At 39.5% G+C, this 288,358-nt stretch overlaps 3 protein-coding genes across 3 annotated transcripts; all 3 read left to right on the forward strand.

Moving 5' to 3' along the window:
- Positions 1-20,142: 20,142 nt before the first annotated feature.
- LOC310632777 (sulfotransferase 6B1-like) lies at positions 20,143-31,840 on the forward strand (the record flags this gene model as incomplete). The annotated part of the gene is made up of 7 exons (XM_083350196.1): positions 20,143-20,338; positions 21,340-21,485; positions 24,799-24,888; positions 25,631-25,757; positions 28,941-29,035; positions 29,414-29,567; positions 31,710-31,840. The coding sequence occupies 7 exons, from the start codon at positions 20,143-20,145 to the stop codon at positions 31,838-31,840; spliced, it is 939 nt and encodes a 312-aa protein (XP_083206322.1).
- Positions 31,841-36,952: 5,112 nt separating this feature from the next.
- Positions 36,953-48,837, forward strand: LOC310632936 (sulfotransferase 6B1-like; the record flags this gene model as incomplete). Its single annotated transcript, XM_083350390.1, has 7 exons — positions 36,953-37,148; positions 38,803-38,948; positions 41,508-41,597; positions 42,343-42,469; positions 45,582-45,676; positions 46,325-46,478; positions 48,078-48,837. The coding sequence occupies 7 exons, from the start codon at positions 36,953-36,955 to the stop codon at positions 48,206-48,208; spliced, it is 939 nt and encodes a 312-aa protein (XP_083206516.1). The 3' UTR covers positions 48,209-48,837.
- A 56,725-nt stretch (positions 48,838-105,562) lies between these two features.
- SMOC2 (SPARC related modular calcium binding 2) lies at positions 105,563-237,921 on the forward strand. Its single transcript, XM_083366394.1, has 13 exons — positions 105,563-105,796; positions 142,689-142,860; positions 161,908-162,014; positions 169,257-169,356; positions 175,038-175,085; positions 182,230-182,280; positions 183,208-183,282; positions 197,910-198,096; positions 203,136-203,218; positions 227,414-227,516; positions 231,910-232,184; positions 234,681-234,724; positions 237,697-237,921. Exons 1-13 carry the CDS (start codon positions 105,713-105,715, stop codon positions 237,718-237,720), a joined length of 1,353 nt encoding a protein of 450 aa, XP_083222520.1. The 5' UTR covers positions 105,563-105,712; the 3' UTR covers positions 237,721-237,921.
- The last annotated feature ends 50,437 nt before the right edge of the window (positions 237,922-288,358 follow it).

Consider the following 288,358-nt stretch of genomic DNA (forward strand, 5'->3'; position numbering starts at 1 on the left):
TACTCGATGGGTCTACAGAATTAAAAAGAAGCCAAATGGTGAGTCGTTGTACAAGGCCAGACGTGTAGCCCAGGGTTTCGCTCAACGTTATCCTGAGGACTATACAAATACCTATTCACCCACAATGCGGACTGAGAGTGTGAAAATTGCCTTAGCCACTGCAACTATCCTTGGTCTAGAAGTTTTCCAGTTTGATGTTGAAACAGCTTATCTACACGCTGATCTTGATGAAGAAATTTATGTCAAAGGTCCTCTAGGTTTCCGACAGCAAGAAGGGGATATTTGGTTTCTACACACAAGTCTTTATGGTCTGAAACAGTCTGGTTTAATGTGGTACTTATGTCTTTCTGACAAACTAAATTCAATGGGCTTTATTAAGTCCGAAACTGATGAATGCGTGTTTACAAAAAGATCTGATAATAGGTATGAGATAATTCTTGTTTATGTTGATGATATTGTTTATATTGGTCCAAATAAGCAGATGAGTGAATGTTTTGCTAAAGCTTTACAACAGTTTTTCACATTGAGGTCTTTAGGACATATTAACACTTATTTAGGTGTTCAAGTTACCAAAACTCAGAAGGGGTTCAGTCTTACACAGGAAGATAAGATTGAACAACTATTGCATCACTGCAACATGAAGGATGCTAAACCTGTGAGTATACCCATGCAAACTGACTTTCACAACTTAACACATGAACCGAGTCCTGAGTTCGAGGATCAAACACTTTATCGCTCAGTCATTGGGTTGCTGCTATATATTAGTAGTTGGACTAGACCTGACATTGCACTTAGTGTTAATCTCCTATCACGACACATAGGCAAGGCAAAACAGTTTCATTGGACATGTGTTAAGAAATTATTGCGATATCTAAAACACACCAAAGACATGAAGTTGTTGTTAGAACCCACACATACTGACTATGCAGAGTTATGTTGTTATGCAGATTCAGATTGGGCAAGTGATAAGAAATCACATAAAAGCACTTTAGTTTAGTTTAGTTTTATTAAATTTTTATACCGCCCTTCTCCCGAAGGACTCAGGGCGGTGAACTTTGTTATGTATTCACTAATAATTCACATTGTTATGTATTCATTATTACATTGTTAGGTATTATCATAATAGAGATTATCAGGGCTGAGGTAAAAGCCGCGGCAGCTTTTGACAGCTGTCAAAAGCTGCCGGACAGAAATACGCAGGCGCAACCGACTGACAGTTCTGCACGCGCCTCCACTGACAGCTCTGAGCTGTCAAAATCTGCCGGCTCCGATTGGCGGAAACAAACGGCGCGGAACCGGCTCACCCCTGATTGGTTAAACTGATGACAGCTGCCAGTATAAATAGATGTCATGTTCTTCTGTTGTTTGCCTGGTTCGGAATAAAGAGTTAACTGTTTAACTCGCTGTCTCGCCTGCTTATTAACCAAAGCACTGGCGACGAGGATGGGATGCCTGCTTGCCTAAGCTGAAGTCACTACCTAAGGGGAGAAGAGATTTTTTCCCTTAGCCGAGCTAGTCACTCGCTGAAGTCACTCGGAAGCCGAACTTCCATTCAACGCAAGCAGCGGCACCCACAGTTACAGACAGCATGATGAACCATGGCCATATTCGAGAATTCAATACCCGCCACCCAGAAGGCTGGGAATCTCATCTGGGCCAGGTAGAAGGATACCTGGTGGTTAAGAAGATTATGGACGACCGGGCCAAGGCAGCCGCCCTCCTCTGGCTCAGCGGGCCCGCTGTATATGATGCCGCTGTGGGAATCTTCACTCCTGAACCGATCGCCACTATCTCATACGCCGATCTTACCGAGGGGCTAAGCAAATACTTCATGCCCATCAAGTCAGAACTCTTCTGGAGAGTGAATTTCGCCCGAAAACTACAGCTTCCAGACGAGCCAGCAAATGACTTCATAACCCGGGTCAGACACGCCGCACGACGGTGTCGGTTCCCGGACTTAGAAGACCGAATCCGGGACCAGATCGTCATAGGGCTCAAAGACGAACGGCTGAGGAAGAAGCTGATCGCCAAGCCAGAAATGACAATGACCGATGTGGCGAGGGAAGTCATTGCATACGAGGACTGCCACGGTGACAACCGACGTTCACCTGACAGCGGGCCCAGTGGGTCCGTGCACCAGGGTTCAGCGGTCCCGAAGATGATGACGTCTCCATGGACATCGATGCGGTACAGCGGTGGTTCGAAAAGCTCAGGCTGCAACGCAACTACCGGGGGGGCCTGCCAACAATCAGAGGGGCGCTAACTCCCAGCCTAACAGGGCTAAGTGTGCCAGCTGCGGCGGAAGCCACCCGAGAGCAACGTGCCGGTTCCGCAGTGCCAAATGCCATGGGTGCGGGAAGACAGGTCACCTCAAAGCCGTGTGCCGCAGCCGGAGCCGAGAAAATCTGCATGAACTGGAAGTGACAACCGCAGGTATGAGCCATCACACACCCAGAGCCAGGCACAGTCCCAAAACCCTAGTACTTAATGTGAGGGGAAGGGCGGAGAAATACACAGTCCACAGCACTCTTAAGCCCAAAGTCAAGGTGGACGTTCTGATTCAGGGAATTCCCTGTGAGATGGAAGTGGACTCTGGGTCCTCCGTCTCACTCATTTCATGGCAAACCTACAGGGACATCTGTAACCAAAGTAGAAAACGGCCCGCCCTTCGACCCACCAAACTCCGCCTAGCTGACTTTCAGAAGACGCCCATTAAACTCTGGGGAAAGGCTTCCGTCCCCGTGGAGTTCAAACAATTTAAAGGATCCCTCCCTATATTAGTGACCCAGGAAAACAGGATCAGCCTGCTAGGACTAGACTGGTTCGAGGCACTAGGGATAGTGTTGACTGGCATCAACGCCATTCAGCTGTCAAACTTAGAATCCGTCTGCCTTCAATTCGTGGACGTCTTTGACAGCTCGCTAGGGAAGTACACTGGACCGCCCGTATCGCTTAAATTAAACCCTAATGTAATGCCTGTCAGAATCAAGGCAAGAAGAGTTCCCTTCGCCTTGAGGGAAAAAATAGAAGCTGAGCTAGACCGATTAACTAACTTAGAGTCCTAGAACCGGTAGAAGGGGCAGAGTGGGAGACACCCATAGTGACCCCAGTTAAGCCAAATGGCCAAATAAGATTATGTGCCGATTATAAAGCGACCCTCAACCTCGCATTAAATGCACATGCCTACCCGGTCCCGGCTGTCAAAGACATCCTCGCGGCCATTAAGTCAGGCGCCATATTTGCCAAGTTAGACTTGGCGCAGGTGTATTTACAGCTGCCTGTCACCCCTGACACTGCCTTAGCTCAGACAATCGTCACCCACAAGGGAGCATTTAAAATTAACCGCCTTCAATTCGGCATCTCTGCAGCCCCGGGGATCTTTCAAGAAATCATGGAAAAAACACTTAAAGGAATCCCCGGGGTCTGTCCATATTTTGACGACATCCTAATTGCAGGGGAATCAGAAGAAGACCTAGCTGACAAATTAACAAAGGTTCTCCTTAGATTCAGGGAGGCTAGTCTCAAATTAAAACGAGACAAATGCTCCATCGGGGTGCCCTCAACAGAGTTCTTAGGTTTTAAAATTGATGCTAAGGGAATTCACCCCACGGAAACAAAAATTAAAGCTATCAAAACAGCACCAACCCCTAAAAATAAACAAGAACTTCAAGCCTTCCTAGGGTTAGTTAACTTTTATCATACCTTCCTGCCTCATAAAGCCTCCATTGCTGAACCCTTACACAGGCTATTAGATAAAGGCAAACCCTGGAACTGGTCATCTGAGCATGATAAAAGTTTTAATCTATTAAAAAACTTACTCTCCAGCAATACAACAGTAGCCCTGTTTAACGAACAGCTGCCCTTATGTCTGGCTTGTGATGCCTCCCCCTACGGCATCGGAGCGGTCCTAAGCCACTTAACTAAAGAAGGAACGCAGACCCCTGTAGCGTTCTATTCCAGAACACTGTCAAAACCTGAGCGTAATTACGCTCAGATTGACAAAGAGGCTTTAGCTATAGTGGCTAGCGTAAAAAAATTTCATGACTACCTATACGGCCGACCCTTTACCATTTTTGCGGACCATAAGCCCCTGTTAGGACTTTTCACAGTAAACAAACTAACCCCACAAATATTATCTCCCCGCATCCTGAGATGGTCTACCTTTCTGTCAGCCTATTCATACAACTTAGAATACAAGCCAGGGAAATCCATGGGCCATGCTGATGGCCTTAGCAGACTGCCCCAACCGATAGTCGACCCAGACCCAGCACCAGCTGGAAGGATACTAGCTATCTCAGACCTGCCAGAATGCCCATTATCCGTTAAAGACATCTCTGCAGCTACTGCTGCAGACAAAATTTTATGCAGAGTCTTAGGCTATGTCACGTCTGGCTGGCAATACACACCCCCAGACCCAGAATTCCAACCTTATATTTTAAAGCAAAAGGAATTATCCACCCATCAGGGGTGTCTATTATGGGGCAGCAGGGTAATCATACCCGACAAACACAGACTCAAGGTGTTAGAGAGCCTCCACGAAGGTCACCCTGGGACCGTCAAAATGAAGGCTCTGGCCAGAAGCTATGTCTGGTGGCCAGGATTAGATAAGCAGATTGAAACACATGTAGCCGGCTGCTATTCCTGCCAACTTGTTAGAGCCGCCCAGCCACAGGCTCCCATACACAGATGGGAAACTACAAAGACACCCTGGTCTCGTATCCACATAGACTATGCAGGTCCATTCCAGGGACAATCATTCTTAATAGTTGTGGATAGCTATTCGAAATGGCTAGAGGTGGCACCAGTGACTAGCACAACTTCAACAGCCACAATACAAGTTTTAAGGGGGTTGTTCGCAACACACGGGCTTCCAGATGTTACAGTTTCCGATAACAGCCCCCAATTTACTTCCTACGAATTCCAGAGTTTCACAACGGCGAACTCTATTAGGCACACCACCACGGCTCCTTTTCACCCATCCACAAACGGCTTGGCAGAGGTGATGGTGAAATCAACCAAAGAGGCACTGCGGAAAATCATCTCCGGCAACTGGCACCGAAGATTGGCTCAATTCCTTTTATCACAACACACCACCCCATGCACAACTACTGGGAAGTCCCCAGCAGAGCTCCGCTGGGGCAGAAGATTAACTACCAGACTAGACCGTCTACATCCCGACAGATCCCCTCCAGACCCAGAACTACCCCTCCAACAGAGAACTCTTAACACAGGGCAAGCTGTCTGGGCAAGGAACTACGGGGGGGGCAACAAAGGGACACAGGGGGTGGTCATTGAACAAACGGGCCCCCTATCATACATCATAGACATTGGTCATAATACCCATATCCGCAGACACATCGACCAACTTCGGCATCGCAGTCCTCAAAACATAGGGGAGAGGGGGAACGACGAAATGCTGACAGAAGCACCGCCGCAAAGACTTGCACGCCAAAATCCCCCCGATCTCAATATATCACTTCAACACCCCGCTCCAAATGACGCGGAACCCTCGGAGCCATGCCCCCTGCCCCCTGAGCCAGACCTTGAATCGCCTGGGGAAAGGGAACAACCAACCGAGACAACCCCCCGGCGCTCCGAAAGAATAAAAAGACCTCCCGCCTACTTAAAAGACTTCGAATGGGGAAACCCGAAAAAGAAACAGTTGGGGAAACATCAACTCAATCAGAGGGAGGGGTAAGGGGTGTTATGTATTCACTAATAATTCACATTGTTATATATTCATTATTACATTGTTAGGTATTATCATAATAGAGATTAACAGGGTTGAGGTAAAAGCTGCGGCAGCTTTTGACAGCTGTCAAAAGCTGCCGGACAGAAATACGCAGGCGCAACCGACTGACAGTTCTGCACGCGCCTCCACTGACAGCTCCGAGCTGTCAAAATCTGCCGGCTCCGATTGGCGGAAACAAACGGCGCGGAACCGGCTCACCCCTGATTGGTTAAACTGATGACAGCTGCCAGTATAAATAGATGTCATGTTCTTCTGTTGTTTGCCTGGTTCGGAATAAAGAGTTAACTGTTTAACTCGCTGTCTCGCCTGCTTATTAACCAAAGCACACTTCAGGTTATATGATGATTTTGAATGGATGTCCTGTTTACTGGCATGTGCGTAAACAGAATTTTGTTTCTTGTTCTTCTACAGAAGCTGAGTATGCTTGTGTTTCAGATGCATGTAATTCTCTAACGTGGTTTGATGCCTTAGTCACAGATATCTGGACACCTCCGATTCGACCAATCACTGTGATGGAGGACAACGAATCTGTGGTTTATATATCTGAAAATCGTTTTACAGGTTCCAGGTCTAGACACATTGACATCCGTTACCAAAATATAAGACAAGCAGTTAAACAAGGTTTTGTCAAATTGCAGTATGTGCCTACACATGACCAAATTGCTGATATGCTGAACAAACCACTTCCTACAGCCCAACACGAGTACCTGCGCAAGAAGATGTGCCTTATCTGTTTTTCTGCTTCGCTGACAAAAGAAGGCGATGTCACTGCGTGTTTTTTTTAGTTTTGCCAGCTTCGCTCATTCCTAATTGTACATCTCTTTCTGCTCTGCACTGTGTATTATCTTATCTTGTAACCATAGTGACTCCAGCTATGTCCAGCCAATGTTTTGGTTTTAAACTGTTTTGTGTGCAGGCCTAAAAAAGTTCTCACAGTTTCTGTTTCACTTTCTCCTTCTGCCTGATGAGAGAATGTGGTCAGTCTAGGTCTTTTGTTTTCTCATTAAAAGTTTTACTATAGAATATGTCTTGGATTTCTTTTCTTTGATATTGACCATGCAAATGAACCATGGTCCATCCACCTCTGGTCGGACTGTTAATTGTTCCACGACAATGGACAAGGGGTTGTATATTTCAACTTTTGCAAGAAAGGGGCCTATGTTACTTTCCCAATCATTTGCTGTATTGGGAATCTCAGGGCATTTTAATATTTTAATAATATGAGTGTCAAGGAAGGAGGAGAGGGAAGGCAGACAGAAAGTTTTGTTAGCACGAACCTTCAGTCAGGGAGAGTTATGAGGGTGGTGGGTAGGCTTCACCCCCAGAGGAAGCTAATGGAAAGAGATTATCTAGATCCATTTCAGTGAGGTTTGAAGCCATGATTCTCTATGATGACAAAACTGATTGTCCTTAATGTGGGGAGCCAGGATGGGGTGTGGTCTCAGTCCGGGTGCTGTTTCATTTTAATACAATGATGTCATATCCCTTTGGAACAGCTTTGGAGGTTAATAGAGAGAAATTTGAAGATTTGCAGAGTTGTTAAAAATTACTCAGCCCGCATTTGCTGAACTTTATTAGGAAAGATAAACATGACAAATTTAGGACTAGATCTGTCCAGAATAGTTATTTTTTGTTTTTGTTTTTCTCCAATTGTGTCTGATTCTCAGAGACTGCTTGGACAAATCCCCACAGTTTTCTGGCAAGATTTTTCAGAAGTGGTTTGCCATTATCTCCTTCTTAAAGCTGAGAAAACATGATTAGCCCAAGGTTACCCATTAACCATTATATCAAATTTGCTCCCAAGTTGACCGCACCTATCTATAAAGAGTGTTTCACACTTGGAAGTGGGCCAGCCGCACCCAACACTATTGCCTTATGTCCCTAATAAACTTTTGAACTCTGAATTATAGCCTCTGTTTTTTGACCTGAACAAGAAATGAACCAAAGGGAAGAATTCCTGCAACAGAGGGGGAAAGGATTTTTTTTCCCTTCTAATTTTTTGCTCCCTGCAGCACCTTTGTAACTGGGTGAAGCTGCTCATGTCATGGACAAGGGGTTGTATATTTCAACTTTTGCAAGAAAGGGGCCTATGTTACTTTCCCAATCATTTGCTGTATTGGGAATCTCAGGGCACTTTAATATTTTAATAATATGAGTGTCAAGGAAGGAGGAGAGGGAAGGCAGACAGAAAGTTTTGTTAGCACAAATCTTCAGTCAGGGAGAGATGGATCAATCCTTTGTACTGATCAGACAAAGAAGAATATATAGACAATTTGAAATGGGGTGGAAAGGAGGGCACAATATCTGTTTAACTTACTCGATATCTGTGGGGGGGAAAAATAGAGCAAAAATATGTACTTGGGCCCATGTGTGTATGCAATAATCCAGTGGTGGGATTCAAATATGTGAACAACTGGTTCTCTGTATGGATGCCACTTCCGGAAGTCCATTCTAGGCCTGGGCAACAAAAAATTAGCTACTGATTCTGCTGAAGTGGTGCGAACTGGGTTTGTTGTCACTGTGAGTTGGGGGTGGGGGCACAAAGGGAGGATCAGCCAATCTCAATGTATACATGGTTGTACTTTGACAATAAAGGTTCATTTCATTTCATTTCAATCTCACCTCTGAAACAACCCGTTTGGTGTCATAAAGACTAGTTTTTCAATCGTATTTTCCCAATTTTTATTTTCAAAACCATATGCTAGTGATACTATGGAATTGATGACAAAGTGCTTTTCGTATATCACCATAGACATATTAGACAAGTCATGTGATCCACAGACAACACTGATCATATATTTGAAGGGGATAGATGGAAGCTGATTTCTGGAATCAGGAAATAAATAATGCAAATCCAAGGTGCTGAATCTTTTAATGGATGCAGGAAAGGAAGAAGCAGGCAACAAAATACAAATTTCAATGACCAATATTGTAAAAACAATCTCATTTTGTTTTTAAAAAAAATCCAAGACACTAAAAAAAACCCAGATGATATATTCCTCCTATCATTGAGTTAATGGAAGGGTACATGAGCATAAATTTGACACATTCAAAGTTTTTTTTATTATTTTTTTTAATATTTTTATTAAACAAATTTTAAATAAAAAAACAAGAACATTATTACAAAGTACTAAAAGGTGCATCAAATAGAAAAACACCAAGACATCCAAGACACCAAAAAAACAAGAACAACAACATTAGACAGGACCGGGGAGTGTAATACTACCCCTAATTTCTTTTTCTCGTACATCCCAGGCTAAGTAACCTTTAATTACCAAATATTAGAAATCTATAATTGTATATATCTCCAGATTCCATACCTCAAATAAAAAATACACAATCATCTAGTATTTCCCCCGTTGGGATTAAATCTTCTATTTTGTAACCATGAATACCAGGAGTCCCAACTTTTATTGAAAAGTGATTCACTTTTCCCTTTGAGAATATATGTCATACGATCTGACTCTGCGCATAGTAATACTTTCTCTATTACTTGATAGTCTGTTGGGATTTCCATCGTCTTCCAATATTGCGCATAAATCATACGCGCCGCTGTTGTAATATGTATTACTAAATACCAAACATTTTTTGGTACTTCTTGTGGCTTCATCCCCAAGAGGAAAATAGCTGGGTCCAATTGAAGATCATATCCTGTTATTTGAAATAACCAATTTTTTATATTGGTCCAGTAACGCCTAACCTTTGGACAAGTCCACCATTGATGGTAGAAAGTGCCCCTGGCAGAATCACATTTCCAACATTTGTCATTTGCATTGGGAAACATTTTTGAAATTCGTGCGGGAGCTAAGTACCATCTATACAACATTTTGTACATATTTTCTTTAAATGCTGTTGCTAACGTTAATTTTATATTTTTCTTCCAAATTTGTTCCCACTCTTCTAATTCTATAGTGCGACCAATATTTCTCCCCCAGGCATTCATTACGCCATTTATTGTTCCCCCTTCCATCCCATGGAACAAAAGTAGATTATAGGTCTTAGATAAAAATTTAGCATCACTTCCCCATAAAATCTTGTCTAATTCTTGTGGGATTATATTTATTCCAAATTCCTGCTTATCCCTATTAAACCTTGAGCTCATTTGAGAATACGACCACCAATCCAACTCTATACCCCCAGAATGTAACTCCTCCCTGGATTTAAGATTACCTCTCAGATCTATGAGATCTTTATACCTATAGTTTCTGTCTGGATTGTGTAACGTTGAATAAGTTAAAGCTTCCAAAGGAGTAAACCAGCCAGGTATCTTTGTATAGATCCACCCTCTTACCATATGCCAAGAGTTTATCAATACATCCCTAATATAATGATTAGAGAAAACTTTATATTGACTATTCTTCCTTGGCCAGAGATAGGCATGCCATCCCTGTGTTAAGTTATATCCTTCAATAGTTAACACCCTCCTTCTAGACAACACAACCCAGTCCCTAATCCAAGCCAAGGCAGAGGCATGGTAATACAGCTCCCAATGTGGGAGCCCCAGTCCTCCCCTTGTTTTGTGCTCCTGCAGTGTTCTTCTTTTAATACGCAGCTTTCGGTTATTCCATATGAATCTACCAACCATCTGTTCTAGTTTTTTAAAAAAATTCTTATCTAGTTTTGCAGGAGCAGTTTGGAATAGGTATAACCACTTTGGCAAAATATGAGTTTTAATCACTGCGATTCGTCCTAGGATTGAGAGTTGAATGTTTTTCCAGCTGTCTAATTTCTTCTCCATCTCAGTCATCAATTTTTGATAATTTAATTCCTTTATAGATGGACACCTTGAAGATAGCCAAATACCTAAATATTTAACTTTTTTAACTATTTGGATCCCCATCACCTCTTGTAATTGTACCTTGGATTCAGTTCCAATATTCTTTACCAAAAATTTAGTTTTATCTCGATTAATCTTTAAACCTGCTACTTCTCCAAAGGCACTAATTTCCTCCAATAATTTAGGGCCTGATTCCAACGGGTCTTCCAAAATAAAAACTAAGTCGTCAGCAAAAGCTTGAAGCTTATATTGCTGATCATTTATTTTTAATCCTTTAATATTATTATTTTGCCTAATTATAATCAATAGTGGTTCTAAAGTCAAAATGAACAGTAGAGGTGAAAGGGGGCATCCCTGTCTCGTACCTTTTTGTATATCAATTTTCCCAGTCATTTCACCATTGAATAATACTCGGGCAGATTGCGTAGTGTAAATTGTTTGTATAGCTCTTACAAAATTTGGTCCAAATCCCATTTTAATCATCTGACATATTAAAAATTCCCAACTAACCATGTCAAATGCTTTCTGAGCATCAAGAAACATCATTGCCAACTGTTTGCTAGGGTGCATCTCATAATATTCCAACGTATTCATTACTATGCTCAAATTATCTCTTATTTGCCGATTTGGAAGAAAACCATTCTGATCTGGATGTATAAATTCTCTTAAGAAAACTTTAAGCTTGCCCGCCAGAATTGAGGAAAAAAATTTATAATCTGCATTCAGTAACGAAATGGGTCTATAATTTTTAACCAAGGTATGATCTGAATCTTCCTTTGGGATCAAAGATATATAAGCCTCTGTCCATGACTGGGGTATTTTCCCTTCACTCAAAACCTCATTAAATAAATCTTTTAAATGGCCACTAAACATTTCCAACATCTCTTTATATAATTCCGCCGGGAGTCCATCCGTTCCCGGGGTTTTCCCATTCGATTGTTTCCTAATTGCCTCCTTTATTTCCCCGTCTGAGATCTCTGAATTCAAAATTTGTTTTACATTCTCAGGAACCTCCTGTAAATCCACCCTTTCTAAGTAACTTCCAATCCTTTCTTCTAAAATTGGGTCTTTCTTATACAATGCAGTAAAAAATTCCTGAATCACCTTTTTCTTTTGATCATTTGATCCCACCATATTTCCCATCCCATCCTGTAACCATTCTATTTTTCTTGCGATTGCTCGCTTCCTAAGCCTATAGGACAACCATTTTCCAGCCTTGTTGGCATGTTCAAAAAAAATTGTTTATTCCTTTGAATTTTCTCTGCTAATTCATGTTGATCCAGGAGGGAAATCTCGTGTCGTGTAATATCTTTCCTCTCCCTCGCTATTACTGAGGATGGGTCTTTCTGAAGAGCCTCCTCGGCCTCTGTCAACATTCCCATCAACTCCAATCTCTTAACCCTCTCTTTCTTCCACTTATATGCCGAATACTTAATTGCTATCCCTCGAATCACTGCTTTCGCAGTGTCCCATATAATTTGAATTGGTGTATCTTCCCTTCTGTTCTCCTCAAAAAAGTATCCCATTTCTTGGTTCAACAAGTTTTTGAATTGTTCTTCTTTTAAAAGAGCTGCTCTCATTGTCCATCTATACCTCTTCTTTTCTCCTTTCCAAACCAAAACTAACAGGCTGTGATCTGCCCAGTCATTAGTCGTAATCTCTATTTCCCTAACCATCTCTTTCAATTCATGGGATGCCCATATCATATCAATTCGGGTCCATGTATGATGCCTGGGAGAGAAATAAGTATATTGCCCCTCTTCCCTGTGAAAATCTCGCAATATATCACATATACCTAATTCCTCCCTCACTTGATCCCACACCTTAGGCAATGTTCTTTTTACCCCTTTAAGTAAACATTGCCCCGGGGTATAGTCTTTATCAACGTCTACTATTGTGTTGAAGTCTCCTACGATGCATATATGCTCGTATTCTAACCCTGCTATTACTTTATATAAACCTTGAAAAAAGGCACACTGATTGCAATTTGGTGCATACACGTTTACCAATAAGATCTTCTTCTGAGCCAATCGAAGTTCTACCATCACTATTCTACCTTCTGTATCTGAATACACCCAGTGGGCCTCAATATTTCGCTGGACGTAAATCACTACTCCCCTTTTCTTTTGTTCTGCCAGGGACACAAAAGCTTCCCCCAATTTTGGACATGCTAGTACATTCTGTTGACTTTTAGTAATATGGACTTCCTGGATACAAATTATATCATATTTTAATTTACAAAGTTTGGACCAAGTTTTTTTCCTCTTAGTAGGAGCATTAAGACCGTTAATATTAACAGAAAAAAAGGCGAACCTCTTCCTGAATGTCACTGCTTCGCTGTATTCTTTATTTTTTTTGCTAACCGTGTCTCCATTTGAGGGCCCGAGCCTCCCAATTCCCCAGCATCTTCCTTATCTATACTCTTCTTTTCTTTTAATCCTCCACTTCTCCCCTTGGAATCTAATTTAACTTCTTCCTGGCTTTTGCCTTCTAACTCCTCCTCACTCTCCTGATTGAACTGAGATTCAAAAAATACATGGGCATCCTGTAAGTTATCAATACGATATCTCTTGTCCTGCCACATAAAAGCCAATCCTTCTGGAATCAGCCATCGGTAGCGAATGTCAAATTTCCTAAACTGACTTGTTAGGAAATCATATTTTTTCCTCTGGTCTCTCACTCTTCTTGGTAGCTGCTTAAGAATAATTACTGATCTTCCTTTAAAGGATATAGTCTTCTCTCTTGCTTTCCTTAGGACCTGCTCCCGCACTGATGTTTTATTCAGTCGGACATGTATCTCTCTCGGAAGTTTGTTTCGACGTGCATAACTAGTGTAAACCCGAAATACGTCATCTATATCCCTCAACATCTCTTGTGGGTTCACCTCAAGCACTCCAGCCAAAATCTCTGTCACAATAGTTTCCAACTGCTCCTCTCGGTCCTCTTCAATGTTTTGTAAACGTAGGAAGAAGGCAGATTTATCTAATTCAAGGGCAATTATTTCATCCTCCAGGCGTTTATTAGCTATCACCAGCTGGTGTTCCATACTTTCCACTTTTACATCTGTCTTATCCATTCTCGTTTCTACCACCTGGATCCGTTCCTCTTGACTCACTACCATTGTCTGCATTTCCTGGAGCTTCGTATGTATACTCCTTATTTCTCCCTTTAAACCTTCCATCTGGTTACCCATCTCAGCCTTCATTTCCCTCTTTAACTCCTCAAATCCTATAGCTGTAGTCTCCTGATTTTTCAACATTAAGTCTTGAAGTGACTTAAACATATCCTGAACTCCCTGTATAGATAAAGCATCTTTATTCCCTGTCACTGTTTCATCCGGAAATTTGCGAGCTGTCAGGGGTGTAGTTGACGGAGATTGTGTGGGCACAGGCACTATGGTCTTCTTCTTGGCAAAAGTTGTTATGGTCGCCATTTCTATTATTCTTTGGTGCTCTTCCAAAATAGCCTACACTTACTCAATCTCCAAGACTCCTCCCCAAGCACCTCGTACTCTCAATATTATCCTAATCACCCAATTTCTTCTCTAAGTTTATTAAAGTAAGAGTTAAATATGTTATTATATAAGGCATAAAAAGAAAAATATAGAGAGAATATAGTAAATAGGCCCTATCAATGGCAAAAAAGAAGGGAAATAAGTAATAATATGAATAAGCCAACATTCAAAAAAAAGGGGAATATAACCCAGTTCAGTATATTTAAATTCCTTATTCTTCAAGGGAGCGTGGCAGTCCAATTCAGTTCAGTTCAGTTCCTCTTCTCTTCTCTGCTGACAAATGTTACGATGTTAAATCTCCAAGAAAGAAGCAGAAAGAAAAAAAAAACCCGATGCCAGATCAAATAGAAAAGGGGGTCTCCAGGCTGTTATGCATTAACGAATTAACAAGTCACCATCCAGATCCCAGATATTTCAAAAGGAGAAAAAAAACACATCAAAGTTTAAAGAAAGAGTCTGTCCATCGAAGAAGAACACCAAAGAAGTAACTGGAATCCTCAAATCAGCCTGTGAGTCTCTCTAAGGCGGCTATTGTTAAAAGCCTGTATTGTTGTCTGCCGCTTTAGTCAATTAAGGCTGGATAATACTTCACGCTGCTCACCTCTCAAACGATCAACAAACGAAGGGGGGGATTTCTCATTCTCTTTTGATATTCACTCTTAACTTTGCCTGGAACGTCAGTAGCTTCCTTCTAAATTGCTGAGTCACAGCCTGAGGGCAGCCATTCTTCAGGTGCCTTCTCTCAATACCGGCACCACGGGAGGATTTCTCACTGCTAAGCAGGGATTTTGCAAGTTCCCTGCAATTGCCGAGCGTCCTCTCTTCTTCGCCTGCTGATCCCCAGCTGGCGATGGCTATGTAAAGCTGCACAGTATCGGGAAAACAAGCTGCGATCCGAAGAGATATTCCAGGACCCGCTTGTCTGCTGTGACCTCAGCCCCGGAAGTCGACACATTCAAAGTTTGAGTGAGTGTCAAACATATCATGGTGGTGGTCATAATATGTGATGGAAGCCCTGCCCCTTTTTCACATGCTTGACTTAGTAGCTGCCATCTTGACATCCCTAATGTAAATTACATGCCTCAAATCCAGGGTTTCAAGACGTTATGAAAGATGCCACAGCAAATATGACTTCTCTCTTGAGGCCCTATCAACCAACTCTTTCTAGCCAGCACTACCTGACGCATACACATTCTTCCAGATCAGATAGGATATGTAATAACAATTATACTATTATTATATTATATATAAAATCATTATTCAGTTATATAATTTATATAGTTTTTGCAAGCCTTTCAATGTCATGTTACTCATCCCAGCTTCTGCCAACTTAGCAGTTTGAAAGCACGTAAAAAGGCAAGTAGAAAAATAGGGACCACTCCGGTGGGAAGGTAACAGCGTTCCGTGCGCCTCTGGCATCTAGTCATGCCGGCCACATGACCACGGAGACGACCTCGGACAAGCGCTGGCTCTTCGGCTTTGAAACGGAGATGAGCACCAGCCCCTAGAGTCAGAAACGACTAGCATGCACGTGCGGGGGAAACTTTACCTTTACCTTTTATTAACTTGCCAAATTTTGATTCAACTTGGTAGCAAGGTTTATGATGACAAAAAAAGGTAGGCTATGGCAGTTGCAACTGAACTGAGAGAAAAAGGTAGGAAAAATGAGGGTTAAAATTGCTAGCAGAATATCCTAGCTTTGTAATGGCTAATTACTGCCACACTTTTTGCTCTATGAAAGTGTGGCTCTAAGATTTCTAGCATGCTGTCCAGCAAATGCTTCATGAACTTAAGAACTCTAACCCCATTTCCAGAGAAGGTTGCCTCAGGTCAGTTATCCCCTTAAGAATATCTTTTTCTCTAACATGTTATCCATTGAATCCAATTTGGCCACAACTTCATTGGAATTTTTTTTTGGGGGGGGAGGAAGGGTTGAACAAACCTTGTTCATAGATTTACCGTATATACTTGAGTATAAGCCGAATTTTTCAGCCCACTTTTTGGGCTGAAAAACTCCACTTCGGCTTATACTCCAGTCAACAAAAAAAAGAACTGTCCCTTCGTTCGGAACAGGCTGCTGAGATAAGCTGCCTCGCCTGCTGCGCCCCCAACAACCGCCGCCGCCGCTTTCCCCGATTTCTCGCTCGCCCACTGCCTCGCCTGCTTCCCCCGAACACACCGCCGCCGCTGCTTTCCCCCCATCGCTCGCCCGCTGCCCCCAAAAATGCCGCTGCCGCTTTCCCCCCCATCGCTCACCTGCTGCCCCCGAAAATGCCGCTGCCGCTTTCCCCCCCATTGCTCACCCGCTGCCCCCGAAAATGCCGCTGCCGCTTTCCCCCCATCGCTCGCCTGCTGCCCCCGAAAATGCCGCTGCCGCTTTCCCCCCATCGCTCACCCGCTGCCCCCGAAAATGGCGCCGCTGCCGCTTTCCCCCCATCGCTCGCCCGCTGCCCCCGAAAATGCCGCCGCCGCTTTCCCCCCCATCGCTCACCCGCTGCCCCCGAAAATGCCACTGCCGCTTCCCCCCCATCGCTCGCCTGCTGCCCCTGAAAATGCCGCTGCCGCTTTCCCCCCCATCGCTCACCCGCTGCCCCCGAAAATGCCGCCGCTGCCGCTTTCCCCCCATCGCTCACCCGCTGCCCCCGAAAATACCGCTGCCGCTTTCCCCCCATCGCTCACCCGCTGTCCCCAAAAATGCCGCTGCCGCTTTCCCCCCATCGCTCACCTGCTGCCCCCGAAAATGCCGCTGCCGCTTTCCCCCCATCGCTCACCCGCTGCCCCCGAAAATGCCGCTGCCGCTTCCCCCCATTGCTCGCCTGCTGCCCCCAAAAATGCCGCTGCCGCTTCCCCCCATCGCTCACCCGCTGCCCCCGAAAATGCCGCTGCCGCTTCCCCCCCATCGCTCACCTGCTGCCCCCGAAAATGCCGCTGCCGCTTTTCCCCCCCATCGCTCACCTGCTGCCCCCGAAAATGCCGCTGCCGCTTTCCCCCCCATCGCTCACCCGTTGCCCCCGAAAATGCCGCCGCTGCCGCTTTCCCCCCCATCGCTCACCCGCTGCCCCCGAAAATGCTGCTGCCGCTTTCCCCCCCATCGCTCACCCGCTGCCCCCGAAAATGCCGCTGCCGCTTTCCCCCCCATCGCTCACCCGCTGCCCCCGAAAATGCCGCCGCCGCCGCTTCCCCCCATCGCTCACCTGCTGCCCCCGAAAATGCTGCTGCCGCTTTTCCCCCCCATCGCTCACCTGCTGCCCCCGAAAATGCCGCTGCCGCTTTCCCCCCCATCGCTCACCCGCTGCCCCCGAAAATGCCGCCGCTGCCGCTTTCCCCCCCCATCGCTCACCCGCTGCCCCCGAAAATGCCGCTGCCGCTTCCCCCCCATCGCTCACCCGCTGCCCCCGAAAATGCCGCTGCCGCTTCCCCATCGCTCACCTGCTGCCCCCGAAAATGCCGCTGCCGCTTTTCCCCCCCATCGCTCACCTGCTGCCCCCGAAAATGCCGCTGCCGCTTTCCCCCCCATCGCTCACCCGTTGCCCCCGAAAATGCCGCCGCTGCCGCTTTCCCCCCCATTGCTCACCCGCTGCCCCCGAAAATGCCGCTGCCGCTTTCCCCCCCATCGCTCACCCGCTGCCCCCGAAAATGCCGCTACCGCTTTCCCCCCCATCGCTCACCCGCTGCCCCCGAAAATGCCACCGCCACCGCTTTCCCCCCCATCGCTCACCCGCTGCCCCCGAAAATGCCGCCGCCACCGCTTTCCCCCCCATTGCTCACCCTCTGCCCCTGAAAATGCCGCTGCCGCTTTTCCCCCCCATCGCTCACCTGTGCCGCCCCAAACATACCGCCGCCGCTCTCCCGCTCGCTCGCTGCCTCGCCCGGGGACCAGCACCAGACAGCCAGCCCGCCGGCGAGAAGCCCGGCCCGGAGGTGAGGGGAGGGAGCGGAGTCGCCGGGGACGCAGCCCGGGGCCCACATGGAAACAACACAACGCTTGACACACACACACACACACACACACACGCACGAGGAGGGAAACAAGCTTGACTGAGGAGGGAAACAAGCCCCTCCCCCACACACACACGCACGCACGAGGAGGGAAACAAGCTTGACTGAGGAGGGAAACAACGCTTGACTGCCCCCTCCCCCCCCACACACCCACCCACGAGGAGGGAAAAAACGCTTGACTGCCGCCTCCCTAGCAGACCTCCCCATTCCTGTTAGAAATGGAGCCCAGTACTTCTAGTACTCCTGCACAAAAACAAAGACGCAGGTCATACGAAGCTGCTTTCAAACTAAAGGTTGTGTCAAGAGCAGAAAAAAGCAATAACAGTATTGCAAGTAGGGAATTTGGTGTTGATGAAAAACAAGTGAGGGAGTGGCGGAAAATGAAAGCTGAGTTGGAAAAGATTCCAAAGGCAAAAAAAGCTCGACGTGGTTTAACAACTCCATATGTGGCTCTAGAGACTGAATTGCATAAATGGGTTATGGAGTGTCGTCAAAATGGTTACTGCGTAACACGCATGGGAATTCGCTTATGTGCCCTTCAAATGGCTAAAGATGACAAATTAAAAGTACCAGGCATTGAAAATTTTGTTGCGTCAGCAGGATGGTGTACTGGCTTCATGAATAGGTATGGCCTATGTTTGCGGCAAAGAACAAAGATTTCACAGAAGTTGCCAAAAGACCTTGATGAAAAAGTGATGTCATTCCATTCATTCATCATAAAACAAAGAAAGATCCATAACTATGACCTGGGAGATATTGGGAATATGGATGAAACACCTATGACCTTTGATCTTCCAGGCAACAGAACCGTGGCAAGTTTGGGAGACAAAACTGTTTTACTCAGAACCACAGGTAATGAGAAAAACCATTTTACAGTTGTTCTGTCATGTTTGGCTAATGGAAGTAAGCTGCGGCCTGTCATTATTTTTAAAAGAAAGACCTTGCCTAAAAAGGTCAAATTCCCACCACGAATTACAGTGCGCCCACATGTTAAAGGCTGGATGGATGAAGATGGAACAAAAAAGTGGCTGGAAGAAGTTTGGAATGGACGACCAGGAGCAGCCTTAAAGAAAAAACCATCATTGCTAGTTTGGGATATGTTCAGAGCCCACACATCTGATGACATAAAAACATTGGCAAAGTCTTCTCAAGTTACTTTAGCCGTTATTCCAGGTGGGCTTACATCTGTATTACAGCCCTTAGATGTGTGTTTAAATAAACCTTTCAAAGACCGTGTGCGAAAGATGTGGTGCGAATGGATGTCATCTGGTCAAGCCCGACTAACAAAAGGTGGAAATATGATGAAGCCTGACATAGAACTGATAGCAAAGTGGGTTCGTGATGCATGGGAAGAGATTCCAGAGGACATGGTGAAGCACGCCTTCAGGAAATGTGGCATAAGTAATGCTATGGATGGCAGTGAAGACACTGCTTTGCATGAGGAGGACAACTGTGATAGTGATGACAGCGAACTCTGTGACAATGTATATGATGATAACCTCACACCAGCTACAGCTGAAGCTCTGTTTGCAGATACAGATGAGGAGGAGGAATCCAGTTTTGAAGGATTTTGATGCTTGTGTTTTAGCTTGGTTGCTTATTGAGTTAAGGTTTTTGTACATTTAAAGTTATTGTTAATACTTTAATATTATATATTGTTTTTGTTGAATATACTGATAATATATTGTTTTTGTTGAATATACTGATAATATATTGTTTTTGTTGAATATACTGATAATATATTGTTTTTGTTGACCCTCTTTTCCACATGCCTCAATTAAAGCAATTTTATTGTTATCTACCTGTATTTTTATTTTTGAAATTTACCGTGAGCTGCTGCATTTCCCAGTCTCGGCTTATACTCGAGTCACCAACTTTTTCCAGTTTTTTGGGGTAAAATTAGGGGTCTCGGCTTATAATCGAGTCGGCTTATACTCAAGTATATATGGTATTTCTTAACAGTTAATTAGTAACAAGATATGTACCTTCAGTGTGTTCTTTGTCATGTGACAGATGATTTCTCTATAAATGTATTCGCTTCACTTACAAAGCCAACTGAATCTCTAGGTAACCAATCTGTGGCCTTAGAACAACACAACCATGGATCCAAAACACTTCAGCAAATTTCTAGATGAGAAGCTGGAAAAAAATGAAAAGTTTGCTCCTTCAGAACGGCTGTTTATGTATGATGGGGTATTATACCCTGCTATGATCTCCTGCCCGGAAACTCTGAAAAGGGTTCATACTTTTAGAGCTTGGGAAGATGATGTCATATTAGTGTCATACCCCAAAACAGGTAAGCATTACAGTTTTGCAAGGAATACTATTGTCTCTGAACACATAGAATATAGAATTATACAGCTGGAAGGAACCTTGGAGGTCTTCTAGTCCAGCCTCTTTTCTAGGCAGGAGAACGTATACCATCCTTGTAAATGTATGTATGTTTGATAGTTTCTTTAGTGTTTCTAACAGAATTCCTGTTAAATAAAAATTAGCAGATTCCAGAGCACTAGACATATTATTATGATAGGTTAAATAATTTCTCTTTGTGAAATCCTTCAGTGATTACTATGTTTAAGCTGACATTCTTGACCTTCTCTGTGTTTCCAGAAATACAGAAGTCATACAATGAAATTGGCATTTTTGCTTAAAATAATCAACAATACGAAAACTTCAAAACTAACTCTGAAAATGTCAATTACATATTTTCCAAATCAATCTATGCAATGTATGAAAATACATAAACAAATGTTGTAAAATTCATTTCCTTATTGTTTGTGTAATATTGAAAAATGACTTTATTACGTTCTTGGCAGGCCAAAACACTGGTATATTGATAAATTCTGTATACTGGGGATATATTCAAAAAGAATTACATATAACACATATCTAATGAAACTGGATAGATTTATCTATTCAAGGTTGCAATGACTTTGATTCTGAGATTGTGAATATTTCATATAAAGTTGATTATAATATAGCTCTATCAGTTTTCTATGTTTATATACATATTCTTGTTTTAAGAAGACAGTTGATATTTGCCATTTTCAGTAACAATGTCTAATGTCTAGTTTGATATTAAATTCTTGCTCAACAACTTTACATGCTTAAAGTTACTGTGCATGCAACAGACATCAGAGCTGCACCCTCTTCTCATTCTTTTTGAAGTTTCATGCACAATATTTATTCTTTTCTTGTTTCTATGTTTATGTTTTCAACTCTGATATGGTTGAAATGGCCTTTGGTCAACATATGTACCCTTATATATTAAGTGACAACATTTCTGCATTTCTTCAGGTTCAAACTGGGTTGGGGAGATTTTAACACAGCTGGAAATTGCTTCTGGAAAATATGATGAAGATGAACAGAAGCGAAGGAAGCAAATATTGCAAGAATTATCACTATTTCCTTATCTTGAATTTGGAGATCCAGAAAAATTTGAGGTTAGAAATCAGAGAAATACTCCATAGCTTCTATCAAGTGGCAGGAAAGTCGTATAAAAGATTTACAAGTTGAGAAGGGTTTGTACACAGGAGTCCTATTTATATAAGGTAGAGCACCTTGAGACTTCGTCACAAGGTGAAATTCATTCATTAGAAAAGAAAAGAGCTGGATGGGTGCAAGAGAAAAATAGGGATGTTTGTGTGAGGTCTCTGTGTTCAGCTCATAGTAAAGATTTATTGTAGATCATTGGAGCTCTAGTTCAAACAAAGCCCTTAAATATCATAACATTAAACTATAAGAAGTAAACTAAAGTAGGGGCTGGCATCCTTGTAGCACTCATCTAAATGTGTATGTATTGATGGGAAATGGTGACAGAACACACAAGGAAGCCACCAGTGACATCAAGTCCCAAGTCAGCAGAGACAACATTTTTAGTTTTTCTGGTTTGGTTTTTAGGTGAATTATTTCTATTCCAAAGCTTAGCCAGCCTTATTTAGTGATATTTCCATTGGAATATAGAGTGAAATTGCACTTTGAGTTTTGATAATATGCTACCAAATATCAGTGGTTAACACCCACACACTGCCAATTCAGAAACCATATATAGGCTATATGAAGACAAACAAATAGGACTTGAAATGAAGATTGTCAGAAATTTTCAGCTTGTCCTTATTTTAAAATATTTCATGTTGCTCTGTATCTTGTCATGAATACTTAGTTCAACTCATGCCCTTTTTCATAGACTGTTATAGAAAAAATGCATTTTATCAATAACAGTCATATAATTTAAATTCAAGTGTCCATTCCACATCTGAAGAATTTCCTCAATCTATATCCTTATTATACTGATGGAGACCATATCCATTTCTCTGGAATCAATTAAGGGACCATTGTATCCAATCAAGATTTCCATGTCAACTGAAAAGTTCTGGAATGCTGTATTGAACACATTGGACACAATTTAGCCAGGGAAATTTGGCCTAGAACTGTCTTCAGTGATTTATTTCTATTACTTGAAATGAGATGCCAAAAGTCATTTTTAAGCACACTGTTTGCATGACAAGAAAAAGCATATTCAAAATGTTGGCTTCCATCTGTGTATATTTTCTTCCAAAGTGTCTCAATGATCTGATGTCTTTTAACCATCTCCAAACTCAAAGGCAGCATGTCTTAAACCATTTGTAATGATCTAGGAAGCAAAAACTAAAGAACACTATTGAATTTGCTTCCCTTCTAAGTCCACTCTTGCCTTCAGCCTCCTAGTGCAAGTGAGGGGAGCTTTCAGGACCCCAACCACATAAACTGGGTAGGTCTCATAAATCAGATTTATTAAAAGAGAAGAGTAGCATTGGTTTCTGTTTCAACAATGCAAAAATAATAATGTAAGCAGCATGCGGCAATGTATTTCCTTCTCCCTTCTTCCTCTGCCTACAAAGACTCCTGAAGAATAGAAATAGTAATAGCATTTATTTAGACTTATATACTGGCCCATAATGCTTTACAGCACTCTCTGGTGGTTTATGGTGTCAGTATATTGCTCCCAACCATTTGGCTCCTCATTTTACCAAGCTCAGAAGAATGGAAGGCTGAGTCAATCTTGAGGCCTGTCAGGATCAAACTCCAGGCTGTGGGCAGATTTTGCCTGCAATACTGCATTCTAAGCACTGCACCTCAGGGCTCTTCAGAAAAGGTTGGAATAGAACAAATTGATATATGGCTTTATTGCTTTATTCTGTACACACCTATCTCCCTGCCTGCAAGAATATTACTATTGTGCCATTTTCTATGTGTGCATGTCATTGTGTTTGTTCTAAAATGTAACTATGTAAGCCATATAATTTCCCAAATTATTAACCAACTGTCTTAACCAAATGTGTTAATTATACAGGAGATACAATGGCTCAGAGATTAAAAATGCTAAGCTTGTTAGTTGGAGAGCTGTCAGCCTGGATTTGAGACATGATCTCCATGCAATGGAGTGAGCTCCCATTACTTGCCCCAGCTCCTGCCCACCTAGCAGTTCTAAAGCATGCAAATGCAATTAGATTTTAATAGGTACCACTTCAGTGGGAAAGTAACAGCATTCTGCCTTTGGCATTTAGCCATGCTGGCCACATGACCATGGAAATTGTCTCTGGGTAACATTGGATCCCTTGGCCAAGAAATGGAGATGAGTCATACATGAGTGACAGGGAAACCTTTACATTTACCTTTTTTGTTAATTATGCTTAGATAGCAATATCTAGCCAAATAATTACCTTCTTGAGTCTTTTATAATCCTCAATTGGGTAGGACCAAATTTTCAAAGAACAATTCTCCTCTCTTTTCTGGCATCCTTCCATTACACCAGAAGTGGTGGTCTTTGGTCCACCATGAACTTGAAAACTTTTAGCATTCAAACTAAATCCAGTTAAATTTGCTAGCCACATTCCCCTCCCTCCCAGTTCCAAAACCTCAACTCTAATTCCCTTTCTGCTTCCCTCACCAGCTTGTTTTCAACATCCTTCAAACTCTTAGCGTCAGATCTCTGTATACGTCCAAAAAACAACAACCATGTCTGCTCTGCCCCAGTGCTTTTACAGAGGAATTTATCACTCTCCAAATACAGCACATATATTGGGGAGATCATGTCACAGAATGACAATCAGTGTGTAGCTGCTCAATTCTTTCACATTTACACTGCACTGTCAATTCCACAGTAACTTTCCTCACATCAGTCAGTATGATTTATATGAAACAATCTCGTAATTAAGTGGGGTCAGGCAAAAGCAACCAGAAGGACTCCTGGAGAGTCTCAACAGGAGTTTTATTGCTAGTTGCATGTGTTACACAAAACTCATTATACTGTATGCTTTCCCTTGGGTACAGCAAGATAAGGCTTCAAGGATTCTGGGGGACGTCAGACCTGTGCTGCTTCTGTAGAGCAATAACTACAAACTCAGTCCCCACTTAACATCTCCTTCAAGTCTAATTGGAGATTCCACCAAAGAGTTTATGATGACAAAGATCAGTCGGACTCAGATTTTTTTTTTAAGGATGAACTTTGATATCCCTAATTTATACTTCAACTGGATAAAAAGCATCCACGAAAGAGACTTAAAACAAGATGGATTGACGACATCAGCAAATATTGTGGACCCAATTACTGTAAAAGAAAACTCAGGACTGTATAGGTTGGAAACAAGAGAAAGAGGCCTTCATCTTGCAGAGGATGGACGATGACTAAAATTATGATGATGATGAATTTATACTTGTGTATAGTTTTCTTTGCATAAACGCTATTAACTTCCTTTTATTTTAATATGATTAAAGAGGATAGAAAAACTGCCTTCCAGAAGAGTTATAAAAACACACCTCAGCCCTCAAAAGTTGCCCAAGTCTATTTTTGAAAAAAAGGCAAAAGTAAGTACCTTAATTCTCAATTAAGACAATTTTATATATCATTGTTATATACTGTATATCATCTATCAATGAAGTGTTGTCAAATAAATTTACATAGTAAAATAGGACAGCAAGCCCAAGATCATACCAACTTTTCAGGTTCTGAACTGGCGTGGAGCACAGTTATAAAAAACTGTATTTTTTTCCAAAATAAAAATTGAATGATTTCTTTTTCTGGTTTTCAAGCAAGCAGGAAAGGTGCAACATTGCAGCTCGAAGTTTCAAATTGTTGCAGGTTGATTTTATTTTTTAGTATTGTATCAGGCAAGTTCATCAAATCAGTGGTATCTTCACTTAATTATTCAGACTGAACCATTGGTAAATATCTCATGTTAAATATTCTTAGCTTTGCTGGTTACAATACTTTACTTAGGATCTCGGGAAATGGTAATGGAAGAGATTGCACAACCATTTATTCAGAAGGGTACGTGGTCTCCTGTGTGAACAGGAGACTGGAATAGAAGACCTTTAAGTTCCCTTCCAACTGTTATTCTGCTATTTTGTCTTGGGAAGGAACTTTATTTTTTAAAAAAATACTTTTCTCTTAATTTGATAGTTTTATCTCTAATCCCCATTCAGTTCACTTCCAAATACGTTTGAATTATCATACTTAGATTTTTAGAAATGGGATGTTTTTACTTTTCTGGCTCTGCTCTTCTAGATTTTACATTTACATGCCAATATACTCTGTTTTGTTTTAAAGATGCTGGTTTTGTTTCGGAACCCAAAGGACACAGCTGTATCTTTCTTCCATTTTGCCAAAGGCATAAAAATAACTTCTGACCAGCAAACCTGGGATGAGTTCTTTGAAGATTTCATCACTGGAAAAGGTGTTCTTTTCTTCTTATTCATTGGACAAAATATACATGCTTGAAATAAGGCAGAAAACGGATTATTCTATTTATCTTTCGGTCTCCTGTACTCTCCGTCTGTCTGTGAAGAAGAAGCAAGATCTCTTTGAACAAAGGGTTCCATTCTCTGTTTGTCTTCAGGCACTAAAACCTATTTCCATTGCTTCAGTACAAAGCAACAATAGTTCCATGTTTAATTTCATTCTCTAAAGTACATCTCACAGACATAAACCTAGATTAACTGCACATTAGCCTAGTATTTGTATACCATTTGTATACCAACCCCATAAACTATTATGTTGTAATGTGATGACAAAGCTCACTCAACTTGCTGAGAAAATGGCAGCATTTCCTATAGTACTGAGCTACAAATTACCCAACTTCATTTTAGCCTAGTATAGCATGTTGTGCGAATTTGGCTAGTAAGTAACCTTTACTTGATTTGTGTTTTCTGTATACATGTCTAATGCAGGCTACAAAGAGAAATATTCTTGCATCCCTTTGTTGTTAGTTACAAAGTCGAGTCCGACCCATCGCGACCCTATGGACAACGTTCCTCCAGGCCTTCCTGTACCATCTTCTGGAGTCCATTTAAGCTCATGCGTACTGCTTCAGTGACTCCATCCAGCCACCTCATTCTCTGTCCTTCCCTTCTTCTCTTGCCCTCAATCTTTCCCAGCATTAGGCTCTTCTCCAGTGAGTCCTTCCTTCTCATTAGGTGGCCAAAGTATTTGAGTTTTAGCTTCAGGATCTGGCCTTCTAAAGAGCAGTCAGGGTTGATCTCCTCTAGGACTGACCGGTTTGATCGCCTTGCAGTCCAAGGGACTTGCAGGAGTCTTCTCCAGCACCAGAGTTCAAAGGCCTCAATTCTTTGGCGCTCAGCCTTTTTTATGGTCCAACTTTCACTGCCATACATTGCAACTGGGAAGACCATAGCCTTGACTATACACACTTTTGTTGACAGGGTGATGTCTCTGCTTTTTAGTGTGCTGTCTAGATTTGCCATGGCTTTCCTCCCAAGGAGCAAGCGTCTTTTAATTTCTTGGCTACAGTCCCCATCTGCAGTGATCTTGGAGCCCAGGAAAATAAAATCTGTCACTACCTCCATTTCTTCCCCATCTATTTGCCAGGAATTGAGAGGGCCAGATACCATGATCTTGGTTTTTTTAATGTTAAGTTTCAACCCAAGTTTTGCACTCTCCTTCTTCAACCGCAACAAGAGGCTCTTTAGTTCCTCTTCACTTTCTGCCATTAGAGTGGTATCATCTGCATATCTTAGGTTGTTGATATTTCTTCTGGCAATCTTAATTCCAACTTTTGATTCATCTAGCCCTGCTTTTCTCATGATGTGCTCTGCATATAAGTTAAATAGGCAGGGCGACAGTATACAGCCTTGCTGGACTTCTTTCCCAATTTTGAACCAATCAGTGGTTCCGTGTCCAGTTCTCACTGTTGCTTCTTGGCCCACATATAGGTTTCTCAACAAACAAATAAGATGGTCTGGCACGCCCATCTCTTTAAGAACTTGCCACAGTTTGTTATGATCCACACAATCAAAGGCTTTAGCATAGTCAATGAAGGAGAAGTAGATGTTTTTCTGGAACTCTCTAGCTTTCTCCAGGATCCAGCGTATGTTGGCCATTTGATCTCTAGTTCCTCTGTCTCTTCGAAATCCTGCCTGTACTTCTGGTAGTTCTTGATCCACATACTGCTGGAGTCTAGCTTGTAGGATTTTAAGCATAACTTTACTATCATGAGAAATGAGTGCAATGGTGTGATAGTTTGAACATTCTTTGGCACTGCCTTTCTTTGGAATTGGAATGTAAACTGATCTTTTCCAATCCTGTGGCCACTGTTGAGTTTTCCAAATTGGCTGGCAAATTGAGTGTAGCACTTTTACTGCATCATCTTTTAAGATTTTGAATAGCTCAGCTGGAATACTGTCACCTCCACTAGCTTTGTTGTTGCTCAGCTTTTCTAAGGCCCACTTCACTTCACATTCTAGGATGTCTGGCTCGAGGTCAGTGACCACCTCATTGTGATTATCAGGGACATTAAGCTCATTCTTGTATAGTATAGTCCCTTACCCTTTGCAAACACATTCATTTCCATTCAAGAATCATTTGTGAGCTCCTTTGAAAAATAATTCTCTGAAAAGTTAAAGTAATCCATCTACCATCCAGTCAGAGCTGAAGAAGCTTCTTGGCTGAGAAGCGAAATATCTTCCTCAAGAAAATAAATAAATAACATAGTCCAGTTGCCTTTTGAAAAAGCACCTTTGAGACAACCATAACCTGGATGACTGAGAATCTCCATAGATATTGATTCTCTCTCATACACATTTATGTGCTTAATTGCCATTTAATCTTATTGGCTGTTTAAATCAGGATGCATTTTTTCAGCATTCTCTCATTTGACTCCATCAGTTCTACTAGTATTGTTAATGACACAATGAAAACTATTACATCAGTTTTAAACTTAACTTTTCAGTTTAGTGTGAGGAAAGAGATCAAATATATTTACTTTAATGAGTAAGGACCATGATAATTCTGGGACAGGTATGAAGTATCTGCAGGTGGTATCAAAGGAGGGCATGGGGACAAATGACCAAAGTATTACAGTGGCGTGGTAGCACATGTTTTCCTCATGTTGATGAGAAGGTTGTATATTGCCAATGCCTTTATGTGGGGTTGACTATGCTTGAAATGACATATGTTTTGACTGGTACCCCATAAACAAAAATTGGAATTATACACTGTGAATGAATGACAAAGCAAATACCAGTTTTGGTGAATAATTAAGACAATTTAATAAGCACACACGATTAACAAGCCTAGGCTTCAGTGGAGAGGGAGCTGCCAAAAATGTCGGGATGATGGTCATGAGTATACAATCAAATCCTGCACCTTTTAAAAAATGTGTGGTATGTGTGAAAAAAAGCAACAGCGGGTTTTTTGCTGAGCGGCCATAAGTTTTGGATTCCCCCTAAAAATGCTCCTGTTAGCCGAGCAACTCAACAATTAAATAATAATAATAATGGTGATCAATGATTTAAATGGTAATCTGCATTTGTTAATAATCAGAGAAAAAGTGAAATAGAAAGGATACAATGAGAGTTCACACTGAAATCAATATCAAAATGTTCTGTTTAATTCCTATCAGTGGCCTATGGATCTTATTTTGATCATATTACTGAATGGAACAACTATCTGGATGACAGCAATGTATTTTTTATTACCTATGAGGAAATAAAAGAGGTACGTTTTTCAGAGTAAACATTTAGATTTAATTTAATAATAAAATTATGTCTGGCCAAGTACTATATAGTAATGAACAATAGATCAGGAAATAGAAATAGGAAATGCAACTCAGGATTTCCGCCTGGTTACTTTTCTCTAAATATCTCAGGAACATTTTCATTTTAAGGTCAACTTTTGGATCAGCCGATCTACTCTTGCTAATATTTCAAGTGAAACAATGAAAACTGTGTTTTGTTTTATTTCTTTATTTATTCTAATGTGCACAATCCCCGCCTATAAATTTATAAAAAAAATTGTATGGTACCCAGATCAAGACATGAATTGAAGCAATTGAAAGCATTACTTACTTATGTTATATATTGATGTATTATTCAGAATCCAGTTTCAGCGCTGAACAAAATAGCCAAATTCTTTAATTTTTCTGTAACTGAAGAAGAGATTGAGAGCATTGTAAAGAAAACAAGTTTTGAAAGCATGAAAGATAACGCAGGAAACTATGGAAAACTAGGGGAGACACTTTTCCGCAAAGGTAACATTGCAATATTTTTAATAATTTTGTCTACATCATTTAATAGTCTTCTCTAACCTAGTGGCTTTATGGTGTGTGGGATTTCAGCTCTTAATATTTAAAGGTGCTGGCTAGGAATGATAAGGGGTGAAGTCTAGCAATGCGTTGGGAAAGGCTCATGATGCTTTATATTATTCAAATATTAGGGAATATGATACAGACAATCCTTGACTTACAACAGTTTGTTTAGTGATGTTTGAAGTTACAACACCACTGGAAAAAAAATAACATGAGCATTTTTTGCACTTACAACCAGTATCTTCATGATCACATGATCAAAATTCATATGCTAGACAACTGGTTCATATCATGTGTTGCAAGACCCCAAGGTCATGTGATCTTCTTTTGTGAACTTCTGACCAGTAAATTAAATGGGGAAGCCAGATTCAATTAACAACAGTTGTTACTAATTTAATAACTGCAGAGATTCACTTAACTGTTGTGGAAGAAAGGTCATAAAATGGGCGAAAACTCACTTAACAACTGTCTCACTTAGCAACAGAAATTTTGGACTCATTGTGATTATAAGTAGATGACTACCTGACAAATATACGAAGTGAATATGTTAGAATGAATCTGCACCTAAAGCTTTGCGTGTAAGGTGGGACTAGAACTCAGTCTCCTGGTTTCTAGCCTTGTGCCTTAATCACTACATCAAACTATTATATTTCTATTAATGTTTTTGAAACTCCTATAACATAAGGGAGGAGTTTGACCAGTGTAACTGAAATCTGCAGGAGGGAACGACATCTGTACTGTGTCATGGAAAGAGTAGGAAACCTCCATATTACATATAGAAAGCCAGTCTTAATATTGATACTTGTTGTATTTACAGTAATAGTTATTTGCACCCTTATAAACGTGCATATTATTTATCTGTTTGCACAATTTATAGCCATATCTCCTCAAATACTCATGCCAGGCTATAACAAAATAAGACATCAATAAAACCAGTAACAATTTTAGAAGGAAAGAATCCAAATTAAATCAACTTAGAATTAACCTATCTACTTAGCAGCAATTTCCATTGAATTAAAGCAAATTTAAATAGGAGACAATACTAAAATGAAAGCACTAAAAGTCTGAAGAGTTAATAAGCATAACTAGCTACTTAGAATGGATAACTATAAGGTACGAGAATGGTAAGACTGCACCCAGTGATTCCCTGGCTAAAAAAATATATTATATAAATATATTTTACCTACTTCCCAAGAAAATCAAGAGACTATTTAATTGGAATGGTGGGAGGAAAAAAATCAGATTTAATTCTGGAACATAGATAAGATAAATGGATGGATGACAGATAGATAGATGACAGATAGCTAAAATATGACTTCTTTGCACTGCCATGCGGAATCAATTACTCCGTTTAAGGATTCATTCTTCTCTATAATAAACATTTAAATCTCACCTAGATCTATCTGAGAGTCTTCTTGCTGAGTAAAATAGAATGCTGAATAAGCAGACAAATCCCATCGTATGAAACCTGATAGTAATCTACAAAATGCTTATTGAAATGTATTAATCTATGTTTCTCATCCAAAAGCAAATAGCTAAGAGAACCTTTTTGAGGGATAACACAAAGGAGGGAGATCTTTGCCAAATCTGAGAATTGGGTATGGGACATTCTCTAAGTAGGCATAAAGTCTCCCTGTTAACATTAACATTAAGCAAACCATAGGAACTGGGCATCTAAGGATGTCCCTTGGAAGTGTCTTTATTGTGCTATAAAAATATTTATTGTTTTTAAGGAGTTTTGAAGAATGCCTCAAAGGTGCTTTTTCAAAAGGCAATTGGACTTTTTTTGCCTCTTGAGGAAGAAGGAGACTAATTCCTTCCATCACTCCTACCATCCTTCCAGAACCAATGAAACTTCTTGGATGAGAAGCAAAATGTCTTTTTCTTCCTCAATGGGGGAAAAAAAAGTCCAATTGCCTTTTGAAAAAGCACCATTGAGACAACTATGACTTGAATGACTGAGAATCTCCACAGAGGTTTGAAGAATAGCTATTCTTTGGGAGAAAGACTTTCTCTCCCCTTAGATTCCCACCCTCTACCTACTATTGTAATTCTTCTTCTCTTTCTTTCTTTTTCTTTTTCTAGGCATAGTCGGTGATTGGACATCTGTCTTCTCAGAAAGCCAGAGTGAAAAAATGGACAGAAAATTTGAGGAGAGTGTAGCGAAAACTAAGCTTGGAATGATGTTGAAATATGAACTGTACTGCAAAAACTAAAGAGGCCATCAGTTCTACAAATCTCTCAGGTTCTGATTCTCTGCATGTGGATAAACATACTTAAGTTGTTCAAGAAGCATTGGTAGTGCCTTCCTCAGTCTCCAGATGTGCCAGATGTCATTTCTCATAAACCCAACACAGCTATTGGTTGGGTTATGTGATGAATGAAAAATTATAGGAGCTGGAGTCCAACAAACTGAAAAAAATCTGCTTTCACCATTTGTTCCTTTCACCTCTTAGGGATATTTACATATTTGATATTACATACTTATTTTTAAGTGGAAGAACTCTTCCAGAATTAATAAAAAGTATACTTACCTGTAAGAATTTACTCTCTTATTCTATGCAAAATTTGTAGAGCAATTATGAAAGACAATGACTAAGAAGCTTCTATTGTTCCTGATAACAGAATTCCTTATAAATTTTATTTTGCTTTAATACAGAAATTCATCCCCACGTTCGAAAGAAATAAGCTCTTGGTTCTAATCCTTACCAAATGTTCTCTTCTGTATGACCACTAGCACAAAGAAACTTTATAGTGAAGGCTTTCCACAAAGAAGGCAAATGTGCAAACACTATTACACTGTTGTGTCAAAACTCATATTTGTATATGTGTGATATCATTAGCCACACATATGAAAGAGCTCCAACTTGTGATGCATATTGCAATGCCCTCATTTTGACAAAAATCTACAGATGCCCTGGCAAACTAGGAATGCCGTGTGTATAATGGCCCTGTATGTGTTTTTTAAAAGGAAATAACATTGAGATCAACAGGGCTAACATTCAGATAAAAGTGTGTAGGACTGCAGCCTTATAGTACAACCATATCTACAGATCAATAGACATGAAGTCTTTCTTCTCCTGTTATCTGCACTGATGGGACCACACCTGGACCGTTTTCTTTCAGAAGAATAATGGACAGAAAAGAAGGACTAGGGGTGACATGATAGCAGTATTCCAGTATTTGAGAGGTTGCCACAAAGAGGAGGGGGTCAATTTATTTAACAAAGCACCTGTAGGCAGGACAAAAAACAATGGATGGAAACTAATCAAGGAGAGAAGCAACCTGGAACTAAGGAGAAACTTTCTAACAGTGAGGACAGTTAACCTGAACAAGTAATTAACCAAAAGGAAGCCATTCCTCCAACAGAGGGGAAAAGGTTTTTTTTTCTTCTAAGCTTTTACTCCTTGTAACACCTCTGTAACTGTGAAGCTGGTAATTTCATGAACAAGGGGTTGTAGTTAAAGAAAAAACCTAAGTTTGAATCATCCCCCCCCAGGCTTGTACAATTGTTGTGTTATTTATTTATTCAATTTATATACCCACCCATCTCACTTTTATATGTTTCTAGGCAATTTATAATAAAACAAATAAAATTCACAACATATGCATTGTAAGAAACAAAAATAAAAACACATAGTTGCCAGACATAATAGAACAAAAAAATAATACAATTCTTTTTTATTAAAAAGTTTTACAATACATTTTATTTTAAACAGAACAAAACAAAACCCCTCCCAACCCCCTCCCCTCTTCCCAACCCTCCCCAACACCTCCCTCCCTCCCCCTCCCCCCCAGCCCTCTCCCACACCTCCCTCCCTTCCCCCTCCCCCCTCCCCGACTTCCCAGAGCTAAATACAGGGTATAAAAATACAAACAATCATAATCTACCTTATGCAAACAACCATAAACTATTAAATCTATCATGCTTTAACTCTTATAAAATAACTACAAGCAGTATAAATATCACATCAATAATTATTCATATCTCTGTTGCAAGTAGTCTTTCAAATACGCTGAGATCTTTGCCCTTTCCACCAGGGTGGAAACTTTTACAGTCCATTCTTCTATAGTCGGCAGTTCTTCCTTCTTCCCATATTGCCCTACTAAAAATCTTACTGCCATAATTAAATTCAACAACAGCTTAATATCCACAACAGTAATATTAATAATAATGCCCAATAAAAACAATTACAGACAAAAACCAATTTTCTGATCTTCTTACCACCTGGCCTGTAGTTTTCCATACTAGCACCAGGTTTATACAATCTTTCCTTCTCTGAAAATATTATACAACTTCAAATGCCATACATTCCTTTCCAAACTTAAAATTTCCTTATATGTAATCACATCATAATTATATTTTCTATTGCATGTTTCATTATTGCCCATATAAGTATCTTACAAATTAACTTATGTCTATACTATTTCCAAACTCGCAACAGAGCATGTCTTAAAATATATACCTTAAACACATTATCCACCTTCTTATCACACAATAAATATACATACCAACCAGATAACAAATCATGACCTTCAAAATTTCAACAAAACATTCATTTTCACTACTACAATTCTACCCAGTTAACTTTTCATAATTATTTTTAAATTAAAACAACATAAAGTATTACAAAACATAATTATTTTTATATAACTTTACATTTAAGGGTGACAAATATATCCCCCAATATTTAACCCTTTTAACAACTTCAAATCCCGTTAGCTCTTATAGAACAACCTTTTATGATACTATCATTCTTAAACAACATTTTAATTTTTTGTATGTTAACCTTAAATCCAGAAACTTTCCTTTATTGCATTATTATCTCCTTCAGTTAAATCATGACCTTCAAAATTTCAGCAAAACATTCATTTTCACTACTACAATTCTACCCAGTTAACTTTTCATAATTATTTTTAAATTAAAGCAACATAAAGTATTACATAACATAATTATTTTTATATAACTTTACATTTAAGGGTGACAAATATATTCCCAAATATTTAACCCTTTTAACAACTTCAAATCCCGTTAGCTCTTGTAGAACAACCTTTTATGATACTATCATATTCTTAAACAACATTTTAGTTTTTTATATATTAACCTTAAACCCAGAAACTTTCCCTTATTGCATTATTATCTCCTTCAGTTCTACAACTAAATCTTCAGGCTCATCTCATTCGTCTAAAAGCAGCACGCGTCATCCTCTGGTTTCTAACCTCCTCCGATGATACTGAAATTTGATCCACTCCTGTAACTTTCACATCTATCTGCATTGTTCCTGCAGCACCTTGTAAATTCTCTCTGCGTCGTTGAGACTCTCCCTCACCATTCTTCTTTGTAGATTCCAAAAGTGGTATGGGGGCTGCTTTTAAAACATTACTATAAAAGTCACGTGCCTGCAACACTGTAGTAAGACGATGTCTCATTCCTTTATACATCACCACCATACCCACTGGTATCTCCCATCTGAACTTAATATCATGTCGTCTTAATTCTTGCACCAAAAAAAGCAAATTCCTTCCTTCTCCTTAAGATTCTTGGAGGGATCTCTTTTAAAATCAAAACTTCTTGCTCAGCAATTACAAATTTAGTATTGTAAGAGGCTTGAATAACCTCATTTCTAATCGCTCTCTTTGTAAAGTAAGCCACCACATCTCTGGGTAATTTCCTTTGTCTTGCAATCCATGAATTAACACGAAACATTTTGTCTATATCTTCCATAATTTCATCTGCTGGTCGCCCCAGCACCCCTTCCAGAGCCTCAGAAACTATTTTCTTCAAATTTTCTTTAGGATCCTCTTTTAAGCCTCTAATTCTCACAGCAAACTCCATCTCATGATACTGTACCAAGGTCAAATCACTATCAATTTTCTCCACCACATTTTCAGTTTCTGTCATTTTTACATCTAATCTGATATTATTTTGGCTGAGATCTTCCACTCTTTCATCCAAACGTTCAATACATATAGCCATGCCTTGAAATGCAAATAAGATGTCTGCCCTTATTTCTGTTAGCTTCTCATCCAGCTTTTCATCCATAATCTCAGCTAGTTTTTCTGTTAACTTCTCATCCAGCTTTTCATCCATAATCTCAGCTAATTGTTGCGATTGCTTTTCCATAATATCTTGCATCACATTCTGCAAATCTTTAACTGTAAGATTTGATGCAGGTGCAGGTGGCAATAAAGCTTGTAACAAAAACTGCTGCACCGGAAAAAACCCCGTGCTTCTAAGAGCTTTAGAGGATTTGGTAGCCATTTTCACCCACTATTGCCTGCTACGCACTTTCACTTTCAAACTCCGCAAAGTCCATTGAGTTAAAGATCATAAATTCCCTTTCACCTAAATCTCCTGTGTCGCTCTGCCTGTATCCTGGTTCTCGAAAGTTCTCTCTTGCTGGCAGGGATGGTTGCAGACGCCCTGCTCTGCTCCAAAAAGCCCGGAGCAGAGGCGCCCCACAGTCCGGAGCATACCCAGGCTTCGGGGGGGGGGCTCAATCCCTCAGCCGCCAAAACTATTAGCTCTGGCGGCCCTGGAGAGCTCTACCCCTACCTGGGCGCTCACCCCCTCCTCTTCTCCCGAGGAGGGGGCTTCCGAGCCACCGAAACAGCTGATCGGCGCTGTTTTCGGCGGCTCTACAGAGCCGCAGGGCTGGCAGCCTAAGAATGGCTGCCTCCGGCGACGCCTTGCCACCCAGAAGTCAATACAGTTCTTATATACAAGTATATGTTATGGTCAATGTCTTAGGCATTCTATAGAATGCCCAAGAAATCTATAGAATGCCAAAATGAGACATTTCATATTTCACATATTTATTAATGATTATTATGATTAATGATATTATGTAATGATTATTAATGTTTAAAACTATGATTTATGACCTATTACTTGTGGTTTATATGTACACTGTGAGCTTGCACAGTTTACCTGTATCCTAGCTTTGCAATAGGTAATTACTGCCACCTTCTTTGCTCTGAGAAAGTGTTGCTCTAAGATTTCTAACTTGCTGTCCAGCAAGTATTTCATGAACTCAGGAACTCTAATCCCATTTACGGAGAAAATTGCCTCAGGTCAGTTATTCCCTTAAGAATAACTTTTTCTCTAACATGTTATCCATTCAATCCAAGTTGGCTACAACTTCATTGGAAAATTGAAAGGTTAAATGAACTTTGTTCAAACTTGCTTAGTCAGTTAATTAGTAACAGGTTCTGTTGTTTGAGTCATCTGTTTGAGTCATATTTTCTCTATAAGTGTATTAGCTTCACGTACAGTACATAGCCAACTAAATGTCCAGGCTACTCATCTGTGGTCTTAGAGCACAATGATGGCTGAACAACAAGTAGGCAAAGTTCTGGATGAAAAGTTGGAAGAAAATGAAAAGATGGCTCTGTTGGAACGGACATTTATGTATGATGGGGTGTTATATCCTATGATGATCTGTTGCCTAGAAACCCTGAAAAGGATTAATACTTTTAGAGCTCGGGAAGATGATATCATACTAGCGGCATACCCCAAATCAGGTAAACATTACAGTTTTGCAAGGAATGCTTTTGCACATATGTATGCATGTTTGATAGTTTCTGTAGAGTTTATAACAGAGTTCCTGTTAAATATACATTAACTTATACTTTAAGTACAAATTTGAGGACAAGAAAAAAGATTGGGCAAAATGGACTGCAGAGATGTCAGGAACACCATGAGAACTGGAGAGACAAGAAATGATAAGAGAAACATAGAGAAAAAGAAAGAAAAAGATTTTCAACAAACATGAAAGGGCAAACGTCTCTTACAAAGATATTGTACTTGACTTATCTTTTATATCTACAGTAACACCTACAAGAATATGGAAAGATTCTTTAATTCAGCAGAACATATTGATTAAAGTGAAAGGTTAAAGTGAAAATTAAGAAAATAAATGATGGGACCTATCAGAGAGAATATTTAAAAAAGAAATGCCTGTTTGAATATGGTTAAAGAAATAGATTTTGGATATGAATTTTATTTTAAGAGGGATGAGCCCTCACGTAACATAGTGCTCTCTTTTTCTTCTCTCTTCTTATTTTATTTCTTGGTATGAGTAATCTAAAAGAGTTGAAATGGCTTGTGTAAAGGACATGTTTTAGATATTTAAATATGATTAACTTTAAGAAAACTACAATGGATAAAAAAATGTCTCAAATAAGAGTTAAAAGACCAGATGACTAGATTTATTAAATGGAATATTTAAAGATTAAACATATTTTTAATTATGGTAAAAAAGAATGGAAAAGGTTTGGAAATCAATATGTATTAGCTTAGGAGGAATATGTATTTTAAGTAGTATACTATCTTTTTATTTTTCTTTACTCTTATTCTTTTTTCTTTTGTCTTAATTATCCTTAAGAAAGGTAAAAGTATTGGAATGGCTTACATGACAAAAATAGACTTAAATATTTAAAGGTAATTAACTTTGAGAAAATCTTAACCAGTAAGAATGTCTTGAACATTGTGAGAAAAACAAACGTAATCAAGAACTGTAAACAGGATTTATGATGAGGCAACCAGAATGACTAGATAGAAAAGAAATATTATATTGATATGATTATTATCTGTAGAAATATTAGAAAAAAATTATACCCAATTGTTATCTACCAAAACAACAAGAGTTGTATTAACTTAAGGTTGGCAAAAGAGAACATTTTAGGAAAAAGAGGAAATCAAGTAAAGCTATTAGGTGGATTATAGATCATAGAAACTGTTAGTGAACGTTTTTTTAAATGTAAACCCAGACAACACATTGTTTACCAAATATTAAAGTGACTGTGCTAAAAAATTAAACACACACACACACACACAAACTTCCAAAGCGCATTTTATTGTCATACATTTAATAATTTGTCTTAATGAAATTCCTCAGTGATTACTATGTCTAAGATAACATTCTTGACCTTCTGTATATTTCAAGAAATACAGAGGTCATAAAATGACATTGGCATCTCTGCTTAATATAATCAATTATATGAATACCTTCAATACTGTAATTCTGAAAACGTCAATTACATATTTTCCAAATCAATCCATGTAATGTATGAAAATACATTAAAAAGTTGGTAAAATTCTGATATGATTGAAATGATCTATGGTCATGATATGTCTTTTTATATATTAAATGATAACATTTCTGTGTTTCTTCAGGTACAAACTGGGTTCAGCAGATCTTAACACAGCTGGAAGTTGCCTCTAGAAAATATGATGAAGACAAACAGAAACAATGGCAACCAACAATGCAAGAATTATCACTAATTTCTTTTCTTGAATTTGGAGATCCAGGAAAATTTGAGGTTAGAAGTTGAGAAATACTCAGTAGCTTCTATCAAGAGGCAGGAAAGTCAAATGAAAGATTTGAAAGCTGATGTAGGACAGAGCAGCTCTGATTTAACAAAGTGAAATTCACTCATTAGGAAAAAAAAGCGAGACAGGTGCAGGAGAGGAACATGGATTTGTGTGTGAGGCTGTGTGATCAGTTTAATCAGCTCACTGCAGAAAAATGTAGATCATTGGAGCAGATTTTGCTAGTCTGAACTCTGCTCTTAAATATAATATTAATCTATGAGAAATAAGCTAAAGTAGGGACAGGCACTCTTTTTGGAAGTGGGACCTGCACTTATTGTGTATGTGTTGATGAAAAGTGATGATACTTTGCTGACAGAAGTCACGAAGGAGCCACTGTCTGAACAGCAAGATCCAAGTCAGCAGAGACAACATTTTTAGCTTAGCTGGTTTGTTTTTTAGATGAATTATTTCTATCCCAAAGCTTAATCAACCTTATTTAGCATAATTTCCATTGGAATAAGGAGTGAAATTTCATCTTTGATTTTTGATAACATGCTACCTCATATGAGTAATAAATACATACCACCGCTTCGGAGACCATATATAGGAGGTATGATGACAAACAAGTCAAAAATTAGGACTTGAAGATTCAGTCAGTTTTTAATTTGTCATCATTTTAAAATATTTTCTGTAGCTTTGTATTTTATCATGAATTCTTAGTTCAGCCCATGCCCTCTTTCACAGACTATTGTAGAAAAAAACAACAATAAAAGTTAGATAACTTAAAGAAAACTCACTAGACCAGTGATAGCAAACCTTTTAGAGACCGAGTGCCCAAACTGCAACCCAAAACCCACTTATGTATTGTCGGGTGCTGGGTGGCCATGGCCCATTGGGTGGGTGTAGCCCTTTGGGTGGCATTGGCCCATTGGGTGGGCGTGGCTGTGGTGGTCACGGCAGACTGGGTGGGCATGGCCGGGGTGGGTGTGGGCACCTCGATGTTGCTCGTGGTGAGGGATGCCTGTGGGGGTTGGGGGAGATCCAGAGGGACTTTCGTGGGTGGGACAGTGGGCAGGAGGCTCGTCTTGTGGGGTGAGGTGAGGCGAGGCATGGGGCAGGGCAGGGCAGGGGTGCCATTGCTGCAGGGCAAGGCAAGGTGAGGCAGGGGCTGGGGCGGCTGCTGCCTGACATCATTGGCTCTTGCACATGGGGGCCAATTGTGTCCATCAGCAGCCAAAGCCTGCCGGCCCCTCAGTTTTGAAGCGATGTGGCTGTTTGCCGCCTCATGCATCACACCTAACCCTGTTGCAAATCTTTCAAGAAACTCATCACAAAGGAGGCCTGGCACAAAGGACACAAGCACAACTCCCAGGAGCCAGAGGGGCGCTTCATGTCAGTGGCACTGGGCAGGAGGCAGCAAATGGCTGATTTCGGCATGACGTGACTGTTTGCCTCTGGCTGTGGCCATTTGCCACCTCATGTGTTGCACCCAATGCCGCTGCCATGAGGCCGCAGAACAAGCCAGGCAGAGGCTGCATTCCGTTTCTCCATTCACTTCTCAGCCTTCACCGTGTGTTTGTGGGACTATTGGTAAAAAAAAAAAAGTTCCATCAGACTTTCTAACTTCTCACGAGATCTCGCGAGAAGTTAGAAAGTCTGATGGAACTTTTTTTTTTTTACTGATAGTCCCACAAATATGCAGCGAAGGCTGAATGGAGAAACGGAATGAAGCTGAAAGGCAGGATAGTAAACAAATGCTTGGTAAGGCGGGGGCGGGGGCGGCAACCTAACCCTGCGTGGGTATTGATGCAGTTTGCTCGTGGATAGGACTGAAGGCCTAGGACTGGGGTAACGGTGTGCCCAGAGAGAAGGCTCTGCATGCCACCTGTGGCATGTGTGCCATAGTTCGGCATCACGGCACTAGACTGAACGCTTTCCCTTGGGAATAGCAAGATAAGGCTTCAAGGATTCTGGGGAAAGTTAGACCTGTGCTGCTTCCTGTAGCGCAAAAGCTCCAAAATCAGACCCCTCTTGATACCTCCTTCTAGCCTAATTGGAGATTCCACCACAGCAGTTTATGATGACAAAGATCAGTGGGACTCAGTTTTTTTAGGGATGAACTTTGATATCCCTAATTTACATTTGTGTAACATCAGGGACGCGGTGGCTCAGTGGGTTAGGATGCTGAGCTTGTCGATCGGAAGGTCAGCAGTTTGGTGGGTCAAATCCCAAGTGCCGCGTAACAGAGTGAGCGCCTGTTACTCGTCCCAGCTTCTGCCAACCTAGCAGTTCGAAAGCATGTAAAAATGCAAGCAGAAAAATAGGGACCACTACGGTGGGAAGGTAACAGCATTCCGTGCGCCTTTGGCGTCTAGTCATGCCGGCCACATGACCACGGAGACGTCCTCGGACAAGCGCTGGCTCTTCGGCTTTGAAACAGAGATGAGCACTGGCCCCTAGAGTCAGAAACGACTAGCACGCATGTGCGGGGGAACCTTTACCTTTACCTTTATCATTTCCTTTGCATGAATGATGTTAACTTCCCTATGATTTTAATATTGTTAAAGAGGATGGAAAAACTGCCTTCCAGAAGAATTTTAACAACACACCTCATTCCTCAGAAGTTGCCCAAGTCTATTTTTGAAAAAAAAGCAAAAGTAAGTACTTCAGTTCTCTCAGTTATGATTTTATATATAATTAGTGCATATATCATCTATCAATAAGGTATTGTCAAATACATTTACACAATAAAATAGGACAACAATCCCAGAATCACACCAACTTTTCATGACCCGAGCAGGCCTGGATCTTAGCTATGTGGAAACTGTTTTTTATTCAGAAAAAAAAATTGAAAGCTTTCTTTTTCTGGTTTTCAAGCAAGCAAGAAAGGTACAGCATTGAAGTCCAAGGTCTGAGTCTTGTAGGCACTTGATGTCATTATTTAGTGTTCTGTTAGTATCAGGCAACTTCATCACATCATATCAGTGTTATCACCACCCAGATTTGTTTCAACGTCAGATGAGTGGCAAATAATTTTAATAAATAAAAGAAATAAAAAAAATCTTCACTTATGTATTCAAACTGAGCCATAGTTTAAAATTTCAGGTCAAATATTGTTAGTTTTGCTGCTTATTTAGGATCTTGGGAAATGGTCTTGGAAAAACTCTTTTAAAAATTACTGTTCTCCTAATTTATTGATCTTACCTTTAATCCCTATTCAATTCATTTTTTATTTGTTTGTTTGCTTTCTATACCAAGTCATCTCTTCTACAAGGTGACTCTGGGGCAGCTACATTTGAACTTTTATACTGCATTTTTTTTAAAATGGGATTTTTTTTAGGTTCCTAGCTCTGCTCTCCAAGATTTTACATTTACATGTCAATATATCATTTTTGCCTTAAGGTACTGGTTTTGATTCGGAATCCAAAGGACATAGCTGTATCTTACTTCCATTTTTCCAAAGGAATCAAACTGATTTCTGACCATGAAACCTGGGATCAGTTCTTGGAAGCTTTTATCACTGGAAAAGGTATGCTTGGTTCTCTTTCTGCACTGGAAAAAAAATATGATTGAAGTAGGGGAGGGGAAAGGACCACAGAGAGCCCAGGCCTTATTCTCTTGGTCCCCTGTCTGTCTGTGGAAGAGAAGCAAGATCGCTGTGGATAAAGAGCTCTTTTTGTTCTGCTTGTTTTTCCAATACTGAAACTTATTTCCACTGCTTCAGTATAAAGCAACAGTAGTTCCATCTTTCTTTTCATACTCCAGAGTTCATATAACAGACTTAAACCTGGATTAACTGCACATTAGCCTAATATTTGTTATGCCATGCTATGACCTCCTCCATCTGAGTGTGGTTGACTCCATTTGAAATGACATATTGTCATACACCATAAACAGAAATTGGAATTACACAGTCTGAATGAATGGAAAACCATTCACTTTTGGTGAACATGTTACTTTCGGTAAACAGTTGAGGCAATCTAATGAACAGTCATTATTAATAAAACAGGGGCTTCAGAGACTGGGAAGCTGTCAAAAATGTCAAGAGAATGGATGCAACTATGTGGTGAAATCCTGTGTCTTTTAAAAATGTGCTGTACATGTAAAAAAGAAACATCAGGGTTTTGACTGAGTGGCCATAAGTTTTTGATTCCTCCTCTACATGCCTCTGTTAGCCAAGAAACCCAACAATATAACAACAACAACAACAACAGCCCCCAGTGAGACACTACCTTGATGTGATTGTGGAGCTTGTGCACTCTGAGGAAGATGAGAGCTATTCCATAGGTTCAACCATACTGGATATGTCTCATCGGAGGAGTCAAAGAGTGTCTCTCCCATAAAAAATATGGTGAGACATAAATTACAGAAAGCCATACCAGCTTCGATGTCGCCCGGGTTAAGAAGGTCCGTGCTAGATGTTGGAATTCCTGGATATCTGGTGAAAAATGGGCTACAGGACTCAGGACTGTTGGCTGGGCAACCAGGGCCAGCAGCTGCAGAACTAAAGGAAGAAAATGTGTTTACCTGTCGCAATTACACAGTGATTGAAAACAAAGAAATAATGATCTGTTATACAGATCAAGTCCAAGAAACAAACCAACTAATGTACAGCAAAGCTGCAATTATAACTGAGTATCTGGGATGCAAAATCAACAAAGAAGAAAAAAACAGAGCAGTACACCACAAAAATGGAAGATTGGACTGGACAATAAGATCAGCAAGTTAGAAGAGAGAACCAAAGAATAGGACTTGATTATGTATTAGCGTTTTATGAATCCAGATCGCACGCTGTTTGAAAAACTAACATACGTATGTAGAGGTTAAAAAATAATAACAAACTTTATAACTGAAAGATCAGCAAGTTGAGATCAGATGCAAGCAAGCTAGAACAGATGAACAAAAAGAAGCTGAAGAACAAGAAGACCAAAGAATACCTAATCAAGAAATGCTACTTAAAACAAGGAAGATCAATGAAGCACTGGAAATAATAAAGCAGCAAATAACAACTGTAGCCAAGAAGATCGGCAGATACGAAGCTTTAATTGCAAATTATAGGCAGCACCTCAAATTTCAGTCCAATCAGAAAGGTTTCTACTAATCCGTCAATGGAGAAACGGCAGTGAATCAGTCAGTGCCCGACAAGGAAGAAACAGTGCAGTTTTGGGCGCAGAACAGCTTGGTTAAAAGAGGTGGATAAGAATAAAAAAGAAGTTGAAATGAAAGAACTAGTAATAATAGCAGAAATGGTAGAGGAAAGAGCAAGGAAGATCAAGAATTGGTCAGTATCAGGTGAAGATGAACTGCATGTTTTTTGGTTGAAACATCTAAATTTGCCCTTTTATTACTTGTAGACTTCAACTCCCCAAACTCCCCAAAATTCTGGGAGTTGAAGTCCACAAGTCATAAAAGGGCCATGTTTGAAGACCCCTGATCTAACTGGTCTACCCACTATTATTATACCCACTTGTTGCCAAAGAGTTTAACCACCTACTACAAGGAGGTGAAATTGGAGAGTAGCTAACATCTGGGAAAACCTACCTGATAAAGAAAGATCCAGCAAAAGGGGCATCACCAGGCAACTACAGACCAATTACTTGCTTACCAACAAGTTTCAAATTGCTAATTGATGTGGTAGCTGATGCAGTCCAACGGCATCAAATTGAAAACAATCTCTTTCCACCTGAGTAGAAAGGAAACCACCCCAACAGCAGAAGAACAAAAGATCAACTGCTAATTGATAAAGTGAATTTGGAAAACTGCAAGAGAAGGAAGACCAATCTGAATGTAACATAGATTGACTATAAAAAAACATATGACTCTCTGCCACATGACTGGATAACCAAGTGCCTAGAAATAACAGGAGTCAGTCGAAAAATCAGAAATTTTGTGCAAAAACCGATGGCACAATGGAAGACACAGTTACAGGTCAATGGTGAGAGACTGGAAAAGGACAATGGAGAAGAAGACCAGAAAAATAATGACAATGAAGTGTGCCCTTCCTTCATCCTCACAGCGATATTGACAGACTCTATGTACTGAGCTTGTCGATCAGATGGTCGGCAGTTTGGTGGATCGAATCCCGAGTGCTGTGTAACAGAGTGAGCGCCTGTTACTTGTCCCAGCTTCTGCCAACCTAGCAGTTTGAAAGCACGTAAAAATGCAAGTAGAAAAATAGGGACCACTACGGTGGGAAGGTAACAGCATTCCGTGTGCCTTTGGCTTCTAGTCATGCCGGCCACATGACCACGGAGACGTCCTCGGAGAAGCGCTGGCTCTTCGGCTTTGAAACGGAGATGAGCACTGGCCCCTAGAGTTGGAAACGACTAGCACGCATGTGCAGGGGAAGCTTTACCTTTTTTTATCTACCAAGGCAAATAGGTAGACGTGGAATGTTGCAAGTACATCACATGGTTGAAGAAGAAAAAATGATGAAGATGCATTTAAGTTAGTACACCAGGAAGGCTTACTGACTACTAGAGAGATCAAAGTGGCCTACAAGAAAGACCAAATGAAAAACAGAATGGAGGCATTTGTTCATTTACTTTGTGGGTTTGTGGGGCTAAACAGCAAAATAAATATTCTCATTATCATTTGCTCTATGGAAAAGTAATCAATATGTTCTGCTTAATTCCTATCAGTGGCCTATGGATCTTATTTTGATCATATTATTGAATGGAGCAAGCACCTTGATGACAGCAATATATTTTTTATCACCTATGAGGAGATAAAAGAAGTAAGTGAGGGGTCCTTGGTGCTCTCTGAGCTTGCTTGTTTTTTTTGCAGATGTTTCATTAACCAAACTAGATAACATTATCAGTGCTAGTAATGAGTGCGGTTTGCTGTCAGTTTATATTCTAGTGACTTGCCTGTCAGTATTGATGGGGTGGTCTTAGAGATTCTTTGATTGGGCTGTTTGCTGTTGACCTCTTTGGAAGTTTCTTGATTGGAGTATTGTTCACTTGAATGTTGTTAAAAGAGGTAAGTTTTTAATAATAAAGATTTAGATTTAATTTAAGAATAAAAATTTTTTTGGCCAATTACTATACGATAATGAACAATTTATCAGGAAATAAAAATTAGGAAATATAACACAAGGTTTCTGCTTGGTTGCCTTTCTCTAAGCAACTAATAAATATATCAGAAACATTTTCTTTTTAAAGTCAACCTCTGGATCAGCTGATCTACTCCTGCTAATACTTCAGTGAAAGAATGAAGACTATGCTTTGTTTCACTTGTTTATTTTTTCTAATTCATATAAGTTGAAACTGCAAATATCAACATTTTTGTGTGGTAACCAGAACAAGACTTGGAGTTAAGAGATTTGAAATGTTTCCAGGGAAGCCTTAGTAACTTACGTTATATGTATTTTGGGGTTATTCAGAATCCAGCCTCAGCAATGAAAAAAATAGCCAAATTCTTTGATTTTTCTGTGACTGAAGAAAAGATTGAGACCATTGTAAAGGAAACAAGTTTTGAAAATATGAAAGATAATTCAGGAACCTATGGAAAATTGGGCCCGATACTTTTCCGCAAAGGTAATATTTAATATTTTTAATAATTTTGCCAATGAAGCCTCATTGGCTAGGTCTTCTCTAACCTAGTGGCTTTATAGTTGGTGGGATTTCAGCTCCCATTACTCCAAATATTCAAAGTGGTGAACAAGGGGCAGACAAGTACAAATGAGGAGATACAGGAAGCAAAACAAGTGTATTTTGAGTGGGTGAACCTCCAAAATAAGAGGCTACTTGATTTAGGTCGTGAATTAAGATTTGGATGGCACGGTTACCTATGGTATGACAAGGTTAAAAGTAAATGTTGATTTTAATAACCATTTTGTTAGGCATGCCATACTAAGAGTTTGGAATAAATGGTAAAACAAAGCTTTCTGTAAAGATGCCTCTCTGGGTATCACCCCAGGAAACTTTTTTAAGAAAAGAAATGGTGAAATAGTATCTTTTAATTTTAGTGATCCTATCCTTAACTCTAAGGAGGAGTTAGACTGAAAAGGATGTGTCTGCCATTGGTTTACATATTTACAATTGAAAGAAAGACTTAAATCAGACAAAAAGAGTTAGGGGTTTGATTTTTGTGAAAAAAATGCCACTGGAGAGAATGGAGAACAGGAAGCAGAGCGGCTCTGCGCATCGACGCAGAGTAGAGAAGAGCACTTGCTTGAAGTTCTGCATCGCCCCACATCTGTTAAGTATTGGGATTGGTGAGACATTGACAAGGCGGTGGTGAAAAGCAACAGCACATTTATTAGGTTAACACAGAAGCAGCACTAACTGCTGCTTAACTTCTATTTATACGGGCCACTGATAGGTGGTGGCCAATGGAATTAAAGCTGTATTTCCCGCTCAAAACAGAAGCTAACAATTCTGCAGACAAGCAGTCTGAAGTTTAAACAGACACAGCAGTTAACTATTAATAACGGTTCCCAAGTAATTTACATCAATATATAACATCTCCCTTCTCCGTTCACGAAATGGCATCCCCGTTTCCTGCCACTTCTCCTGAAAGCAAAAAATTTCAACTTGCTTTCCCATTCTGGTGCATTTCTCTCCTGCTGATACGATGTTCATGGAACTAAAAAAAGTTCAGTCAGACCTTCCAACTTCTCATGAAAAAAAAAAATCTCCTGAGAGGTTGGAAGGTCTGACTGAATTTTTTTCAGTCACTATAATAAATTTCACCAAGCCCTGTCTGAAAGTTTTCTTGCCGATTAGAACCAAATCTGAATAAAGGAACAATGCTGTCTTATGCAGCCTGATAGTCACCTACAAAAATGGAAAGGTATTAATCTTTGTTACTCACCCAAAAGCAAATAGCTAGGAGAACCTTTTTGAGGGATGAGGCAAGGGAGGGAGATTTTCCCCAAATCTGAGACCTGGAACATTTCCTAAGCATGCATAAAATCTCCCTGTTAAAATTAACATTTCACAAACCAGATGAAGTGGACTCCAAAGCCTAAAAATATGCCATGGAAGTGTCTTTCCTGTGCAATAAAACCCTTTGTTGCTTCTAGTGGAGTTTTGAAGAATAGCTATTATTTGGGTTACCTGAAGGACATTCTCTCCCTCTTCCTTCCTACCCTTCACCCATCATTGTAATTGTTTTTTTCTTTTGTTTTTTAGGCATGGTAGGTGATTGGACATCTGCCTTCTCAGAAAGCCAGAGGGAAAAAATGGACAGAAAATTTGAGGAGAGTGTAGCGAAAACTAAGCTTGGAACGATGTTGAATTATGAGCCGTACTGCAAAAACTGAAGAGATCGTCAGTGCTATGAATCTCTCATGTTCTGATTCTCTGCATGAAGATAAACATACTTAAGTTGTTCAAGAAGAATTGGTGGTGCCTTCCTCAGTCTCCAGATGTGCCAGATGTCATTTCCGATAATCCCAACACTGCTATTGATTGGGTTATATGATGAGTCAAAGATAATAGGAAAATAAAAAAAAATAAAATAAAATAAAGCTGCTTTCAGGACACTATTCACTCTTTTCTCCTCTTTTGGATATTGACATTAAGTGGAAGAACTCTTCCAGAATTAATAAAATCCTAGACTTACCTATAAGATGAAAGAATTTACTCTCTTATTCTGTACAAAATTTATTGAGCAATTGTTGAAAGACTAAAATGACTAAGAGGCTTTTATTATCCCCTTAATAAAATTCTTTATAAATTTTGGTTTGCTTTAATACATTAATTCACCCCAAAACTCGAAATCCAACAGAGATAGCTTCTTGGTTCGAAACTTATACCAAATGTCCTCTTCTCTATGACCACTAGCACTAGCCACACCTATGAAAGAGGTCCAACTTCTGACAGATATTACATTGCTGCTTCCCTCATTTTGACAAAACTCTACACATACCCTGGCAAACTACAGACATCTTGTGTATAATTCCCCTGTACATGTTTATTTAAAAGGAAATAACATTATGTCTTATTTGATTATTATTATGTAAAAGCCAGCTAAAGTACCAATGTCCACTAGCAAACTTTTCTCCACTTAACTAGTGATTTAACCAGCCAGTTCCTTTGAGATGACAAATCCCATACCTTTCAGATAAATGTGTGTAAGACTACAGGCTTATAGCATAATCATATCCACAGACCAGTACACATCAAGTCCTTATTCCCCTCTGCTCTGCATTGATGGGGCCACACCTGGAGCATTGGAGATGGTTCTGATGTCACAGTTCCAGAAGAATAATTGATAGGTTAGAAGAGTCTCAGAGGACGAGCAACAAAGATAATAGAGGGACTTGAGGACATGCCCTATGAAGGCAGGCTTCTCTCTATAAGAAATAACTACATCTCTACAGAAATAGAGCACAACAATGATGAAAACTGTAAACTTGAATGCATTTGGGTCAATATAAAAGGGGGGAAAATGACATTGCCATAGGTGTATACCAAGGGTAGGCAACCTCAGCTCTTTTATGACTCATGGACTTCTACTCCCAGAATTCCTGAGTCAGCTATGGAAGTCCATGAGTCATAAAAGAGCCGAGGTTGCCTACCCCTGGTGTATACTATAGGCCACCCAACCAAACAGAGGAAATAGATGAACATTTTGCTAGTCAGCTAACTAAGGTATGTAGGAAGCACATCACAATAGTAATGGGAGACTTTAACTATCCTGACATCAACTGGGAGACAAACTCTGCACCAAGTGGAAGATCAAACAGATTTCTGACAAACCTAGCAGACAACTTTGTCACCCAAAAGGTAGAGAAGGGAACTAGGGGATTAGCCATTTTGGATTTAATTCTCATTAACAGAGATGAAATGATAGAAGGTGTTGAAGCCACAGGAACCTTGGGAGGAAGTGATCATGCAATATTGGAATTCAACATTATGGAAACACAAGTAATAGAACACAGTCAAACTAGAGCCTTGGACTTTAAGAGTGCTAATTTCTATAAACTTAAGAGAGGGCTTGGGAAGGATTCCATGAATGAGAATCCTCAAGGGAAAACAACTCAAGAAGCTTGGGAAATTTTGAAAAGTGAGATAATAAAAGCTCAGTCTACCATAATACCAACGAAGAGGAAAAATAACAGCTCTCAAAAGAAACCAGCATGGCTGCATAAAGAACTCTCTGACAAATTGAAAGATAAAAAGGAGAAGTATAGAAAGTGGAAAGAGGGGCACATAACTAAGTCAGAATATCACAAATAGCCCGAGCCTGCAAAGATGGTGAGGAAAGCTAAGGCTCAAAATGAACTAAGGCTTGCGACCAAAGTCAACAATAACAAAAAAAAAAAAGCTTCTTTCAACATGTAAAAAACAAGAAAAAAGTGAAGGAAATGATTGGTCCATTAGTGGGAGAAAGTGGCAAGAAGGTGACAAGCAATAGGGAGAGAGCAGAACTATTTAACTTGTTTTTTGCATCTGTCTTTACACAAAGGGAAAAAACAGACCAACCTATCAAAAATAGTGCCATAAAAACAGAATAGAAACACAAGTTAAGATAGGCAAGTGAGTGTAAGTGAGCACCTGCCAGCCTACAGTAGATGAGTTCAAATCACCATGAACAGATGGATTACACCCCAAGGTTCTCAAGGAACTGGCAGATCTCAGAACCACTGAACTATATTTTTCAAAGATTCTGGAGCACCGGGGAACTACCAGAGGATTGGAAAAGAGCTGATGTAGTTTCCATCTTCAAAAAAGGAAAAAAAATGGATCCAGGAAATTACAGACCTATCAGCCTGACCTCAATATCTGGGAAGATTCTGGAAAAGATAATCAAACAACGAATCAGCGAGCACCTAGAGGCAAACAAAGTAATTACTAAAAGCCAACATGGGTTTGTCAAAAACAGATCATGCCAGACAAATCTTATTGCATTCTTTGACCAAGTGAGAAAATTAGTGGATCAGAGGAATGCTGTGGATATAATTTCCTTGGACTTCAGTAAGGCATTTGATCAAGTAGATCACAACCTACTACATGATAAGATTGAAAAATGTGGGTTAGACAGCATCACCACCAAATGGATTCGTAGCTCGCTGAGTGGCCGTACTCAGCGTGTGGTCCTCAATGGAACTGCATCTACTGTACATGGAGGGAAGTGTGTAGTGGGGTGCCCCAGGGCTCTGTTCTGGGCCCAGTGCTCTTCAACATCTTCATCAATGATTTGGATGAGGGAATAGATGGGGAACTCATCAAATTTGTAGATGACACCAAGCTGGCAGGAATAGCCAACACTCCAGAAGACAGGCTTAAAATACAGAAGGATCTGGACAGACTTGAACACTGGGTGCTATCTAACAAAATGAAATTCAATAGTGAAAAAAAATAAGTTTCTACATTTAGACAAGAAAAACCAAATGTACAGTTATAATATAGGGGGTACCTTGCTCAATAGTAGTAACTGTGAGAGGGATCTCGGAGTCCTAGTGGACAATCACTTAAATATGAGCCAGCAGTGTGCTGCAGCTGCCAAAAAAACCAACACAGTGCTAGGCTGCATTAACAGAGGGATAGAATCAAGATCATGTGGAGTATTAATACCACTTTACAATGCCTTGGTAAGGCCACAGTTGGAATACTGCATCCAGTTTTGGTCACCACGATGTAAAAAAGATGTTGAGACTCTGGAAAGACTACAGAGAAGAGCAACAAAGATAACTAGGGGACTGGAGGCTAAAACATATAAGGAACGGCTGCTGGAATTGGGTATGTCTAGTTTAATGAAGAGAAGGACGACGGGGGACTTGATAGCAGTGTTCCAATATCTCAGGAGCTGCCACAAAGAAGAGGGAGTCAAGTTATTCTCCAAAGCGCCCGAAGGCAGGACAAGAAGCAATGGATGGAAACTAATCAAGGAGAGAAGCAACCTAGAACTAAGGAGAAATTTCCTGACAGAACAATTAACCAGTGGAACAACCTACATCACTACATCACCACATGTGACTATAAGTTATTACTACATTATACCAAGTGCCAGAAATCCTGCATATAGCGAACCTTGTATTGACAGAAGATGAAAAACATGATTTTTTTAACATGGTATTTGCTCAGAATAAATGCAGGTGGCCTCAACTGGGGCAGGGGAAGGGGGATCACAATAACCTTAACAAAGTAATTTATATTTGGAAGATATGTGGATGAATACTGAATCTGGTGTATGAGGACGACCATAGGAAAAGTTAGAACAATTAACCAATGGAACAACCTGCCTCCAGAAGCTGTGAATGCTCCAACACTGGAAGTTTTTAAGAAGAGACTAGACAGCCATTTGTCTGAAATGGTTTGGGGTTTCTTGCCTGAGCAGGGGGTTGGACTAGATGACCTCCAAGGTCCCTTCCAACTTTACTACTACTACTATTACTATTTATTACTACTTCTTCTTCTTCTTCTTCTTCTTCTTCTTCTTCTTCTTCTTCTTCTTCTTCTTCTTATTATTATTATTATTATTATTATTATTATTATTATTATTATTATTATTATTATAAATTGGAATGTCTAGTTGGGGGAAGAAACAGAGAAAGAATATATGGCTTTCAGATTTCTCATTGTGGACTTAAGTACATTTTTACCTTTGAGTTGTATATTGCTTCTTTAACTCTCATTTTGCTCAGCACCACTCTGCATAGAATAATAAACAAAACAGCCAGCAGATGTCACCCTTTTATAGTGTATGTCTTTGTTTCTTTGTTTCTTCAAGAAGAATGGAAGATGAGTAAGGACATCATTTGAATTTCTGATATCAACAAACAGAAATTAGGAAGAAGAGACAATTGGGTGATTTCTTTAAGCTTGTATTAGTTGATTCATGTGAGGTAAAGAATGTCAAATTTAAGTAAATATATTCTTAATACCTGCCAACCTAGCAGTTCGAAAGCACGTAAAAATGCAAGTAGAAAAATAGGGACCACTCCGGTGGGAAGGTAACAGCGTTCCGTGCGCCTTTGGCGTCTAGTCGTGCCGGCCACATGACCACGGAGACGCTGGCTCTTCGGCTTTGAAACGGAGATGAGCACCGGCCCCTAGAGTCGGAAACGAATAGCATGCATGTGCGGGGGAACCTTTACCTTTACCTTTATTCTTAATACAGGTTAATTTGCTAATCATTACTAAGTAATCCTCATTGACAATGAAATTGTGTAATTAAAAATTTACTTCTACAATGATTAAAGGTAAAGGTAAAGGTTCCCCCGCACATGTGTGCTAGTCGTTTCTGACTCTAGGGGCCAGTGCTCATCTCCGTTTCAAAGCCGAAGAGCCAGCGCTTGTCCGAGGATGTCTCCGTGGTCATGTGGCCGGCATGACTAGATGCCAAAGGCGCACGGAACGCTGTTACCTTCCCACCAGAGTGGTCCCTATTTTTCTACTTGCATTTTTACATGCTTTCGAACTGCTAGGTTGGCAGAAGCTGGGACGAGTAACAGGCGCTCACTCTGTTACGCGGCACTCGGGATTTGACCCACCAAACTGCCGACCTTCCGATCGACAAGCTCAGCATCCTAACCCACTGAGCCACCGCGTCCCTGATGTTACACAAATGTAAATTAGGGATATCAAAGTTCATCCCTAAAAAAACTGAGTCCCACTGATCTTTGTCATCATAAACTGCTGTGGTGGAATCTCCAATTAGGCTAGAAGGAGGTATCAAGAGGAGCTTTTGCGCTACAGGAAGCAGCACAGGTCTAACTTTCCCCAGAATCCTTGAAGCCTTATCTTGCTATTCCCAAGGGAAAGCGTTCAGTCTAGTGCCGTGATGTCGAACTATGGCACACATGCCACAGGTGGCATGCAGAGCCTTCTCTCTGGGCACAACGTTACCCCAGTCCTAGGCCTTCAGTCCTATCCACGAGCAACCTGCATCAATACCCGCGCAGGGTTAGGTTGCCGCCCCCACCCCCGCCTTACCAAGCATTTGTTTACTATCCTGCCTTTCAGCTGCATTCCGTTTCTCCATTCAGCCTTCGCTGCATATTTGTGGGACTATCAGTAAAAAAAAAAAGTTCCATCAGACTTTCTAACTTCTCGCGAGATCTCGTGAGAAGTTAGAAAGTCTGATGGAACTTTTTTTTTTTACCAATAGTCCCACAAACACACGGTGAAGGCTGAGAAGCGAATGGAGAAACGGAATGCAGCCTCTGCCTGGCTTGTTCTGCGGCCTCATGGCAGCGGCATTGGGTGCAACACACGAGGTGGCAAATGGCCACAGCCAGAGGCAAACAGTCACGTCATGCCGAAATCAGCCATTTGCTGCCTCCTGCCCAGTGCCACTGACATGAAGCGCCCCTCTGGCTCCTGGGAGTTGTGCTTGTGTCCTTTGTGCCAGGCCTCCTTTGTGATGAGTTTCTTGAAAGATTTGCAACAGGGTTGGGTGTGATGCATGAGGCGGCAAACAGCCACATCGCTTCAAAACTGAGGGGCCGGCAGGCTTTGGCTGCTGATGGACACAATTGGCCCCCATGTGCGAGAGCCAATGATGTCAGGCAGCAGCCGCCCCAGCCCCTGCCTCACCTTGCCTTGCCCTGCAGCAATGGCACCCCTGCCCTGCCCTGCCCCATGCCTCGCCTCACCTCACCCCACAAGACGAGCCTCCTGCCCACTGTCCTACCCACGAAAGACATCTCCGTGGTCATGTGGCTGGCATGACTAGACGCCAAAGGCGCATGGAACGCTGTTACCTTCCCACCGGAGTGGTCCCTATTTTTCTACTTGCATTTTTACGTGCTTTCGAACTGCTAGGTTGGCAGAAGCTGGGATTAAGCTGACTTTGTAATAAGCTGCTTGGGGGGGGGGAAAGCCCTAATAAGCAGGCATATACATACAGTAGAATGAAGGCTACTGCTAAGCTTGTAAGCCGTCCTGAGTCTTCAGAGAAGGGCGGAATATAAATGGAATTAAAATAAAAAATAAATAAAATAAAATTATTATAGGATTATTACAGGATTGATAGAGATAAAAGAACTCATACATCTGAAAAACAGCTTTATTATTTCTACTTGTTATTTTCAATTTATGTTCAGGGGCCATCTGTCAAATTAAGTGATAGAAGAAACAAACAAGAACAAATTTGGTATTAAATACACACACACACACACACACACACACCATAATACTCCCATTTTACTCCTGGTGCTGGTGTTTCATTGCAAAACCAGTATCATCAGCAGAAATGCAAGGAAATGAGGTTGTGAATAAAAAGTGTCTCCCCTTCCATTGCTAACTCATTGCATCTGATTTTTGCTGAAGACCAACATTTTTAATATTATTCCAAATATGTCTTTGATTGGAAGACTCTTTATAATGGACACAGTTTCTCTCTGCAGTTCATCCAGTGTTATCTGAGGTCTAATTCCATCCACTGTGAAAACCTCTATGGGATTTGTCATCTCAAAGAAATTGGCTGGCTAAATCACTAATTTAGTGGAGATAGCTTGCTAGTGGACATCAGTACTTTGGCTGGGTTTCTCATAACAACTTTAGTAACTTAGAAAAGGTGTAGAAGAGATTTCCAGGCTTATAGGTACCCAGGCCACATGCAGTTTTTACATATGCAATGTACTGGTATAGACTCAGGATAGCCTTCAGTTGATAGGGCAGAAATAGATCGTGTAGTAGTGAAGGAACAGTTTCAGATGGTATGAAAATAGTCTATATCCATTGGCGGGTATAAGTGTGTTACAGTTATTTGCATTCTTTAAGGGAGCTGAAATAGAGAAAGAGAAAATCCCTGGCCATCACCACTTTTCTTCTAGTGGTGTTGTGTGTTTGTGCATTTTTGTGTGCTTTAATAGACCTCCCACAGAAAGATTCTTTGTTTCAAAGCATGCCACCCACATTAAGAATTTTTGGCAAATGCTATGAATATCTGAATACAATCAGGCAGCTGCTTTTAATTTTGGCATTCCCTACCACCAAAGTCTCCAACACCATCTTTAGTCCTAAAACAGATTTCACTCAAGCAGACCTAAGGAGGCCAGGAATTTGGATGTACCACCTAAGCGTGTACTTGCATAGATATGCATAGAAAGAGCCATATAGGTAGAATGAGTGTCACTGGGGATTCTTACAGATCATTCTGCTTCCTGTGCTCTGGCATGGAAGAGATAGGCCTACAGCAGCGGTAGGCAACCTTGGCTCTTTTATGACTCGTGGACTTCAACTCCCAGAATTCCTGAGCCAGCCATGCTGGCTGAGGAATTCTGGGAGTTGAAGTCCACGAGTCATAAAAGAGCCAAGGTTGCCTACCCCTGGCCTACAGTATTGTCTTTCTCTTTCTAAAGGACCAGACCAATTGGTATTAAAGAGGGTAAAGGTGAAATCATTGCTGTGGGTCTAACTGTTAGCACTGGGAGATGTTCGTGTGAATTTTTAATTTAGAAAAAGAATGACTCTCATTAGTTTTTTTTTTAAATTCTTGCATGTATGTTTTTAAAAGGATATCTTTTTTCCTTCAAAGAATAAAATTTCAGTGAAATAATCGTAATTTTTCACTATCTTAGATGCACAGACATCAGTAATTGTGTAAGTATAGTTACCATACAATCATCTCACGAACAGGGAATATAATCTTCCTGGTCTGTTATATCTCATTTCAGCCCAAACACAGAAGAGTTTGAGGCGTCTCTCCACATAAGCCTTTGGGAAATCAGAATAGATGAAGTCAGGGAAAATGAACCGTGAATGAGAAAAAATAAAGAGCAGCATGCTTTGTCATTTTACAATATGTCAAAAGCACCACCAAACAAATCCAAAAGAAATTCTAAACCACTCTGAGGATGAGATAGAAAACTATACCTTTTCTTCGCTGGAGAAGAAAAATGGGAAGACAGATTGTAATATGATTTTTGACTTTAGAAATAAAACACTGGGTGGAGACACTTTCTAAGCAAAGTCATATAATATGATGAATAGAGTCATATATTTGAGAAGGGCTACAGTTGTTGCTGCATTAAGAATCATTTGTGAACTCATTTCAGATTTTCTGCAACCTTGCTGTCATCTCTTTGAAGTAAAATGACCAGGGTTTTTTGGGGGGCAATGTCCTTGCTTTATTGCACAAAGTAGCAGTCTTTTGCTAAGATATTCACTTTCCCTCAAAAAGTGCTGTTCTCTGCAATTTTCCTCAAGGAGAAAAAAAACAACAACCAATAACAGGGGAAACACATTTGGACTTGAACAGATACCCAAAGCTGAGCAATGGCTACATTCCAAACTGAGGGGATAAATCACTTATTTCTAGATGTGTGGTATTCCCCCCCCCCCCTTTAACCATACACAGAGAAAAAATCTTTTTCCATATTTATACTAAAATACTCTGTCAAAGAAACAAATTGAATTGAATATAGAGAAATTCCACTGCTCATAACTCCGCTGATATATTGTATTTACCTGCTACAGATGATCTGAGCTCTGCCTGCTTTGCATCTTTTTTAGATTAAAAAAGCAACATTTAGTACTGAAAGAACCTTATTATACAGCAACTGAATTTTAGGGCTACAGTGCAAAACCAGTGCCACTGGGATGTTATTTCAGACAAAGTGTCCCTTTTGTTATATAGAGTATTGTTAAATTATTAAATAAGTAATTCGATAAATATTAAGGAGCAAAAGGCAGAGAAAGCCTTCAAATGCAGTTGGGAGGCAATTCCTGCTCTAGATTCTCTAGTCAGTGCACCTATTTTCCTTAAAATTTTTTTATAATTTTGTACACTGTTTGTTTGGAGTAGAGTATGAAGGTTCAGTTCCATTCCTATTCCACCCCTTTCCCCACAAAGAAATAAAGCAAAAGTTGTTTCCATGTTTGAGAGAATGTAAGAATAATTTTTCACATGGGCTGTAACAGCAGGTTGGAGTCACCCTGCCAATTTTAATGGTTTGAATGGAATTTAAATCAGGGCTTACCAATATAAGCTAAGCTTGGGTACGATAGTCTTGATCTAGTATGTATTTTCCACAAAGTGCTTACAAATTAGAAATACAATATGGGCCAATTCAGGTATAAATTTTGGTTTAATAATCCATGGCATATTAAGCATCTAAAATCTAGCTTTCTGCCTACTTGTCATTTCTGTTGTGTTTAATTCTTTTAAAGGGTTCCTTTTATATCCACATGGGATATAAAAGAGCCTTGGTGGAGCAGTGGGCTAATGCCTCCTTAAGTAACACCAGCTGCCTGCAATTAGTGCAGGTTCGAGTCCCACCAGGCTCAAGGTTGACTCAGCCTTCCATCCTTCCGAGGTAGGTAAAATGAGGACCCAGATTGTTGGGGGCAATTAAGCTGACTTTGTAATAATGCCGCTTGGGGGGTGTGTGAAAGCCCTAACAAGCAGGCATATACATAGAATGAAGGCTATTGCTAAACACATTGATTTGTGCTTCTTAGATTGTAAGCCACCCTGAGTATTCGGAGAAGGGCGGGATATAAATGGGATTAAAAAAATGTGGTTTAATTTCAATGTACATAAAAAGGTAACAAAATCAGAAAGTTCTTGACCTATGACCACAACTGAACCAAATTTTCCATTGCTAAGCACGACAGTTGTTAAGTGAGTTTTGCCCCATTTTACAACTTGCCACAGTTGTTAAGTGAATCATTGCAGTGGTCAAGTTAGTAACATAGTTGTTCAGTGAATGTGGCTTCCCCATTGACTTTGCTTGTCAGGTCACAAAAGGTGACCACATGACCCCGGGAAACTGCAACTGTAATAAATACATGCCAGTTGCCAAGTGCCTGAATTTTAATCACCTGACCACAGGGATGCTGCAACATTGTAAGTATGAAACACAGTCCTAAGTCACTTTTTTCAGTGCTGTTGTAACTACGAATGGTCACTGAACAAATGGTTGTAAGTCAAGGACTAACTGTATGTTGCTTCATCAAGTTAGCATTTGTTTAATCTTGGTTGATCCAGACAATCTAAACAGGATTCAACAGTTCCCAAAGATGTTTTTTTTTTCCAAAACGCAGTTGGACTTTCTTAAACTTCTCATCCAAGAAACCTTTTCAATAGGATTCAATAGGGTTCTGCCTGAATAGGAGACCACTAGGAAATCCCAAGACTGGGAAGAAAGCAGTGGAAAATAATGTCCATACCGTTGCCCAAAAAAATCTATCCATTTGTCCCTGAACTGACCTGGTGTTGAGTCAGTTTTCTTTTGACAGCATCATCCAGTATATATCACCGTAGAGCTAGCTGAAGCTGGTATGCCACTGTAAATCACTAGCGGGGAAATTTGAACTTGGCTTGGGCGGGCGCGCACTACACATAAGCACACCTGTTTAAAGCTGACGCTCCGACTAGCGCTTCCCTTCGCCTGTCGCTAGAGGGCGAGCGGCTCCGTCCCTCAAGCGGTCGGTCGGGGCAAAAGTTTTATGCCGGCCCAGGTGCGAGCCGCGCAGCAGGTGTTTTAGATTAAAGGTGAAATCAAACACGCGGGCTGGTTCACAGTTTCCTCCCCCCCCCCCGTTTCCCCTCCCGCGGGTGGATCGTTCTCTTTGTAGCGGCGGCTTGAAAGAGGTTCCCCCCTCTCTCCCAGCTCCACTGAAGCCAGATGGTACCTCCCAAGGTGAAGAAATGAGGCTTTCTTCAGGAACAGGATAAGAAGCCCTTGGGCTTTGCGGGGAGGGCGGGGGAGGGGGAAAGAAATAGAGCGACCACACCTGAGTGCAAAACTGCGGACGAGCGCCAGACGGGCGGCGAAGCAGCCTTAAAGCAGACTTGTAGCAGAGTTGCCCTATGGTGGTCGTTAGGAAGTTTACATCCCAGATACAGTGTCCGAAGGGGTAGGCGGGCAAGTGTGACAATTTGCGACCTGCGGACTTCAACTCCCAGAATTCCTGAGTCAGCCATGCTGGCTCAGGAATTCTGGGAGTTGAAGTCCACAGGTCGTAAACTTGTCACAGTTGGCTATCCCTGGTGTAGAAGCTTTAGTAGACCTCCTGAAAATAGCATTGAGAAGATAGAAAGCATATTTTCCTTGAGTCAATGTGTTCATAATAATTCTCAGGCCTTGTTCTGTGTACATGGCAAAGAAAAGAAATAGAGCAGAAAGAGAACGGGAGAGAAATAACTAGTTCAGATATAAATTCCACAGTTCTTTCAGAATTAACAGAGTTGGAAGGAATCCTGGGTGGGGGGTGTCTTCTAATCCAACACCTGTTCAAGCAGGAGACCCTATACCGGTTCAGACAAATGGCTGTCCCATCTGTGCTTAAAAACCTCCAGTGTTGGAGCATCCACAACTTCCGAAGGCAAGCCATTCCACTGCTTGTTCTAATAGGGAATTTTTTCCTTATTTTCTAGGTTGGTTCTGTCCTTGAATAGTTTTCATCCATTGCTTCTTGTTCTGCTTCAGGTGTATTGGAGAATAGGTTAACCTCCTCTTCTTTGTGGCAGCCCCTCAAATACTGGAATACTGTTATGTCACCCCTACTCCTTTTTTTCATTAAACTAGAGTAGACACACCCAATTCCTGCAATTGTTCTTCATTTTTAACCTCCAGTCCCCTAATTATCTTTGTTGCTCTTTTCTACACTTGATAGATTCTGTCATAACGGTTTCTTGATTTTGGAAACAATAATCAAAGTTTTGCTAAAGAGCAGTTTGATACAGAAGATAGATACAGTAAGTGATAATTTCTGAACATGGTATGCAGAAGTGAATATATTTTATCTGCTCTCATCTAGACATTTAAAAAAAACGTTTAGGAGTATCGTTGAATTGCACATGAGTTCTGTGTGTTAGCAATTGAGGCACAATATCAGGATCCCAAAATCCCAAGTTGTTCAAAATGGGTAATAAAAAGATGATGTATGATCCTTGCTCAGAAAAGGCTCATTCACACATGGAGGTTATAATATTATCACAGTAGTACTTGGACAGAGGTCCAGGGCTCCATATCCCCAAATTAGTAGAATGAATCCCCCAAAACACAAATTGGAAGCAATAAAGTAAGGCATTATATAAAGAATACCATTCCTCCAAAAACTATTTACACCAAATACAGATATTACGGGGATATTTACACCTTTACTGGAAACCGTCTTTGATCTATATACAAATAGGGCTCACATGGGCTATCTGAAGAATGGGAGGTATGTACACACTTCCTATATGCCCTCCCATTTACTGATTTCTTCTTCACACTGTTTTACCACTTAGGGAAAACAAAAAGAAATGGCCTCTACTGGCATTTGGAGGTCCAAAGGCAGAAATGTGTTGAAAACATGTCTCATTTATAGTTTAGTTGCAATATATAACATTTTTTCTGGTAACCATAACTTAGAGCAGGGGTCTTCAAATTTGGCCCTTTTATGACTTGACCTCTCAGAATTCCTCAGCCAGACACGCTGGCTGAGGATTTCTGGGAGTTGAAGTCCACAAATCATAAAAGGGCCAAGTTTGAATGCAGGGAAAAAAGCTTATGAATGGGAGATAGCTGATAGCTGAATAATTGCATTTTGATGAACCAATATAAAAGCAAAACTTACTGTAAATGGAAAGCTTTTATAGGATAGTTCTGCCCAGAAAGGAGATTCTGTTGATACTATTTTTTAATTAAACTCAAGGTTTTTTATCCTGATATATAAATTCATAAGTAACATGGGTCCTTCCTAACTGAAGGAACAACTTCCCACATAATTGTGATCAAAGACCTACAGTCACTATCAAAAGTTTGATAGTACACATGCAGACCTGGAGATCTGTCTAAAATTCACTGGGTCTCAGTGGTACTCTGTTTTCCTCAAAATTTATAATATTCCATCTTGGTTTGCTTTAGAAACAGGTCAAAAGCTTCTGGTTAAACTCTAACTTAAGTATTACAGTAAGTTTTCTTACAAATGTCATTTATATGTTTCTCATAATGGAAGTTATGTAGTGTTGTATTGTACGGGAATTGTTATATTGATTTTATATTATGTTTTGTTTGTAATCAGTTTTTATTCATATTATTATTAGCTTTCAATGACTTGTTTTATTAGGAATGTGCAGATTATAATTTAACAAAGAATGTATTTTAGACAGTCAATATTGCACAGTGCAGAAATAGGTCTGGGATTGCTAAATATAGCTAGTCTTATATTTAGTATTTTTGTTGATTGGTAGTATTATGTATAACTTTGTAATAATGTATGAATTTTGGAGAAGTAAATTGTACATTTATTGGAACAATCACTAGATGTCACTATTAGGCAACACAAATACATCTGTTCCCTGTGTCATGCATTATTTGGGATGATTTAATTTTGCTGTGATCAGGAAAATGAAATGTGTTCCTCTGGGTACATTTATGTAGCTCAGGAATCCTTGCATTCAGCCATGAAGAATGAATAGGTTCACTCTTGTCTACTTTCTCTTACTTAGCTGGAAAGCAGTTTTGCGTTAAACATAAACATATTTAGCATATTTAGACAAGCTAACAGAGAAGCAAAGTCACTCACCAAAATGGGTCTAATGTGCATTCATGTATTACTGTTATTCTAAAAAGCCACTCTGAGTCCCATCCATGGGTCAGCTTGTAACTCCAAATGTATAAATGATGCCTTTATAGAAAGAGGTTGCAGGCAAGATAGATTAAATCTACCAGTCCGGTGGATTCTGAGCCAATTATTGTAACTATTATTGGAACCATTTTTAATTCATGTTTTGGAGCAGTCCAGACTGACTATAGAAGTGACTGCTTTACCAAAGGCCTAGGTATTGATTTAATCCACTTTAAAAAGGCAGTTTGAGGGTGGGTTTCTAAACTGATATAAGAACTCAAGAGCTGCAAGGTTATTGGTAGGGCAATATTGGAAGAAGGATTGCTTGCCTACTATAGAAGAATGGATGCTTAAAGTGTCAAATTTAGCAGAAATGGCTAAGATTTCTGCTTATTTAAAGGATCATTCACAAGAAAGATACATTTCGGTTTGGAGAAGATGGATAGATTATATTCAGAATAAATATGGAACTAAAAAGTTCCATTTAGCCTATGAGTAAATTTTAGATTGTTATTATTATTAATAGTTTATTATAGTGGAATTTTTATTAGTTTTAAGTATATGGTACTATTACTATTTTTAGTATTAGTATTGTTTAATAACTTGGATATTGTATTGTTTAATAATTTGGATTTTAATTTGTTTATGTTTTTATTATTATTATGTATACTGTTATTTTGCTTGTATTTATGTTAAAAGGGAGTTAAAGCGCATTATGAACTTGGTTATTTATATAGTTGGTTAATGTTAGTTAGATTATGATTATTACATTTGTAACCCTGTACTTGAGCCTTGGTGGAGCAGTGGGCTAATGCCTCCTTAAGTAACACCAGCTGCCTGCAATTAGTGCAGGTTCGCATCCCACCAGGCTCAAGGTTGACTCAGCCTTCCATCCTTCCGAGGTAGGTAAAATGAGGACCCAGATTGTTGGGGGCAATTAAGCTGACTTTGTAATAATGCCGCTTGGGGGTGTGGGTAAAAGCCCTAATAAGCAGGCATATACATAGAATGAAGGCTACTGCTAAGCTTGTAAGCCACCCTGAGTCTGCGGAGAAGGGCGGGATATAAATGGAATTAAAAAAATAAAATAAAATTACTCAGCTCTGGGAAGTGGGGGAGGGAGAGGGGGGGTTTAGAGTGGGTTGGTTTTGGGGATTTTTTGTAACTTTTATAAAACTTTTCAATAAAAAAAGAACTCAAGAGCTAACCCTAACCCTTTCAATTTCTCTAAGGTTTATTTCTGCTAGGGGAAAAAAGATGTGCATTTTCTATGTCACTTTTGGAATGCTTGAGATTTCCTTTCAGATTTCTCTTGCTGATATATTTACTTTATTGCTGGATGTGTTGAAGGATGATTTTACTGTTGCTTGTTTTTGCATTATACATCCGTTCATTATTTTTAAGCCTTCTTATCTGCTTACACTTCCTAGTCTGAAGAAACTAATTGAAGAATAGGAAACCCAGTAGGCTAGAGTCCTCTGGGCAACTTACTTATTCAGTGACAAGACATCCACACCTATTCTCCAGCCTCCTCATCAATTAAAAGAAGCAGAAAGGCCAGATTCCACCTTTAAGAACTTTCCTATGAAAGAATTGTCCAAAGCTAAGCTTTTTTCATCATCAAATCGAATGAGAACTGTTGGAAAAAATACCAGACAGTTTTCCTGCATACTACTAGAAGCCTCTCTGCTTGAGATTTCTGTTCATACAGATACCTTTAAGAAGCTGACAAGCAAGATTATTGTGCTTATATTCTCCAGCAACTGGTATGTTCTTTGTAAGTAACTAGTGGCCATTGATATCTGTGTCAGGAAGGAGAAAGGGTGGCACTCCAGATATTGTTGAACTGTACAACTTCCAGCACTTTTCAGCATTGGTCATGCTGGCTGGGGTGGCTTGGAGTTGCAGTTCAGAATCTGGAGGATCATGCATTCCATTATGTAGCATAGAGTTGTGGTGGGAACATGATAATTTATTTGCGTTTTGTGCTGTCTATTTAAATATTTGTGTGCAACACTTCCTCAAGGAATTTGGCAATATATTTAATTGAAAAATATACAAAGCATATAATATCCAAGATTAATGAGGCTGATTCTTGAATTGCAGTGCATCTGCACTTAACTGTTTGCATAATTCTTGTCCAAGTTGAGAATTTTGGCAACAGCTTGCAAGGGATCCAAACTGGACAGCAGACCTCTCATTTGACTGTGTCTTTAGAACTGTGTCTTCCCATTGTTCTGTTCTAGGAAAGCGATTGATAATTGCTTTCTTTCCCATGAACAGATCTTCCTGGACTTATATACATTTATAAATTATGTATATCATCATCATCATCGCAATCATCATCATCATCATCACAACTCAATCCACTGGAAAATTAGTGCCTCTTCACTGAAATTTATGAACAGTAATATGTCACAGTGGTTAAAGCAGAAGAATTCTGGGAGTTGAAGTCCACAAGTCATAAAGTGGCCAAGGTTGGGGACCCCGGGGTTAAAGGACAAATGTTCTACTTCCCAGTCTCAAAGTCATCAAACCAGTTTCTGGGGCTAAGAATCCTGGCCCCAAGTCAAGCACTTTAACCACAACACCACACTGGCTCTCACAGCTGTACAATGTGTGTGTGTGTGTGTGTGTGTGTGTGTGTGTGCACATGTAATTTCTTTTTGGAAGTTGGTACGATACTCCTTTGCCTCTTATGATTGCAAAAACTATAAAAAGGTGTACTGCTCAACTTTTTTTAAAAAAAAAGCACGGGAAAAACTAGAAAAGCTCAGGAAAAGAAAAATAGTAATTAACAAAAGATATCTCTGGCAGATTTTGATCTTACAAACTTTTACTTACAAGGTGAGTAGTAAAATCATTGTACTATTATAGAATTCAGGATAAAAAGCAGCTCGCTCTCACTCTCCTGTTCCTGTGAAGTAGTAAATTTCAGGTTAGCTTGCAACTAGCAATAGCTTATTCTCCAAAGTGGACAGGAGCTCAAAACAATATGGAAATTGTGTGTATTTTAGAACTGGAAGCAATTTGCAGCTGGCAGAAAAATAGGCTGTCATGAAAGGATAACAATTGTTAACATTTAAATCTCATTTTTTAATCCCATTTATATCCCGCCCTTCTCCAAAGACTCAGGGCGGCTTACAATGTAAAGCACAAATCAATGTGCTTAGCAATTTAATTGGTTATGGCAGTGTTTATCAACCTTGGCAGCTTGAAGATGGGTGGACTTCAACTTCTGGAATTGCCCAGCCAGTACAGCTGGCTAGGGAATTCTGGGAGTTGAAGTCCACCCATCTTCAAGCTGCCAAAGTTGAGAAACACTGGGTTGTAGTGTGTGTTTATTGTCCAAAGTGGGAAGAGATGTTTGGAGTGTTTTCTTCTTAATGTGTCAAAATAAAAACTTGCCTTGGACTTGGAGTGAATGAGGATATCACCTATTATTCTCCGTATAAAGATACAGATGAATTAAAATAGCACAATACTTTAAAATACATGGCAATGAAACTTTCAGGATACAAATGGCTAACAACGCAGTGTTGACAGAAGGTGTCCTAGAAGCGAATATAATAAACAAAAAAATCCATTTTGCATTTGACATTGGGAAAACTGTTGATATGGATGGAAGGGAATGCAAAGTTATCATATTGCTTTTTCAAAAAGAAAAAAAATATCCAAAGCCCCTCATCGGGTACAGGTTTTTATCAGGAAATAATACTTAACATTTGTGTGCCAGGTTTCAACTTAAATCATTTGGCTTTCACTATACCTTACCCATCCTATAAAACCCTGATTATATTCAACTGTCTGCTTGTTAGTCTGATTGTTAAACCCTAAATGATATGATTTCTAAAACTGATCATTATTTATAATTAAATAGAGGAATGTGATTTAGAAGATGCTTCCAAACCTCTTTGCTGTTTCTTTTTCATGCTCTGTAGATTCCCAACTACTGAAATTAAACGTACCCTCCTACAAGGGAGATTTCCAAAATCCACTTGGACAGTAGTTGGGCCATCCTTAGGTCATCCTTAGGCCATCCTTAGGCCATCCTCGGAAACATTAAAAAGTCAAGCTTGGAGTTTTATAACATTCTCATCCTTCAAGATGGTGAGCAAAAGTTGAGACAGTAAGTAAACTTCATGCCATAAATCTGTATTGAATGTACAACTTGTGAACCTCTAGATGTTACAGCATTGAGTTTAAACTCTCTCAGCATTGCCCATCTAAAATGATATTTAGGTACAGTCTTGACTGCAACAAAATGAAATAAACACATTATTATTATTATTTTGTATGTATATAAGCCTTCCTTGCACAGGTTTACCATCTATCCATGAATAGAATTCTTGCTTCTCCTTCTTCCCCCCAATAGCACATTATGAATATGAAAAGCAGAGAAACCTATACTATATGAGATCCAGTTTGGTCTAGTGCAGGGCTTTTCAACCAGTGGTATGGGTACCACCTGTGGTACATTGGCACCTAGCAGGCAGTACGGGACCATCCTAGAAAAGAAGCAGGGGAGGGGAATGAGCTGAATCGGTGGTAGCACCGCACAAGCCTGAGCGAGAGACGGCTGGAGCTGCAGGGCTGTCAGGGCTCAGCGGAAGTACCAGGATCAGTGCCAGGCTCCAGCTGGAGCCCGGCACTGATCCTGGCACTTCTGCTGAGCCCAGAAGAAGCGCCGATCAGCTGGAATGTTGCAGGATCTCCAGGGTCTTGTGATTTACATTCAGATGCTTGGCAACTGATTCATATTTATGATGGTCACAGTGTCCCAGGGTCATGTGAAGAGACCAAAGCCTGCTGCAACCACCCAGCAGAGGGGGGAATAAAAACCAAACACTCCCCACCCCATCATTTTTGCCAATCCTCAACAGAAATGGTTACAATGAAAACCTGGGACAGGAGGAAGAGTGCCGCCAGGCGGGCAGGCAGGTGTCTTGCTCGGCTGTGGCTTGGAGGGCGCTTTTTTCAGTGCCATTGTAACTTCAAACAGTCACTAAGCAAACTGTTGTAAGTCGAGGAGTACCTGTACTTCATCACTTTTTTCCTTTTTTTGTCATCAAGTTTTTGACACTTTGCTAGGCGACTGGTGGTACTCAGATGTTGCCATATCCTAAAAGTGGTACAGTGGGTGAAAAAGTTGAAAAGCCCTGTTCTAGTGATTAAGACACCAGGCTAAAAAGTGGAAGATCTTGAGTTGGAATCCTACCTTAGCCATGATAGCCACTGTGTGACTTTGGGCCAGTCACCCTCCCTCAGTTCAACCCATCCCACAGATTTATTGTTGTGGCGAAAATAGGAGGGATGTGTGTTAATATGTCCACTGCCTTGAGTTATTTGTAAAAATAATAAAGGTGGGATTCAAACAAACAAGCAAACAAACAAACAAATAAATAAAGGTACCTTCCAGACATCATCATTCAACTGCCCAATATATTTGCAAGTCGCAGTTGCTTGGTCAACAGCATAAACCCTGGTAACTTGCTTTTCCTGGCCAAAGAGAGACTTGGTAGAATATCAAGGCTTCCCATTACCTAAAATTGTTCTTGCCTGAGTTTGCCTATACATATCCATATCCATACGTCACCATCACCATGTACACCATCGCCATCCATGTTCAGGTATATAGAAATGCGGCTCTGGAGATCCTACTATCTGCAGGTGCTGTGCTTGCCTGGGGAAAGATGATCTTTTCCCTGTGTTTCTCTTCATTTGCTCTTCAGAGAAATCTCTCCAGTATAAATGAGACTTATTCTCCCTATCAAACAAAAGCTTAAATAAACAAAGGAGCCACTGCCGTAGTGAAATGAGCAACAAAGGTGGATTTTGTGAGACCATCAGAGAAAACACATATCAGTCTTGCCAGCACTGACCATCAGGCTATGTGTGTCTGAGCCAAAATGCAGTGTGAAACTGAAAAAGGAATATTTTAAATACACACACACACACACACACACACACACACACACACACCATATTGAGCATGCCCAAACCAAACCAAAACAAACATTCTGTTGGCAGACCAGAACAACAAAAATGCAAATGTATTGTATGATATACACCAGAAAAAGGAAGAGAGGGAATAAGCATTTTCTTTCCTTTTTTTATTTAAAAAATGCCTCTACAGCAGCGGTCTTCAAACTTGGCCCTTTTATGACTTGTGGACTTCAACTCCCAGAATTCCTCAGCCAGGCACGCTGTCTGATGAATTCTGGGAGTTGAAGTCCACAAGTCATAAAAGGGCCAAGTTTGAAGACCCCTGCTCTACAGTTAACTTTGTAGATTTATCATCTGATTGTTAAACCTTAGGTAAAGGTAAAGGTTCCCCTGCACATGCGTGCTAGTCGCTTCCAACTCTAGGGGCCGGTGCTCATCTCCGTTTCAAAGCTGAAGAGCCAGTGCTTGTCCGAGGACGTCCCCGTGGTCATGTGGCCGGCATGACTAGACGCCAAAGGTGCACGGAGCACTATTACCTTCCCACCGTAGTGGTCCCTATTTTTCTACTTGCATTTTTACGTGCTTTCAAACTGCTAGGTTGGCAGAAGCTGGGACGAGTAACAGGCGCTCACTCTGTTACGCAGCACTCGGGATTCGACCCGCCAAACTGCCGACCTTCTGATCGACAAGCTCAGCGTCTTAACCCACTGAGCCACTGCGTCCCTTAAATCTTAGGGATATGTTTTTGTCAGATGATTGGCTTTGGTATGTACTGTACAGTGTCTGTATGTCTTTGAATCAGGTTTTGACTCTTAGCAAATGCCTGGACTAGTCTCTGCAGTTCTTTTGGCATTTTTTTTTTAAAGTGGCTTACTATTGCCTGCTTCCTAAGGCTGAGAGAGCGAGAGCGAGTGAGTGGCCCAAAGTCATCCAGCTGGACTAAGTCGGGACTAGAACTCACAATCTCCCAGTTTCTAACATGATGCCTTAACCACTACCACAAACTAGCTTTGGTATAAATGATTATAATGCATAAGAAATGAATCCAGAAGAAAGGGAACATGCTTTACAAACCCGCCCCCCCCCCCGAAAATTGTTTCTTTGCAAAGACATACCACACTTCAACCATTTTTGCTGAACTAGTATTGTTCCTAGTGTTTTTTCCCACTTGTGCATGGTCCATCTGCTTTGCGCTATGCTTGCTTGGGTTCGTCTATATAGTGAAACTATGAGTGCGCAGGGTAAGAAGAAATTTTTATTTTCAGATGCCTTGTCTATGGAGATTCTCAATCATCCAGGTCACATTTGTCCCAGTGGTGCTTTTTCCAAAAGGCAACTAGACTTTCTTGGTTTTTTCTTTGAAAAAAAAAAGTTTGAAAAGAAAAAAAGAAAAGAAAAAAAATCCAGGTGCCTTTTGGGAAAAAGCACCTTGGGACATTTCAGATGCCTTGTTGCAGAGTTTCACATTGATTAGGGTTGAGAGCGAGTGACTGACATGCGTTGCACCAGCTGGTTTCCAAGCCTAAAGAAGGGCTGCAACTTGGGTTTCCCTGTTCATCGGCAGCCCCTCAACTGGCACACCATGCTGTTTTTCATTTTTATAATGTGTGGTGCTAAAAAGAAAAAAAAAGGGATACTTATTGTTCAGATTTAACTAAGGTTTCTTTGGCTTTCTGATTCCATTCAGTTTACCCATTCATCCATATGATACAAGACATATCCATTTCCTGGCTTACATACAGACTGAACATCTGACTGGCTGCGGGTGCGAAAGTATGGAAAGGAAGCAACTGAGAAGTCTAATTAGAGAATACAAAATAAAGGAGTTGGAAGTGACCTTAGAGGTCTTCTAGTCTAACCCTTTACTCATGCAGGAAACTCTATGCCATCCTTGACAAATGGCTGTCCAAGCTCTCCTGAAAAACCTCCAATGTTAGTTAGAACACCCACAACTTCTGGAGGCAAGTTGTTCCACTGATTAATTGTCCTAACTGTCAGGAAATTTCTCCTTAGTTCTAGGTTGCTTCTCTCTCTGATCAGTTCCCATCCATTGCTTCTTGTCTTGCCTTCAGGTGCTTTGGAGAATTGGTTGACTCCTTCTCTATGAGAAGAGTGCAGCTTAGGCAAGAAAATGCAGTATAACCCAGATGTGAGCGTTGTAGGAAACAAGCATTTCAAAGAGACTCCACCCTTAATTAAGTTATTATAAGTCTGGGAATTCAGTCTCAGAGTTTTCATGATTATGTTTTTATCTGAGACTAGTATTTATAATTCTTTCTGGAACTTGTGCAATTGTTGCTCCTTGCTTGGCCAGTTACCTAGGACTTAAAACAATATGACATGATTTCTTGTCTCTGTGTCTGCTTTCTGACTACAAGAGGTCATGTACAATGTGAAGAAAAGCCTAAAAATGACATCAAAGATGAGAAAATAGAAGGAACTTCAGGAACTGTGAAACATCATTGTTAATAAAATGTAGGAAGCTGGTTCTCAGCTCTAGTTTTATAAATATGTCCATACATAAAAGTTCAGCAAGAGTTTGCATATAATGATGTACTATTATAGAAATCTGTTGTTAGATTGTATAAGCTGAAGCTCAGGTTTCCATATGGTTCAAGTTTCTTAGGGGAGGCAGGCCACAAAATTCCAGCAAGCTTTGCAATCAAATTATAATGTATCAAACAGAAAAATATTGAAAAGTGTGAAAAGTAATCATATGAGTATTTAATTAAGTTAAACATTTGCTTCACTTTTTATTTAAATTAAACCACTTTTATTTTGTATTCTGGCTCTCCTACGGATTGGTGTGTGCAGGTTTCCTCATTCCATTCAAAGTTCAGATACAGCCCTCAATCTTAAAAATAATAAATAAATGCCCATAAGTGATTATTACTGTGCTGCTCAACCTTTTACTCTTCTGAATCTGATTATGTGAAAAGGGTCACAGAAGTCATTGCAATTATGCTATCGGAGATGCTGAGTCCTGCCAAAACAGAAACAAAAAGACCACTTTTTATTATCATTAATATTTGCGGTAAGTTTTAAGTGTTTAAAAATGCTGTAATATTGTTTACCTTAGTGAATAGTTTTTTCTTAACTCTAAACATCCAAATGAGAAAGAACTATGTAAAATGCTATTTTGCTTTATTCTGATGCCTAGGTCCATATCCTTAAGAGGTTCCTCCGTTAAATCCTCTGCTAAGATGCTGTATTCTTTTCTGCTTTGCTTTCTCTTCTCTTCTCTTCTCTTCTCTTCTCTTCTCTTCTCTTCTCTTCTCTTCTCTTCTCTTCTCTTCTCTTCTCTTCTCTTCACTTCCCCTCCCCTCCCCTCCCCTCCTCTTCTGTTTCTCTTCTCTTCTCTCTGTATCTCTCTGTCTCTCTCCACTGATCTGGAGAAGGGAATTGGGTTCTTCCCAGATTGCGTGGACCTTTGGTTGATAAGGATTAATTTATTGAACAACTGTGTCTTTCAACATGCACCCAGGCATGCACCCAAACAATGTATTTAATGGAAATGCTTGACAATTCCTTTACTTTTGGATGTACTGACAAGGCCTGATGAGATTGTTCAAAACAGCTTGTGGACATAAGGTTGCCTACTCACATAGAAATATAAATAGTTTAACTATCCATATTCCTTTCTCTTGCTTTTAATGACCCCCTCGCCGCCTGCTTAAGGAAAAAAGATGGTAGGTCATCTGTTTTCCCTGCAGAGCTCGTTGTGGTACTGGTTAATGGGATCTACATACCAAGGAGTTCAGTACAGTTTGATGCTCTTTAATTAATGGCCTTTTTAATAGCTGGTGACAGTGGAAGAGTGAACTTCCACAGTTCACAGCCTTTTCCAAGACCTCTTCTGGAATATGTCTTTCTACTATCATCAACCAAACTCCCCCTTTGACCCCTTTATCACTCTCGGAGTGGTACCGGAATCTTAACTGTCTCATAACCACAACAATTCACTGCAACCCCTTCTAAGGGTTCACCATTATAAAGAGGAAAGAGATGAAATGCATTTTAGGAAACTTGTGAAAGATCAGTTTGACTTTCTCCAAAAGTTGTCTGAGCCTCTCTCATTCCATATTCTGTATGAATTTCATCAGCAGGTTGTAGAATGAAATTGAGAACATATTTAATCAAAAATAACTTTCCTGAGTTGAAAAATACTAATATTTCTACATCTCAATCTTGACATTTTAAAGATATTCCCTGAAACAACAGTGCAGATTTAAAGTTTCTGTGGCACCATCATTCTGTTCTCCAGTCCAAATTGGAGGTGGTTTGGGAGTGGCATTTCTTTAATTTATTGCTGCTGCATTGTTACTTCAGGGAGGTGGAATTTGTGGAATTTTTTGTTTTAGTCTTGACTAGTCTTGGGCATTAAGCACTTTGAATATGGGAAACATCCACATATTTCAGCCAAAGCTGGGAATGAGACAGATGGGATGGTATAGACTACATTAGAGTGGAAAAGATATATTTGCATAAACAGCCATTAATAGACATCCGAGTACAGGACTAGCTTCGTGAATGTTTTCTTTTCCAAACTTTAATTATTCATTAAATATTTCAAAGGAGATTTCAACAGCAGCTAGAATTATGTCTTCCTCTGAAGAATGCCAGCTTCCTTTACCACTAACATTATAATATTCAGTTTGGCATTTCTCGCATCATGGCTTCAGTTATATCTACATTGGATTTTTATAGTTTTCCAACTATTGAAATACATGTTTTTGGTCATGATGATTATACCCTATTGGCTTTTCAGGAATCTTAACTCACTCAACATTTTCTCAGAAACATACACCTCCAGCCCATTATGGATTTTAGCAGAATGCCTGTATTTTTATTGTGGATGATAGATGGTGAGCAAAAAATTTTTATCCGTTCATACAAATCCTGACTCCAGTAAAAATTAAATTTAAATTCCAACTAAAGATGGCATAAAACTATATTTTACATGGTTAAGGAAATATATCTATAGATTACTGTTTTGTTAGTCTTGTCTGATAAGTAACTACATTTTTCCTTGAACTAACCAGAAAATGAACGTGTGCCATCTAACCTAGGCTATTATTAATCATTTATGAGATATTAAAATTGATCATATTAATTACAATAGTACAAACATTAAAAATAAAAAAAACATCTATTCTGATGGCTTCCTTTGTAATTTTTCCATGTAGCATTGGAACTATAATTAAATATGGTAACATTGCTTATTAACACATCAGATAGTTTTGGAAGAAAAAGTGAATATAACCCTGATCCTTGAATTTGTGTTTTTCCCAATATTCTTGAATTGCATCTGTTTAAATGTAAAAAATGGACATTACATTAAAACAATATGGTAAAATAATCTCATATACTATTCACAGTATATATTTATGTGTTTGATTTATATACTTGCTTTATTTCACGTTTGTTCTCAAAAACCTGAGAAGATAATTTAAGAGATAGTAATTGGGACATGGTGGCTCAGTGGGTTAGGACGCTGAGCTTGTCGATCAGAAGGTCGATCAGTTTGGCAGGTCGAATCCCGAGTGCCGCGTAACAGAGTGAGCGCCTGTTACTCGTCCCAGCTTCTGCCAACCTAGCAGTTCGAAAGCACGTAAAAATGCAAGTAGAAAAATAGGGACCACTACGGTGGGAAGATAACAGCGTTCTGTGCACCTTTGGCGTCTACTCATGCCGGCCACATGACCACAAAGACGTCCTTGGACAAGCGCTGGCTCTTCGGCTTTGAAACGGCCCCTAGAGTCGGAAACGACTAGCACGCATATGAGGGAGAACCTTTACCTTTACTAATTGGCCCATGGTCACCCAGTGAATTACATGGGCAAGTTCAGATTGAAGCACTTTTCAGTGATGGTTCATACTTCTGTTTTTTAGGAAAATAATTTATAGGCAGCAATTGGTGGTTCCATTTTCCCTCTTCTCGGCAATCCCTCCCTTTTGTCAAATGGAAAAAAAATAATCACCAATCACTCTCCTTAACATTGCCATGGTGCAGGATGGGTGATGGAAGGTTGCAAATCAGAGATCTGCTACTTGTATTCCAGCAAGAGCTATCATAGCCATGCTGACATTTTAAAAATCACATTGAAAACTTAATGCTTTGTGGTAGTTTGCAACTCACCCTGCTGGGTGATCTCCACAGCAATTGACCTGTGTTGCTCCTGCTCTATTCTTGTTTTTTTTAAAGAAGTCTTTAAATAGATCTCTAGAATTTTTTTTTCTATCTAGTAATCTTGTTGCTATTGTGCCTTACCCACCTTTTTTATTTTATTTTTTTAAAGAGAGAAAGAGAGCTATAGTGCTCTTTGAGCAAGGGATTGTGCATTGTGGAAACCAGATGTCATATCCATCAGGTAGTGAAAAGCACAATGAATTTGGAGGGGAGGGTTATATGTATGTGTGCCCTGCAATCAAAAGTAGACAATGGAAATTGAACAGATCCCAGATCCTGACCATGACATCACTACATCACCACATGTGACTCTAAGTCATTACTACATTATACCAAGTGCCAGAAATCCTGCATATAGCAAACCTTGTATTGACAGAAGATGAAAAACATGATTTATATATATATTTAACATGGTATTTGCTCAGAATAAATGCAGGTGGCCTCAACTAGGGCAGGGGAAGGGGGATCACAATAAGCTTAACAAAGTATTTATATTTGGAGGATATGTGGATGAATACTGAATCTGGTGTATGAGGACGACCATAGGAAAAGTTAGAACAATTAACCAGTGGAACAACCTGCCTCCAGAAGCTGTGAATGCTCCAACACTGGAAGTTTTTAAGAAGAGACTGGACAGCCATTTGTCTGAAATGGTTTGGGGTTTCTTGCCTGAGCAGGGCGTTGGACTAGATGACCTCCAAGGTCCCTTCCAACTTTACTACTACTACTACTACTACTACTACTACTACTATTATTATTATTATTATTATTATTATTATTATTATTATTATTATTATTATTATATCTATCCCTCAATATTCATTATTCTGATATTTTTTTCTACTTTAGTAACATTTAATTTTGTATCGGTGATATTTATGCATTATGGTTTTAGACTGCAGTGGTAAATAATGTTGGCAAAGTTGCATTTATTTGCCTCAGTTGAAAACTTACCCCATAGATTAATGTCAGGGGTCCATTAAAAACTAAATCACCTTTTCCTGCAGCTCAGACTGTAACAGAGCTTTTGCCCTTCCTTTCTGACCTCTGCATTCTTCAGTGCCTGTGGTCCTACCACAAGTCTCTGAGAAATGTAATCTCCTTTTGACACACAGTTCCAGACGTTGGTGAAAAAAAGCTGGGACACAATTCAGCTTTCTTTCCCCCTGGGAAAGCCGCTGACTCTATGAGCTATGTGCACTGCTTCTAGATAGGATAATCATTCTGTCCATTCAATTCTAGAACTCCATTTCTTACATTCTTAAATTTTTAACTAATAATCAATCGATGTAGCGTGCATACATTATAATTTAGCCAAAATAATTCAGACAGAACTTTGTGGTATGTGTTTGCATTTGCCAATTTCAGTTCCCTGAAGTGTGTTTCTTTTGCCAAGACATCTCTTGAAGCATTAATTTATGTTCATTTGTGGTTGGAGTATTTATTTGAAAGCCTGAAAAACTGAATCAAATTTTGATGTTAGTTCTTGGTGAGTCCAACATGCCACTGTTACAACATCCCTTAACACATGTAACTCTTGCTTCTACTTCTGAGCACCCTAAGACTGGGAATGATTTCAGAAAAAGGTATTTTGAGGGACTTCTAGATGAGGCATTTGTGATGTTGTCACATCAGCTCTGCACCTTGTGATTTATTTCTGGTGCAGCTTTGATGAGAGAAGAGCTATTCTGAAGGCAGATTTCAGCTGAAAATGGTGGACTTCTACAGAACTTCTGGAAGGAACATTTTCTTGTTGAAGAGAAGTTTTCACTCCACCTTCCACCTGGTTCCTTAGCTTGGCAGGATCCTGTTCCAAACCTTTTCTCGTGTTGTCCAAGACTTACCATCTTTGGTTATGGGGGGAGAGGTGTTACCTCCCGTTGATAGGGCGTGCAACTTAGACGTCCTCCTGGATGCACGACTCAATTTAGAACATCAAATAGGAGTCGTGGCCAGGGGGGCATTTGTCCAGGTTCGCCTGGTGCGCCAGTTGCGCCCCTATCTGGACCGAGATGCCTTACGTACGGTCACTCATGCACTCGTCACCTCCCGTATAGATTACTGCAACGCTCTCTACATGGGGCTGCCCTTGAAGACCACCCGGAGGCTTCAGCTGGTGCAGAATGCGGCCGCGCAGGTTGTGATGGGAGCATCCCAATACTCCCATATTACACCCCTCCTGCGTGGGCTGCATTGGTTGCCGGTTGCCCTTTGGGTGAGGTTCAAGGTGCTGGTTCTTACCTATAAAGCCCTACATGGCTTAGGCCCGGGATATTTACAGGACCGTCTGCTGCCAGGAACAACTTCCCATCGCCCTGTGCGCTTACACAGAGAGGGTCTCCTCAGGGTGCCATCAGCCAGACAGTGTCGGCTGGTGACCCCCAGGGGGAGGGCCGCCTCTGTTGAGGTGCCTGCCCTTTGGAATCAGCTCCCCCGAGAACTTTGGATGGCCCCAGATCTCCGGTCCTTTTGTCGCGACCTAAAGACATACCTTTTCCAACTGGCCAACCTGGACTGAAGACGGGGGTTTTAATTTTATTTATTATTTATTTATTTTATTATTTATTAATTAAATTTATATACCGCCCTTCTCCCGGAGGACTCAGGGCGGTGAACAGGGCAATACATAAAAACTAAATACAAAAATTAAAAACTGTTAAAACGTGATTAAACAATGCCCATAATAAATTAATACAGATTAAAAATTGAAGTTCATTTATAAAAATCCCGCCCCGTCCCATCAGGCCAGGCCAGCTTGTTTAAAGAGATGGGTTTTAAGATCGCGCCGGAAGGAGCGGAGATCGGGCGCCATCCGGAGCTCGACCGGAAGATGGTTCCATAAATCCGGTGCACCCACAGAGAATGCCCTCCCCCTGGGGGCCACCAGTCGGCATTCTTTGACCGGTGGCACCCTGAGGAGGCCCTCTCTGTGGGAGCGTACTGGGCGGAGGGAAGCTGACACCGGCTGCAGGTGCTCCCCAAGGTATTCCGGACCCATGCCATGAAGGGCTTTGTAGGTCATTACTAACACCTTGAACCTCACCCGGAAGACAACTGGTAGCCAATGCAGCTCACGGAGCAAAGGTGTGACATGGGAGTGTCGGGAAACTCCCAATACAACTCTCGCGGCTGCATTCTGTACCAGTTGGAGCCTCCGAGTGGTCTTCAAGGGTAGCCCCATGTAGAGACCGTTGCAGTAATCAAGACGAGAGGTCACGAGCGCATGAGTGACCGTACGTAAGGCATCCCGGTCTAGATAGGGCCGCAACTGGCGCACCAGGCGAACCTGGGCGAAGGCCCCCCTAGTCACAGCTACTATATGGTCTTCTAGGGAGAGCTGTGAATCTAGGAGGACTCCCAACTTGCGAGCCCTATCTACAGGAGGTAATAACTCACCCCCCATAGTGAGGGGTGGAATATCCTGAATATCCCGAGATGCCGGTACGCACAGCCACTCAGTCTTGTCAGGGTTGAGTCGAAGCCTGTTCCTCCCCATCCAGACCCGGACCGCCTCCAGGCACCGGGACATCATGTCGAGGGCATCACTGGGGTGGTTTGGGGTCGAAATGAAAAGTTGGGTATCATCAGCATACTGATGATACCCAACTCCAAAACCACGAATGATCTCACCCAGCGGTTTCATGTAGATGTTGAACAGGAGAGGCGAGAGGACCGACCCCTGAGGGACTCCACAAATGAGAGGCCTCGCGGTCGACCTCTGCCCCCCTGCCAACACCGACTGCGAGCGACCCAGGAGATAGGAGGAGAACCACTGAAGAACCGTGCCTCCCACTCCCAATCCCCTGAGATGCCGCAGCAGGATACCATGGTCGATGGTATCGAAAGCCGCTGAGAGGTCTAATAGGACTAGGACAGAGGAATATCCCCTATCCCGAGCCCGCCAGAGATCATTCACCAGCGCGACCAATGCCGTCTCCATGCTGTACCCGGGCCTGAAGCCCGATTGGTACAGGTCTAGATAATCTGCTTCATCCAGGACCAGAGGGAGCTGATGCGCCACCACACTCTCAACAACCTTTGCAAGAAAGCGAAGGTTGGAGACCGGACGAAAATTATTCAACACAGCCGGGTCCAAGGCAGGCTTCTTGAGGAGAGGTCTTACCACCGCCTCTTTCAAGGCGGCGGGAAAACTACCCTCACTCAAAGAGGCAGATATAACCGCCTGGAACCAGCCTCGTGTCCCCTCCCAGGCTGCATAAACCAGCCAGGAAGGGCACGGGTCCAATAAACATGTGGTGGAGCTCAGCCTTCCCATAATCCTGTCCACTTCCTCCGGAGTTACAGGATCGAACTCCTCCCAGGTAACATTGACAAGACCGCTCGTGTCCTGATCGTCCGATACTGCCCAGTCGGAGTCCAGACCGGTCCGAATCCGAGCGATTTTGTCCGACAGATTTTGACTAAATTCCTCGGCACGCCCCTGCAAGGGTTCCTCACTCACCTCCTGATTAAGGAGGGAGTGGGTCACCCTAAACAGGGCGGCCGGGCGATTATCTGCGGACGCGATGAGCGCAGCGAAGTAGTTAGACCTCGCCACCCTCATCGCTGTGAGATAAGACCTAATATGGGTTCTTAGTCGCAATCGGTCGGATTCAGATCGGCTGGACCTCCAAACGCTCTCTAGGCCCCGTCTCCGACGCTTCATCTCCCGGAGCTCCGCGGAGAACCATGGAGCCCATTGGGATCTGCGCCGGGTCAGGGGCCGCAAGGGTACAACTCGGTCAAGTGCCTCCGTGGCCGTCCTTTCCCAGGCTTCCACTAAGGCATCTGCCGAGCTGTGAGCTGAGGAGGCAGGTGGGGACCCCAGTGCTGCCTGGAACCTCTCAGGGTCCATTAAGCGCCTGGGGCGGAACCATCTGGTTGGCTCAACAACCCCACGGTGGGGAGTGGCAAAACGGAAGACCAGCCGCAGGAGATGATGATCGGTCCATGACAGGGGCATAACAATTGGGGAGCCCCCACCAAGATCATCTAACCACCGACCAGATAAGAAAACCAAGTCAAGGGTGTGGCCTCCCTTATGAGTCGGTCCATGAATTACTTGTGTCAGGTCCATGGCCGTCATGGAAGCCATGAACTCCCGAGCTAACTCAGATGCTCCTCCCAGGGATGGTAGATTGAAGTCTCCCAAAACCATAAGTTTGGGAAACTCAATCACCAGCCCTGAGAGGATATCGAGAAGCTCAGGCAGGGCTGCTGCTGCGTGACTAGGCGAAAGGTACACCAGCAGCAAGCCCAACTGCGCCCTAGGACCAAACCTCAATAAGAGAGATTCACACCCGACTATCTGAGGAACGGTGGCCTCCTGAGGACATAAGGTCTCCCTCATAACCACAGCCACTCCCCCACCCCTACCCTGAGTCCGAGGCCGGTGTAGCACCCGGAAGCCTGGTGGGCAAAGATCAACCAGGGGGATACCGCCCTCTGGGCCCAACCAGGTTTCCGTGATGCAGGCCAGGTCTGCATGCTCACCCTCGACCAGATCCCAGATGAGAGGAGCCTTGTTAGCAACGGACCTGGCATTCTGGTACACCAGCCGGAGCTCAGGTGGCTGCACATCCCCGCTCCCAGAACCTTGGGTCGAAGACAGAGGGTCGGAGCGCCTCACCGCTTGTAAATAGCGGAGAAGCCCTCCCGGAGGTCGGTACGGCCCTCTGATCTTACACCTGCTGCCATTCCCTATCATCGTGGGAATTGGCAATCCCACGACCCGCTCCGGAGCTCCGGAGATGACCGACCCCGGCTCCCTCTCTACGCGATCTATCCTGGGCCTGGCCTGAACAACAGTTGGTGGATTACCCCCCATCTCCAACCAACCACAACCCTCCCCCTTCCCTAACCCTACAAAAAATTTGGCTAAAAAAGTAATCAGGGGCCTCTTATTAAATTTATATCTTAGGCCCCTGTTCCTGCCCGGCCATCTCTCAGGGTCCCAGCAATCGGGCCCGTCATCAAGAGGCAGAGTAGAAGGTAAGGCGGGTCGCACCCAGGATGGGGGGGCACCCCTGAGGGCGAACAAAACCGTGCTGGAGTACCTCAGGACCATGATAATAATTGGGTAATACAGCAAAAACAGACCCAGATCAAAATAAATAGGATGGGAGGATCTTAAAATGGAAGGAGAATATCCAGACTGCAGACCCAGCTCTGCTGCCACTAGAGCTGGGTAACCCCGGGACAATCCCCGTTCTCTCACAACGGTCAGGACCGGGGAGCAGCCTGAGATATACAGCCGGGGAGAGAGATACCGCCTAGAGCTCTCACCTCTAAGACGGTAACAGATGGAAACTCTTAACTCTTAACCACTCTCTCACAGTGGTTATACACCCAGCACCTTCCAAAACCCAAGGGGAAAGGAAAAAAAGGGAGGACAATAGGGCAAACCAGTCAGTGAGGTGGATTAGGGGTAAAAACCCATAAAGTCACAGAGTGGTAAGAGAAGCTCCGGTTTCAGGTTCCTTTTTGCGTCATGGAAGGGACCAGGTGACAATCGACCGTTAGGGAGGGAGCCAGCCAGGGCCCCATAGTACTTCAGTGGGGCCCAAAAGACATGGTCCAGTCAGCTATAATAGTCCATGCCTCCAAATGTCCAGGCATAGAAGTCCATACTCCACCACCCGGCCATGGTCACCATACCAAAGCGGTCGCGGCACTCCAACTCCCTCACTGCCAACCATCCCAGACGCCAACCAGGGCCATCTCCACCACTCCAACACTTAAAATGCTGATGCTGCTCCAAGCTGTAGTTCATAATAATAGTTGTAAATCAACCAGCATCCGGCTCCTCAAGCAACTGGAAAGTTCTCCCCAAAGTCGCCAAGCTCCGTCGAGTTATTCCGGGCTCCGCAAGACTCCACCAGGCTCCCGTAACAGCATAACAGCAGCCACAGTCAGCAGGGTGCGGGTCTCCCAAGATCTTCCAAGACCTCCACCAAACTTCTCTAGGCTTCACTGGGTTCCCACAGCTTTGACAACCAGCCGGTCGGTGCTGTACAAAACAGGGCTCTACCGAGTTCTTCCGAGTTCTTCCAGAGCCTCCGGAGGACTCCATTAGGCTTCGCTGAGCTCCGGCCGCCCGACAATCAGCTGAGCTCCCGCGGCCCGACAATCAGCTGGTCGGCGCCGCAGAGCACAGCATGGGGCTCAGCTAGTTCTTCCGGGCCTGCACGGCTCTCCCGAACTCCTCCGAAAACTCCAGACTTAGAGAGCCGACGACAAACAGCACAGCCGCTCCCTCTGGCTTCGTTGAGCTCCCGCGGCCCCGACAAACAGCTGGTCGGCGCCGCAGAGCACAGTCAGCTGGTCGGCGCTGCAGAGCACAGCACGGGCTCAGCCAGTTCTTCCGGGCCTGCACGGCTCTCCTGAACTCCTCCGAACAGCCGGGGCCCTCCGAAAATCCGGGCTTACAGAGCCAGACAAGCAGCACAGCAGCTCCAGGAGTGACTACCAGAAGCTTTCCTCGACCCTAATCCAGACCCCCGACACAGAGAGAATGACATTCCTGTGGGGCTCCCAGGGTCGCTAAAATTGCCAGAGCTCCTCGCGGAGCTCAGCCAAGCACGTCCGCCATCTTGGGCATGCGCAACTAAAATTTTGTTTTAATTATTGGTTTTTAGTGGGGCTTTGTAAATTTAATCTCTTTTAATATTTGTATTATTGTTGTTTTATTGTTGTTAGCCGCCCTGAGTCCTTCGGGAGATAGGGCGGCATATAAGTCCCATAATTAAATTAAATTAAATTAAATTTTCTATACCCCGCTTCTGATATATTCTCGTACCCCTTACAAAAGTAATACCTGGTTATGTGTATACACTGTAATTTTGAAACTTCTAAACCAAAGTTTTTGCACCCCCTGGAATATTGTCTCGCATCCTGAGGGAGTGCAAGCACCCCCGGTTGGGAACCCCTGCTGTAATGGAAAGGTTAGCTTGGCATTTACAAATCTTCTCAATAAAACCAGACCAAGTGACCAATTTGGAAAATGACAATATACTGTCAATTTCCCCCTTTTTCTTTCAACTCCCTTTGCTGGGAGCACCAGACTGCTTGGTTTTGTTGTTGATTATTATGGCACACCATTCTCCAGTGTGTTTTAAAGCTTAGGGTTTAGGGTGATGGTGACCATGTAGAAGTTCTCTTTGTGGCAAACCATGTTGATCTGGAATGAATCAGCCTGACAATGTTGAATAGGAATGCTAGGAGTTGTAGTCCCAATACCTCTGGAGCTATCGGTTTGGGAAAAGCCTATTTATGCATGAATGCTAATGCTTAGCATTATGGTATAATTACTATAATTACTATTATATTGCTATAATGCTTAGTAATTTTATTATTGTTCCGTAGTGGTCATTTCTATCTGCTCAACATCATGCACTTTTTGATTCTGTAGTAGTAGCTTCTCTGCTGCCATCATAATCTCACTAATTCACAAATCATGGAATTCACATAACATTATTTTTTCAAATCACTTTGTACAATCTCCATTGGTAAAGATTTGAGACAAGATGGAAACCAGAACATTGGGGAAAAAAAGAGAGAAGGTAGACACTTCATAATAGGAATCTGGAAGGAGATACTGAAAGATCCTCTGGACATGTGAAATGAGTAGATAATGTATTAAAGAAAAACAACAACAACTGTGCTTGACAAGGTTAAGAGAAAGAAGAAGGGGAAGACATTTGATAAAGTGGATGGACAAGTTCAAAAGGTTCATGGGAATATCCTTCAAATTCTCACCAGACACTGGTTGAGATGACAAACATGTATTCATGTCGTTATCAGGAATTGTGTCCAGTGCAAAGGAACCTGGCTGATTTGTATGGCACTGAGTTCTAGAAATCACTACCAATATGAAAACTTAACCAGCAGAAACCAGAATTGTTCTTTAAATTAGTACCATTCACCCAGCTAAACATATCTGCACGCTCATGTATATCATAGTGGCATCAAGGTGCTGGTGATGACCTATAAAGCCCTAAATGGTGAGGGTCCGGGATATCTGAGGGAACACCTGCTGCCAGCATCAAGCTCCCTTCGTCCAGTGCGCTCCCACAGGGAGGGTCTTCTCAGGGTGCCACCAGTTAAAGATTGCCAGCGGGTAACACCCAGGGGTAGGGCCTTCTTAGTGGGTTTGGAACCAGCTGCCCGCAGAGCTTAGGACTGCCCCTGACCTCCGTTCATTCCGCCGGGACCTGAAGACCTGGCTCTTCGAACTCTCTGGCCCAGGCTGAGTCCTTCGGGAAAGGGCGGTATATAAATCTAAATAAATAAATAAATAAATAAATAAATAAATAAATAAATAATAAATAATAAATAAATAAATAAATAAATAAATAAATAAATAAATAAATAAATAAATATGAGATAGGTTGTACCAAGAGCTTGAGACACGTGGCTCACCTGAGTGAAAAGAAGCAGCTACTGCAATAAATCTGTAGAAGGAATTTACTTAAATTCTGCATTCTAAAAACTTAATTAAAAGTGAATACCTGTTGATTAATTTGTTTAAATACAAATTTTGGGTTTTAAAAATTAGTCTGACAGATAGTAATTTTGATTACCTCCAACAGAAGTGTGGTATGAAATTGGTAGACATGGCCAGTCAGATGTCAGGGATAGGGCCTTCTCAGTGGGGGCGCCTGCCCTTTGGAGCCAGCTGCCAGTGGAGCTTAGGACTGCCCCCGACCTCCGTTCATTCTGCTGGGACCTGAAGACCTGGCTCTTCGAGCTCTCTGGCCCAGGCTGAGAATTTTTAATTTTTAATTTTAATTTTAACTGGGGTTTTATTTGTTCAGGGACGGATATAATTTTTAAAACTGTTTTTAACTTTTGTATTTTTTGTTTTAATCACCCTGTAAACCGCCCTGAGTCCTTTGGGAAAGGGCGGTATATAAATATAATAAAATAAATAAATAAATAAATATTTTAATTCAGTTTTCTTTTTCATGCAAAATTAATGCTCACTTCTATGAAATTTTAAAAAAGGTTTCATGGTTTATTGTAGTTACAGAGAACTGTACTGGGAATTTACTTTCTGAGCCTAGAAATTCAAAGGCTTTTCTCTCCTGAAATACTTGTTCTATGTGTGCAGGAAACTATTATATGATTCTCTGTATTTGCACAGAAAGCTAAGCTATTGTTCTTTTAATCCTGGCTTATTGAACAATCACAAAAACTGGGTTTATGCATGATACAAAGCTATAAAACCTATCAAGCATAGTGACAGGATTTAGAGAACAGCAAAATCAAATAAGCAATAGTATGGCTTATCATAACCACCTTTTACCACGCATGAACGGAAAAGGCTCATTTTATTCATGCTCTTCTGAATTGAACTGTTTTGGTATAGTGGTCAAAAGTAAGTTTATGAGTTGGGTCACTATTCTTGAAATGAGAATAGATCCCAACAAAGTAGTGTACAATATAGTAATATGGTCTACCCTCCCCCCTGGCTGTTAAGCAGAAGATTTTTGGCATTGTCTGTTTCCGTCTTTCTTATCTGAATTAGAAATGTTACTTCAATAAAACACATTTTGGCTCGCAGTTTCAGTTGCCTCAAAAAATATAGTCCAAGGGATGCCAAATGTTGTAATTTTTGGTGCAAAGAAAAAACACAGCCCTCTCTCCATTGTTTTTCGCTTCCATTTTTTTTATTACAGTGACAGTTTTATCTTTCTCCTCAAGCTCTTTCACCACAGATTTCAATCTAAGAATTAAGAAAAATCAAAGTAGATGCCTAAAGTAAATGCAGCATGAGTTAGGAAGTGCAGCTAACAATAAGAATGATCTGGAATAATAGACCTGTTTTATTTGTATGGATGCCATGATGTATGCATTTCTCAATCAGTAGCATATGGCCAGAATGATCACACAGAGATTTCAAGAGAGCTAAACATTGTAAGGGTTTTTTAAAAAAAAAAACACAATACCTCCAGCACTGCTGAGTCAATCCAGTTTGCCAAATATTTTATTACTACAGTGTGAATCTTACTGGCTTAACTATAAGGAAAACAATCAGAATAAAATAAGACTGTATGAATAATTGCCCAACTGGATCCAACCAAAATCCTGTCTAGTCATAGTGGATCTGCCATCTATCCTCTCACACAAAATAGAATTAAATAAACTGCCTTTTCCTTCAGCAAACTGGAGGGTGGGCTGATAAAAGAATGCAATAACAACTTAAGTGATGTTGCCAGAAAAATCTGGAATGTCTGTGGCTAAACTAGAACATAATTCACATTTTTCTATTTAAATACAATATTTGGTGGTTGTATTCAGCACCAGTATGTTTAACCTATCATGGCTTTCATTAGCAATTCCAACAGAGCAGGATTCTGATCAATCAATACTGATTACATATTTCTATTTTTGCATGACAGAAGAAATTTCAGGAGAGGGGGATTCTCTCATTCCATGATGCAATTTTAACTGGGAAATCTTTTCAACTTTGTCCAATTTGAGAAGCATGGATTATGTTCATCAGTTTAAAACTTACTTAAACTTACTAAAAGTGGAGCTTCTCAAGAGGAATTTTACTTTCATGGTAGAAGAGGCTGTATGAGTCTGTGATGTTAGAGAAGAAGTTGTTGTGCATCCATTGAGGTCCTTCCCAACCATGATGATGTTAAAATGATGGAATGGGTATTGTGACACCATGATGCAATGTCTGTTTTTGTATTTGCCCTGCGCTGTCACATGCAAGTATGTAATGGGAAGAATTTGCATCATAGCAACTCAATGGATTTTGTCACCTGCCTCCTTTGCTTCCATACCCTCTTCTCCAAGTGAGTGTTTCTGCCTAGTGCATTCATGATATTCATCCCTTGTTTGTTTTCAGGAAAAAATAAATCATTGAACAGTTTGCTTTATTTTTATTGCCAGTGGAAAATCTCTGGTAATATGAGAAAGGGTGATCTTTTTTTCCTTTTTTCTTTAATTACTGGAATACTCTGAAGGAATCACAGGAGGGCAGAGGGGGAAGAGAGAGGAATGATTGAGCAACAGTGGGCAAATTTCTACTTTCTCTGCAATGCAAGCCCAAATATCTCCGCCAAGAATTTCACAATTCCCAGACATATTTTCTTTCCATTGGCACAGCACCTGATGAAGCCATACTTGGTGTATGTCCAACTTATAAGTCTTTATCTTCTTGCTAATTTATTATCTTCATCCTGAACCCAGGATTTCTATGCTGTTATATAAGAAATCTCCTTTGGCCCCTCTCCATGAGATAATAACTGAAGCAAAAATTTAAATTCTAACAAATCTATTCTAAAGCCGTGGGTTGTCCTGCAATAGAAACCCATACGGTCTACTAGGTAGGTAGACCATGTGAGTTTTTGAAATATGCAATTTATTTGGCCTAAGGGTTAAAAAAAATACTTGGACATGCCAAGAAATTAACTCATTCCCTCTTAATATAAGCATTTCATCTTCCAATATCTTCCTACATTAGAGCCAACAATTCTTCTTAGATATTAATCTAAGAAGATTCCTGCACCCATTCCTAGGATCATGCCAGAAAGCTCTATGAAGAAGGCAAATGTATATTCCTTTATTAGCAAGGGTATTGTTTTTGCCAGATATTTATTTTTTTATTTATTTTATTTTATTTTAATTCCATTTATATCCCGCACTTCTCCGAAGACTCAGGGCGGCTTACAAGCTTAGCAGTAGCCTTCATTCTATGTATATGCCTGCTTATTAGGGCTTTCACCCCACCCCCAAGTGGCATTATTACAAAGTCAGCTTAATTGCCCCCAACAATCTGGGTCCTCATTTTACCTACCTCGGAAGGATGGAAGGCTGAGTCAACCTTGAGCCTGGTGGGACTCGAACCTGCACTAATTGCAGGCAGCTGGTGTTACTTAAGGAGGCATTAGCCCACTGCTCCACCAAGGCTCTCTTAGCAGCATCACCTACCTTTTATATTTGGCTTTGATACGTTCTACAAGATGTTGCGGTGTTCCTCACCACATTTAAGCTTTAGATTTTTGTTTTGTTTTGTTTTGAGCTACCTCACACTTAGCCAGAGGGTTTTAGGAGTCTTTGGCTGTTTAAGCAGATTCATGTTCTTTGCAAAGACTGGAAGTGGGGGGAAGAGGGGAAGGGAAAACACCTGCGTCACCCTAATTAAAGAGCTGCCTTTGTTGGATGAGAATGAGAGGTGAATGCAGATTCCTCCCAAGAAGATGTTGGCATTGCTTCTAGGCAAGCAGCCGGCCTCTAACTTCAGCTATAAGCAAGGATGGGAGACGAAGATGACATGAATCAGAATGGATTTTTATTTCCGTTTAAACTGACATGTTTTCTTTCTTTGTGTGGTACTTTTTAAGAATAAGGAGGGAAAGGAAAAGCTTATCCCTTTGGTTACTTAAGGTAATTCAAATCCTCTTGCCCATCTCAAATATTTGCTGATCCCAACAAAACGGGCAGATTTCTTCAGAGGATGGATAAGCACAAGGAGACATTTTAAGCCCACACCTGACTTTCTGAAATTTCTACATTGTGAGCAAGCAAGTAAATATGGAAGCAAACAGATATGGATGCTAACTAGTTTTTCTTGTTTTTTTCCTACTGTTCAGTCATGTCCTATTCTTGGAGGCTACCTGGATAAGTCCCTGCAGTTTTCATGGCAAGGTTTTTCAGAAGTGGTTTGCCATTGCTTTCTTCCTAGGGCTAAGAGAAAGTGGCTGGTCCAAGACCACCCAGATGGTTTTGTGCCTAAGGTGGGACTTGAATTCATAGCCTTCCAGTTTCCAGCATGATGCCTTAACCACTATACTAAACTGATACTTTGTTTTGATTTTAGTTTCAAAGAATCAATAAAGTCCAACTATAACCACTGAATCACAGGCATCTTCTGACTAGTTATAATAGGAGTTCTTGACTGCAAGATGAGAAAAAGCAAGGCAATCTGAAATGAGTGAGCATAAGATTTTAAGAAATCTGTGCTGATTATAAAAAAGAACCCAAAATGAAGACATGATTAGCCAGAAATATATAAAGGAATTAACTCGTGAGTTAAAATTACTTTTGGATATCCAGTGGTCTCTATATATCTGGACTGACTATGGTTTAATTACTGTAATATGGTTTGTGTGATGCTGCCCTTGAAAATTCTTTAAAAACTCCTACAAATGCTAAATGGTAGTTTTTTTGCAAATCAAAAGTGCAATGCTCTGATCCATCTCAACCCATCTCTGATCCAATACTTACATAGCCACTCTCTTGAACCAAACTGTGGGTGGTTCACAGCTCAATTCAGGGTGTACTGTTTGAGGGTATTTGCACTGAGATACGAATGCTGATGGATCTTTATACCTGGGTTTCTTGATCTTGAAAGTAATACCAGTGTAGAAACTTTACCTTTATCTTTGAATTTCCTTACCTGGATCAAAATGCTGTTAGCTATATTTCAGTGTATTTATCTTTCATCTTCATCTTCCCCAATCTGATGGCCCTTGTTATGCCCCTCAAAATCGCCCCACTGCTACTTTTTTTTTAGTTCATACATATAGAAACAAATGCTGTTTAACATTTACTACTCATTTTCTGAAACAAAGCTTCTAGTCGTTCATATATTCACTACAGGATGCATCCTTTCCCAACTCAAGTCTAGCTGGCCAGCTTGACCAATTTGGAGTGCCAGAAGAATTGGGAAATTACTTTGTGCAGACCTAACTATAATGCAAATATAATACAAATTTTCAAGGACCACAATCCCATGCATTTTTACACCTTCCAGCTTGGCAACTCCGATATTAACACTTTACTGCCTCAATGCCTTACTTCATCCAGTTCACAAGGGAACTATCTTTAGTGTGGAGAATAATCTGTTACATCTTCTTTGCCCACGCTGCCTAAGTTGAAAATTTTGTGGGTAAACCTTCCAGCATTTTTGGCTTGATCTGTATGAACTCCATGTGTTTCATCTTTCATACATTTCCATTCACAAAAATACATGGCTGGAAGTCCTGGGAATTGCAGTGGAACATTTCTGCAGCTCTCCAAAGCTGCAGTATTCAAGGCAACAGACAGACACAATTACAATTTATAACAAGTTTATAAAATTATACCAAAAGCAGTGATATAGTTTGCCCAGAAAGGAAAAGCAGAACCACATGTACCATGATAAAGCCTCAGAGACAGAATTCCGGAATAAACAAAGTATAATTTTATAAACCCTGAATATTTTTGATGAGAGAGCAAATTATTTATGAAGAACAAATGACTGACGTCAACTAAAAACCTAAGTGATTTATTAGCACTGTGGCCCATTGATATTGACAAATTTCATTAGGTGGTGTGAAGTAAGATGTGTATCTTTTTCCAATAACGTCTCACTGCTGTAGCAGCTTAATCACTTTCTCTACAAATGATTCTGTTAGAAGAAAGGCCAAATAAGGGACAATTCTCCCATCTGCAGGATGCAAAACTGCCTCACCGCTTCCCAATCCATCAGCCTGCCATGGCTGTCAAGGCTATTTCTGTTGGAATTTATCACTTGACACCATCTTGTGTCTCCAGATGTTTCTACAAAATTGCCTCCTAGCTGCAGGACATTCAAGCAGAGTCTAGCCAAGTAAGAGCCCATGTTTTCCCTTCAAACACAACAACTTTCTAGGTAGGGAGCCCAGGGAAGAATCTAAGGACTGTAGATCTGTCGGTCCACATACCAATAGATGAAGCTGAATCATGGAGATAAGAGAGCTAACTGAAGACAGAGAATTTACTCTGGTGGAAAAGAAATACAATAATAGGAATCCATTCTGTATTACCCCTGTATTGTGCAGATGTTTCTCACACCACTGAGAAATATCCCACCAAGACAATGTGCTGGGGCTACCTATATTCCCATGAGGGACCATTTGGGTGGCTGTGGGAAAAGGCAGTTTGTCCTTCTAACTCAAAATGGTGGTAGGGCAACTAGAGTTAAAGCAAGCAGGCACTGTGATTCATTGTCTTAATTGTTAATAATTTCTGTTCTTTTCCAGAGTGGTCACAGTGGGGACAAAAGAGACAGAAGAGACCTGAGGCTAGAAGTGAACGCAACAGAGGTTTGCCACGACACACATGTCCCTCCGTTCCCCCAGTGCACTTTGCTGCAAATGTCTGAGCTTCTTTTCCTCAATACTTATTCATTAAAAAAGGCATCATTTACTTTTTTCAGGATTATTTTTTTTTTGCCTTCCGTGCCTCCACTTACAGGCTTCCACTTGCGTTCCATTTTCTTTTCCATTCTTGCGTAGCTCCAGCCTCTTTCAAAAGTGAATATGGCCATTATTTTATTATATTTCATTACATACATAGACAGAAACATGAGTAATGATCTCTTATATTAAAGTTATACTTTATGGGGTGAGGTATCCTTGGTGCTCTCTGAGCTTGCTTGCTTTCTTGCAGACATTTCATTAGCCAAATTAGGTAGCATCATCAGGGCTAGTGTTTTACAGGGTAGTTTGAATTGTGATGGTTCATTGACACCGTCATAGATTCTGTATTCTTAATGTAATTGTAATTATAGTACAGGGAAAACCAGGGCTTTTTTTCTCATAGAACGCTCAGAATGGAGTTCCGGCACCTTTTTTGGATGGAACCTTGTAGGGTAGGCAAGGCAGGTTGTATGACATGTGTGAGTTCCGGCACCTTTTTCTTTTACAAAAAAAGCACTGGGGAAAACTAAGAAAGAAGCTATTACATGACAATTTCTCTCATTTCTTCCACTTATGTATCATTCTCCTATTTCTGTCATTTCTTCTATCTGGTGAGTCAGATTTGGTAAAAAGCTGAAATGGAAAAAAATGTGTATGTATGTATGCATATATATATATGTATATGTATATGTATATGTATATGTATATGTATATGTATATGTATATGTATATGTATATGTATATGTATATATATATATATATATATATATATATATGGATTTATATACCGCCCCTCTCCAAAGGGACTTGGGGCAGTGTACAGGGCAATTAAAATACTATAAACAACACATAATGTATAAAAATTAAAATGAAATTAAATCAAATAGCCCTAAACAATAAACACATTCTAAAATTTAAAATTTTTAAAATTTAAGATCTAAAATCCCAGTCCCCCAGTCCAGGCCGTGAAGTTCAAATAGCCAAGTCTTCAAGTCGCGGCGAAATGAGCGAAGGTCGGGAGCCATCCGGAGCTCAACCGGAAGCTGATTCCAGAGGGCAGGCGCGCCCACAGAGAATGCTCTCCCCCTGGGGGCCGCCGGTCGACATTCCCTGACCGACGGCACCCTGAGGAAGCCCTCTCTGTGGGATCGCACAGGGTGATGGGAAGTTAACGCCGGCAAAAGGTGCTCCCGTAAATAACCCGGACCCATGCCATTTAGGGCTTTATAGGTCATCACCAGCACCTTGAATCTCACCCGGAAGACAACTGGAAGCCAATGCAGCTCGCGGAGCAGAGGTGATTAATGGGAGTATCGGGAGACCCCCATCACAACTCGCGCAGCCGCATTCTGCACCAGCTGGAGCCTCCGAGTGGTATTCAAGGGCAGCCCCATGTAGAGAGTGTTGCAGTAGTCTACCCGAGAGGTCACGAGCACATGAGTGACTGTGCGCAGGGCATCCCGGTCCAAATAGGGCCGCAACTGGTGCACCAGGCGAACCTGGGCAAAAGCCCCCCTGGTCACAGCTCCTATATGATCTTCAAAATTGAGCTGTGAATCAAGGAGGACACCCATGTTGCGAGCCCTATCTATGGGGGGTAACACCTCACCCCCTATAGATAAAGATGGAATAGAATGGACAACCCGAGATGCCGGTATGCACAGCCACTCAGTCTTGTCGGGATTTAGACGAAGCCTGTTCCTCCCCATCCAGACCCTCACCGCCTCCAGGCAACGGGACATCACGGAGAGGGCATCACTGAGTTGATCTGGGGTGGAAATAAAAAGCTGGGTATCATCAGTGTACTGATGATACCCCACCCCAAAACCACGAATGATCTCACCCAGCGGCTTCATATAGATGTTGAACAGGAGGGGCGAGAGGACCGACCCCTGAGGGACTCCACAAATGAGAGGCCTCGAGGCCGACCTCTGCCCCCCTGCCAACACCGACTGCGAACGACCCAGAAGGTAGGAGGAGAACCACTGTAAGACAGTGCCACCCACTCCCAACCCCCTGAGGCGCCGCAGTAAGATACCATGGTCGATGGTATCAAAAGCCGCTGAGAGGTCTAATAGGACTAGGACAGAGGAGCAACCCCTGTCCCGAGCCCGCCAGAGATCATTCACTAGTGCGACCAATGCCGTCTCCGTGCTGTACCCGGGCCTAAAGCCCGATTGGTAGGGGTCCAGGTAATCCGCTTCCTCCAGGAACAGAGGAAGCTGATGAGCCACCACACTCTCAACAACCTTTGCTAAAAAGTGAAGGTTGGAGACTGGACGATAGTTATTCAAAATGGCCGGGTCCAGGGCAGGCTTCTTGAGGAGGGGCCTCACCACCACCTCCTTCAAGGCGGCAGGGAAGCTGCCCTCTCTCAAAGAAGCAGTTATTACTGCCTGGAGCCAGCCTTGTGTCCCCTCCCGAGCTGCATAAACCAGCCAGGAGGGGCACGGGTCCAGTAAACAAGTGGTGGAACTCAGCTTCCCCATGATCCTGTCCACTTCTTCCAGAGTCACAGGATTGAATTCTTCCCAAGTAATATTCCCAAGACCGCTCGATTCCCCATCGTCAGACTCTGCCCAGTCGGAGTCCAAGCCAGCCCGAATCTGAGCGATTTTATCCGCCAGATATTGACTAAATTCCTCGGCATGACCCTGCAGGGGCTCCTCCCTCACCTCCTGATTCAGGAGGGAGCGAGTCACCCCAAACAGGGTGGCCGGGCAATTATCTGCGGACGCGATGAGGGCAGCAAAGTAATTAGACTTCGCTGCCTCCATTGCTGTGAGATAAGACCTCATGAAGGTTTTTAGTCGCAATTGATCAGACTCAGACCGGCTGGACCTCCAACAGTTCTCTAGGCTCCGTCTCCAACACTTCATCTCCCGGAGCTCCACGGAGAACCATGGTGCCCGCTGGGATCTGCGCTGGGTCAGGGGCCGCATGGGAACAATGCGGTCGAGTGCCTCCGTGGCCGCCCTTTCCCAGGCTTCCACTAAGGCATTGACCGGGCTGTGAGCGAAGATGGCAGGCACAGATCCAAGTGCCTCCTGGAACCGTTCAGGGTCCATTAGGTGCCTGGGATGGAACCACCTGGTCGGTTCTGTAACCCTGCGACAGGGGGGGGGCGAAGCAGAAGGCCAGCCGCAGGAGGTGATGATTGGTCCATGACAGGGGAGTAATAGATGGAGATCCCCCTCCCAGATCATCAAACCACCGTCCAGATAGAAAAATAAGATCGAGTGTGTGACCCCCCTCATGAGTCGGGCCCTGAATTACCTGGGTCAGGTCCATGGCCATCATGGAGGTCATGAACTCCCAAGCCAACCCCAATGAATCTCCCAGGGATGGCAGGTTAAAGTCCCCCAGAACCATAAGTCTGGGGAACTCAACCGCCAACCCAGAGAGGGTGTCAAGGAGTTTGGGCAGGGCTGCTGCTACACAGGTAGGCGAAAAATAGGCCAGCAACAAGCCCAACTGAACCCCAGGGCCAAATCTCAGGAGGAGCGACTCACACCCAAATATCTGAATAACGGTAGCCTCCCGCGGACACAAGGTCTCCCTTACAACCACCGCAACACCCCCACCCCTTCTCTGAGCCCGAGGCTGGTGAAGCACACGGAAACCTGGTGGGCAAAGTTCAGTCAGAGGGACACCTCCCTCTGGGCCCAACCAGGTCTCAGTAATGCAAGCCAGATCGGCATGCTCCTCCTCAACCAATTCTCGGATAAGGGGAGCCTTATTAACTACCAATCTGGCATTAAGGTACACCAGCCTGAGCTCAGGGGCCTGCTGATCCCCACTCCCAGGAATACAGGGTAAATCCGGGGGGGTCGGATCATTTGAGATCAGATCTTGCAATAGCACTATCCTATCATCTTTCATCAAATGAAGGAAAAAGGTTCAGGAGACAATTCTTGTGCAGACATATATTTGACCACCTTGAATTGCCAAAACTCTGTCACTGCAATGCCTACCCTGGTACAAGATAGTGGAGATAATAGAATAGAATAGAATAGAATAGAATAGAATAGAATAGAATAGAATAGAATAGAATAGAATAGAATAGAATAGAATAGAATAGAATAGAATAGAATAGAATAGAATAGAATAGAATCAGAGCAGAACAGAATAGCAGAGAATAGAATAGAGCTGGAAGGGACACTGGAGGTCTTCTAGTCCAGCCCCCTGCTCAAGCAGGAGGACCTATACCATCCCAGACAAGTGACTGTCTAGCCTCTTTTTAAAAATCTCCAGTGATGGAGCACCCACGATTTCTGGAGGCAAGCTGTTCCACTAAGTTTCTCCTTAATTCCAGGTTGCTTCTCTCTTTGATCAGTTTCCAACCATTGTTTCTTGTCCTGCCCTCTGGTGCTTTGGTGAATAACGTGACCCCCTCTTCTTTGTGGCAGCCCCTCAAATACTAGAATACTGCTATCATGTCGCCCTTATTTCTTTTTTTCTTTAGACTAGCCAAACCCAAGTCCTGCAGCTGTTTTTCATATGTTTTAGTATCCAGGCCTTTAATCACCTTAGTTGCTCTTCTCTGATTTTTTTTTCCAAACTCTCAACATCTTTTTTGTGATATGGTGACCAAAACTGGCTGCAGTATTCCAGGTGTGGTCTTACTAGGGTTTTATAAAGCGGTACTAATACTTTGTGTGATCTTGATTCTATGCCTCTGTTTATACAACCCAGGATTGTATTAGCTTTTTTGCCTGCTGCTGCACACTGCTGGCTCATAATCAAGTGATCGTCCACTAGGACTCCAAGGTCCCTCTCACAGTCACTGTTTTTAAGCCAGGTTAGGTTTTCAGCCACATCTTTGATTTTTGCTCCAAGGAGACAACATACCTCCCTGGATTGTATGTCCGGTCTGCAGATAGATGATTCTATTTCTTTGAGCATAGAATCTCCTAGTACTAACACTCACCTTCCTTTTGGGGGGGGGGCTGCAGTCTGGGGTGCTTTTCTGTTTGTCTCAGTTGATATGACTTTTTTAGGGATATTTGAAGTGACTTTTTAAGGGATATTTGAAGTTGTTTCTTTGCTAGGCATCTGCATGTTTTCTTTGAGGGGGACATTGTGGGTCCCACATTCCATCTAAGGGGAGAAATCGATTACTCAGTTTTAATGGGGCTACTTCTGGTTGGGTTGGTTGGGTTGGACAGAAGGGGTTTGTTAGTTGTATGCTGTTTCTTTCTTTGAGTATTGTGTTTCCTTCTGTGTGTGACATACTTCCATTTGTCTTCCTCCAAAGGCTTATCAGTAGAGTCAAATCCTCTGGGGGTTATTTGTTCATCATTTGGTTCAGTTTGGGTATAGCTTTCTTTCATAGATTGGAGCTTGGATAGAGTCAGAGGTCCCCAACCTTTTGGGCCCCAGGGACTGGTTCCTTGGAGAGAGGTTTTTTCATGGACTGGAGGGGGTGTGGTTTCACATGCTGCCTGCATCCTCCAGATGGGGCTTCGCTTGTTTGCACGGACCGATTTCTGGCATGTCGCGGACCAGTGCCAGTCCACGGACTGGGGGTTGGAGACCTCTGCTTTAAGTGCCTTACTTTTGCCTCTAATAGTTCACATAGTTTACATCTAATGCATGTATAGTTTGGGTGCTCTTTCAGCATAAGCACATACAAGGAACATGTATTGCATACCATAATAGTATCAGTCGCCTGTTCCATGAGTTTGTTGTTTGAAAATCCCTCTTTTTGGTTGTTGGATGTACTTTGCTGTTAGCCTTGTTTCTTCCTTCTCTGTTCTAGGTAATTGTGCTGTTCAAGTGACAGATCATAAACTTTTATATCCTTTGATACATGTAGTCCTCAACCTACAACAATTGGGACCAGAATTTCTGTTACTAAGCAAGGCAGTTGATAAGTGAACCATGCCTGATTTTACAACACTTTTGCCATGGTTGTTAAGCAAATCATTGCAGTTACTAAGTGAATCACATGGTTGTTGAGAGAATCTGGCTTCCCCCATTGACTTTGCTTGTCAGATGCCAGCTGCAAAGGTCAAAAATGGTGATCACATGACTCTGGGATTCTGCAACCATCATAAATACTTGCCAGGTGCCATGCACCCACATTTTGAACTGGTGACTTTGGGGATGCCGTGACAGGCATAAGTGCAAGGACCAGTCCTAAGTCACTTTTCCAATGCCATTGTAACTTTGAACAGTTACTAAATGAATGGTTGTAAGTCAAGGACTATCTGTATCTGCCCTGAGTAGTTTTTAAAGAGCTGACAGCACCTATTCAATGAAAGACTAATGTTGCTTAAATTTTTGTTCCCTTAGCCAAGGTCTGATTTCTTCCAATATTAGTTTATAGTCTCCCAATTACAGTATTAGACTCCCAAGATACCAAACCTTGGCACAATGACCTAGGAAGCACCTCCTTTAAATTTTGTGGGATTTGCTTTCGAATAAAGCTGAATAGAATTGTATGATTCACGACTTGAGTCATTTACAAGGAACAGGATCTAGTAAATATTGAAGAATACGTACTTTATTAGGAAGCAGAGAGTCAGGAACAATCTATAAAAGCAGCATGACAACCAGTGTCTCAAAGACTTAAACGTGGACCCATGGCCTCTTCAGTGGATGCCACCAAATTACATTTTAACATGATAAACAAAGGAAATGATTAGATACATGGTAATAACTCCTATTACTCTATTTATTTATTTTTATTAAAATCCAAATATTTCTGTCCAGGCCATGTCCACTTTTTGAAAAGCAATCCCTGGCGGAGCCCTCAAAAGTCTAGGGTAGTCCTGATCTGAAGTAGTCCCTGTTATCATTTCTCCTCCATATCACTTACATTCTTAACGGCCAAATGACTAAAACATATGAAGGACAGTTGCAGGAATAGGTATGTCTAGTGCAGGGGTCTTCAAACTTGGCCCTTTTATGACTTGTGGACTTCAACTCCCAGAATTCCTCAGCCAGCCAAGTTGAAGTCCACAAGTCATAAAAGGGCCAAGTTTGAAGACCCCTGGTCTAGTGTAATGAAAAGAAGGATTAGGGGTCACATGATAGAAGTGTTCTAATATCTAAGGGGCAGCCACAAAGAAGATGGGGTCAGCCTGAAGGCAGTACAAAAGGCAATGGATGGAAACTAATCAAGGAGGAACGTAGATAGAAACTTCCTGGCAGTTAGAACAATTAATCAGTGGAAGGGCTTGCCTTCAGTAGTTGTGATTGTTCTATCACTGGTGATTTTCAGACAACCATTTGTCTGAAAGGATGTAGAGTTTCCTGCTTGAGCAGGGGTTTGGACTAGAACAGAGGTCCCCAACCTTTAGACCACCAGGGACCAGTTCCATGGAGAGAGGTTCTTCCACGGACTGGAGGGTACATGGTTTTGTGTGCTGCCTGTATCCTGCGGATAGGGCTTTGCTTGTTTGTGCGGCCCAGTTGCTGGCATGCCACAGCCCAGTACTGGTCCACGTCCCGGGGGTTGGGGACCCCTGGACTAGAAGACCTCCAAGGTCCCTTTCAACTCTGTTATTCTGCCTGAGATAGAAATACTCATGGATTACACATGCTTTGAAACACAAATTATGTTTAAACTATCATATGAGGAGATGCAGTTGGTTAGTAATGGCCCTTTAATGATGCCTTCGAAGGAGCCATCTGAGATCAGACTTCTTTTGATAAGACTGGCCCTATTTCTAATGCTGGGCTGGACAAGAAGTCATTTTCCAAATATTTCACAGAATCCAGATCTTGCTCTCTCACTGAACCTGGAGTTTACACTTTAACAACTCTTGCTCTTTTCCCACTACAGAAATACATAGAATCCACCAACTGACACAAATCTTTGCCATAGCAAGAATCTTTTTAAAAAAAAATGCCTACAGATTAGTTTTTATACAACCTGTCAGAGGCTGAAAGCCACAAAGATGATGGAACGTTTTCTCTAGCTGTGTGAAACCAACCTTTTGTCTAGCGTCAAAACCAGCTAGAGAGAAACTCTTGGCAGGTTGTTTATCTTAGCAGGCAATCCCCCATTCGAAGGCTCATCTCTATTCTTGCTTGTTAAGAAACATAAACTCTTCTCTGTGGTTCCTAATTCTGCTTCAGAAGAGCCTTTACAGTCATGCCCCCAACAGGAAGGGAAGCTGACTGAAACAAAAATAACTTTCTATCTTTGCCTGATCACAAAAATAAATCTAGAATGGGGAGAAACGTATATTTGTATGGCAAAATATTGGGACATTAAATGTTGTTTTGAGATTGCACTGTGGCTTAAAAAAACAATGAATAATATGTCAAATTGATAGCACTGGATAGTAAAATAACTAATTTACACAAAGAAGAGGTGTTTCCCCCCCCCCCCCCAGATATGGAACACATCCATTTATTCACCAAACCACATACATACCGGCCCTTTGTATGAGTAAGAAAATGGGTGCAAAATACCGTAGGTGCAATAAGAATTCTGTTTCTATTTAAGAGTAATTTCATTAAAGATCATAATGACACTAGTAAAAACTAATACAAACTTTAAAAAAGATAAAAGAATAGAAAGAATAGAAGGTGCAAAAAAGAAAAAGAAAAAAATAAGAAATGGAGAAGAGGAATAGAAAAGCAAGAATATAGTAAAGAAAACATGTATCTAAAGAAGTGACTTCCAAACTTCAAAGTAATTTATCACATCCTTGTAAAATGCACAAAATGATCTCTTCTTCCCATATATCACCTCTTATCTATAAAGAAATCCATAAAGCATAGACATTGAGGTCCTAGTGTCAGCAAAGGTCCATTAATTAAATTATTTAAATCCATGAGATTTAAGGTGCTGGTACTTACCTTTAAAGCCCTACATGGCTTAGGCCCAGGATACTTGCAGGACCATCTGCTGCCGGGAACGAATTCCCATCGCCCAGTACGCTCACACAGAGAAGGCCTCCTCAGGGTACCGTCGGCTAGACCACAGGTCTGCAACCCGCAGCTCCGGAGCCACATGCGGCTCTTTCAGCCATCTCCTGTGGCTCCCAGTCCTCTGCCATGTGCAGTCCCCCCCAAAAAAGTGGGACTAAAATATTTCAACCAATCAATTCAAATATGCAGGGTCAGTGCATATCTCACCTTGGCTCCACTCTTCAGTGAAACCCTGTTCTGCGCATAAGCGCATGTACGCGCATGCACACACATTTTTTGCAGCTCCCAGTTTTTCCTTTTGTGAGGGAACCGGTTCCGAGTGGCTCTTTCACTGTTTCAGGTTGCTGACCCCTGGGCTAGACAATGTCGGCTTGCGACCCCCAGGGGAAGAGCCTTCTCTGTGGGAGCGCCAGCCCTGTGGAACCAGCTCCCCCCTGAGCTTCGGATGGCCCCAGATCTCCGGTCCTTTCGCCGCGGCCTCAAAACACTCCTTTTCCACCTGGCTGACCTGGACTGACAGGGATTTTAATTATGTTTACAATTTTAACTCTAATCTTTAATTTATTTCAATTTTAAATTTTAATTTACTGTACAGAGACCTTTAATTTTTGTTGTTGTTAGCCGCCCTGAGTCCCTCGGGAGATAGGGCGGGATATAAGTCCCATTAATAAATAAATAAATAAATTATTAAGGTTTACTGAAACAACAGCGTATCTATTATCAGTCAACCTTGCTCAAATAAACCATCTTTATATTCCTTCTCCAAACTCTAATAAGCATTTCTATAAATTCAATATAGGTCACTTTCTTGGTTTATTGTTTCTATATCCCTTTTAATTATTAAAACATCAGCCAGTCTTTTTTTGTGTATCCAGTGTAACATTTTTTCCCATGTAATTATTGTAGCCTGTCATTTGTAAATCCACTTTCCACTGTGTCTTGGTTTCTTTCCTCTTCCATAAAATCTTTTAGACACAGTTTTTCCATAGAGACAAATGACTCTATTGACAATATGAATACCAATTTCAGAGACCTTTTTTTTCAGAAATACACTTTAAGATGTTCAATGTTAGAATAATTTGCTCCATTCTGTAATTGGAGGATTGAGCTAATGTGTTCTTTTCATTATAATCGTTAGTTCCCTCTAGTGCAGGGGTAGACAACCTCGGCTCTTTTATGACTCATGGACTTCAGCTCCCAGAATTCCTGAGTCAGCATAGCTGACTCAGGAATTCTGGGAGTTGAAGTCCATGAGTCATAAAAGAGCCGAGGTTGCCTACCCCTGCTCTAGTGTCTCATTTTTAAAATTTTATTTTTTAAACAAAATTCAAAACAAAAGCTTTTTCCCATGGGAAGGATTAAGGATTAATTCAAAAATCTTATTTAAAATTTATTTGGCCCCCTAGACCATTTGTAACCTTTCAACACCAAAGTTTTAATCAGTTTTTTGTTGTTTATTAGAAAAATGCAAGTACTTAAACCTGTGGTTAAAACTTCAGTTTGCTAAGGATTGAAGAGAAACTCACCTGGTGCTGTCAAACCTGTCCATACAAAAGCTCCCAATAGTTAAAAAGCAGTTAGCAAGCAATTTCCAAAAGTGTTTAAAAAAGGAAGTAGGGGTTCTTTCACAAGGAACAAGATAGCTATTCCCTTGTCTCCCAGAGCATTAAACCCTCTGGAGCAGACATGTCAAACACAAGGCCCGGGGGCCGGATCCGGCCCGCGAAGTGGTTTCATGTGGCCCACGAAGCCATCCTGGAAACAGTGAGGGAATGGCCCTCACTGCCTTGGCCCTGGCCCAGAGACCCTCCTTCTGCCAGAGACCCTCAGATCTGTCCCACTCCTGCCCAGGCCCCCATAGGCACCCTTGATGGATGTAGAGCTGGCCACGCCCACCCAGTAGGCCATATGCACTCTACCCACGCCCACCCAGTAGGCCATGCCCACCCAGGCCACACCCACCCGGCCCCCTGAGGGCAACCACAGTGCTGATGCGGCCCTCAATGAAATTGAGTTTGACACCCCTGCTCTGGAGACTTCCATCTTTTGGTCTCCTCACAAGGAGCAAAAGCACTTGTTTGGAGCACTTGTGGGCAATCTCAAGCCCTCTCCTTATCCAGACAAGTTTGAAGAGGTGGCCTATCCACCAGGTGTTTGTTCTTTGCCACAGTCATTAGTTCCACTTTTTATGGAGCCATCTTCAGTCTGCCATTTCTTCTCTGGCAGAAGGAAGGAGCAGGAGCAATAAAGAAATCCTACAAGCCATTGAGAAGCAAGAACTAATTAAAAATACAGATTTTCTTTCCCCCAACCCCCCCCCCCCCCAATATTCCTCCCACTCATTTATCTTTTGTTTGGAACTCAGGAGATAACTTTGAGCACAGAAGGAAAAAAGGAGAAAAAGGAAGAAAAAAAACAGCCTGAAGAGCCAGTGTGTGCTGGAGTCAGCTGAATTACGTCCTTACTCACTTAAATTGTTTAAGAGTGACAGCTGAGGACAATCATCTTCACTCAATTTACATAGGACTGCTGGGAAGATGAAATGGGACACCTCCCACATGTCTGAGCATCTTTGAGAAAAAGCAGGTTACTTCCTTGATGTATCTACTTAGCCAGGGACCAGAGGACTAATTTTTTTAAAACTCTCCGCTGATATGACACTTTGATCCCCATAATCCTTAAGTAACTGGAATATATAGAAATTACTCCAATCTACGTCCAATCTGGGGGTAGAGGAAAGATGAGGAAAGATAACTGACATAAATTTTACTGCCCGCAGACCTATCTTTGTCACATCTCAGCAACAAGGCCGGATAGCGGTGCTGTCTTAAACTTTGGGTTACAGGGCTGTTTCAGGACAGTGATTGGTAGATTCCTAATAACCACCCACCTAGTATTTAAGGAAAAAGTTACCCTCCACCACTCTCATGAGCATCTGATAAGGCAGGATTGAAGGGGCAAACTATAATTTTATTTTTGCTTAGACTTTTTACATTTATTGTATGCTTTGTGTGAGAAACTGACACGGAATAATCTCTAAGACGTTTTAGATAACAGCCACAGACATTTATTATTCCTATGTTGAACCACCTCAACCCCCAAACTTCTGCCTCAGTGATTGGAAGAATCCATTCAAAAGAGACAGCAGAAAGTCTGATCCAGAAACTTCTCAGTTCTGTTTGTGTTTCTGGGTCTTCCCCCCCCCCTTTCTCCTTCTACTCAATCCTAATCAACTTTGATCAAGCAAAGAGAGAGCTCTTGCTCAACACCACACCACACGCATGCATGTATTTGTGTGCCTGTTTGTCACACGTGCTTCCCTATTTTAGATTTTCTCAATACAAACACATACAATATACACATACCTCAAGTAGGATTCCAGATGGACAAGTCTACCAGTCTTCTGAGAGTCTAACATTTCCCTATGTTCATTCTACTGCAGCTAAAGCCAAAATAACACCATGGAGGCCCAGTGCTCAGTGACTGGACAGGGAAAGGGCATTTCTGCAGCAAATTTCCCCAGCCAATTAGAATTGAGTAGATCAGCATCCTTGAATGCATCATTAAAGTTTTGCTCTTAAGGATCCTTAGATTGTTGACACAGGAAGTTTTATCCTGGGGGGAAAAAAACACCACTTGCTAATCTAAAAAGCCCTAAAGCATTCCTACTGAATGTGTTCCAACTAGTCAAATCAGCCTTCCCCAAATGTGTTGGCAATATAAGTCCCACAGTTTCCTGTTTTAGGAGGAGGCATAGACTTCTGGTGAAAAGGATAGCTTGAATGTAAGCTAGTTTTCTGTATGCAACTATGCACAGAGTATATGCGTAAAAGGAGCATATAATCCCACTGTTAGTTTAACTGCATGAGATCACAGAAAATGAACATCAAGCTAAGGATGGGTATTAACTAAATGACAAGATCTACAACAGAATAATCTTCAGCTCTTATTTATAAGTACAGTTCCTCATTCTTTTCATTCTGCACTCCATATGTAACCAGGAGTAAAATTATTGTTTTTAAATCAACACATTTTTTCATTGCCCAGATGTTAGCGAAGGACAGGACCTGGCGCCTTCAGTGGCTGGGCCACCAGGCAACAATCAGTGGATAGAAGCATACTGTTTTCTCTTTCTAAAATTTTGTCCCTTCTTTAATATTTCTTTATCTCTTTCTCCCTCTTCATATTTTGCCAGCTGCTGCAGATAGACAGGTGATTTTGTTTAGTGTGTTTTAAATCAACACACACACACACAGAGGGATGCAAGTTACTAATGTCTCCTCTGAAAACCCATCTCTTTGACTTTTTTCATTCACCCATGACACCAGTTTTCTTTCCATGAATATATTATCCAAATGGCAGAAATCCAAATAAACCTGGTGTTGTTTACAGTTCTCTTCTAACTTTCACATTCAAATTAAATATGCCTAAGAAACATAAATAAACATGAACACAGAGATATCAGAATGCAGGGTGGTTATCTCTGTCTATCACCCGTTGGAAGTTAAGGAGCCGGCTTGACTTCCCCTCCCTTTCTCACACACACCCCTTTAGGAGAAAGGGATGCAGAGATGCCAAAGCGATCTGTTGAGCAATATCTTGGGAACATCGTGATTTCTTCCTTCCTTGAAGTTAGATTCAAGAAACAATCTCGAAGCAAGGCTGGAGTGAGGGCATCCGGTAGGCATTACACCTTCCCATCTCTTGTAAACTCTGCAGGACGGATCGTGGCAGCAGTTCATTCTTTTTTCCCCCCTTCTTAACACTATTAAAAGGCTTCAGTTTTGTGCCAGCGTAACGATGGCTGAAATATTCCAGCAATGCTGAGTATGAAGGGCGGGCGTTAACCTCCTGCGTCAGGCACACATGCTCTGAATCTCCTCGCCTCTCCTTAGAGACCAGAGTTAACGGCGCAACCTTCCCAAATGTCACCGGAGCTGGACAGCAAACAGCGCCCGTCAACGCTGCCCCGAGCGCCCCCTGCTCAACCTTTTTAAGCCCCGAGCAAGCTAACCTGCGGCGCAGCCACCAACCAGCCGAAGTTGTAGGGTACCTTGTCTGCGCAGGTTGCCTTCTTGCCAACAGTTTGTAAGAAGGCCAATCGCCAAGGAAGGGCGACCGCAATTCGTCCGTCTTTCTTTCTTTCCTCTTTCTTTCTTTCTTTCTTTCTTTCTTTCTTTCTTTCTTTCTTTCTTTCTTTCTTTCTTTCTTTCTTTCTTTCTTTCTTTCTTTCTTTCTTTCTTTCTTTCTTTCTTTCTCTTTCTCTCTTTCTCTTTCTCTCTCTCTTTCTCTCTCTCTCTCTCTCTCTCTCTCTCTCTCTCTCTCTCTCTCTCTTCCCCCCCCTCCCCGATAAAATACAAAGCGGTTTGGAACTTCAAGCAGGGTTGACGGAGGAGACGCGGTTGGGGTGAATTAATCAAGGCAGAGGCTGCAGGTCTGGGCGGAGAAAGTGGAGGCTTGGGTGGCGGGGGGGGGCTGGAGAGAGAGAGGGAAAGAGACAGACAGAGAGAGAGAGAGAGAGAGAGAGAGAGAGAGAGAGAGAGAGAGAGAGAGAGAGAAGGGGTGTGGTGCCTTTGGGGCTTCTGCACCTATCCATCTCTCCAACACCTCTTTCACATCAGTCCCAATTCCAACCGAGTGCAGAGCCGCGCGTTGCTGCCCGCAAGGCTGCCTAGGAGGAAAGCCGAAGGCAGAGAAGAGGCGGGAAGAGCTCTCTGATCCCGCTCTCCCGGGACGAACATCAGACGGCAGTTCTAGCAAGCCGAGGGGAGGGCAACCCCCGCTCGCCCGTCGCCGCTAGAGACAGCAGAGCTGAACCCAGCTGCAGCCTTCCCCGCAAGGTCAGGAGCCGCAACAGCAGCGGCCGGCAGGAGCGAGGGAGAGACTCCGGAGAGACCGAAGCTCACCACCCACCACCCACCCCCCCCCCATTTCTGCAAAGCAGCAGAGCCCGAGCGCGAACCGTCAGCGGGAAGGCGAAGAGCAGCTGGCGTGAGCTTGTCCCCCCCCCCCTTAAGCGAGGAAGGGCGAGCCTGGGCAGAGCCGGGCAAGGGAAGCCGGCGAGGGCCAGGCCAGTTGGAGGAGACCTCTGCCGCTTGTAGCTGAAGATGCTGCTGCTGCCGCTCCCGCTCTGGCTGTTGCTGCCGGAGCTGGCTCTCCTGGCGCCGGCTCAGAAATTTTCAGCGCTGACGGTAAGGCAGCCAGGCTGGGTTGGTTGGTGAATCTCCGGGCTGCTTCCTTCTCTTCCCTCTCGTGGCCGCGCCGGGGCAGCAAAACCCTCCCGCCGTCTTTCGCCCCGCGTTGGCCACCGGCTTCCCACCCGTTCGCTGGTCCCGTTTCTCCAAGCGGGAAACCTGCCCTGCAGTCGGGAAGCTGCGGCTTCGCTGGCCTCGGTGCCCTAAGTCTGCCCCGCTTCTTCCACGCGTCCCTCTCTCACCTATTGGCTGAAATCCTCACTTCAGGCGATCGGCTTGTTTTTAAAGCAAAAAAAATAAAAATAAAATAAAAATAAAAATAGGGCTCCGGTGCTTAATGCTAAACCTAACAACCCCTTCCCTTTAAAAATGTGAAAGCAGCAATCGCGGCTTGGAGATCTCTATTCTTCCGACGCCTCTTCTCCCCACTGCCCCTAGGATAGGTAACCTTGGTTTGATAATGTATATATGTATCTTATTAGCAGGAATCTTAAAATTGGCATCATCCTTAAGAAATCGTGTGCGCACAGACGTGCTTGTTTGAAGTTAGTTGGTAGTCCCCGCGAATTTCTCATTAATCATCTTCCCACAACCAAGGGGAAATTACTGGGCATCGATTTCCCTGTGCCTTAATGGGCACGGATATGTACATCAGTTCTGCTCGGAGTATCGGGAGAGATCGAAGGAGCGTTAATAAGATTAATTTAATGCCGAGTAAACATCTGTGCCTATGGGTATCCTCTGCCAGGTATTGTAAAGTAATTTAGAGAGATGCAGTTTATTGAGCTCGTGTTCAGGTTAAAGACACGTCCGTGCTGCGTTTAGGATTTATTTAATCCAGTTTGGTTCTACTGAAAGTGCTTGGACTAAGCACAAGTGCAAGGAAAGTGGTTAAGTGGTTTGGGTTTGGCAGCTTGCAGCTTGCTGGAAATCCTCGGGGAATTAGGCTCCCGGTTGCAAACTAATAGCCTTTTGAAAAGGGGACAGAGTGAACTACAGATTTAAGAGTCTGAAACACTGGTCCTAAAAAGGCAATGAGTTGGCATACAATTAAATGTTCAAGGATTTTAGGGCAATTTACTGCGAAGGAGTAACTTGAAATCCTGTTGCTTGGCGATGTGAGTCCACTCCAGTGAATGGGATTCACTTTCACTTTCTAGGCAGATGCTCTCTGCTTAATTTTTTTTTAAAAAAAGGAAAGTGAATAGGAAGCAAACCGGTGCTGAATAGGCTTGATAAAGATCCAGCTTCGTGCGTAACCACTGGGTACGGTGATGCAAAGGAACCTGGCTGTGCTTATCTATGCTCTTTCGAAACTCGTAGAACTTTAAAAAATTAAGTCTAAGGAATGAATGAATCTCATGTCTAATCCATGACTGACTTTCTTTGAGTCACTTCCAATAGGCTTCGCATAGCACCAAATGATGATTGTATTTCCTGAAATATCCATTCATCAGGTGTTTGGACTTGTTCTGGTGGGTGGAATGGATATTCATTATCCCACTGAGGCACGGAGGATTCACTGAAGCCGTGGACAGAAACCCCAGTTATTCTTACTCATTTCAGTTACTCTTTCCTCTTAGCAGGGATGCTTAGAAGCACCCTGATCATTCTGATTTGTGAACCATTTCTTTCAAAATACTTCCAGGCAGTTGCTGTGTTGCCAAGAAGTAGCAGTACGGTAGATGGGCAACAGCTTTGAGTAGGCTAGTTTTATAAAAAAAAAAAGACCAACCATCATTTCCCTGGGAAAACTTAAGAGTTATAGAAGTTATATTTCGTAAAGTGATGGTTTCCTTTAACTGCCTGGATAGCCTTTCAGATCCACAACATACTCTTGCTTTAAAGAATAGTGGATGTCCTATCTCCAGCTTGATGCCCAAGTTAATTGGACTGTTCAAAACCAAAGATTCCCTTGAGCATTTATTCATTCATTCATGATGCCTTTAACCACCCACTGACTAGTTATTCTACACAAACAGTATCCAATAGCATAAAGGTTCGGAAGGATATCCCCTCTTCCAGTACTGGCTGAGAAGACTTAGAAAAGTTTGTCAACTCTCTTTTCCTAAACCTGCCCACTGCCCTCTGCCATGAGACAGAAGACTTCCCTTCCACAAGCTTTACGCTGGGGGGAAAAAGTATAACTGTTTTTGTGTTTGTAAGTGTGCCCTTGATGCAATGGATCTCTTAGTTACATTTCTGGCCCATTATAATGGGTTATATGTGGCTTCTGGTATCCTTGAGTATCTTAATCACTACAGAGGTACAGCTACACAAACGTAAAAACAGGTGTATAGCAAGCCTGGGTTGTATGTTGCTTCTGATTTAGCTGCTTAAATCCAGTGGATTTCCAATGGGAATTAATTGAATACATCTGCCTACATGACTTGAAAGCCTCCCTGGAGGTATTGTCTGAATGTTACAATTGGCTTATAGCTTAGGTAGAGAAGATGACGATAATTGGTCCATAAGATGATAATCAGCCGTGCTGATTTCAAAAAGGCAGCCATGAAGTGACATTTACATACCCATCTATACTTTTGATTTTGTTTTGGTTCTTTCAACAGATCATGACTTGTGAGCCAGTAGCAAAATATAATCAGAATTGTGGTACAATATCATAAATTAAAATGGCTTTTTTGCATTGGCTCCCATTGTCTAATCAATTAAAGTTTTATGTCATTAATTTTCAAAGTAAGCCAATGCAATATGCTGATACAATGGGATGCTTTGTCCCTCTGGTAGATTACTGATTGATCGTTGCATTTTAATTGAGTAATCTTTTGTGAAGTTTCAGGTTCTTTTACTCGTTAGGACTTGGGCTAGATAATCCTTGTGCTTATTAAGTTTACAGGTCTACAATTTTTTGACCTTTTTCAGCACACCTTAATTGCACAAAATGAGCTGTGTTAGCAAAGAGCATTGTCTTTACTGATATAAAGGTAATAAATAATATAAATATTATAAACCTGATATAAACCCAAAGTTATGGACAGACTAGTTCTGGAGAGATCAGAGAGTTCACACTTTTTGATGAGGGCTGTTTGACAACAAAATATAGCCTGCTGGTAACAATACAGTGCATGATTGGTCTTTGTTTTATTTGGTGTGATTTTATAAGCTGCATCAAGATAATAGAACAACAGGACTTTGATCACGCAATCACATGAGTAAAAAAGGCTAAATTAAAGCCATAAGAATGGTCCTTCTTAGTTATAATCTATACAGTTGAGAGAGAAGATGCATTTAAAAGGCAGCTGAGCTATTGATTGTAAAGTAAATAATTTGCATAGTAAAATGACTCAGGTTGAACTTTATGTCCTTTTCAAATCAACTTTCACAACTAACCTGTTTACTACAGACTTTGTGCTGACCATAGATTAATTCCAGGGGCAAAATGTCTTCTTTCATGCTAGGTTTAAATAACTACTTTAAAACTCATAAAATGTCTTAAAATCTGGGGGTTATTTAAAGGGTTGGAGGCTTAAAGAGTTGGAACTCTGAGAAGGAACGGTATTGTAGACCTCTTGTTTATAAAATTCATAAAATGGACATATTTATCTTAGCCTTTCACTAAATGAGAGTTTCTGCTATACAATACCATAAATGTTATCTGGCAATCATTTTTTATGTAACTCAAAATGAGAATGGCTGGGTCATGATTATGGGGAAACGATTTCTGGGTTAAAAGCTAGCAATTGGCAACCTTAAAGAAGCTCCAAAAACTACGGTGTGTGATTTCTGCAAGAGCAGATCATAGTAAATTAGGTAGACATTGACAAGTTTTCATCCGTGGGGTACTACATTTGAATGTTTGGCTTAAAGTATTTTACATTAAGTCATATAGAGTATTTTTCCTCCAATTTAAATTTATATCTCTTTTGTGCCTTATCATGAAATTTCTTGATTTTAACAAAAATGTATGTGTCATACAAAAGGATCAGTGCTTTTCACTCTTAGTAATTTTATCTTACAGGTTAGCAGTCTTATTTCAGAGGGGTTGAGAGAGGTTTGCAGCTGCCTAAATGTGATTGGAAATCAGCTACTTCTAGAAGGGAGATCATAGCCAGGGGATGAGGAAACAGTAAAGAGGGAGAGAAATAAATTTTGACTATGGATGTAGGTCATATCATTGTTTGATAAATGATGTCAAAGTAGAAAAGTGACTTGCTATTGCACAAGAGATCCCATAGAAAAAATGAATGATTTCTAATAATTGAGAAATAATTGAAACATTTGCGTGTTCTGGTACTGTCAGTATACTAGTTATGAATTATATTCACTGGGGTACCTAAGATAAAGGGGTCCCTGCAGATTTGTTCCCCACTATAAGGGGTGGCGCTCATCTCCATTTCAAGGGCCATTGACCCAGCACTGTTTGAGGACGTTTCCGTGGTCATGTAGCTAGCATGATATCATGGAATACTGTTACCTTCCCATTGAAGTGGTACCTATTAATCTATTCACACTTGCATGTTTTCAGACTACTAGGTTGGTAGGAAGTGGAGCAGAAATGGGAGCTCAACCAATGGCATGATGCTCAGGTCTCAAACCTCAGCTGTCAGTTTTCCAGCCAACAAACCCAATGTCTTAACCACTGAGCCATCATGCTGCTCCGAGTTACCTAAGGGAACCCAACAATTGTCTACCATGTAAGGGGTATGACTTAAATTGCCCTAATGAATCTGTGACAGACAACTGGGATTGCTTCATGAAGCATATCCAATTGTAGTTCCAACTGTGGAGTATTCAGGTCACATTTCCTAAGCTAGGAATGCGACCATTTCAAGAAACATAGGATTTACCAGCCACTGGCTTGCCCTCCATTCAGATTCCCCCCCCCCCCCCCGATGTATGCTAGGTCCCTAACATTTACTGGAGTATTCAGAAAATATAGAACTTAAGGGAACTGTCATTCTTCTGATGATATCAGAAACCTGCATTCACATAGAACCAATTGCACCCATGAAGAGTGTTCTGGAGTGTTGGTTATTACTTCATGGAACCATTTCTGCTAGATCATTTGTCCCTGTGAACATGGCCTCATGAAAACATTTTTTTCACTTCAGTCTGTGGTGTCACAGCACATCAGCATATCTGTTATGCTTGACATTTGAGGGATTTGCCCTGTTTTACTATAGTCCTGGCTTCCACCTTCTGCAACAAAGTTAAGCATAAATACTTCCCCCCACGGGACTGACTTAGTTTAGTTCTGATTCAGCTTCAGTACGGAGAACAGAAGTACATTAGACTGTAGGTTAATGTTGAGTGCGCTTGATTTTCATTCTCTATGAATCGCATAAAGATAGCAAAGATGCACTTTTGAGCTTTTCCAGAAATAATGGGCAATCTTTGCTTCTGTATTGTCTGTAATTCTGATTTAAGTAACTAAGTATCTATTGGGTACACATGCCAGCCCTCCCCAATCTGGTGCCCTCCAGATATATTAGATATCTGTTCCCCAGAAATGAATGTTAACAAATATGGAAATTCCAGCAACTCTGATCTAGCAAAAAGTGAATCCAACTAATTGAAGAGCATCACCAGAAAAATGTTAAGATATGCATTTGAGATGAGTGCTGGTTTGTGGGTGCAGGATGCTAGACATTATCTATGGTCTTCCTTCTTGGTGTGCCCCCCCTTTCTCTCACTATCCATGTTACAGGTTTGCCTCACTCTCTTTCTATGACTGATCTGTACTCTACCTCCCAAAGGAGATGTGGAGGCAAGTAGTGACAATTGGTGCTCCTGATCATTGTTCCTATTAATACTTTTCTTCTTGAAAAAGGCAGGTAAACAGTCAGAAAGAGTAAGGAGCATAAGCAGGATCAAAGGTTTCTGTGGTCATCAGAAAGCCTATCAGGAAAAGGGGTTTGGCAAGGAGCAGACAGTAATTGAAAACCAATGATGGATCACACACTTTTAATGAATCAAATAGATTCATTAATGTAGACATATTTCATGTCAGATGCACAGAAAAAGTTGCAAGGTGTGTTACTCTAACAATACAAACACTGCAGGAACCAGCAATTTATACTCTGGGGAATCCAGATGTGAAGTATAGCTGCTTGATTGATAAGTCTGAAAAATAGAAGGGATCGAAAATCATTTAGAAATGTAAATTATGAATATGCACTTGCATATTTATTTGATTTTGATGCCACCTGACCAACCAATAAGTCATAGTTTTTGAATTTCATATTTTGATTTTATAATGCTGTGTATAAAAGGCATTTTTTCCTAGATATTGAGAGCTGAAACTGCAAATACTGAATGGCATGACATGTGATTTGAATTGTATAGATACCATCATACTTTTTCAGTATCCCAAAGCATAGTCAGAGACTCTGCAGGCTTTTGTGGAAGATTTGTCTGAACCCTATCTTGGTTTTTGTGCATGGTGGATGTGCTAATTGCAAAGATATTTTTGATGGATTGCCTAGCTCCTCACTGCTAACTAAAGCTAAAGCAACTATAAAGCAACCATGTCCATTGAGTTTAAGTTGATGACTTTTCAGTGCTTTTAAAATACCGTAAGTAGGATCAAGAATGGTTAAAGTGTCCAGTTCCAAAACTTTCTTTGTGCAACCATAAATTAACCAGAATCTTGACAAAGACTGGTTATAGGGGAGATGCAGTAAAGGTCAGAGCTACTACCTTTTTTAAAAAAAAGGTTCATCACAAAGTGACTAAAAGATTAAGAAAAGTCACATCCGGTCAGTACTTGGCCTGAACACTAGACTGGAAGTAAAAAAAAAAAATAGGAAGAAGGCAAGGACAAACCATTTTTCTATTGGGATCAAGAAAATGATGTAGATATGTCCATGTAAATCATTAGAATAGCACTTGATTTGAAGGTAACTTTGCCTTTATCAAAGAAACAATCTTTATATTGATAAATCTGAATTCTTTAGCTTCCCATTCATTTTTATGCCCTTTCTCTCACCCTACTCACCCTACAGTATTATTTGTGAGCATGTGTGCTTGATTGCATGTGTATGTATTTACGGATTCAGTAAGAAAGTCACAAAAGTCAGTTAAGAACCAGTTGAATGTTCTGGCATTGACTATGGCCTTAAACTGCTTCTTAACTGGTTTTTAACATTTGTTATATCTTTAATGCATGTTTTCTGTTATAGCATAGGGTAGTGTCTTGTCTACAATCCTGGGTATATATAGGGAGAAATTAGACTGACCTTACTCAGTTCAGATTCCAATATATTAATCACACAAACACACACACAGGGGGAGGGAGTGAAAGGGAAAAAGAGGGAGAGAGAGATGGGAGGGAGTAATAATCAGAAGTGTATTATTAACAGTACCAGCAAACATTAAGATCTCTTGAGAATAACAAATAGTCATATTTTATTTATTTGCTATCACTGTCATTCCAAAATTCTATGTCTGTGCGCATAATGAACACCAGATGGTGACTAGCTGGTGTTTTGCAGCTTGCCATGGCAACTCATCACCATTTTTCAAGTGGTATGATGATAAATTGATTGAGAGTTCAGGTAATTTGGAATGACCTTTGTGAAGTTGTCAGGCCTGTTAAGCTCTGATTACCAACTCAGTTCTCTAACTTGGCCAGGATAAACAGAGCATTGTATTTAATCCTGCTAATTTCCCAATCTTTAAATCATGCATTACTTTCTTAAATTTATGTCAGTAGATTAGAATAGTATATACAGGAAAATAATTGGAAATTTGGAATATTCTTCACTTTCTGAGCCACTGGACTGGTACTACCACAATGACACCAGTTTGACCATCTGTCTCCATATGTAGTTGCTTGGCCACAAGTTTATTACATCTTTTATTTTCAGTGATGTGGGAGTAAGCTTTGTTATAATTAGTAAACCTATTTTGGAGTAAACATATACCTTTGTGTAGAATGATAGAATCAGAATTTCAAGGGGCCATTTACACCATCAAGTCCAACATCCTTTCAGTGCAGAAATACAATCCAATCCTAGATAAACTACTCAACCTCCCCAAAGTCTCCATGTTTGACTATACTATAGTCAGCAAAGGGGAACTCGCTTTGTGGAACGTTTCTAGGTTCCACTATTAAGCTATTCTTACGTATGAACATTTTTCTAATATTCAGTCAGAATTTGTGGAACAGCCTTTCTAGTTTGATATCTTGCAGTTAGGTTAACTTCAGCTTCCACAGATTATCAGCCGCCACTGAACACATTGGCTGAAAAATATAAAAGGTGAAGGAAGTTCAAGATATTTTCAGCATGAAGTTAGGTTGGTGACTTTGGGCCTTTACTCTCTGTCAGCCCAACCCATTTGATAGGGTTGTGGTTGTGAGGAAAATTGAAGGAGGAAGGAGTATTAGGTGTGTTCACCACCTTGAGTTATTTATAAAAATAATTAAGGCAGGATATAAATAAATATATAAAGAAGACAGAGAAGGCTAGTAAGAATATAAAAGGCTGTTGTATAGCTTGAGTAAGAGGTTTGTTCCATCAAATGGGTCAGTTTGGTGTAGTGGTTAAGGCACCAGGCCAAAAACCAGGACTTACGTGACTGCAAGTTTTATTAGTTTATCAAACTATAAGATATAAATAAAAATGAAAATTATAAGAAAAAGAAAGAAGCCAGGACACTATGAATTCTAATTCTGCATTACACACCAAGCCATCAGGGTGACCTTGGGCCAGTCACACACACTCAACCCTGGGAAGGAGGCAATGGTAAACCACTTCTGAAAAACTTGCCAAGAAAATTGCAGGGACTAATCTAGGCAATTGCCAGGAATAAAGGCACAAAAAAGAACAAACTGCTCCACTTCGTTCAGTGCTATCTCTGGGATTTCCAACAAGTTTATTTTCTAACCGAACTTGGGCATGATATAACAGCACCAAAAGCCTTCTGCGTGCAGATAATTTAGGTTTTTTTTATGTGATGGTTCTTTGATGTATCATTAAAGAGAAATGGGGAGGTTTATAGTGGGGAAAAGCGATAACCAGAGGGAAGTAAAAAAGGGTGAAAAGTGAAAAGAAAGAGACTCAAAGTGTTTGAAAGTCTTTCCTATTATCTCACATATCAGTTAGGATCTTATGCATACAAACAGGTTGCATTCTCCCAAAGCTTTCTTCTGTTTAAATGGCTGTGTATTTGAGAAAAAGCTGCATATTATTTTATTTATTTTATTTTTTATTTTAATTCCATTTATATCCCGCCCTTCTCCGAAGACTCAGGGCGGCTTACAAGGTTAGCAGTAGCCTTCATTCTATGTATATGCCTGCTTATTAGGGCTTTCACACACACCCCAAGTTTTTACAAAGTCAGCTTAATTGCCCCCAACAATCTGGGTCCTCATTTTACCTACCTCGGAAGGATGGAAGGCTGAGTCAACCTTGAACCTGGTGGGACTCGAACCTGTACTAATTGCCGGCAGCTGGTGTTACTTAAGGAGGCATTAGCCCACTGCTCCACCAAGGCTCTATATTATGCTCTTCAAATCCCATATTAGACGTGTCCATGTTAGTTACAATCTGATTTTTATTTCACATGGCTCTGTCCCTCAAAGAAGAAGAAAAAAGGACCAAATCTATTTTTTTTGTGGTGAATAAATCTGATAAATCAGAAATGATATAACACTGATTGAGGTTTCTCATATGTAGCACTGCTGTATTCCTTTAGTAACAGGAGATGGCAAGTGTTTGATTTAGGGTCTTTTTGAAAGGGGCAAATATTATCATTTTAATGTGCGGTTGTTGATGTTTCTGCCCCGTGGGGCATAATTGCATTTTGTTGCCTAAAGTCTAAAGATTTCAGGCGGCTCTGCCAATATTTTTACGGTCTGGATAAGTGAACAGTCTGCATTTGGCAATGGATATTTTCAACAATAACTCTCCCCCACCCCAATGCAATTTGCAAGTTTTATTTTATTTTTTTTGTTTTTGTTTCCTGTAATATCAATTGGCAACTGCTGCTATTGTTTGGCAGCCAATAGAATGAAAGAATACCTCTTTTTTTTTTTTGAGACCAATTCTTCTGTCAAATGTTGAATATTTAGGGTAACATTTTATTTTTGGTTCATTTCTTTTTGCCCAGCACTTACCTTATGTGCTTTTAATACCCTGGATGGTTTCCACATCGGTTTAGATGGGCCACTGTAGTTGAACAGAGAAAGCCAAAACACAATCAAGACCTTCCAATCTTAGGGACACACTTGGATGGCGCCTGGAAACCCAAACATTTGGAGAAGTTACTTTAATTTAATTTAAACCAAGACCATAAATAAAGCTCTGTGTGGCTTAGATCTTAGCAGCAGCCTTGTTAGAAAAAATGGGCACTGGTGCAACCAAGAGCATTAACCTTGAAAATAAAATATCCCTGGCTTTACTAAAACGAATTTCCAAGATACGTTGCTTATTTTGAAAAGAATATAAAGCAGACGTGTCAAACACAAGGCCCGGGGGCCGGATCTGGCCCACGAAGTGGTTTCATGTGGCCCCCGAAGCCATCCTGGAAACAGTGAGGGAACGGCCCCCGCTGCCTTGGCCCTGGCCCAGAGACCCTCCTTCTGCCAGAGACACCCAGATCTGTCCCACTCCTGCCCAGGCCCCCATAGGCACCCTTGATGCCAATGATGTAGAGCTGGCCATGTCCACCCAGTAGGCCATACACACTCCAGCCATGCCCACCCAGTAGGCCACGCCCACCCTGGCCATACCCACCCGGCCCCCCGAGGGCAACCACAATGCTGATGTGGCCCTCAATGAAATTGAGTTTGACACCCCTGATATAAAGGAATACAACAAACCCTTCCATGATAACTAATGGAAGATAAATTGTACTGGGCGTTCTGTGTACTCTTATTATACGGAGGGGGAATGATAATTAAGATCTGAGCCTTGGTGGAGCAGTGGGCTAATGCCTCCTTAAGTAACACCAGCTGCCTGCAATTAGTGCAGGTTCGCATCCCACCAGGCTCAAGGTTGACTCAGCCTTCCATCCTTCCGAGGTAGGTAAAATGAGGACCCAGATTGTTGGGGGCAATAAGCTGACTTTGTAATAATGCCACTTGGGGTGTGTGTGAAAGCCCTAACAAGCAGGCATATACATAGAATGAAGGCTACTGCTAAGCTTGTAAGCCGCCCTGAGTCTTTGGAGAAGGGCGGGATATAAATGGAATTAAAATAAAAAAAATAAATAATTGACTTTGTACCTCATCTTTTCATTAAAAATCTTCAGTTACGTTAGTAGTCAGTAAAATGCAAATTAAATAAAATTTCATGCCTAAAACATGAAAATTGATTAATTTAAAAACATAAGTACCCATCAGATTAAAATATAACATCACCAGCAAGAAATTGTAGAAATAAGTTTGAATAAGTTAATAGAATTGTAGAAATGGTATTGAATCTCTTCCTCTGACGTGAAGTTCTGGACCTTAGGAGCAGTCATGAGGAAGGCTCTACTACACGGTCCTCTGCATTGTGCAGAAGAATAAAGGGCCTCTCTTATAAGAGGACACATTATTTCAAATATCTTGGTGTCACAAATCTCATACTGTATAAAGGGCACTGCCCTGAACTTTGCAGAGTCAGATTTACTATAAAGTTAACTGTATCAAGCTACAAACATTGGGAGGGAAGGAATGGAAGACGCCATGTATGCCCTGTGAAGTTTTCCCCTCAAACTAGTCTGTTGCCCTCAAGACAACACCATGCCCAGTAACAGAATATTAAAGAGTGGCTGTGTATTATCAAAGTAAGTATGATTTAGAGTGGATTTAAAACTTCATAGTCAGTGATAAAAAATCACATGGTTTCATGAACTATTAGTTTGGTTTATCTGATACATCTGCTTTTGGCCACTTTAGAAGTCAAGGCATACAAGAACCAATTTTTGTACATTTCCCCTCTCCTTAGTTGTCATAATTGTGCCAATTCATGGAGGCAAGTATATTTTAAAATAGCTGGGTAATATCTTTATGGTAATGGACGTGGAAAACTCCCCTATTTTGCAACATCTGAAGCAATTCTGAAGAACGAACAAGTTTGCATTAACTTGTCTGTCATTTTTCTTGGTCTCAGAGTGGTGATAGACATGAATACACACAAACACATGCTTAGATACACATAGAAAGCGAAGATAAAAGAAATCCTTTTTGTGTACTACAGGTAGTCCTCGATGTGGAATTATGGTTGTAAATTGTTCCAATTTTTAAGTGAGCCATCATGTGACTGACCCAATTTTACATTTTTTTTATTTTTTTGGCTGCAGTTCTAAAGCAAATGCTGTAGCTGTTAAGCTTGTAATCGTTAGGTTTGTGTGAAAATCGGGAAATAGTTGCCGTGAAATACAGTACTTCTCACCATGATGAAGAAACCAAGAGTGGGGGGTCTGTGGTTTGCCAGTTATTCTGCTGACCAGGTGGGTGAACAATTTGAGGTCAATTAGCTCAGTGCCTCTATAGCCCAATGCCCATTTCACAGAATAAATGTTAAATGCTGGGCACCGATATCCTATGGGACTCAGCATGCACAATCTTAAATTCAAAGCGTATTTTGAAGCCATTTCAGGAAGTTGCATCTCCTTATGACATTGATTTAAGCCATTTGGTCAATATTTAGGACTCCTATCATTTAGAATAGGAGTGCTCTGTTCCACAATTTTTAGTATTATCAGGGCTACCCATCATTTTGATATTATTAAATGATCAAAAAGTAAAGAAGCTTTAATATTCCACAGCATTGGCTAGGGGATGCTATAGATAAAAAAGGAAATGTTGCTTGATGTAATACAAGCAAAGCTGAGATTAATTTATGAAAACATCACTGAACCTCCTGTACTGTTTTTGTGTGTGAGAATATATGTGGAGTTTAGAGTTAGGAAGAATAGTATTGCATTAGATTCCTCGGATGCTGGAATTTCTTTGTACATTGCCACAATTATAATAAGGGAATCTTTTGAGCAGCTGCCTGTATTGAAAGCATGCTGATTAGAGATCAGAGCAAATGCTCTTGTATTTGCTACAGAGAGTCATACCATTGTCTTTTCAATATTCCTCAGTTTAAATAAGAAAGAAGAACCTGACGTGAATCAATAATACAGTAAAAATGGCAGATTTGAGACAGAGCAATGTATCTTAAGCTTAAAGAAACTTAGAAAAACCCTTTGCAAGAAAAAAGGTATCACATTCTTAATGCTGAAATTAGAAACAGATCGGTGCATTACACCCAGCCTCCTAACCTTGAACACAGAATCCCAGAATTCTCCACCAGAATTGGCCATGCTGACTAGTTATCCTAGAAGTTATAATTGTAGCCCATCTGGAGGCCACCAAAGTGAAGAATTATGCTTTATAATTCTGCCACATAAGGATGAAGCATATTTATTTTTGGGAAGTGGTGAGAGTATAACAAAAATTTTGTTAAAAAGTGGAGTACAGTTTTTTGGGAAGAGAGACTGAAAAGATTTTCAGAATCTAGCTTTAACTGATAAATTTGCTTCATTTGAACTTGCACTATGTTCTAAACATATCTTGATGATATAGTGTTCCACAAAAGGCAATCCTGTGTAATTAAGCTACAATCTTCTGATTTTTGTTTTTAAAAATCTGTAGCAATTGTAGATGAAGGTGGCAATGTTTCAAAGACATTAATATAGGTTTATGCCAAAATGCTAGAAATATTTTTGAATATAAGGAAAATAGCAATGCCATGATCCACTTGTACAGATTATCTTCCCCAAAGTCAGTTGTCTTTAAAGAGGACAATATTAGAAACTAGTTTAAACTTAACATGAAAAGCTAGATTAATGTAGGATTTGACACTGAGAACCATAAATTGCATATTTTTTGAGGGTTTTGATAATCATAGGTTTCAGAAATATGTGCCCTTTCATAATTGTAATTTTGGGCATTTTTCATACAGACACGTTTTCCCCATTATTGTACATGCAAATCTGCCACTGTAAGTCATCAAGCATGTCTGCAATCAGGATCTCACTTTCCCCCCCCCAAAAAAAAAGTAAAATTGCCAGGTAGCACCTCTTACTTAATTGAAATCCCTGTGTCCTTTTGCTCAGCAACTGTGATTGTATTCCCTTTTACCACTTGGAATCTTGCCTGCAATATCAAGCATACAGTATGATTGTGGAATACTAGATAAAGACACCCACCCATGCATACTATTCACATGGGTAAGTTGTGTTCTTTGGCCTGACTTTTGAGGCTGATGAGAACATAACTCTGTATTATTATATTAAGCATTGTTAGGACTGCACAGTGCATATTGGTTGACTTCTGGATTAAAGCCTGAATGTATCATCAGTCCCACATAACTGCTTTATTTGACTGTAACTTATCAATCATCTTCCCTTCGTCCTGTGCGCTCCCACAGAGAGGGCCTCCTCAGGGTGCCGTCGGACAGAGAGTGTCGGCTTGCGGCCCCCAGGGGGAGAGCTTTCTCTGTGGGCACGCCAGCCCTTTGGAATCAATCACCGGTTGAGCTCCGGATGGCTCCCGACCGTCACTCTTTCCGCCGTGATCTGAAAACCTATTTATTTGAACAGGCCGGCCTGGTTTAAGGTGTTGGGGTATTTTTAATTATTTATTGTTAGGGCTTAATTAATTTTATTTTATTTTAACTTTTGTATGTAATGCTTTTATTGCCCTGTACACCGCCCTGAGTCCTTCGGGAGAAGGGCAGTATAGAAATTCAATTAATACAATACAATACAATAAATTTCTCTCTCTCTTCTCGCCCTCTCCCCTCTCTCGCTCCCTCTCTTTCCCTGTGGATGTATGTATGACTCAAAAATGTTGTAACATTAATGATGGTCTCAGTACATTTCTTCTCTCATGATATTCTGCATTGTTTGTATTCCTTGTGATTGAACTCGAGGTTAAATATCAGCGATACCTCTCAAGATAGTGTTGGTAAGTCCTGTGGGGCAGGGCCATAGGGTGAAAAAAAGCCAACCTTTGGAAAGACTTCCAGGACTTGTCCCAAAGATGGTTTTTCATGAGGCAACTGGACTTTCTTGTTTTCCTTTGAAGATGTTTCGCTTCTCATCCAAGAAGCTTCTTCAGCTCTCTTGGACGAGAAGCAAAATATCTTCAAAGCAAAACAAGAAAGTCCAGTTGCTTTGTGAAAAAGCATCTTTGGGACAACTATGACCTGGATGACTGAAAATCTCCATAGTCTTTTAGCGATGCACTTCCAGAACCTTTATTATGTTGCTTGAATGAGCCACTGGAGGGAGCCCAAGAACAGTGTGATTTTGTTTTTATTAGTAGGGGCTGAAAACACTTGCATCCCGTCCTTAGTTACCCACCACTAAACTTGGTGAAGAGAAAAGTTTGAACTGAAGTGCAATGACCTAAGAATATGAAATACAGAATGGAAAAGTTAAGGTGAAACACATGTATAGCATGTTTCTTTTTCAGCTGTTCAGTGTCACAGAAGAAATAAAGAGAAGGTCCAGGAGAGACATGATAGCATTTTTCCCATACTTGAAGGGCTGTCATTCTCCATAGCATCTCAGGGCAGGAGAAGAAGCAGTGGGTGGAAGCTCATTACAGGGGAAATCAACCTGGTCACAAGGAGGAATTTCCTGACAGTGAGAACGTTTAATCAATGGAACAGCCCCTCTCTCAGAATTGTGGGTGCTCCATTGCTGGAGGTTTTCAAGAAAGATTGGACAGCCATTTGTCTAGGACGGTATAAGGGGTTGGAATAGAAGACCTCCAAGAGCCATTCCAGCCCTATGATTGTATGGAAGTCCACTATGTAAAGATTGATGGAAGATTCTCAGAAATATCTGGATAGGTATAATAAGATTGAGGGCAATAGAAAGATTGAGGGCAACAGAAGAAGGGGACAACAGAGAATGAGGTGGCTGGATGGAGTCACTGAAGCAGTAGGCGTGAGCTTGAACAGACTCCAGAAGATAATAGAGGACAGGAAGGCCTGGAGGAACATTGTCCATGGGGTCGCCATGGGTCGGACATGACTTCGCAACTAACAACAACAATAACTTTATAGATTTTCAGAAAACCATAGAGGAGTCTGAGATATAGGAATGCAGTGGGCAAGAGTGATTCAGGTTTTGGGTTCAGATTAGGATCATTTAGTTAGGATCCTGGAGGGGATGACCAGGCTAAGCCTGATGGTGGAGTCAAACACATCATTAGTTTGTATGTGTAGCAAGAAATAAACTTGTAGTACTTTTGAACTTTATCCTGATTCCTGATTTCTTGCACCTGACAGGTCTGTTAAGAGACATCTTTCTTCAGCTATTAAGTTTTATTTTAATTAAGCTATTAGATGATTTGGGGCAGGTAAGATCAATCCAACCTTACTTCACATAGCTTGGTGGTATGGCTTCAGTTGGGAAACGGAGACAACATATGTTGCAATATATGGCACTCCCTGAAAGATATCCATGCAGTGTAGCGCAAAGGTGAAGATAAGAGATACAGCAGTCAGGTGGTGCAAAAGCAACTGAAACTTGCTTTTCTTGAAGATTACTAGACAAATAATAAATGAAATACAGAAGTCAAGAAAGACACAAAACAGCTAAAACCTGGAAAAGAGAGGACTGTTGGGCAAAAGTCTAAATAGACTCTAATTCAGCCTATCCAACTTGTGTTGCAATTATATATGCCCTCTTTTCATATCTGCCTGGTACTTAAAACTTTCTTATAAATGTTTTAAAATTGCAAAATAATCCAAAACCACTGTCATTACAGTTGGAATCCTAAACCCACCTACCCAGCTATAGACCCCGTTTAATTGAATTCAATTTACTTTTGAATAGATATTATTGGAAAGTAGTTATTAGAAAATTGACCTAATGCCATTTAGTAAGGAAAGGTCAATTAGGATAGATAAGGAAAGAAAGTGAAGAAACAGGTATACTTGTAGCAACAGATATAAGATGTGCCAATTTAGAAAGTGACAAATCAAGCTATTCCTTATTAGTAAAGTTAAACTTGAAAATTCTAGAATTAGGCAGGCACCTACTGGCTCTTTATTTATGACTATATAAAAAAAGAGAATTGATACTTTTTGCCTTGTGTGCTAATAAAGTTTTGAACTCTGATTTACAGCAGCTGGCATTTGACCTGAGCAGAGTGTGAAGCACAGGGAATAAATTTCTTCTTCCAACTTGTATAAATGAGAGCAATATAATAATCATAATCATAATCATAGTTATTGTTGTTATTGTTATTGTTATTGTTGTTATTTACACAAAAATGTGAATCACAGCTGCCAGCTCTTCAGTTGGTGTTACCCTTCATACACATTAAGCTCTTCCCAATAACCTCAGATGTCGTAATGTATCAGCATAGTTATCACTGTGCATTCAACCAATGTGGCCTTTTGCAATCAATGGATGGAAATTTTCTCAATGTGCAGATTTTTTAAGTGTCACGCAAAATTTGGGGGTACGACATCCAGTGCACCAATAACCACTGAGACCACTGCAGCCAGTTTATGCCATAATCTTTCAACTTCAAATTTCAAATCTTGATATTTATTGCCACATCAACTATCCATACTTCTTTTTCAACCAAAGTTATTAAAATGTGTTGTGGCTGTTCACACCAGTAGATTTTAAGAAAACAACAACACCTGAAACCTGTTCAATCCCCAAATCTCAGTAAATCCTGCAATCAAAATTTGGTTAATAAACTGACAAATCACAAGGCATTAACTTTTCCATCTTTCTCAAATAAAAAAAATAATAACCAGAAAAGACAGTCTTTTAAAGTGTGCCCCCACCATCTAAACTCCAGAAAAGTGCAGGATATCCAAGACCATTAAATATTTTTAAATGGGAGGGGTTGAATAAGGAAGTTTTTGTCTTTAACGAAGAAGAAGAAGAAGAAGAAGAAGAAGAAGAAGAAGAAGAAGAAGAAGAAGAAGAAGAAGAAGAAGAAGAAGAAGAAGAAGAAGAAGAGGAGGAGGAGGAGGAGGAGGAGGAGGAGGAGGAGGAGGAGGAGGAGGAATCTTACTAAAAAGAGAACTCATTTTTTGACATTAACCTCAGTTTTGATCTAGCACTACCATTTTCAGAACAATGTATGCATAATTCACTTTAGGAACCTAGGTGTGATTACTTTTTCAGGGGAAAATACTGAGCTGGATCATGTAAACATATATGTGATACATAGCATAATATCAATCAATAACTTCTGACTCACATGTGTTTTTCCTCATGATATCTTTATCTTTTCATATGTTAATATTTTTTAAACTAAACAAAATTTGGGTAATTGAGTATATTTACTGATGTACCCCAGGAACAAATATCAGTTTAATATTTTCATTTTTTTCAATTAAAAAAAGGTTAAGAGAATCATCTCTCTCTCTCTCTCTCTCTCTCTCTCTCTCTCTCTCTCTCTCTCTCTCTCTCTCTCTCTCTGTGTGTGTGTGTCTTTCTACACATACACATAGGAAAGTTTTCTGGAGAAGCTTTGTGGAATATGAATATGAATGTTAAAATATTGGTGTTTATAAAACATAATTTTATTTTAAAATGTTGAATTTTTAAGAAACAGAATCTAATAAAAGAGAATTTCATTGGGGTATCTAACCAGAATTTTCTTGATCTCACCCTTAATAGTACTCTCTGTCCTGTAGGTGATCAGGGTATAACAATCTGAGATTTCTGTACAGTATTAGTCCCTGTATCTAACCTTGTTAATAAATAATGTGACATTAATACAACCATTAATGATTCCTGGTTGCTTAGAGTTGCAGGACAGAAAGTTAATAAAAGGGAAAAACATGGTGCCAAGTAAGATATGATAGTAAGAAAACAATAGAAATGATAGGATTTTTTTTTAAAAAAATGCTTCTGCCAAAAAAAGAAAGCCAGTTTGGTGTAGTAGTTAAGTTAGAATCCAAGAGACTGTGAGTTCTAGTCCTGCCTTAGCCATGAAAGTCAACTGGGTGATTCTCTCAGCCCATCTGACCTTGTTATGGGGAAAGTAGAAGGAGGAAGAAGTATTAGGTATGGTTGCTGCCTTGAGTTGTAGATGAAAAAAGAGGAGGGATAAAAATCTTTTTTAAAACATTTAAAAAGTGCAGAATCTCTTTCAGTACAAAGCAAGCAAATCTTCCTAGATTTGAACAGGTAGATAGGATCAAAATACGGCTAGGATAGCTAAATACAAAGGAAAACCTGGCTTTCAATGGTTGCAGGGTTGAGGAAAGTTTTGCTTAGAAATCTTCCTTCCACATTTTTATTAAAAGTACAGGATCGCTGCCCCTTTTACCAATTTATGTTGAATATTTATGATACACAAGGGCTTGCTATGTGCATTTAATAGCAGCCTATCATATAAAACAGTGGTGGAGAATCTATGGCACGCGTGCCAGAGGCGGCACTCAGAGCCCTCTCTGTTGGCACGTGTGCCACCGCCACCAGCGGCAGGTCCATCAGGCCACTGACGCCTGGAGCAGAAGCCCCACCCAGCACAAAGAAGGCGAAGTGGCCAATTAGCAAGCTCAAGTAGAGGTGGTAGAGCAGAGGTCACCAACCATTGTCGATTAGTGGACTGGAACAAAAGGGAGGGGGAAGCATTTTACATGCGTGCATGTGGGTACGGGGCCACAAGCACTCATGCGCTGCAAATGGGGCGGAGCTAGTGCCTGCATGATACTCACTAGCCCTGCCCTTTTGTTGCATGATGTATCTGCACCCTGTGGCGCCGCGGCAGTCATTTTTGCACCCCCGGGTTTAGCGTGCCAGAGGCGGCACTCAGAGGCGCCTCCCTGCCCCCCCTGATGGCACCACAATGCTGATGCAGCCCTGGCACTTAGCAATAAATAAGTGGGTTTTGGGTTGCGGTTTGGGCACTCAGTCTCTAAAAGGTTCGTCATCACTGATATAAAATCATCAAACAAAGCCTTTTGGGACACGATGGGCAAAACTCCTGCTTAGCGTAAGACAGAGAACAGGGTCCATAAAAATGGGCGATAATGATTTCACACATTCTATTCTTTTTTTTTTTTTGCAGGAACAGTCATATTTTAAAAAGCTGCTCCTTACTTCTACTTATCTCTAATGATTTTTCCTGAACAGGGGAAAACCTATACTGAGAGGGCAAACAAAAATGACTAGAAGTTCTTTGTATAACCAGGAACAAAGAGAATGGATTCCCTTCTTCAATACAAGCTGTGACGAACTGATCATCTGCAGCCTCTACATCTTCCTATCTTCAATAGTTTTGGATCTCTGATTTCACACATCACATCAACTGTCACATAATTACAGTAATAAAAAAACCCCTGCATATGTGCTACAGATGGGAATAAGGAAAGGGAGCATTTGGTATGTTCCCAAGCTATACTTCCCAGCTGGTTATAATTGGTGATTCTCTTTTGAGTTGCTTGCAATTTCTTGGAATTCATGTCTTTTGTATAGGTTAGGAAAATCCAAAGGTTTTCTCTTTTTATAGCATATTTGCAGCACTGGATAATCCATTTGCACAGAAAGGAGTTTATTGTTCTACTGTTGGTAAAGGAATGGTAATTCCTCAGTATCAATAGTTAAAATGTAGAAAACACACACTGCATTTATAACAGCTTGATTGACAGCTCTAGTGTTTTTAAAAGCAGATTGGAATTTTTTTCCTAACTTTTAATATAAAATATTAACTTGGCAATGCTACTTTTCAAGAGGTGCCTTTCAAATCAAGTTGACTTTAATTTTATTTCTGACTCAGATCAGTAAAAAAAGTAATTCTACACTATTTTCTCTTACAAACTAAGGGTAGGACTAAATATAGCTGCTTGTACAAAACCTCTAGAGTCTTACACAAAAGCTTTCATTGAGTATAAGATTATTATACTAATTTTTAATGATTTATTAAATATCAATTTTTTTCAGATTAGAAGAAATTATTTTAATTCTTATATCTCCTGAGTCCTTCGGGAGAAGGGCGGTATACAAATATAATAAAGATAAAGATAAAGATAATTTGAATAATATTAGCGGCAGTTGTTAATTAATGCCTGATAATCTCATTTGGGCTTAATTTAGTATTGACTTAAACCTTCAAAACAATGTAAGGCATTTTAATATGCAGATTTTAACCATTGTAATTTGTAAAATTAATGGCACATTTGTTTGTTTTTTACGTTTTTTTCTTTCCCCTTTTATTTTGTTTTCCATTCTTTGATTGTATTTCTAAAGTTAATACATTATAATAAAAAATACGTTATACACTACAGAATCAATGTACAACACTATACTAGTAAAAAATCCATAAAACTTAATAGTAATAGCATTTTAATAATGCTATTAGTGTAGATTGATGTTGATGTTGATGAAAGTTCGATTACTTGTCTTACTGACTTTATGAAATTCCTCAGGAGATTAAGAACAGGAAAATTAATACCACATAATTAGAATGCCATGTGTTCCAGTACATAAACTAAATTAAATTAAATTAAATTAAATTGAAGTTCCTCTCTTGCCAAGGAGATACTTGGCTCTTCCTTTCTCAAAAGTTGTGGGTTATTTTGCCATCAAGAGTTAGTTTTGAGGTCAGTTTGCTTAATGATAAACTAAAGTTAAAAGCTCATATTAGCTCAGTATTGTATTTTGTTCGTCATAGTGGTCAGCCAGATGCCTCTGGAGTGTCTTCAAACCCGGACAAAAATATATCCTTCTTCTACCATTGTTCTTCTGCAGTAGATAACTCCTGCCCCTCCATTACTGTGTTAATTTTTAACCCTTCTCTTTCTTTCCAGAGGTCTGAAGGAATCATTTTTCAGGAGATTCCGCATTGCTACCACTTTATCCAGTCCAGATATCTTCCTATCTTTTTTCCCCCTGAGTTCCCACAACATATCTACATGAAATTAAGTAAAAAGTCAGATCCTCTTCCCTGATTTAAGGAAATGCTGATCAATTGACCCAACTCCTCACTTTAACCTCTCTTTCCTATACATGGGGTAGCACTTGTATCATGAAGGGTTTGCTTTTATGTAATTTCATTATCTTTCTGAAGATTGTCTTCTTCATTTTTTTTGAACCTTGGAGAATGCAAGGTTTTATACCCTTTGCTTAGTCTATTCCCAACTATCACCATTATGTTCTCAAATCATGCTTTGAATTGGAACATGACATACTAATTTGCTAAGGCTAAAAAATAATCAGAAGTGAGTGTCTATTGAGACTCTCAATCATCTCGGTCATAGTTGTCCCAAAGGTCCTTTTTCCAAAAGGCAATTGATCTTTCTTGTTTTTTTTCTTTGAAAATGTTTCACTTCTCATCCAAGAAGTTTCTTCAGTTCTAACTTGTGACTCCCCACCACTTAGAACTGAAGAAGCTTCTTGGATGAGAAGTGAAACACTTTCTAAGAAAAAAAACCCCATAAAGTCCAGTTGCCTTTTGGAAAAAGCACCTGTACATCAGAAGTGAGTAGTCATTCATTAGCCAGAGGAAAATTTATGATGAGGAACTGCCTTCTGCACCTGATCTAAGAACACATAGGGCAGAGAAAAGGCAGGAGCAGAGAAGGTCAGCCAGATTACTTGTGAGGAGAAAGCCTCACCCTTTTTAATGGGCTGTACTGGAAGTTGGCTATTTAGCACAGCAAATGGATGGAGGTGATACTGGGAACGTGTTTGTTTTCTTGCTTTGTGTTCTTGCTTTGAAGTTTGAATTGTGTCTCTTCAGCTGTTGCCTTTGCTTGTCTTGCCTTACCTTTACACGTGGATTTGCCTTTGTCTTGGAACTTGCCTTTGCCTTGGGAATTTGCTTTTGCCTAGTGGATTGGACCATGTTGGCTTCATTTGAGTAGCCCTTTTATCTCATTGAGGATAAGTTGGTGCCAGCACAGGGAATTGTTGGGAATACTAATTCAGGCTCAGAAGCCTTAATAAAAAATTCTCACACCCATGGTGTTTGTGTGTGCATGTGTGAGTGAGTGGGACAGCAAACACTATACACTATGCAGACTACACATAGATATTGTGGACAGACAATCATTTCAGTTTCAGAAGGCAAATGGAGCTTGCTTACTATACCTATTTTCCTACCATATGGATTAGTGCTTCACTAAATCTCAGATTTTTTTAAAAAATGACTATATTATAACCACATTTTTAGCCTACTTTATCTTGAATTCTTTAACTAGTTCTTCAGTTTCAAATATCAGTAAAAGTTTATGGATTTTAGCAATCACATGTTCATCATTTGTAAACAATCCCACCTCAAAATCTCTTCTTAGAATATTCAATACCACAAATTATTTTGTCTACTTTAAATCGTTCTGACAGTGATATATACTATTAAGTACAGGTATTTCTCAACTTACAACTATTTGTTTAGTGACTGTTCAGAGTTACAATGGCACTAAAATGATTTATGAGTGGTTTTCACACTTACATCCATTGCAACATTCCCCACAGTCGGATATGATCAAAATTCGCCCACTTGGCAACTGGCCTGTGTTTATTGCCAGGGTCATGTGATCACCATTTGTAACCTTACCAGTTGGCTTCCCACAAAGTCAGTGGGGAAAGCCAAATTTGCTTAATTACTGTATGACTCACTTAACAACTATAGTGATTTGTTTAACAACAGTGGTGAAAAAAGGTCATAAAATGGAGCGCTTAAAAACTGCCTTGCTTAGCAATGAAAATTTGGGCCTTAATTGTCATTGTAAGTCAAGGACTACCTGTAAACTATTAAGAACTGTGGTCCTCTGCCATCAGTTGTTCTCCAGATTTAAACCAAGTTGATTAATGGCTTCTGGAGGACCAACCAGGTCAATGAAACGCTCCATAGAAATTCCAAGAGCTTTGTAGCTGTCCAGTCCCATCTCCTTGTAATGCTGTCAGCCTGGTAAGGTAAATCAGACCTCAGCTGATGTGGATGTGTAGCCAAGACTTCTGTTTCTGATGACTCTTCTTCTTCAGCTCCATTCTAACTGAGCAGAATCCTATTCAGGTACATCTATCAATGCATGTACCAACTAGCCCCATGATTAATTGCTAACCCATCATGAAGTGTGCCAAGACTTATTCCCTTACCTCTGTGGCATTCACATTCATATCATGAATTCCTGCTGGGAAATCGTTTTACAGAAATGCCTCCAGGCTACCCTGAATGCAATGCCATCAGGGTTCCAGGTTGCAAGTAAGCATCTGAACATGCAACTAGGCACCTGGAGTCTCCCTTCTTGCAAAGGATAGGGTGAATCAAGAATAATAGATCACACATTTTTGAATGCATACACAGTGTCACTTCCAATCTTCCTGATAACTTGGAATTTATTAGTTTTCCTTTTTTCCTTTTTCATCTTTGAAGGTCAGTATGATTGATTTTCAGCTGTGTTTGAAAATGTATGGAATCAGCAAGATGGAACACAGGAAAAATGTGAATATGAGTTTGATTGATGTGTTTTACTTTGGGATGTTTTTTTGACTGATGGTTGCTTTAACTGTCTTAAGATCATATGGAAAGCATAAGAACTATTATAGATCAAGTCATAAGCCTGTTTTGTTCAGTATTTTTGTCACACAGTGACAATTGGATATATTTGAGAAGCTCACAAATCAGGATTGGAGGTCAATTGTAAGTTCTCATCACTTCTCAGAAACTAGTATTTAAGACATTCTCCTTATGAATCAGGAGAGAGTCAACAGACACCAGTTTTCGTAGCTTTTGACAGCCTGATCCTCAATGAAGCTATCCAGTCCCCTTCCAAAAACATTTATATTGTTTTTCATTAGCACAACTACTAGCTGAGAATTCCACAGTTCAACTATTTGCTGGGCAACAATTTCCTACTGGCAGTCATGAATCTCTCTGCATTTAGTGTCAGTGGATGACCTTCTGTTTTAACATTATGACTGAGAGAGGTATTTTTTTTCCCTTAAGTGCCCTAAGTGTCCTATTACCATAACACACTTAAGAGAAAATTAGCTTTGAAAACTAACACAGAGGGGATTTGTCTTAACCCCAAATAGCCTAGAGGCTGTTTGTGAATTATCTACTTCCAAATCAACTGAAGCATCTGAACCGGTTTCTTAGATATTAATTATGTTTTATGTTTATGTTTTATTTGATTTGTATACCGCCCTTCTCCCTAGGGACTCAGGGCGGTTTACAGGGCATATATAAATAACGATACAAAAGTTAAAAGAAAATTAAACCAATGCCCAGTTAAAAAACAATAATACAATACTAAAAACACCAGTTTAAAACCCATAATCCCCCATCAGGCCAGACCAGCTAATTCAAATAAATGGGTCTTCAGGCCGCGACGGAAGGTTCGGAGGTCTGATGTCATCCGGAGCTCCACCGGCAGTTGGTTCCATAATGCCGGAGCGCCCACAGAGAAGGCCCTCCCCCTGGGGGCCACCAGTCGGCATTCCCTGACCGGAGGTACCCTGAGGAGGCCCTCTCTGTGGGCACCTACTGGGCGGAGGGAAGTTGACGCCGGCAGCAGGTGGTCCCTGAGGTAACCCGGACCCATGCCATGTAAGGACTTAAAGATCATAACCAAGACCTTGAACCTCACCCGGAAGACAACTGGTAGCCAATGCAGCTCGCGGAGCAAAGGGGTAACATGGGAGTACTGGGAAACTCCCAAGACAACTCTCGCGGCCGCATTCTGTACCAGTTGGAGCCTCCGAGTGGTCTTCAAGGGAAGCCCCATGTACAGAGCATTACAGTAGTCAAGGCGAGAGGTCACGAGTGCATGAGTGACCGTACACAGGGCATCCCGGTCCAGATAGGGCCGCAACTGGCGCACCAGGCGAACCTGGGCAAAAGCCCCCCTAGTCACGGCCACTATATGATCTTCTAGGGTAAGCCGTGAATCTAGGAGGACTCCCAAGTTGCGGGCCCTATCCACAGGGGGTAAGAGCTCACCCCCCATAGAAAGAGATGGAACATTTTGAATGTCCCGGGATGCCGGAATGTACAGCCACTCAGTCTTGTCAGGGTTGAGTTGAAGTCTGTTCCTCCCCATCCAGACCCGAACCGCCTCCAGGCAACGGGACATCACAGCGAGGGCATTACTGGGGTGGTTTGGGGTCGAAAAGAAAAGTTGGGTATCATCGGCATATTGATGATACCCAACTCCAAAACCACGAATGATCTCACCCAGCGGTTTCATGTAGATGTTGAACAGGAGAGGCGAGAGAACCGACCCCTGAGGAACTCCACAAACGAGAGACCTAGGGGCCAATCTCTGCCCCCCTGCCAACACCAACTGCGAGCGTCCCAGGAGATAGGAGGAGAACCACTGAAGAACTGTGCCTCCCACTCCCAATCCCCTGAGACACCGCAGCAAGATACCATGGTCGATGGTATCAAAAGCCGCCGAGAGGTGTAATAGGACTAGGACAGAGGAATATCCCCTATCCCGAGCCCTCCAGAGATCATTCACCAGAGCGACCAATGCCGTCTCCATGCTGTACCCGGGCCTGAAACCCGATTGGTAGGGGTCCAAATAATCCGCTTCATCCGGGACTAGAGGGAGCTGATGCGCCACCACACTCTCAACAACCTTCGCAAGAAAGCGAAGGTTGGAGACTGGACGAAAGTTGTTCAATACAGATGGGTCCAAGGCAGGCTTCTTGAGGAGAGGTCTCACCACCGCCTCCTTCAAGACGGTGGGGAAATAACCCTCACTCAAGGAAGCAGATATAACCGCCTGGAGCCAGCCTCGTGTCCTCTCCCTAGCTGCATAAACCAGCCAGGAAGGGCACGGGTCCAACAAACATGTGGAGGAGCTCAGCCTCCCCATAATCCTGTCCACTTCATCACGGGTCACAGAATCAAACTCTTCCCAGGTAACATTGACAAGACCGCCCATGTCCTGATCGCCAGACTCTGCCCAGTTGGAGTCCAAACCGGTCCGAATCCGAGCGATTTTATCCGATAGATGATGACTAAATTCCTCGGCACGACCCTGCAAGGGATCCTCCCTCACCTCCTGATTAAGAAGTGAGCGAGTCACCCTAAACAGGGCGGCCGGGCGATTATCTGCGGACGCGATGAGGGTGGAGAAGTAATTACACCTCGCCACCCTCATCGCTGCGAGATAAGACCTAATATAGGTTCTTAACCGCAACCGGTTGGGTTCGGATCGGCTGGACCTCCAACAGCTCTCTAGGCCCCGTTTCCGATGCTTCATCTCCCGGAGCTCCGCGGAGAACCATGGAGCTCGCTGGGATCTGCGCCGGGTCAGGGGCCGCAAGGGTACAACCCGGTCAAGTGCCTCAGTGGCTGCCCTTTCCCAGGCTTCCACTAAGGCATCCGCCGAGCTGTGAGCAATGGAGGCAGGTGGGGACCCCAGCGCTGCTTGGAATCTATCAGGATCCATTAAGCGTCTGGGGCGGTACCATCTAATTGGCTCCGTACTCCCACGGTGGGGGGTGGCAAAACGGAAGACCAGCCGCAGGAGATGATGATCGGTCCATGACAGGGGCATAATAAATGGAGAGCCCCCACCAAGATCATCCAACCACCGTCTAGATAAAAAAATCAGGTCAAGGGTGTGGCCTCCCTCATGAGTTGGTTCAGAAATTACTTGCGTCAGGTCCATGGCCGTCATGGAAGCCATGAACTCCCGAGCTAGCTCAGATGAACCTCCCAGGGATGGTAGATTGAAGTCTCCCAAAACTATAAGTTTGGGAAACTCAACCACCAACCCCGAGAGGATATCGAGCAGCTCGGGCAGGGCTGCCGCTGTGCGACTAGGCGAAATGTACACCAGCAGCAAGCCCAACTGCGCCCCAGAACCAAATCTCACAAAGAGAGACTCACACCCGACTATCTGAGAAACGGTGGTCTCCCGCGGACATAAGGTCTCCCTAATAGTGACCGCCACTCCCCCACCCCTACCATGAGCTCGTGGCCGGTGTAGCACCCGGAAGCCTGGTGGGCAGAGGTCAACCAAAGGGACCCCACCCTCTGGGCCCAACCAAGTCTCCGTGATGCAAGCCAGGTCCGCATGCTCACCCTCCACTAAATCCCTAACAAGGGGAGCTTTGTTAACCACGGACCTGGCATTCAGGTACACCAGCCGGAGCTCAGGAGGCTGCACATCCTCACTCCCGGGACCTCGGGGAAGAAGCAGAGGGTCGGAGCGCCTCACCGCTTGCAAGTAGCGGAGACAGCCCTCCCGGTAGCGATACGGCCCCCTGTCTATCCGCCTGCTGCCATTCCCCGTCGTGGGAATTGGTAATCCCACGACCCGCTCATTAGCCCCCTTTCCTCTTCCAAGAAACAAAGTCCTAGAGAGCCTACGAGAATGGGCTTTCCCTGTATACTTCCTCCCATTCCCTCATAAGCATACAGGGAGGTTGTGGATGGGAAGAAGGTCCACCAGCTCTCTCCAGAGTAACACTGAACCTGAGCTCTCTGTAAAAATAAAAGGAAGGCCAGGATGTGAGGGGAGTCTCCTTGCCTCTTTAGTATTGACCAGGAGGTCTGAGGAAATGGCTGCTTGCTTGACTGGGTCAATCTGCTGTGCAGTTAATCAGGAGAATACCTGTCACGTGCAGGCAGCCTTAGAGGTATGGGTTTTAACAAAAGCTATAGAAAAATGACAGGAGTTTTGCACGGGCTCCAAATAAATACCCACTAGAGGAGAGACCTATCTGGATTGAAAGGCTGTTTCTGGCCTACTAGGTGCTCATTCCCACCTCCACACCCACCCCGCTATCTCTCTTCTTGATGCAGTTAAATCTAGAAATAGTCCTTCGAATCATTGTTTATACACCAGCTGGCAGGAACCTCTTTGCAGGGGTGTCTGTAGGATTGATGGATTGATTATGTGCCATTAAGTTGTTGCTGATCACATATATAGATTTTCTCCATGATGATCTGTTTCTAACCTGGTCTCCTTCAGGTCTTCCAATGGTGCTCTCATCACCACCATTACAGAGTCCATCCACCTTCTGGTCATTCTCTTCCTCACCTTCCTTCCACCTTTTTCAGGAGCCTTCTCCAGTGAAGAAAAAAGTCATGAAATAATAATAATAATAATAATAATAATAATAATAATAATAATAATAATAATAATAATAATAATAATAATAATAACAACAACAACAACAACAACAACAGTAGTACTACTAGTAGTAATGGCATTGTAAAGTGGTATTAACACTTCATGTAATCTTGATTCTATCCTTCTGTTAATGCAGCCTAGAACTGTGTTGGATTTTTTTGGCAGCTGCAGCACACTGCTGGCTCATATTTAAGTGATTGCCCACTAGGACTCTGAGATCCCTCTCACAGTTACTACTATTGAGCAAAGTACCCCCTATACTATACCTGTACATTTGGTTTTTCTTGCCTAAATGTAGAACCTTACTTTTTTCACCATTGAATTTAATTTTGTTAGATAGCACCCAATGTTCAGGTCTGTCAAGATCCTCCTGTATCTTAAGCCTATCTTCGGGAGTGTTAGCTATTCCTGCCAGTTTGGTGTCATTTGGAAATTTGATGACTTCCCCATCTACCCACTCATCAAAATCATTGATGAAGATGTCGAAGAGCATAGGGCCCAGAACAGAGCCCTAAGGTTCCCCACTACACACTTCCCTCCATGTAGATGCAGTTCCATTGAGGACCACATGCTGAGTACGGCTGGTCAGCAGCTATGAATCCATCTGGTGATGATGCTGTCTAACCCATATAGTAGGTTGTAGTCTACTTTATCACATGCCTTACTGAAGCCAAGTAAATTATATCCACAGCATTCCTCTAGTCTTTTGTCACTTGGTCAATAATGCAATAAGATTTGTCTGGCATGATCTGTTTTTGACAAAGCCATGTTGGCTTTTGGTAATGAATTTGTTTGCCTCTAGGTGTTTCCTGATTCATTGCTTCTTTATTTTTTCCAGAATCTTCCCAGGTATTGCGGTCAGGCTGATAGGTCTGTAGTTTCCTGGATCCATTTTTTCCCCTTTTTTGAAGATGGGAACTAAATCAGCTCTTTTCCAGTGCTCTGGTAGTTCCCCAGTGCTCCAGGATCTTTGAAAGATATAGTTCAGTGGTTCTGAGATCACATCTGCCAGTTCCTTCAGAACTTCTGGGTGTAGTCCATCTGGTCCTGGTGATTTGAACTCATCTAGGATGGACAGGTGCTCACTTACCATTTTCTTGCCTATCTTAACTTGTGTTTCTAATTTGTTTTTTATGGTACTGTTTTTCCCTTTGTGTAAAGACGGATGCAAAAAATGAGTTAAGTAGTTCTGATTTTTCCCTGTTGCTTGTCACCTTCTTGCCACTTTCTCCCACTAATGGACCAATTATTTCCTTAACTTTTTTCTTGTTTTTTACATGTTGAAAGAAGCTTTTTTTGTTACTGTTGACTTTGGTCGCAAGCCTTAGTTCATTTTGAGCCTTAGCTTTCCTCACTTCATCTTTGCAGGCTCAGGCTATTTGCTGATATTCTGCCTTAGTTATGTGCCCCTCTTTCCACTTTTTTTTAATTGAAAAGTTTTACAATAGATTTTAAACATAAATTGCCCCCACCTCCCCATAAAACCCACCCTTCCCTCCCTTTCCACCCCCAACTTCCCCCCTCCCCATAAAACCCACCCTTCCCTCCCCCTCTACCCCCCCCCGACTTCCCAGAGCTGAATACAGGGTATTGCATCTAACAAGCTTGAGCTAGAATATGCTAACTATCTATAAATACACTTTAAATCCTATCGCACTTTAATTCCCGTTAAGCATAACTAAACAATTATACATCTTATTAAATTCTAATACTCATTCATATGCTAAATAAAACTTTTTAGTCCCATATTTATTCAGAATGTAATCAATCCATCTTCTCCATTCCGAAATGTATCTTTGCTGCAATTAACCTTTCAAATATACTGAAATTTTTACCATTTCTACTAAGTTTGAAACTTTTAAAGTCCACTCTTCTATAATAGGCAGATCCTCCTTCTTCCAATATTATGCTGCCACTATTAAATTCAACATAAATTTGATTTCTATAACAATACAATCTGTAATAATGTCCAACAAAAATAACTGCAAAGAAAACATTATCTTTTTCTTAAATATCTTCTACGTAATCCACCAAATTTTAATCCAAAAAAACCTTTGCTCTTATAGGTACATATATTCCAATTAAAAGTATATTCTTCCCTTCTATTAAGCTTTGTCACCATCTTTTGCAGCTTGAAGCTTTCGGAACATATCTTGCAGATCCATAAACACCTGCCTCTTTGGACTCACTCCTCCCACTGGTTCGCTATTAGTAGATTCTTGAGCTATGATTTTAGAATACTGTTTCTGTTGTTCTTGTTGTTGTTCCTTTTGTCTGGTTGCAGCCCGTGTCATTATTTGATCCTTTGGCTCTTCTAATAGTACCAGGGGCTGTGCAGTTTCCAAAGTTTGCTGTGCTTCTTTTACAATCAGTGAGGTTATTTCTTCACCATACTGTATTCCTTCCATTTGAGGCTGTCACGCTCCTTCTTCTTTTCCTCTTTTGAATTCTGGGAGTGGCAGTAAATCTATTTTCAGTACATTACAATAAAAATCTCTTGCCTTCAGAACTGTATTAAGACGATATCTTGTACCTACATAGTTCACCACCATCCCAGTTGGTATCTCCCATCTGAACTGGATCTGTCGTTTTTTTAATTCATCTACCAAGAAACCAAACTATTTCATTTTTCTTAAAATTTTTGATGGAATTCTTTCAAAATTAGGACCTCTTGATCAGCCACTTTAAATCTGTTATTATAAAAAGCTTGAATAATTGCATGTCTAATTGTTCTCTTTGTAAAATAAACAACCACATCTCTTGGTAGTTTTCTTTGCCTGGCAATCCAAGAGTTGACACAAAATATTCTATCTATTTCCCTTATAAAATTTTCAGTCGTCATCCCAATATAGGTGCCAGGGCCTTTGCGAATGTCTCTTCCAAATTTTCTTGTGGATTTTCTTTCAGACGTCTTATCCTCAAAGCAAACTCCATGTCTCTATATTGTATCATTACTACCTCATCATCAATCTTATCCATTTTATTCTCAACTTCACATATTTTAGCTTCCAATATCAAATTATTTTGATTAATTTCTTCCACACGTTCATCCAAATGCTCAATACAAACTGCCAACCCTGGCATGCCAGTAAAATATCCTTTCTTATTTCCTTATTTTTCTCACTAATGAGCTCTGCTATTTGCTCAGATTGAAGTTTTAACGCCTCTTGTAAGTCTTTTAATGTTAATGTTGATGAGGGTGGTGCGGGGGATGGCATCAAGGTCTGAAATACAGATTGTTGTTGAGCTGGATATGCCCCTTCACTTCTGGAAACAGGAGCTCTAGGCAGTTTAGAAGCCATTTTAACACTCATTAACTTTCATTTCTCACTTTCACTTTTTCACCCAGTCCTTAAAAAAATCACAGTTCAACTTAGAAACCCAGGTTGCAACTTTGTTGCTTTCCTTTTAAATCTCCGAATCTTGTAAATCTCTTTTGTACCAGCTTCACATGTTTTTAAGAGAGTCTTTTACAGCTTTTAAAAGTTCATTCTGGTGCCATCTTCCTCCCCTTTCTTTTAAATTAAGCTTTGGAGAAGAGAAAAAAATAACTCCCCAGAGTTAAAGATCTTGTACTTGCAAATTCAGAAATCTCCTGCTCAGCTCTGCCTGTGTCCGAGTAATCCAAAGTTCAATATTGAATGCAGAGATGGTTGCAGCGTCCTGCTCTGTTTTAAAACTTTAAAACAGAGGAGTCCCCAAGTCCAGAGCTGAATTCAGGCTCTGAGGGAGCTCTCTCCCTTCGCTCCCCAGACTAATCATTCTGGGGATCTAGGGGAGCTCTACCTCTACCTGAATGCTCACCCCCCCTCTTCTCCCGAAGGGGGGGTTCCCAAACCATAGAACAACGGGGCTGACAGTCAAAAATGACCGCCATCGACGGAGCCTTGCCACCCCTCTTTCCACTTTTTATGCTTGTCCTTTTTGTCTTTCAATTTATCAGAGAGTTCTTTATGCAACCATTCTGGTTTCTTTTGAGAGCTGTTATTTTTCTTCTTTGTTGGCATTGTGCTACATTGGGCTTTTATAATCTCACTTTTCAAAATTATATAGTGTGTTTCATTTTGAATTAGTGTACTATTTGGACTCAGTCATTTTCATACGTATGGATTAAGTAGGTTAATTGTTAAAATTGCCCACACAGTGCCCACAATGGTGTGACCCATGCTGTGCCTGTGGTTTATGTGTATTGCATGCAACACAAATTAAAAAAGAACACTGTGGTGGCTGCCATTTTAACTTTTTGACCACATGTTACAGACACCCCAGCTTTTGCCCTTTTATCAGAATACTTAAAGAAGTGTACATCTGCTTTCATTATAAAAGGGATATAGAATTGAAAGACATGGTTGTAGAAAGGTGCTTCTAATTTTCTTGCTCTCCTTTCCTAGGTGCTTCTTCTGACTTGGGCTGTAGCTTCATTCAACTATACCAGTGTGTTGATGCAGTAGGAAGCCATTGCTGATTATATTCCATTTGGTATTCTTTTCACTAAGAATAATAAGATTGACCTTAGAAAGCCCATAAAGCAGGAGCTCCAAATTTGGCAATTTTAAGACTTGTGGACTTCAACTCCCAGAATTCCCCAGCCAGCATAGTTGCCATAGAGGAACTTTGCAGACAGTTCTAAGCTTGATTGCTGAAGCCTGGCTTGCTGAAGTCAATAAGGCTTCTTGATAAGTATGCCTACAGTTGCAGTTTATAACTTCTCTCAAACACAAAGAACTGTATTCAGGATCCAGTTAATACTAATAAAAGTTAGAACTGTTATGCAGCAAGTTTAATACTAATTTTAGTTGGCCATATAGTAACATAGTTATCTTGATCAGTCTTCAGTCTTCAGTCAAGAGTGTAGAAAAGTGCATATGGAAGGTATATTTCATTTCTCAAAGTTCATTTCTAGCGATGAAAATAAACTAGGCATATGTAAAAATTGCACCAAAGGGAACATAGCCTCACAGATCAAGGATTTGTTTCTGTGAGCAGATTTAGCTATTTTGAATCTGTTCATTATTCAAGCATAGGAAGAAAAAGTTCTGACAAACAAGAGGTGCAATGTGCAAAGAATGTTCCTATTGTTTGTTAGTATTCCATTATACTGTTAAACATGTGCTCCAGTTCCAGTGTTCTGAATATTGGGTTTATAATGAAATGTATGACATTGTTGCACAATTTACAGAAGATTGTAATTATCAAGTCTCCCTTTAAGACTTTTATATTTTCTTTAGAATGAAATGTGATGAAATGCAAAGACTGCAGCTATTACACAAAAATGAAGTGGGTTTACCTTATGCGTGCTGGTACATGCACACATAAATGCATATAAATATTAGCTATGGTTCATAGATTCTCTATGCTTACTTTGGAAATCTTATATTTAACAAAAAAAAACAACAACACCATCACAGTTGTTTGCAGGGGGTGACAATGATTAAGTCAATTGTTTTGAAGCCCAGCTCTCTAAAGTATTTTTGTACAGATAGGAATTCATAATTTCAAAGATTCTTAGTACTCCAGTTCTGAACAGTGAAGTTATTGTCATCCTTGCTATTGTCCTTGTATAATACCTGAAGGCAAAATCAAAAATGCACATAATAAAAGAAAATAAACTGTGAATGAAAGTATTTTATAACATACTTTTTTAAAAAAAATATCACCAGATTTCCTAGGTAGTAATTCTCACATTATGGACCTGACTTGTTTGTCCTTTATCATAACTCTGTAGTCACAATCATTTGTCACATAAATGCAAATAATACAATAATATTCATTCTCCTCAAAAAGGGAAATGATTTTGATTCAACACAGATACAGTACAGGCATGCCCATGTTGAAGAAATATCTGTGAGCGTAGAAGTCTAAGACTGTAATGTAGTGGGTCCGACGCAAGGAAGAGGTGCCAGCCGGAGTACGAGTTCAGCTCTTTATTTGGGGGGGGTTTCATACTGAAGAACAAGGGCTACCTGGCCTCCTTATATACCTGGCCAGGTAGGCGGCTGGCCAATGGGGTTGGCCCTAGGTTTCCCGCCGAAACTGGGTTTCCCGCTGAAACCGTCCAGGCCAACGCCCCCTGGTGGCTGCTGCTATGTAGATGCCTGCACCTGGATACATAACAAAGACCTCAGAATATTTCATCAGTTGTTAATCCCAAAATATGGAGTGGCTAAATTGCATGAGTGAATGATTCATCAACACATCGCAGTTGCAAATTTCAGTAACTTTCCTGAGGAAGGAGGACAGAGGTGTAAGATGGCCAATCCAGATTGAATGCTGGCATGGGCATCTCACAGTACCAGCAAAGAGGCAGGAGAAGAGTTCCTTAGTTCCTTCACTAAGAAGCCATGCAAGTTTGTGTCCCCCCATTCCTGCATTACAGTTTCTGGCCTCTGTCGGAAAGACTGGCAAACTTTATGCCTAGAATTCCATACATGGAATCACTGAGAAAAACAAGATTTGTGAATGACTTGATAGAATGGCATTGAGAGAAAGATTAAAACATTAAAGTTCTAATGCTTTTAGCCACTTGTGCTTGATAAAAACAGTAGCAGTATTAAAAGATTTGTATGTGTGGGCTCATTGGCATTCTCTGGCTCAAAACGTCTTCCTCCCTTGTGCCTCACAGCAATGATCTCCAGGTAACTACATGCCTTTCATACTTTTATTGGTATTTTAGAGCAGGTGAAAGATAGAGACATTTGCTGAAAAATTAAGGTGAATTTACTTCTTTTATGTGTTGCCAGCCTTTATGGGAAATGAAAATAAAATGCCTTTCTGCTTTCATAGGGCTAAGTAATTGATTATACTTTTGAAGAGTCGTGGAAGGCAATGAAGTTACTTCTCTCTTTTCTGACTTTCAAAATTAGTACTGTATGGAGTTTTCAAATAGCTATTGTCATTGCTATTTGCTATGCAGGGACATTCTCCTACATTGCTTCTTCTACTAATTGTGTTTCAATTTCATGAAAGAGACATTTGGACCAATTTATTTTATCTTATTTATCATATCAATTTATATTGTCACCCAAAATAAAGTAAACCACGATAAATATCAGGAGAACAGCAAAAAAATAGTATAAATAGAAATTGTGTCTGAGGCAATTAACTCAGCTCCAATATACACACATAAACACACACACACACACACAAACACACAGAGAGCATACACATGGTAGACTTTTCTTATGAGCTCTTGTTCAATAAGCAAGTTGATAGTGAAGAATAGATAGGTTTCTTCCTATTAATGGTGGAAAGCAGTAATTTCCAGCATAATCAGTGGCTTCTCCTTTCTCCAGAATTCTTCTGGGCTTTGCAAGGGGCTTCCAGAGGTGGAGAATTGATGCTCCTATTTCAGTAGCTACTTTGCCTTTAGCTACAGTTTTGTCTGCTCCAAACAAATATCAGCCACCATTAAACAAAAATTGAATTCTTCCATAGCTATAGGAGCTAGATTCCCCCCCACACACACACACACCCTGTGGTTTTAGAAAATTCAGCTTGCCTTTGGGGTGAATTTTGTTTTCAACCAAGATGTTCATGTTCCTATATGAAGGTGACTAATAAGAGCTTGCTTGTGCACCAGTCTTCAATGAATCCTGTCAAAAGCAAGAAGTCAAATCAATCAGAATTGTTTCTTTTTCATTATTTCACTGTGGCATCTCTTCCAGCTTAATCTGGGACGATGGGTACTGTTGAACCTGAAATCTTTGGTACACAATTTATATAGTCTGCCATTTAGCTAAGACTATAAATAAATAAATTGTGTCAATCAATCAATAAGATGCAAGATCTTTTGAATGCGACTTCAGTCTCACATATATTTTTTTTGCTCTCTCTCTCTCTCTCCCTTCTACCTCATAAAGTTTTTAAGAGTGGAACAAGACAAAGACAAAGAATGTAGTCTGGAATGCACAGGTTCCCCTCAAAAGTCATTGTGTGCTTCAGATGGCAGGACTTTCTTATCTCGATGTGAATTTCTACGGGCAAAATGCAAAGATCCTCAGCTAGACATTGCCTACAGGGGAAACTGCAAAGGTAAGGAAATTGCCAGATATTCTGTAGACACAAGGTGAAAATTTTTATTGTTTTAATCTCAGTCTTAGAATGTCAGCTCATTTAAAAAAAATCAGTACAGGATGAAACACGAGGGGCAGGAAGAAAACCAATTGCATCAATTTGGGTTTGTAAATCAGGTACCACATTGTAACCCTGATGTTCCAGCTCATCATGAATCACTTGGAAACTCACATCTTGTAGATGTGGTAAAATTATCTATACAAAGGAGCAATGTTTATTCCCTAGATAATGATTACATCCTATACATAACTAAAATATGGGATATAAAGTATTAAACATATACTGTAGATTCCGTGTATAAACACTATAGCAGGGCTTTTCAACTTTTTCACCCATTGTACTACTTTTAGGATATGGCAACATCCGAGTACCGCCAGTCACCTAACAAGGTGTCAAAAACTTGATGACCAAAAAAAAAAAAAAAAGGAAAAAAGTGATGAAGTACAGGTAGTCCTCAACTTACAACAGTTCGCTTTGTGACTGTTTGAAGTTACAATGGCACTGAAAAAAATGGCCCCCAAGCCACTGCTGAGCAAGACACCGGCCTGCCTGCCCGGCGGCGCTCTTCCTCCTGTCCAAGGTTTTTATTGTTGTGTGCATTTCTGTTGAGGATTGGCAGTGGGGGTGGGGTGGGTGGTGTTTGGTTTTTATTCCCCCCATCTGCTGGGTGGTTACAGCAGGTTTTGGTCACTTCACATGACCCTGGGACACTGTGACCATCATAAATATGAATCAGTTGCCAAGCATCTGAATGTAAATCACAAGACCCTGGAGATGCTGCAACATTCCAGCTGATCGGTGCTTCTTCTGGCTTCAGCAGAAGCGCCAGGATCTGTGCCGATCTCCAGCTGGAGCCTGGTGCTGATCCTGGCACTTCTGCTCAGCCCTGACAGCCCTGCAGCTCCAGCCATCTCTTGCTCAGGCTTGTGCGGTGCTGCCACTGGTTCAGCTCATTCCCCTCCCTTTCTACCACTTTTCTAGGATGGTTGCGTACCACCTGCCAGGTGCCAATGTACCACAGGTGGTACCCGTACCACTGGTTGAAAAGCCCTGCACTATAGCACAAGCAGAAACCAGCAATGAATTCTTCATTCCCCAATGAAGTTTTTTCTGTGATGTTTATGAATAAATAAGAATCCAATTAAGGAAGCATTAATTCAGTATTGTTTGAGAGCGCTGTGTTTGCAGGTCTATCATAATGTATTGTCTACTGTTTGTAGCAAGTAGTGGAAATAGTGGTAAAAAGTCTCTAGTCTTAACTGTATTATGTTCTGGTCTTAAAAATATAAATGCAAGATGAAAACAGCAAATTAAAGTATTGCTTCATCCATGTAATCAAAAGCTGATGCTGTACATAATCAAGAAAGAGCATTAAAATAGGTGGGATTTGACAACAGGAAACTGTTAACGAAACACACACGGACCTAAAAACCTTCAGTATTTCTATTTGGATAGATTGGTTCTGCAGTTATGTTTTTTTCAGTTTACCACTCAAATAAAGGTAATCTTTGCTCATTGAACGCTCATTCAGTGACTGTTCAAAGTTCCAGCTCTTGCATCCCCATTGTCACGTGACTGAAATCTGATGCTTTGCAATCACCACTTGCAATGGTTTCAGTGCCCTGCCGTCACACAGTTGCCACAAGTTGACAGCTTCCCACTCTTCTTCTTTTTGTGCCATATCCGTCATCAGACATTGGCGATCAAGTTGGCGATCCTGTTTTTATCAGCCACTGCACGAAAAAGTGCTGCTGAGTTTTGTCCAAACCAGTCCCTTAGATTTTGAAGCCATGATGTTCTTCTTCTGCCTGGACCTCGTTTGCCTTCAACCTTTCCCTGGAGTCAAGTCAATGGGGAAGCTGGCAGAAAAGGTCAAAAGTCTTTCTGATAAGTCTCTCCTACTCAACAGCAGCCACTCTTGGCCCTGCAGCTCTGGTGACACATCTCACTGGCTGACTACGCATAACCTGTATTTGACAGCAGCCACCCCCAGCTTCAAAACTGTTTGTGTACCCTACCTCACCCAGCAGCAGTCAGTTCCTGCCTGCCAACCTACTTACAAGCCTCCTGGAGTTTGCAACTTCTTGCTGACTTCCCTACAGACTTTGTGTGTAAGAAGCTGCAAGGAAGTGGTGCTGAACACCCCCAATCCTCACTTAATAGCAGCAATGAAGCGATACAGTTACACAATGTCCCAATTTACCACAGCATTATTTAGCAAGGGAAGTTCTGGTCCCAATTATCCTTGCTAAGCAAGGACTGCCTGTGGCACAAAATAGGGTCTGAAGGAATAGGATGTAAAAAATACTGGTCTGTTTGTAATGCTTGGACAACACTGTAATTACCAATTTAATTCTCCATAAAGAGTGTTTAAACAAAGAATAGTGAAAAAGGCTGGAACAGAAGCAACCAGAACTGAAATATTTCTAAATAACTTATTTACATATTGGAAAAAATATGTAGTACATCATGGTTAAGATCTTTAAGTCCCTACATGGCATGGGTCCGCGATACCTCGAGGACCACCTGCTGCCGGCGTCGACTCCCCTCCGCCCTGTGCGTGCCCACAGAGAGGGCCTCCTCAGGGTGCCTCTGGTCAAGGAATGTCGACTGGTGGCCCCCAGGGGGAGGGCCTTCTCTGTGGGTGCTCCGGCATTATGGAACCAACTGCCGGTTGAGCTCCGGACGGCATCGGACCTCCGATCCTTCCGTTGCGGGTTGAAGACCCATTTATTTGAACTAGCGGGTCTGGCCTGATGGGGGTATATGGGTTTTTATAGGCTTGTTATTATTTTATCATTCTTGTTTTAATTGGGCATTGGTTTAATTTTCTTTTAATTTTTGTATTGTTATTTATATATGCCCTGTGAACCGCCCTGAGTCCCTTAGGGAGAAGGGCGGTATAGAAATCTCAATAAATTAAATCTCAATAAATTAAAATCAAATCCTATATACATTTTTGTTGATTATTTATCTTTGTATCCAGATATTCTTGATTGTGCTTTGTTTCTGGTTAATCTGATGGATACTTTGGCTAATAGTAGCTGAACTACTCAGAGTTTTGTATTGTTTGCCCAAGCAAAAAGTGGAGAAGCTTTCCAGCTTAACTGCAGGGTTTGATTCTCAGCACAATACCATCCTTCTTGATACATAAATACCAGTGATCACAGAGATTTACCTTCATTTACATATAAAGAAAGTGTGTGTGTGTGTGTGTGTGTGTGTGAGAGAGAGAGAGAGAGAGAGAGAGAGAGAGAGAGAGAGAGAGAGAGAGAGAGAGAGAGAGAGACCACACAGAGACATCTTTGAGAGACAGTTTTGTGCATTGTGCATTCTTTATTTCTCTTAGCTTCAAAAAACCTTCAAAGCACCAAGAATTCTTTAAAGAGACATTCTGTCTCATCCTTGTACTGGGTTAAATAAAGCATTCTGGAATGCTTTTTTTAATTGTCTAAATGGCTCTACCTTTGTCTATGCTCAGCAACGATAAAAATCCTCACTGAGCTTTGAAATCCAAACTCCTGTGGTTTTTTTTTTCTGTGATAATACAAAGATCTTTTAACAACCACAGAACAGCTTTGCCCAACCTGGTGCCCATGTTCTTAGCTACAGTATATTTTTGTGAGATTATAAGAGTTGAGATCCAGCACCTCTGGATAGTAATGAGTTGGAAAAGGATTACTTTTGACCATAAAGAACTTTTAGGATTGTCCCTTATAGAGCAATGCTGAAATCAATATGAATAGTTGCATTGTAAATCCAGTGTGTGTGTGTGTGTGTGTCTGTGTGTGTCTGTGTGTGTGTTCAGGGACCATAGTATAAAACACTTCCTTTTCCTTACTTTTTTTCTTTTCTTTTAGTCTGTAGTTCTAGTGATGGATCAAATTTTTCATCTCTTTATGGAGTTTGGTGGATGTGTTAAGTCTAGCACAGTTCTGACTACATGATATGGGAGTGTTCTGGAGTCACACATCTATTACAGCATGTAACCTGCTCTGTAAACATACTGCACATAACAGGCTCAGCATCTAAGTATCAGTTAGCTATGAAAATGTCAAAGGAGAACTTTGCCTTTAAAATTGTCCTTATTTCTTCCCTTTAAGTCATATTAATAATTACCGTATTTTCCGGCGTATAAGATGACTTTTTAACCCATGAAAATCATCTCAAAAGTTGGGGGGTCGTCTTATACGCCCAGTCGTCTTATACGCCGGAAAATACAGTAAACTAGTGGTCAGGTTAATACTTATCTCTCTATTCTCTTTCTTTCCTGCTAAATGTCTATGGAGATTCTCAGTCATCCAGATCATGGTTATCCCAAAGGTCCATTTTTAAAAGGCATCTGAACTTTGTGTTTGTTCTTACTAGATGTGTGGCCTGTTAATTGGATTCAGCAATCATCTTATCTGGGGAAAGCTCTTTGGATAGCTTGTTTTCTGCACTGGATTTTGGACTCTCATCCTCAAATCTTGCATTTGTTCCTAAAGCTTGGTCTTGTGCAGCCAGAATTACCTTCTCTGTCTCTTTCTTCAGCTTTTCTCTTAGCCATTGTTAAGTCTGTTTGTTATCTGCTTAACTCTTCTTGTTGTCGTTATGTGTATGTGTGTGTGTGCTAACCATGTAATCCTTTGCCTCTTTTTCTGTTCTTCATTTGGTCCTTCTTGTATGCTGGTTTGGTGTCTCCATATTCTTTCTTTCTTTCTCTTCTTCACTGTCCTTCAGATATTCTTCCAATACTCTTTTTTTCCTTCAACTCTCTGGTGTTATTAATAATTCCTTTCCTATTATTTTTCCAGATTTTGGTAACTTTAATAACCTTAAGTTTTGAAAGCTCTGTTACTTGAAACTTATTGGAGACCACTCAAACATGCATTTATTTTCCAGGCGCGTTAGCTGTTTCAGAACCTCAAAGATTGCAGCACATTTTCACCAATTGAAGGTCTTTCTTATATGATAAAAGTGAAGGAAATCTTTTTGTAGTGGATAAAATCTGTGCTCCCTGATGCACTGGTTATGAAATGAGCAAAAGTGCTAGAATTTAGAATTTGAATTAGATAAATTTACATGGTTAAAAATAAATCTTGTATTTTGCAAGAAACAAAAAGAATAAGGCATGTGTTTATCATTGTAGAGATCAGTACTCTGTAGTCTCCTCAACTTCCTACTCTTTCATGGAGAAGACACCATGAAGAAATTCACCTCACTGAACTTTATCAGAGAAAGAGATAAGGGCGAACAAGAAGGCTTCCAAGTGTTATCAAGACATATAATCAAAATTAGCAATAATGGCACAGGCAAGCACTGGCCCTCAAACAGTAAAGAAAACTACACTTCACAAAGAGAAATTGGAAATAAGTTCTCATATATTCTAAGAATAAAGTATTCTTCAAGCAGCTGCTGTAAATGTGACAGGCTTTATAAACATTAAAAAGAAATGTAGAAGGGGTCTTTCAGCCACCTCAAAAAACAGCATTAACTAAACAGAACACAAATCATCCACCCCACAGATTTTCCTCTGGCTAGGGACAGAATAGCTCCTGGAATTCCTTTTGGCTGCCTCCCTTCACCCCCCCCCACCCCAAATAAAATAAAATAAAATAATAATATCAAATTTGCTTTCTCTGGGATTCTGGATGGAATTTGTGTTCAGCCTGCTCACGATCAGGCCCATTGAATTCAGTTTGGCAATTAATCATGACCAATGATGAGCGTGCTGGTTTAGCTCAGCCCTCAAGGCTGCCTGCCAGTGGTATGTGCTGTGTGGTGAGGTGAATTACTGTTGCTTCTCCTTAATGATGGTGATTGGAGTGACTCAGTGTTGAAGGCATCAGTAGCTATTTGTCTATGCCAACACCTCATGCGAAGGCTGCCATGAGGATGAGAATTCTTGAGAGAGTGTGGATGTGTGTGAGATATTCTTCTACATAGAAAATCACAAGGCATTTTCCCCCGACCCCATCTGCTGACCGAGTCCCTCAAATGTTAGCAATGAATTGAGATGAAATATTTCAATCCCTGAGGGCCATCTCTTCATCTTACACCTCAGCATCTTCAAATCATCCATCTGCAACCAGCCAGCTTACTGGGTCTTGCCTTGATTGTGGGCAATATTTATAACAGATGTGTCTAATGGAGATAAAACAGATTTCTTTTTCTGCTGAGCGGTCAAGGCAGCAACATTAATATTGTCTGTAGCTCCTTCTCCTTTCCAATAAATGGAAATAGCAAGAATCCAGTTCAGCCTTTCTACACAATTAGCAAATTCCTAAATTATATCAAGTAAACTTTAATTTTTCAAGGATATATACTGTATATTGCAGAAGGGATTAGACTTTGGAGCATAATTTGTTAATAATTGTTATCAGCTTTTTTCATTTTGCAGTTCAATGGCTTTTATGGATCTAATGGAACATGGGCTTGCATAGTTGATTGGGCCCTATGGTACCTCAAGCAGAAGTCCCTACATCCTACTTTTATAATCTATATTTTTGGAACTCCCAGCCACTCTCCCCTGGAAAGCATATTTTGTATCCTATCAGATCAACTCTTTAAAAGAAAAGTGTTTCTTTGCTTACTCACAAGGAAGAGACTATTCTGGCTTTCTTTAGTTTTCGGTAGCTTAGCAGAGTGGCTGGGACATGAGAGAGGATAAAGTCCTCATCAGAAGGAGGATACAGATTCCAGAAAATATACATTTAGTATGGTTGGCCATATAGTCAGCCAGATATTTAGACTGGAATTGGCACATATTTATCAATCTGCCGAGCCCTCCCCAAGGACCTGGGAGACGCAGATGTTGTTTTATGGTGCTAAAACTAATCCTTGCAGGATGTAAGTTGTTCCAAGTAAAGCTGTCCATTGCAGTTGACTGATGCTGACTTAGTCAATGCTGATGGTGTTTGAGTGGTACTCCAGATGTTTTGGGATTGCACCCAAGGCACCAATGACTAGTGGTACTATCATTATTTTTTTTCTGGATGTGAGGGCGATCTGGCTGCGACATCTGTCACCCCATTGATCGCCAGGGTTGATTCGGCTGATCTGGCTGGCTAGGCGGGTGTCCCCTTCCTCCCTCACCGCTCCATGTGCGTCCCTCCCGAAGCTGCGCGCTCGGTGGAAGAGGACGACCATCCCAGATAGAAGGAGTGTACCGATCTTTGGTCAAGGGTATTATTTTTTTTCCAAATTTGTTTCCCCCCCCTGTATGCAGGTCTTGTAGTTGATGATTTTCTTCAGTTCTTTCTCTTCTCTTCTGCTGTCTCCTACGCATTGCAGTGTTTACTATCCAGACTTTTTTTGTCTTTTTTACTGACAGTTGTTAAGTCTGGAGTGTTAGGTGGCAAGTGCTTGTTTGTCTGAATTGTAAAATTCCAGAGCACTTTAGCTTCTTCATTTTTTATTACCGCCCTGAGTCCTCAGGGAAAGGGCAGTATATAAATGTAATAAAATAAATAAATAATAAATATTACTTTGCCTATTTTGTGATCCCACCCAATCTTGCTTGCAGATAAATGGCATTTCTTACAAATATTCCACTGTACCATTGTTGCTACTTTGTCATGCTGTAGTTTGCAATCTGTCTGTGTGATTGTCTTGCAACAGCAAATTAGGTGGTCTACTGTTTCTTCAGCTTCTTTGCAGAGACAGCTCAAACAATTTGTTATAATCAGCATCACCACTTTATTCATCACCTGTAACTCCAGATAACTTATATACAAGTTAAAAAGCACCATTCCAACTATGACAAGGAGAGCGGTTATTTAATATTACATGTATTAACAGCAGTGAGAATTATCTATGCCCAATATTGGAAAAATGAAAATTTACCAACTGAAGAAGTATTAATAAAGAAAATACTAGATTGTGCAGAAATGGATAGATTAACTTTAGAGATTAATGAGAAAGAGGATTATTTTATTATTTATTTATTTATTTTATTTAATTGGATTTGTATACCGCCCTTTCCCGAAGGACTCAGGGCGGTTTACAGGGAATTAAAACAAGAAACATAAAAATTAAAAACAATTAAAAGATTATAACAGTCCCTGAGAGAGTAAAAAACCCCAATTAAAATTAAAATTCTCAGCCTGGGCCAGAGAGCTCAAAGAGCCAGGTCTTCAGGTCCCGGCGGAATGAACGGAGGTCGGGGGCAGTCCTCAGCTCCGTGGGCAGCTGGTTCCAGAGGGCAGGCGCACCACTGAGAAGGCCCTCCCCCTGGGCATTACCCGCCGGCAATCTTTTACCGGCAGCACCTGAGAAGACCCTCCCTGTGGGAGCACACTGGATGAAGGGATTCAGTTTACTATAGAACTTGGACTAAATTTTATCAATGGCTAGATAACCAAATTAGAGAGAAAGGAAGGTGATATGTATTTTTGAATGTATTCTAGTAAGAAAAATATTATGGATTGAAAACTTAATATTTTTATTATAATTTACTATATTTATCAATCATTAACTCTAATATTCTTTTGTGTGTGTGTGTGTGTGTGTGTGTGTGTGTGTACTCAGACAATATGCTGTTTGCCAAACATTGAGTGTTATCGGGGAAACCCCAATCCCTATCCCAACCTTCCCTGTATTCTAACCCCAATCCCTACCCCTCCTTTTTCCTTCCCATCCTTATAAAAACCAATAAAACCCTTTAAAACAAAAAAAAATGCACCATTCCAAAGATTATCCTTTGAAGACCCACACAAATCTCCCCAGTGTGAGAAATTTATTCCAATTCTTTTTTTTTCCTATTGGAGGGCTTTCCCTTTATCCCATGACAGCTGAATTCAGGAAATGTTAGCAGAGATATTGTCAAAGGCCTTTTGAAAGTCAAAACATGCAATATTTATTGGGGCATCTTGTTTGTGTGGTTGCAGACACCCTCAAACACTCATGAGAAAAGACCTACTTTTTCAATACCATTTTGGTTCTTTTTCTAGAATTGTTATTTTTTTGGAATTTATTCCTCCTTTAATAATACTTTCGACCATTTCTGCTGGAACAGATATTACGTTAATTAGCCTATAGTTTTGTTTTTTATTCATTGATTCTTTTTTTTTTAAAAAATGGCACCATCCAGTCTTTTTTTTTCCAGTGCCAAGGAGCAGCTGATAAACAGAAGATGCATATTTTCAAAGAAATAAATTGCTAACTTATGTTTAAGAATTATTTAAGACTTCTTGAGTAGATACCATCTTAATCCAGGGATTTATTTAGCTTTACTTTCTCATTTTGCTTTTAACTCTTGTTACTCCTATTTGTCTCAGTTCATCAGATATTCCCCCTGAAATAGCCTGCTCAGGCACAGATATCTGTCTTATGTCTTTAACAGTGAAGACAGAAGCAAATAATTCATTCAGCTTTTCTACTATCTTCTTCTTCTTTTAGGAGACATTTAATGGTCTTATCATCTAGCAGTCCAATGACTTCTGAGGTCTGTTTCCTATTCCAAATATATTTGAAAAATGCTTTATTACTTGCCTAAATGATCTTCCTCATGTGCTCCTGAAAGTGCTTTTAATTTTTTATCACTTGCTTTCATTTCCTTTGAGAGAGTTCCTGTATGTTCTTATCTGGTTTTTTTTTTAATGACAGGTTTGACCCTGTTTGTTAACTGCACTTGGTGATCCCTTTGTCTTTGTAATATCTTACATAAAGTATTCTTTCCACCTGAGGGTCTAATATAGTAGTTTTGAATTATTTCCAAGTATTTTGGAGTGAACTGGTTCCTCTTGTTTCTCCCTTTTAATTACTTTAGGGTTTGGAAATGGTTCTTCTGAGGTTAAATGTCATTTTATCCATTGGGCCATTGTTTCAGAGGTATTTCCTTCCCTAAATGGAAGAACCAAATAACCACGGATGATGAGAGGGAATGTAGTCTGGGTTCCCAGTAAAGAGGGAGTGCATTCCAGAGGAGTAAGAGGCAATTCTTATTGGTCAGATAGTTTGTGTGACAGAAAGAAGGTGAAGACAAACCTTCCCTAATAGTTGCTGGATGTAAGTAGGAGGCTGCTTTAGTTTGGCAAGTTTCTGTCTATAAATATGAAACAATAAAGGTAACTACTTGGAAAAATCACCACATGTCTTTCTTGGTTTTTGGATTCCTTCTTTGTGCAAGGAATCCTTATGCAGTAAAGGACAATGACTAAAGTCTTCCTTCCACCAGGGAGGAATCTTATAATTTAATACATGGCCTCTTTCAGGATCACAGCAACATAGTATTTTTAGGCATCCACAAAGATCCAAGCAGAACTGAGTGCCATAGCCGGATCACAAATCGTGGGTATAGTGCCGCCAGGTATTTTTTCCATGATGTCCCTATTTTCAGGTTATTGTTAAAATTAGCAGGTCGACTAGACTTAAATCATCTGATGCTGCCTTAATACTACCCACTTTAGTAGGCAAGTCCTGAGAGCACCACTGACTAAAGAGAGGTCAGTTGGAAGTCACTTTGTCCAGGTAGAGCTTAAACCTGGAATCATTCATGGCTGCTTTACATAGGGCTCTATTCACACCACACAGTTTCAAATAAGAATTGGGTCTCTTCATGATGCCCATGCTTCTCTGAAATGCAGAAAAAAGACTAGCTGCCCTTGAAAACCATGCAGAAACTTTAACTGGTCCAGAAGCAGTAGCATCCACAGTAATGGGGCTCCCTAGGTTTGCTCATGTAACTTAGGTAGTGTATGTTGCAGTAATCCACATGGGAGGTAATCAAGGCATGAACATCTATGAGTAAAGTCTCCAGACCCAGGAAAGGGCACAACTGGACCAACCCCTGGTCCACAATTTGGTGGTGGCCTGTGGCCTGTTGGGAACTGAGCTGCACAAATGGCGGGAGAACATGTGAGCGCGCGAAGCTGCATTTTTGTGAACACGCGCACAACCATTCCCTCTCCCTCCCCTGCCGCTGCTGCCAGGGTAAAGAGCTGGAAATGTTGGGGACTGTTGCACTAGGCAAAACTGTGCAAAGCCCTTCCCATTCCCCGCCACAGCTGCCATCTGCTCCTTGAGCAGAAGCTACAAGTCCAAGAGGACCCTAAATTCTAGACCAGCTGTGTCTGGGGAAATACCATACCATCCAGAATCAAAAATGAAGTATCATCTAGGCCTAGGGGGAAGGGCAACAACCCTTAGACACTTCATCTTGCCAGGGTTGAGTTGATGGTGGTTCCTTCCCCATCCATGCCCTTGCATAAACTCAAATGCACAGTTGCTAAGTGGAATAATAGTTTGTTTATTGACCATTTGAAGTTACAAAGACACTGAAAAAAGTGACATGACTATTTTTCACACTTAAGCGTTGCGGCATCCCATGGTCATGTGATCAAAATTCAGACCCTTGGCAAGGGACTCATATTTATGACAATTGCATTGTCCCAAGGTCATGTGATCATCTTTTGAGACCTTCTGACAAGCAGGTCAATGGGCAAACCAGATTCACTTAACAACTGTGTTATTAACTTAACAAACTGCAGTGATTCACTTAACAATTGTAGCGAGAAAGGTCATAAAATGGGGCAAAATTCACTTAACAAATGTCTTACTTAGCAACAGAAATTTTGGGCTCAGTTGCGGTCATAAGTCAAGGACTACCTGTACTTCCTTGCTTCTATGGGCTTTGGGGGCTTTGATTGTGGTAGTGCTCCCTAAGTGATCCTTGCTGTGTCTCAACAAGGCAAAATACAGCTATATCTATGACCAAGTCCAGCTTTCCTTTTGCCTAACTTGGTATAGAAAATCTTCCTTATCTGGTTGGTTTTGGGTTGTAATATGACTTGGTTCCTCCCATGACTACTCTCTCTCTCGCCCTCTCTCTCCCCCCTTCCTTTTTGCTCCTTTGCTGGCATATTTTTTCTGTTCTGATGGCAGATTGTGGAAGCAGCTGACTGTGGTTTTGGTTGGAAGAAAGCAATTTAATTGGCAGAAGTGTTGGAGCTGTCTTGAGTGCTTATATAAGCAGAGTTTATACAGTATATTATATTGACAAGGTGTTTTTTTTAAAAAATGTTCCTTATCTTAACCCCCTCCAGCCATTGAATTTGTTAGTTGAGATTTCATTTTTAAATTAATTTAGTAGACAGGCCCCTTTGCAAAAAAAAAAAGAGGAAAACTTAATGTCTAGTAATAATCTCTAAGAAAAAAAGTAAACACCAGCTTAACAACTTCCAGGTTTGGATGTGGAGAGGAACTATGAGAATCTTACTTATACATATCAGCCACAGGATAGAGGTGAGGGAGTCTGAGTAATATTATTCTGAAGATGTAAGAGAGAAGAAGGGAAAGAGCCATGAAGGTGAGGGAAAGGCAAAAAACCCAGACCTGTCCAAATTGTGTGAACCGATTGTATGTTTCAGATTAGTACCATCTGTTCAAAAGGTTTGTGGATTTAAAGACATTCTGTGTGTTTCGTTCAAGAGCAGTTAAGCATCTGTGTCTTGCCTTAGGATACATTTTTTGCTTCAGACATTTCATATTGACTATTTTCTAAATAGCCTTCCTTGAATGATAAATGTTGTTTTGATTTGTTAAATTAATGTCATATATGATTATATGACATTAATCAAATAAATAACTGAACAAACAGAATAATTTTGTACATGATTATGCTATGGAATTTCTTTACAATGCAGCTTTTTTTTTTACAATGCTCCACTGAAATTAATTTAGTTATACAGCATGAGGTTATTTTCTTGTGATTAAATGAGGAGGTTTAAAAGACATATTTCTTGTGTTACACTCTCTGCATTAAATATCTAACATCAGTCTGGCTTATAAAGCTAAGCTACATGATTTCTTGGCCTGTTTGTGGAAGAACAAAATAATATGGGGGTCTTCCATGCCCCTGAACAAATCTCTGTGTCTCATCCATACACCTGTTCAGAAGCCAACTATAACTTCATATCCCTACATCGGTTCTGCTGCCTAAGATTTTGATGCTAAATTATGAGCCACAAATCACTGCAGCTTGATTTATTGTTACAGCGTACAGAATTGATGAAATTAGTTTATTGTCAGCTGAGTATAATATTAAAATGAAAGTAAAAAGAAAGACCAACTACAATTCTGAGAAATAAGCACCAGGTACCATGACTTGAAGCTGGCTTACTTTCCTAACAGTATTAACCTCAATGAACCACTATTAGCCAGGCTCAGATTAAAAAAAAATGCCACTACTTGAAGATTGAAAACTAATACAGGCAGTCCTCGACTTATGACCACAATTGAACCCAAAATTTCCATTGCTAAGCAAGGCAGTTGTTAAGTGAGTTTTGCCCCATTTTATGACCTTTTTTGCCACAATTGGAGTTGTTAATTGAATCACAAGGTTGTGAAGTGAATCTGGCTTCCCCCCCCCCTTGACTTTGCTTATCAGAAGCTATCTGGGAAGGTTACAAATAGTGATCCCATGACTCCAGGACAGTCCAACTGTCATAAATACATGCCAGTGGTCAAATGCCCGAATGTGATGACCCAGGGCCCCGAACGGAGGTAAAGCAGTCAGCTGGCAAAGAAACAGTTCTTTAATCACTGCCCAAGTTTTCCAAAAAGTGGGCAATCCCACGACTTGCCCTGGAGCCCCAGGGGCAACCGACCCCCGCTCCTCCCCTCCACGATCAATCCCAGCCCTGGCCTGAACAACGGTTGCTGGACTGCCCCCCATATCCGAACAACCAAAAGAAGTTCCCACCCCCCTCCCTAACCTCCTAAAAAATTTAACCAAAAAACTAACCAGGGGCCTCTTATTTGGCTTATATCGGAGGCCCCTACCCGTGCCCAACCATCTCTCAGGGTCCCAACAATCGGGGCCTTCATCAAGAGGAGGTGTAAAGAGTAAGGCGGATCGCTCCCAGGATGGGGGGGGGGCCCCTGAGGGCGTGTAAGACCGTGCTAGAATAAGTCAGACGCATGATCATTAAACAAGTCCGACAAAAAAGACAGCAAGGCAGACCAGATCGATACGGGAGGATCTCAAAATAAATAAGTCGAAGGCAAATGACCAGAGAGCCAGCCCAGCTCCACTGCCACTAGAGCTGGGAAACCCCAGAACAGATCGAATCCCGCCCTCTCACGGCGGTCAAGGCCGGGGAGCAGCCTGGTACATAAAACCGGGGGAGCAATACCACCCAGAGCTCTCACCTCTGGGAGGCAGCAGATGTAAAATCTTAACCACTCTCCCACAGTGGTTATAACCCGGACCTTCCATTATAGGGGAGGGGGGAGAAGAGGAGGGAGTTAGAGCAAAAGAATCTATAAAATACATCAGGATTAATAAGCCGGTATAGTCACAAAATGGTAGGAGAGATTCCGATTATATAAGTCAATTCCATGTTGCAAAAAGACCGGATGATAGTCAGTCAAGAAGGAAACCACAACATGGTCTAATCATTTTCTGGCGGCGCAGAGATTAAATTTTGCCTCACAAACGTCTGAGGCAACAGCGTCCGCGTTCCACCACCAGGCCAGGTCACCATGTCAGAGAGGCCAACTCCCTTCACCGTCAGCTATCTCGGACACCAGCCAGATGACGTCTCCACCACTCCAGCATTTTCACCCCCCCGCTGCTCCAAGCCGCGATTCATAGTCAGTCCAACAACACGCGGCTCCCCAAGCAGCAGGAAGGCATTCCGGAGCACCACCGAGCTGTAAAGAATTAATCCGGGCATCACAGGTCTCAGGGACACCACCAGGCTCCGTAGAGGGGGTCTCGAGACCCCCGCTGCACAGACAGTCAACCGGTCGGCGCCACGTTGAGCAGAGCTCCAGCGAAAAATCAGGATCTTTTCGGGCACCTCAGCAGCCTCAGCAGCCTCCATCGGGGCTCCGCCCAGCTCCTCCACGTCCAACAGCCTCCATCGGAGTTTGCCGGGCCCCTGCGGCACCGACAAACAGCTGGTCAGCGCCGTACAGCACGGGGCTCTGCTCAGCTCTTCCATGTCCACCAAGCCGTCCAGAAACTCCTCCGGGCTCCTCCAGGCTCCTCCGGGCTCAGATGACAGTCCTCAAAGAGTCCTCGGAGTCCTCGGAGCCCTCGGAGAGTCCAGGCTCCCAGAGCCAAGGTAAACCATATAGGCGTTCCAAAGGCAGGCACCGAAGCTCAGCTCACCTCGTGCTCGTCCTCAACTTCACCCGAAACCTTCACAGGACTCAAATATCACTGTGAAGCTCCCCAGGGTCACCACATTGCTAAAATTGCTGAAGCTCCTAACGGAGCTCAGCCCCGCACGTCCGCCATCTTGGGCATGTGGTTGTGAAGCCGGAAACCAACCAGTCCGGATTTCAAAGTGTCCTGCTTAAACAAGAACACAATTCACCATCTCCAGATAACACATTTGTTCCCAGCAAATGCCCCATCCCATAGCGTCTCCTTATATCTTAGTCCCCAGGTGTGCCTTGTGAAGTGGGGCAGGACGCTCTCCTCCCAAACAATTGAGCCTGCCTCCATTGTTCTCTCCTCCTCTCTGCTCTCCTTGCTCTAGGATCAGGTGTGTGTAGGGGGGCCCTTGCTCCTTGCCTGCACTATGCCTTTCCTGTTCTGAACCTGAAGGGCCCTGGCCTGCCTCAACCTGCTCTTCCCTTCAGTCCTCCAAAGCCAAAGACACCCCCTCCTGGGCCTCAACAAAGCACTCCATATCTTCCTCGGAGTCAGGCTCAGAGGGAAGCATGACACTGAATTTTGATTGTGTGACCATGGAGAAGCTGCAATGGTCATGCGGAAAATGGTGACAAGTCACTTTTTTCAGTGCCCTTGTAAATTCAAATGGTCACTAAATGAATGGTTGTATGTTGAGGACTACCTGTACTTGAAGCCAGAAGATAAGAAGAAAGGTGAACATCTGGTTAATATAGCCTACCCTAACAAGATCTTAGTGAATATCTTGCTATCGTCTTCCCAGCTGAATATTTTTCTACTTTAGTGGTAACATTAAAAAAAGCTATCAGTTTCTTGATTGTTAAATTGGCAGTCTTAAGAACGCATTATGAGGTTGTGATGCAGATTCCACCCACTATTGGCTTGTATGCAATGTTGTGATGTATGTTTGAAAGGATGAAGCTTACACCTTAATGTCACAATGCACAATTCAGCATCTTGACATCATTCTGACCAGGCATTGATGCATAGCAGTAGCAGTAACAATAGCATTTAGATTTACATTCCACTTCCTAGTGCTTTACATCCCTCTCTAAGTGGCTTACAAAATTAGCATATTGCTCCCAACAATCTGGGTCCTCATTTTATTTACCTCAGAAGAGTAGAAGGCTGAGTCAACCCTGAACTGGTTGGGATTGAACTACTGGCAGCCAGCAGAATTAGCCTGTAATACCAACCACTGCGCCACCATGGCATATGGTTTATATAAACTTATTGGATCATCTGGTTTATACAGTATTAACCAAAATAACCTTGTGTTATTTCATTTATATTTATATGATGAAACATATTCATATCCTGATATTGCCCTGGAATCTAACTGAATCCAATGCAAATTGGGAATATTTTAATTTATTTTTTTTCTTTTGTCAATAAACATCTGCATTTCAAAACCAGTTGCCTAAATTGACCAAACATTTTCAATGTTTTGCTAATCCTAGTTTTAGAACACCAGTATTTCTATTCTGTTAGATGTATTGTTTTAACAATTTCAGGAGTCATATAATAGACCTTGGAGTTACATTCAGATTTTTATACACTCTAAGTATTAGATATACTGTAAAGAGGAAAGCTGGCTTCCTTTGGTGATAATTCCTATAGAAGGACAGCTTATAATTCTATCAGCACTAAATCTTTGGTGCAATCCATTTTATATCCTATGGGAGAATAGATCCCAATGCATTTTAGTGGAATTTGCTCCTGAGCAAATGTATAATCATAACCCTCATGTGTTGGAATTTAGATTGCTTTTCCTTTTGACATTTAAACCACATCTGCACTAAAAATGAAGACAGAAGTCCACCGAAAGACAGATTTATTTTCAGTTAAAACACTTGCTTCATTAAAACCACATGTCAGTAAGTAGCACATAAGCAAACATATGAGTTTAGGCTAAGGCATATGGTGTAAAAGCTGTGCTGACCATTGCACTTTATTTTTAAAATAATATAAGCTGTTAACAATCACAGTATAGTCATAGATTGACTACAGCAAGAGTTTTGGGTGTGAATGGAAGAGTTCTCTGATATACTAAAACCAAAACTCGTTATGGAAAATGTTTAAATGGATTCCTCATTTGGGAGATATTTTTCTCTTCCAAATCAAGAGGTATTTCTAATGCAACCAAGAGGCACAGCATTTTGAATGGCAGAGATTTGCCATTAAATGCTCGGTTTTATTCTTTCCAGCACAGTGAAATATTGGAAATAAATTATATATAGTATAGTGGAAGAAACTGGAAAAAGAACTGGATAAGGCCAAGTTCTGCTGAGAAAAAAATCCTCACCATAACCCTCCAATGCCCCTTTGGGCCATAGCTCAGAATGCTGCTGACTATAGAGAGTGTTACCAAAGTCTTACCAAAACATAGCTTAAGTTCCCCACACACAAAAAGAATTAAAAAAAATCAGAACGTATGCATAAGCACATAATTCACATAGGTATAATACCAATAGCAATCGAGACTTCTATATTGCTTCACAGTGTTTAATAGCACTCTCTAAGTGGTTTACAGAGTCATCATCATATTGCCCCCAACAATCTGGGGTCCTCATTTTACTGACCTGGGAAGGATGGAAGGCTGAATCAACTTTGAGTTGGTCAGGATTGAACTCCTGGCAGTGGGCAAAATTAGGCTGCAGTACTGCATTCTAACCACCGCTCCACTTGCTGAGAAAGCGCAGCATAATCATACTTGCAAGATTCTGTTATTATAGCCACCCTCAATAAAATTAGTTGTAGCCTTCATGTGGAGTTGATTCTTGGTCTGGTTCTCCTGGTGGGCTGACAGAGGTCACCACCGTCATTCATATGACCCAGAGTAGAATGTCTGCAACTTGTACTGTGTTTCCCAGGTATTCATATAATTCATACACGCACACACACACACACACACACACGAATCTAGAGCGTGTGGAGTTCTGTCTTTGGAGATCTGACACTGACTTACTGTTTTTGCCATTGCTGTCTCATTTTCTTTCCAGAATTTTTGTTTTATTTTCGCAACTTTTTTGTCACATTTTCTGCTCGTGATATATTGGTGCCCCTGCAAAAAGAGTTAATCTTTGTGGGCTAGAGTTCCTACCTGAATAGGTCAATTAGAAGGATGGCTCTGTGAGGTGTAGCTTTTAAGGACTTTTTGAAAATGGCTCTTTTAAAACAAAACTTTTTAAAGATTCCTTTGTGTTCATTCCTCTGCTTCCTTCTGATGACATTACGAAAACAAGTTCAAGTTGTTAGAATACCAATTGAGTTGAGCTACACATGGAAATTGAATTAGGAACTTGACATAGCATCCATATCACATTCCTACAATCATCCATTGATTATAGAATGTATTATGAATCTTACATGAATGTAAATTCCTCTGAGCTCTACTTTGTACTCAACCAAATATTGTTTGGCTGACTTAGAACATAGTGTTTAATTCCAATAGCATTCACAATAGATGTGTTTGAACTGATTGGCACATTTTAAAGTTTACAAAACTATTATGAGCTTACTGCCAAGACTCTATGATAGTGTGAGTTTACTTCCCATCCTTCTTTTAATTTTCCAGGAGGTTATATTATTTGGATCACTTTTTACCTTTTTTTTGACAGACTTCCAAATAAAGCACTGGGCTTCAACAGATGCTTTTATTTTTAAAAAGAATGATTTATGTGGCACATGGGGCATGGTTAAAATTAAAGATAATATATAAAGTGGCTGTCACTTTACTTTTTCAGCCCCATTTATTCATAGCTTTCAACTAAAATCCATCGGAAGCCAGCGTATGTAGCGAAATGCTGCTGCAACAAAGTTAAGTTCTGTGATATTCTCATTTGCACGGGGATTAATATTTTATCTCATTTCTTTAGATGTTTCACGATGTGTGGCGGAGAGGAAATATACCCAAGAACAAGCACGCAAGGAGTTCCAGCAAGTATTCATCCCGGAATGCAACGATGATGGCACTTACAGTCAGGTTGATTGAAACAATTCTTGATTATTCCTTTGACCCATTTCTTGCTCTAGCATCTGATTAACAATCTCATTTTATTTTTCTGACTTTGAGTTACCACTGATTGATTCTAAAGTAGAATAGAACAGAACAGAACTGAATATTGCTGGAAGAGACCTTGGAGGTGTTTTAGTCCAGCCCCCTGCTCAAGCAGAAGAGCCTATGCCATTTCAGAAAAGTGACTGTCTAGTCTCTTCTTAAAAACCTCCAGTGATGGAGCAGCCCCTATTTCTGAAGGCAAGCTGTTCCACTGGTCAGTTGTCCTCACTGCCAGGTGGCTTTTCTCTTTGGTCAGTTTCCAGCCATTGTTCCTTGTCTTGCCTTCTGCTGTTTTGGAGAATAATTTGACCCCCTCTTCTTTGTGGCAGCCCCTCAAATACTGCTATCATGTCACCCTGTGTACTCTGTGTTGTTTCTGAAGTAAAAACAGCTCATAAGAAGTTATCTGTTAAATTCCTGAATTCCTAAGTTCTGAAGGATGTTAAGATGAAGATCTCATACTACTTCCAGCAGTATTGTGAAAGTGTGTCCTATTTCCTGTAAACTTATATATATATATATGTTTTCGTAGGTTCTCGCGGGTGTCTGTATGTGTAGATCTAGAGTCTCGGGTTTCTTCCCGCGTTCCTTTCATCTCCAGAAAGTTGTGGCGACGTTTCGACGAAATCCCATCCGTCATCATCAGGCCGGAGTGTTCCTCCTGCTGCTTCCAGGAGCAATGCGTGGTCTGGCTGTTCCTTTCCTTCCAACTGCCAGTGGGGCTGTGTTCTGACTGGGAGGAGGCGTGGCTGCTTTCTGATTGGGTGGGGGTGTCCTCTGACTGGGTGGAGGCGTGGTTGTCTTCTGATTGAGTGGAGGCGTGGCTGTCTTCTGATTGGGTGGATGCGTGGTTGTCCTCTGATTGGTTGGAGGCATGGCTGTCTTCTGATTGGGTGGGGTGTGTTCTGAATGGGTGGGGTTTTTTGTTGTGTTGTAATATCCTGAGTGTTGTGATTTGGTGTCCTGAGGAGTGGGCTGTGTAGTGGCCTCCAGAGCTTTGGTTTGGCTCCGAGTTCGAGGACCTGCTATGTATCTCTGGTATGGGTCAGTCAGGTTCGTGTGTGCGTTCTTCTGCTTGGGTGATGGCACTTTTGCTTGACTTGTTCTGTCTTCTGTGTGGGAGAGTTTTTGTTCTGGGTGTGGATGAGTCTTGCTGGGGCTGGTGGCATTTGGGGTTGTTTGTTGGTTTTTTAAATCCTTGTTTGCTGAAATTCGTTTCTCTATCAATGCTGGTTTCCAAATGGCATGTAGGCGGGAGGTGTCGTCTCGCTTGTTCATACTGTCTGGGTGTTTTTCTATTTCAATGGCTTCTCTGATTATTCTGCTATTGAGATGTTCTATTTTGGCGATTGTTTTTGTACCTTCAAAATTGATGTTGTGTCCCGTAGTGTTTATGTGTTGTACTAGTGAAGATGTGTGATCTTTCTTCTGTACTGAGTTCTTATGTTCTTCTACACGTACCTCTATTCTTCTGTTAGTCTGTCCGATGTATGTTGCTGGACAGGAGGCGCATGGGATTTGGTATATGCCCTGGTTTTCCAGTTCTATTTTGTCTTTGGGATTTCTCAGGATGGTTGATATCTTTCTGTCAGTGTTAAATGCGGTTTTGATGTTATGTTTGCATAGTACTTTACTGATTTTGTCAGTTGTTCCTTTTATGTAGGGCAAGATGGCTCGTCCGTTGTTCTGTTCTTCTTCTTGGATGTTTTTCTGTTTCGGAGTCCCCTGCTGAATCATATTGGTGATTTTGTTTTTTTGGAACTTGTTTGCTGTCAATATGTCTGTCAGGGTGTGTAGTTCTGTTTGTATATGTGTTTCATCTGCAAGGCGTCTGGTTCTTGTTATTAGTGTTTTGGCTACTGAATTTATTTGTGCTGGGTGATGATGTGATTGCGCATTGAGGTAACGGTTGGTGTGTGTTTTCTTTCGGTAGACTGTGTGTCCTAGGGTGCCGTTTTGTTTTTTGTATATAAGTACATCCAGGAAAGGTAACTGGTTGTTTGTTTCAATCTCCATGGTGAATTTTATTTTGGGATGTAGGCTGTTCAGGTGTGTTAGGAAGTTTTCTAGCTCCTTTCTTCCGTGGGGCCAGATCACGAAGGTGTCATCCACATATCTGAGCCACAGTTTTGGTTTGTTTGTAGTCTTTTCCAGAGCGTTAGTTTCAAATTCTTCCATGAAAAGGTTGGCGATAACTGGTGATAGAGGGGATCCCATTGGTGCGCCTTCTATTTGTTTGTATCTCTGGCCTCTGTGTATGAAGTATGTGTTTGATAAGCAGTGTTCTGCTAGTTCTATAATATGGTTTGGTGGTTGGTATTTGCTTCTTATTGTTGATAGAGCTTCTTGGACTGGCACCTGGGTGAATAGTGATACCACATCGAAGCTGACTAGCAAGTCTTTTTGGTCTATCTGTAGATTTTTCACTAATTCTATAAAGTGGTATGAGTTTTGGACATATGAAGCTGCCATTTCTGCTTGAGGTTGTAATTGTTTTGCTAGGTATTTAAGCTAAGTTTTGTAGTGGTGAGCCTATAGAACTTACTATGGGTCTTAGTGGGATTCCATCTTTGTGTATTTTGGGGAGGCTATATAGTTTTGGGCATCTGGATGACTTCTCCCTAGGAATGATTGTTTGTTGGGTTTCTTGGCTTATAGAAGTTGATTTTATCTTTTTCTTGGTGGTCTTTTCTAGATAGGTTGTGGGATCTGTATATATAGGTTTGTATGTAGTTTCTTTGAGTAAGTTGGACAGTTTCTCTTCATAGTCTGATGTGTCCATTACCACTGTAGCATTGCCTTTATCTGCTGGTAGTATGATTATGCTGTTGTCTTTTCTTAGGTTTTGCAATGCTACTTGTTCTTCTTTTGTTAGGTTGCTTTTGGGTGGTTTGCTTGTGCATAGGATGTGGGTGACTTCATGTCTGACTTGGTCTGCTTCATCTGCATTGAGTTTAGTTAAGCTGGTTTCAACTCCACATATGATGGTTTCTGTGGGAATTTTCTTTGGTGCAACAGCGAAGTTGAAACCTTTTGCTAGGACGTTTGTTTCTGCTGTTGTTAGTCTTCTGTGGGAGATGTTATGCACTACTTGTTGTAGATGTTGTTGTGATGTGGTTGTTTGGTTGTTGTAGTTCTCTAATTGTTTGAGTTTCTTTGAATGTCTGTTGTTTTTATAGATGGTCTCTGTTTCTGCTCTCCAAACCGCCAGTTGTTTCACTTTGTCCCATAGTATCGGGTGAATAATGTTGCTGAGTTTGAGATGTAATGTTAGTAGGTCCTTGTTTGTTTGGTCTAATTGAAATCTTTTATTGTGGAGTTCATTTCTTAGTAATGCCATTTCTGTTCTTCTTAGAATGCATTTGGTTGAAGTGGTATTCATGTGGAATTTCAATTTGAAACAATTTGGTCTTATATTTTGGTCTCGACATTGGCATAGGAAAGGTATGTCACTTAGTATTCTTGCTCTTCGTACTTCTGACTTTTCGTAAGTCCTGGTTAGTTGGTAGATGTCCTCCCCGTAGAGGTATGATATTTGTTTTTGTAGATTCTCGCGGGTGTCTGTATGTGTAGATCTAGAGTCTCGGGTTTCTTCCCGTGTTCCTTTCATCTTCAGAAAGTTGTGGAGACGTTTCGATGAAATCCCATCCGTCATCATCAGGCCGGAGTGTTCCTCCTGCTGCTTCCAGGAGCAATGCGTGGTCTGGCTGTTCCTTTCCTTCCAACTGCCAGTGGGGCTGTGTTCTGACTGGGAGGAGGCGTGGCTGCTTTCTGATTGGGTCGCCACAACTTTCTGAAGATGAAAGGAACGCGGGAAGAAACCCGAGACTCTAGATCTACACATATATATATCTCAGAAGGGTATGACTGACTGATGAAGACTAAAGAGTCAGAAATGCATCTTAGTCTCCCTTAATTCTTTGTTAGTAATTTACACAAATACATGAACTGTCCGGTGTGACTACAGCCTGTTCGATAGCCTTTGAGATAAGGCTGAAAACAGGAAATAAAGATTTGCCCCATGTTTGGGGCCTAGCAAGGTAATCTAAATAGTTAACATTTGACTCATATCTCCCCTTGCAGAAAACTAACAGAGAGCGAGAGAGAACCTGTGGCTCAAGAGGTAAAAAACTGCCTAATATGCAATCAGCCCAGGTTCGAATCTCAGAAGGGTATGACTGACTGATGAAGACTAAAGAGTCAGAAATGCATCTTAGTCTCCCTTAATTCTTTGTTAGTAATTTACACACACACACACACACACACACACACACACACACACACACATATATATATATATATATATATATATATGTTTAAGTATTTGTCAAGGCTTTTTGAATATATATATATATATATATATATATATATATATATATATATATATATATATATATATATATATATATATATATATATTTGGGTCTTTTCCCGTGTAAGATTGATAGTGTCTTGGCGACGTTTCAACGAGGTCCCACTCGTCATCTTCAGGGTGGTGTCTTCGGCCGAAGACACCAGCCTGAAGATGACGAGTGGGACCTCATCAAAGTGTCGCCAAGACACTATCAATCTTACACGGGAAAAGACCTGAATACGCCAAGACACACACACACACACACACACACACACGTACACACACACACACACAGAGAGAGAGAGAGAGAGAGAGAGAGAATGATATCCAATGTTGTGTTAGTACTTTTCTGCTATTTCTGATTTTCTCCTCCTTTCCTCTACCCAGTAAAATCTTGATTGTTCTCAAAAAATATTTTGGAAGTTTGAGGATTCTCCAGAAAAACTTGTGAGGAGGCATAGAAATCTAGAGATTCCATTACACTGTGGATGGAAGAAATTCAACTAATGAAAACATGTTATGAGAAAGTTGGGTTACCATCTGCTGAATTACTTAATTTCGCTAAAAGTGAATGCTTATTAAGAAGCACAGGTATATTACTTACAGCATTTTACAGCATAAACTGTGGAGTCCTTGGTATTCTGCAAGCTTGATTGTTTGTCTACAGATTTTCACTATCCAACATCATTAATGCTAATGACTGTGAAGTTATGTACAGTAGGTTGCTCTGACAGTATTGGTGAGCGTGTAGTTTTCTCCTTGCCAATTCCTTGAGTAGGGTATTGTTTTCTGCTTGATTTGTTTGGCTGGTATTTATCCCTGCTTATGTGGGTGTAGGATCCCTAATTAAGGAGCTTTTATTGTATCTTCTGACTGCTAGTTCGTGTTCATGGCTGCGTCCTGCTAGTCTTCTGCCAGTCTGTCCATATAGTAGCTGTTACAGTCCTTACACTATATGTTGTAGATGACTCTTATTTCTTCTTCTTCTTCTTGGGTTACTGGGTCTTTTAAGATGTTTTGGAAGGCTTTATTTTGTTTGTATGCTACAGTGATGCTGTGTGATTGTAATTGTTAGTTGTTTTTGAGATGTTTTTGATGTATGACAGTGTTATCCTTTTCATAGTTTGTGTTGTTTGTGCTGTGGTGGGTTGAGTGGTCAGGCACTTTTTAATAATACATTTTGTTGGAAGATGTTAAATAGATGGTCTCTTTCTTTTTGTGTTGTGTTGTGATGTTCTGTTCTGTGGGGGGAGAATCCCTCATTTCAACCCTGAGCTACAAATATTCTCTTTTATTGGTTGTTCTGTGTTCTGGGTGGAGGAGTGAGTGAGCAAGATTGGCTGGGAATCTGTCATGGAATATTGAAAATGAAGGTCGCATGACTGCAGCAGCAGCCCAGAAGCGTAGCTGCCACCTGTAGCACTAAAATAGCAATAGCACTTAGACCTATACACTGCTTCACAGAGCTTTACAGCCCTGTCTAAGCAGTTTACAAAGTCAGCATATTGCCCCCAACAATCTAGGTCCTCAGAAATAGCCAAAACTTCCCCAAATTTCATTCCCACAGGGATCATGGGTCCTGGATTTTGGATGCATTTTGTAAGTCAGCTCATATGAAGTACATTGAATCAAAAAGTATTGTCCTATGACACACCTTTTCACCTAGTTAAAGGTTTGACAATGACAGTGTTAGTAGAATATTTATTTGTTTGATTATAAAATTTATAGGCAGCTCATATAGATAGACTAGTGGCATTTATATTCTGCCTGTTATTTATGAGCTCAAGGCAACACACATTGCACTTCCCTCCTCATATAAACATTTTGTTGAGAAACATAGGATTGAGAGGGAGAATAGCTTTTCCAAAATCATCCAAAGAGGGGTTTTTTTTGTCTGGGAGTGCACCAAAACCACTAAAGCAAACTGATTCTCATTCCACCACTGAGTTGTGCTTTTGGAAATAAGGGAAATAAGAGAAGAGTGCTCTAAAGTTGCAGCTTTTTGGAGAAAAAAATCTTCTTTACTGGTATTTCCCCAAACTGACAAAAAATAAATGCACAAGCTTAATTCATATTACATCACCATAATGTATTAATTTGAGAAAGTTGTGACTCAATTTGAATTTGAAATTCAATGCACACTCAGCTGTGGTTGTACAATCAATCAGATAATATCATTTTATTTTTCCATCCATGCAAATTAGGAGGAAGAAAAAAAATGACTGAATAAGTTGTCACTGAATATCCACTGAAGATATTATTAGTGATTTCACAATCAGATCATGGGGTTCAGTATTTGTCTATTCTCATTCAAGCCTTAAGCTACATCCACTTAATATAATCCATTAAAAACAAATGGGCCTATTGCTTTTTGATATAATCTGGATTTTGCAAAACTATGGAAAGGATGGTTCAGTTTTTCACAGGTTCAGTGCCACAATATAGGTACTAACTTGAAAAAAATCAACACTATCTGTTTGGTTCGAATTGACGAGGACTCAGAGTGGTTAACACAGAACGAGTTTATTGAATACACAAAGTCAACTGTCAACTGTCAATTGTTGCAACCCTTTTATAGAGAAAGCGTTTGAACTGTAACCAATACAAGCAGTCTGTTTTCCCGCTCCTTGGTTGTGGCGTCCAATGATTGCACCTTATTTTCCCGCTTTAAACCTTGCAAAGCTGCACTGTGTTTGCAATCTCTTCCATGGCTTATTGCTAACTATTTACATACACAACACTATCTTTCAAGAAAATGTGAGTTATCAACATATTTTCTGTGAGTTTCAAATACTTGGCATTTTTTTCCACAGGTTCAGTGCCACAGTTACACAGGCTACTGTTGGTGTGTCACCCCTAATGGTCGTCCAATCAGTGGTACAGCTGTAGCACATAAAACTCCACGTTGCCCAGGTAACTATATATGCATTACTGTGGCAGAAGCTGTTCTTCCTTTTTCTTACTCTCTATCTGGCTGGCTGAGGAATTCTGGGAGTTGAAGTCCACAAGTCATAAAAAGGCCAACTTTGAAGACCCCTGCTGTATCATGATACACTGAATCAAAGTATCCACATACAGAAGCTAACCTGCCAAATTAAGTATTTGTTTATTATTGTACCTTTCTATACAATTGGTTCTGCTAACAACAAATAAAACATAGGATACAAAAAGATATAATAATTCAAAAGTGTACTTAGCCATTAACAATTAAGAAGTCAAAGATTGTCTTCTGTTAAGTGAGGGCTGAATGCATAATGCATTCTCCATCTTGGGAGCAATGTAGGTGATTGTCAGGTAAATGAATCTCTAACCACAGGAGGGGGAGGAAAGAGAGAGAGAGAGAGAAAGAGAGAGAGAGAGAGAGAGAGAGAGAGAGAGAGAGAGAGAGAGAGAGAGAGAGAGAGAGAGCTAGTCAGTTTAGTATAGCAGATGAAGCTCAGACTAGAAACCATGAGTTCTAGTCCCAACTTAGGTATGAAGCCAGCTTTGGGCCAGTCATTCTCTCTTTCAGCCCTAGCAAGGAGGCAAGGGCAAACCACTTCCAGAAAAACTGTGCCAAGAAAAGAGCATGGGGTAGTCCAGGCAGTCACAGGAATCAACAATGACTGAAAAGTGGGTCTTTGTGCACACACGCACAAACATATTTAAAAAAAGAAATCAGGAGGGCTTCCTCTGCAAATCGTATTGCCCAAGTAGATCTGTAAGAGGTGAACCTTCAGATAGCCAGCCCCTAAGCCATTTGGTGTTCTGAAAGTGCACCCATATGCCTGGTAAATTTCCAGCCAACTGGATGATCTCCAATTCTAATTTTATTTGTTCCCTGCATCGTGCCACTGATTAGCAACCTAGCCGTCCCATTTTATACTAGTTGCAACATCTGGATACTTTTCAAAAGTAGACCCAAGCAGAGAACTTGCAATGGTCTAATTTATATTTTGGCTATTGAGCCTCACAGTGCATTAGATTTATGGCATTTTCTTCTTGGTTTCTCTGAGGTTTGGTTTCCTATCATTTTAGTGGAGCCATGAACTTTATGTCACAGAGTAATAGATAAGTGTACTTTAAACAATAAACCAATTTCCTGCTGACCTTATTTTAAGAAGTATAATTTAATAAATCGTCAGTGCAAAATTCAAATGACCTGAGTATGACATTCAGGCTGCAATTCTATACTTGGGGATTCTGGCATAAATTTTATTATGGTCAATTATGTGCATTCATAAAGAATGACAGCTGAATTATTCTGGGGAAGAAGTTGGATATGAAAAGAGGATTAGTGTTCTCCAAGTTAGTTTGAATTTTAAATTCAAACTAATGCCTGTGAAGTTGCAACCTATATTTTATTGTGACTGTTTTGTAAATGTCCGACTTTTCCAATATTACTGTTTTTAAGTACAAAATTGGCATTTTTGTAAATGCAAAAAACAAACAAACAAACAAAGCAAAAAATCCCCAGTGATGAGAAAACAGTTTCCAGACAGGATAGTTTGGGATCATCTTGCATTCATGTGGCAATTGTCCACATTTTGGTTTCCTCAAGAGAAAAACTGTTCCCATTATAGTGTTTCAGTTCTGAAATCCAAAAAGTTTCCTTTACAGATTTGCTCTTTGGAGCTTATGTTACCAGTATTTATAAGGTACTGACTGAACACATTATTATATTTGTCCGCCATGTAGTAGCTTGTGTGGATCACAAACTACTAGTATAAGTATCATCTTGTTGGTAAAGACCAGCAAGCATAATACTAAATAAAAATACATTTCCCAAATAATTTGAAACCTGCATGTTCATAACTATTCCCATGAGCACAGTTGCTTATAGTATTCTGGAGAATCATTGTAGCCTGCTCATTAGCAAATCAGGGCCTAGATAGCATTGTTGGGAGTGATCCTGAAAATTGAAGCAAAATGTTTATCCTAGGAAATCTTTGGGACTGAAGACAGAGATGATTTTGGTGAGAATTGCATGTTGTATGACCAAATCCCTCTTCTACTTCTTGTTTATTAATTTTATTTGGAACCCTAGTCAATGTTCATACTGTTAAGTATATACGATATACTTCAAGAAAAAAAAAAGATATGGTCTTAAAAGATCTGCAATGGGAATGCCTACACATTCAGGTAATTGTCATCTTATACTGAACATCATATCCAGAAATAATAGAATCATATGTCAACTTTGGGGGGGGGAAAGTCAAAGTAGGTTCCAAACAACAATTTTAAATTCTTGTTCTGAAACAGTATATATTTCCCTCCTGTTTTAAACACAAATTCAGATTTGCTTCAGTAGTAGATACTATAATATTTTAAAAAACCTCTATCAGGTGTGAAAAAGTAGTGAGTTGAAAATGTAAAAATGTAAAATACTATTCCACCCACCATTTCTCTCTCTCTGTCTTTCTGTCTCTCTCTCTCTGTCTCTTTCTAATTATCCCTATTTCTATATATCAATTATATATTGATAGATTGTATTTTTACATTGTACAATACTCAGGTCAGTTTGGTTGTCCTTTAGACATGATTATTAGACAAGTGACCATAGCTGGCCCATCTGTAGGCTTGGCCCTGTGCATCCTATCTTGTTAAAACAGCAGAATATTTGGATAAGTAAAACAGGGCCATATTCAGAGAAGGGCCATGGAAGAAAACAGTGTAGTATTCTTCATGGAGAAACAAAAATCTTTAGATGTGTTTGTTTTTTCATTAGTATTTTTGATGCAAATTATGGAGCAAATCACGAAGCAAGTCTTCAAGTACGCAGTCATGACTATCAGATATAAGCTCACAATCTATAAAATACATATCATGCAGCCACCATCTCGGTGTTTGCTAGATTCTTCATCAGAATCATAATTGCCCCAACTCAAATGGTGAAGGAATGTTGTTGTTCTCTTAACTTATTTGTTTTCTAAAGTCTTCCAGGTATAAAGGTGGAATTAATCATTCCAAAGAAAGGTGCATATAACTTTATCTAATCAAATATGGTGGGAAGCCTTAACAACATTATACCACGGTATACCATTTTATACCAGATCAAGCTACTCCCAGTTAAACAATAATAAGAACTTCAACACTAAATCCTGCACTTACCCCTCTGATCCCCCAGACATCTCTATGGATCTTCTCTTTTCTTCTCCATTCCCCCCCCCACACACATAAAGTAGCTGATGTATTAGTAAAACTATTTCTGTCCACAATCATCTAGTATTAAAAGATCTACTAGCAATAGAGAAAGCGATCTGGAGGAAAGAAAGTAAAATGATCTCATTCACTAATTCTTAGTTACAATGTTTTTAAAGAAAGCAGTTGAAGAAGAGAAATCAATAAATAAAAAGTAGAGTTTCTGACTGAGCTGGTGGAGTAATCTTGTTCCATCTTTCTCTCTTCTGTAGCCTGATGGAATGGCTCATGCCAAGTGGCACTTGATGGAGAGAGGAATATGGCTTCTCAATATAGTTGATGGCAGCTGTATTTCCTTCAGGAAACAGTTCCCTTCAATTTGGGTTTTTGGTTTGGTTTTGGGAAAGAAATTGCCTTGGTTATCCTAATAAATCCCTTGCCCATAGTAATCCCTTTGATGTGTCAATAAAATGATTTCCAGATCTTAAGGATTTTGCCCCCAAAGGCAATAAATGGAAGATCTAACAGCAGCAGGCAATCCTCCCCAACCAAATAAGTTTCAGTAAATTCAGCATATTTTACAAGATTTTTTTTTGAATGCACATATGAACATGATGTAGCCAAAGTTCAGTGTGAATTGGGGAGAATTTTGACTATTGGAGATTACTTGGAACATGGTATTTTTGAACAAAGTTCAGTGTAACTGGAGCTAATGGTAACTTATACCAACCACAAGTTGTAAAGTAAGTTTGATTGAAGCCACACCAATTTCTGATAAACAAAAAGCTAAATTTATTTTATGAAACAGGAGCTTGTGACCTGTGTCTTTTGGATCACATATTTCACATAAAGAGGGTTCTTTCAGAAGTTGAAATTTCATATATGTTGGGACTGTGTTTTTAGCAGGCAAGTATTTATTTAGATGGAAGTGCGTGTATATTAAATTGCTATAGTTTTGTGTTTCTTGCACTCTTTTGGACAATGAGTGATTTTTGATATATATAAACTTCTTTAAAGTTGCCGAGCTAGGGAAAAAGCTTATTTAAAAGGTTAAATATTTCCAGTCTAAGTTTATCACAAGATAAATTAACCACTTACTTTGGATTTTCTTTCTTAATTATTGGGCACTGGCAATACCTCTATCTATTATGGCTGTCTGGCCAGTCACTGTTTGATGGCCCAGTTGAATCTTCAATAGATTTATTCAGGTTATAACCATTAGACTACCCACCATATTCTATAACTAATCCAAATTGCTTTGATCCAAGCTTCCGGTCAGTAGTCTATTGACTGACTAACATCATTGATAATTTGTTATCTGACTGCATGCTGACAGTAGTGTATTTTTTTTTGTCAATAGCATGTCACTTTTGATGGCCCCTTTGTTTCAACTTCTTCCAGGCAAAACCATTTAGATATATGTCTGCGGAGGTTCTCAGTCATCCAGATCATGGTTGTCCCAAAAGTGCTTTTTTCAAATCACAACTGGACTTCCTTTATTTTTGATTTTTCTTGAAGACATTTCACTTCTCATCCAAGAAGCTTCTTCGGTTCTAACTAACTGGTGGGGAATGGAAAGGAGTGATACTCTTTCTAGTCAGCCAGTCATTAACTCTCTGGGGTTATAATGGGAGTATAAATCCTTTCCATTCCCCACCAATTGATTAGAACTGAAGAAGCTTCTTGAATGAGAAGTGAAATGTCTTCAAGAAAAATATAAAAACTCCAGTTGCAGTTTGCAAGAAGCTGTTTTTGGGACATTTAGCTAAAAGGGAGTGGAATGCACACTTGGTTGAGAAGTTTTTGTTTATCATTATTTCAAATAGGTCAGGTGTCAGGTAAAACCCATTTATATACTTTCCTCTCTTATGTACTGTCCATTGAAGTATAATCCGATAAAAAGCATTAAGCTGTGTTGTAACTCATAATAGTGAGAGCACTGGACAACTTGAGAGGTACAGTGCACAACAGATCAGCTTCATTGGCTGCATAAAGTTAAATGTTACCATCCTCCACAAACTGTTTGTTGAAATGCACCAGATGCAACCCAGACATTTTTACTACTCCCCAAGTCAAGAGATCAAAATTTAGGGAGCTAAAAGAAATTCCAATATTGAGCCTTTGGGAAAGGAACTTTTTTAACAGGTGTTCAATTATCGCTGAAAGGTATTGTTCACTAAGATTTCCCTGCAATTTTTTTACAATATCTTAAAATACAATACACATTCAGTATTTCTTTTTTTCTTCTGTAAAAGTTTTCTATGAGTCAAGTATTATAAGTCACAGAGGTAAAGAATGTGTTTATGGAATGATACATTATGAAATAAAAGACCTATGAGAAGCCTTATTCTTCTCTCCTCCATATTAATAAAAGCCTAAGCAGTGATTCTCCTACTCCCTTTGACTTTTGGTAACACAACTAATTCCTTTCAATGTTTTTTTTTTACCTTACAATGTTTCTGCTTTACTTTTAGGGTCTCTAAATGAGAAGCTGCCACAGCGTGAAGGTACAGGAAAAACAGGTAAATATCATAGTATTTAATATTATAAATTATACATAATCAGCCCCCAGAGGTAGGAAAACTTGTTTTCTTTTATAAAGAGTTCAATATATTTCAGTGGATCTAAAAAAAAAAGCAACTCGGGCTTCTTACTTCATTGCTAAACCTAGGATTAACATCAGACCCATCACTATTTGTTCCTGGAAAAGTGTGGAACTATCCCTCAATGAAGTATTTAGACTATCTATTTTTCCCCCTGGATATATCTCAGTATAAAGTGGGAACAAGGAATGGCACATGCTTCATTGATTAAACACATTCTTTTTTTGGCTGTATCTAGATGAAAAAGAGCATTGACTCCTTTGCATTGCTTAAAACTGGAGAATGTTAATCTGTAAATAAGTCTGCTATTTGATAGAAATGAATATTTGTAGTTCAAGGTTGAACTGTGAAGTCCTGGGTGTTCTCTGAGCTTGGTGGATTTTGTTTTGTTTTTTGAAGACATTTCATTACCAAAATAGGTAACATCATTAGTGCACTGATGATGTTACATAGTTTAGTAATTAAATGTCCACAGGAAAGCCACCAAGCCCAGAGAGCACCAAGGACTCCACAAGGCTGCTATTCCTTGGAGAAACTTGAGGTAGCACTTAGCAGTCATCAATCTAATGAGATAGCCTAGTCTGTTAAAGAGTAAATGGCTAAAAATTGTCCAGAGGGATTCAAAGCAACAGCTTAAATCTCAGCCACCCTGATCCAAAACTAGTGAGTTGTGTATCCTGCCATTTCAAGCATTTACCTTCATACATTTTTGAAAATAAATTTCCCTGGTGGTAGAGGAGAACTCATCTCAATGTATTTATTGAAAGTTATATCTTTTTTAGAATATTCTAGCTGGACATTTCCAAGTACAAACTGGAATGTGCTTTTAACTTATTCCCAATGAAAAGAAGCATGGATAACTATTCATATGTAGAATTATAATATGATTTATTCTTATCCATTTGGCAAGGTAGGAAAAGCTTCTTTTCCCTGACCCTAAAATTAGTAATTTTCATTGAACCCCAGGAAGGAAAGGAAGTTCCCATGTTCCAGCAAATCTCAAAGATGTTAATATTAGGTATATTATTTCTAGTATACTTGGGACTAAGTGTTGGACTCCAAGGTATGCATGCTGTCTTTTTGTTTTGTTTTGTTTTATTTTGTTTCCCCCCCCCCTCTTTTTTCTCCTTCTCAAATGGAGCAGGCTCACTCTATGAATGTTCTCCAGTCTTCTTGTTAATGTTCTGTTGAGATACAAAGAAAACAAAAGCTTTGTTAGCACTTCTGGATAGTAGGGGAGTACTCATAGATTTCTAAGCTTCTACATGGATTTTATTTATTTATTTAGTTTTCTATACCGCCCTATTCCTGAAGGACTCAGGGCGGTTTACAGGGCAATATTTAAAAGACAATATAAATTAAGATAAAAATAGAATTAAAAAGAATTAAATTAAGAATAGCCCAACAGTAAAACAATGTTAAAACTTAAAACTAAAAACCCCCTCAGTCCAGGCCAGATAGATCGAAAAGCCAGGTTTTCAGGTCCCGGCGAAACGAGCGCAGGTTGGGGGCAGTCTGGATTTCCACAAGTAAATCATTCCAAAGGGCAGGCGCACCCACAGAGAATGCCCTCCCTCTGGGGATCACCCGCTGGCATTCCCTGACCGGTGGCACCCCAAGGAGGCCCTCCCTATGGGAGCGCACAGGACGATGGGAAGTTGATGCTGGCAGCAGGTGTTCCCTTAGATAGTCCAGACCCAAGCCATTTAGGGCTTTATAGGTCATCACCAGCACCTTGAATCTCACCCGGAGGGCAACTGGAAGCCAATGCAGCTCACGGAGAAGAGGTGTTACACGGGAGTATCAGGAGACTCCCATCACAACTCGCGCGGCCGCATTCTGCACCAGCTGAAGCCTCCGAGTGGTCCTCAAGGGCAGCCCCATGTAGAGAGCGTTGCAGTAGTCTAACCGGGAGGTCACGAGCGCATGGGTGACTGTGCGTAGGGCATCTTGGTCCAAATAGGGGCGCAACTGGCGCACCAGGCAAACCTGGGCAAAAGCCCCCCCTTATAATACAGGACTGGGGGAGGGTGCAGGGCAATGGCTGGGCTTGTCAACTGGAAATTCAACAGGTTTGAGACCTGAACGTCATATGAAGGGGTGAGCTCCAGTTTTCATCCCAGCTCCTGCCCACCTAGCAGTTCAAAAGCATGCAAATGCAAGTAGATAAATAGGTATCACTTCAATGGGAAGGTAATAGAATTCCATTGACTTTAGCATATAGTCATGCTGGCCACATGAACACAGAAGCATCTTCAGACAATGGCAGCTCCCTCGGGTAAGAAATGGAGATGACCACTGCCTCCTAGAGTCAGACACAACTGGACAGGGGAAATCTTTGTCTTTAATATAGGACAGAGATAGGCAACATGGAACTTTTGTAGACCTTAGCCAATGTGGCTGAGTTGGGAGGGATAATAGGGATTGCAGCACATATGCTGCCCAATGTTAATTTATGGTATCATGAATATTTCTTTCCCTGTCTCCAAGGGGAAGGGATAAATTAGGTTAGTTTGTATTTTAATGGGCATTTAACTAATTTTGTAGTCCCTGAAATAACACATGTACAATAATATGGGAAGTTTTCTTTCAGCATATCCCAATTTTATTTTGGCAATTAAAAATCTAGGTAAAATGCCTATATAACTATGAAAATTATGTCTTGGAGGAAATGCTGGCAAAATAATATATCTACAGGTGCATGTTAGGAAAAATGTGCATAGTTACATTAATTAATTCTAGTACTGAATTGGTATTTTTAAAAGTCTTAACAGAAACACGATGTAATGATGGTTTGGCAAGTAAAGTGAGATTGGCTAAATTTATTAAGTTCAGTTTCATTCAGTCCTACTCATGTTCCACTCACAAATCCATTGTCTCTATTTTCTTTTTGTGAATTCTTACAAGTCTCATACCATTCACTTGCAATCAGTGGGATTTGTGTGGTACTTAACCATCCTTAAATTCTTGGCTCCTATCTTTTGGACCATTCTGCATCTTTTTCTAAAATCTGCTCTATTTAAGATTGAACTATAGAGATCTTTTTTATTTGGTCCTCTGATAATGGAGGTTAAATGTTTGACTATGACTTATAATAAGTTAAACTGATGGATTATATTCAGAGCCCGTTGTTTTTATTAATGTTATCTCTTTAGAACTTTTTATGTGTCTGTGCTAAAATCTTTCATATATCTATCTGGACAGTTTACTGTACCTTCCAATGTAATCCATAGAATTATGCTCAAGATTAATGGGGATATACGTTCAAGTTTACTTAGCTTCCTTCTCTTCCTTCTCTTTTTCCTTTTCTTTCTCCTCCTCCTCCTCCTCCTCCTCCTCCTCCTCCTCCTCCTCCTCCTCCTCCTCCTCCTCCCTTTAATGATTTGCAATGAAGTGTCCAAGCTCAGGAAAGCTAAGTTGTATAATGTCAGTTCAACATTATATAACTATTCTTGATTTATGTTCCTGTAGGAACCATAGCACCCTCAACCATTTCATATAAAAACAAACATAACTTTTCAACTGAGTAATGTGAGCCTGTGTATATATGCTACTTGAGGGAGATTGCTCTTTCATACAATTGCCAGGCAAATATGTCAGCTCTGAATGTCAGTTAGCTTTTCAGAAGAAACTCAATACAGGTCATAAATTAGACATTTTTAGTAGTACTCAAAGTACTAAATATGCGATGTAGTCTTTAAACTTTGCCTGAGTGTTGAGACAGAGCAGCAGTGAAGAAAGAAATTTTATCATCAGCCTCCAGCTACACACTGTGTTTGAGACACAGGGGAACAAAAGCGGGTGTGAAGCTGAATGTTTTCTAAAGAAAGGTTCTGCTTGTATGTTGGTTGTTGCTGAGGCCAGACAGTTGCCACAACTCATACTTACTTAAGCTTGGCAGGATGGCTGTTAAGGTTTAATACCTCATTACTTAAATATCTAGAATGACACTTAAGAGATCCCGGTTGACCAGCCATAGCCAACATAGATTCTGAAATATCAGAGCATTTTTACATTGAAAAGTTTTTCAGGAATCACTCATGTAGTTTCTTATAATTTCCTTACATGTAACATTTCTTACATGTTTCTTACATGTTCCTTATATTTTCAGTCTTTTAAAATATTTAAATATTTAAAATATGCAAATATTTAAAAATGGAATTGGAACTTCAAAGTACAGAAAGTGCCTATTTAGTTGCCTATATTTTGCTTTAGGGTTGCATGGAACTTTTTCCCCCATGTAGAACAGAATCATACATAGAATTGCCTCTGCTACATTCAGTTTTGATTGTTCTTCTGGTACTTACATTTTAAAACACTGATACGATGCAGACTATCCACCTGTTTTGGGGGCTGCAGGGTGAGAATCCCCATTAGATCTGACCAAGGTAGCTCTGTGCAGATAATGTTCTTGTCCTTTCATGCAGAAGATAATGGGACAAGTGCTGATAGCTTCCATGGACATTAGGTGAGAAATCTAGGCAGTAGATACCACTTGAGAACTTTGACAGTTCACTGATCATTCAAAGGGCAGCAGTGAAAGACAGCTATGTTTTGCCTAAAACAGAAAGGACTACTGGCTATATCCTATCGTTATTAAATTTGAGCTTTCTCTGACAAACAATCATTATTAACTGAGCTACTTTAAAATCCAGCCAGCGCTGTCACTGGGAGTTGTTATTCCATCCTATCTGATGGAATTATATATTTAAATGCCATAATTCAATTTTTAGGTAAGACAAATCACTGGCCTCCCACAGATTACTAACAACATTACTATGGCATCTCTGGTCACAAATTCCACTGATAATGTAGCCCAACTGCAAAACACAATAGTATTATATTGTACTGGACAGAGAAGTTCTTGATAACCATATGACTATGATGTATTTTGTGGGGCATGTTATCTGTCTTTAAGGACACTAGTGCAAAATTTCTGTTTGAGCAGACAAGGGAAATTGATGCCCCTCTAGATACAGCTAAATTGTAACTTCCACTGTCTGTGGATATTCTCACTCATCCAAAAGGTGCTTTTTCCAGAGGGCAACTAGACTATCTTGGTTGTTTTTTTTAACAACACCAGAAGATCCATAGGTATCCATTGCTGAAGTAGGTATAAAAACAGCTAAATAAAATAGAGCCATGTAAAACCCCATATGCTGATAGTTATCTTAGACAATATTGCCACCATGACCAACATCTTCTAGGAATAATCAGCATTGCAGCATTGTCTTACTAGCAGAATAGAAATAACATATGAGCCGTAGTGGTGCAGTGGTTAGAATGCAGTATTGCAGGCTAACTCTGCCGACTGCCAGGAGTTTGATTCTGACCAGCTCAAGGTTAACTCAGTCTTCTAGCCTTCTGAGGTCAGTAAAGTGAGGACCCAGATTGTTGGGGGCAATAGGCTGACTCTGTAAACCACTTGGAGAGGGCTGTAAAGCACTATGAAACGGTATATAAGTCTAAGTGCTATTGCTAGTTCAGCTTTCATAGGAGAATTGGGACAGAGAAATCAAGTAAAATATCACTGAGGGGGTGCCCAGATATATTTTGTAAATGATACATGCAATGCATATGCTGTTTTTTTTTAAAAAAAACAACAAAGTGTAATATCCATTTTTTAAAACAATTTTTCATTTACAGCTTTTTATTCAGAATTGAGTGTTAACCAAGTAAATACATTTTCCAGTCCTGCTTTTTAGATGTACATGATAAAAGTATTATTTTACAAAGCTTTATAATTTGAGGAATATTTTTCATATATTGTTCCTTTAATTTGTACATTAACATCCTGGATCTGTTCACACTGTATCTTCCCTTGGTGAGTGAGTTAGAAATATGGAGAAACAAACTCACCCCCCCTCCAAAAAAGAAACCATACCACAAGAAGAAAGCAAATAAAAATGTATTGAAAACCACAAAATTGGAGTGTTTAGACCAGAGGTCCCCCACCTTTGGGGTACCAGGGACCGGTTCCATGGAGAAAGTTTTTCCCACAGACCAGAGACTGCATGGTTTTGTGTCCTGCCTGCATCCCACGGATGGGGCTTTGCTTGTTTGTGCAGCCCAGTTGCTGGCATGCCGTGGCCTGGTATCGGTCCACGGACCGGGGGTTGGGGACCCCTGGTGTAGACAACCAATAATTTGGTACATTGCAATGTTGATTTTATTGTAGTCTATATGTGGGCCGTTTCTTATAGCCTAGTTTGCAGTATGCACAGAAAATATATGAGAAATGTCTGAATTGTTTTCTTTATGAGTAGACAGAAATGAGTCATACTTTTCAGGTGTACCATAACCTATGGTTTTTAAGATATTCGTCTGAAATTTTTTGACAAGTACTCTAACTAAAAGAAGGAAGGTAAATCTTTTTGAAAGAGGCATATTCTCAAAAGTTTGTTTTAACTGATGCATTTTTTCCATTATTTCAATTAATATCTCACATTCAAGGGATTCCAGGTAGATAGCAATTTATGAACAGATAAAAATAACAAAAATTGAGCAGTCTTGTCAATATAAAGCTGCTTTAGTTAAGCCAGCTTTGTAAATAATTCACATCCCAAAATCTGTTCTGCTTTAAAATCCATGTTTGAATTATTAATATTTTTTACTGCTTGATATTTTATTTAAGCATTGCATTTGGGTTATACACTCCCCTGGGAACCTAGGCTACCTAGAATAAATAAGTACATTAAAATAAGTGCGAGATCTTTCTGATTTTTCAAAGTATGACTTGTGCACACATTTATCCTGTTTTCATGGATGTGATGCAACTATTAGGGAAAATAAGAAACGTCTAGGTTGGATTGAGTGGGATTACAGGAATTTTCTTGCTCATGACAGAAACCCTCATAAATGCTTCTAATTTAATCAATACAGTGACTAAAATGCTTTAAAATACTTACACATATAATTTCTTCTGATGTGTGTGGTTAAAAAAATTCAATTGTTAATTTATTAATAACAGACTTTGTTCGAATCATTTATTATATATGTCCACTTATTTAGCTTACTTTCATAATTGTAGTCTCCTTGCAAATCTTTTCCATTCTGAATTCAGATGATGCCTCAGCTCCTGCACTGGAGCCTCAGCCTCAAGGAGATGAAGAAGGTGAGAATTTATAGAAATGGGAAGGGAAGGCTATGGCCATATTAGCTGAGTTTTTATAGAAACTGTCTATATAATATTAGAGAAATATGGCCAGGGTTTATTTTTCTTACTCTATTCTCTGAGATACTTTTCTGAAAGGAAATAAGTCACTACCTATTTCTGATGAAGTCGATTCGAATCTAGCTAATAATCTAGATCAATTTTCCTCCAGTTGTGTTGGGTTATAACCATGATAATGCTCAAACATAACTTGGTTAGACTTTAAAATAATGCAAGGATCTTTTGTTGCTTTTGAACCTAGATCTCTAAAAGGATTTATAGAGAATTTTTAATTATAGCACGTCATTAGACTAAGAGGTATGAGATATCCTAGAAGACCCATTTGCAAGGAGAAAGCCAATCCCTCTAAATCATTCACAAAATTATAGATAGACCAATAGACAGACAAATAGGTGCTGTACATAGATATATGTCTAAGCTGTCATTTTTGCCTCTAAATCTCATAATCTATCTTGTGTTTAACACAGTGGGACTTCATTTTGAGTAAAATAAATGTAATTACTTTTTTAATTGTTATCTTTCCAAAACTGGCAGCTTTACTAGCACTTTTTCCAAAATTATTCCATTGTTCATGATTCTCCCTGGTTATTCAGACAATCAATGTTGTTTCTGGGTTTATGCCAGGAATGTTGCATTTCAGGTTCATAGTTCGCTATTAGTGTAATATAAAGCTATTTAACATGAACATTTGTTACATGCCATTGTATTTATACTGAAATATTGTCATGCTACATTTTCTAAATACCGTCGTAAATAAGAAATTGTCCTGTCACATTAATTACATTTTTTATTTCCTTGAATCAATATACTCTGGTAAGGATTATGTTTTCCATTGTAACAGTCTGATTTTGTTCTTTATTGTTCTAGATATAGCTTCTCGCTATCCTACATTATGGACTGAGCAAGTAAAGAGCAGACAGAATAAGACCAATAAAAATTCTGGTAAGCATCTTAATTAGCAACATTTCAGCTTCAGCAAACTTTCACATTTTCTAGTTGTCCTGATTGCTGCCTGGTCAACAAGGCAGAATAAGCAGACTATAAAGTAAATCAAATAAATAAATGAACTTAGATATCATTTAGGATATACAAAAAAAGCCTTTTCCAAGTTGGTTTTACCTTTGCATATTAAAAATGTGCTCAAAATTAAATTCCGATAGGATATTATTTTTATATGTTTCTAAATTATATGCTAAGGGGTACACATTCACGGAGCTCGGTTGTTTTCTTGCAGTTGTTTCATTACCACACTAGGTGAATCATCAGTGCTAGTAGAGAGTGGGATTTGCTCCCATTTTGAGGAAGATATTCTACATTGGCTGTTCCTATTGTCAAGTAGGTGACAAGAAGGAAGGAAGTTTAGTGATTAGTAGGGAAGAGTTTTGAGGATAAATAGGGGAGAAAACTAGAAATTGCATTCCAGATTTGATTTTGATCAAACCTGGAATGATTAATAATCATAATCATAATCATAATAAGTTGGAAGGGACCTTGGAGGTCATCTAGTCCAACCCCCTGCTAAGGCAGGAAACCCTATACCATTTCAGACAAATGGCTGTCCAGTCTCTTCTTAAAAACTTCCAGTGTTGGAGCATTCACCACTTCTGGAGGCAGGTTGTTCCACTGGTTAATTGGTCTCCTTAGTTCTAGGTTGCTTCTCCTTAGTTCTAGGTTGCTTCTCTCCTTGACTAGTTTCCATCCATTGCTTCTTGTCCCGCCTTCAGGTGCTTTGGAGATTAGCTTGACTCCCTCTTCTTTGTGGCAGCCCCTGAGATATTGGATCACTGCTATCATGTCACCTCTCATCCTTCTCTTCGTTAAACTACACATACCCAATTCCAGCAACCGTTCCCTATATGTTTTAGCCTCCAGTCCCCCAATCATCTTTGTTGCTCTTCTCTATACTATTTCTAGAGTCTCGACATCTTTTTTACATCGTGGTGACCAAAACTGGATGCAGTATTCCAGGTGTGGCCTTACCAAGGCATTGTAAAGTGGTATTAGTACTTCACGTGATCTTGATTCTATTCCTCTGTTAATGCAGCCTAGCACTGTGTTGGCTTTTTTGGCAGCTGCAGCACACTGCTGGCTCATATTTATTGCATGTCTCTCTGAATTCCAGAAAAGATTCTTTAAACACAGCTATAGAAAACTTTGTTAGCTTTGTTAAAACTGAGCATCTACTGTGCTGGTTACAAAGGCTTAGACAAAGCCACTGAGCAACCCAGAAAACAGCTGCTTTGATCTTAGCTAAAGGCCCAATGAAGAGATAATAGAGTCAGGGAGCAGCAGCAGGTTATATCTGAAGTGAAGGTTCTAAATAGTAAAAATTATGGGGGATAGCATCATTTGAAGCTTCAAGCATTTTGACACCTACATCAGAGGTCTCAATCTTTTGGGTACCAGGGACCAGTTCCATGGAGAGAGATTTTTCCAAGGACTGGCGGGGGTGTAGGTTTTCATGCTGCTTGCATCCTGCAGATGGGGCTTTACTGGTTTGCACGGACCAGTACCAGCCCACAGTCCAGGGGTTGGGGACCCCTGAACTACATAATACCTTCACCAAGATGTTTCTATCCATCCATAGCCTGCACCATTGCCTCACATTGTCAGCCATGTAATTTGGGGTGGACAAGTCATTTTCTTTTTGCTTCTACTCAACAACTGCAATACAGCGCTCCCTCATCAGCCCAATAAAAAATGTAAAGATACACACAATCTGAGTATTCTGCATATAAAATTACATCAAATTTCCACATTCTTTATTTTTTCTAATATTGAAGAACACACATTAACTGTGGAGGTTAATCACAGAAGATTTTTCTTTATTTCTTGTTCTCTTCCATTACGATATAAAAGACTGGAAAAAAAGAAAAAAAACTTTGTTGATACAAATAAAATGGTGTATTGGAAATTTGTTGTTCTTCCACCTGTGAGAGAAGACAATATTGTACACTTCTGAGAGAATAAAATAAAGCCAAGCTATGAAAAAATCCTAGAAATAATTCATTGTAAATAGTATTTATTTCATCTTTATTACCCTGGAGATTATTTATGGCTAAAGCAAAAGAAGTGTTATGCTTGGAACCAATTTTAATCTCAAATATAAAAATACAGGAGGCCACAAGTCAACAAAATAATAGCCAATTCATCTCCATAGATATCATAAAAATCAGCATGACAACTCAGTCCTATAAGCTGTTCACAAGTACCAAGACACACCCTATCATTACACAAAATGTGGCAACTGGCTTAGATGGTAGATTCTGGATACCATAAAAGGGTAGGAAACCATTATTAAATTGTATTTTTAGCACCAGGAAATGTAATTGTTTTTTCTGACATTAAGTCAAAACCATCTGGATAGTTTGGAAACTATGAATTCAAAATATGTTTGACTGGTACGATATGAAGAAACCAATTTCTTGGGAAAAGCGACAAAGTACTAATTCCTTGTATGGCCTTGATTTGGCTAGACATAGAGCTTGTTTCCAGCTGGCATAACTGTTGAGATTAGTATATTTACACTTGTGTTTCTCCTATAACAAAGAGTTTAAAAGGGCAGTTTTGTAACAGTAAGGAGAAAAGAAATCAAAACTATTATGATTCTTGTCCTTGAAACAGAGAAAATCAGTGTTGAAAAAAAGGTGAGAGCAAATCGCAGTGTCAGATGGTAATTTATTACACCTAGCACACTGTGGCAAAGGACTTTTCAAGAAGCAATGAGTGCCTGTAACAGAATACAGAGTGATGAAAATGAAGGTTTAATTGTGCCTACAGTTTGCCAGAATGTACTGGGCTCGATAAATGATTTTCCTTGAAAATTGCTTCCTCAATAAGGTATCATCAAACTGAAGACCATTCAGCCAGCCTAGAAGACAAAAATTTTGCTTTTCTGAAAATATCTCCAACCTACAGTAGCTTTTCTTACCCATAGCACGATATACCTCATGGATGGGTAAATAAATTTCAGGTTTGATAAGTGGTAAATGGGGACCTGGTGTCACGGGTTAGGGCAGGACAGGAGTCCTTACCTGTTTCCTGACTGAAGCTTAAAACAATTCCTACTCTGTAGAGTGATAGTTTCCAATCTGAAACTCCTCGTATCTATTGTAAGTCACCTCTCATGATTCTGCAGCCTTGTGTTCATTAGCCATCTCGTGGTATCTCATGGCCATCTTTGCTAAACAATCTCTCACCCTTTAGGCAGAAATCCCAAATTGCCTGATTTACTGGAGATTCTCAATCATCCAGGTCGGGGTTGTTCCAAAGGTCCTTTTCAAAAGGCATCTGGATGTTCTTGTGTTGTTGCTTTTTTCTTGAAGATGTTTTGCTTCTCATCCAAGAAGTTTCTTCAGTTCTCAGCTTTTCAAGGGAATTGCCTTTTAAAAGCACTTTTGGCACATTTGAGCTCCTTAATGCCCAGAAAAAAACATATGGCTAGGGAATCGCTTGAGTTTAACTGTGAGCTATTTGGAGAATGCCTACTCAGGAAAAGCTGCTGTACCTACTTGAAGTTTAAAAATTATTTTTTCCAAACTCAGTAGGACTTCCCTCTGAGAAGATACAGTGTATACTGAACTGTCCTGCAATTTTTTCCCCACTCACTTTTTGTGTGAATATTAAAAAAAGAGTAGCTGGTAGAATCTTGGACATGCAAGCAACTCTTGTTGAGTATTTGCTTTATTCTCCTCAGCACTAAAATGGTGTATAACATAAATATGTTTGCTTTATGTCTCCTCTACTTGCTTGTCCTGTGCAAATAGATAAGCCTTTCCAGACCTCCCTGGTCTTGCTTAGTTTCAGTTCACAAAAAATATATGCATTGCAATATTTCTACTATCTTCAAAAGTCCCATTTTATGAGCATTTTCTTTTTAACTTTTAATTTTACCTAATAGTTCAAAATACTTCCAAAGTCTGCTTTCTGGCATCCCTTGACTCTGCCTCCCACCAGGAATAAAAACCTTCCCACCCTAAAACTTTTTAAAGCTGTTCTGTTTAACATCCAAATGATACAATTTCTGTTCAGGATGTTCCAGGATTTTATGGAATCCCCACGGTTGACATGTGTGCCTGCTTTTTCGCAAGGCCAGTCTCTTTTTGTAATAGCATACATTAATTTAATGTCAAAAGATAGTAATCTTGTCTAAACTATTTTTAATTACACTATATGATTTTTCTGCAGCTTCAGTCTAAAACAGAGTGCCTTTTGAGTTTCATACGTAAGTTATGTTGGTTTTCACAATTTATTAGATCTTTAGATTGAAAATCAGAAAAGCATCAGAGATCTGTCAAAAGCCAGGAAAGGCTTATATTTCAGCTGAAATACAGAGTGGAATCCAAAAGAATCTATTTATCATTAAGGAAATAGTCTCCTACCGTTTCATCCCAGAAATCTTCTCTGAAAGGATGGAAGTTTGAGCAAGCCAATTTCGGAGAGGAGAGAGAGGGGCTACTGCTTCATTTTGATAGTGGAAATCCATGCTTACAAATCTGAACCCAGTCAGCTCTTGACAAATGATAGAAACATTGAATCTTATCCAAAGGTATGGGTGATAGGAAAGCCATGGCAAATCTAGACAGCACACTAAAAAGCAGAGACATCACCCTGTCAACAAAAGTGCGTATAGTCAAGGCTATGGTCTTCCCAGTTGCAATGTATGTCTGTGAAAGTTGGACCATGAGAAAGGCTGAGCGCCAAAGAATTGAAGCCTTTGAACTATGGTGCTGGAGAAGACTCCTGCGAGTCCCTTGGACTGCAAGGCGATCAAACCGGTCAGTCCTAGAGGAGATCAACCCTGACTGCTCTTTAGAAGGCCAGATCCTGAAGCTAAAACTCAAATACTTTGGCCACCTAATGAGAAGGAAGGACTCACTGGAGAAGAGCCTAATGCTGGGAAAGATTGAGGGCAAGAGAAGAAGGGGACGACAGAGAATGAGGTGGCTGGATGGAGTCACTGAAGCAGTAGGTGTGAGCTTAAATGGACTCCAGCAGATGGTAGAGGACAGGAAGACCTGGAGGAACATTGTCCATAGGGTCGCGATGGGTCGGACACGACTTCGCAACTAACAACAACAACAATGGGTGATAGTGATATCTAGCTTGTATTGATGTACTCTCATTTGGAAAAGAATTCTTCACCTTCATCCAACTTTCTTTCCTTAAATAAATATTGAAACAAATGATTGGTTAAAGTCGGACATGAGGCTGCCTCTTTAGCTTGCAAAATTAATTAATTAAATAAGTAAATAGCTATCATCTCATGGAGGAAAGTCTGAACTAAGTAATGCTTTGACAAGTGAATGCTGAATAAGTTAGTTGTGTGGACAAATTATAAAATACACAAACGTCTGTGCATGCTATGCGGTAGAGAAGAAGCAAAGCTGAAGCAAGCGATTCCAATATTCATTTGTCAAATAAGTCACCCTTGTTTGTTTGAAAGTTAACAGGGAGGGATGATACCCATAAAAGCAATCCTACATCATTTTGTTTATAGCTTTAAAATAAATAGTTAATAAAGCAAGCATCATGGAATCTTAAAGGGGACTGTGCAAGGTTTCTGAATTCTATTAATTCTGCTTTTTTTCCTTCTACCAGTATTAGCTCTCTACTGAGAACTGGACTCTTTTGCAAAACAATTATATGATAGCTAGCACGGATGGCAGAGGGTAAGAACCATAGTTGGCCTGATTACCAAAGAGCTGCCAATGATAAAGCTGCAGTAGCCATTTTACTTTCTCATGGCATCAGTACTGAAAGGAAGTACTTGCCTTGCAATTGTACACGGCACATTATTTTTAACTGTACCATGATGCTTTGGAAATGACCCTATTTGTTTGCTTCAAATTTTACTTAAAAAAGAAAAAACAAACATTTCCCAAAGACGTTTAGCCAGTTTTCTTTCACAATGATTCTGACACAGAAGCAAGGTTTTTTTTTTGAACCGATGCCTTCCAGATGCAGTGGATTTTGATCCCTGTAAGTATTTTTGAGTTTCAATTCCATTAGTTGTAGGGATGGAAATCCAATGAATCGGAGGAGAGCAATGTGATGTGACATATAGTTATCTACTTAGTTTTATTGATGTTCTACAATATTTCTTCTGTTTTACAGTTTTACAGTTTCAGCATGATTTCAGAATTGTTCTTGTAAGCAAAGAAACACTCATAAGTTTTTTTTTTTATTTGCTAGTTTGCTAGAAGCTAGAAAATGACATTAAAGGTATGATTATTTTAGTACCTGGCTATTACCTTTAGAAGACTTACCTTAATTTAGTTCAACTAAATAGGGAATCTCTTTTGCCCTTGTATGATGTATGAAGTTAAAACTTGTAAAGCTGGGTCCAAAGACTTCATCAAATTGTTACTACCCAACAGAGTGAAAAATAAGCACCTTTTATACAATGTGCATCTGGAATTTTAACATTAATTAATCTTTTTTTCTAAACCAAAGTTATATTGGTGGAGCCTTGGTGGAGCAGTGGGCTAATGCCTCCTTAAGTAACACCAGCTGCCTGCAATTAGTGCAGGTTCGCATCCCACCAGGCTCAAGGTTGACTCAGCCTTCCATTCTTCCGAGGTAGGTAAAATGAGGACCCAGATTGTTGGGGGCAATTAAGCTGACTTTGTAATAATGCCGCTTGGGGGGTGTATGAAAGCCCTAATAAGCAGGCATATACATAGAATGAAGGCTACTGCTAAGCTTGTAAGCCGCCCTGAGTCTTTGGAGAAGGGCGGGATATAAATGGAATTAAAATAAAATAAATAAAAAATAAATATTTTTTCATTAGGAAAGTTGAACAGAGAGCAACACTCTAACAGCACTTCAGATGTACATTTTAAAGTGTGGCTAGAGGTTTTAAGAAGTTAGTTTGTATCCCTGAAAGCAGATCCAACGGATCCAGCAAGGAAAGCATCTCTTTAATTGAATTGCTTCTATTGTCAAAATATATCACAGTAATTATATTAGTAATTTTTGTCTTAATTCTCTGTATCAAAATGGAATCTTGAACTCTTAAAGCCATACATTTTAATTTTTCCAGTAGGTAGGACAGTGTATGATGAAATATATATCAAGGACCAGTTTTAGGCTATTTTTTGTTAACTGTAATAAAAAAAAGCCTTATTAAGGGACTGAGGGCCAGTCTTATTATTGCTTTGACACTGCTTTTCTGAAAAAATTAACCACTTCTTAGAATTAGTTTCTATTTGAATTATCCAGCCAAAAAACTAGGCAATTTGGACTTTTCTTTCTTGTTACACAAGAGTTCAGATTAAGTGTGCGAACAGAGGGCAAGACAAGATGAGGCCCAAAAGAAACCAGAATTTATTGCAAACAGGCTAAACAGTATTACGGTAATATGCCTCTCAGGAAAAAGGCTTGGGAAAAAACCAGCCATTTTCATGATTTAAGCCACGGCTTCCTTGCAAAACAGATCACTTACTGTTTATTTATCTGGACTGTTTTCATTGATATGAGACATTTTTGTGGCCAGTGAAAGATGTAAAAGTGTCTGAATTCCTTCCAAGTCCGATAAAATAATCATGTCAGAGACTTGGGCTGAACTTATATACAGTTTTACCAAGCTTCTTTCTGTTATTCTGCCTAATTTTAGTTGGCGAGATAGATATCTCATGTTTTAAAGGAAGCCAGGATCCTAATGTTCCCATAGAAGGAAATGCTAGTTTGGATTTTTAGCCTTTTTGATTATTAAAGAAAACCACCAAACCTCAATACATAGACAACATGCACTTTACAACAGGCCACAGTACAAACAACTGTGAAGCAGTTAGAAATTTAGAAAGGGAGATACACAGGTCCTTTTCTATTCTCACTTCTGTGTGAGGTGAAGGAAAAAGAGACAAGACTGAAGAGCCATGGGTTCATGTCTAGAAATTAGCTGAAGCTCTCTTTGCAGTCAAGTACAGCATCATTTATCATCGGGCATTCACTGGAAGATCAGTGAAGCAAAAGATACTGTTTGTCTATTTCCTTCTGCTGAAAACAGATCCATGAGTTTCAATAAAACATATTTAGTTAAGTAAATCTAAATAAACCCCTTTTGAATCCTGCACTTATTTTTATCTAAAGACATGCCCAGGATAAGCTAGGATTACGGCCATTTGCTAACTTGAGACTGTCCCATGCATTGATTTTTATTTTATTTTTTTACAGATAGCTCTTGTAAAGCGACTGTCTCATACAGGAGCTTTTCATGGTTATTTATTATTTAGAGTATGATGAGAACATGACAGAAGAGAAATAAATATATAAATGCAACCCGCAACATTTCTACGGGAGTATGGTGGTGGCCGCATAACTGGATGTCCAATTCAGCCTCTGGCATTGCTCCATGCAGGGAATCAGAGAATCCATGTGATGGGCAACCTCGCACACTATGTTTAATAGTTTGCATATCAGCACCACAGTTCATAGTTATGATGGTGATAAATGGAGACGAAGAATTCAGGTTTTGTTTAAATGGATGTTTGTATTGCTTTTTTTAAAAAAACCCCCCCACATATCAGTTATTTTGAATTGGCCTTTTAAAGGAATCCTCTTCCATCTTCCAAGAAGTATGCATGCATATGTTTCCGAGCTGAATATCTGAATCAATCTTCCCTGTACCTGAGCAGAAAAGATAAACTAAAAGTGCTCCTGTTTTGAAAACAAACCACCTTTTGCTTTAATGAAGCTGCCATAGCAGAATTTCCATAACCTATTGAGAAATGGCTCTCTACTGCCTCTTCTTGGTGACAGTTGATTTAGAATTTAGGATTGTGGAGGGCAGCTGAGGAGAGATAAAGCATCTTGCAGGTGGGATGTTCAGGAAAGAAACACCATGGTATTTGACTAGAGTGCTCTAGAAAATGGATCTGATAACCTACCCAAACTCTGGAATGCACTTTTCATGAAATAGAAGTTCCAAATGGATACAAACAGAAGTGATAAGTGAATATTGCAACATTTAAACATAAGGACATTCACCAGCTGTCCTTATGCTTAAGAAAAAGATGTCCAAAATATGTAATAGGATTGGGCAAGACATTCACCAGAGATACTTTGCAAAACAAGTTAGCAAACCTGAAGAACCATTCCTCTAAGCATAGCAGCCAGCCTGAGCCATTTGTGGGAGGGGTCAAAAAAATCAAAAGTGTGACTGTGCAATCAAAGCATCATCCCTTTTAACATGTGCATAATTCAGGTAGAAAAAGTACGAGGTGCCAATTACATGGCCTTCCACCGTGACCTTTTTGACTGTCTCCTCTGGATATCCCAGCAGCCACCTGCATTGGCAAACTTATGCACCTGCTTTCCTCAATTGTATTCCCATCATCAACTTCTCCTGGGATTGACAGCAAAGCAAAGCAGCAATGGCTGCACATACATGGAGGCATCCACTCAGGACATCCACTAAGGTGGCTGTGCTGAGTCCTCTAGGGAATGTAGCTGCTTTAACATGATTTACTTGTGAAAGCTAGTTTTGTGAAACATTCCTTCTGGATAGTTGGTGCTGCCCTAATTTATAACATAGTACATTTATTTATTATGGCAATATGCTTTGTTAAAAATAATCATTTGCTCAAAGAATTTAGGCCAAGTTACTCATACTAGAAAAAGCCACCTTAATTCACCCCGATATAGGGTTTTATATACATGGACCATGTGAAACATTATCCTGAATACAGGACACAAAGTTCCTCTTTCTTTATAGTTAATAATGGAATAGTTGAATGTTTTTTTCCCCTTTAGATTGCCCTTATTTTGCTCACAGACTAAGACACAGCCAAGCTGTGGATCTGTGTTTTCAGCAGGAGCCAAAAGAAAAACTGAGCCATTGGAGCCAATTATAACCATGCAAAAAGCAAACTTCATGGGAGTATATTAAAAATTGCTGAAGCACTAAGGAAATAATCTACTGGCATTCTTATTGGCTTTTTTTGCTTTCCTGGCTCACCCTTACTTCTGGGCTGAGAAAGATGCCAGAACCAGCCACCCATTTCAGTCCAAGTATCAAGTTTAAAAAATTAATTTCCAAGCTTTGTCAGGAAAGATAGCTCTGAATGGTCCGAAGAGTCTAGCAAAAGCTAGTATGACTTACTCTTTCAAAATACGGTTGTAGTAGGATCTTTGGTTTACCCTTAAGACAGGGGTGTCAAACTCAATTTCATTGAGGGCCGCATCAGCATTGCGGTTGCCCTCAGGGGCCCAGGTGGGTGTGGCCAGGGTGGGCGTGGCCTACTGGGTGGGCGTGACTAGAGTGCCTACAGGGTGGGCATGGCCAGCTCTACATCGTTTGCATCAAGGGTGCCTATGGGGGCCTGGGCAGGAGTGGGACAGATCTGAGGGTCTCTGGCAGAAGGAGGGTCTCTGGGCCAGGGCCAAGGCAGTGGGGGCACTGTTTCCAGGATGGCTTCGCGGGCTGCATGAAACCACTTCGTGGGCCGGATCTGGCCCCCGGGCCTTGTGTTTGACATGTCTGCCTTAAGATGTCACCCAAACTGTAGCTTCTGTGTAATTTCTCTACATCAATTTAGTGGAGTAAATGAGAGAATAATGACTCAGGGGCACTTAAAAGGAAATACCATATTATTTATTTTGCATTTTGGAGCTCAGTTTTCAACCCAGGTTTCCCTAGCTTAATGCAGAAATGTTGACAGCTGGCTCAGAAGATGGTTTGCTTTGTGCATAGTACCAGCTATTGGTAAATTCAACAACAACAACAACAACAACAACAAAACAATCCAGAAAGTCGGATTTGAAGTTGCTGAGCTTTGGGCAGTAGTCTGGCTCTCTTAACACAAAGGGGGCAAAAGACAACATTTTTTAAAAAACGATTCCTTCATTTCACTGCTGAGAAAGTTCATTATCACTACATTCACATTCCAGAAAGTGATGCTGTCTTTAGAGATTAGGAGGGGAGTCTTCCAAAAAGGACAAAAAAGCCATATGTAGTTATACCTAGTTTGTTGCTGTTGGGATAGCTAAATAGAATATAACTTACTTGTAAAATAGTTTAGCCTGATGTGATGTGGGGAATAGGGTTGCGATGGTGATGTTCATCTATATCTGTAAGTTCTACATTTTTTTTTCTCCTGGAATCTGGGTGGGGTATCCCCCAGTCTTGGAAACAAAATAATGTCATGATACTTGCATTTATTATAATACAAAAGCATCCAGTTTTCAACGTATTCAAGACTCTTGTCCAGTGCCTGCAGACCAGAAACTTATTGAGCTGTAAGGCATACAAGTAGGTCAACCAACCTTCTCCCAAAGTCAACCTTCTTCCCCACCCCTAAAACAAGAACCTGCTTTCTGCTGCTTGAACACAAAATGAAAAATGTGCAGATCAAGCTTGTCTAGAATGCCAAACTCAGTTTAAACATCTCCTCCAGCTTCCAAAAACATGCCATTTCTTGACTCTATGGACCATCCAAGGTGAAAGAATTCATTGTAGATCACAAGGGGCAGGAAATACCTTCCTAGCAAGACAAATCAAGCTTTTAATCTTATAATAAGAACAATTACAGCAGAAAGTATTCATTTCTACATTATTAAGACTTTTGTATTACATTTGAACAAATGTGTTTTACTGACTCTTTTCGGTATTTCATGTTTATCCAAATAAAGCTTTATTGCGAGGCAAGCTGCTTCTAGATGCCGCACAATGCCTTTTATGTACATTGTGAAAATAGCTGTAATGCATTAGCTTTATCACATTTCCAGGATTTTCTGCCTTTCTAAAATGTCAGGGGATGTGACTTTCAGACAGAAAATGGAGTATATTTGTTATTTAAATCAATTTACATTGTCACTCAACTCATAAACAAGTGACTCTGGGCAACATACAACAGCTAAAACCTGTTAATAATTCAAAATATATAAAAACTAAGCTAAAACAAAAAACAACAGAAGGAAGGGATGTTAAAAAATAGCAGAGCACCTTACTACTTATCTCCTGGGGTCCTTAGGCCTGCTGACATAACCAGGTCTTGAGTGACTTCCAGAAGCTCAACAAGGCCAACCTCACTTCCAGGAAGGAGAAGATTCCACCTTGGGGGTGGGGGAGAGAATATTCCACAGTGTGACCACCACAGCAAAAAAAAAAAGGCCCATGCTTAGAGCCTGCCAAATATAATAAGGGATGGAACCTGTAACATGCTTTCTCTGCTGGATTCTTTCCTCTTTCCCCATTTCTATTGAACATATACATGAAGCCATTGGACAAGTTGATCCACAAACACATATTCATCAAAAAACTAATGCTACTCCACCTTACATCTCAACCCCAGACTGAAAAAGTGATGCTGCTGAGAAATGTCTCTGGGTGTTTGGAAGTGCTTAGATGTTAAATCTGTTGCTTGGGACTTAGCATCTGTCGGACTGCCTATTCCTAATATGTCCCCAGCCAACAAGAGCTTCCTATTTAACATGATCCCCATCCAATCACAGTAGAGTTCTTCCTGGTCTTTTCACCTAAGGAATGATATCTCCAGGACCACAGAGGGAAGCCACCTTAGTGCCATCCCTGTTTGTCAGAATAACATCCTGCCAGATATTTAGATGGTCCTTTCCCTCCTCGTTTTTAGGAAAACCATTAAAACATGGTCATTCTCTCACACCTTGATGTTGGAACACTGTAATCTACTCTTTGGTAGTGAAAAGATTTTTGATTCTTTTGTTTATATGGATGTTTGTAGGTTGAATTATTATGTTTCATCTCTTTATACAGTACTGTATTGTTTTTGACTCAATTTAAGGAAGTTGGAATGTACACTACTCAGTTTATAAGCCCACTAAAGTAAACATAAAATATCTGAAAAAACTTTCAGAGATAGAATTTGACTTTAAAAACCCACAATTTTCAGAAGGAATTCAGTTCCTAAAATATTGGTAATGCAGTCTGTTGAAACAAAAGCAACATAGATGTGCCAACCACAACCAGAACCACACACACATACACAAACACAAAGATAGGGAAAAACAGCTTTTGATTCTCAGATTAGTGTGAACATGCCATGTGGATGTGGTTAAAGAAAAAAATATGTCTGTGGTTTACAAAACAAGTTTCTTAATGTTAAAAGAGTGGAAGAGTTTTACACATGAATATGTATTATATTTAACCTAATTCAAACCTAGAATAAACATAGATATGCAGAGATATTATAAGAAGATATAAAATTGTAATTGAATTCCAGGACAACCAGAAATAAACATAGGTTTGGAGAATTTAAATTCTAAAATGTTTTAGGTCATAAATCATTTTCAAAGGCTCTACTTTGTAGACAGTGTTATAATCCCATATATAAGATGGCAAGATTTTATAATTATAAGTTTTTATGGATAAATTATTAATGAAATTTGTTTATTGTATTCATCTGGGCAGGAAGGCACATATAAGTGATAGTGGAGATACCAGCATTCCAGTTGGCCTCAATAAAGCTCCTAATCGACAAAGGCGATAAATTTTGAATAATTAGCTATTAAATATTAGCAATTAATCCTTCCTTCCTTCCTTCCTTCCTTCCTTCCTTCCTTCCTTCCTTCCTTCCTTCCTTCCTTCCTTCCTTCCTTCCTTCCTAATATAAGTAAGTCCTTCTCTCATTAGCTCTTTTTGCCATCCAAATTATTCCAGAAAGTCCTGAAGAATTTGCCCCTGGCTCCCATGTGGCAGTCATTAAGTGAATCTTTGCAGTTAAACAAATCCAAAATTGATAAGGGCAGTTTTGCTGAAAACTAGAAGTGCTTTTTTTTGTTGAAAAACCATAAATGCTGAACACCCAGAGTTTCATCCCATGATTGCAGAAGGGACCTGACTATTGGAGCTTCATGTTTGGGTCACAAGTCCCCTTTTTCAGGTCAGTTGCAACTTCAGATGGTAGCTAAGTGGCCAGATGTTAAGTCAAAGGGCACCTGTAGCTCCCGCTATAACAGTGAAGCTGGTCCTGAGTTACTAGCAACCCCTAAGGAATCAACTTCCTATCGGATTTCTCAACAGAATCCCTTCTAGATCCAATAGCATTTATTTAATTTTTAGATGAGGGATTTGTCTGACAACTTTTTACAAACGTTTTTACAACTTTTCCTTATATAATTGAGAGATAGTTTGGCATATTGACTAAGGCACGACAAACTGGGGAACTGTGAGTTCTAGTCTCATTTTAGGAATGAAGCCAGTTGAGTGATCTTTTCAAGCCCCTCTCCCCCCAGTAAGAACCAGTGAAGACAACTGATAGGAAGAGAAATCTTAGTTTTGTTGCTTGGTCTGAATAAAGTTTGTGCTCTCAATGCATCATACACAAGATACTGAGTGGGACATTTCCCCTGCCAAAAATTCTGTTGTCCAAGGATTTTTGACCTGAATAAAAATATTCAACTCTATCTTCTATTTTTGCGCATGCCCTTCCAATACTCTCCATTCATTTTTAGTATATTGACATAGTTAGAAGGAAAGTTTAATCGTATCATACTCCAAAACTATGTTTCCCATTGGTTCATGGCTAATTTATCAATAAGTCAATCTGTGCACAGGCAATATCCATAATTGTATTACTATTTTTTCTCAGCAGCGTCATGTGATCAAGAACTCCAGTCAGCATTAGAAGAAGCTAAACAGCCCCAGAAAGATAACGTATTCATTCCAGAGTGTGCTAATGGTGGGCTTTATAAACCAGTACAGTGTCACCCCTCCACAGGATATTGTTGGTGTGTCCTTGTTGATACAGGACGCCCTATTCCTGGTACATCAACAAGGTAAGAGATCTTCATTGGAGAAGTCATACAATAACAGATTCTTATCTGGACCCTTTTCTAAGAAAGAGGGACAATTAGGAACAAACACATGCATATATATAGCAATTAAGACTAAGGGAATAGTCATGAGCCATTAAAATAATGGCAAACTTGTCACTGAAAGTGTAGAAAGTGTTCTTACTACCCAACTACAAATTCTGATTACATCACCATTATTTGCAGTAGTTTTATTCAGATTTAAACCAATAATTTATTTCACAATCTCAAACTCGCGATGTCACGTGACGTATCGGGACTATTTTTCCATTGCCGGCAATGGGGAGGACATGGCTTCTGGATGATGCATCCGGCCCACAGGCTGGCAGTTTGACACCCCATATAAATAATAAAAACATCACTAAGACCATTGAAAAAGCCTAAATTAAGCATAATTTTTTTTAACTCCTTCTGTAAAGACCAAGAAATAATGGATGGTAATTATCTCTAAATCTGGCTCTAGTTCATGGGGCTTCAAACTTGGACATTTATGACTTGTGGACTTCAACTTCAACTTCAACACACTGGCTGAGGAATTCTGGGAGTTGAAGTCCACAAGTCATAAAAGGGCCAAGTTTGAAGACCCTCTGCTCTAGTTCATAGGATTTTTCTCATTAATTATTAGCAGGCTTAAAAGCAAGGTAGCTCTAGTGATGTTACTAAGCAACTATCAAACCAGGAGGGTAATAAAGTCAGGGGCTTCAGCTTTGTTATTAATTCAAATCTTTACTCACTATTGGGCTCTTAATATGTTTTTGTGGAAATCACTGTTTCTGAATTTAGCTCTCTACTATAAAGTTGGGATAACCTTTACAAACTTCAGAGTTGATGTGAAAAGATTTAAGATTGTGAAGCCTTTTATATTGCAAAAAGGGACAACACAAGAAGAGGAATGGGTCAAGTAGGTGGAAAAAAAATCAGTTCTACCAGCATCCATATACTATATGAAAAGAAATGTAGTGTCAGAAAGATATTTCTACTTTCTCACAGAAATGGTTCTTTCAGCCCATTTTCACATGATTAATCTCCCATGGTGCAGCACTGCTGGAACTAGTAGAAAGGAGAACAATATTTTTAATATGCTGTTAAACAGTAAGTTGAAGTTCATAAGTTTCAACTGAGCCAGAAGCAGAGGAAAGAGCTGAGAGCCTTATTTAGCAGACAAAGCAGACAAAATATCACTTTCCAAAAGCAACAGTGTGGGCTTGGCGTCTTTAGGAATGCTTGTATGGAAGCTCACCAGGAACTAATGCAGTGTGTTTAGCTTGATACAAGCACAAATAGTTTGAAAAGCAGTTCATGCAAAACAATGCTTTGGAGAGTAAACTGTAGAATATCTGCTCACACTCACAATTCCAGTTGAGGAAGGGCTGTACGGCAGTAGCATAGTTTATGTTTAATTCCCTACATCTCCAAATAGGACTTAGAATGATTGTAATTGGAGACTCTGCAAAGACAAAATCAACAACTCTAAACTGAGTGAATCAGTGAGTCTAATTTGATCCCTCTATTTCTTCTTTATACTTGCCTCTTTTGTTCTGGAAATGTCAGCCTGCTATAACAAGAGCCTGTGTTTCTTACACTTTTAAGGTAGCCTGAGGGCTCTTATAGACTTTGTTGTGACAGTTTATATGGCAGAAACCATATGACCTGTGATGAGGAATTGTGGAAATTATAATTCAAAGACCAAAGTTTTCCACTCCAAATATACTACCTGGTAAATTGGACTACATTTTGAATATTCATGGTAAGGGTAATTATTATGTAGATTAAGAAACACTTAAAACTAAAAAGGTGAATTTTCCCCTTTATCTCATTTCTTCACATTTCCAGGTGTATTTTGATGGCACGTAGGCAGTATATTCCATAAACATTAATACATTGCAGTCTTATCAGAAGTTTAATTATGTCATTTTTAAAACAATTTTCTAGCTCTCATGTTTACTGAGAACTGGTCCAACACGATTTGTTGTTGCTACAGCTGCTATTAATTCTGCTCAAAACCAGAATTACTCAATGCTCAGAAGGCATTATATGTTAGTGTTCCATTCCCAGAGCTAAGGGTCTCATCGAAAACATTTTTGCCACTTGAAATCCCCTTCCCCCACCTGCCACCCAGCAGCCAGAAAAAAGGTCAGGGGCAGAATTTTAATAAATACTGTAAATCAAGCTCATATTTCATCTCTCCTTCTGGCTGGTTGTTACTTTCTCTAGTCAGAAAATACCATCAAGCAAGATTTTTGGAGTCCATGGTCCTCCGGATGTTGCTGAACTACAGATCCCAGCATTTTGCACCATTGACCAGCCTGGCTAAGGCAATTAGGAACTGTAGATGTTCAACATCTAAAAGTCTTAGACGGTTATCTTGCTTGATAGAACACAACTCTGGAATTGTAGGAAGAATTAAAAGTAAAATCATGAAGTGCAGATTGTAATGGAGAAACGGAAGGACAGTAGAAAAAGGGAAGGAATGCAGACTGGCGTATCAGATTAATTTGAGATCAGGCTCTTTGCCACATGCCACATTAGAGCACCCAGTTCAAAGACTTTTCTGTCATTCTTTACTTGGTTAAAAAAAAGCCATGTGACAGCAATTACAATCCACTTCATCCAAAGCTTTCTATCAAAACAGCTTCTGTTCTTCTTACTCTAAAGGGTTCTCTTTCACTCATAGGCACCTATTAAGCCGAGCATGAAATTGCATTGCACCTTCATGAAGCAGTTTATATCTGATGGGCTATTAGCCAATTCCAGAAATGTTCATTTCTTTCACACAATGAGGAGATAAATTGAACATTGGAGGCAGGGACTATTTATTTCATCCCAACAATATATTATTCTCATGACCAGAACAGTATCAAAACACATAGTGATTTGTTTCAAGGGCCTGGAAAGAGTTTTTTCCCCTACTCCTTAAATTTTATTACATTTTCTAACATTACATAGACTTAACCCCCCAACTCTGCATCTCCCCCATATATCCATATGTGTATATTTATGTTGTGATTTTTTTCTTCCATCACATATAATCCCATAGCCGTATTTTACATCAGACACAGAAATAGAACAAAAGTGCAAAGTTCGGAAGGTCAGTAGGGAAAATGAAACATTGGAATATAGAGTAAATCATTTACCTCCCCTCTGTCTGGTCCATTTTTGTATAGCAGATGGTCACATTGTTCCCCAGAGATTAGATTTTAAAAAATCAGTTGCCTAGGAATTCTAGAAGACTGAAATTTTCAAATATTCTTAGTGCTCAATTTGTAAATTCAAAAGTCATTACATCAGTGTTTTTCATCCTTGGCAATCTTAGGATATGTGGACTTCAAAACCCAGAATTCCTCAGCCACCTATGGAATCCTGGGAATTGAAGTCCACATGCCAAGGTTGAGAAAAACCGCATTATGTGATGGAAAAAAGACCCCATTATCAGTCCCTTTGCCATTCATTTAATTATGTAGCATTTGAAAACTAGAAGGTCTCTGCCACAAGTAAATAAGAAATACAATAAAGCACAATGCATATATTAGATACAAGTAGTTTTCTAGCATCTTTAGTCATTTTTCTGCCATCAGTATAGGAAATACGATGGCAGAAAGCTAAACCAATAAATTACCCCTAAATTAGTGTTTATTTAATTATACACTCTGGATATCATATGGAAATGAGATATTTCCTCTTTGCCCCCAATATACTTCAGGGAATTGAGATTTAAAAACATTTGCCATGCTCTTGTTTCCTGGGAACAATTTCACTTTTACTTACCTGGCATAGTTCCATCCAATTAATAAGCAATATGTTGAAAACATCTTTCATTCTTTTACCCAGATACTTGCAAAGAAAAAAAAATCAACTGCATGGCATGAAGTATATCCTAAATATCAAAACTGCATACAAGTATAAAATTAAAGTCCACTTTACCTGTATTACTTTGGATTCTTGATGTCTAGAAATAATTCAGATATGTGATGCTGGAACTAAGTCACATCCCCAAGAGTTGTATACATTTAAAAGCCTTTATCATGGTAATCAATCTCAGTTTTGACTGAGAATAATATAGTATTTGGATATGTGGCGCTTCTTTGAATGGCCAATTTTTTCTACGTATTAAATGCCCCTTCAATGTTGGTACCCTATGTCTCTTTGGGAATTCTGAATGCTAGTCCCAATGAGTCTGGAGGAATTGACTTGAAATCTGAAGCACATCTTAAGTAAATCCCAGTAACAGTAATAGCAGTAATTCTATAATACATGTAGTCCTTGACTTACAACCATTAGTTTAGTGAGCATTAAAAGTTACAGTGGCACTGAAAAAGTGACTTATGACTGATCCTCATACTTATGACCATCACAGTATTCCCCACAGCCACATGTTCAAATGTGAACACTTGGCAAGTGGCATGTATTTACAAGGTTGCAGCATTCCAGGATCATGTGATTGTCATTTGTATCCTTCCTAGCTAGCTTCCAACAAGTAAAGTCAATGGGAAAGCTGGATCCACTTAAATATTACGTGATTCGCTCAACAACTAACCAGTCATTAAGCTACCATGGCAAAAAAGATTGTAAAATTAAGCATGACTTACTTAACCACCACCTTGCTTAGCCATGGTGATCGTAAGTCCAGGTCTAACTGTACCATAAGATATTAACCGTTTTGACACTGAGTTACCACTTGAATAACTAAGCTACAGTTTCATCTATTCAAGGAAATACCTGTGGAATTTTATGAAATAAAACACTTAGAAGTCATTCATGAAAAGAGGTTTGGAGGAGGGCAAAAGCCCAGGAATTCTTATCTTGTAGAATAGTATGAAATAATGGATTTTTAGAATGAGCTTTATTTGGCATGTGAATAAATGCGTGGCTATGATTTTAGAGTCGAGAGTAAGTCAAGCTCTCTGCCAAGCTTCAGTGTGATCACACAGCTGTTGAAATGGTAGAGTTTTTAAATTAAATTAGCATTAGCTTGATGCTTTTTCTTCTTCCTGTGCTCCCTTAAGATACGAACAGCCGAAGTGTGATAACAGTGCTAGAGCTCACCCAAGCAACACAAGAGATGTGTTCAAAGGGCGCCCACTGCAAGGTTAGTGTATAATAAATGGTGTTTGTGGAAAATGTTTATTCATTCAATTAACTTGAAGAGGGGCTTCATATCTAAAACTCCTAAGCAAAAATGTTTGAAATATTGTTATGCTGCCTTGAGTCTGAGTACCATTGAAACCATATTCCAAACTGTGGTAAGTATAAAGGAAACTATTGCTGTGTGGGTTGTTGATTCAACACAAATGGTTTGTGTTTGCCATTTGCCACTGAAAGCAATGAAACAGGATCCAAGTCACAACTGTGACTTCACAATGGAGTCAGTTCCCCAAATGGCCTAGCAGAACTATCTGCTTGGTTATTATACTGTGGTTGTGTACTAGTTTATAAACAAATAAATATACATGATAATCTTCCTGCAGATTTTACATACTGTTGGAGTGTTCCTTGAGGAGACCAAGAAGAAGGAGTATGTTTGTTTGCCACTTTAAATTACTTATAAAGTACCAAAATCAGGATAATAAACAAGTAAAAGGGAGGAAAGTAAAGATTTTAATCTCACCTAGGCTGGGAAAGCAAATGTAATGTGATGAACACAGGTGGAATTAAGTTCCACCTATGTGTAGATATATAGCATACATATGTCTCTTCATTCTTAGAGACTGACTTAAGAAACTGTTATTGAGGTGATTATGAATAGCTCAGTAACAATTTCAGCTGCAACTCTGATCAGTTCTATGCTTTTAATGTGTAACTCTAATTTTTAAAAGAAATAGTATATAATGTTTCATAATAGAATAATAAGTGCTACTGTATAAAACTTTTAAAACTTTAGTAGTGGACTGGCAGAACTAATCTGCTGGTAAGTCCATACAGAACATCCCTGACATCTGTTTTTTTTAGCCTGCAGGCTAGAAATTCTACATTTCTTCTTTAAGGATTTAAACATTAAATCCCAAATCCTGAATGTCAACAGTATACTCTAAGCAAGTGTAATTTTCTCCATAATATTGTACAGAGTAGACACAGCATGTTAAGCCAAAATTGGAAGCCTTTTGCTGAATCAACTTACTCAAGCCCATAAGCATTTATTTTTCTTTAATACAGTTCAAAGTGGGATGAGTAAATATAATTTCACTTATTTCATATACATTAATATTTTGGGTTTTAATATAAACCAAAAATTGAACAAAAAGAGGCCATTCTACTGGGAAAGCATCTTCTGTCCAGTTAGCAACTATTTTTAAACTTTATACATATACAAAGTATATCCGGCATAAGGCATCATAGTATTTATTGATTTGGACAATTGATTGTGAATGCTACCTACAAACATGTATGCTACAGTAAGTGTATCTCCAGTGATTGCTCCAGTGTGCTTGTAACTATTGCATTTTTGCTCATGATGCCTTCCTTTCAACCTGGAACCTTTTCTTATTTTTAAATACCAAATCAGACTAAAATGGCTGTGACCTGGGATGGATGGATAAGGAGTGAGGGAGAAAAACAAATTCAGCATCTTCAGCAGATTCTGAGCAATATGTGGGACTACACGTGGGAAGTGCAATCCGTTTTTAATCTACATATTTATTTTTAAAATATTAAACTTCAAAGAAAGTAGGGGCGGGGGAAGCAAGAGGCCTCAAAAAAGACTCACAGTGATGCTCAATCTTTTATCTTGGCCTAATGGAAGTACATCCCTTCTTTTTAGCAACATTATCTCAGAATTGATCATCACTGTAGTTTTTGTTTTCTTTCTTTTTTCCTTTCTGGAGCTGAAGATAGGGAAATTTTCTTATCAGGTTTAACCAAAAGACCAAAAAAGAACTTAACTTGCAAGCTGGTTATAGGCTGAGTGCTTAAATGAGTGTTTTAACTCATGAGAATTCATGCCGTCTATCTGAAATACAGCTGTATACCTGCAAATCTTTAAAGGGACATTTTCTATACAACAGTTAGACTAGATGACTATGAGTAATGGCCTGGGAGTACCATTTAATATAGTAAAGACTTGGATTTTACTCTCTTACTTGGTATAGTTTACTGTAAACAAGAGACAACAAAGCCTCGCAGTGATATTTGACTGTCATTATTCCATTTCCTGAAAGCCTCTTTTATTTTTCTTTCACATGTGGTATTTATTGGGCAATTTCTTAGTACTGTATTTCTTAATAATTGCTTAAAATAATTTGCATAGGCTAGTTTGATATAAAATGCTGTGGGACTACCAAGGAGATTGGTAGTGTTTGGGGGCCAAATTAACTCAAGCTCAAACTTTCATATAAAGTTATTTTTATGACAGCAGTGGGACAATATGTGCTACATTATACTCCTGGAGGAAAGACAAAATACAAAACAAACAAATATATAACATTTTGAAGTATTCGTGGCAAGTTAAAGAAGGTATCAGACATCATGGTAGTCACAACACATCTGTTTTTCAAATATTTTAGCCCATGTTTTGGAGGTTGCTTGCAATGGAAGCTCATAAATATAACACTGGCAAATAAAAACCGGAAAAATCTGTTTAGAGCAGAACACAGGTTAAGTTCTAAGTTTTTCTTATCTGTTTTGGTTTTGTTTTTTTTTTTGTTTTTGTTTTCTGAGCTAAAAAAAAGGGGTATTTTTTTCCTCAATTTGAGCCTGGGAGATACCAGGACAGTGTATGTAATGGTTCTATAAGAACTACTTTTCTGAGTTTCTCTTATCTAAGAGCATCCTATTGTGCAAACCTCACTGATTTGAACCAAAGGACCAATTTTAAATAGGGGAGGCGATGAGATTTGCAGATTGTAATATTAACCAGGGTCAAAAACTATGATGCTACACAGCCAAGTACCAATTCATTAAACCCAAGTATATAAAATAAACAGTTTGCTTTGAAAGACCTGGGGAGAAATGGCTCAAAGCCAGTTGGCATAAGTTTTGGTTGTAATAAAATATGTGTCAGAAGAAAGGAAAAAAACATTTTTATGAATTTTCAACAATGATCATTGATATATTAGCAAATTTAATGCGTCTCCTTGTAAATTGTTGCTAATTCTGGGGCATGGCAAGTTGCATGACTATTTATAAGATATAAAGCATCTATCATGGCAATTAAGTGAGCAGATTATTGTTTAAATGGTTTTAATTATAATTTAGTACTGCATCCAACTGTGTCACATAATTTCTGATCCACTTCCAACATTCCCTTCTTGGGGTTTTGGGGTTGAGGATTCAGAAGACTCTGGGTCTTTTTCAGCCAGGCTTCAAACTTAAGAAATAAGCAGCACTGATTGTGTTGGTTGATAATATCTGGTGGGATCACAAGGGGAGGAGTCCATCAATCCTGGCCCTCCTTGCTCTGTTGGTGGCCTCCTGTACCTTTAATTATGGTGTCTATTTGCTTTGACTAAAGCTATGGGAGTGGGAGGCAAAAGTTTCCTCCAAGATTGGTCCACATCAGTGTTGATGGATAGAGATGCCAAGTCTTTCCTTGGTTCCTCCCCATTTCTATTTAATGTCCATGGGAGGCTTCTCAGTGAGATCATTCATCAGATGGCAGACGTGGCTTAGAGAGCCTTTGCAGAAATCTGTGGGCAGCTGTGCCCATTCCCAAACCTGGAAGCCTAACTGACAGCCACTGGTGTCTTGGTCACCTCTCATTTGGATTATTGCAATGTGTTTTGCAAAAGACTGCCACTGGTCCCGATTGCAGCAGCACATGTAATTAGGAGATCACCTTTTATTCTTTTTTTATTAAAGAGTTTTACAAAAACAAAATTTTACAATATATCCCCAAATCCCTCCCACCCCAAACCCCCCCACTTCCCCCCCCCCACTTCCCAGAGCTAAATACAGGATTATAGTTACAATAATCATATTCTAAATAAAAATTATGCATAATATACAATTAACCAAATTCATAATGTGCTTTAACTCCCATTTAACATAACTACAAACAAAGTACCAATAACAATATCCCACTAAAATCTACTCATAAGCTAAATGGAACTTTTTAGTCCCATATTTGTTCTGAATATAATTTATCCATCTCCTCCAAACTGAAATATATCTTTCCTGTGAATGATCTTTCAAATAAGCAGAAATCTTAGACATTTCTGCAAGATTCAAAACTTTAAACACCTTGATGTACTTATGTAACAAGGCTATTTTTGTGAGCTGCACGAGTTACCAGTAACCCTTTGGATGCAACTCAGGATACTGGTTTGTTACCTATAAAGGCTGTCATGGTAAAAGACCTAGTTATTTGTAGGAGTGTTTGACTTTCTATTGATGTAATAAAACTCTGAGTGGGATCAGCTTCCTCTTTTTGCTGTGCTTACTCTTTGGAACAGCTTTTCCTTCAAGGCTGAGATAAACCTGAACCTGCTTGTCTTGCAGAAGCTATTCCTTAGGCACTCAGTTGGGGAAGAGTGTCAACAGAAAAGCAGCCACATGCAGAAGGTATTGCAATAACCTAAGAGAAAATGGTAAATTATCTGACTGAAAAAGGATCACAATAGAATGTCAACTGAAGCGCAGAATAGATATGAATGTCATCTTTTATAAGAAATATACCTCCATTCACAATAGACTTAACTTGCCAATATTTCAATAATAATTGCAGAAAACTCCTGAAAATGTTTTTTCCCCTTTCCTATGTCACATGTTTTAATCCCCACTAAAATGTATGCCAACTGGCTTTGAGCCATTTCTCTCCAAGTCTTTGTGGCATCATAGTTCTTCAGCCTGGTTAATATTGCAATCTGCAAATCTCATCACTTCTCCTACTTAAAATTGGTCCTCTGGTTCAGATCAGTGAGATCTGCCCAGCAAGATGCTCTTATATACAGGAAGAACTGTTTGATAGGGGAAAGTCAGAAAAGTTGTGAACTGTTTCTATAGACCTTGGAAAATATTGCTGCATTTATAATTACAGTATTTTAATTCTGTGTAGAATTTAGTTTCTTCAGATTAAATGGCTTGGGAGATTTCAGAGAGGCATGAAGTTTATAATTGGGTATTCTTGGAAGTCCCAGTTTGTCCCATTGTTTCATTGTACAATTGTTTGCAAAACATAAGCTATCTATTGTAAGCATCTGATTTTTATGTTTTCATAATTCTACAAGGGTGTGAGCCATTCTCATTAATAAAACTACAAGCTCTCACACTGTTCTAAATCTATAATGGCCTAAGTAATGGCATGCTCTCAGAGGGCAACAGAAAATCATTAGTAAATCCCTTCTTCTCCATTTGCTGCCTGGCTCTATTGGTCATCTTCTTCTTTCAATTTGAAGGATCTGTCCCCACTTCGATTTTGGGACATTTGAAAGGTTTTCCAACAAATGTAAGGGAAATGGAGAAGAACTTTTGCAACTCACTTCTGTAAGGTTGCAAATCAAGGGGTAAAACATGCTTTTAAAAATAAAAAAAACATATCAATAGAGTTTTATAAGATTATTATGGCAGGAAATATGTTCTTATTGTAGGAGGAACACTCATCTTAACCTATTTTGAATAGACATGTTCATATATTTAAAGATTTGTTGCGTCACATCATTAACTTTTTAATAGTACCCTTATTGTTTAGATGTATATGCGGAGTGTTTGTTGCTTTCCACTTTAGGCAACTTGAAGGGATATTCGGAATCATATCCATATAGTTTGAAAATCCACACCCAGTTACAAAAAGGCAACGATGTATGGTGTGTGTGAAATCAACCCCAGTTTAATTTGTGATATAAGCTAGTTTATTGAATGTGTTTTATTTCAATATCAGAAACCAGAGTAACAAGTACAGCATAATAATAATAATAATAATAATAATAATAATAATAATAATAATAATAATAATAATAATAATAATAATAAAAGTAGTAGTAGTAGTAGTAGTTGGAAGGGACCTTGAGATCATCTAGTCCAACCCCCTGCTCAGGCAGGAAACCCTATATCATTTCAGACAAATAAACATCTCTAGAATAGATAATATTTGTTTTAACAATGCTGGTTTTACAAAGCAATTGAACTGGTTTGTTTATCATATTTTACACACACACACCTAGAAACATATATAGAAGGGTATGGCTGACTGATGAGAACAAATAAGTTTGAAATGCATATCAGTCTCCCTTTAATTCTTTGTTAGCAACCCAAAAAAATTACACAAATATGAGCTGTCATTCATTCATTCATTCATTCATTCAAATAGATATGTTTCACAAAGTCCAGTAAATAGTAACCAGCTGAAAATGCTTAACGTTGGCTTTATCACCAGTCACCGTTGAAGTGATGAGGGCATGGCTCTAAGAAGATGCGACAGAAGGGTGTCACAACAAATTGTCCCTTTCTCTGGTTTTATGAAGCTGCCTGTTTTCTTATGTGCAAAATGGTAATTACCATAGCAATACTGGCCAGTATTAATTTGTCGTAGAGATCAGGTAGCATCTCTGAAGTATCCCATCTATATACAGAGAATGAAGATCTATGCATATTCAATACTGCCCTAAGAAAATAATTTCTCACTGAAATATATATTAAATTGCATGAATTTATGGAGCAGCCCATTTATCTTTGGCTTCTAAACTTATCAAGCCTGTGTCCAGCCATAGATGTCTCCACAAATAGTCAACACAGAGGCACATGCGAGTTATTCCTATTTCTGTTTTGGTGTAGCTTCCTTTATGTTTGTGTCTGTATAAAACAAGTGACACATTGTAATTCTGCAGAGCCACAGCACCGAGCCTCATTGGAATGCTTATTAGTGGCTTTAGCAAAGTTCTATGGGACTTTCATTTCTCAGGCTTTTAAAATGATTAACTGTTCCTACTAAACAGGTGTTCTCCTTGATTTGCTGGATTGGTTCAGAGGCTGCCATGCCTCATAGAAGCAGCCTTTGTTAAGTAAGAAACTGCTTAGAAAAATATTAAAAAGCTCAATCCTGGAACATCTCTGAAAAAAAGTTGCATATTCTATTGTAAACCAAAACATTTCTAGTGTTTATAAAGCTAAAATTTGCTGTTGGTCCAGAGTTGTGTTTATTTTTGAAGGTCATTCATTTCCCAGAGACAGACAGGTAAATTGATGAAACCAAGGTCATTTGGGAAGAAGGAGTATGCTGGGAGATTAAAAACTTTGCCACATTCTCCACAGTGCAAACTTTGTTTTGTAGAATTCCTCAGCTGCTTGAGCTCTGGCCTTGGAGATTTCTGCCGGCACCGGGGTGAATGCTTCATTGTTGTTAGCTCTCGTTCATCTATAACTGTGGGGTGTCATGGGGCAAGCTTGGTTTAATAGTTACTTCTTGTAAGACTGGAGCAAGGAGTGAGAATGTTTGCACTGTGGGGAGGAGTGGCTTCTAGAAATCACTCTTGCAAGCTAAAAAAATACAAATCCAATGTGCATTTTCAAGAAAACAGAAAACAATCCATTTCTTATGTATACTTTTACAAAATTATGGTTAGCGCTACCAGATCTGGCCTGGAAAACTCTGAATGTCTGTGAAGAATTACAATTTATTTATCTTTCTTTCCCATTTCAGGCAAAGAAAGAGAGGTTTAAAGATAAATAAAAGAAATAAATGTGCCTCTTTTGTGATTTATACTAGAAGCTAAGTTTAAGCTTGCTTACCAGCAGTCCATTTTTACCTAGTAGTCATATTTTGGTAGCCCAGATCTAGTAGTGCTAATCATAATGTATTTATGTGTTCATATGTATATTTGTGTGTATACATACACATAAACACACATACATATCATGGGCTCATACATGTACACATACACTAGATTTCTTTCCTTTTTCCTAGAAGATTCATTTTATCCTAATGTAAAAACGAGTCTTTTATAAATCTGAGCTTTCTGAAATGCAGAGCCCTTAGCTGTTGGCTTTCCAAAATAGAGCAGAACTATTCCATGGACGGAGAGAATCTCCTCATGAGGTTTCATGGATTTTTGGCTCTGGATGAGAGAAACTGCTGTACCTTAAATAGGTACAATTGGTTATCATTGGGATCCAAATAGATATCCAGTGCACCGGATTTATGGAACCATCTCCCGGTCGAGCTCCGGATGGCGCCCGATCTCCGCTCCTTCCGGCGCGATCTTAAAACCCATCTCTTTAAACAAGCTGGCCTGGCCTGATGGGACGGGGTGGAATTTTTATAAATGAACTTCAATTTTAATCTGTATTAATTTATTATGGGCATTGTTTAATCACGTTTTAATAATTTTTAATTTTTGTATCTAGTTTTTATGTATTGCCCTGTTCACCGCCCTGAGTCCTCCGGGAGAAGGGCGGTATATAAATTAAATAAATAAATAAATAAATAAATAAATAAATAAATAAATAAATAAATAATTCAAAGTTAATTTCTTTCTTTCGGGAGTCTTCACTTCAGATGAAACGTCCTACCTCCATAATTTTCCTGCTTAAGTCTGTGAAGATTCCTTTTTTCCCCAAGTTGTCCACTGTTTACTCACCACTCCTTCCCTAATTTCAAGTTACTTCCATTATTTCTCCCACTACTATGATCTCATCTAAACAGTGTTGAACATATCTCAGAAAAATATGAGATGTGAGCTGGACATATTTACCATTCTAATGTTTCCATATATTACAGTCTGGGTTGGCTTTATCCTAAAGCCAAGGAGACCCTGGCTTATGGCATTAAAGGTTATGGGCACCAATGCTTTCCCTCCTGCCAAATCATTCCAAAAATGCAAGTCTTTGGTGGGAGGTGGAACCATCAGTCAGTGTGGTTCAGAGGTGCCATATTGAGCTGCCACTGATTAGAGCACAACTCACTTGTATTTATGATGGAGGAATGAGCTGTTCACATTCTGTCTCTTGGAGATGACTTGGCAATTAATTTATCTATCCAAAGTCTGTTTGGTGTGCCAGTCTTGTATCTTCTCTAGTAAAAGTCCACCATTGCTAAGCAAGCTTAAACTTAGCTTCTACTACAAATACGCAAAGAGGGACATTTATTTCTTTTATTTATTCTTTAAACCTGCCCCCTTTCCCTGAAGTGATTTGTTTTGATATTTCCCAAGTCTCTTATACATTAATTATCCCCAATTCTTGCTCTGTAGAAAATTTCTTATGTCAAGTGATTCGTAGAGAATGTTTTTGTAGGAACGCTCTCTGGAATGTTTGATCACTGCCAACATATTAAGCCAGAAAAGATGAAATATGGTATGTGATCATCTTTTCCTCTAAGCCCATTGTACAAGCCCATTGTAAAAGGAACATACTCAGAAGACTCACCTTTTTGCCATTGATCTAATGCTAGCAATCTAATCCACAGTACCTATTTGGTGGCCAGAGTTCCTAATCCACACATTTGGTGATCTTGCAAATCATAACTTTAAAACTGAAACCTTGTTATTGTGGAAAGTTATTAGTTTGCTAAGAATATATAGAGAAAAAAATGTTAAGACACTAACACCTTATATTCAGCATTACAGCTGCCTGGAAAAAGCATCCAAGTAATCCATTATGAATTGCTATAATTGTAACTGGATCTCCTTGCTGTAACTGGACCCAAGACAATTAGTAATCAAAGTACACTTATATTTTAGATGAAGTCAGCTGTACTCCAGTCTTCCTGACTGATAATTTAGAACTGTAATTACCATCCTCCCCACCACCACCTTCTCTCTTAATGTGACTCAATTGTGCTTCTGTCTTTGCAAGTTATTCTAGAAGCTAAGGAGGAACTGCTCATTTCCTAGATATTTACCACACTGTGCACAAATTAAAGGCAGTGTCAGATGTACATCTCAGATTCTTTATTTCTGATGGGTTTCACATAAATTTTTAAAGCTACTTTAGCATTAGTTTATTGTGGCTTAATAAAGCAGACTATATTATATTTGGCTCGAGGGATTCATTCCGTGAGATGCCAAGTTCCAAAGGCAGCTTTGAAAGCATTGCTGAGTTACACAGAGCTCTCTGTTAGTGGCTTGGAGGAGCAGTTCTGATGTGGGTGGATCAACAATTTTAGCAAAAGTAACTCCTGCCTAGTCATTAATGTCCCACTTGCACAAGGTGCTGAAGTGCCCTCAAGAAAGACATGCCACAAATCTTTCCCAAGGGGTTCGCTGGATATTGGGTATCTTGTAGACTGTCTGCCCTCAATTCATTTATTGCTTATACTAGGCGGGGATTGTAAATACAATTTTCTTAATAATTATAGGACAATTATTTCTCTTCTTCGTGGTCATTATTTCACATTTTCCTATTAACAGAGACAACCGCCACAAGGTTATAATCTCTTTCTGCCAGATGTGGAAGGAAATATTGATGCTAACACAAATCAAACTATATTTTTGTCATGCCAGGTTTCATTCCATGGTGGTAACGACATGTCCTAATAGTCACTTCTAGGCATGACTGAAATATGGTTTTGCCAGAGTTTCAATTTATAAGCCTCTGTTTAAACAATTATATAAAAACACATTAGATTGAAGTTTGGTCAGTTTGGGTTTTTAATTTTTTTCCGATGAAGATATGAAAAAAAATGCTACTGTCTAATTTTAACACTTGCAGGTCATGCCCCAGTCCTCCAAAAAACACAGTAAAATTTTGGCTGGTATTTGTTGAAGAATTCTTTTGGGCCGAATTCATCTTATCCTGACATATCATGGTATACTGTCAACCTCTCCTAAAAAACAGTTTGTAATATAGCTGTCAAAGCAAGAACATCCAATGTCATGGTTCTGACAATAGTGCTGAAGAGTTTTTCTCTTGAAAGAAGAAAAAAAAGCATACTGAATTTAGAAAAAGACATTGGATCCCAAGTAAATTAGCAATTTAAAATATATGTAATATTTTAAATTAAAAATTTGCCTCAGAGTTCCTTTTCTTTCTTAATGAGATATCACATAGGACATTGAACGTACATATTATTTACCAGAGTTATAGATTTTATACATGTGCAATCAAGCAAATTTTCTTCCTACTCAGTTTTGCTTGCTGGAATGCATACTCAAAAAGAAAGAAATATGGATAAGGCCAAGTCTAAGTATCTGACAGGTGGGCAGGAAATAGGGTGGTACATGTACCAACCAGGTTAGGTGCCTTTTTTCTATGATCTGGAGGAAAGACTTGTGAGTGAAAAGAGTGAAAAGTTTGCAGAATCCAGCCAAATCGTGTTTTGCTTTTTGTTTTTTGCTGGGCCCTGGAATTTTTCTGGTTGCAAAGGAGTAGGATTGGACTCAGGACTGGTTTTGGCAGGTTGTGTAAGTCCTTCAGCCATTTCAATTAGGCATATCCACCATTTTATCACTAGAAAATGGCTACTGTGGGAGTTGTTCTGTAGACATGTCAACAAATAAGCTGGAGCAGACTTTGGAAAGACTGTTGGGATTGACTGTCTTCCAAAGCTATCTCCTAAAAACCAATTATGGAGCACTGAGAAAGAATGCAGAAGATTTCAGGAACGTGTAGAGTTGAGCACTGGTGTTATTTGAGAAGGAGAGAGGAAGTGGCTTCTTTTTGGTGAGAGGTGGAGATATTTGGGTTATTAGAAGTATAGACTTAATGCCCTCTCCCCCTCCCCCCCAACCTAGGCAAAAGTGGGATTTGGAAGGGTTGAGAAAAGAAAGTGTGAGGAAGATTGCAGGTCGTGATTTGGTGGGAGGATAATTGTACTAAGTTACTAAGTAGTCCAGAAAGCATAGTACTCTGGGTTTATTCTTGGGGTGTGGTAGAGAATTGTGAAACAGATGTCTAGAATAGATTTCCCCAAGGATAATAATGGAAACCTGGGAAATGGGAGGGGAACTGAAAAAAGGAATGAAGATTGGGAAAGTTGGCAGAGGGATGTTTGGCAGAAGGCAAAGGCCACTCTTGGGGAAGGAGACTGATCATCTGAGCCCAATTCCCAACCAGTTCCATTGCCTGAACACAGAATTCAGGGTGCTAAATTCTTGAAGGGCATTTGCTCCAGATGTTGCCTTTTGATGCTGAATCTGCTTGCATTTCTTCATCCACAACAGATCTGGCTCACATTACAAAAACCTGGCTGAGTGAAGAAGGCAGTAATATTAGGAAACTATATTTTTATCTCCAATCTTCTCTTTTCAGTAAAGGTGGTAGACCTGGAGATAGAGATATTTCTATTTTTTAAAAAAAATATATAGCTACGTATCTGGGAAGCTCACAAGTTAAAACAAAAAAGAACTTTATAAAAATTACAAAGTTAAAACATAATTATCCAATAAAACAGAATGTAGGAAAGTGCCAGCCATCAGTTTACAAACAATAAAGCCATTTATTTATTTTTATGCCACTTTTATTATATTTATAAATAAGTGAAGGTAGCGAACCTATTTAATGCACCTTCCTTCTTCTCCTATTTTCCTCACAATGACAACACTGTGAGATGTGTTGAATTAAGAGAGAGCAATTGGCACCAAGTCACCAGTCAGTTTTCATGCTTATGGCAAGACAAAAACTCAGTCTTCTGATTTCTAGCCTGGGGCCTTAAGCACTAGCTAGAGGCTTCACTAATGGCACAACTGTGTCTTCAGTTCCCTGGAAGATGTGGATTATCTGGACCTTTTAGATCAACTTTCAGGTCTGAATATGCTACTGTAACTGGATTGCTCACTTCTGTGATTGAGCTGTGGTGGAAATGGAAAGAGTGGGATCTTTGGTGCTCTCTGAGCTTGGTTGTTTTCTTGCAGACGTTTCATTACTCAACTAGGTAACATCACCAGTTCCAAAAGGGAATGGGGTTTGCTCTCTGTTTATATACAAATGGCTTGCCCTCTAGGTGTGGGTGGAAGTGTCCTTGGAGGTTCCTTGATTAGGCTGATGTTTGCAGCATTGATAGTAAGATGGGATAGAAATGATACAACTTCTACTGTTTTTGCAGGATTTTGGACAACGTTTTGATACCATTGATTATAGTATCCTATCGCACTATCTCTAGGAATGGGAAGTGAGATGTACTGCTTTATAGCAGGAGATTCCCGTCAGTAGTAGTATGTGGGGAGAGATTAGGCCTTAGGGGCCTCTGTGGTGGATATTGCATAGCTTGACATTCTCATATTTCTTATTTAAGTCTATATGTAGATGCTGAGTTAGGTTATATTTTAGCTTGGGCTCTATGCAAATGATATCCAGCTATATATCACAAGCAGAAGCTGAACAGGAAATACAAAATAGAGAAAGTTGGAAGCTATTAGAATCTGGATGGAGAAAATCAAACTCAGATTCAACATGAGGAAGGTAGAGTTGGTTATATTCTATTTCAGAGTTATACTATTTTTGGTAGTTAATGAAGTCATATTTCTTTGTGTACAACTGGTTTATAATCTAGGAGTCCTCCTAGACCTGGAGCTTCTGCTCATGGGGAAGGGGCAGCTGTGGCCAATAAGGCTTTTTATTGTTACCTTAGGGTTCAGAGATGATTATTCCTGCTTACAGTCACTCTTGCCTTAATCATCTCCTGCTTACATTATTGCAACTTGGTGTACATGGAGATGTTCTTGAAGACCAGCTGGGAGCTTTAATGGGTTGAGAATGCAGCAGTTTGAGTAGTGATGGGAGTGTCGAAGTTCTCCTATGTAGCACATGTGCTTAAGGGCTGCAAGTTCATACTGGGTGTAGTTCAAGGTGGTCACTGAAAGCCCTACATGGCTCTGGACCAGTTATCTATGCAACTATCATCTGGAGAACCTTACTTCAGAGTTCTTCTGGACCGTAGGGCCAAAAAGAGCCCTAGTACACTAGGTAAACAAATTTGTCTAAGGTTTTGCTGATTTCAGTGGGAAATCCTGTATTTCAGGTATTTCAGACAGCTGTCAGCTAGACATGATGTAAAACCAATTGTTGCAATTTATTAAACCTTCAAGTGAAAATATGCTTTCTTCAGCTTATAAGAGAGGCAGCTACCCAGTGGATGGGGGATGGAATAGACTTTTGCTATTTCCCCTTTCCCTTTGTAGGAAATTATTATCATTATCATTTACTTAATATAAATAATGGTTACTTACCTTACTTTATTTAAGACAAGTTTACTTACCTTCAGGAAAAGGTTTAATTACAAATTCTAAGAGTGCTTTAAAATGCTTATTTCAACATCAACAGAATTTAGTTTCCATCAATAGTTTGATCTATGTAGTTGTATTGAGGGAAGAAAAGTGGAAAGATCTTGTTGAAGCTGAGTTTTTAAAAACTTTTGAATTTAAATGCCTTTAGTGTATAATAGTGGGCAATAACTTATTTGGGAGCTGTACTCCAAACTATGTGGAGACCACATTTCCTACTCTACTTCAAAGAAAAATATTTCTGAGAATCCAGCACATTTCAATAGTTTGTGAGTCTGAGACAGCCACAATTATTTTTTAAAAAATCCACTAAACTTAATTTGGATTGAGAAGGTTGTACAAAGTGAAAATTTATCCAGAAATATAACACAAAATTCTTATTGTGGTTAACAGAGAATACATATCAGTTTCTAGATGAAATAGAATAAAATGATGAATATACGTAGACCAAAAAGTAATATTAATAATAAAGGAATTTGCCATGAACACAGTGCTTGACTGTTTTCTTGCAGTTGTTTTATTACCTAAACTAGGTAACATCATCTAGGTAACTGATGATATTATCTAGCTTGGGTAATGAAACATCTGCAAGAAAACAATAAAGCTGAGAGAGCATCAGAATTAATATCCTCTGGAAAAAGTAGACTCAGTTCAGCGTACAAATTATGTGAATGGTGTAAATGTCCAAGGGAATTCTCAATCATCCAGGTCATAGTTTTCCCAAAGGTGCTTTTTTCCCAAAGGGCAACTGGACTTACTTTTTTTTTCCTTTGAAAACATTTTGCTTCTCATCCAAGTAGCTTCTTTAGTTCTAACTGACTGCTGGGAAATAGTAGGGACTTCCCACCAGTCATTTAGAGAAAGTCCAGCTGACTTTTGGGGAAAAAAATCACCTTTGTGATTGATATAAAGACCATGAGAGTTTTTATCATAGAATCCCCTATTCAAGCAGTGATTGCTCATACATAATTGGTGTTAGTCTGAACACGGTTTCTTCACAGGAGCCTCTCTCTATTCAATAGCATGCCCATGACAGCCATGTAAGTGTTTGAGATCTCAGCAGAATACTTTGAACATGATGTGTAGCAAAAGGCCTATATATGTCACACGGTCTGTATAACATTGGAAAACTTAGTATTATGTAGTTGAAAGCTGAGGTGAAGTGTTTGTATATATTCTTGTCACGTGAGTTATGCCTTGGTTGGACTAAGATTTCTATGGTTCATTTTCTGTTTAAATGGAAAACATACTTGCGGGCAAAACTATTTCTAAAATAAACACTTAATTCTGTGTTACATCGTTGAACCTGCAGAGTAACATTATGTGGTTTCAACTTCAACCTTTTAACAAGAAATTATTTATGTAAGCTGTCAAAGCCATACAATATAGGTGATTGTGAAAAAAAAGAAGAAATTGAAGCAAAAAAGGTGCATTAACAGAGTTTCTTGACAAGCTCTATTTCTGGCCTTTTCTTGTGTGTGTGTGTGTGTGTGTATATATATATATATATATATATATATATATATATATATATATATATATATATATATATATATATATATATATATATATATATATATATATATATATATTTTGAAGGTAAATTATTCATGACATCACCTTAGATTTTCCCCAGCCTGTTGAAATTAATCACAACAGGAATCTCAGGAGAATACTTCAGTGTTTGATAACACTTGCACAGAACAGAGATTCCACTGTGCAGTTGTTAGGGCACACTCACTCACCAATAATGAACCTCAGGAAAGGACAACATTTGCCCCGTGTTGGCTTAAAATTTGGTCTTTTTGTGTTTTCACATCTAGTTAAGTAGTAGAGTAGCACAATTTAGAATGTCATCTTCTCTGTTTTGCTTAAATATCACTTTTCTATAAGGAGAGTTCTATTACTTAAATGCAGTCTCTATTACTTAAATGCATCTCACTTATATGTAACACACATTTCAGAAACCATACACAATTTTTGGGAAAAGTGTTCTGTTCTTTTCTGAAATACATTTTCTTTGCTGATTGATTAAGACTTTGAAGGCTTCCTGTAAGATGCTGTACTCTAAAACCACGAGCAAGCTGTTGCACTAATACAACTCACTTCTCCATAGATCATTTTTCAAAGTTTATTGTCAGTTTCCACATTTTTCATGATAAAGTTGTTGCCTATACAAGCACATATGCGTGCGTGCTCATGCATGCACACATATACACACTAAAATGTAAATATATATTGAGGAAAAAAAAGATTACAGCAGAAATTATAAAATAAATAAATAAAATTGTTTAAAAATAGCAATATTCATCAGATTTGGCCAAATCACAAGTATTGTACTGAGTCAGGCTGTTTGGGGAAGGCTCACTAAATATTTTAACTAAAGCAACCCAGTCTGAGCCTTTCCTAAAGCTTTATTACTGATCTGGAGGGCCACAAAATGATCTGGAGGGGCTTGACAGAGTTTCCTGGCCAAAAGCTTTAGATTCTAATCAAAGTGAAAACTCTCAGCCAGGTTTTCTTATCTTGGTGCATGGGGAGGGAGAAGTAATGTCCTGCAGATTTATTTCAGGATTATTTCCCATTAACTCTAATGAGTAGTAATATTAAAAGAGTCCCGTGGAGTGTGTGGGGTCTGAGATTTGGAAAATGCTGATTTACAATCTTGTGCCTTTGGCATTGTGTTTCTCACATCTCTTGTTCTCCTGTTGCATTTTGGTACTGACTAAACAGAATGCAAAAGTTTTCTAAACTATGTCTATGGAGATTCTCAACCATTTACTTTATGCTTGTCCCAAAGGTGCATTTTTCCCCCCAAAGGCAACTGGATGTTCTTGGTTTTTTTTCTTTGAAAACATTTCACTTCTCATCCAGAAGCTCCTTCAGTTCTAGAATGAAGAAGCTTCTTGGATGAGCAGTGAAATGTTTTCTAGAATGAAGAAGCTTCTTGGATGAGCAGTGAAATGTTTTCAAAGAAAAAAATAATCAAGAAAATCCAGTTGCCTTTTTGAAAAAAAGCACCTTTGGGTTCTTTAAACTATTTAAATTTATCGTAGCTCTCCTGGCTTGTGTCCCTCAGACATTGGGAAGGCTTCTCCCCTTGAATGACTATGGCATTTATAGAAAAATTGTCTCTTCCACACCAATCTACACGGATATGAATAAGAGTTCTAGAAATCTTGGGGGATTTGGGTGTCACTCTCTCTTGGTAGAAAAAGAGGAAATGGGAGGATGAAGTTTTGTTCTCTGAGCTTGCAGGTTTTGGTTTCCAAATGCTTTGTTACCAGGCTATGTAATTTCTTCAGTGGAGCTTTTAGGGAATGTCAATGTCAGTGTTCTTCTGTTTATAAGGGCTTCGTGTAGTCAGTAGATCTTGTGATGGTGAGGTCACATCAGATGAGGGTCCCATCAGGTTAGGGCCTTGTGATTGGTCTTGTGATAGGTCAGGTGTGTGTGTGTGTCAAGTGAGAGTGGTGGTGGGTCTTGTGATGGGCCTTGTGATTAGACAAGACCTGACAGACACCTTAGAATGCACAACCCCCAGGAATGCGAACAAAATGCAAACCCCAAAATACAACTCACTACAAGAGAAGCTAAATACAATCGCCACAAAACCACGAAAGTTTCAAGCATCTTCTGCTTCATCTGTTGTGTTAAAATTGGGTTATTTCACGTGTTAAGATTTCAAGTGATGGGAAAACTCTGCTTGAGATCCATATTAGTCAAAGCAGACCATACCTGAATATATAAAAAAATGGGTTGATTGACACAAAGTTGTTGTTTCTCATGGTATTATAACAATAAAGTGTTAAAATGTCAAAGGGAATTCAGGTTTGGGCCTGTCAGTGAGCATTTCATCATTTTTTTTATGAGGAAGCTCTGAAGGCTGGAAAAGAGAAAACATACGGTATCCTTTTTCTTTTCCTCCTATGCAACATATTCCTGTACAGGAGAGGGAAAGAATTTGGTGGTGTTGGGTTGTATATTTTTTTATGCATGCATTAAACCTTCCCTGCTTCATACATTTTCTCCAGATTATTTATTGTGGAGTTCTTTAAATCAATATTTTTTTTTAAAAAAAAGAAATGCAATGAATTAATATACTATTTTGCCCCCGGGGAGTTCTCCAAATATATAGAAAGCACTGTTTTAAATTTTGTTGGCCCCATTTTTCTTCTAGAGCAATAGGTAATCAAGCATCCAAATTTGCTATTAGAAGAACTTGTTTGAAGAATGGGAAAATAATCATTAATGCTTAAAAATGAAAGTAACTGTAGAACAACCTATTGAGCTGAGTCTGGGACATTCAAAGCAAAAATGTCACAGGCGGTTGATAGATATGACCCTAAATAAAAATCATTTGCTGAATTATGCTCAGAGGATCTACTACCTGCAATTCATCATTTATTGTTCTAAATAATAATAATAATAATAATAATAATAATAATAATAATAATAATAATAATAATAATAATAATAATAATAATAATAATAATAATAATGTTGGAAGGGACTTTGGAGGTCATCTAGTCCAACCCCCTGCTCAGGCAGGAAACCCTATACTATTTCAGACAAATAGCTGTCCAGTCTCTTCTTAAAAACTTCCAGTGTTGGAGCATTCACAGCTTCTGGAGGCAGGTTGTTCCACTGGTTAATTGTTGTAACTATCAGGAAGTTTCTCCTTAGTTCTAGGTTGCTTCTCTCCTTGATTAGTTTCTCTCCATTGCTTCTTGTCCTGCCTTCGGGTGCTTTGGAGAATAGCTTGACTCCCTCTTCTTTGTGGCAGCCCCTGAGATATTGGAACACTGCTATCATGTCACCCCTCGCCCTTCTCTTCATTAAACTAGACATACCCAATCCCAGCAACCGTTCCCTATATGTTTTAGCCTCCAGTCCCCTAATCATCTTGGTTGCTCTTCCCTGTACTCTTTCTAGAGTCTCAACATCTTTTTTATATCGTGGTGACCAAAATTGGATGCAGTATTCCAAGTGTGGGCTTACCAAGGCATTGTAAAGTGGTATTAATACTTCACGTGATCTTGATTCTATTCCTCTGTTAATGCAGCCTAGCACTGTGTTGGCTTTTTGGCAGCTGCAGCACACTGCTGGCTCATATTGAAATGATTGTCCACTAGGACTCCAAGATCCCTCTCACAGTTACTACTATTGAGCAAGGTACTGTACCCCCTATACCAGGGGTAGGCAACCTCGGCTTTTTATGACTCATGGACTTCAACTCGCAGAATTCCTGAGTCAGCTGAGGTTGCCTAACCCTGCCCTATACTATACCTGTACATTTGGTTTTTCTTGCCTAAATGTAGAACCTTACTTTTTTCACCATTGAATTTCATTTTGTTACATAGCGCCCAGTGTTCAAGTCTGTCCAGATCCTCCTGTATCTTAAGCCTGTCTTCTGGGGTGTTGGATATTTCTGCCAGCTTGGTGTCATCTGCAAATTTCTCCATTTATCCCCTCGTCCAAATCGTTGATGAAGATGTTGAAGAGCACTGAGCCTAGAACAGAGCTCTGGGGCACCCCACTACACACTTCCCTCCATGTAGATGCAGTTCCATTGAGGACCACATGCTGAGTATGGTCGGCCAGCCAGCTATGAATCCATCTGGTGGTGATGCTGTCTAACCCACATTTGTTTATGGATTCTCTCCTCTTTTTCTCCTTTAATTCCCATTATTTAAATAAGTTTTTTTTTAAAATTCACTTCAGAATCAGAGTAGAGCTGGAAGGGACCTTGGAAGTCTTCTAATCCAGCCCCCTGCTCAAGCAGGAGATCCTATAGCACCCCAGACAAGTGACTGTCCAGTCTCTTCTTAAAAACCTCCAGTGATTAAGCACCCACAACATCTGAAGGCAAACTGTTCCACTAGTTAATTGTCCTCACTGTTAGGAAGTTTCTCTTTAATTCTGGGTTGCTTCTTTCCTTGATTAGTTTCCATCCATTGTTTCTTGTCCTGCCCTCTGGTGCTTTGGAAAATAAACTGACCCCCTTCTCTTTTTGGCAGCCTCTCAAATACTGGAAAACTGCTATCATGTCCCCCCACTCCCCCACCCCCTCCTTCTTTTCTCTAAACTAGCCAAACCCAAATCCTGCAACCTTTCTTCATAGGTTTTAGTCTCCAAGCCTTTAATTCTCCAACATAAATTCTCTAACATAGATCTCATTATCAGTGTTCATTATGCATATATGACTGCAGGATAGACAAGCAGTGAAAAGAATCCAAAACCACCGCTTTGGTTTCTTTCAGATGAACTTCAAGCTTGTTCAATTGTGACATGACAAACTGAAGTATAATTGAGGAGTCCTTGGGGCTCTCTGAGCTTGCTTATTTTATTGCAGATGTTTCATTACCCAAACTAGATAACATCATCAGTGCTAGACAGCGCTAGCACCAATATTGTTACCTAGTTTGTGTAATGACAATGTCTGCAACAAAACAAGCAAGCTCAGAGAGCACCAAGGATTCCTTGTGTCAACCCTGAGCTACAAATATTCTCCTTTATCATTGCTAATTGAACAAAATTGAATATAACTCCTTCTGTGGAATAGAAACAAGGAGCCAAGTAGCTAATGCTCTGTACTGTTTATCACACCTTATCATTCTTTAGCACCATAAGATGGAAATTCTATACTGTGCTGACTTGCGTAAGGTTCCAGGGCTGTAATCAACAATTCAGAAAATGCTTTCTACACTTTTGAACAAGTGATTGTATAAAGTGGAATGCCAGCAATTCTATCATGACAGGACTGATCCAAACTTTAAATTTTCCAATGCCTATGTTGCAAGCTCTTTTTGGGCACTTTCAGAATGCCATCATTTCCACACCCCAGTATGACAGAAGTGGCTTGAAGCCAGCCTATAATCTTTACTGTTGTTAAACAATAACTGGAATGGGTCACTCTTTCTTTTCAGCTATTTGATAAGAGAGCTCAAAGAGTAGCACTTGGTCATCACTTTCCCATAATTTTGCTCACCCAGTGATTCCTTTGCCTTCCGTGGGAGGTTGTTGTTTATGGGAAGGTGATTCAAAGGCACTTTTTTTTAAGGAAAGAAGGAAAAGAAAGCTGACAAAACACTATGACCACTGAACAGGAGAGACCGTCTTAGCTCAGGAGCCAATGAGAGTCATGTTCCTGCTAATGGGGAAATGGTTACTCCTAAGCTTTAGTGTAGGATTTTCTCAAAGGCTTTCCAGGAGTCCAAATATATAATATTTATTTTTTGTGCCCTCCAAAAGGTGTAGAAAATTAGTGAGACAATACTTACCTTTGCAGAAACTATATTTATTCTCTTCAGAAAGGCAGCCAATGCAACCTCTGTGCGAGTTCCTTCAGTAATAGTTGAACCATCCTGTGATCTTGAATATTGGAGGGATCATCAAGAGCCTTATACTGAGAAGCTCTCGCCTTCAGACCCAACTGAGTTGCTGAGAATTGTGTGTTATCTAATTCCAATTTATACAAATTAAGCATTCTTTTGTCTAAAAGTACTATGAACCTTGATTCCTTTGGCTGGAGATGAATAATAGAATAAGTACACTTTCAACATAAAACCTTGTTTCCACTGCCACATCTTACCATAACTTTTATGATACAGACATATTTTAAAGTAAATATTAATAATGCAAATTTGGCAAAGCTGTATGGGTGGTAAGACCAGTAAAATCTCCAAACCAGAAGGAAGATGATGGTGGTGATAAGGATGCTACTCTCTGTTGTTAGGTTTGTTTGTTTTTTAATTCTATAGATGGGGTAGGGAAAGTTTCTAAACCTCAGAAACATTTAGTTCTTTCATATTTCATTTTCTGAATATATCCTAGTATGACATGATTAGGAATTAGAATTGTCCAATTTAAATTCACTAGGTTATACAATAATCTAATCAAGAGTCACAGGTATGGGATTAAAGAAATACTGTCAGCTGAGAAAATACAAAGGAAGAGAAAATACTAGGTTTATTCTAGGCAGAAATTTAACCCCCAGCTCCCCACACTTTAGAAACACTTCCCAGCCTTTTGACTAAGTTCAGCTATAAATATATTATATCCTTGCCAATATATGTATAGTAAGATTGGGAAAGCATAGCATTATTTGGATCCCTATGGAGAAACATAAGAAATGTAGGTGAGAAGGTCATAAAAGGTTTGGATAATAAGCTTTTTGAATAAGTTAGGAATTTGCTTTACTTACTGCAGCACTCTAGTACAAAATAGTAATTCCCTAATTTCATGAATTTTCAGTAAACGATTGTGAAGACTAAATAGATCCTGTCTATATGGAAAAGACTGGCAATTTTGCTGTCAGAAGAGGTACAACAGATATCAGTAGGATATGCCTTGAGTATCAAACCCACAAAAGCTGAGAAAAGTTTAAACTATATTTTACAGGTTATCTACTACATGAGCTGCAAGAAAGATTAATGAGAATCTGGCGGGGAGCGCTATGGATTAGGCTCAGTGAGGCAAGCAGTGGCTTGTGTTGTTTCAGCTCCAGTCCAATCCTGTCCCTAGAGAGTTTGGCAGAACTGACTATCTCCACCTGATTTGCCAGGAAACTTTTACCCCACCCCTGGCAGTGCCAAGTTTCTATTGTAGAGAGAGGGAACATTCGGCGTCAGACATGCTGTCTGTTCAGATATCTTAGTGATAGATTTGGAGAGCTCTACTGTAACTCAACCATTTGTAATTCTTAGATGGGCCTGCTTTCAAAAATAAAATGTCAGAGTGCACTCAGCTTTTTGATCCCCTCGCTCCCATCTGAATGCACCTGGTTGGCTCTCCCAGATCCTACAACCTTGGTAGGTGGTAGGGGAGTGTCCTTCACCAGAGTTTTCCCAAAGTTACCTTTTACCAAAACATTAACATCTTCTTGGCCCTATCCTAAATGGTGCCAAGACATACTTCAGTAAATAAGCAATATACTGCAATTTATTGCTGTAAGCCAGCAGTCAGACAGTTTGAAATATTTATGCTTTAAAGACTTTGCCTTTGGCAATAGTCTGAAGATATAATGGCATGTATGCATCTGTCCAAAGCTATGTGAACTTTTGATTAACTCTATGCTGCCTTCTGTTCAATTTTCCTGCTTGTTGGCTTTAGCTGTTGTATGGTTTTCAGTATGTAGGTTTATAGAGAGGCTTTATTATTGGTAAAATAATTTATTGTAAGTTATTTTATAATTATTTCTACTTTTTGAAACCCTAATAAGTTTTTAAAAATATCACATTTACTTGAAAAGAAGATAGTCCTGAATTTAAGAGAAACACACAATCCTACACAACTAAAACCTATCTAGGAGATTTCTCTTCCAGCCAATAAACATTTTTTTTACTAACCCATACACAAACACACACCCCTTTTTGCATTTATAAGTATGTAAATGCCAGTTAAAAGCCACACTAAAAAAAAAAGAACAGAAGAAGAAATGGATTTATAGTGGTGAAATTATTGACTTCTAATTAAGTATTGAAATACAACATTTCTTTTATAAATTTAGCTGATTCTCCATGTGCATATTCTAACCACATACTCTCACAAATCTCTCTCACACACAGAAACATAGAGATACTTTCTCCTTTTAGCAGCAAAATTCAAAGGGAAGGAAACAAAAGGATGGAGATGCGGGTAAGGTAAAAGGAGAAGGGATGGTGACGGTGATGGTGGTAAGAACCAAAACTGGATAGCAATGACAAGGGAAGAGCTAACTGAAAAACCAGCACCAAATAAAAAATCGACAGAAATTCCAAATGTTTTCTATAGACTGAAGCATTTAAAGGACAAACTTCTCTGGGATTAAAAAGGGGCAGATAGAATTCTTGAGCAAACAGACTACAAAGATTCCATTTGATGGAAATTGGGTTGAGATTACACAAAATATGTCTTTTGGGTGTCATCAAAACCGTAATACCAACGTATGAAATTATATCAAATTTCTGTTAGACTCAGTAAAAGTTACCTTTGGCAACATTGTAATTTCAATAACCTGAGCAGCTTCATTTTGCAAAATTATGAACTTTTTCTCTGTTCTATCGAAGATGATAGAAGAGATGATTCACCCAGGAACAGATTCTGAGCAATCCCGAAATGCAATGCCATGATACCCCTTCTCCAGCTCAGTTGCAGCTCTTCAATAAAGCAAACTAAAATAATGCAAACAATAAAAGAGATATTTTTCCCCATTTTAGGTTGTCCTGGTGCCAAAAAGAATGAATTTCTGACCAGTGTTCTAGATGCACTTTCCACAGATATGGTCCATGCTGTCTCTGATCCTGCAGTGTCTTCCAGCAGGTGGGTGGTTGTTTCCACAAAGGGGTGGACATTTCCTCCTTTTCGCAAAACCTATGCAGGATTTTGCTGCCAGAGAAACTATTTTTACTTCTGTGGTGTTTATCAGCATTTCCTTGCTGATTAAAGGCCTCTCTATCTTTTGAACATTCACCGATAGTCCATTTGAAGTGGCTGAAAATTATTGGTGCAGTAACAGAAATTAAAGAATTAAATAAATCATTTAAAAATAAGAACTGTATTTTACACAATAACTTTTCACGTTTTTGTTGTTTTTAGTACCTACATTTCATCTATGACAAATAAAATAATAGTACGAATTTGGTCCCTATAAGCACAAAGCAATCGTTATTGGATATTATTTCTTTTTGATGCAGCAAACTGGAATATAAAGTATCAGATCTTGTATGGTTTACATTATTTTGGGGTTTTTTCCCTGCTGTTTTTATTCTGCTGTTGTTGTACAACATTCAAAACTGTTTGGAATAGAGGGACGTAGAAATGTCAGCAGTAAAAATAAAATTTAGCACAAACACAGTTCCAATTAAAATTACTTATAACTAAAATGCTTTGAAAGCAAAGCAACTTAATCTGCTTGTGACTAACTCAGTTTTGACCAGATTGAATGGGAAGTACACTTAGTTGGACCTGGGCCATAGGACTGTGGAAATTAAAGATTCCAGACTCTACTCTGGAGGAATGGTGGGTAAGAAGACAAATTTGGATCTACTAGTACATCTCTGTGTGTTTTATATAAGGTTGGCTAGGATATCTATGTAAGATCCAGAATTCATCAGCTTAAAACAAACTCACTGACATAATTAATTATGAGTTTAAGTTTTAAAGAAGATTAAATCTGCATTTAACTTGCTGCCTGCCAACTGTCAAATAACACTTTTAAAAGTTAAGTTGCTGAAAAAAGGGCGGCTAGAGAAAAACCAAACTTAAATCTTTTTACATGAAGGGATATGCATTTATGTTGCAGCCCTATGCAGCCCTTCTTGAGGCTGAGTAAGTTGAAGGCCTTCTGGAGACTGGTAAAACTGAGTTTAGGGAGAAGTGAGGAGATGTCATCTGTTCTTTTATTATAGATTTGGATTTGTGGTATTATTTCAGTTTTAATTCTGTTTTTAGATTATTTTTTTGTAAACCATTGGGAATCCTAATAGATTATGGTGGGGAAATAGAGAGAGAGAGAAATGGATTATTGACAAAACAGTACACTCCAGATGTTTTAGTAGCCCCATTAATACCTGCCATCTTAAGAACCTTAAGATATACAGTGGACAAAGTGAAATGAACAATTAAATTTCATTTGGAATGAAAAATAGAATAAAGGTCGGTATTGTTTATATATAAAAACTGTGGAATGCAGAAGTGAAATATTCAGTCTTGAAAATCAATGTGTCCAGGATTTAAGAAATGTAAAACATGTGCCTCACAATTTAAAAATGAAGTCAATTGACCAAAAATATTATTTTCTTCAAAGACATTTTTTAAAAATTACAAGTCATATTTTTGTGCTGGCATTATTAGAAATTTTACTAACTATTTTTAAAAATGAATATGAATTGGTTTTGTCCAGCCATAGCTTTGTTTTGATTTCAAATCATAACAGATATTAAAATATGTTGTCAAAAAGCTGTAACATTTAAAGATGTAAATGTGATGTTAAACTTTACTATGGATTTTGCCCTTTTATGAAAAGTTTTATGATAATCTTAAGCAATAAGAAATAAACAACTCCCTGATATTAAGGAAAAGATTCAAGATATAACATAAGTTTCTTACACTATCTATCTTTGAAAAGTCTTTATATTCAAAAATGGATGGGAGATGGAACAATCTCTTTTTATTTGGTTTTGATTTAATAGCAAACGTAAAGACAACTGTTTCCATACTGATATTAAATTGATATTATGTAGATCTTTTTTGTTTTTATTATTAGGTTCTTAATATTTTTATTAGTTTATTTGAATCACTGTAATATACTCAAGTTTTTCTTTCATTGTATAACCACTACTATACTGTATGTTTTTGTGTTAATACAGTTTGTCTTTCACTGTTTAAAAAACCTAAATTTGATTTAAGAAGGAACGGAAAGAGAAGAAATATTTTAGCACCAAAGATCCCACAAAACTGGCTTATTTAACTTGAATTCAAACTCTCATTTCCCAATGAAAATCTTTTGAAACCAAATGAATTTAAAATCCACAATTCACCTAGATATTTGCAGTACAGTACATTTGTCTTTTGGACTTAAAAAAACAGAATTGAGACATAGGTCACAGTGACTGGCAAATGCGATCTAAAAAAGCAGAGATAATGAAAATATTTTTTTATTCATAACATGCCTATAATATGGAAATTAGATGTACTGATACATGTGATAACTTTGTTTGCTTTAATAACATTAAATGTTATGTATTTTAGAATTAGTCCTACCGAATATAATAATAAAACTATGTAGAACTGAAGTGTAGGTATATATAAAAAAGCAAACAATAACCTTTTAAAATATTTTGAAGAAGAATTAACTTGAGATTTTCCATCTTTTCTCCATGCCAGTCACTCAAGAGTTTATTGGAGAGAAGACAAATGGTGGACAACCTCATCTGCAAAGACGTTTATCGACAGTTTATTTATTTTCCTATGCAATGTGCAGTGTTTCAGGATTGTTGTGCATATTCTAGCATGTATTACCCCTTGGCATGAGAAAGTAACGAAGAGGAATGTAGTGTAGCTCTTAAACACTGAAACTCGACCCACAGTAATTGAGGCTCCAGGTCATTCCCCTCTCACCAAAGCTGTGGGTGACCCTGAGACCGCCAGAAGCTATGATAAAAGTATTGTTTTGAATTGACCAAAATAAAAAAAAATGTTTAAAATATGAGCAGTCATGTTTAATTAGAGAGCTAGTTTAGGATAGAAGTTTAGGTACCAGGCTAGAAACCAGGAGAGCATTAATTCCAGTCCCATCTTAGGAATAAAACCATCTCAATGACCTCGAGCTGCTCCCTCTTTCTCAGTCCCAGGAAGGAGGCAATGACAGAATAACAGAATAACAGAGTTGGAAGAGACCTTGTAGGCCGTCTAGTTGAACCCCCTGCTCAAGCAGGAGACCATACCTATACCATTTCTGACAAGTGACAGTCTCTTCTTGAAAGCCTCCAGTGATGAAGCACCCACAACTTCTGAAGGCAAGCTGTTCCATTGGTTAATTGTTCTCATTGTCAGAAAATTTCTCCTTATTTCTAGGCTGAATCTCTCCTTGATCAGTGTCCATCCATTGTTCCTTGTCTGGCTTTTGGGTGCTTTGGAAAATAGGTTGCCCCCTTCCTCTCTGTGACCCCCCTCAAATATTGGAACACTGCTATCGCTTGACTAGACTAGCCATGTCCAGTTCTTGCAACCGTTCTTGATATGTTTTAGCCTCCAAGCCAATATGTTTTAGCCTCCAAGCCCCTAATAATCTTAGTTGATCTTCTCTGCAATCTCTCTAGAGTTTCAACATCTTTTTTATAGTGTGTGGTGATCAAAACTGGATGCAGTATTTTAGGTGTGGCCCTACTAAGTCTTTATAGAACAGTATTAATACCTCATGTGATCTTGATTCAATCCCTCTGTTAATGCAACATAGCACTGCATTGGCTTTTTTGGCTGCTGCTGCACACTGCTGGCTCATATTTAATTGGTTGTCCACTAGGAGTCCAAGATCCCTCTCACAGTTTCTGCTATTAAACCAGATTTCACCTAATCTGTATGTGTACTTTTGGTTTTTCGTGCCTTAGTGTAAGATTTTACTTTTCTCTATGTTGAATTTCATTTTGTTTGATAGGGCCCAGTATTCAATTCTGTCAAGATCCATCTGGATCTTGAGCCTATCATTTAGGGTGCTGCCTATTTCTGGCAGCTTAGTATCATCTGCAAATTTGATGAGTTCCCCTTCTATTCCCTCATCTCTTGTTTATGAAGATATTGAAGAGTACTGGGCTTAAGACAGAACCTTGTGGTACCCCACTGCTTACTTCCCTCCATGTAGATGTAGTACCATTAAGGATTACTCATTGAGTACAGTTTGCCAGCCAGTTACAAATTCATCTGGTGGTGATGCTGCCTATCCCACTTTTTTCTAGCTTACCAAGAAGTAGGTTGTGATCTACAAATCACTTCCCCAAAACTGTGCCAAGAAAAGTGCAGGAACTTGTCTAGGCAGTCACCAGGAGTTAACCCTGACCTGAAGCACACACATATGTCCACACACAAAGTTATATTAATTGAACTGAATTTAAATACAAAATCAAATTAAATTCAGTTTTGTCCTCAATTCTGCTTTCCAAAATGTTACTATGCACTTTCTGTCATTTAACCAATTAATGAACTCCTTCTTTTGTAGGCTTTCAGAACCAGATCCAAACCATACCCTGGAGGAAAGAGTTGTTCATTGGTATTTTAAGCAACTGGATAAAAATGCCAGTGGCGACATTGGCAAAAAAGAAATCAAACCTTTTAAGAAATTCCTGAGAAAAAAATCCAAGCCCAAAAAATGTGTGAAAAAGTTTGTGGAATACTGTGATGTGAACAATGACAAATCTTTGACAGTTCCAGAACTAATGGGTTGTCTAGGTGTAACAAAAGAAGAAAATAAAGCAGACACAAAGAAACGCCATGGTAAGTAGAATTTCTTTCTAGCTCTTGAACTGTGTAGTGCAATGTTGTTGCTTTTTAAATTTTGGCAACTTTAAGATGTTTGGAGTTCAACTCCCAGAATTCCCTACCCAGCCAGTATTCCCTAGCCCAGGGGTAGGCAACCTTGGCTCTTTTATGACTCATTGACTTCAACTCCCAGAATTCCTGAGCCAACATGGCTCAGCTTGGAAACCTCTCTCTTTCCCCTCAGCATGGCTGGCTCAGGATTTCTGGGAGTTGAAGTCTATGAGTCATAAAAGAGCCGAGGTTGCCTACCCCTACCCTAGCCAGTGAGTTGAAACCCACACTTTGCAGAGTTGAAAAACAAAGATTTAACTGCTACTGAATAAGATGAGTGGGCAACATCAATGTGGAATTTGCTTTCTTCTATTCCTTAACAAGTTATTTGTGGCCCAGGTTTAGGATGGTTGTTAATTCAGCTCCTTTGAGGGATGACACCCTGGTACTGCCTCTATTTCACCCCCATGTCATCCCCAGCTTTTATTCCCACTTTCAATAATCAGCTCAGTTCTTACTGAATTGTTTGGGATCTTTCCAGTAACTTGAAAAAAAGGTTAAACATTGTTATATTTCTGCAAAAGGATGTCCCCCCCCAGTCTAGCTAATAGCTTCCTCTTGTGTGTGAATTGTGCTTTTTGAACTGTATATAAAATGGCATTTATCATCACAACACTTGAAGAAGACAGACACTTAAAGACAGACATTAAAACTGCAGTGTATGCCACTCAGCATACACAATGAACAGCACAGCAGGAGGCTGGACAGCTCCGGGCTATAACCGTTTACGCGGGAAAAGCCTGAATGGCTCAAGCTGTTGACAGCCCCAGGCATGGTCAGCCCTGGCGGGAAGCCATGGTTTAAATCTATTGGCCACCTGCACTGGCGGGAAGCCCAGGTTTGAATCGATTGGTTGTGATTCACCTGGGCAGGTATAAATAGATGCCAGACATCCCCTTTGCTCCAGATTCATTCTGTTCCCGAATAAACGCATCGTTACCCAGCTCTTGTGTCCGTCTCTCTGTGAATCACGTGATCTTGCAAAAACAATAAAAAGCAAAATAAATTTTGGAAATGAGCAAAAGTTTAAAGGCAGAATGTTCTGGCAAGAAATGTCAACTGGCATTCAGAAAAAGAGCATGTACAAAATATGCTATTCCTATTAGACACTATTTAGCCTGGGAGAAAGTACCTTACTAAAAATTAAAGATGTGCCATGAAATTTAACTGTTAGTTATTAATTAAAAGAAATAGAAACCTTTAGAATTCCGTAAAGTGGATAAAATTATTATAATACATATACAAAATAAACAAAGCTTCAATCACATTGCCATGACTACCATCTTGGTTTTTTTAATCTTACCTTAGAAACCCTCCTGAATTATTATTAATATAGCTTACAAAAAGTGTGAATGAAGTGGGATGTTTTGCCTGAAAGCAGAAAAGAATTGAGGCTTAGCATAATTTCTGAGAGTATGTCTTTTTTGCAAATATGTATGTATGTGTATATACACACAAATGCATGTGCATGCAAGGAGATACAGAGGACTCTGACCTTATGCTTACATTGATTGGTTGCCTAGGGTTGTGGTTTTTTTTAAGTCCAGCTACCACAGCCCTGACTTCAGAACATGAGGGAGAAGGGACAGCTGGAGAACTGCAGAAAGCAGGAAAAAAAAATAGACATTGAAATGGGATTAGAAAATCAGATTCTTTTGATAGCACCTGAGGTTTCTTTCATGCTTCATCTTTTGGGATACATCTTAGTAAGAGGAAAGATAAGGTTGGGAAAAAAGACTATTCCCCTCCATTTCCTGAATGATAGAGGGATCTATTGCTTGTTGATCATTAATTTGTCTCGACTTAGAAATCTTTGTGCAAATATGCAAAGGCACAACTGGAAAAAGAATGTGTTTGGAATTACTGAAAGCTACTTCATTACAGAGAAGTCCTTCTAAATCTTATGTTCATATGTGAGTGAGTGAGTGAGTGAGTGAGTGTAATTTTTATATGAAAATGTTGGGAAATTGAATTATAGATTAATATAGATAAATATATACAGTCCTACAAATTATGCATCATGGTTTTTACTCTTGGAAATGTGAGCACCCTGACACATTTTAATTTAAAAATTATAAAGCGAATAAACACAATCCCTCCACAGTTTATTATTGTGCAGATAAACCACTTCTAGCCTCTCTACTCTTGCCTGGCTATAAATATTGTAATTGGGCTAGCTGAATCTCCAGTCTAGTTTCAGCCTGTGGTTTTGGTGGCTAAGTGGAAGAATTGCTCTATGATCAGGACCCACAAGCGAAGCAAGACCATCAAATTTATAGCATCTTGTTCTGTTGCTAAGGAATAACTGAAATGAACATCTGAAAGATTTAAAGTCTGTTTAAATTGTTCCGTAGAATCCTGCTTACTCTCAAATAACTTCCTGTCTCTTTCGCTCCTCAGCAATTCCCAGAAGACGTGCTGCAAGTACTCCTTCTAACAGGCAGGTAAATATAGGAAGGGAGGGGAGAAAATAACTTTTCCATTCTCTTGATAGCATTTGGAATTTGCCTGGTTGGGCAACCACACTGAAGTGTGAAAACATTCACAAAGTAGCTACCAAAGTCACCTCTGCAAGGAGAGAAACTTATATGATTCTCATTTTCTGCCACTTTCTTGACATTTATTCTCTCTAAACCAGTGAGAATTTAGTGAAGGGTGTTTTTTTTACACCTTTGGAAGAATCTCACAGAGGTCCAAAGCCCTCCTTTCTACATCACTCAGTGATTTAATTCCCTAAAAATCTCTTACCTTTTGAGCGAGATGGCCTGGAAACCCTGACTCTTAGAACTGTTCCAACCATTTATTTTGATTATGTAATTGTTGTGGCTATGCGCATGTGACTTACTCTTCATTCAAATCCAATCTTGGCTTTATTTTTCTCCTCTCTGGCCTCCTCCAGCTTTCCAGTCATCTGATAACATGTAAAGGATATAGTGCAATAGTGCTATCTTTTCTCTCTTTTTCTTAAAGAATTATTTGATCCAATATTTCTGCTGACTCATTTGCAATTATTTTAAAAGCTCGTCCTGTGAAGTGATAGCCTTGAAATGGCCCATGCTGTACAAACCATCTGTTGGCAGTTAACTGCTACAGCAATGGGAGGCCATAAAGGGTCCTCACAGATGCCAAAAGGGGCTTTCATGAGGAGAGCCTGGCTTGAAAGGAAGGCTCTAGAATTGAATCTGCCTCACAATTTTTTTTTTTAAAAGGAGCTACTTACCTTAAAGACAACAATCAGCTCTGTTTCCATTAGGGAATGGGACATAAATGATCTAAGACTCAATACACACATTATGAACAGTGAAGTGGTAAATTGGAGCAATAGTATTGCGGTCTACAATGCTTTCAGATTGCAGGTGATAAGTCATGGTTTTGAATGGCCTTCATTTGGTAAACTAGCATTTATGAAAAAGGACTAGGCTAAAATATAATTGACCAGAGAAAGACATTTTTTTCTTTTTTTCTTTTCTTTTCTTTTCTTTTCTTTTCTTTTCTTTTCTTTTCTTTTCTTTTCTTTTCTTTTCTCTGAGATTGCAGAGGTGATGTCTTATTATATTTTCTGTAAGCTCTGTAAACCTGTGAATCTTGGGGAAGTGATCTTAGCTCAGCTACATGTGCAGTCTCACTTACTTAGCTGATTAAAGTGTCCATAAAAGAATTAAGAGTTGAATCCAGGCAGTAATCAAAAATGAAGGAAGAGGTTCCAGGAGTTCTGAAAGAGGCACTGGTTTCCCCACTTCTTAAGAGGCCTAGCCTAGATCTTGAGAAAGTGATAGGGTTGCAATTATAGAGGTCTATATGGAGGTTATAAAAGTCTCTAGAGGATATATGTCAGTCTGATTTCAGCCCCAGTTACGAGCTGAAAATTGCATTTATAGATGGAATTTTTTCTTATGGAAATTTATTTATGTGGTTATTTATCATATTTATTTTTAAATATGATTTTAATTAAGCTTATCAAACTATAAACCACAAGTAAACAATAAAGGTAGTAGAAAAGTGAGGAAGAGGGAAAAGGAGAAGAGGGAAGTGTGAGGTGAAGAGAAAAGAAACATTAACTTCCAACTTTTTTTTAGCACAATAGATTAAAAGCAATATTGCAAGCTCAACTTTTTACTTTGCTTAGTTAGTATATACTAGTTATTTCTGCAACAACAAACATTTCTATTTGGTAAATCCCAAAGTTAGTTTCATTTTTTTTCTGTCTGAAACACAAAATCTAGAAGCAGTAGATTTTTGTGCAATTGGATGCACTTTTCTTTGATTAAAGCAGTTAATCTGGCCATGTCTCTAGCTCCATCAATTTTTCCAGCTACTCTTCCATTGTGGGAATTAATGTGTCTTTCCATTTTTGCACACAGAGCAGTCAACGTGTACAACAACAAAGTTTCAGATTTTTTTTCAAGCTTCTTGTCCATAAAACCTAAAAGAAAAGTCTCTGGTTTGATTTTTATATTCCTTTCTATATTAAAAATCAAATCTTAATCCAATTTTTGTTTATCATACTTGTACAGCTGCTCGTGACATATGAAAGTAACTCTGGGCAGTATGCAATATTTAATTTAAAAAAACAATAAATGCACAAAAATATATGTACATTGTGAAAAAAGTAAATAAACCTGTAAAAAGTGTATTGATATTATTAAAAATAATTATTAAAAAGCACAAAAACAAGAGGATTATATTAACCACAGTAAAGAAGCCATTGCAAAGTTTCTCCAGTCCCCTGCTCCCCCCTCCCGCAGGTCAGATACCATAGCCAGGTTTTGAGGGACTTGCAGAAAGTTGAGAGGGGTGGAGCTAATTTCACTTCTGGGAAGGGGAAGGAGATTCCACAAGATGGATACTGCAGTAGAGAAGACTAACCTCCTGGAACCCTCCAAATGTAATTCCCTGGCAAATGGGACTCATAGCATGCCTTCTCTGTCAGTGGCTCAGCAGATGTAATCAAAGAGAATCAATCACATAGCTGCAGGCAAGAAAGAGGGAGGGAGGGAGAGGGAGAGGAAGAGGGAGAGAGAGAGAGAGAGAGAGAGAGAGAGAGAGAGAGAGAGAGAGAGAGAGAGAATCTGGAGAGCTTCAGAACAAAGCGACTGTTTTTCCACACCCATCAGATTTACTTTCTATCAGTTATGACAGTAGCTAGAGGCAAATCTGCTCTCCTCAGAACTTTATTGCTTGCTGTTGAAACAAAGGATAAAAAGAGGTAATTGTTTGCAATGCAAACCTTTGATAATTGATAGCTGATCATTGCAAGATCCTGTTGTGATACATTTAGCACTATGGAATATTCTATTCTAATTGCAATATATTTATCTCAACATATTACTAAAACTGTTCTTCCTTAGTTTAATATCGCCATGTATACTATAGTAGCATACACATGAAATACTATTTTTCACATTTTTATTGGCAGCCATCCTCAAAGAAGCAAGGCTGAACACTTCCTATCCAAGGCAAATCTCCCGGACATGTGGGAGACTCCCTCACCAAAGGTCAATAAAGAGCAACCATAGTATTTGCACTTTGTACTTTAAATGTAAATTCACTTTGTAGAAATGAGATATTTAAACATTTTTTTAAAAAAATCTGTGAAAATGTAGTAACAGCTTATTTTAAACAATTGCCACATACAATGTATGTGTCTTTTTTGTTGTCTGAAATCTATATGTCTTGGAGATGTAAAAGTTTGCATTTAATCTGTTCTGAAAAGAATAATGTTCTGTTTTGTAGAAGCTAGCCTTATAGTATGTATATGTGTGTGTGTGTGTATTTGTGTGCGCATACATACCTTTATACACACACACACACACACACACACATACAAATTTTCAGTAGAATTGCTTATTTTTATGTAACCATTAAAATTATTGACCAGTTTGATCTGAAGTCTACTGAGCTCACAAAGTTTCATAATCTATGCTTGAGCTTGCATGTTCTTAAAGCCACAGAAAAGATTAAAAAGTGTTGGTGATTTATGCACCTTGTCTAAGAACAGAGATTTTAGAAATGTTTAGGGTGTTTTTATGGAAAAGATTAATATCTTTTCTCAAAGATACAGTGCTAGACTGCAATCACACTAGTTTGTAAAAAAAAAAAACAACCCACCACAAATTTGTCTTCTGGTATTTCCTATAATTTCTAGAGGGCAGGAGTATATGTTTATTTTAGTTTCTATCATTTTGTTTTGGGATGGTTTAATTCAGGGGTCTTCAAACTCTGCCCTTTTATGACTCATGGACTTCAACTCCCAGAATTCCTCAGCCAGGCATGCTGACTCAGGAATTCTGGGAGTTGAAGTCCATGAGTCATAAAAGGGCCGAGTTTCAAGACTCCTGATTTAATCAGCCAGTAAAGGGAAAGAAAGTTCATTCTGTCACTCAGAGCTGATTCTGTTAAGCCACAGAACAGCACTAAAAGGACACATTTGTTTAGCATTCAGTGTAATTGTAAGGAGACAAAGAAAGTAAAACAGGCTTGTCCATCTTCGCTGCTTCTTATGCATGGATAGGCTAAGATATGAAACTTAGGAGCCCCAAGTCTTATGAAGTTAAAACCTATAACTTGGACAAATTATGTACAGTTATGGTAAGGAGATGAAATTAGGCCAAGCTCTCCCTTGGGGCATCTTTCTTGCCACCTGGGAGATGATCTTACAAGTTTTCATACTTTTTCTTCCGATCTGTTGGAGGTTGGATTTTTCAGTTCATTTCTATAATGCCTTAAAGGAACAATAATTTGTAGATGTGTCCTTCATACCAAAAGAACAAAGACTCATTTAAAAAACTTTACCTTTTTGATTTTGGAGAGATTTTAGACAAAGAGACCAAATGGATAAAATAACTTGATTGTATATATTAAAAAAAGTAAAGAGGATAGCTGTGATTGTTAAAAGTGACCAATATTCTTTTCAATTCATTTACAGAAGTTTGCTAGATAATATGTAGAATAGCTTTTGGTGATTGTGTTCTGATTTGGTCTCTATATTGTATTTATATCTGCATTTAAAATTGCCTAATAATGTGTGACTGGATGACTTTATTCAGATTCAGTTTGAGGCAATATAAAATCAGTTTTTATCCAGACATTTGGGCATAAGGAGATAACCATATGCATAGGAATGTTTATGTCTTAAAAAAAACCTTTTTTAACTTAGAATTTGATACTTTTTTATAATGCTAAACTTTGAATTTAAACTTTTTAGATTAAATATATAGTGTACTATGAAGTGTTTTTTATTGTCTGCAGCTCACATATAACTTTATACATTTACTTGATTCATAACAGATCAGTCGATGCACATTCTGTTTCCACATAATATTATACCTGTTTTTTTAATGAACAACAAAGATTCAAGACCTACCGTAATTTATGGAATAGGCAAATACTTGATACAATCATCTAAGTAACCAATTGTGAATTTTAATATGTTTTAGAGACTAACAAATACTTGATTTCTATTAACTCAAAAAATAGTAACATTTCACACCACACATGTTCCTAGTAGCACTTGTTGCAGATGGTTGTGTGAATTGTGGCATTTAGATTAATATGAGACACACAGATTAACACAGAACAAGCAGAGATATAACTCTATTCTGTCACAAATTGCTTTAGGAATTATCCATTTCAACATTTCAAAATGTACCTATAGTTGTATATAGCCATGTAGTTAAAAGACAGTGTACAAATGGAAATAAGAACAAAAGCAAAGCATTTTTGTAGAGCCAGGGAAAGAAAGAGACATTAGTATTCAATTACCAAGCCCCGAAGGGTACACAAGTTTTGGCTAGGCAGTTCTGGGTGATCAGAGTTGGTCAGGAATGAAATTTCAATCAATTATAAATATTTTTCTAGCCTTATCATGACTGTCAGCATGTGCTGCACTGAAATTAAAATATCACTAGGACAGAATGAGGTTCAATGAATTTTAAAATATATGAGCAAACAAGAGGAAGAAAACATAAGAACACTGCTGACAGATTTCTTGTGCTAAAAGAAATAAAGATATCTAAATCTGGCAAGATGACTCAACTTCGCATTTCCCAAAAATGTTTGGCTCTTTATAGTCTGCCAGGAAGGACAGATTAGTGCTGGTTACTCCTTGACAAAGGCAATTTAGAAATGCACCTGACATATTTACATTTGGATATTATGCAGTTAGAGCAACTTATATTAAAACTAGTGTCAAAAAAATCCTTCAATGTAGAGAGTGAAAGGTTTATTGCATTGGCTTATTTTTTTAAAGAAAACAAATTGATGTAATTAGGGAGTAATTACTTCAACATTAAATGCAAACAAGTTAACTTCGTTGATGCCTGAAACATTAGACTGATTGCAGCAAATGACTGATGTAAACTGTACTCACTGTCCCAATATCTTATTGCATTTTTCTTAACCAAAAGCATATGTGGAAGGCATTCAACAAACAGAACAACTTAGTTTTCTTTCTCTGTCAAAAGCCCTTCTGGGTTGTTGATCTGTGTGATGCTGGCTTCCCTAAATAAATACCAAGAAATGCTTAGATAAATGGATGCTGCTTTTGGACCATTGCCAGCCAGTACTCAATGGTACTTTGTGGACTACCAAGTGCAGAGACTTATAGTCCCCCTTGTTTCCTGGACTTCTCCCTTCCACAAATAAAAACTATATTCTTAAATTTCCTAATACGTAAACAACCCAGATAAAGCCTTATCGAACAACCAAGAGAACACAAATGTCTATTTTCTTATTATCGCTTCATTACTCATTACAGTCAGCCATGCACTACTAAGCTACTTGTGCAATTGGCATTTTTACAAAATCTTAAGTTAGGTGGTTAGATAAGTAGTAGAGAAGCTGGACTCAACCAAATCTTAGCTAGTTGTTGTTTGGGAAAACTCAAGTGACTTCACTCCACCTGTGCTGGAAGTCCTACGTTAGTTGCCAGTTTGTTTTCAGATATGAAGTGGTGCTTCTTACCTTTAAAGGCTTACTATGGCTTAGCCCAATTTGCCCAAATAATGTGTTCCACATAACCCTCCTCCTTCCACTTGTGACTTTCTGAGGATGTTAATCATTTCTTCTTGCAAATTAATTTCATAACCATTTAGGGATGATCCTTTCCCTGCAGCTTTTGGAATGAACTCTTATTAATGTGAGGATGCTCACTCATTTTTTTCAAATAGGTAGGTCTTTAATTGCTGTTTATACTGATTTTAACATTGGTTTAATAATTGTACTGTAAACCACTGATAAACTTTGATAACTGGTAGAATTTAATAAATACATCTATATTCCTTCCTTTTGGTTCATCTTTCCTTTGTTTCCTTGGTGATGAAACAAAGTAATTGCTGCTTTGCCTTAATGTTAATTCTGGCAGGGGAGGGAGGGAGGGAGGGAGGGAGGGAGAGAGAGAGAGAGAGAGAGAGAGAGAGAGAGAGAGAGAGAGAGAGAGAGAGAGAGAATGCAGAGATGGCCTGGGGAATCCCTTGAGATGGCCATCATGATCTTTTGAAATACCACACTTTTCTTAAAGGGCTTTCATGAATAAAGTGCTACTGCAAATCATTTGTACAGAATCATAAATACTTGCTCAGTTTCTTTTCCCCCCTGTTCCTTCTTAAAAAATACTGATTTAAAGGGTGAATCTTATAAAATCAACTTTCTTATCTTTTACATGTATGCTATATCACTGGTCTTCAAAATCCCAGTTGGTTACAGAAGTGGCACTTTAAAAAAAATATGTAAAAAACAATGAGGACATCAAGTAGCCAATCAGGGAGGTCAAAGTGATTGTATTACTGAGATATTCAGATATAGTAAAAATAGGGCTGCTCATATATTTTATTTATTTTTAATGAGATTGTTCCCTGGCAAAATCTGAAATTCTAAGAGGTCATCCATGTTACTATGCCAGCCGAATGTTCCTTTTACACAAAATGTATCCCTTATTCTGATGATGCCAGAACATTTTCCAGTACAAAACTCAATATTGACATCACCTGTTTCTTTCTGACCAAAAACCTGTTCCATTCCTGATATAATTCAAACCTCTGAATATTTTGGTTTCTCTTTTGTTCAGACCTGAAGAGGTTGAGAGACGATCTGTTGCAACATGCATATAAAAGGAACAGGACTTGCATCACAATGTCATAACATTGCTTCTGTCAACCTGACATCCTTTGCCCCCTTTGCACGGATACCATGGGAGAGGGTACCAAGAAAAATTGTGAGCTAATTAAATAGTAGTGCCTTCTTTGGCAGAAGGATTTAATCTCACATTAGTAGAGCTATTGCCTATTATCATATTGTTCACCAACAAATCCCATAACAACCTTTCTGTGAAAAAAGATTCATTTTTTCCTCTTCTGGATTTTCTTTACTCAGCTTCATTAGACGACTCTGTGCTTTGAAAGAAAGCAACTCTTCTCACACTGTGCATAAAATTATACATTTTTATCATGCCCATCATTTTTTTTTTGCCATTTTAAACACATTTTCTTTCTTCCAGTTCCCAAACTTGTGGTGGGATACACAGAACCCCCCCCCCCACTGGATTCTAATTACATCATAAAGGTATAAGATATCTGGCAATTTTATTTATATTCCCTCCCCATTTTTTACAGAAGCTAAGTGCAACCTTTTTCCTTAAGTTATTCATTGAGAATTATAAATCAAATAAACATTTCTACAAGAAAGCATTGATTTTATCCAGCATATTCCAACAGACTGTGTTTCTTCAGCCATTTTGCCTCATGGTCAGTTCAAAAATGCTTTCTAAATCCAAAGAAGAAAACAAGATGTAATGAAAATTTGAGAGGAGAACCTAATGTGTATTTCTAAATTGGGAGCAGATTTACACAAGATGAGGAAATCCAAACCACAACAAAGAGGAATTTCCTTTGTATTTCTTATGATGTGAGCAAAATGTAATTAGATTTTAAAAAATGAATCTATAGATGCACATTAGGTCTGCTGCTACCCTGCGGTTATAATATTTTCTTTAATCAACACACTAATGAAAAAATGTTACAAATAATTGGGGAAGGGGGTTATTGCCTTTTTTGTGGCTTACTTTTGCATTCCTTCTTATAAAGATTAAAAATAATTTAAAATACATTGGGGAAAATTTTGATACAAGGCTAATTAGTTGAAGTTGCGTATATCTTTTGTGTTTAGAGATCACATTTTACGTCCTTGAACACTTAAAGTGAAGGAATTGGACTTCTTGGAAAGATAATGAAAGTTGCAGTGGTCTAACTGTAGCCAGCCTTCTCCCATTAGACAAGTACTGTCTGCTGGCAGAGTGAACACATATATTAAAATAAATGAAGTCAAGAAACATCTTTTGTTTTGTTTTCTTCTGAGTCTGAAAGGAAATGATCTGCAACATACTTAATACTGAGCCAGTCCAGAGTGCTGTTCACGGGACATTTCCATTAGAGAAAGAGAAGTTTATATTTTGTTGATTTCTTTCTTTCTTTTTTGTTATTCAAAAGTCCTCCAGATATATAGTGGGTTAAATGAGGAAGATGTAATAAAAGAAGAAGCTCTCAACCCTGCTATATCTCATACACTTTTGCAAATAGAAGTGCTATTTTGATCTAACTAATTGTATTTTAGAAAACAGATAAACAACCCAAAGGTTCCCAGTGATCAAAGGCCAGAGGCATACTGGAGCAGGCACAGATGACCAACAGAACTTGGGCTGATGCCATTCCTGCCTGCATTGGCAGCCACATCATTGTAAAACATTCTAGATTAAAGCCCTCCAAAAAACCAATATTAGGAGAGGAGGGAAAACACCATTTTAAATCTTCTCTAAGCTCTTCAGCTATTGCCTCAGCTGAGGATGCCATGAAGATAATATAAGTTATTAAAGTTGGGTATGTTTATTTAAGGTGAGGCCAATAACAACCAAGAAACCCCTGCTTATTTATTTATTTATTCATTCATTTATTTTATATTGCAACTCTCCTTAGTCCTCTGGGTACACAAAATAAATCACAATACAATATGGAACAAAATTACACAGCAATAATCTATAGTTTCCAGCCTAACACTAACCTTGGCATCTCCCAGTGGTAAGCTCTAATCAATAAAATCTCTTTTGAACAGCTCTGCTTTTTATGGCCTTTCTAAATCTTGGCAAAGAGGGACCATCTAGATCTCTAGGTGGAAGCTGTTCCACTCCACACTATTAGCAGTGCCAGGAGTGGAGTTGTACCAATGGGTATCATCATACTGAAAAATACATCAACTCAAAGCAAGAAGTGACTTTCTCTAGAAGCTTCATGTATATGTTAAAAAATAAGAATAAGATAGAAGAGTTATACAGTACCTCACAATGAAGCAATTGCCAAGCTATCTCTTTCCCCCTGCCCTTGAAATGAGATCACGTGGGAAAGTGTGGAACTGCTATAAAGCAGCATTCTTAATTTTAATAGAGGCAGTCCAGAAGATATCATGGTCAATCATATCAAATACCTCAGAGAGGTCCAAGAAGGCCAGGAGGGAAATATTCCCCCATCTTGGCCCCCAACATGTTATCAGTTCCCACAGCCAATGAAACAAATGGGTGGGTTTTTTTGTCCCATTTTCTGGTCTGCAACCTGAAATGTAATAGGTCAAAGATAATATATTTCTTCTAGGACATTCTGCAACCAAAGCCACAGTCTCTCTGAGCGGCTTTCTTCTCAAAGGAAGTGTAGGGTAATAGTTCTCTAACATCATTCTTTTTCCCTATGAGGCATTGACCAGCCCATCACACACCCTGCAGTTTCCCATTGGAGCCATCAGAATACAGATCCCATCATCATCATCCACTGCTTATGGAATTATTAATAGTTATGCTTACTGTATTACTATATGCTTCATATAATAGTAATATAATAATACTATTTTTATTTATTGTTGAAATTTAAGAGTTGGAATAAATATTGCAGCATCACGTATAATTACCTATTTTTGTTCCTGCAATTAAAATCTAGTACTGGCCAGGAACATCTATAGCAAAAGGCTGAAACATTCATTGTCATGTTATGTATACTCATGTACGAGTATGCAATGTTATACAAAGGAGTTATTGCTTCTCTAAATTGACCTCTACACTGTATCTTATTTTCATCTATGTTCTCAAAATAAAATAAAATAAACATTATTACAGTATCTTCTGATCAACCCAAGCTTCAAATCAATTCTTTTCCACACAATTTATCTTTATTAATTGTTTGTTTTATTCTGATTGAAAGATCAGTTAGACCTGAAAATGTTATCTAATCCTGGCTAGAAACCATTCACAAAAGTTTTAGAATTAAAATATAAAGGTTCCTGGTATAATTTTCCTTGTTCATAATTTTCCTGAAATTTGGCAGAGGGCGTTCACTTAAAAGAAGTACACTTCCAAGTTTCATACCCTAGTGTCATAAAGTACAGAAATGATATAAATATTTCTTTATTTTTCTATTATAATGAGCAGTGAAAAATAAAGACCAGGATTTTGTTTTCTGGTATTAGTGTGGTATTTTTAGGTGTCTTGCAAAACAGTCAAGTTAGGCTTAATCATATACTTATTTAAAGTATATAGAGTCATAGCAGAGTCAAACCCAATATAGCATCTGTTGCTCATCCATAAAAAGAGCCTTGGTGGAGCAGTGGGCTAATGCCTCCTTAAGAAACACCAGCTGCCTGCAATTAGTGCAGGTTCAAGTCCCACCAGGCTCAAGGTTGACTCAGCCTTCCATCCTTCCGAGGTAGGTAAAATGAGGACCCAGATTGTTGGGGGCAATAAGCTGACTTTGTAATAATGCCACTTGGGGGGGGGGGCGAAAGCCCTAATAAGCAGGCATATACATAGAATGAAGGCTATTGCTAAGCACGTTGATTGTGCTTAGATTGTAAGCCGCCCTGAGTCTTCGGAGAAGGGCGGGATATAAATGGGATTAAAAAAAAGCATCCTCTCTAAATGGCAAAATTATTAAGGCTATGCTTCTAGGTTCAAACGTCTGTTATTGCTGACCAATTCATTAATGATTTCATGTCTTAGAGATGCAATCATGTCTCCACTAAGTAAGTGTAGTCAGTGTAGAAAGAAATATCTTCATCAGGGTCCAGTCCAAGCTGGGAATAAACAAAATGGAGACTGTTTTAGAAAGAAGGTTATAGTTTATTGAAGAGGAGAGCCAGACAGAAAGATGGCTCTGGGAAAGCTGACCACATGTTGCTGGGAGTGGTGGGTTTTATATACCTTCTGGGGCTCTTGAGGTTGTTTCCTGTTCCTGCTTGAGGCTTTGTATTTCCTGTGTCATGTACTTTGACCTGAGTCTGAGTGTGCCCTTTTGGTATTGGTGGGTTAATCCTATGATGTCCCCAAAGGTCATGTCTTTTAGAGTTTGGGTGGCGTATGTAGATTTTAGAGGTCTTTGTCTTCCTAATCTCATAGCTTCTAGCTTCCTGGCCCCAACTTTCCTGAATAGATTATTACATCTGCATTTCTAAAAGCTGGTTTCTGCTGAATTTCTTGGCTGGGGGGAGGAAGAAGTTTCTGCCTTTTTAATATTCCCCATATTTCTTTCTCTGGATTTTTCCCACATCGGTTTTTAGCACAGCGTTTCATAAAGACAAGACTGTCAAAGGGAATATATAATTTTGCACTCAGGACATGAGGGTAGCCTAGACAGAGGTACATAAACATAAACTGTTTGGACAGGTATCCAGGAACTAAAGAAAAGAGATAGACACTTCGAATTTTCTGTGTATTTTGTGTGGAGATAAAAAGTTAAAACAGGGAATATACAAAAACTATGTATCGGAACAAATTGAAGCTCATCTTAGCCATGTTAGGATTGTTTCAACTGAAAAATTCCACACAGGGTTTGAGAATTGAAGAATTGGTATCAGATATCAAGGTAGCACATCATCTGACAAATTAATTGGGTTAACTTCAAAAGACATACACTGGAAAAGAATTCTATACCCTACCAAATGCGTAAAATTCATGGTTAATCCTTCCAGAACAAAAATTGTACTGAACTAGGTAACTATTGGCTAGGGTTCAGGATTATGCCTGTTTTCAATATTCCCCAACCTAAGCCAAGGATGAGAATAACACTCTTATTGAGGAATGACAACTTAAATTAAAATTTCCTAGCCTCACCCTTAACCTAGAAATGGTTAGAACTTGTTTGCTGGCTTTACATCATTATTAACAGGTCTCGGTCTTAGTGTTCCCATTCATGAGGGCACATCTGGGGAAATATTACACTTGATTAGACTTTAAAATTACCCAAGCTCTGAATACATGTAGTTTGCCATTTTATTTCTGATTAAAGGTGACCCTAGCAATTATTGACCTAAACATTCACATACCCAGAATCTTAAGTGGAATTTTAGAAATCAGATGGAACAGTTTGTTTGCTCCAGCCAGTGTATGCAAGAAGTCTTCCTGATGAATGCATCTTTTTGTACCAGCATTGGCTAAAAGACATACTGAGGACATCACCTCTCATTGGACTCCTTGATTTTTAGGGAGATGTTTTTTATTTGGAATGATTATGAGTACACTGCTCCATCTCAGCCTTGTCAAATGAGAACCATCTGCTGGTAACATGGAATTGTTCAGAGAAAAGGCTCTTGCAGTTTTTTGGTTCTTGTACATGACCATTCCCGAAGGTTTGGGGATGAGGAAATGGAATAATGTGGTGAAAAAAAGGCTAATAAACAGAGTCATTGGAATACAAATATTAACAATTTGAAAGGAGACTGGAAAGCAGTGGAATATTAAAGAAATATCAAATAGATTTTCTACCCCATTTTTCGAATTATATTCTAATACATTATGCAGACAAAACTGAAACCTGTTTTATGTTCCAGCTATTCAGGGTATTCAAGCAGAAGTGGAAGGATATTTATTCCAAAGACAGGCTAGAAAGACTAGACTCTGGACTCTTTGAGAGCTTTAATTTCTATCCTAACTTTGATCTGAAGTTCACGGGTATGAGGGCAAATCTTTCTAAAAATTTTAATTCAGTTTTAAATATTGATCATGAACAAAACATTTAATTTGTTAATGCACGCCAAAACCAGAACTGCAGATGGTGAATGGAGCAATGAAATTAAAAGATGCTTGCTCCTTGGGAGGAAATCCATGGCAAACCTAGACAGCATTTTAAAAAGCAGAGATGGTAATAGTTCATATAGTCAGTGCTATGGTTTTCCCAGTAGTAATGTATGGTTGCGAGACGTGGAGCCTAAGGAAGGCTGAGCGCTGCAGAACTGATGTTTTTGTATTGTGGTATTGGAGAAGAGTCTTGAAAGTCCCTTGGATGGCAAGGAAATCAAATCAATCTACCTAAAGGAAATCAATCCTGACTGTTCTTTGGGGGGACATATACCAAATACTTTGGCCACCCAATGAGAAGAGAGGACTCATTGGAAAAGACCCTGATGTTGGGAAAGATTGAAGGCAAAAGGAGAAGGGGACAGCAGAGGGGGAGATGGTTAGATAGCGTCCCACCAACATGAATTTGGGCAAACTCCAGAAGACAATGGAGGACAGGGGGGCCTGATGTGCTGTGGGTCCATGGGGTCATGGAGGGTTGGGCATGACTTAGCAACTGAAAAACAGTAACACATTTTGTAACTCAGCAACTGTATTAGGAATTACAACCAGCATCAGCTGGAGAGACAGAATATAAATTGCAAACTATCTTGCAGCAGTAGCAAGCAAAGGCATCAGCAGTGCTCTTCCCATTACAGATATTAGGCCAAATGGACTTATTAAAGAGAACATGTTGTGCTTATCACTAAAAAAAACTTCCTAATTTCTGTGCAGATGATGAGGAAATTCTCAAGGAGCATCACTTCAGCCTTAAAAAAAACAACAATGAAAGCTTTAATCAAACTTCCTCCCCTTCTGCAAGGCCTTCAAAGGCCCATAGGAACAGAGCTTTTTGAGAAACAGGCTCTGATCACAGCTATGGCTCAATAAATTGTTTATTTTATAAAACAGTCGTAAGAAGGACTGGATTACCAAAGGAATGTAAGCAGGCCCGGTAGGCTCTGGTCACAACACATTTTAAGCTCAATAAGAATTATGAAAAATGAGGGGGAAAATAAGCAAAAGGTAAATGGATATGGCTGCTTGTGGTCCAAATAAACTGAATTAATTTATGTCTTAAGTAGATACTTTAATAGAAATGCACTGAAGCTCAGTGATAAAGTATATACTTTGTAGGAAAGAAGTCCTAAGGTCAATCCCTGATGTCTCCAGTTAGTCCTGAAAAAGTTTTAACCTCACGATAGTCCAGAACTTTAATGCCAGAACTGCATCTGCAATTCACATAAATATCAGGGCTTTATGTTCCCTCCATTCTTCAAAGGATACTCACTGTCATCTCCCACTGCTCCTTCTTCTGCTGGCAGATGTACTGAAGTTCCTAATGTGGTAATGGCCCCTGGAGAGGTTGAGTCGCCATCAGCACTGGCTGAAAATCCCAGCAGGTGCTGGCTCACCTTATACTGGTGGGATGGAAAGTGGAAACTGGTGAAAAGGTAGCCAGCAGAGCACAGTTTTGAAAATGCCCTGCAATATATCTAAATAAACATTTACCTTGTAAGACTAAGACTGTATTCACACGAAAGCTTCAATTTAATTTTAAAATTGCTTAGACTTCCTGTTACTTAAATGACTTTTATCAATAGATATTGTAATTTTAAACCTAATTAGGGCAAGTTGATATTTGAGTTCTGTGCATGTTGCTTCTTGTTTTGTTTGAACCAATTTCACTGTCCTGCACCTGGCTTCAATCTATTAAACAGCAATATTGAATGTGTTTCACCTCGCAAGTTTCACTTCCAAAACGATGTCAAAGCAAAACATTCCTTTATATTGTTTCTTTAAAGTTACTTTCCAAGTTCCACAATCACAGGTGCAAAGTGTGGAACACTCCCTTCACAGATGTGACTGGTGATGGCAAAGCAGAGGTGGGACTTTCAGGGATCTCAGTTTCCTTAGACAGTTACATTGATTAAAAATCTCAGCTTGTGTGTCGACTGGAAGCAAATATGCACAAACATGTAGAGCAGAAGAATAAAGGAAAGAAAAAACAAATTAGGCCCATTCAAAGAAAGAACACTCAGCCTTTATTTCTATTGATATATATTTGGCCTTCCTAAGAGTCTTAAAACCTGGTTCTGCTAGTTGGCCTGGGGCCTGGATGGGAGTGTGTGATCCTGGAATTGTTTACTGGATTAAATACAAGATCCCACCTCCACTTTATTGTAGACCTACCATTTTAGCTATTTCTCTGTTAATGTTATATTTACTGTTTTGATCTTTTATAGTATTTTTATCAGATTGTAAGCCATCTAGAGTTGGCTGGCTGCAAGATGGGTGGCATATAAATTTAATAAAAAATAAACAACACTCATTGTGATACATATAAAATAATCAGATCAGTTTGTAATCACTGATTTAAATCTGAGTGTACAGAATAATATTGGTTGGTCTTCCCATTAGGTTGACATAGAATGAAAACATACCTATGCTCTTAGACTCCAAATTTCAAGTGATACATTGGTTGTCTTCTTCCTCCTCCTCCTCCTCCTCCTCCTCCTCCTCCTCCTCCTCCTCCTCCTCCTCCTTCTCTTCTTCTTCTTTTTGTTCTTCTTCTCCTCCCCCTCCTCCCCCTCCTTCTTTTCTTCACCTTCTCTCCCTTCTCCCTTCTTTGCCTATTATTTTTGATTTAATGATACAACCTACATTTGGCTGAAAAATTATTCAAATATTTGCTCAATGTTTAGCCACATTAAAAAAATAAAGGTTACCCCACACATGTGTGCTAGTCGTTTCCGACTCTAGGGGCCGGTGCTTATCTCCGTTTCAAAGCCGAAGAGCCAGCGCTTGTCCGAGGACGTCTCCGTGGTCATGTGGCCGGCATGACTAGACGCCAAAGGCGCACGGAACGCTGTTACCTTCCCACCGTAGTGGTCCCTATTTTTCTACTTGCATTTTTACGTGCTTTCAAACTGCTAGGTTGGCAGAAGCTGGGACGAGTAACAGGCGCTCACTCTGCTACGCGGCACTCAGGATTCGACCCGCCAAACTGCCGACCTTCTGATCGACAAGCTCAGCGTCCTAACCCACTGAGCCACATTACCACTCCCCAAATTATATTACCAGATTTATAAATGACAAAACAAGAATGGGATAATCCTTTATTATATACATGATGTTCTCCTTTTGTTTCACATTTATTTCCATTATGACAACAGTTTTTAAAGATTCTCTGAGGAGTAATTAAGCATGAAATATATAGAATTAATCATTCTAATATCTTAAGAAATATTATTTAAGGCCCCTAATTATTTGATTTGCTAATATGAATTATTCCAATTCTTTGTTCTAAAATTCCTGTAAACAACTCATACTTCTTTAACAACCTTGTTTAGTTTTCTTTAAAAGAAGTGTACTGATTTAGAATCATCCAACATACATTTCAGAAAACTGGAACAATTGCTATAAACAGTTCATAAAACTGTTTCTTTTAATGGTATAGATGACAGTGATTAAAAACTTGATAGTACAGGAGAAGAGCAAGATGATCTGGAAGACAGTGTTAAAGGCAGTGAAGAGAAATTCTAAAATAAGCATCTTATCAGAGCTACAAATTATCACAGGGAACACGTAAAATATGTTATTTTATTTTTGTTTTTATTTTAATGGGGCTGCATACTTTTGTCAGCTTTTTTTTAACTGCAGACGTGCAGAAAATTTGGCACAACATTTATTAACTCAACAAAGACTGTAGCCTATGAAACATTCATGAGCATCTATAGTAATTTGAATGAAAAAGCACAATGGAATTTTAATTTGCAATACATTCCTTCATAATACAATCTGCTAGACCTCTACATAGAATGATCATATATTTCATATTTATGTTTTCTGGAAAATCATTTCTGACAGTACTCTTTAATCCTTATTCATTAACAGGAGTAGCATTTTTCTGAGAACAAAAATAAGGTTAAATATACAAACCCAAGTCGCTGAAACAAAATCAACTGCTTTTACTTGGGGCCCAAATCAGAGTTCTATTAAACATGCTATTAATCTTAAAATGACATCAAAGAAAAAGAACTCACCATGCAGCATTCAAGTAAACATAAGATTTATGGCTTTCTAGAATTTAAATTCTGTCAAATTGGGTTTGGTGAATTGGGATGGTACATAAGCAATGTAAATAAACAAATAAATGGATCATAACCCTGGTTCAATTTTATTCTCTGCCTGGGCTTTAAGCTTTAATTTTCTTCTTTTCTGATGCTTTTCTCTTTGATGCTTTCTGAGATCGGGCCAATATAGTTGAAATTAGAAAAGAAATATTTCACATCTGATGTCTTTCCAGCCTCCTATTAAACCCACATGAATTTTTTACTACTTAGCCAATGGGAGAGATTAGCTTTTGTGATGGTGGTAATAGTTTAAAAGACTGAAGGATAATTAATGAGATTGCTAATCTATGATTAGCAATGATTGCTTTACAAAATTCTCAAATATACAAGGATTGTGCCTAATATTTCGCCCACTCAGGCAAATTTTACTTTCCTGAATTTCCTACACACAGCTCTTACAATATTTTATATTCCAAGAATTGGTAAGAAATAAAATACAAAATTAGAGTAAAAAAAACAACAACACTTCTAAGACTTTGTCTCCAGCTCTTTAGGGGTTGGTATTCTGAATTACTGCAGTGCTTTGGTTAATTCCACTATCTCAGTCTTTCCAACATTGGACTCTTCCAAATATATATTGGAATTGCAGTTCCTAGAACTCTCTGAAGTAAGAAACCAACATTAAATGTTTTCTTCAGTCTGGCTCTCACATCTGTGACATTTTAAAATAGAGATACTGTAGGAGATAAGATTGAATTTGCCTGTCAAGCATGCTATTTCATGGCAAGGGGGCAGCCTAAGTGTATTAAGACAAGGCTGTTGTTCTTTTTAAGTAACTTTTTACTTATTTAGGTTAGAAAGCTTTATGATGCCTTTCAGAAAAATAAAAGTTTTTTTCCAAATGTATCCTATAAATGAAAAAATATACAACCATAGGTATCTCCTGGGGGAACAAGAGATGAATTATACATTTCAATGGGGCAAAAAACTGGACACATTGACAATAAGAACCATCCATGTGTTAAAATGTGACAATCTGCATAAAGAGGCAGAGTCCTGTGTTTTCAACCAGTATTGATTGTATACCGTATTTTCCGGTGTATAAGACGACTGGGTGTATAAGACGACCCCTGACTTTTGAGAAGATTTTCAAGATTTTTTGTCTTATACGCCGGAAAATGCTTACATGCCAGTTGCCAAGTGTCCAACACAAGCCCAATTCAGCCCCGTCTGATGCAAATGGTGCAAAGCCACGTGCTCTTCCAGGCCAGACTCTGCAAACAGCAACCACCGCAGGAACTCTGAGTCCCCGCCTTTTGGCAGCCTGCACAGCCAAGCGCAATCTGGCTTTGAGATAGCATTTGCAGACGGAGCAGCCGCCCCATCTGGAGCCAAGCCCTGCCCAGGAGACGGTTGGCCAGGCAGGCCTGGAAGACGTGCTAGAGAGCCGGGCTTGGGGCGGCCATGCCGAGGCCGGCTGGCGAGGGCCGCTGCATGGTCTGTGGGCAAGAGTGGCACCATGTACCGCTGTTCCACAATCCGTGACCGGACAAGCGATTCTTCCGGTCGGCACGGGTCAGGCGGTGCCTCGGCAGGAGCAAAGGTGCTCCCTTCCTACTGTCGAGCAGCGCGCCTCTGGGGACCACCTGCCCCTCCTCTTTTTGGGGACCTGACAGCCAGCATTGGAAGCGCCAGCATGGCCAGTCCTACAGAGAGCAATGGCGATGGCTGCAGTAGCCGCCCCAGGAGCTGACGAGAGTTTGCCCTCCATCACCCATTCGCCATCGGCCGCTTAACCACGGGTTGCCATTGCCTACCTCCATTCACCCAGCGATCCCGCTGTCCAGCAGAAAAGAGAAAAGATCAGAGAGGTGAATAGTATTTTCCGGCGTATAAGATGACTGGGCGTATAAGACGACCCCCAACTTTTGAGAAGATTTTCATGGGTTAAAAAGTCATCTTATACGCCAGAAAATACAGTATATAAAATTGGCTTCAAAACTCACATTTAAGCAATCTAGTATTTAAAACAATGTAAAACTTTTTCAAGTTGAGTTGAAAGAAATTATAGCTGGGTTCAAAAGTGTAAGACTTTTAAATATATCTGTGTAACTCTAATTTCTTTTCTGCAAGAGTGATAATACTGCTAGACCAAAATCAGTGCAAACAGTGCAACATCTAATAGTGACCTGGCCAAGCCTAATTTTATGTCATAAAATATTGGAAACATCTTGGGGCGGGGAGAGAGAGAGAGGGAGAGAGAGAGAGAGAGGAGGGAGAGACAGAGATTACCAGCCTTGAGGAATTCAACTCTGAAAACAACTAGGCATGTTCTAATAACAAGCAAATGAACTTGAACAACTTGATCATACTTGTATACCGAATTTAATCAGAAGGATGGGAAACCATCTGGATTTAGCAATTTAAACTATTTTACAGGTTGTCATTCAGAAAAAGAACACATTTAAAGGGTCTCTATCCATCCTCCCACCAGCCTTGTACTAAGCATCTATACAAACAGAGGATTAGGAGGTAGCTGGCCTCTTGGAATGTGTTTTAAGATATTCTGCTGACAAATTTGTTATGGCCATCTGGCCCTCTTGGCAGGTGCGATGAATCCTAATGAAAAAAAGAAAAAGAAAACTAAAGTCTATTCATTGCTGACTCTGATTTGAAAAAAAAGCAATCAACTTTGAAATAATAAAGAGACTGACAGGTGGATAAAAGCATCTGTCCTTCCAGCATATTTCGTACTGTGAAGGATGCGACCAATCGTTCTACTGAAAGTTGTTTAAGGTAGAAAAAGATGCACTGCCAAACAGTGGCAAAAATCAGTAACCTGGGGAAATAAAAGAGCTACAATATGTTTGCAGGTTTAATGTAGCCTTGGAAATTGTACATTTATCCTTAGCTTTCTTTAGAGAGTTCAAAGCAAAGTCTCCAAATATCTCTGCAAATGCAGAACACTTCGACTCTGGAATCTAATTGTTCATCTGAACTGCAGTATAAACAGGTAGTCCTTGACATACAACAATTCATTTAGTGACCATTCAAAGTTACCACAACACTGAAGAAAGTGACTTATGACCGTTTTTCACATTTACGACCATTGCAGCATCCCCTTAGTCCCATGAACAAAATTCAGCTGCTTGGCAACTGATTCATATTTATGATGGTTGCAGTGTCCTGGGTGGGTCATGTGATCACCTTTTGTGACTTTCTTACAAGCAAAGTCAATGGAGAAACTGGGTTCGCTTAACAACTGTGTTACTAACGTATCAACATCAGTGATTCACTTAACAATTGTGGCACCAAAGGTGGTGAAATGGGGCAAAACTCATTTAACAATTGTTTCGCTTAGCAACAGAAATTTTGAGCTCAATTGTGGTCATAAGTCGAGGATTACCTGTAAAGCAGGTATTAGTCTAAACAAGTTGCTGGAAGTTTGCTTCTCACAGTCCCTCTATAAAGTGATTTAATAACCTTGATCCATGAACATAAGTTCTAAATATGATTTCTTTCCGATGAAGTTTCTCTAGGACACCACCACAGAATATGGAACTAAAATAGGCACTCCTATCAACAAAAAGTTATCCTTCTATATCTGGGGGCCTCTAGATTTGGCAACGTTAACAAGGAATAATCAGGGCTGTGAAGATGCAACTTGAAGTCCAGGCTGAGCTCAATGAGTGCTTTGGAACAACCTGCCTCCAGAAGCTGTGAATGATCCAACACTGGAAGTTTTTAAGAAGAGACTGGACAGCCATTTGTCCGAAATGGTATAGGGTTTCCTGCCTGAGCAGGGGGTTGGACTAGATGACCTCCAAGTTCCCTTCCATCATCATCATCATCATCATCATCATCATCATCATCATCATCATCATCATATTATTATTATTATTATTATTATTATTATTATTATTATTATTATTATTATTATTATTATCCTTGTCTCATCTGCATTGACCACATAGGGGTTGCTTTTGTGGGGAACAACAACACAACGCTTAGACTTATATACCACTTCACAGTGCTTTACAGCTCTAAGTGGTTACAGAGTCAGCCTATCCCCCCCCCAACAATCTGGGTCCTCATTTTACCCATCTTGGAAGGATAGAGGCCTGAGTCAACCTTGAGCTGGTCAGGATCAAACTGCTAGATGCAGTGCCTTCCCAAAAGAAGGGCAAGGTGTAAACTTAACAAAGAATAATTACTATTGCTGATTGTACAAATTTATAAAGTTTACAAATTTTGGAATATGTGCAAAAAACTAGAAGGGATGCGTTTAACATCTGCTGAGAAGTAGTTAGACAAACCATTCATGGATATCTATTATTCACCCTCATGGAATGTGCTAATGCCATTACAGAGTTAGAAGATTCTAGTAGATTCCAGGGAATCTGCTTCAGTTCATCAAACCACACCAAATTCTAGAGCAAATAGAGGACATTATTCTTGCATTTGCTATAACCCCCCCCCCCCAACCTTGCCAATTGTGGGGTGTTTTTTTCCACATCTATAACATGCAGTTAAACAACACCATATTACTTACTCTCCAAAGGAGAATTGAGATCCTTTTGAAAAAGATCTTTAGATATTGGATTTAATGTAAAAGATAGGAGAATGTACTGAAACACAGAACTGTAGATAATTAAAACAGTAAATAAAAGGAGCCGTATTTAATTAATTTAAGACTTAAATAAAACAAAACTTTGCTTTTGTCCTGGCTTTTCTCACTTATTTTTCTTGGCCTCATTCGCTGTTGGATATAACTCCTACTATAGTACTTAAAGGCCAAATGCAGTCCTCAGCTAAAATATGTTGCATGTTCCTGCTGTGAATAAAAGCTGGGTGTAAAAAAACAATTTAAGTTTGGAACATGGAAATTCATTTTGGGGAATAGTCCAAGATATGAAATGATTTCAAGTTGGATCCAGATGTAGTCATATCTGTAACAGGGCCATTAAAATAAAAAGAACAACTAGAATTTTTTAAAAAATGGGACTTCAGTTGGCTAAAAATTGTTAACTAATTAGCAATTAGCAATTTGTTTTGTTCTAAATATGATTACAACTGGATCCAACCAACCAGATTCAAAAAATGGTGTCCAAAATTATTATGCAAAATATTTATAAATGAGAGAAATATGTTTACAGCAATTAGTAAATAATATAAGAAACAATCAAAGATATATGAATGTTTTATTTATTAAATAAACACTCAATTTAGATGAGAAAAGGTGCTTCGTGAGTTCTCTGGATGCTTATGTGGCCCTTATTAACTCAACAGTGGACAACTACTGAGAAATGGATTGTACAAATCTTTGAGGCAAAGATTGGTCATAGTATTATATATAGTCCAATGACTGAGCTGCCTAACCATGTTACATCTTTAGCCATTCCCCACTGTCAGTTTGTTATAACATTGTTGATACCGAAGACATCATCATCATCATCATCATCATCATCACCATCACCATCATCATCATCATCATCATCATCATCATCATCATCAAGTTGGAAGGGACCTTGGAGGTCATCTAGTCCAACCCCCTGCTCAGGCAGTCTCTTCTTAAAAACTTCCAGTGTTGGAGCATTAACAGCTTCTGGAGGCAGGTTGTTCCACTGATTAATTGTTCTAACTGTCAGGTAGTTTCTCCTTAGTTCTAGGTTGCTTCTCTCCTTGATTAGTTTCCATCCATTGCTTCTTGTCCTGCCCTCAGGTGCTTTGGAGAATAGCTTGAGTCCCTCCTCTTTGTGGCAGCCGCTGAGATATTGGAACACTGCTATCATGTCCCTCTTCATTAAACTAGACATACGCAATTCCAGCAGCCGTTCCTTATATGTTTTAGTCTCCAGTCCCCTAATCATCTTGGTTGCTCTTCTCTGTACTCTTTCTAGAGTCTCAACATCAGTAGTCCAAGTGTGGCCTTACCAAGTCATTGTAAAGTGGTATTAATACTTCACATGATCTTGATCCTATCCCTCTGTTAATGCAGCCTAGCAGTGTGTTGGCTTTTTGGCAGCTGCAGCACACTGCTGGCTCATATTTAAGTGATTGTCCTCTAGACTCTGAGATCCCTCTCACAGTTACTACTACTGAGCAAGGTACTCCTTATACTATACCTGTACATTTGATTTTTCCTGCCTAAATGTAGAACCTTACTTTTTTCACCATTGAATTTTATTTTGTTAGATAGCGCCCAGTGTTCAAGTCTGTCCAGATCCTCCTGTATCTTAAGCCTATCTTCGGGAGTGTTAGCTATTCCTGCCAGTTTGGTGTCGTCTGCAAATTTGATGAGTTCCCCATTTATCCCTTCATCCAAATCATTGATGAAGATGTTGAAGAGCACTGGGCCCAGAACAGAGCCCTGGGGCACTCCTCTACATATTTCCCTCCATATAGATGTGGTTCCATTGAGGACCACATACTGAGTATGGTCGGCCAGCCAGCTACGAATCCATCTGGTGGTGAATCTGTCTAACCCACATTTTTCTATCTTATCAAGTAGAAGGTTGTGATCTACTTTATCAAATGCCTTACTAAAGTCCAAGTAAATTATATCCACAGCATTCCTCTGTTCCATTGATTTTGTCACTTGGTCAAAGAATGCAATAAGATTTGTCTGGCATGACCCCCCGTTGATAGGGCTTGCAACTTGGGCGTCCTCCTGGATTCACGGCTCACTTTGGAAGATCATATAGGAACCGTGACCAGAGGGGCTTTTGCCCAGGTTCGCCTGGTGCGCCAGTTGCGGCCCTATTTGGACCGAGATGCCCTACGCACAGTCACTCATGCGCTCGTGACCTCCCGGTTAGACTACTGCAATGCTCTCTACATGGGGCTGCCCTTGAGGACCACTCGGAGGCTTCAGCTGGTGCAGAATGTGGCTGTGTGAGTTGTGATGGGAGCTTCCCAATACTCCCATGTAACACCTCTCCTCTGCGAGCTGCATTGGCTTCCGGTTGCCCTCCGGGTGAGATTCAAGGTGCTGGTGTTGACCTATAAAGCCCTAAATGGCATGGGTCTGGGTTATCTTAGGGAGCACCTGCTGCCAGCATCAATCTCCCATCGTCCTGTGTGCTCCCACAGGGAGGGTCTCCTTAGGGTGCCGCCGGTCAGTGAGTGCCGGCGGGTGATCCCCAGGGGGAGGGCGTTCTCTGTGGGCATGCCTGCCCTGTGGAACAACCTGCCTGTAGAACTCTGGACCACCCCCGACCTTCGTTCGTTTCGCCGGGACTTAAAAACCTGGTTGTTTGATTTATCTGGCCTGGACTGAGGGGTTTTAAATTTTTAAATTTTAACTTGAGTCCTTCGGGAATAGGGCGATATAGAAATCTAATAAATAAATAAATAAATCTGTTTTTGACAAACCCTTGTTGGCCTCTAGGTGCTCACTGATTTGTTGTTTGATTATCTTTTCCAGAATATTCCCAGTTATTGAGGTCAGGCTGATAGGTCTGTAATTTCCTGGATCCATTTTTTTCCTTTTTTGAAAATGGGAACTACATCAGCTCTTTTCCAATCCTCTGGTAGTTCTGAGATCACATCTACCAGTTCCTTGAAAACCTTGAGGTGTAATCCGTCTGTTCATGGTGATTTGAACTCATCTAGGCTGGACAGGTGCTCACTTACCATTTTCTTGCCTATCTTAACTTGTGTTTCTATTCTGTTTTTTATGACACTATTTTTGATAGGTTGGTCTGTTTTTTCCCTTTGTGTAAAAACAGATGCAAAAAAAGAGTTAAATAGTTCTGCTTTCTCCCTGTTGCTTGTCACCTTCTTGCCACTTTCACCAACTAATGGACCAATCATTTTCTTCACTTTTTTCTTGTTTTTTACATGTTGAAAGAAGCTTTTTTGTTATTGTTGACTTTGGTCGCAAGCCTTAGTTCATTTTGAGCCTTAGCTTTCCTCACTTCATCTTTGCAGGCTCGGGCTATTTGCTGATATTCTGACTTAGTTATGTGCCCCTCTTTCCACTTTCTATACTTGTCCTTTTTATCTTTCAATTTGTCAGAGAGTTCTTTATGCAGCCACGCTGGTTTCTTTTGAGAGCTGTTATTTTTCCTCTTCGTTGGTATTGTGCTAGACTGGGCTTTTATTATCTCACTTTTCAAAATTTCCCAAGCTTCTTGAATTGTTTTCCCCTTGAGGATTCTCATCCATGGAATCCTTCTCAAGCCCTCTCTAAGTTTATTGAAATTAGCTCTCTTAAAGTCTAGGGCTCTAGTATGACTGTGTTCTATTGCTTGTGCTTCTATAATGTTGAATTCCAATATTGCATGATCACTTCCTCCCAAGGTTCCTGTGGCTTCAACACCTTCTATCATTTCATCTCTGTTAGTGAGAATTAGATCCAAAATGGCTAATCCCCTAGTTCCCTTCTCTACTTTTTGGGTGACAAAGTTGTTTACTAGGTTTGTCAGAAATCTGTTTGATCTTCCACTTGGTGCGGAGTTTGTCTATGTATATGTATATAGTAAATTTCTTAAAGAAACTTGGCTTTTTCTTTCAATCAGCTTTCAAACATTATCTGAATAGCCTATACTCTATCTTGTGCAAACCACAGCCAAAATATTATGTATTCAAAAAAAATCCCTCTGGCACATTTATTATTACTTAGACAGTTGTAATCAATCAGAAATGTAGGGAGGACATTTATTTTTTAGCCATTTTTACATGTCTCTGATTAATATACATGCTTATTAACAGGCTTGGGAAGACTATAGAAACTGATAGTTTCAGCATTTTTTTTTCATTTTTCTTTTCATTTTTTTCTTTTTTACCAAATTGCTTTGACACAATTGTACTTGCCCTGCTTGTTTGAAAACAAATGATTCTGTTTCAGTATGCTTCCTGTTCCAGCCTTTTAAAATGCTTCTTTCTTTTTTTCTTTCTTTCTTTCTTTCTTTCTTTCTTTCTTTCTTTCTTTCTTTCTTCCTTCCTTCCTTCCTTCCTTTCTCCCTTTCTCCCTTTCTCCCTTTCTTTCTTTTTCTCCCTACTTCATTTTCAAGTGTGATTGAGTATATGCATATGTTAAGAGTGTTATTTGTATATGTATGTTGAAATACTGGCACATTCCAGATGGAAACATAAACTATCAGCAACATTTGCATCTCCTCTTAAATTTTATTTCAGTTCACTTTAGGAAGAACCAACGTGGCTCCCAGTTATGAGTTCTCATGGATTTTTCAACTAAATTTCCTTCATGCTGGCTGAGTCATTTGGGAGAGAGCATGTTAATATAGTAGAAGAGATTGTTACAGCAACTACTTGCCATGAGAAGTGTTGGTTTGATATAGGATGATCTTTAAAGTGGGTAAACAAACAAATAACAAGCTTCTCTTTTTAAAAATATGCACCAAAAATCAGTGATAGTGTTGTACAGCTGAACAGAGCCAGTTTTGGCCAACTAAAACCATCAGAAGCAAATCAGAAACTTTGGTGTAAAACTAAACTTGGCAACAAAAATAATGTTGGTACACATTGAATAATTTATTTTCTACTAATTATTATGGTTAAAGCAATGGGTCAAATTACAAGGAATGGTTGCTGGAATTGGGTATGTCTAGTTTAATGAAAAGAAGGACTACGGGTGACATGATAGCAGTGTTCCAATATCTCAGGGGCTGCCACAAAGAAGAGGGAGCCAAGCTATTCTCCAAAGCGCCTGAAAGCAGGACAAGAAGCAACGGATGGAAACTAGTCAAGGAGAGAAGCAACCTAGAACTAAGGAGAAACTTCCTGACAGGTAGAACAATTAACCAGTGGAACAACCTGCCTCCAGAAGTGGTGAATGCTCCAACACTGGAAGTCTTTAAGAAGAGACTGGACAGTCATTTGTCTGAAATGGTATAGGGTCCCTTCCAACTTTATTATTATTATTATTATTATTATTATTATTATTATTATTATTATTATTATTATTGTTGTTGTTGTTGTTGTTGTTGTTGTTGTTCTTCTTCTTCTTCTTCTTCTTCTTCTTCTTCTTCTTCTTCTTCTTCTTCTTCTTCTTCTTCTTCTTCTTCTTCTTTTTGTTCTTGTTATTTCTTCATTGTTTGCTGCAAAATAAAGAGAAGATTTTTTTTAAGTATTAACTTATCATGTATAAAAATTTGGAGATAAAGCTATGGCACAAAAAAGCCAGAAGGTATTTTGAGATAAAGAGAAAGCAGTAAATTGAGAGAAAAAACAAGGAGAAGAATGAAAAGTCAAATAAGCCAAATACATAATTAAACAGTCCAGAAAAGTACAAAGAGAGTAAGAATACATGGCTTAATGGTAGTTGTAGTTTTTATTTTAAACATTTAAAATCCCTGGTTCCATCTCCAACTTCTAATATAGGATGATCATGAGATCCTGGATAGCTAATATCAATCAATCAGAGGAAACATTATTCAAATTGACCTGGTGCCATTAAGATATCTTAGAAAAGCAATTTTTAGATTTCTAAGGTACCATGACTAGCTGATTTAGAAGTTTGATATTTGTCTAGTTCCCCAAATATTTGGAAGGGGAGAGGTGGACTAGCATCACAACATTTAGGACATATATTTGTATAGTTGTGTATGTAGTCAAAGCTCTATACATAGTAATAGGGTTTATTCTCCTTGATTAGGGCCATGCACGCTGATAGCAACAATGGCACAGGCAATTCATCTGATATATTTGACATTCACCTTTCATCTTTTCTGACAATGTAATACCACTGGCACTTCTAAAATAAGCATTGCAGTATCTAAGACCTTATTCAAATACAGTAGGAAATGCTACCATTTTGTCACTCATCTTAATTTTGTGTTGTCCTTTTATCTCCCTTGCAGTAGTCCTTTGAAAATAAATCTAAAACCTTCTTCATAATTCCCAGAAGTAGATTAGTTTTGCTATGACAATATTAGATTTGCTTTATGAATGTATTGACCACCACTTCCTCTGAAAGGACAATAACATTATTTTTCTTGAAAGAGGAGAGACTTTAAATATATATTTTATTATCAAATGTTTATCCTGGCTTTCCCTTTATATATAAAATCATGCATTCATTCTAAGCAAAGGAAAAAAATTAAGTCAAAGAATATTTACCCAGTACTTTTTTTTAGTTCTAATAAGCTTGAGAAGAAAGTAACATTTAGTTCTTAATGGACAACCAGATATTTATGTGGAGACTATAAGCAGTATGTGAGGAAAAAAGTAATCAATATTAGAGGCTTTTAGTATCTCTTAAATCAATTGCTTGAGAATACACATCTTTCTCATGACTAGTAGCTAATCGCTTTTTAAATTTCTTCAAACCGGTGTCCATCATTGTGTGGGATCAAATCAATTCTGCATAGTTTAAATGAATGTTATGTGAAGAATGTTATCCTTTTGTCTGCCTTAAATCCTCACGAAGCTCAACTTTGGGGAACACAGACATTAATTTATTTATCTTAGTTATGATTATCCAGACTTTTTGAAAGAATCCGTTCTCTTAGAGGAGCTGCTCCAACTTTTTGCTGCTTTGGTTATTATTTTCTAAGGCAGAGTTCCCCAACCTTTTGGGCACCAGGGACCGGTTCCGTGGAGAAAGGTTTTCCCACAGACCGGAGAGTGCATGGTTTTGTGGGCTGCCTACATCCCACGGATGGGGCTTTGCTTGTTTGCATAGACCGGTTGCTGGCATACTGCTGCCCAGTACTGGTCCACGGACCGGAGGTTGGGGACCCTTGTTCTAAGGGGCTGCAATTAGAACAGTACCTATGATTTTTAGTTAATCTCATTGAAGTATTGTGAAAACATCATGCTTCTTTCCATTTCGCTTTGAAATGATTGATTGATTGATTGATTGATTGATTGATTGATAGATGGGGAGGGCTCCATATTTTTTTCAAATACATGGAAATGGTTCTGAGAAGGAGAAAAAAAGTAAGAAACACTACTGTGAGTCAAGGGTTTCATCAGACTCTTGACCGAAACTCCAGGATCAGTTCCTTTTCAGTTCTTGGCAGGTCAGATCTGTTTATACATATATGTATGTGAAGTTAGGATTTTCAGCCCCAGTGTGCGCCATATGACATTTCCCTGTAGAATTTGATTTGCCACTTTTACTAGCCATTCCAAAGGTTGAAGCTCTTTTGCTCTCTCCTCATAATTTCATTTATCCCAAAGAGTTTGATGTTGTTATTAAGCTTAATTCACACACCTTTAATTTTAGACGATTGATGAATGAATGTAAAAATAATAATCCTTGTATAAATGTATGTATGCCCGTATGTATCAAACTTGTACACTGCCCATCTTATAAATAGCTTACAGATGTTGAATAAAATACAAAATAAAACATTAAAATAATAAATACTAAACAATAACAATACAGATCCAAATCCATGAGTTATCCTGCTGTTACACTGTGAGAAGTGTCTATTTATTTCCACTCTCTTAAGTCCAGTTCCTGAAAAAAGGTACTGATCCATCATTTTTGGTTTTGTTTTGATTTTTAGCCATGATTCCTGCATTTGCTCAGGTGTCTTTTTTAAAAAAAACTTTATAAAAAGGCCTTTGTAAATCCAAGTAAATACTCTCTATTGAATCACTCTACTCACATGGTCTGAGTTCAGGGTTTGGGAGATGAGTGAGGTAAGAGCTTCTGCAGGTGGGAGATTACAAGCTGTTCTTCAAGTCCTTTTGAGCTCCAGTGTCTGATGCCTCTAAACCAGTGATCTATGATTCGTCTTGTGACTCAGTTGAGCAAAGCTCCATCTATTTCCCCAGCATTTATATTGCAATGGAAGATGGAGCTATGGACCTACTTTCAAACTGGAACAATAGCAATAGCAATAGCACTTATATACCTCTTCATAGCGCTTTACAGCCGTCTCTAAGTAGTTTACAGAATTACAGTTTACCAACTTCGGAAGGATGGAAGGCTGAGTCAACCTTGAACCAGTGAGAATTGAACTGCTGGCAGTTGGCAGAGTTAACCTGCAATACTGCATTCTAATCACTGTGCCATCATGGCTCTCTCCATGCAACCTTAAATTAAGTGTATTGTATATAATATTCCAGTGATAGCAAAAGTCATAAAATTACAGACAGTGATTCTAAATCTGAAATATGTATGAAGATGGCAAACGAAGAAAAGCTGTGTTTTGAATATAATTGTAAACATCTGTAATCATGAATATTAATTTTCTGTAACCAAAAACCTACAGTGTTTTCTGTAACCAAAAACCTGCCAAAGTTGTGTGGCTGAACGACAAGCAGAAGTACATCTACTGCAAGGGCCAAAATTCCTTTAAAATACTTGTCCTTTTTCTATGAATTCTATTTTTCTAAAGAATTTTTCCAGCCCTCCCCGCAATACACTGAACTCTTACCTTCCCATTTTGCACTCCACAAATAAATCCAATTTTCAGGCCCAATTATGGATCCAACCACATCAGTGCTATAGAAGGAAGCAGTCCACTTCACCCAGAGTACTTCTAGTTCTTCCTAAGTTCACTGCCTCCATCATCTGTACCAGTATGATGAAGCAATTTGACTTTATTCAATATTTAACTAAACACAGATTTAACTAAAGGCAATATTTAGCCCTCTAGCTGTTGGAGATTCCATTCTGCAGAGAATAAGCAATTTTCATCCCATTTTAATTTAGATGTCTATCCTGAGCCAGGGAGCATACTCATTTTTAATGGTGATTTCCAATTCCTACATTGTTGCGACTCTATGAAGCAAATTATAGGGATTGAGCATCCTCAAAAGGGAGTTAGTATAACTTTTTATTGGCTAGTCATGTGTAAGAGGATATAGGCCCTTTCCTAAGTGAGGACCATCTTTGTAATGTATTGGGATTTTACTTGAACTGTTCACATGTCTGTTTGAATGCTGCTTAAGGTTGCTCAATTGGTGTGTCTGTGTAATGGTCACTGACTAGCCAGACTTGCTGTCTCCAAGGAGATCATTGGATGATTTGGGGTGGGAATGGGTTCCTTTAAACCTATTGGCTGCCGCCTAGTGGCCAACCGTATAAGTAGCTGCGCAGAAGCCTCTGCTTCAGTTCTGTTCCTGTTTGCCTCAATAAAGCAATGTTCCTGTTTGCAACCTCTCGTCTCGCTTATTGCCAGCAAAGAACTCACTACACAACAATCTTGCCTCCTCACAACCCCATGGGTTTCCAAGGACATCAAAAGCTGAGACAATTAACTATCAGCTAAGCTCCTGCTTCAAAGAAAATGTTGCAAAGGTAGTTTTGCAGTTTTGATTAAGAGGCAAATGTCTCCTGTTGGCAGGAATATCCATTTTCTTTGCCACTTGATAGTTTCCCCTTCCTGCCAGGAGAATAAAAGTAATTGTGCCTTGCACCATCCCCTCTTTTTTCATGGAACCAGAGTTCTTTTGGTTTTCTTTTTTCTTTGCTGTGAAAATAATAAGGATATGGAGAGGGGCTACATGCCACTGGCCCTGTTTCTTTACTTGTAACATGAGGGAGAAAGAGAGAAAGGCAGGCAGGCAGGCAGGCAGGCAGGCAGGCAGAGAGAGAGAGAGAGAGAGAGAGAGAGAGAGAGAGAGACAGACAGACAGACAGACAGACAGACAGACAGACAGACAGAGACAGACAGAGACAGAGACAGAGAGACAGAGAGACAGAGAGAGAGACACAGAGAGAGAGCTGTTCAGAGTCGCTTTCAACCAGCTGATAGATAGCAAATAAATTTGATAAATAAATTTAAAAAATATAAATAAATAATAAACATTAACATCAATGATCCTGCAGGATAAGATCTGGCTCTATTTCATTTCACTATATGCAATAATGCTTTTGAAACACTGCATTTGAACTTCACTGAAATGCTGAATGAGTCATGAAGTCTTTAAGACCACCTTGTAGTCATTGCCATATGTTACTCAGTCATCAGTGTGGCCTGCTCCCAACCACAATATTATAATTATATTGTGAGAGTACAAGCCAAATACATGGAGAACACCTCCCATTGTTCTTTTTCCCCTTTTTTTCTTCTTTCTTTCTTTATTAAAGGAGTTAAGCATAATCCTGCTTTCCATAATTAAGTGAATATTGTGTACTTCCTGGCTAGTTTTATCATATCATTGTCAGATCTGAGGCAGGCAAAATTAAAAAGGGCATCTATAAAAGACAGGGGATGTTTGTTTGCATTTAATGGGGAAGAAGATAATCTGCAAATTTGTAATATGTATGCAGTCATTTTCTTTTTTTAAAAAAAACTTGGAGTTTCACAAGTAGAAATGTGAAAGCATTTTTCCATGTTATACCAATTAACTAAGTATTTATCAGTGTAGATGGCTTCCAGTGCTTTTAGAAATGTATTTAGTAGCTAATGGGAGCCAAATTAGATATAAAGATTGCCACATACTTACTCAGCTCTAGCATGTTAGGATTGGGAATATGGCAGCATGAAGTAATAATCCAAATCAACTCCTTCTTACACACACACATACACAGACAGACAGACACACAATGGGCTCCACAAGTAATAAGGATAGGTTTCCCACCTATTTAATTTTTCCCCCAAGCCTTTTGCTCTTGTGCAACTGGATTCTTGATTTTCTTACCAACAGGACCCAATATGTGCAGTGAGTAGTCCTCAATGGTACAACATCCACATGAAGAGAGGTAAGCACTGGGGTACCACAAGGCGCCATCTTAAGCCCAGTACTCTTCAATATCTTCATCAATGACTTAGATGAGGGAATAGTGGACGATCACTTGACTATGAGCCAGCAGTGTGCAGCAGCAGCCAAAAAAGCTAATACAATCCTGGGTTGCATAAACAGAGGCATAGAATCAAGATCACATGAAGTATTAGTACTGCTTTATAAAACCGTAGTAAGATCACACCTGGAATACTGCAACCAATCTTGGTCACCATCTCACAAAAAAGATGTTGAGAGTTTGGAAAAAATTCAGAGAAGAGCAACTAAGATGATTAAAGGCCTGGAGACTAAAACATATGAAGAATGGCTGCAGGACTTGGGTTTGGCTAGTCTAAAAAAGAGAAGAAATAGGGGTGACATGATAGCAGTATTCCAGTTGGTGAGAGGCTTCCACAAAGAAGAGGGAGTCAAATTATTCTCCAAACACCATAGGGCAGGACAAGAAACAATGGTTGGAAACTGATCAAAGAGAGAAGCAACCTGAAACTAAGGAGAGAGTTCCTAACAGTGAGGACAATTAACCAGTGGAATAGCTTGCCCTCAGAAATTGTGGGTGCTCCATCACTGAAGGTTTTTAAGAAAAGACTAGGGAGTCACTTGTCTGAGATGGTATAGGTTCTCCTGCTTGAGTGGGGGGCTGAACTAGAAGACTTCCAAGGTCCCTCCCAGCTCTATTCTATTCTATTCTATTCTATTCTATTCTATTCTATTCTATTCTATTCTATTCTATTCTATTCTATTCTATTCTATTCTATTCTATTCTATTCTATTCTATTCTATTCTATTCTAATAGTGGCTCTCTACAGTTTGCACAAAGATATTTTCCAGCCCTGTTTGCAGGTTCCGGGATAACCACGTAACACTTAATTTGAAACCTAAGAATGGGGAATTTCAGTCGAAAATATGCATACATATATTTCCCATTTAGAGGTTGCCTACTATATTGTTCTCACCATAACAAAGCAATGTGAATCAAGTTCTTGAAATACTAAGTAGATAATGTTCCATTAAGAACATTATGTTCCTATCAGGTACTTATGATTAATTCTTAATGCTTGGTTCTGTGCTTTACTTTTTCAGAAATGGTACACAGTATCACTTTTACCAGCAATGTGTGTGTTTGTGTGTGTCTGACAGATATTCATTCCACTTGAACAGAAGGAGGCAAGACTTCCAAAGATTATTCTTCACACATTACAGTCTACATCCAAGTAGATTATTTGTATGAGTAAATTGACTACAGTAACATCTGCCCTGGTTCTAAAAGAAATGGGGAAAGTGGGCATGAAGAAAGTGAAAGGAGAAAAATGGACAAAGTAGAAACAGGAGAAAGTAATTTGCAAGTCGATGTGTAGAACGTAAGTTTCTCCTTTTCAGATGTCCATGGCAGAGAGTGAGAATATTTACCACACTGGGCAAGATGAACGTAGTCATTCTTGCATGTAGATTTCAACTCATGAAGCTGCTGAAAGTCAAATTCAACTATATCTCTCCCTATCATTTCTCACTCCCAACAAAACTGAAGAGCTCGGTCTGGAGGAGGTTTTCACACCACAGTGTGATCCTTTCCAAGAGCTTCTCCGCTCAGCTCAGATCCTTCCCAGCAGTTTCTTGGTTTTTGTTCTTATCGATATAATTTACTTTGCAGAAATATATCTATAAAATATTAACAATCCATTCCCTCTTTGCATTGCAAAACAAGCATGTACAAATGCACATACACACACACATCACTAGTCAAATTAAACTTTAAGGAGAATTTTTAAATTGTTGTAGGACTAGAGTGTAGTTGAACTATAAGCCATATTTTTCGACAAGAGATTAATGGCAACATGCATAGAGGGGAAAAAAGAATGGCCAATGGTCAGCTATTTGGTATGTGAGGTATTATATGCTGCACATATTACTGTACTTACTTTCAGATGAAGATTATTAGGTCAAACTGAGGAAGTATGGCAAAGTTGGCGGATATCAATGAGTGACTGCATTTTTGGTAAATGTTCCCTTAGGTTTTCATGTTATGAAAGTAATATGACCATAATCATAATCTGACCTATACATAGGCCAGCTGATTAAAAGCTTGGTAGAGTGGCTTTTTGCTATATAAAGTATTTAGTAAGATGCATTCCTACAGTAAAATGTTATTTAAGATAGGTTTTCGTATGTGAACAGGAGTCCAACAATGCTTTACTTCAGCCCTTTTCCATTTGTTACTGCAGGGAGTTACTTCTGTTAACATTACTCTTCATTTTTACAAAGAGTATATTCTATTCTTATTTATTTCATTTCATAAAAGGCATTGTCATGGTAGAGTTGGAGTACTCATTCAAAAGAATATTCTAGTATGTTTGTTTATTTTATGGTTGGAATACTATTGTGAGACTAAAGTAAAATAAAAAGCTGGAAAACCTAGATGCCATTTAATCCTATTCCAATAAGAACCAAAATAAGAAATATATTGCAATGCAGAAAACATCTGTTGATGTCAAACTTTCACTGAACTGGTCACTTTTGCTCAATGACCGGCAAAATCACTTTAGGGGAAATGCTACAGATGGCTTTCAGATTTCTGCATAATCTACTCCAGCAATTAAATAGAAAAAAATTTTCTTAAAAAAAGCAGCAGCTGTTAAACTAGTAGATCTATCAGCATTTTAGTATAACATGTAGTTCAATCTTTGAACTTCACACCCTACCCCCATAAGCCAGAAAAATTTGTATCTGAATGAGAGTTAAACACTGCTGACTTGAATGGTATGAGCAATGATTTTTTTTTCCTGACTGCCAAATCCAAATCATATAAAGGCGGATGTTCCTAAATGGATGAAATAACATACTGAGAGAAGACTGTCCTTCTGACATTTGTGCTCGGCAACCTGGAATGTTAAACTCGGACAAAGGTAATGTGATTGGGATGCATGCTTATTCATTACATTCTCTGATGTGTTTCCATATCCCTTTTGGCTAGCCAGCTGTCAGACTGGAGACAACCACAGACTCAGCTGGTACTAATTTCTAGGCTATCCAATACAGATGGAAAATACAAAGTGAAGAAGCAGCCATTAGCACCCTTATGACGCCTGACCAGCTCGGGAATGTTTCTGCGGGCATCCTTCTGTAAGAACCGCCACACCAAGAGAGACACACTGAATCTTCTCATCTGGAGTTCTTTTATGATGGTAGCCAATACCGAGACAGCAAACAAAGGCAGGACATTCTCTGTGCAAAACTTTGTCATTCCACATGCTGCCATGTGGGAAAAAGGGGAAGTCTTCCTGACTCCGGCTCTTGCTCAATGTGTCTTGACTCATGAACCTTAATAACCAATATGGATTTTTAAAATCCTTACTTGAGTAAGTACAGATGTTGCTGCTCTGTCAAATAGCCATTCTTCCTTTGAACTGTGTCATTCGTTTATTCATCTCACTTACATTATGTGTCCTTGAGTTCATCAACTGAACTTCATCTTGCATGTATTGTAAAACGGTCCAATATTTACCAGGCTTGAGTAAAAACAAAAATGAATTGTTTCACATGCTTGCGCTGTGCTTGGGGATAACCACCGGCAATTCAATCATTCTTTGACAAATAGCATTGGTTTAATTCTATTCAAATTACAGGGAAGCTGAGCAACATTATTTCAAACCATATAACACATTTTAGATCAGTGGCCAATTGCTTTGCTATTAGGAATCGGTTTTATTCTGTTGCACTAGTACAATAACACAGTTCGCCCCTCTTCCCAGTGAGGCAAATATTCAGTCTTTTCTTACCAATCAGCACGACTGAGTTTCACGGAAGTATTACAGTGATAGGACAGTCATTTCAGTCTACTCTCAAACATTACTCCATAGTGACTTCTTCCCAGGAAACCCCCACAATGAACTCCAATGTGATACAGGATATTTGGAGTTTTCTCTAGGGCATACAGTCACTTTGTGCAAGACATTGGCATTTATTTATTTATTTATTTATTTATTTATTTATTTATTTATTTATTTATTTATTTATTTATTTATTTATTGTGGAGGGTGGGGGAGGGTTGTTACTGCTGTCCTGTATGAATGGTGAATTCAGTTTATTGATTTATTTATTCAATTTGCATAACCACTCAACTCATATATGTGACTCCAGGTGGTTCACAAGAATTAGAAACAGCAGCAAAAGCAATAAAAATAAAAATAACAAACATAGAGCTAAAGCTTAAACCATTGTTAAAAACTCGGTGAAACAATAACACAATCACAATGAGCAGGTAAATACAATCAATACAAAATAGCATAATAAGAGAGTTGGAAGGGGTCTCAGAGGTCTTCTAGTCCAACCCCCTTGCTCATACCATTCAGACATTCAGTTCAGTATATAAACATTGAAAAGACTCACCACTCCCACTAAAATCCAAGTACAGTGGCACAGTCATATCTTTAGGGCCTTTCTAAAGACCAGAAGGATAGGAACCAGTGTAGGTTCCAGGAGAATGATGCTTCAAAGGAGAGATGCCATGGCAGAAAAGGCTCTCTTTCTGGGTCCTGTTAGATAACACTCCTGAATAGATAGGACCTCTCTTGTTGGTGGGACAGGTAGATGTAACTGGGAGGAGATAATTTAGACTGTGATTTCTCATTGGGAGCCCACCATTCCAACAGACTATCAAGGAAAGGTCTGGTTCCCAGTTCTATGCATTTTTAAAATCCAAAATAAAATACAAACAATAAAACATACAATAGCTGATTATATCTAAAATATTGAACATTGTACTGACAGACCAAATGTTGCTGTACTAAACCTCAATATTCCTAATCTTTGGCTACAATACCTAGGGATGCTGGGAGTTGAACTTCAGCAGTAAACAGTGTGTTGTAGGTTTCCTACCTTGTTACATTTGTTTTGCTTGATGTGTGATTGCTCATGTGAAAATCAACATGTAAAAGGCTAAAACAAGTTGTTTGATTAGAGAGAAGTTATATTTATTCGTGATTGGAAACCCCCTTATGGACTCTTTACATAACAAAGTGAACATGATTTATGGATCTGATTATTAGATAGAATAGATTATAGAAAGAAGAAAGTAATGATGTGATCTTACATAGAGATTAAAATATAATTTTACTGATAACTTCTGTGAAGATCGTAATCATTTCCTTATATCTTCTTTTATATTTTTTATATTTTTCTTCTACTTTTATATTTTTGCACTCTTAGCTTTTTCTTTTTTCTGTCTCATGTTCCTTCTTCTTGTTCATTTTATTTTAATTAGTACTAGTCATTATTATTGTTGAAACTTTCAATAAAAATTATATATTAAAAAAATGAAAATTGACATATGGTGCTGTAGTCACGAAGTCGTTAAATGATGCATAATCTTGCCCGGAGATCTTTTGCAAAGCAAATAAATAATTATCCTAACAGTCGCATGAATTTCTTGCTGCAATGCTAAGCATTGACAGAAACTGTTTTTAAACTGAAGACCTTGGGAAATATTAGATTTGTTTTAAAAAAGAAAACCTGGGCCTCCCAGATGCTATTACATTTACACAAACTGACTCTCAGAGGAATGCCTATGGTGCGTTCCTACTGTACATGCTTTTTTCCAAATTGCTGAATAGAGTCTCCTTTGTGTACTCTATTCCAGTAGCAGTCAGCTTAGCATGAATATTCTAAAGCGTTTGTCCCAACATCATTGCCTTGAGCTGTGTGCTGAGTGGGTGGCTATGTAATTATGTTAAATACAAACACATTTACTTATTGTACAATAAACAGGCTATTTTTTTCACTGTTCAGTAAATAGCTTCTATCCTTTGTGACTTTCCCAAGTATCAATGGGATGCAGTAAAGTGGCATGGTACTCTGGGACTTTACTAGATAGCTACAGAGTTAGTTAGGGACGCGGTGGCTCAGTGGGTTAGGACGCTGAGCTTGTCGATCAGAAGGTCAGCAGTTTGGCGGGTCGAATCCCAAGTGCCGCATAACAGAGTGAGCGCCTGTTACTCGTCCCAGCTTCTGCCAACCTAGCAGTTCGAAAGCATGTAAAAATGCAAGTAGAAAAATAGGGACCACTACGGTGGGAAGGTAACAGCGTTCCGTGCGCCTTTGGCATCTAGTCATGCCAGCCACATGACCACGGAGACGTCCTCGGACAAGCGCTGGCTCTTCGGCTTTGAAACGGAGATGAGCACCGGCCCCTAGAGTTGGAAACGACTAGCATGCATGTGCGGGGGAACCTTTAATTTTACCTTTTACAGAGTTAGAGGAGGACTTATTGGTACCTTGAAGTGCTTTTCACTCTTCAATGGCAGATGCATAATAACTAGGTCTGCTGGGGGCAGCTGTACAACTGACAGCTGACAATCAACGCCCATGATAGACAGCTCACAGCAGGGTTTGAGTCAGAGCTGGTGCACCTGAATATTGCATATGTCTGAATTGCACATGGTGACCAAAGAAGTCCCTCTGTAAGATTTAGTTCAGCACCAGCCTTGTCATCTAGAACAATAATGCTTTGGACATTGCTTCATCTTATTCCTCAACCCAGCAGAATAAGCTGCCTAAGAAACAATTAATATGATTCAAGAGGGAACAACCTGAATGGGATTTTTTTAAAAAGCTCCCACTAACTTGTAAGTAGTAAAATTAGTTCAAAGAAAGAAACAGCTGTTGCTCTAACCAATGGGATGAATTCACTACAGGATTTTAGAATGGAAATCACCTGGTGTTAGATTATTACAAGGGCAGGCTATCATCTACAGTAGTCCCCAACTTACGACTGGTTGCTTAGTGATCTAACTTACAATGGACCTCTCTCCATGACTACTCCATGACTAGCTATGAAAATTATGATAATCACCCCCTTGTCCCTTGCAGTCACACAACTGCATTTTGAATGCTCAGTGACTGACATTTATGGTTGTTTGCAACATCCAAATCATGTAACTGATTTATGATGGTTTTTGCCAGAAACCAGCATTTCTTATGGTTTCTAGGGGGGAAAAAGGCCCATAGAGGATAATGAATTCACTTAACAATCACGTTTGCTTTACAACTGCCACATTTGTTTTACAACCAAAGCATTTGCTTAATGAACACTGCAAAAAAGCTCATACAATTGTGTTCAGGTACATGGTGACCCTCTTATTGACTGGCATGGGCTACAACTCTAATTCCAAGGTCAATTATGGTTGTAGGTTGGGGACTATCTGGATTCTAGTATGGACTATTTGTCTGCCAGATTCAACAAGTTCAGTAAATAGTATGCTCTATGTAAATTATGCACTAAGTAGTGCTGTTCACTTTATTTCAAGAATCCAGTATCTTAGGCTTCATAATTTTCCTATCCTCAAGCTTTGACCATGAAGTCTTCAAAATTTGTAGTCAGACTGTAATTTTTAGCCCAATGGAACATTATGAAATACATAGGAAATACTCCTATTAATGGCATTTAATCGAGTTTAGTTTTAACTTGCTTCTAACTTGCTTCTTTGTTTTGCCTATCTACTGAGATTATGTTGGTTTATGCTCCCAGGAATATTATTCAAAGGCCAGTGATGGCCCTCTGCTCAGAATAACTGAGTTCCTCTCACTTATTTGCTTAAGTTTAAATATTTAGGTGTGCTCTCAAGAGAAAATAACCACTCCTAGGTTAAGGCATTGACCTTTACCTTCTCTATAAGTAATATTTAAACATAACCATATAATAATGACCATTCATTTTAACAGGAATTTCTGCTAAGGGGCCAGTGTTCAAATGATGAGTGATTTTACAATAAACGATGGGTCCGTATGGTGAAATGAGTGCAGTGACCAAGGAGAGAAGACAAAAGAGAAAGAAGACAATGGCATTCCTAATTTCTTTGCATAAATTCTGTACCATTTGACATTTTCCACATAAAACCACTTAATGTGCATTGTCTTAAAAATAATTATTTAGTTTGCAATTACTTTGCTGTGGAAGCATTGGACAGTTGGGAAACACTCCACCCCTCTAGAAAAGGTAAGAGCTAGTTCACGACATAAAATATTGTCCCTCAAGTATTGCATTATAGCTCAATGCTCAGTTTGTTCAGGAAGACAAAGATCTAACAGTGTCAAGTAAAATCTCTCACTCATTCCCACTGTTGGTATGTGAACTCTGGATAACATGTAGGCGTTCATTTTTCACCATGGCCAAACCTCAGATTCTTGTTTCTATTTAGTCAAGATGTAAAAGAAAAAGAAAAAGCCACTTGTAGGTCCCCTATTGCTTCAAATGATCTTTGTATGTGGGGCCGCTAAATTGTGTGATTCCCTCCTTTCCAGCATTGTTAGACTCAGGGAGGATACATAATTTACTTCCCATGTAGCATTCCTCTTCACTGGGAGTAATTTATGAAATCTGGCTGCTTACAGAAATTATCACCCTTGCCTCTCAGATAAAGTTGGATTATTTTGACACTAGCCGTAGAAAAATCCCACCAGTCTTTCCTTTTGCTCCCGACACTATAAATAGTTGCTTTCCTTTCATTAAGATTCACTGAGCCTAAACTGGCCACTTCACTGTGTTAATGACCAATCGAGGTTTGTAGACATAAAGCTAATAGAAGATAATCCTTTTCTACAGATGTTTGTGGCAACTGAATGGCAGCAAATCTGTCACAGGCCTTTGTACGTAGCTCAACAAAAGGAAATCTCAAGGGTCTCATTAATTAAGTAGACTCAATAATGGAAAAAGCTGCCATTTGCCTTCTACTTTCTACTATCATTAATTCTTCTCACTGAGTTCCAGTCTGGGATGGGGTCATAAATATGATTTTAAAGGTGATAGGATGGATTCCCTTTTGGGATTTTTCCCAGCTCAAATCCCTATTCTGGGTTGGACTCTCCAGAAATCATCAGACTCCCTCAACAAAACATCTTCAACATGTCTGAGTCACTCTAGGTTTTATTTTCGTGCTGTGCTCCCTAACCTCCACAAAGCATTAAACGACTGAAACAGGATTTTGGTTGTTTGTATATTTACTTGTTATATACAATTGGAGGTGGGCAGATATATTTCTTAACAGTAGTTCACCCTTAGCATTCCAGAAAAATTGACAATGTTATGTGAATGGATGGGGTAGTGATTGCAACATAGGAAATGGACTACAGAAAACAGATCTAAATCACCAAGATAATATGCTATTTAGCAGAGTTCAAAACTTTGGACTTCTGCAAGGGACCAGTTAAACCAAATTAGCATCCTGACAGATTGCTGATCATTCTCTGATCATTCTCAGCCTCTTTTAACTATAAGCAAGTATTTAAGGTAACTTACATTCTTTCTGAAACTTAATTTCTTTTTAGAAGACAGAAGCTGTTGCTGTCAGTTTGCTTCAGTATATTTCTTGCTTTAAACATGTTTAACATTGGCTGATGCTCGGTCTAAGCAAATAATCCTAAGTATTTATACTGGAAGGAGGTTATCCAAGCAATAATGCCAAGATCATAAATGACATCAGAAAAGCACTAAGGTACCCAATCACACTAATGGCCTAACCTGACCGACATTCTGCTTCTATAGCAGCCAATTAGATGCCTTTGGAAAGCCCACAGGCACCATTAAAGTGCAGTCACACCTGGTTAGTTCCAATGACTTATACAGAACTACACATTCTGGCCAATAGATAAACTTATTACTGTGGGACCAGCCTATCCAAAAATACTAACAGGCAGTTCAAGCTAGTTAGCCTGGAAGATACTAAGGAAATGAACACTCTTTTCAAGAATTACCATTAGCATCACCCAGATGATGGTGGTGATGGTGGTGGTGATGGCAAACACATTTCAGGAGCAGGATTGCAAATGTCATGCAGCTGTGGCAATCACAAAAGTCATATTGCTGACTCCTGGTCAAGAGTATTGAAAAGGGCTGCCAGATACAGCTGAACCATTCAGTTCTTGGCAAAGTTTGAATTCCAGTAGACACTTGAACTAATATTTCAACAGTACACATGGAAAATTAAAACAGAAATCTTTTGGAAGTTTTTCCTTGTGGCAAGTTATTAATGGTTCTTTTCATGGAAAGGCTGGCCCTAACAACTGAAAAGTAATAAGATAATTTAGCTTACTAAATCTTTCACAAATGTGAATTCATTAGAGTATCTATCTATCTGTCATCTATCTATCTATCTATCTATCTATCTATCTATCTATCTATCTATCGTCTATCTATCGTCTATCTATCTATCTCCCTTTCATCCATCCATCCATTATAAAACATAAAAGAATTTTTACTTCAAATCTTAAACAATTTTTATTTATTGAATCATCAGGATGCATCTGCATAGGAGGCTAGCATATACAAGATTTTTTTTCCAGATACACTGGATAGGATAGTTATCATCATCATCATCATCATCATCATCATCATCATCCCAGTGAGACACTACCTTGACATGGTTGTGGGGCTTGCGTGCTCTGAGGAAGATGAGAGCTATGCCAGATGTTCAACCATAGTGGATAGGTCTCATCAGAGGAGTCAGACAAAGAGTGTCTCTTCCATAAAAATATGGTGAGATGTAAATTTCAGAAAACCATACCGACTCGGATGTCATCTGGGTTAACAAGGTCTACTCTAGATATGGTATGGTAGCTGATGAGTCCAACAGTATCTAGTTGAAAAAAATCTCTTTCCATCTGAGCAGAAAGGAAATGGTCCCAATAGCAGAGGAACAAAATATTAACTCCTTATTGACAAAATGATTTTGGAAAACTGCAAGAGAAAGAAGACCAATCTAAATATAGCATGGATCAACTATAAAAAGGCATTTGGTTCTCTGCCACATGACTGGATAATCAAGTGGCTAGAAATAACAGGAGCCAATAGAAACATCAGAAACTTTGTGCAAAGATCGATGGCACAATGGAACACACAGCTGAGAGGCTGGGAGACATTAATATCAAGAGAAGAATATTTCAAGGAGATTCACTATCACTACTATTATTTGTCATTGCACTGTTTCCTCTGTCAACAGTACTGAATAATTCAGGCCAAAAACTCAGGCTTTTGATCAAACATCAAAAACATCTTTCAGATTATCCCACCACCTTTACATGGATGATCTGAAGCTGTATGGAAAAACATCTGAAGTAGAATTGCTGCTCAATACTGTCCGTATATATATCCAAGATATTGTAGTGGACTTTGGATTGGACAAATGTGCCACGTTCACTATCAAACAAGGAAAAATAGTGAAAATTGAAGGAGTCAAGCTGCCCCACGAATATAACATTAAGCTTGATTCTCAGTGGGTCAATTGATTCGGTCTTCCATCCTTCCGAGGTAAGTAAAATGAGGACCCAGATTCTTAGGAGCAATATGCTGAGTCTGTAAACTGCTTAGAGAGGGCTGTAAAGCACTATGAAGTGATATGTCATGGTTCTGACAGATGATACTCTTCAAAAGAACTTTGAGGCATTGTTTACCTTAAAAAATCTTTTATTCGAGAACCAAAGTATCGGCACTACAAAGTCGAAACCAAAAATTAAATTCTGCTCCCCTGGATACAAAGTAACAAAGCACAATTCCCTCCCTCCCTCCTCCAATAAACAGTCATAAATCACATTCTCCAATTAGTTTGAAGTGCAGGCTTTCTCCCCAGCTCTCCAGGCCACCAAAACTCTATCAACTCTGGGCCCAATGACCTTGGGTTCCCATGGCTGAGTTATTATTGTTATGACTAACTCATCCACATTCCCTCTCCCATCATCCCAACTCTAAAAGCAATAGAGGAAAAATGGCTGCATTTCCATCTGTTGTCTAAGCAAGAATATCCAATGGTAGCAGCTTTGACATGATATATAAGTCTAAGTGCTATTGCTAGTGTTATTCTTCAAGCCACTTTGCAGTAGGAGTCATAGAGTAAGCAAAAGGGAGTATTTCTGTGTGGCAAGAATAGCGTGCCCTCAGATGGAAAAAATAATGTGCCCTCAGCCCAGGGATTGGAGCTTCAGAGGTTCAGGTTTATATCAGCATTTGATTTACCTTCTGGCTGTGAATGGAATTAAAAAATACTGTGGGATTCGCTGGATATTCCTAATTTTTGGAAAGTGCCATTCTTGGTCATTACTTCTGTGGCAACTGAACATTACAAACTAAATACTGGCATGGAGGGTAATCATCTGGCATGGTCACTCTGCCTTCCAACCCAAAAGTCATTTTGGAAGCTCATGTGCACTGGCGCTGAAGCAGAGTTTCTAGGGGTGCGATGAAGCCACACTTATTTATATATTTTTTAAAAAATATTTTCTCAGAAAGCATAGTCTATTTGGATGTACAGATGGCCAGATCTCAAGAAATGAGTTAAGTGTTTTTTTTACAATCCAGCCAAATGTTTTCGATGCAACTGTTTATTTTTTTTTTAGTTAGAACACACTGAACCTGTTGTAGAGAATGTATATAGACTTTAAGAATTTTCATGGATTTTATAAAAAAAAATGATTGTACCTTTTTTTATTAAAACAACATGAAGTATGTAAGTAGCTTCATGTGCTTTTTTAAAATACAAGAAATTTTAAATGTCCTAAACACAGTTTATGAAATGATTGCAGTGAACAGCAGATCAGAAGCAAGATGGGCATTAAGTGAGACTTGTTCCATTTTACAACCTTTTCTTGTCACAGTTGTTAAGTGAATCACAGTTGTTAGGTTAGTGACACAGCTGTTAAGTAAATCTGGCTTCCCCATTGACTTTGCTTGTCAGAAGGTTGCAAAAGGTTAAAGGAACTGTTCCAGACAATCCAGAGGGGGGGAAAGGTGCCACCGTCTTGGAGAACAGCTTTTATTTCTTTGATTCCGAAGGAAGACCAAGATGCTACTCAAGTTAAAAATTATAGACCGATATCGCTTTTAAATACAGATTACAAGATATTTGCTAAGGTTTTGGCTAACAGACTGATGAGGGTTCTGCAACAGGTGATTCATGGGGATCAAACGGGGTTTATTAGTGGTAGGCAAATGAAAAATAATGTGAGGCATATAGTTGATGTGTTAGAGTTTTTGGAAAGGAACAACCAGATCGCTGCGGTGCTAATTTTTTTAGATGCTGAAAAAGCTTTTGATCAATTGAATTGGAATTTTTTGTTGAAAGTTTTAGACAAAATGGATTTTGGGGAAATTTTTTTACAACCGATTAGGGCATTATATCAAAAACAAACTGCCCGAATTATAGTTAATAATAGCTTGACAGAAGCATGTAATATTGAGAAGGGCACAAGGCAAGGGTGTCCGTTATCGCCCTTGTTATTTGTGTTAACATTAGAGATATTATTGGTTAAAATTCGGAATTCGGAAAAAATTAAGGGGATACAAATTGGAGATCAGGATTACAGATTGAGAGCATTCGCAGATGATCTGGTTGTTACAGTGACCCAGCCAGAGAACTCTGTTGTGGACCTGATGGAGATAATAACACAATATGGGAAGGTTTCTGGATTTAAAATTAATACACAGAAAACTAAAATTTTGGCCAGAAATATGACAGTTTTGCAAAAGGCTCTCTTAGAAGGATTAACTGGATTTGAGATTGTTAAAAGGGTTAAATATTTGGGGGTGATTTTGTCGCCCTCTAATACAAAGCTATATAAAAATAATTATGAAAAACTATGGGGGAAAATACAAAAAGAATTGGAGAGTTGGGAAAAATTGCAATTGTCTTTGTTGGGATGGATTGCAGCAGTAAAAATGAATGTCCTGCCTAAATTTTTATTTTTATTTCAAATGATACCGATTCTTAAGAAAGATTCTAATTTGGAGGAATGGCAGCGAGGTATCAATAAATTTGTGTGGGCAGGGAAAAAGCCACGAGTTAAGCTTAAGATTATGCAGGATACTCGTGAGAGAGGTGGCCTTAAATTGCCTAATTTTAAATTATATGATGAAGCTGCTGCATTAGTAGGAATAAGTGATTGGATTAATTTGACGCAAGGGAGGTTATTAAATCTTGAGGGCCATGATTTGTTGTTTGGCTGGCATGCATATTTGTTGTATGATAAGAAGGTAGACAATGTGTTTAGGGTGCATATTTTAAGACAGGCATTGCTGAGAGTTTGGAAGAAGTATAGACATAAGTTGAGTTGTAAGATACCATTGTGGGCAATTCCAAAACACGCAATAGAAAATATACATGCTGGCTTCAAACATGATGTGACTACGTACAAGGAGATTCTAAGTTTGGAAAGAAATCTCTGGTGTTTGAAGTCATATAGCCTCTTGCGAGAAGAGAAGGTTGTTCAAAACTGGTTTCAATATACTCAGTTACGGGCCAGGTGGAAAGAAGACCAGAAAAATGGTTTTACAATGACTGATGAAAATTTGATAAAGCAAGTTAGAAATCAGGGACCAGCACATATCAAACGGATATATCTTGCATTGATAGAGATTGACTCAGAAACAAAGCTTGTTAAGGATTGTATGATAAAATGGGCCCAAAACATCCAGGAAGTTATCACAATGGACACGTGGGAAAAGATTTGGGTGAGGAACGTAAAATTTACTCAAGCTCAAAATCTAAGAGAGAACTTTTACAAAATGTTTTATAGATGGCATTTAGATCCTAAAAAGCTTGCAAGTATGTATCCGAATTATCAGCCTAAATGTTGGAGGTGTGGTGATGAAGATGCAACATATTTTCACATATGGTGGACATGTAAGAAGGTTAAGGCTTTTTGGATAAAAGTCTGGTGGAATATGCAGAAGATTTTTAAACAGAGGATAAAGTTTTGTCCGCAACTTTTTTTGTTGGGAATAATTGCAGACGCTACAGTTGTGGACACCAAGTTGATGTTGAACTTAATTACGGCGGCGAGACTTTTGATAGGCCAATATTGGAAGAAAGAGGAACTGCCGACCATAGAAGAGTGGACTTTAAAGGTTTCCGACCTGGCAGAGATGGCGAAGATTTCGGCCTATTTGAAAGATCACTCGCAAGAACGCTATATTATGGAATGGAGAAAATGGATTGAGTTTATCCAGAACAAGTATAGGGTTAAGAAGTTTTATGTAGCATTTGAATAGGTCTTCTTTCTTTTTTTTCTTTTTTTTATTTTGGTTTCTTTATATATATTTAATATTACTAAGGCTTGTTTTATCCTATATAAGCTAGAGAGTGATGGATTTTAGAGTTTATAGTTGTTAGTATATGATTGTTTATGATTGCTTTTTATATATATACCTTGTATTTAGCTCTGGGAAGTCGGGGGGGAGGGGGGGAGGGGGGGAGGTAGGGGGGGGAGGAGGGAGGGGGAAGGGGGGATTTTTAAAGGAAAATTGTATGTTAAAACTTTTCAATAAAAAAAAAAAAGAAGGTTGCAAAAGGTGATCACATGACCTGGGACACTGTAACTGTCGTAAATACAAGTCATTTGCCAAGCGTTCAGATTTTGATCACATAACTGTGAGGATGATGCAATGGTGGTAAACGTGAAAAATGCTCATAAGTCACCTTTTCTCAGTAACTTTGAATGGTCAGTAAATGAACGGTCGTAAGTCAAGGATTACCTGTATCCAGTGCTTTTTCTTTAAGAAAAAAGGTGCCAGAACTCACATCTTGTATATATATATATAGCTCCTACACCTTCAATTCTACACGGGAAAAAAACCCGAATGACCAAAGATCCACACACAAACACCCGCGAAAACCTCAGAAAACAAATATATATATATATATATATATATATATATATATATATATATATATATATATATATATATATATATATATGTGTGTGTGTGTGTGTGTGTGTGTGTGTGTGTGTGTGTGTGTGTGTAAAAAATTTTTAGATTGCTAACAAACCAAAAAAAAATTACACAAATATGAGCTGTCACTGTTGTGACTACCGCCTGTCGATGGCCTTCGGTTAGGCCAAAACAGGAAATAAAGATTTGTCCCATGTTTGGGGCCTAGCAAGGTAATCTAAATAGTTAACAAGCATTTAACATATACATACACACACACACACACACACACACACACACACACACACACACACACACATATATATATATATATATATATATATATATATATATATATATATATATATATATATATATATATAGTGTTTGTTAAGTATTTTAGAGAACAATGAGATGAGAACAAATGAGTTTGAAATGGCCATATTAGTCTCCCTTTAATTCTTTGTTAGCAATCCAAAAAAATTTACACACACACATATACAGTATATATATATATATATATATATATATACCGTATATATATATACCGTATATATATATATATATATATATATATATATATATATATATATATTCAGTTCTTAACATAAATTTAATTTATTGTATTTAAGGCAAACGTTGATAGTAAAAAAGATTTGCAATTCACCAATGATTTTTTAAAATAAAGAAATTATTTACCTTTTGCATGTAGTCAATCACTGTACACACACCCACACATGTCAGTTGTGTAACGAAACATAACGGTTGCCGCCTGCAGTAACACACAGTGCATGACCACATGACCAATCACAAGCCCAGCAGCACCATCATGAAGTACGCTTGCATCGGACTCGACACACAAGCAGCCCTCATGCACCATTTTAATGATTTTGCCTCCGACCTGCTACGCTCGACAGGGCGATTCAAGTCCACGTGGACCAAACATCAAATTTTAAAAAGTTACTTTTAAAATTTGGAAAATCCATTTAAAAAAAGGTGCCGGAACGCCATTCCAGTGCATTCCTTGACAAAAAAAGTACTCCCTGTATGCAATAAGACCCACTTACAACAAGAAAAAATATTGGCAAATATTTTTCTGCAACAGAAGAAAGGGAGAGGCTGAATTACTTGCAGCCTGAAAGTAATCTTGGTCTAGAGTATCTTACACTGGCTTAGAGAATTTGGCATGATTAAAGAACAGGAGCAGCTAGTGGTGCAAAGCAGATATGCCAACTTTCTAACCTGGCCACAACAGACAATGAGGCTTCTTTCTCCACTTCTGTAGTTTGAAGAAATAGAGGAGGAGCGGTAAGATCATTATTATTGCCTTTGTAAATTAATTATTTCTCTATTTTGTGAAAGTTGTTATAGCCACTCACTTCAATAGACTCTGGGTGGCTTACTGTTGTTGCTGTTCAGATTATTGCATCCAATAGGCAAGCTACCTCTGTTGGTTTTACTATTGTAAATGTCTGATTGCAAGACATCCTACATTTTTCTGGATCTAATCCTTGGTCAGCGATGACAAAACTGCTTAAAATCAGCCAAGACTGTCTAGGTGCTACAACCTGAAAATTTGAGAACTGCCACATCCCGGGTTAAAAAAAACAACAACTTTGGATTTAATGTTAAATAATGTAACATTTTGCAAAAGAAACTGGTTGGCTAAATCCATATGATATAAAACCTGAGGATTTAGGCAAGTCAAAACAAAAATTAAGAATAAGCTGAAATTTAAGACAAAAAGTGAAAAGAAGACAGTACAACTATTTCCATAAGGGAAGATGAGCCAGAAATGTCACTTAGACTGAAATTCCAACATAAACTGAATGAGGTAGAAGAATTTCTGGAACATGTTAGGCAGCTCTAGATCTTTTTAAGAAAGAATAAGCTTGGTAAGCTTAGCTCAGGTCGGTGAAACCTCCATGCCACACAATATTGCCTATCTATCACAATATAGGATTGATATTAGAACCATGGTAGCACAGTGGTTAGAATGCAGTGTTGTAGGCTAACTCTGCCCCTTGCCAGGAGTTCGATCCTGACTGGCTCAAAGTTGACTCAGCCTTCCATCCTTCTGAGATTGGTAAAATGAGTACCCAGAACATTGGGGGCAATATGCTGACTCTTAAACCTCTTAGAGGGGGCTGTACAGCACTATGAAGAGGTATATAAGTCTAAGTGCTATTGCTATATTTCTCCCCTATACTAGTTCAACCTAATAAGTCTGAAACGAGCTGATATCCACATTCCTTTAATGGTAGATGTGTTGAAGCTTGCCTAGCATTCTTGGCTTTTTTCTACATACTCAGAACAGATTGTGGTCATTCTCTTCAATCTACTTTGAATCCGCAGCAAATAAATCTGTCCTTACTATGCCAAATGAAGTAAATTAAGCGAAGTCATGCTCTTCTGCTTATGCTGCTGTATATTCTTTAAAAACACAATGTTTAAATTCAACACACACATGTCCTTTAAAAGCAGGCATTTGATAGGTTAGTGAACCTACTGAAACCAAAAAATGCTATTGGTTTCACTGCCTTTGGGCATATTTATTTTATTTTTATTTTTATTTTAATCCCATTTATATCCCGCCCTTCTCCGAAGACTCAGGGTGGCTTACACTCTAAGCACAAATCAATGTGCTTAGCAATATAAATTTATAAATCACAAAATACCATTCAGGAGGTATCATCATCCTAATACAAATGTTCTAACATATGATCTGTGAGAAAATGGTTATGTTTCTCTGGAGGATCAGCATGTGTTGAAATAGGTAGCCCAGTTTTATCTAGACAGCATCACAATATACATTCAGATTGGTGTTAAGTCAAGAACCTACATTCCTTGAACCACTCCTGTCACTCCCACATTCCACATTCTTGACTTCTTTGCCAAGGTGGATGAAATAAGGCACTATGCTCAGCTGGAGCCAAAAGAGTTCTTCTTGCTTGAAGACTTTTACAAAAGAGTAAAAGTCAATGGGTATCTGTTTCCCTTGGATAGTTACTTGCATTGGCCCACAGATGTTACTGTGGAAGAAATGGGGTGGTTTAGCATTTTTCTTTATGGAAATGAGGGTCTTAAATAGCAGGGGCACTTGGATTGATGTACTCATAATTTTATTTTCCAATTGTTTGCAAATCCTCTAATTATGAACAGCATTTCTGCATTTCTTATAGCTCATCTTTTTATACTACAAATTTTTGAACTTGCATTGTGTAACTGCTCTACCTGTATTATCTTGTTAATTTATTAACATAATTTCTATAATATTCCAAACTTAAGACTTCAAAAAAATCTGTGTTCCTATAAAGTGCTTTTCATGAAGAATTCTCCATTTTGATTCACACAACTTTGTTTAAGTTACACTATATCTGTGTGGTGGAGGGCATTCTTGGAAAGCTCCAACCAAATAAAAGAAGCAATTTTGGCAAAGCAGTCTCTGACATACCCTGATACTATACCACATAGGATTTCATAGTAAATGTTCAGCAGAATGGTGTGGTGGCCCAATGGTGAAGAAGGCCACCCCCCACTTGGAAAGTTGAGAGTTCAATCCTAGATAGCAGATCTTTCTTTCCTAGGACACAAAGAAAAGAAACATCTCCTGCAAACTCCACTTCGGTATCAGGAAGGGCATCCAGTCGCCCCAACTCTAGTCCAAAAATAGAGATTATGGGGTTGTTAAAAGGAAGGCGAGTTTTATAGTAAATGATCAGCATTTTCAGTTGAGCCTGGGAGCCTACTGGCAACTAACATCTAACTGCTATATTCTGCAATAAGTGCACTTCCACATCATTTCCAAATGCAATATTACATAGAGTGCATTACAGTAATCCAACCAATTAAACATTGATTATGGTTGCTGGAGGATCTAAACTAGGTTGTAAATGGTCACCAATCAAAACTAAGTAAAGGTACACAGCTTGAATTGAAGCCATGAGTCTACAACATGGGTGTCAAACTCTCCACGTCATGTGACATGTTGCGATATATCGTAACTTTTTTTGCATTGCCGGAGCTGGGGTGGGCATGGCCTCCATATGATGCAACTGGCCCAGGGGCTGGCAGTTTGACACCCCTAGTCTAGAAGGACCCTCAAGTCATGAATCAATTCTACAAAGAGCATGACCCCAGCCATAATAAAGAGCTGGGACTGATATTACTCATTTGCTCAGTTGTGTGTTAATGAATAACATCTCTGCCTTGCTAAGATCTCTATTGGTTTCACATAATCCAGTTTGTGACAACCTCTGACACCAATTCAATGCTTCCTCAACATCTTGAGCATGGCCTACGGTCACAGTCTTTGACTGGATATCAACAGCATACTGATGGTGCTTTACCCTAAACCAGCAGATTATTTCTCTCACTGGTTTCATGAAGATGTTAAATTACCTGTGGGAGAGAGGTTTTGTGTTATTCCAACAGTTCTCAAACTCTCAGAGCTGTATGTTCTTGCTGATGTTATAGAATAGAGCTGGAAGGGACCATGGAGTTCTTCTAGTCCAGCCCCCTAGTTAAGCAGGAGAACCTATACCATCTCAGACAAGTGTCTGTCTAG

This window comes from Vipera ursinii (assembly GCF_947247035.1).
Source record: "Vipera ursinii genome assembly, chromosome: 1".
NCBI classification, from domain to species: Eukaryota; Metazoa; Chordata; class Lepidosauria; order Squamata; family Viperidae; genus Vipera; species Vipera ursinii.

Bases quoted from the DNA above. Each gene is read 5' to 3' on its own strand.
- SMOC2 (XM_083366394.1), top strand. From the start codon at position 105,713: ATGCTGCTGCTGCCGCTCCCGCTCTGGCTGTTGCTGCCGGAGCTGGCT. The intron at 169,357-175,037 runs GTAACTATATAT...CTTTACTTTTAG, and splicing joins TAAAACTCCACGTTGCCCAG to GGTCTCTAAATGAGAAGCTG. The intron at 232,185-234,680 runs GTAAGTAGAATT...TTCGCTCCTCAG, and splicing joins AGACACAAAGAAACGCCATG to CAATTCCCAGAAGACGTGCT.